Source organism: Pelophylax lessonae (assembly GCF_965119305.1).
Source record: "Pelophylax lessonae genome assembly, chromosome: 1".
NCBI classification, from domain to species: Eukaryota; Metazoa; Chordata; class Amphibia; order Anura; family Ranidae; genus Pelophylax; species Pelophylax lessonae.
Genome location: NC_138768.1, coordinates 247,438,822 through 247,727,179, shown reverse-complemented (window position 1 = coordinate 247,727,179; position 288,358 = coordinate 247,438,822). Strand labels below are relative to the sequence as shown.

The 288,358-nt window shown below is 45.8% G+C and overlaps 2 protein-coding genes across 2 annotated transcripts in view; both read left to right on the top strand.

The window, feature by feature from the left end:
• The first annotated feature begins 71,865 nt into the window (after positions 1-71,865).
• On the top strand, positions 71,866-193,563 carry STX2 (syntaxin 2). The gene is made up of 10 exons (XM_082267026.1): positions 71,866-72,012; positions 92,661-92,738; positions 105,389-105,488; positions 114,117-114,191; positions 124,076-124,149; positions 138,046-138,154; positions 147,410-147,483; positions 147,773-147,910; positions 167,150-167,260; positions 193,204-193,563. The coding sequence occupies exons 1-10, from the start codon at positions 71,983-71,985 to the stop codon at positions 193,279-193,281; spliced, it is 867 nt and encodes a 288-aa protein (XP_082123152.1). The 5' UTR covers positions 71,866-71,982; the 3' UTR covers positions 193,282-193,563.
• Positions 193,564-244,052: 50,489 nt separating this feature from the next.
• The window catches only part of RIMBP2 (RIMS binding protein 2), an 855,912-nt gene continuing 811,606 nt past the window's right edge, over positions 244,053-288,358 (top strand). Inside the window, exon 1 of the mRNA XM_082266906.1 lies at positions 244,053-244,217. Within this exon, the coding sequence (XP_082123032.1) occupies positions 244,191-244,217 (27 nt within the window). The 5' untranslated portion in view covers positions 244,053-244,190. The remainder of the gene's footprint in view (positions 244,218-288,358) is intronic.

Sequence of the window (288,358 nt, the reverse complement as noted above, 5' to 3'; positions counted from 1 at the left end):
AGTGCCCCCTTACATCTGGTGTCTCCCATCAGTGTGCCCCCTTACATTATTTGTCCCCATCAGAGTGTCTTATTATATAAGGTTCCCCCATCAGAGTGACCTCTTACACAGAGTGTCTCCGTAAGAGTGCCCCTTACAATAGGTGTCGATGTAAGAGTGCCCCCTTACATCAGATGTCCCCATCAGAGTACCCCTTTAAATCAAGTGTCCCCATCAGAGTGTCTTCTTACATCAGGCACAGTGACCTCTTACATAGAGTGTCTCCGTAATAGTGCCCCTTACAATATGTGTCGACTTAAGAGTGCCCCCTTACATCAGGTGTGCCCATCAGAGTGCTCCTTTACATTAGGTGTCCCCAACGGAGTACCCCTTAAAATCAGGTGTCCCCATTAGAGTACCCCTTTAAATCAGTTGTCCCCATCAAAGTGTCTTCTTACATCAGGCACAGTGACCTCTTACACAGAGTGTTTCCGTGTGAGTGCCCCTTACAATAGGTGTCAACTTAAGAGTGCCCCCTTACATCAGGTGTGCCCATCAGAGTGCTCCTTTACATTAGGTGTCCCCAATGGAGTACCCCTTTAAATCAGGTGTCCCCATTAGACTACCCCTTTAAATCAGTTGTCCCCATCAGAGTGTCTTCTTACATCAGGCACAGTGACCTCTTACACAGAGTGTTTCCGTGTGAGTGCCCCTTACAATAGGTGTCAACTTAAGAGTGCCCCCTTACATCAGGTGTGCCCATCAGAGTGCTCCTTTACATTAGGTGTCCCCATTAGAGTGCCCTTTACATCAGATGTCCCTATCAAAGTACCCCTTTAAATCAGGTGTCACCATCAGAGTGTTTTCTTACATCAGGCACAGTGACCTCTTACACAGAGTGTTTCCGTGTGAGTGCCCCTTACAATAGGTGTCGACTTAAGAGTGCCCCCTTACATCAGGTGTGCCCATCAGAGTGCTCCTTTACATTAGGTGTCCCCAACGGAGTACCCCTTAAAATCAGGTGTCCCCATTAGAGTACCCCTTTAAATCAGTTGTCCCCATCAAAGTGTCTTCTTACATCAGGCACAGTGACCTCTTACACAGAGTGTTTCCGTGTGAGTGCCCCTTACAATAGGTGTCAACTTAAGAGTGCCCCCTTACATCAGGTGTGCCCATCAGAGTGCTCCTTTACATTAGGTGTCCCCAATGGAGTACCCCTTTAAATCAGGTGTCCCCATTAGACTACCCCTTTAAATCAGTTGTCCCCATCAGAGTGTCTTCTTACATCAGGCACAGTGACCTCTTACACAGAGTGTTTCCGTGTGAGTGCCCCTTACAATAGGTGTCAACTTAAGAGTGCCCCCTTACATCAGGTGTGCCCATCAGAGTGCTCCTTTACATTAGGTGTCCCCATTAGAGTGCCCTTTACATCAGATGTCCCTATCAAAGTACCCCTTTAAATCAGGTGTCACCATCAGAGTGTTTTCTTACATCAGGCACAGTGACCTCTTACACAGAGTGTCTCCGTAAGAGTGCCCCTTACAATAGGTGTCGATATAAGAGTGCCCCCTTACATCAGGTGTGCCCATCAGAGTGCTCCTTTACATTAGGTGTCCCCATTAGAGTGCCCCTTTATATCAGATATCCCCATCAGAGTACCCCTTCAAATCAGGTGTCCCCATCAGAGTGTCTTCTTACATCAGGCACAGTGACCTCTTACACAGAGTGTCTGCATAAGAGTGCCCCTTACAATAGGTGTCGACTTAAAGTGGAGTTCCGGGCACAAAAACATTTTTTCAATGAAAATACCCCCGGGACAGTCAGGGCTAGTACATTCCACAATGGCTAGCCTCTGATCTGTCCCTGTTCGCACTTACCTGCAAGAAGAAATACTCACTTTTAAAACTTCTTCTCCAGCGTTGCCATCTCTGATGTGGGCAGCTGAAGCCAGCGCAATCCTCTTCTGCGTCCTCTTCCGTGTCTTCTTCTCCCAGAATGCGCCTGCACCGACCCCTCCCGTCACTTCCGGTGCAGCGACGCATTCCTCCACAGCTTCTGGGCATGCCCAGAAGCTGTTTAGCAAGGAATGCGGCGTCGCACCGGAAGTGACGAGCGGGGCCGGTGCCGTCGCATTGATTCCTGGGAGCGATGACGTTCAGCTCCCAGGAATCATTGCAAACCGGAAGTGACGACGCGGGCCGCGGCCGCCGAGGGAGGAAGAGGAAGAAAGGTGAGTATTTCTTTCTACAATAACAAGGTAAGTAAAAAAAAAAAAATCCTAACTATCCATTTCTGTTTCAGGTGAGGAAAAGCAAGCGGATGGCCACAAAATCGATCGTGTCGATTTTGTGGCCAGAACTCCGCTTTAAGAGTGTCCCCATCACATCAGGTGTGCCCATCAGAGTGCTCCTTTACATTAGTTGTCTCCATCAGAGTGCCTCTTTGCATCAGGTGTTCCAATCAGGGTGCCCCCTTAACATATGTGCCCATCAGCATGCCCCCTTAAAATAAAATATGCTAATCAGAATGCTCCTTAACAGAAAATGTACCCATCAGCATGCTCCTTATTTTATGTTAGGGGGCACACTGATGGGCACATTTTATGTTGTTGTGATGGGGGGAACCTTATATATTAAGGCACTCTGATGGAGACAAATGATGTAAGGGGCACACTGATGGGAGACACCAGATGTAAGGGGGCCTTCTGATGCAGAAACCTGATGTAAGGTGGCACTCTGATGGGGACACCTGATGTAAAGGGGTATTTTGATGGGGACATCTGATGTAAAAGGGCATTCTGATGGGGACGCCTAATGTAAAGGAGCACTCCGATAGGCACACCTTATGTAAATTTTAAATCGCAATGCAATTTGAGCAGCGCAAATTCCACAAAGGTAATATATCACTGTGATATAAAAGTGCACATGTGCAATAAATAATCACAATTAGTGAACAAAGAATTGTGAATGTGATCACTCCTATGATAAATGAATCATAAATGGTAAAAAGCAATCTGAATTAAAAGGTTAATAAATAAATAAACCATATACAGGCGGTCCCTGTCCCTGAGTTACAAACAAGATAGGGACTGAAGGTTTGTTCTCAAGTCAAATTTGTTTGTAAGTTGGAGCAGCTAAATTTTTTAAGTTTAGCTCCAGCCAAAATAATATTTTTTAAGTTTTTTGGATGACATGGTCAAGGGTTAACACCCCTGTACCATTTGCTTTGCTGTCTGAACCACTGTTCAGAAGATTTCACCTCACTTTCTGTCCCTATGACGACTGGATTTTGAAAATTTTGGGTTGTTGTGGAAACAAGGATTGGTGATAAACCTTCAGTGGAGACACCTTTTTTTCCAATGAGAACTCTTCCAGGAGTGAATTTCCCTTTCTAGAGGTAGATTTCTCCTCACTTCCTGTTGTCTCCCTTCGTTTGTAAGTAGGAGTCATTTGTAAGTCGGATGTTTGTAACCCAGGGTGTAACGTGTAAGTATATCTGCTAAATTTCAATAATAGTCCAGAGGAAAATTCAACCCATGTGTGGTGTGGATTCCTTTGGGATTTCAACCAAGTAATTAAGCTTCTCAGTCGTGCACAATAGTACTAGCCCGAAGGAATAGTGATGATGGCACCCTCCAAACACCGCCAGAAATAGAAGAAATGCGAACTCACCAAATGTAGTTGATCTCTATTACCATATGACAACAAGAGATCAAAATGCACTTAGTAGACCTCCATGATCTGAATTCAGCGATCCGTGCGCCCTAGTAGAGGAAGTTCCTTTATGTGGATCTCAGGGGACACAAATCAAATAGAGAGACGGCTCCTTATAGTGTAGTATTCAGAAGGGATGCTTCAGTTATATATTTTTTTAAAAGTTGTTAAAAATGCCCCATAGGCATAACAGACATGAAGACTTCTCTCCAGCACAGTAAAAAAAAACCTCAGTTCCAAGGAGACGCTAGGCTTCCATGCGGTCACCCACACGATGTTCAGGGAGCTGCACTGCTTCAGGAAGTAACTAAACTGGCGTGCGTTCCAAGGTGAACCCAGGTCGAGGCAACATGCGTGTCAGCTTGATTCGTTTCGTCACAGGATTGACGTCATCGGAAGCTCCGAATGTAGAGAGATAACACAGCCCAGGCTAGTCAAAGTCCACGATTCAAGGTGGGTGCTGAACCTCGGCTCGCCACCAGGAAAAACATTAAAGAAGAAAATGGTCGCAAACCACCACGGAATCCAATGAAGAAAAGTTCCTTTATTCACATAAGTGGTACAAGGTGCAGCAGAGTAGGACAGTAGACGCGTTTCACACGACTGCTACATGCTTGTTCACTAGGTAGTGAACAAGCACGAAACGTGTCTACTGTCCTACCCTACTGTACTTTGTACCACTTATGTGAATAAAGGAACTTTTCTTCATTGGATTCCGTGGTGGTGTGCGACCATTTTCTTCTTTAACCGGTTGCTGACCACACACTGCCTATTTACTGCAGCAGTGTGGCTGTCCCAGGCAAACCGACGTAGGGCTACGTCGGTCACGCGCCTGCAGCAAGGGGACGAGTATGCTTGTCACAAGCCGATGCACAGGGCAGGTGGCTCCGATTGCTGCCTGACACCCGCGATTGCTCCCAGCTGAGAAAGAAGAACGGTCAGCTATTGTAAACACAGCAGACCATTCTTCTCCCCGGAATGATCACAGAGCCCCTGTGATCCTTCTATATAGGATCACAGGTCTCTATGGTCATTCCACAAGCCACGCTCCCCACAGTTAGAAACACGCCCCTAGGTCCACATTTAACCTCTCAATCACCCACACTGTTTACCCTTTCCCTGCCAGTGTCATTATTTCAGTAACAGTGCATATGTTAGCACTGATTACTGTAGTAATGTCACTGGTCCCCCCCCCCCCAAAGTGTCAAAAATGTCAGTCAGGGGTTCGATCTGTCCGCCGGAATGTCGCAGTCCCGCTAAAAATCGCAGATCGCCGCCATTACTAGTAAAAAAAAAAAAACAATAAAAATGACATAAATCTTTCTCGTAGTTAGTAGACGTGATAACTTTTGCGCAAACCAATCAAAATACACTTATTGTGATTTTTTGTGATGTCTGTTGATCATTTTGGGTACATTAAATTTTCAGTTTCTCGCCCGCATGCAATTTTTGAGGCTTGACAAATTTGGTATTTATAAACTCTAGGGCTCCTTTCACACTTGTGCAACTTGGGACTGCAAAGTCGCATGACAAATCGTACCCTATGATTTCCAATGAGTACCATTCATATCTGTGCGGCTTCAAAGTTGTCCCTGCACTACTGGTCTGACTTTGATGCAATATGAGGTCCATAGCAGTGTTAATTTTGTCAACTAAAACGTTTTCGTCAACGGCATTTTTTCAAGTGACGAAAACTAAACGCAAAGTCAAATGACGACAACTATAACGAAAATCGAATCCGTTTTCATTAACGAACGAAAACTAAATGAGAATGTGAGGCAGGGACATTTACCCAACTTCTGGTTTTCACAGAGCTCTGCCTGCTTCCGCTCCCAGTAAGCAACTGTGGGGCATCTGGCGTGGCGTGCCCCATAACGTCCGACGTGATGACTACCAGAGAGTCGAGACCAGTCATCTCACCAGAGCACTGTAGCACTACAGCCAGAGCCAGGCCTCCGGACTCCAGACCCGACTCCGTCACATCATCATCACATGGCAGACAACCACCCAGGCAGTGGCACCCACCACCACATCCAGAGCAGAGGACCCACTGAGTGAGTTACAACAGCCAGGCCAGCCATTACTGCCTCCCCTGAGTCCCCTCAGACCACTGGCATCCACCATCCAGCACTGTGTGTGTGCGTGCATAAGCCGCTGAGGCCGGGCCATCCTGTTCAACTTCAGAGTCAGACCACCCTTAAACCTGAGACCCCCATCCAGCACTCTGAGCAGTACTGTGCTGTGTGCACTGCAGGCAGCAGCATTACAGGCCTCCTCTCTGACCTGACCACCGCAGGCATTTGGCACTGTGCAATGCATACAGGCCATCCCTTAGACCACCTGAGACCACCATCCATCCAGCACTGTCCATGTCCAGCAGCATTACAGACCTCCTCTGACCACCGCAGGCATCCAGGACACTGTGCATTACAGGCCATCCCTTAGACCTGACACCACCATCCAGCACTGTGCATTAAATTAAAGGCCATCCCTTAGACCTGAGACCACCATCCAGCCTCCAGCACTGTCCAGCAGCATTACAGGCCTCCTCTGTCTGACCTGACCACCACAGGCATCCAGGGCATTACAAGCCATCCCTTAGACCTGAGACCACCATCCAGGCTCCAGCACTGTCCAGCAGCATTACAGGCCTCCTCTGTCTGACCTGACCACCACAGGCATCCAGGGCATTACAGGCCATCCCTTAGACCTGAGCAGTGGCGGCTGGTGCTCAAAATTTTTGGGGGGGCGCAAACAGAAAAAATCTAATAGGCATTGCTTTGCGGCAAAAAATTGCATGACTTTGAGGTCACAAAAGTGTGAAAGGGGCCTTCAGTAATCAAAGTATAGTGTGCCCCCATCAATTCAGAGTTACTACAGTGTGCCCCCATTCAATGCAGAGTTACTACAGTGTGCCCCCATTCAATGCAGAGTTACTACAGCGTGCCCCCATTCAATGCAGAGTTACTACAGCGTGCCCCCATTCAATGCAGAGTTACTACAGCGTGCCCCCATTCAATGCAGATTTACTACAGCTTGCCCCCATTCAATGCAGAGTTACTACAGCGTGCCCCCGTTCAATGCAGAGTTACTACAGCGTGCCCCCATTCAATGCAGAGTTACCACAGCATGCCCCCATTCAATGCAGAGTTACCACAGCATGCCCCCATTCAATGCAGAGTTACCACAGCATGCCCCCATTCAATGCAGTGACCAGCATGCCCCCATCAATGCAGTGACCAGCGTGCCGTGCCCCCATCAATGCAGTGACCAGCATGCCCCCCATTAATGCAGTGACCAGCGTGCCGTGCCCCCATCAATGCATTGACCAGCGTGCCGTGCCCCCATCAATGCAGTGACCAGCGTGCTGTGCCCCCATCAATGTAGTGACCAGCGTGCCGTGCCCCCATCAATGCAGTGACCAGCGTGCCCCCATCAATGCAGTGAGCAGCGTGCCGTGCCCCCATCAATGCAGTGACCAGCGTGCCGTGACCCCATCAATGCAGTGACCATCGTGCCTTGCCCCCATCAATGCAGTGACCAGCTTGCCGTGCCCCCTTCAATGCAGTGACCAGCGTGCCGTGCCCCCTTCAATGCAGTGACCAGCGTCCGTGCCCCCTTCAATGCAGTGACCAGCTTGCCGTGCCCCCATCAATGCAGTGACTAGCGTTCCATGCCCCTATCAATGCAGTGACCAGCGTGCCGTGCCCCCATCAATACAGTGACCAGTGTGCTGTGCCCCCATCAATGCAGTGACCAGCGTGCCGTGCCCCCATCAATGCAGTGACCAGCGTGCCATGCCCCATCAATTCAGTGACCAGCTTGCCGTGCCCCCATCAATGCAGTGACCAGCGTGCCGTGCCCCCATCAATGCCGTGACCAGCGTGCCGTGCCCCCATCAATGCAGTGACCAGCGTGCTGTGTTCCCATCAATGCAGTGACCAGCTTGCCGTGCCCCCTTCAATGCAGTGACCAGCGTGCTGTGCCCCCTTCAATGCAGTGACCAGAGTCCGTGCCCCCTTCAATGCAGTGACCAGCGTGCCATGCTCCCATAAATGCAGAGAGACTTACCTGCAGCCGTGGATTCTCCTGTCCCCCGGCGTCTCCTCGGCCAATGGAATGCGTTCGCCTTTCGGCCAATCAGGAGCTGGTCTCGGACCGTCTTCCTGATTGGCCAGGAGGCGGATCTGTGTGACAATAGCGAACTTTCATTCACTATTGTCACACAATGGGTGGACTCGGGGCGCACTGCTCTGCGCCCCGGGCCCACCCTCTTCTGAAGCCTATTAGAGCCTCTGGCTCTAATCAGGTGACAAAAAAATCCCATTGAACTTCATGCGGATAAGGGGGGCGGCGCCCCTGCACCCCCAACACACCGGCCGCCACACGGCCTGAGACCACCATCCAGCACTGTGCATTAGATTACAGGCCATCCCTTAGACCTGAGACCACCATCCAGCCTCCAGCACTGTCCAGTAGCATTACAGGCCTCCTCTGTCTGACCTGACCACCACAGGCATCCAGGGCATTACAGGCCATCCCTTAGACCTGAGAACACCATCCAGCACTGTGCATTAGATTACAGGCTATCCCTTAGACCTGAGACCACCATCCAGCCTCCAGCACTGTCCAGTAGCATTACAGGCCTCCTCTGTCTGACCTGACCACCACAGGCATCCAGGGCATTACAGGCCATCCCTTAGACCTGAGACCACCATCCAGGCTCCAGCACTGTCCAGCAGCATTACAGGCCTCCTCTGTCTGACCTGACTACCACAGGCATCCAGGGCATTACAGGCCATCCCTTAGACCTGAGCAGTGGCGGCTGGTGCTCAAAATCTTTGGGGGGGGGGCGCAAACAGAAAAAAATGTTATAGGCACTGCTTTGCGGCAAAAAACGCGGCAACAAATTGCATGACGTTGAGGTCACAAAAAATGGTTTCAGGTGACAAAAAAAATCCCATTGAACTCCATGCGGTCGGCGGATAAGGGGGGCGACGCCCCTGCGCCCCCAACACACCGGCCGCCACTCGACCTGAGACCACCATCCAGCACTGTGCATTAGATTACAGGCCATCCCTTAGACCTGAGACCACCATCCAGCCTCCAGCACTGTCCAGTAGCATTACAGGCCTCCTCTGTCTGACCTGACCACCACAGGCATCCAGGGCATTACAGGCCATCCCTTAGACCTGAGAACACCATCCAGCACTGTGCATTAGATTACAGGCTATCCCTTAGACCTGAGACCACCATCCAGCCTCCAGCACTGTCCAGTAGCATTACAGGCCTCCTCTGTCTGACCTGACCACCACAGGCATCCAGGGCATTACAGGCCATCCCTTAGACCTGAGACCACCATCCAGCAATGTGCATTAGATTACAGGCCATCCCTTAGACCTGAGACCACCATCCAGGCTCCAGCACTGTCCAGCAGAATTATAGGCCTCCTCTGTCTGACCTGACCACCACAGGCATCCAGGGCATTACAGGCCATCCCTTAGACCTGAGACCACCATTTAGGCTCCAGCACTGTCCAGCAGCATTACAGGCCTCCTCTGTCTGACCTGACCACCACAGGCATCCAGGGCATTACAGGCCATCCCTTAGACCTGAGCAGTGGCGGCTGGTGCCCAAAATCTTTGGGGGGGGGGGCGCAAACAGAAAAAATGTAATAGGCATTGCTTTGCGGCAAAAAACGCGGCAACAAATTGCATGACTTTGAGGTCACAAAAAATGGTTTCAGGTGACAAAAAAAAAATCCCATTGAACTCCATGCGGCCGGCACCCCGCATGCAGATTAGGGAGCCGGACGCATGGATAAGGGGGGCGGCGCCCCTGCGCCCCCAACACACCAGCTGCCACTCGACCTGAGACCACCATCCAGCACTGTGCATTAGATTACAGGAGCTGGTCTCGGACCGTCTTCCTGATTGGCCAGGAGGCGGATACGTGTGACAATAGCAAATTTTCATTCGCTATTGTCACACAATGGGTGGACTCGGGGCGCACTGCTCTGCGCCCCGGGTCCACCCTCTTCTGAAGCCTATTAGAGCCTCTGGCTCTAATCAGGTGACAAAAAAAAATCCCATTGAACTCCATGTGGCCGGCGCCCGCATGCAGATTAGGGGGCCGGACGCATGGATAAGGGGGGCGGCGCCCCTGCGCCCCTAACACACCGGCTGCCACTCGACCTGAGACCACCATCCAGCACTGTGCATTAGATTACAGGCCATCCTTTAGACCTGAGACCACCGCCCAGCACTGTCCAGCAGCATTACAGGCCTCCTCAAACCACTGTCATCCACACAGCACTATCATCCAGAGAAATGTCTGCGACTGCGTCTGTCTCTGTGACTGGTAGAAAGAGAAGAGAAGATCTATGGGTGTATTTTACATTTGATGCAAAAGGACAACAAGACCCTTTGCAAACCATGTGGAGTGACACCATAGGCTTGCAGCACGGATTGAAGGAGCTGCCACTGCAGCTGCCTTCACACTGCCATTAGTGATGTCGCAAACCTAAAATTCGCCGTTCGCGAACGGCGAACGCGAACATTGGCAAATGTTCGCGAACCGGGCGAACCGCCATAGACTTTAATAGGCAGGCGAATTTTAAAACCCACAGGGACTCTTTCTGGCCACAATAGTAATGGAAAAGTTGTTTCAAGGGGACAAACACCTGGACTGTGGCATGCCGGAGAGGGATCACACAAAAAAAGTTCTTAAAAATTGTAATTTTTTGATAGAGAGCCAATTATTGGAAAAATTAAAAAAAAAATAAAAATAAAAAATTTCTTTGGATTTAGCATCTGGGGGGTCTAAAAAGTGTACCTGTGAAGTTTCAGCTCTGTAGCATGTCCAGAACCAGAAAAAAAAATAGAATTAGGGTTAGGGCTAGGGTTAGGGTTAGGGCTAGGGTTAGGTTTAGGGTTTGGGTTATTTTTATGGCTAGGCTTAGAGGGTTAGGGTTAAGGTTAGAGGGTTAGGGTTATGGTTAGAGGGTTAGGGTTAGGTTTAGTGTTAGGGGCTAGGGTTAGGGTTACGGTGAGATACTTAGGGTTAGAGTTAGTAGCCCTACCCCTCTAACTCTAACCCTAAGCACTAAAAATAACCCTAACCTTAGCCCTGACCCTAACCCTAGCCCTAACCTTAGCCCTGACCCTAACCCTAGCCCTAACCCTAACCCTAACCCTAACCCTAACCCTAGCCCTAACCCTAATTCTATTTTTTTTTCTGGTTCTGGACATGCTACAGAGCTGAAACTTCACAGGTACACTTTTTAGACCCCCCAGACAATAAATCCAAAGAAATTTTTTTTTTTTTCAATAATTGGCTCTCTATCAAAAATGACAATTTTTAAGAACTTTTTTTGTGTGAAGTTTCAGCTCTGTAGCATGTCCAGAACCAGAAACAAAAGATAATTTTTCAGTAGAGCAGGGACACCTGGACTGTGGCATGCCGGAGGGGGATCCATGGCAAAACGCCCATGGAAAATTACGTAGTTGACGCAGAGTCGGGTTTTGATCCATAAAGGGCATAAACCACCTAACATTCCTAAATTGTTTGGAATAACGTGCTTTAAAACATCCAGTGTGTGAATACGATCAGGTATGATGTTTTATCGGTCAAGTAGTGTAAGGGTTACGCCCGCTTCACAGTGACAGACCAAACTCTGACAGACCAAACTCCCCGTTTAACAACAGTCAGTCAGTCAGTCCATTTGCACAACCGCAAACTCCCCATTTGCACAAGGTTGGATACCAAGCTAGCCATGTCCCGTTCCTTGTCCTCACTGACATCATTGAAGGTCTCTTCCTCCACCCAGCCACGTACAACACCAAGGGTCCCCGAAAGGTGACAACAAGCCCCCTGGGACGCCTGCTGTGGCTGGTATTCCACCTCCTCAAAGCCACCTTCCTCCTCTGACTTCTCTTCTTCAGACTCCTCTCTCTGCGTTGCCACAGGTCCAGCAATTGACAACGACAAGGCTGCTTCTGGTGGTGATGGGGACCACAACTCTTCCTCTTCATGCTCATCTACAGCCTGATCCAGTACTCTTCGCAGGGCACGCTCCAGAAAAAACGCATATGGGATGAGGTCGATGATGTTGCCTTGGGTTCGACTGACCACCAGGGTTGTCACCTCCGCAGAAGGACGCATGAGCCTACAGCCATTGTTCATGAGCATTCAGTAACACGGCCAAAAAATACCCAGATCCGCAGAAAGAATGAAAGAAAATGAATGTTTTTTCTATGAAAAATTATCCTGCGGATCGCTTTTGGTCTGTACACAATGAAGCTACGACCTTATCATCTGGGGTGTGCCAACACAATCCTAGAGGTGATCGCTTCATGGTGATACGCAAGCCCCTTCACCACGACAAGGTAACGATCACGAAGGGGAATTGACACATGTATGTGCCTTTTTTTTTGTTTTTTGTTTTTTTGCAGCCACAGTGTAGCACCAGAGGCCAGAAAAATTAGGCATGTACACATGCATGAAAAAGCAGGTATTGTTGCAGCCGCTGCTGTAGCAGCGGCCTGAAAAATTGGGTTTTAAGGCAGAAAGTGCACTAAAACATTGCGGCTTGAACCGTAGTTGGTGGCGGAGACGTCACGTAAGTCATCCGGCATGCAGAGAATGATTATATACAGCAGCGTGTGGACCATTTTTAGGCCAAGGCATCTCAGTCATCACCAGGCCTTTTTTAGTCAAATGCATCCCCCACTGTCAGTCCCTTCGGGAACCATGCCTCATTCATCTTAATAAACGTGAGGTAATCAAGACTTTTTTGACCTAGGCGACTTCTCTTCTCAGTGACAATACCTCCTGCTGCGCTGAAGGTCCTTTCTGACAGCACACTTGAAGCGGGGCAGGCCAGAAGTTCAATGGCAAATTGGGATAGCTCAGGCCACAGGTCAAGCCTGCACACCCAGTAGTCAAGGGGTTCATCGCTCCTCAGAGTGTCGATATCTGCAGTTAAGGCAAGGTAGTCTGCTACCTGTTGGTCGAGTCGTTCTCTGAGGGTGGACCCCGAAGGGCTGTGGCGATGCATAGGACTAAAAAAGCTCTGCATGTTCTCCATCAACAAGACGTCTGTAAAGCGTCCTGTCCTTGCCGGCGTGGTTGTGGTGGTAGGAGGAGGATTACTTTCACCTCTTCCCCTGTTGGATTCCCGTTGTGCTGTGACATCACCCTTATATGCTGTGTAAAGCATACTTTTTAACTTATTTTGTAGCTGCTGCATCCTTTGCGACTGCCGGTAATTGGGTAACATATCACAGACTTTCTGCTTATACCGGGGGTCTAGTAGCGTGGCCACCCAGTACAGGTCGTTCTCCTTAAGCCTTTTTATACGAGGGTCCCTCAACAGGCATGACAGCATGAAAGACCCCATTTGCACAAGGTTGGATGCCGAGCTACTCATGTCCAATTCCTCGTCCTCACTGATGTCATTGAAGGTGTGTTCTTCCCCCCAGCCACGTACAACACCACGGGTACCAGATAGGTGACAACGAGCACCCTGGGATGCCTGCTGTGGTTGGTGTTCCTCCTCCTCAAAGCCACATTCCTCCTCTGACTCCTCTTCCTCACACTCCTCTTCCAGTGTTGCCGCAGGTCCAGCAATCGATGGTAAGGCTGTTTCTGGTGGTGGTGATGGTGACCACAACTCTTCCTCTTCCTCTTCACGCTCATCTACGGCCTGATCCAGCACTCTTCGCAGGGCACGCTCCAGGAAAAAAACATATGGGATGATGTCGCTGATGGTGCCTTCGGTGCGACTCACTAGGTTTGTCACCTCCTCAAAAGGACGCATGAGCCTACAGGCATTGCGCATGAGTGTCCAGTAACGTGGCAAAAAAATACCCAGCTCCGCAGAGGCTGTCCTAGCACCCCGGTCATACAAATACTCGTTGACCGCTTTTTCTTGTTGGAGCAGGCGGTCGAACATTAGCAGTTTTGAATTCTAACGTGTCGGGCTGTCGCAAATCAAGCGCCTCACTGGCATGTTGTTTCGCCGCTGAATATCTGCAAAGTGCGCCATGGCTGTGTAGGAACGCCTGAAATGGCCACACACCTTCCTGGCCTGCTTGAGGACGTCCTGTAAGCCTGGGTACTTCTGCACAAAATGTTGCACAATCAGATTCAACACATGTGCCATGCACGGCACATGTGTCAACTTGCCCAAATTCAATCCCGCCAACAAATTGCTGCCGTTGTCACACACCACTTTGCCGATCTCCAGTTGGTGCGGGGTCAGTCACTGATCCACCTGTGCGTTCAGGGCGGACAGTAGTGCTGGTCCGGTGTGACTCTCTGCTTTCAGGCAAGTCAACCCCAAGACAGCGTGACACTGTCATATTATAACGCTCCTGCGTTTCATGTATGGTGTGGATTTTCAGCTGCAGAAATATTCCACTTCAGTAGTCATGTAAGAGAGATGCTGAGATACCATTCCCAACCTCAATGACTCATCATGTGTGGAAGGTCTTAATTCAGCTAGTAAATACACACACTCAACAAGCTGGTTCCTAGAGTGACTTTATGTATGTAGTAACACAGTGATGAAGATTTAAGAGACAGGTTGAGTGGAGGTGGTAGGTGACAGACACTTGAAGGTAAGACAGTAGCAGATGGATGCAGGTAGGTTTAGCAATCATGTATGGTAGCAGATGACAGAGTAGCAGGTGGACATACAAGAGTGATCAACCCAGTGCAGGAATAAGTAGCAGTAGTCTTAAGAGCTAGCAATCTAGATATGCAGATGTGATAAATAGTCTTTACTATGCAGAGCTAGATAGTGTAAGCTTAGTATAAGTTTATAGAGGGTTCCCCTACGGGGTACTTAGCACTAATAGCAATACAGCCGAAGGTTGGTTCAGGAGGAGCGGATGATCCGGAAGCGGGATGCAGGGATCAGCGCAGTGAGGTTCCGTCAGCGAAGTATGCTTGCAAGCACGAAAGCTTCAAGCCAAGTTAGCATCCAGGCAAGGGTGTTTGAACGAACACATGCGAGTGAGAACCGGCGATTTAAATAGCCATCAAGTCCGGCGCTGAGTGATGACAGCTTCAGTCTTAAAGGTGTATGCGCACCTTTCCAAAAGAGAATGGTGGGGCGCATACACTTGTGAAAAGAGTAATTTAGGGTACCAAAGGTACCGGAACATTACAATACCCCCCCCTTAAGGCCGGCTCCTGAAGGCCTCTGGAGCTGGTTTGTCTGGGTATCTCACATGAAAATTGCGGATTAATCTAGGTGCATGTATTTCAGAGGTGTTTAGCCAGGTGTCATCTTGGGGCCCATAGTTCTTCCATCTAACCAAGTACTGAAGTCTTCTTCTGTAGATACGAGAATCCAGAATCTCTTTTATCTCGTATTCTTCTCCACCTTCAACTTGTACAGGAGGCGGAGGTGGAATATTAGGCCTTATTCCTTGGTCCGGAACATGGGGCTTCAGTAGCGACACATGGAAAATGGGATGGATTTTTAGGTCTATTGGCAATGTAAGCTGTACTGCAGCTTTTCCAATACGTTTTTTGATTGGGAAAGGTCCCAAGAACAGAGGTCCAAGCTTTTTGTTAGGGATCTTCAGTCTTAAATTTTTTGTTGAGAGCCAAACGAGGTCCCCGATAGTGTACAGTGGAGAAGGTCTTCTGCGAAGATCATAGTACTTCTTTTGTTGACTGTGAGCGTGTGCAATGGTAGTATTTAATAAACCCAGAGAATCCTTTATTTGGGTAAGATAATCTGAGGCTACTGGGTTGTTTGAAGGAAGGATGCGTGGTGGAAGAATAGAGGGATGAAACCCATAGTTCAAGTAGAACGGACTCTGCTTGTTTGTACTGTGGGTTGCGTTGTTGTAGGCAAATTCTGCCAGAGGGAGAAGATCCACCCAATCATCCTGTTGGTAAGAAGTGTAACAACGTACTGTAAATACTGCTCGATGCATTGGTTGACTCTTTCAGTCTGTCCGTTGGTCTGCGGATGGTAAGGAGAAGTGAGCTTCCGCTCGATCCGTAGTATGTGACATAGTTCTTGCCAGAACTTAGAAATAAATTGGGATCCACGGTCAGACAGAAGAGTTTTTGGGATACCATGTAATCTAAAGACATGTTTCATCAGGAGTTCTGCCGTTTGTTTGGACGAAGGTAGTCTGCGAATAGCAATGAAATGTGCCATCTTTGTCGGATGGTCCACTGACACCAAGATGGTATTAAATCCTTTGGAAAGAGGCAATTCTACGATGAAGTCCAAGGACAAAACTTCCCATGGAGTTTGGGGTATTGGTAGACTGCATAGTAGACCAGATGGTCTCGTAGTGTCAATTTTGGACCTGGCACAGACATTGCATGAAGAGACGAATTTTTGTATAGATGTTTTCATGTCAGGCCACCAGAATTGCCGGGAAATCAAATTAAGAGTCTTTGTCATACCCATATGTCCTGCCATAGGCACATCATGAGATAATTCCAAGATCTTGGTGCGTAGGGTAGGTGGTATGTAAAGTTTGTCGTTGTAGTAGAGGAAGCCTTCTGCATCAGTATTTAGTTGTGGTGGGGGTGAATCCAAACTTATACCATGCAAAACCTCTTCCTTCAAGGAACGGACAACTCCAATAATGCGTTTGTGAGGTATTATAGGAACGGAAGGGATTTCAAAGTAGTTTTCTTCAGTTAGTCGTGATAGTGCATCCGCCTTTTTGTTCTTATCTGCAGGTGTGTAAGTCACTAGGAAGTTAAACCTTAGAAAGAATAGTGACCATCGTACCTGTCGGTGCGAGAGAGTTTTGCTAGTCCGAAGATATTGGAGGTTTTTATGGTCCGTGTATATTATTATTGGTGATTGGGTGCCTTCGAGTAAATGTCGCCAATTCTCCAGAGCCAATTTTATAGCAAGCAGTTCCTTTTCACCCACGGGGTAATTTATCTCGGGACTGCTTAGGGATTTAGAAAAAAAGGCGACTGGATGAAGTGGTGAAGTGTGGGTTGGTCGTTGGGAGAGTATTGCTCCTACTGCCATGTTTGACGCATCTACCTCCAGAATGTATTGGAGGGATGGGTCTGGATGGCGTAATATGGGAGCGGAAGTAAACCTTGTCTTTAACAAGTGAAAAGCTTTATTGGCTTCTTCTGACCATTTGAATGTTTTTTTTATGCTAGTGAGCTGTGTGAGGGGTCTCACAATAGCAGAAAAGTTTTTAATGAACTTCCTGTAGAAATTTGAAAATCCCAGGAATCGCTGTAGCGCCTTGCGTGTGGTTGGTGTAGGCCAATCCTGAATGCAGGATATTTTACTCATGTCCATCTCGATTCCTGTTTTGGATATGATGTAGCCTAGAAAGAGTACCTCGTCTTTATGAAACAAGCATTTCTTCAGTTTCACATAAAGGTTATGTGCAAGCAATCTCGATAGTACAAGTCTTACATGTCTTATGTGTTCAGACAGGGATCGTGAATATATAAGTATATCGTCCAGATATACCACAACACAGACATCTAGTAAGTCTTTAAAAATATCGTTTATAAATCGTTGGAAAACTGCAGGGGCGTTGCATGGCCCGAATGGCATCACAAGATATTCGAACAATCCGTATCTGGTTCTGAATGCAGTCTTCCACTCGTCTCCATCACGGATTCGAATGAGATTGTATGCTCCTTTCAGGTCCAATTTTGAAAAATAGGTAGCTCCACGCACCTGCTCAATGAGCTCAGGGATAAGCGGTAGAGGATAGCGATCTTTTATTGTGATAGCATTCAATTTCCTGTAGTCGATGATAGGTCTGAGACTTGAGTCCTTATTGCGAACAAAAAAGAGTCCTGCTGCTGTGGAAGAAGTGGAAGGTCTAATAAAACCTTTTTCCAAATTCTCATCCAAATAGGTTTTGAGATGGGAAAGTTCATCCTGTGAAAGAGGATAAACATGACCGAACGGCAATTTGCTATTTGGGAGTAGATCAATGCTACAATCATAGTCTCGATGAGGAGGTAATGCTTGAGCATTTTTCTCAAGAAAAACCTCAGAAAGATCCTGATAACATAGTGGTGCAATCTCATCTGTCACCATAGACAGAATCTTCCCAGAAGACGGGAGGATACACGTATCCTCGCTATAGCAAGAGAGGAAGGCCAAGGACCGTTCCTTCCAATCTATGGTTGGTTGGTGTGTGTGTAACCAGGGAAGTCCCAACACAATGGGAAAGTGGGGTGAAGGTATTAAATCGAAGGTAGTAGTCTCCCTATGAGACTCGTTAATTGTGACTAGAAGTGCTTGTGTCTGATCGGTGATTGGACCAGAGGATAACGGAACACCGGTAATAAGACTTACTGAGACAGGTTTAAGTTTAGAAATAATAGGAATTTTATTTGAAGCAGCAAAACATATATCAATATAATTTCCACAAGATCCTGTGTCAATCATGGCCTTAGTAGTAATCCTGTTCTGGTCCCACTGTAATGTCAAACAAACAAAAATGTAAGGGTTAGTGAATGAAGTTGTCAATCCCCCTAGGAGGACATGTGAACACTCACCCTTCTTTTTGTTGACTAGGGGACAATTTTCATATCGTCTTTTGGCTTTTTCCATAGTTGATAGCGGTGGGCGTATGGTTCCTACCTCCATAGGAACGGGGTTAACGGCCGGAATCCGAGAGGAAACGGATAATGGCATTCCCATTTTCTCAGCCTTTCTTTCTCGTAGTCTTCTATCTATGGTAATACTGAGTTGTATTAATGCATCCAGGGTTTTTGGTAGATCAGCTCGGGCGAGTTCGTCCTTAACGGCTTCTGATAGGCCAAGCCTAAATTAGGTTTTCAGAGATGCATCATTCCATTCTGAATCAAGGGTCCATCTCTTGAATTCCACGACAAAGTCTTCTACAGGCCTCCTTCCTTGTTTCAAGGATCTTAATTGAAGATCGGCAGTACTCTGCCTATTGGGGTCATCATATAGGCTAGTGAGTTCTGCTAGGAACAAGGCATAGGAGTTGAGAAGCTGGTCGTTTTTCTCAAAAAGAGAGTCTGCCCAGGCTCGAGGATCGCCTGTTTGGTAAGAAATAATAGTACAAACCTTAATGTGATCAGTAAGGTAGGTACAAGGTTTTAGCAAAAAAAGTAACTCACATGCGTTTTTAAATTCGCGAAATTTTTTGCGATCGCCTGTAAATACCAAAGGGGGATTTATCTTGGGTTCAGGGGACTGAGCAGAGGTAAGTTGTGTCAGTCTAATTACCTGCTGTGACAGAGCCTGATTGTCTTCTTTTAATTCAGCAAGTGCGTGTATTAACGCAGTTACTTGCTGTTTTAATTGTGTCACCTGAGTGGTTATTTCTGCTGAATCCATTTGTAGGTTCGTTCAATCTATAACGCTCCTGCGTTTCATGTATGGTGTGGATTTTCAGCTGCAGAAATATTCCACTTCAGTAGTCATGTAAGAGAGATGCTGAGATACCATTCCCAACCTCAATGACTCATCATGTGTGGAAGGTCTTAATTCAGCTAGTAAATACACACACTCAACAAGCTGGTTCCTAGAGTGACTTTATGTATGTAGTAACACAGTGATGAAGATTTAAGAGACAGGTTGAGTGGAGGTGGTAGGTGACAGACACTTGAAGGTAAGACAGTAGCAGATGGATGCAGGTAGGTTTAGCAATCATGTATGGTAGCAGATGACAGAGTAGCAGGTGGACATACAAGAGTGATCAACCCAGTGCAGGAATAAGTAGCAGTAGTCTTAAGAGCTAGCAATCTAGATATGCAGATGTGATAAATAGTCTTTACTATGCAGAGCTAGATAGTGTAAGCTTAGTATAAGTTTATAGAGGGTTCCCCTGCGGGGTACTTAGCACTAATAGCAATACAGCCGAAGGTTGGTTCAGGAGGAGCGAATGATCCGGAAGCGGGATGCAGGGATCAGCGCAGTGAGGTTCCGTCAGCGAAGTATGCTTGCAAGCACGAAAGCTTCAAGCCAAGTTAGCATCCAGGTAAGGGTGTTTGAACGAACACATGTGAGTGAGAACCGGCGATTTAAATAGCCATCTAGTCCGGCGCTGAGTGATGATAGCTTCAGTCTTAAAGGTGTATGCGCACCTTTCCAAAAGAGAATGGTGGGGCGCATACACTTGTGAAAAGAGTAATTTAGGGTACCAAAGGTACCGGAACATTACACATATCCGGCATGTGGAATAGCCCCTGGGGAGCTGGGGGGGTGCAGTTGGTGTGGAGCAAGACGCAACAGCAGAAGAGGACTCAGCCGAGGAGGTTAGCAAAGAGGATGGAGTAGGAGGAGTAGAGGAGGTGGCAGCAGGCCTGCCTGCAAGTCGTGGCGGTGTCACCAACTCCTCTGCAGCAGAGCCATGCATTCCATGCTTGGCAGCCGCCAGCAGGTTTATCCAATGCGCAGTGTAAGTTATATACCTGCCCTGACCGTGCTTTGCAGACCAGCTATCAGTGGTCAGATGGACCCTTGCCCCAACACTGTGTGCCAGACGGGACATGATTTCCTTTTCCACAATAGAGTACAGGTTGGGGATTGCCTTTTGTGAAAAATAATTTCGGCCGGGTACCTTCCACTGCGGTGTCCCAATAGCGACAAATTTTTTGAAGGTCTCAGACTCCACCAGCTTGTATGGTAAAAGCTGGCGGGCTAAGAGTTCCGACAAGCCAGCTGTCAGACGCCGGGCAAGGGGGTGACTCTGTGAGATTGGCTTCTTACGCTCAAACATTTCCTTGACAGACACCTGACTGTGGGCAGGTGAGCAGGAACTGCTGAAGGTGAGAGGCGGAGGGGCGGGTTGTTGATAGGGGGCATGGAGGACAGCAGTGGTTGACGTGGCTGAAGATGCTGGACCAGGAGGAGGATGGTGGCTTTCAGTTTGTATGCTGCTTTTACTCATGTGTTGATCCCATAGGCGTTTGTGATGTGAGATCATGTGCCTTCGCAAAGCAGTTGTACCTAGGTGGGTGTTGGACTTCCCACGACTCAGTTTCTTTTGGCACAGGTTACAAATGGCATCGCTGATATCAGAGGCAGACACACAAAAAAAATGCCACACTGCTGAGCTTTGCAAGGACGGCATTCTGGTGGTGGCAACAGCTTGCGTTGATTGGCGTGCTGTCTGGCTGACCCCGGGTGCCGAATCTACATGCTGTCTGACTGCGCCACTAGCTCCTTGCGATGACCTCCTCCCCCTGCTTCCAACTCGTCTCCTCCTCCTCTCTGTCTCCCCATCTGAACTTTCCCCCTCTTCTTCTGCTCTTCGAGCAGGCACCCAGGTGACATCCACAGACACATCGTCATCATCAGCCGCTTCACTTGACAACTCAGCAAAGGCAGCAGCAGCAGGTACAACATCATCATCATCATCATCACAATGTACGTCCATGTGTATAATGCTGCCTGACTGAGACATATCCCCGTTATCTACATCCTCTGGCACTAATAGTTGCGCATCACTTATTTCTTCCAACTGATGTGAAAATAACTCCTCTGATGGATCAAGTGAAGCGGCTGTGGTGCTAGTGTTGGTGGTGGTGCCGGCGGGCTGGCGAGTGGTAAATTGAGAGGTGCCCGAAGCTGAGCTGGAGGAGGATGGTACATTAAGGTTCCGAGCGGAAGCTGTAGACGATTGGGTGTCCTGTGTATGCCAGTCAACTATGGCCTCAGAATTTTTTGAGTTCAGGGTCTGTGGTGGCCTCTGAACACTGGGCATTATTCTAGGGCCTAAGGAAATCACAGCACCACGACCACGACGGCCCTTGCGGGGTGGCCTGCCTCTGCCTGTCATTTTTTTTAATGTGTTGTTACTGTTGTACTATGAGTGCAAGCTGCTGTGCCACCTTATATATCAGTGGTGGGTGGGCAGTGGCACAGTACACTCTCTGTGGACCTGACAGCAGTCACTGGCACCCAGGCAACTGCAATTTAAAAAATATATATATTTTTTTTTACTTTGCAAGCTGCTGTGCCACCTTATATATCAGTGGTGGGTGGGCAGTGGCACAGTACACTCTCTGTGGACCTGACAGCAGTCACTGGCACCCAGGCAACTGCAATTTAAAAAATATATATATATTTTTTTACTTTGCAAGCTGCTGTGCCACCTTATATATCAGTGGTGGGTGGGCAGTGGCACAGTACACTCTCTGTGGACCTGACAGCAGTCACTGGCACCCAGGCAACTGCAATTTAAAAAATATATATATTTTTTTTTACTTTGCAAGCTGCTGTGCCACCTTATATATCAGTGGTGGGTGGGCAGTGGCACAGTACACTCTCTGTGGACCTGACAGCAGTCACTGGCACCCAGGCAACTGCAATTTAAAAAAATATATATTTTTTTTTACTTTGCAAGCTGCTGTGCCACCTTATATATCAGTGGTGGGTGGGCAGTGGCACAGTACACTCTCTGTGGACCTGACAGCAGTCACTGGCACCCAGGCAACTGCAATTTAAAAAAATATATATTTTTTTTTACTTTGCAAGCTGCTGTGCCACCTTATATATCAGTGGTGGGTGGGCAGTGGCACAGTACACTCTCTGTGGACCTGACAGCAGTCACTGGCACCCAGGCAACTGCAATTTAAAAAAAAGATATATTTTTTTTTACTTTGCAAGCTGCTGTGCCACCTTATATATCAGTGGTGGGTGGGCACACAGTGGCACTGCAGTGGGCACAGTACACTCTGTGGACCTGACAGTCACTGGCAGCCCAGGCAACTGCAATAATAAAAAATATTTTTTTTTTTTCAATTTATTGCAACAAGATGCTGTGCCACCGTATATATATCAGTGGTGGGCAGTGCACTGCAGTGGGTACAGTGCACTCTGTGGACCTGACACAGCACTCACTGCAATTATGACAGAGGAAAAAAAAAATATTTTTTAAAATGCCAGGTACTGTGCCTGTGCCACCCGAAATGAGTGTGGTGTGCACACAGTACAGTCTGTGGTAGGTCTGTGGCCTCTCACACACAGCGGGCAGGCAACTGCAGTCACAGTGTACAATATATATATATATATATATATATATAGAAAAAACTCTATTACCTTACCAGCCCTTAAAAGGGCTTTTGGGGACGCTAAATATATATATATATAAATAAAATAAAAAAACCTCAATTACCAGCCCTTAAAAGGGCTTTTGGGGACACTAGATAGATATATATATATATATATATATATATATATATATATATAAGAAGAAACAACTCAATTACCAGCCCTTAAAAGGGCTTTTGGGGACGCTAGATATATATATATATATATATATATATATATATATATAAAAAAAATTACACAAATACCAGCCCTTAGAAGGGCTTTTTGGGGTGCTGTCCTTACAGCAGTAGTGGACCAAGAACACTGCAAGACCAGGAACACTGACTAACTGTCCCTAGCTTAACAGCAGCAGCAGCAGCAGCAGCAGCAGCAGCAGCAGCAGCAGCAGCTCTCTCCCTACTCTCACTACACACACTGCTTCAGAATGATCTAAGATGGATGCTGCCCTTGCTTATTTATAGGAGGTGGGAGGGTGTGGGAGGGAGGTATACTGATTGGCTGGAAATGTGTCTGCTGACTGTGAGGTTCAGGGTCAAAGTTTGCCTCAATGATGTATTATAGGGGGCGGACCGAACATCGCATATGTTCGCCCGCAGCGGCGAACGCGAACATGCGAAGTTCGCCGGGAACTGTTCGCCGGCGAACAGTTCTATACATCTCTAACTGCCATACAGGATCTCTCAGAGGACGCTGGCTGATACCCCTAGTGCGCCCCCCCATTGGTACCCCACTGTGTGTGTGACACTGTCCTGTAGTAGCTGCTTGCGGTGATGTCGGGGGTGGGCGGGATCGAGAAACTGTCAAACACCAGCCAATGATTGGGCTGCTTAAGAAAGGGGCGGAGCCACACAAATGAAGCAGCCGCCCAGACCCCATCCCATTGGCTGGTGTTTGATAGCTGTTCGGTCCCGCCCATCCCCGACATCACCCCTGAGTTCTGACAGCTGGTCTTTCCCCTGCAAGCAGTAACATTACCTGACAGTGTCACACACACTGAACGCTCTGGTAAGCCGCACTATCTGCTGGAGCCAACAGCACAGCCGCCTCTCCACCGAGTATCTCACTACCCTCAGTGCCAAAGATGGAGATCTCGGGAGACAGCAGGCCCTACACTAACAGACACAGGGTGATTAGGGTGTGCCCAGGCACACCCGGCACACCCCGTGCACACGCCTATGAGTGACACTAACTGGTAAAAATACAACAAACTTGAAGCGTCATTTGCGGACAACTCATCCCGATATTCATACAAAGGTAAGCAGTGCATGATAGCACTTAAATCCACTTTTGTATAAAGAGACAACTTTGAGCTGAGTGAAGGTAAAATTAGAATAACTAGAAATTTTCCCCATAATTTAACCCCACAGATACAGAAAACCTCAAATGATGGACCAAGTCAAGCCAGTGCACCAAAGCAAACTATTTACACTGCTCTTTTAGGTGCTTCAAAATACAAAATTGACTCTAAGGAGCAACAGGCCAGGGAGGAGGCCATAGCAAGATGGATTGGGCGCTCTGGATTACCAGTCAGAACGATTGAAGATGAGGACTTTGTTAGCATGATGGAGACAGTAGATAGAAAGCTGACTGTTCCAAAGAAAATGAAAATAAGCAATCTGATTGACAAACAATATGAAGATGAAAAACAAAAAATCAAAAAGAGACTGACTGCTGCTCGGAGAGTAACTATTTGCACTGATTTGTGTACCAAAAAAGGACTCTCAGCTTTATTCCTTGCTATAAGTGCATGCTACTTTTGTGTTGAACATAAACCTGAACACATATTGTTGGCCCTTGAATAAGTAGCCCACCCACACACTGCAGTCAATTAAAACATGTGTGGACAAATGCTTGCAAGAGTGTGACATACCAAAGAGGAAGATCCTCACAGTGATAACAGACAACGGGAGCAATATGGTGGCAGCATTTCAACAAACCGCAGCAGCAGCAGAAGAACCACCCAGCTCTAGTGAGGAAGACTCCCCCATGACGGAAAGTGACTCTGAGGCGGAGTCTGAAATTGATGATCTGCGGTGAGCCAATTTTAATATTATTTTACATGACACGGTTTGGTTGACACCAGTTATTTATCACATGCATATGAGATGATTGATATGGGGGCACTAGTATCTGCTCTAGTCTACTCTATGTGTGCATCTTTGTTATTTTTTCAGTAGTCTTGTGTAAAAGTATTCCCATAAGATGTTAAATGTTAAAATAATAGAATGGAATAGAATGGAACAGAAAGCTTTTCTACACTCAACCCTACTGTCTGTGAAACCCTTGTTGATGTGGCAGATCATGAGAATATTCAGGAATTGCTTAAAAAGGCAGAGGAGTATGCGATAAGAAAATCCACTTCGCCCCATACGCAACATCATGAATTGTCTGAAGATGATGTGGAACTAGTGGAACAGGAGAATATTGAAAAATCGGAGGAAGTTGAAGAAGCACCGGCATCCACATCTAAGCAGCCAATCTTTAGGTTTCTTTCTAAATGCCGCAGAAGACCCAGGCAGAGGATCTCCCCAAACAGCATAAAACAGCAGATCAGAAAATATAAGGAAAAGCTTTTGCATCAAGTTGAGGACAACACTGCAACAGATTTTTTGCTGTCAAAGAGTGACACTATTTATCACCCGCTAAAACCTTTTGCTTTAGACCTGCTGGCTATGCAGAGAGGGTAATCAGTGTCACAGGTGACCTCTCTAGAGGCCGGCAGAACAGAGCAAAGGTCATTTTGGCACAAAGTGCTTTCCTTAAAATGAATCGAAACAAATAGAAGTGTTTTATTATAGTTATTTCTATAAGAAGCATAACTAATACTTGTGTTACAAAAACAGTTGTAATTGTCAATTAAATTCATTGGAAACATGCACACAGGCTACAAATGCCATTTGTATGTGGAACAATAACAACAACCACCACTTATAACTCCTCTCTCTCTTAGCATTGACAAATGTTACAATAGAGACAAATATCACACTAATGAAAAAGAAAAATAGATCAGTAACGGTCAAAAAGGGCATCCTTACATCGGGGTCCTGCTGCAGTTCTTTTTAGTGTAATATTTACCTCTATTGTCATTGAGAATGCTAAGACTGAGAAAGAGGAGAGAGGAGTTGATAAAAAGTGGTAAGTCTGTTATAATTCAGACCCTAATGGCATTATTGTAGACTGTGCACATTTTTATTGAATACATCTGAGAATTAGAACTGTTAAAATAATAAGCTGACACTGTAAATGGGTTCTTATTATAGAAATAAGCATTACCCTCCTCAAGTTACAGTATTGGTTTATTATGCAGTGCCAGTGCCAGACTGGCAGTGACAGTGCCTGTGCAAGTGTGCAGCTGTTCTTGGATGGTTGAGGCTGGAAGTTGTTCTCTCTGAGGATGTTTTTGTACCATTCTTTATTCATGGCTATGTTCTCAGGCAAAATTGTGAGTGAGCCCACTCCCTTGTTGGCTGAGAACTTAGCAACCCTCCACAGTGGTCTCAGGATGCTTTACTGTTGCCATGAGCGTCATGCAGGACTGATGAAGTGAGCTGATGCTTATTTTTTCTTCCCTGGAGTCTCTGCAGCTGTTCTTGGATGGTTGAGGTGGGAAGGAAGTTGTTCTCTTCTCTGAGGATGTTTTTGTACCATTCTTTATTCATGGCTGTGTTCTTAGGCAAAATTGTGAGTGAGCAGTGAGCACACTCCCTTGTTGGCTGAGAACTTAGCAACCCCCCCCCCCCCCCCCCCACAGTGGTCTCAGGTCTCAGGATGCTGTACTGTTGCCATGAGCATGGCACAGGACTGGTGAAGTGGGCTGATGTTTATTTTTTCTTCCCTGGAGTGAGTCTCTGGACAAGGTTTTTTTGGGATGCCCCAAACAATCAGAAAGGGGAATGAATCAGAGAAAATGACTTTACTTCAGTCCCTTTGACACCAGGTAAAGCTGCTGAAAGGTTTTATTGTGTTCTGTTCAGTTTCTTGACCTGTTAAAGTTCATGTAAAGGTGCACTGCATGACTGGCATCATCACAAGTCGACGAGCCTACAAAGTTTTTATTTTTTTGTATTTTTATTACATTTTTACATTTTTATGTTACCCCCTTTGGTCGAAAAAGCAATATTCTTGGCAAACTAAATAAAGACGTAATGACTAAATCTGTGCCTGTGTAGTGCTGTGCTAGTGCATGCTCAAAGCTTAATACCATAAATAATAACATTTTTTTCACTCCAGCAGTAGTATATAATGAGTTTGGAAATTGTAGAGAAATGCTTAAATAATGCATTACAAATTACAATTGAACTACACCCATTTGATTATAGATGACTAAAAATGAGTTTTAGTCGACTAAAATGTAGGACGTTTTAGTCGACTAAAATGTACTGGAGTTTTAGTCGACTAAATACGACTAAAACTAAAACACTTGCAGAAGACTAAAATGGGACTAAAACTAAAATGCAATTTTAGTCCTAAGACTAAAGCCCCGTACACACACGCAGATCGTCGTCATACAAATGTTCGTCTTTTCTCCCCGGGATGTCGGTGTCTGTTGAAAAGTGCAAAGACAGCACAAGGACAGCACAAGAATTTTGTCCGCAGACTTCAGCTGACTGCAGAAGTGATGTCATGTAATGGTTAACTTTCCCTGTGTTTTTTATTTTCTGAGCATGCCCAGTCTTGCAAATCTGCGGTCTGTCGGCTGATTTCTGTACTGACAGGCGAACAATCGTCCGTTCTGGTGTCTGCAGACAAAAATTTTCATGTTTGCAAGAAAGACTCTTGTCCGCGGATTGTGTGCAGACATCTGTCGGAGGCACCATACTAACACGCATACAATCGGCAGATCTTTCGTCCGCCGACGTTTGTATGACGACGATCTGCGTGTGTGTACGGGGCTTTAGTGTTCGGGATTGAGACAAGTAAACACTATAGGTATAGAGGGATTTGCTTTGTTCATATTTCAAATCTGAGGTTAACAACCAATTTAACCCCCTTCCGCCCGGCATATCGTAAAATGATGCGGGACTTTTGTCGATCTGGGTGGACATCATATGATTTTCTCCCAGGAACGCCCCTGGGGCCACCCTGCGGCATTATTTGTCACTGGCCGTGTCTGATAACTGATTAGTGTACCGGCCCGCTGCTGGTACCATATTATCACTGTGACCAGTCACAGCAGATCGCATGATAATTGTAAACAATGGAAAGCTCCCTTTCATGCCATTCATTGTGTACAATTGCGTTGCTTGCTGTAATTAGTCACAGTACTCACATAGTACAGACAGGGCCAATCACAGCCCATCTGTACCATGTGATTAGCTGTGGCCAATCACAGCTGATCACAACAAAACACACTGGATAAATCTGTTTCAACAGTTATTTGCAATATTTTATAATAGAAACAAAGAAAAATGTGGGTTTTTTTTTTCCGTAATTTTCGGTCTTTTTTAGTTTATTTAGCAAAAAATAAAAAACTTAGTGGTGATTAAACACCACTAGTGTTGAGCGAACACGGACTGTATTATTCGTGTTCGTACCGAATAATTGGATTTTTTGTACCCGAACACGGACACGGACACTTTACTGTATGTTCGGGTAAAAATCCGTGTTCGGTCGTTTTATTTCCGGGTTTTGCATGCTTTGGCGCTCTTTTCATGGCGGGCTTTCAACAGCCAATCAACAATCGTTTAACTGGTGTGCCTTAAGCCATCCCAGCCATGCCTGCAAATGTCTCAGTAGCTGTGATTGGCCGTCTGAAGCATGTGACCAAGTCTTTATAAGTTCGAGGCAGCCGCAGCGGCGTCATTATGCTGCTTAGATTCAGGGACAGAGCACACATCAACGTGCTGGCTGCTGATTAGGGAAAGATAGGCAGGAAAAAACCATTTGTGTCCGGATAGAATTGAGGGACAGGTCGGAGTGTTTAGGCAGGGCGAGTTGTAGGCATTTTAGGGATAGAGTCTGCTGAATTATATAGGGTCAGTGTCTTCTACAAACTACAATCGATATTGCTGTGTGGGGGGTGGGGTCTGCACTCAATCCTGATCTACGATCTCTTCTCAATCCTGTTAGGGACAGAGTCTGCTGAATTTTAGGGAAACTGTGTTCTACAAACTACAATCGATATTGCTGTGTGGTGTGGGATTGGAGATAGGCAGGTGTCAGTGATCCACATCCATTTTTCTGTGTGTGAGCTGCAGTGAACACAATCTTTTTGGGCTGCAGTGAACACAATCTTTTTGGGCTGCAGTGAACACAATCTTTTTGGGCTGCAGTGAACACAATCTTTTTGGGCTGCAGTGAACACAATCTTTTTGGGCTGCAGTGAACACAATCTTTTTGGGCTGCAGTGAACACAATCTTTTTGGGGTGCAGTGAACAAAATCTTTTTGGGGTGCAGTGAACACAATCCTTTTTGGTGTGCAGTGAACACAATCTTTGTGGGGTGCAGTGAACAAAATCCTTTGTGGGGTGCAGTGAACACAATCTTTTTGGGGTGCAGTGAACAAAATCCTTTTTGGGGTGCAGTGAACAACATCCTTTTTGGGGTGCAGTGAACACAATCTTTTTGGGGTGCAGTGAACAAAATCCTTTGTGGGGTGCAGTGAACACAATCTTTTTGGGGTGCAGTGAACACAATCTTTTTGGGGTGGAGTGAACAACATCCTTTTTGGGGTGCAGTGAACAAAATCCTTTTTGGGGTGCAGTGAACAAAATCATTTTTGGGGTGCAGTGAACACAATCTTTTTGGGGTGCAGTGAACACAATCTTTGTGGGGTGCAGTGAACACAATCTTTTTGGGGTGGAGTGAACAACATCCTTTTTGGGGTGCAGTGAACAACATCCTTTTTGGGGTGCAGTGAACACAATCTTTTTGGGGTGCAGTGAACACAATCTTTGTGGGGTACAGTGAACAGAATCTTTGTGGGGTGCAGTGAACACAATCTTTGGGGGGTACAGTGAACACAATCTTTGTGAGGTGCAGTGAACACAATCTTTGTGGGGTGCAGTGAACACAATCATTGTGGGGTGCAGTGAACTCAATCTTTGTGGGGTACAGTGAACACAATCTCATACTGAAGGTTTGAGGGTGCTGCCTGTTCCATACTCCCCCTACTCCTCATCTAGCCTTTTAGGGGTACAAACAATAGTAATTGGGGCCTAGTGTGGTTGTGTACGTGTGATATACATACACTTTTTTGGGATCATATTTTCTATTCCGCTATTTAATCAAAAACCTTTGGGGATCAGTTAAATTGGGGGATAGTCTGTGTTGGTACGTGTGAGAGAGATCCACCTTTCCAAGTTGTTGGGGTTCATCTCATACTTCTGAAGGTTTGAGGGTGCTGCCTGTTCCATACTCCCCCTACTCCTAGCCTTTTAGGGGTACAAACAATAGTAATTGGGGCCTAGTGTGGTTGTGTACGTGTGATATACATACACTTTTTTGGGATCATATTTTCTATTCCGCTATTTAATCAAAAACCTTTGGGGATCAGTTAAATTGGGGGATAGTCTGTGTTGGTACGTGTGAGAGAGATCCACCTTTCCAAGTTGTTGGGGTTCATCTCATACTTCTGAAGGTTTGAGGGTGCTGCCTGTTCCATACCCCCCCTACTCCTAGCCTTTTAGGGGTACAAACAATAGTAATTGGGGCCTAGTGTGGTTGTGTACGTGTGATATACATACACTTTTTTGGGATCATATTTTCTATTCCGCTATTTAATCAAAAACCTTTGGGGATCAGTTAAATTGGGGGATAGTCTGTGTTGGTACGTGTGAGAGAGATCCACCTTTCCAAGTTGTTGGGGTTCATCTCATACTTCTGAAGGTTTGAGGGTGCTGCCTGTTCCATACTCCCCCTACTCCTAGCCTTTTAGGGGTACAAACAATAGTAATTGGGGCCTAGTGTGGTTGTGTACGTGTGATATACATACACTTTTTTGGGATCATATTTTCTATTCCGCTATTTAATCAAAAACCTTTGGGGATCAGTTAAATTGGGGGATAGTCTGTGTTGGTACGTGTGAGAGAGATCCACCTTTCCAAGTTGTTGGGGTTCATCTCATACTTCTGAAGGTTTGAGGGTGCTGCCTGTTCCATACTCCCCCTACTCCTAGCCTTTTAGGGGTACAAACAATAGTAATTGGGGCCTAGTGTGGTTGTGTACGTGTGATATACATACACTTTTTTGGGATCATATTTTCTATTCCGCTATTTAATCAAAAACCTTTGGGGATCAGTTAAATTGGGGGATAGTCTGTGTTGGTACGTGTGAGAGAGATCCACCTTTCCAAGTTGTTGGGGTTCATCTCATACTTCTGAAGGTTTGAGGGTGCTGCCTGTTCCATACCCCCCCTACTCCTAGCCTTTTAGGGGTACAAACAATAGTAATTGGGGCCTAGTGTGGTTGTGTACGTGTGATATACATACACTTTTTTGGGATCATATTTTCTATTCCGCTATTTAACCAAAAACCTTTGGGGATCAGTTAAATTGGGGGATAGTCTGTGTTGGTACGTGTGAGAGAGATCCACCTTTCCAAGTTGTTGGGGTTCATCTCATACTTCTGAAGGTTTGAGGGTGCTGCCTGTTCCATACTCCCCCTACTCCTAGCCTTTTAGGGGTACAAACAATAGTAATTGGGGCCTAGTGTGGTTGTGTACGTGTGATATACATACACTTTTTTGGGATCATATTTTCTATTCCGCTATTTAATCAAAAACCTTTGGGGATCAGTTAAATTGGGGGATAGTCTGTGTTGGTACGTGTGAGAGAGATCCACCTTTCCAAGTTGTTGGGGTTCATCTCATACTTCTGAAGGTTTGAGGGTGCTGCCTGTTCCATACCCCCCCTACTCCTAGCCTTTTAGGGGTACAAACAATAGTAATTGGGGCCTAGTGTGGTTGTGTACGTGTGATATACATACACTTTTTTGGGATCATATTTTCTATTCCGCTATTTAATCAAAAACCTTTGGGGATCAGTTAAATTGGGGGATAGTCTGTGTTGGTACGTGTGAGAGAGATCCACCTTTCCAAGTTGTTGGGGTTCATCTCATACTTCTGAAGGTTTGAGGGTGCTGCCTGTTCCATACTCCCCCTACTCCTAGCCTTTTAGGGGTACAAACAATAGTAATTGGGGCCTAGTGTGGTTGTGTACGTGTGATATACATACACTTTTTTGGGATCATATTTTCTATTCCGCTATTTAATCAAAAACCTTTGGGGATCAGTTAAATTGGGGGATAGTCTGTGTTGGTACGTGTGAGAGAGATCCACCTTTCCAAGTTGTTGGGGTTCATCTCATACTTCTGAAGGTTTGAGGGTGCTGCCTGTTCCATACTCCCCCTACTCCTAGCCTTTTAGGGGTACAAACAATAGTAATTGGGGCCTAGTGTGGTTGTGTACGTGTGATATACATACACTTTTTTGGGATCATATTTTCTATTCCGCTATTTAATCAAAAACCTTTGGGGATCAGTTAAATTGGGGGATAGTCTGTGTCGGTACGTGTGAGAGAGATCCACCTTTCCAAGTTGTTGGGGTTCATCTCATACTTCTGAAGGTTTGAGGGTGCTGCCTGTTCCATACCCCCCCTACTCCTCATCTAGCCTTTTAGGGGTACAAACAATAGTAATTGGGGCCTAGTGTGGTTGTGTACGTGCGAGATACATACACTTTTTTTGATCATATTTCCTATTCCGCTATTCAATAAAAACCTTTGAGGATCAATTGAATTGCGGGATAGTCTGTGTCGGTACGTGTGAGAGAGATCCACCTTTCCAAGTTGTTGGGGTTCATCTCATACTTCTGAAGGTTTGAGGGTGCTGCCTGTTCCATACCCCCCCTACTCCTCATCTAGCCTTTTAGGGGTACAAACAATAGTAATTGGGGCCTAGTGTGGTTGTGTACGTGCGAGATACATACACTTTTTTTGATCATATTTCCTATTCCGCTATTCAATAAAAACCTTTGAGGGTCAATTGAATTGCGGGATAGTCTGTGTCGGTACGTGTGAGAGAGATCCACCTTTCCAAGTTGTTGGGGTTCATCTCATACTTCTGAAGGTTTGAGGGTGCTGCCTGTTCCATACCCCCCCTACTCCTCATCTAGCCTTTTAGGGGTACAAACAATAGTAATTGGGGCCTAGTGTGGTTGTGTACGTGCGAGATACATACACTTTTTTTGATCATATTTCCTATTCCGCTATTCAATAAAAACCTTTGAGGATCAATTGAATTGCGGGATAGTCTGTGTCGGTACGTGTGAGAGAGATCCACCTTTCCAAGTTGTTGGGGTTCATCTCATACTTCTGAAGGTTTGAGGGTGCTGCCTGTTCCATACCCCCCCTACTCCTCATCTAGCCTTTTAGGGGTACAAACAATAGTAATTGGGGCCTAGTGTGGTTGTGTACGTGCGAGATACATACACTTTTTTTGATCATATTTCCTATTCCGCTATTCAATAAAAACCTTTGAGGATCAATTGAATTGCGGGATAGTCTGTGTCGGTACGTGTGAGAGAGATCCACCTTTCCAAGTTGTTGGGGTTCATCTCATACTTCTGAAGGTTTGAGGGTGCTGCCTGTTCCATACCCCCCCTACTCCTCATCTAGCCTTTTAGGGGTACAAACAATAGTAATTGGGGCCTAGTGTGGTTGTGTACGTGCGAGATACATACACTTTTTTTGATCATATTTCCTATTCCGCTATTCAATAAAAACCTTTGAGGATCAATTGAATTGCGGGATAGTCTGTGTCGGTACGTGTGAGAGAGATCCACCTTTCCAAGTTGTTGGGGTTCATCTCATACTTCTGAAGGTTTGAGGGTGCTGCCTGTTCCATACCCCCCCTACTCCTCATCTAGCCTTTTAGGGGTACAAACAATAGTAATTGGGGCCTAGTGTGGTTGTGTACGTGCGAGATACATACACTTTTTTTGATCATATTTCCTATTCCGCTATTCAATAAAAACCTTTGAGGATCAATTGAATTGCGGGATAGTCTGTGTCGGTACGTGTGAGAGAGATCCACCTTTCCAAGTTGTTGGGGTTCATCTCATACTTCTGAAGGTTTGAGGGTGCTGCCTGTTCCATACCCCCCCTACTCCTCATCTAGCCTTTTAGGGGTACAAACAATAGTAATTGGGGCCTAGTGTGGTTGTGTACGTGCGAGATACATACACTTTTTTTGATCATATTTCCTATTCCGCTATTCAATAAAAACCTTTGAGGATCAATTGAATTGCGGGATAGTCTGTGTCGGTACGTGTGAGAGAGATCCACCTTTCCAAGTTGTTGGGGTTCATCTCATACTTCTGAAGGTTTGAGGGTGCTGCCTGTTCCATACTCCCCCTACTCCTAGCCTTTTAGGGGTACAAACAATAGTAATTGGGGCCTAGTGTGGTTGTGTACGTGTGATATACATACACTTTTTTTGGATCATATTTTCTATTCCGCTATTCAATAAAAACCTTTCTAGGGCAAGATCTTAAATTACAGAAATATGAGGAGACCGTCAAATAAGGGCCGTGGCCTGGGTCGTGGTGCTGCTGGTAGAGCTCCTGTTGCAAGGAGAGGACATGGTCGATCTGTGCCAGCTACACGCACAAGTGAAACACCTTCCTCAAGTGTGAGTAGGCGACAGAACCTGCATCAGTATTTGGTAGGGCATCAAACGCCCCTAGAAGTGATGAGGCCAGAACAAGTTGAGGCGATAGTAGATTGGTTTGCTGCTGACAGTGCCTCCAGTTCCTTCACATTGTCTCCCACCCAGTCTACTGCAGAAAGGTCAGAGTTGGCACCTGCAGCCAATGTCCAACCGTCTTTCACCTCACCCCCTTGCAAATCAGGCCAGCAGTCTGAGCCCCAAGCCATACAGCAGTCTCTTATTCTTTTTGAGGACTCTGTCAGCAGGGTTTCCCAGGGCCATCCACCTAGCCCTGCCCCAGAAGTGGAAGAGATTGAGTGCAGCGATGCCCAACCACTTATTTCTCAAGATGAGTACATGCAAGGATCATCGCAGCACGTCTCCGATGATGACGAAACGCAGGTGCCAACTGCTGCGGCGTTCAGCATTGTGGAGACCGACAAGGAGGGCAGGGGTGAAGACTGGGTGGAAGATGATGTGGAGGACAATGAGGTCCTCGACCCCACATGGAATGAACGTCATGCAGGTGAACTGAGTAGTTTGGAGGAAGAGGCGGTGGTCGCACAGAGCCACCAGCACAGCAGAAGAGGGAGCAGGGTGCAGAAGCGGAGCGGCCGTGCCCTAGACACTACGCCCGCTACTGCCCAACGCAGCAAGGGAACGAGCGCACCAAAGTCAGCTCAAAGGAGTTCTCTAGCGTGGAAGTTCTTTAGAAAATGTGCTGATGACAGGACACGAGTGGTTTGCACCCTGTGCAATCAGAGCTTGAAGCGAGGCATGAACCTTCTCAACCTGAGCACAACCTGCATGATCAGGCATCTAAGTGCAAAGCACGAGCTGCAGTGGAGTACACACCTTCAAAACCAAGAAACGTCTCTGGCTCATCCTGCTTCCTCTTCTGCTGCAGTCTCGGCCGCTCCAGCCACATCTGTAGTGATACCGGCACCTGCCACCCCGCAAACAGACGATCTGTCAGCAACACCACCACCTGGGTCACCAACAACCATCTCCACAATGTCCCGTGGAAGCGTTCAGCTTTCCATCTCCCAAACACTTGAGAGGAAGAGGAAGTACCCCCCTACCCACCCGCGATCCCTGGCCCTGAATGCCAGCATTTCAAAATTATTGGCCTTTGAAATGCTGTCATTCCGTCTGGTGGAGACGCACAGTTTTAAAAACCTTATGTCGGTGGCTGTCCCACAGTACGTCGTGCCCAGCCGCCACTACTTTTCCAGGCAAGCCATCCCTTCCCTGCACAACCAAGTGGGGGAAAAAATCAGGTGTGCACTGCGCAACGCCATCTGTGCCAAGGTCCACCTAACTACGGATACGTGGACCAGTAAGCACGGTCAGGGGCGTTATATCTCCCTAACGGCACACTGGGTAAATGCAGTGGCGGATGGGCCTGAGGCGGATAGCAATTTGGCGCATGTCCTTCCACCACCGAGGATTGCAGGGCGCTTCAGTTTGCCTCCTGTTCCTAACTCCTCCTACTCCGCTTCCTCATCCTCTACCGCCTCCTCATCCGGACAGCGTAACACCTTCACCACCAACTTCAGCACGGCCAGGGGTAAACGACAGCAGGCAGTTTTACAACTTGCCTGTTTGGGGGACAAACCACACACCGCGCAGGAGTTGTGGAGGAGCATGGAACAGCAGACAAATGAGTGGTTGCTGCCAGCGAGCCTCAAGCCCGGCCTGGTGGTGTGCGATAACGGGCGAAATCTCATAGCAGCTCTGGGCCTAGCCGGTTTGACGCACATCCCTTGCCTGGCGCATGTGCTGAATTTGGTGGTGCAGAGGTTCCTTAAAAACTACCCCGATATGTCAGAGCTGCTGCAGAAAGTGCGGGCCGTTTGTGCGCACTTTCGGCGTTCTCACCCTGCTGCTGCTCGCCTGGCAGCGCTGCAGCGTAACTTCGGCCTTCCCGCTCACCGCCTCATATGTGACGTGCCCACAAGGTGGAACTCCACCTTGCACATGCTGGAAAGTTTCAGCTGCAGCACGCACGCGTGAGTCGCTCTGCGGAACAGCACCACTTCACCACCAATAACTGGGCCTCCATGCGAGACCTGTGTGCCTTGTTGCGCTGTTTTGAGTACTCCACCAACATGGCCAGTGGCAATGACGCCGTTCTCAGCTTAACTATCCCACTTCTATGCCTCCTTGAAAAAACAATTCGGGCGATGATGGAAGAGGATGTGGCACAGGATGAGGAGGAGGAGGAGGATGAAGAGGTAACATTTCCAAGGCTTTCAGGGCAGTCATTCGCAAGGGGCTCCGAGGGTGGGTTCCTGCACACGCAAACGCCATGGACGCAATTGTCCAGCAGGGGCACAGTTCTGGAGGATGAGGAGGATGAGGAGGAGGAGGAGCTGGAGGAGGAGATGGAACCATGTTCACAGCAGGGTGGCACCCAGGCCAGCTCATGGCCATCACTGGTGCGTGGCTGGGGGGATACAGAGGACACGGACCATACACCTCCCACAGAGGACAGCCTTTCGTTGCCTCTGGGCAGCCTGGCACACATGAGCGATTACATGCTGCAGTGTCTCCACAACGACCGCCGAGTTGCCCACATTCTAACTTGTGCTGATTACTGGGTGGCCACGCTGCTGGATCCCCGTTACAAGGACAACGTACCGTCCTTAATTCACTCACTGGAGCGCGATCGCAAGATGCGCGAGTACAAGCGCACGCTGGTAGACGCCATGCTGCTGGCATTCCCATCTGACAGCGGGGCCACAGTGGAAGCACAAGGCAGAGGAGGAGGAGGAGGAGGTCGCCAACGCAACCAGGGCACCGCCAGCACCTCAGAAGGCAGGGTTAGCATGGCCGAAATGTGGAAAAGCTTTGTCAGCACGCCACAACAAACAGCAGCACCAGCAGCTCAGATGGAACGTCTTAGCAGGAGGCAGCATTTTACCAACATGGTGGAGCAGTATGTGTGCACACGCCTACATGTAGTGAATGACGGGTCTGCCCCCTTCAACTTCTGGGTCTCCAAATTGGGCACATGGCCTGAGCTTGCCCTTTACGCCTTGGAGGTGCTGGCGTGCCCTGCAGCCAGTGTATTATCTGAACGGGTATTTAGCACGGCTGGGGGCGTTATAACAGACAAGCGCAGCCGCCTGTCCAGAGACAATGTGGACAAGCTCACGTTCATTAAAATGAACCAGGCATGGATCCCACGGGACTTTTCCGTACCTTGTGCAGAATAGCAATGGATACCGACCTTACCCACCCATTGTTCCATTTTTGCTCTTTCTCACTCTTTTGGGGTGTACCCTCATTTAAAATTTGTGAAAAGAAGCAGTGTTGGCTACCTCGTCCTCCTCCTCAGGGCCAGATTAATGTAGGGGCTATTGGAGCTGCAGCTCCAGGCCCCTACCTTTTATATAGGCCCCCGGGTTGGCCATATTCACTGTTACCGCTCTTCTGTCACTTGTAAACACAGAAGTCTAGCTTCTATGCTCACTTCCCCAGGCAGCACCCTCAGAACCTCCCCACACAGCGCGAAGGCCGGACAAGGAGGGACAGTTGGCGATGCATGGATGTGTTTATGGGCTTCAGAGACAGCATCCCATGTTGAATTAGGCATGCATGGCTGCACCCTTCCTCCTCTGGGTGCATGGCAAGGCACGGCCCTAAGGCCCTTCAAAATCCTCAGCACCAAGCCCATGATGCTGTTAATCCGGCCCTGGTCCTCCTCCACCGCCGCTTCCACCTACACCGCCCATAGGTGTGCGCAGCCTATTGCATTAAGGTGTGCACCCCAAAGTTGAAATACACATGCATGTGTTTGCCAGCAGGGAGAGTAATGTATCGGGGCCATGTACCTGTAGGCAAGGAGAAATAGAGCAGAGCAGGTCCCAGGGAGATCTTTCCCATCTCCTCACTGGCAATGCTATGTGCCCTAGGTGATTAGGGTGTGCCCAGGCACACCCAGCACACCCTGTGCGCACGCCTATGTCACCGCCACATCCACCACCACCTCAACCTCCCTCCTACTCCATATGGGCCTCGTCCTTCAGAGATGAAGAAGAACATTGTTTTATTTTTCTGTTTTTTTTTGTTGTTTTAAGTTATTTCCCTATCCACATTTGTTTGCAGAGCACTTGCCATGCTCTTAATTACGTTTTGCTGCCATTTGCAGCACTCTAGCCCTTTCCTTTGGTGTTTTAGAGCCATTTTAGTGCCTTAAAGTTCGGGTCCCCATTGACTTCAATGGGGTTCGGTGTCCGGGAAAAGTTCGGTAAAAGTCCGGGACACGGACCCGGACTTTTTTTTAAAGTTCGGCCGAACCCGTCGAACACGGACATCTAGGTGTCCGCTCAACCCTAAACACCACCAAAAGAAAGCTCTATTTGTGTGAAAAAAAAAAGTGATAAAAATGTAATTTGGGGTACAGTGTTGAATGTCATACAAAGTGTGACAGCACTGAAAGCTGAAAAATAGGCCTGGGCAGGAAAGGGGTAAAAGTGCCCAGTTTTGACGCGGATAACACAATCTCTTCTTTTATTTTGTACAAAACTAGAGGCGGCAGTGATGAGGCAGCACTGGTGGGCACTGATGAGGAGGCATTAATGAAGCTGCACTGATATGTGGCACTGATAGGCAGCACTGATGGGCACTAAGGGGCATCAGAAAAAGCCCCTCTGAGCACCAGAACTGCTGGCAGGAAATCGCAACATAAAAACGCATTAAAAGCCACATATTGCACACACGTGTGTATAGCGTTTGAGCGTAATGCATTATACTGGCCAGAATATAAATTTATCATGGCAATTGTGATGCATTTATGCACATATGAGTACATTTAGGTGTGTTAGCACACTTCTCAAAAGCTTCTCCGAGAAAGTGCCTTTGGTGGGTTTTTTTTTTTTTTTTCCTGCCTGTAAGCGATTCTTTTCTAATATGCCTGTAAATGCCTATGTGTGCCTAGACACATAGGGTCTGATTTACTAAAGGCAAATAGGCTGTGCACTTTGCAAAGTACAGTTGCACTCTGCAAGTGCAGTTGCTCCAGAGCTTAGTAAATGAAATAAAGCTTCACTTTGTGAAGAGTACCCAATCACATGCAAGGAAAATAAAAAAATTGCATTTTTGCTTGCACTTGATTGGATTATGGAAATCAGCAGAGCTCCCCTTCATTTACTAAGCTCTGGAGCAACTGCACTTGCAGAGTGCAAATCCTATTTGCCTTTAGTAAATCAACCCCATAGGGGTAGAACTATAGGCAAAACAGTTTTTTTTTCATTTTTGATAGAGCAAAGGAGGAATATAACCTCTGTCAGATTTTTGCCATCTGTGTCCCATTGCGGAGATTCTCCTTCACTTCCTGTCCCATAGCCAAACAAGAAGTAGAAAGAAATCCCTTCAAATTAAGGGAATTCTTTGGGGACCCCACGGGTCACCAGAACTAGTGTCCCCATTGGAAGATTTCCTTGCTACTATTTTTCTGGGGATAACTCAAAATTTGGTATTTTCTTTCCCTTTACTTTCAATGATAACAGGATGTAGCACCCTCCTAGATAGGTGCTAGGTAAAGGCATCTAATGCTCATGCTGCTTATCAGGGGAGCCTGATCTTTAGTTAGGCCTGCTCTCTGTGCTTAGTGTGTATTCATCTGGTCTGAGGGAGTGTCCCCACTGTGTCCAATGGGGAGGCCTGTTAGACAATGGAGAAAACCTGGCCAATTATACACAAGCTCTTGTAACTGTCCCAGTGGGTTGGCACCTGGAGAGGTGCATCATGGGATTGGTGATAAAAGCAAGGGAGCGCATGAGGCCGGGTGTCTTCTGGCAGGAGCAAAGTCCCAGGAGTAGGTGGACGGCTGTCTCTCCTCCTGTAGGTGTGAGAATGATGGTTCAGGCGGACGGCCTAGAGAACCAGGTGTGGAGCTGAGCTACAGAGGATCCAGAGCGCTGACAAGTGGAGCTGATGTCAGAGACTTTTGGGAAAAACAGTATTGTGAGTACCAGGAGTTCTGCCTGAGGGTCTGCCTAAGAGAGGGGGACACTCCAGAGAAGTCAGGGGATCAAGGAGCTAGCTCACACAGGAAGTTTATCAGTAAAGGGGGTGCCGTGTAGTTGACCCTAAAGAACAGAAACAAAGGGGGTGCCAGGAAGGGCCCTGAAGTTGTTCAGCAGTACAGTACAGATTACCCCAGAAAGCTCATTCACATATACTTCACAGCAAAGGGCAAAGTGAAGCAGCGGCCTAGCCGTGACTAGAGTTACTCAGCGTTACTGAGCATTTTCAAGTCGTCCCAGCCAATTGTGCATAGTTGTATAAAGTTGGAGTATCCCACTCATTCCCTTAATCTTCTATGTTATGTCACCTGTGCAACGTTTTTTAACTTTTATCTGTTGTGTATATTATATACGGTTATATTCCTATATTGGTAATCTTGACTAGACAAGATCGATTGATTAAGTTCTGTGATGTCTGAAGGAAATACTTGTACTGCTATGGTTACCATATAGGAATCTAACCGTGACGCTGGTGGAGAGGTGCTTTCATAAAATCGTAATTGTGTATTGCCTGTTACATATAAGCAGCGACATCTGGTGGAATGAGGAGGAAAAATCCTTACTCCGTTAGGTCTGCTGGAATGTACACACCTGAATATGATCAATTAAGGGAATTACCGTTACTAAAAAATATGGCACCGCTCATTTCCACCCTTAGCTCTGAGGAAACTGACGGTCAGTCAGTGAAACGCGTCAGAGTTAGCGTCTACTGCCCACACATTGTGAGATTACCTGCTCCGCAAACTGTGGATCTCCATTCGGTGACTTATCGGCTGTTCCCCTGTTGAAACACTCGTTGAACCGGATATGATGTCAGGCCGACATCCTCGGACTTGTACGCCCCCTATATGATACCGGTCAACTGAGTACACGGGTTGAAGGCCACATCGGAGATACCGCCGACCTGTCTACTCGGGCGGCTGGTCGGAGCTACGGACAGACTCAGCTTGTTTTTTCTGCCTTACCAGCTTGATTCAAACGCCCCAATATTGGGATTGTATCGGCATACAGCTGCAATCCAGGACTTCAAGGATCCTGCTGAGGACAACCGCAAAGGTCATTGGTGCCTGTGTACTTGACACTAAGTTTCATATCTATAGCACAGCAAGTACTGGATTCACTTTTACAGATGATTATACTGTAGCCACATTATTCTTCCTGCGGTCCCGGACATTAACTATGCTTCTCATAGTGAACATACGGATCTATATGCCATAGTCTCCAATCACTGTGGTAATTACGTTCATATACATATACATTCAGCATATGTTCTTTGTTCACCAGGATCAGGTACTACAGTGTCTCCCCACCCGGAGTTATCCTCATCTGTTTACTTTACACATGAACATTGTGTCGAGAATCAGCTACATTTGGTTACATATTGGGTCAGTGTGGAACGAACATTATTTGAAGGTTGCAGTGCAGCCAGCACGGTCTTTGGCCCCTTACACAGGCTTAGTGTATGGTTGGTTATCAGCTGCACATCCCCTTGCATTGGATCATTGTGCAATTTGATTTGTTTAGAGGCCTTTCCTTACAGGCCTGTCTAGGCTTACCTGCACACACTTGGACACCTCCAAGTGTCTTTCAATCCATCTAGTCCATGGTTATTTATCACATGTGTGTTCATATATTTTTACTGGTTTTTAATTGTTGTGCCACTTATTGTCAACTGTATCACCCTGTGTCTTTTTCTTTTTCAGGCATGCGTGCCTAATAAATCAATTATCATTTTTTCAATAATTGTGTCCTCAGTGCCCTTAGTTGGTCTCTTATGAGGTTGATAGGCTCTTGTCTTTCACCTCATCCCCCCTTTCTTCTAGCCAGCATACTTACCTTCTCCGGCCGTGCGTCTCCTCCCTCTTCCTGGCCAATGCCCAGTAAAATCGCTTCTCTTTTCAGCCAATCAGGAAAGGGGTCTCACGACCCGCTTCCTGATTGGCATGGAGGAGAATTAGGGGGATAATAGTGAATACTCATTTGCTATAGTCATACAACTGGGTGAGCTCAGGACGCAGTGCTCTGCGCCCCGAGCCCACCCTTTTTTGAAGCCTATTAGACCCTCTGGCTCTAATCAGGTGCTTAAAAAAAAAAATAAAAAACCCTATTGGAATCCATGCAGCCGGGGCCCTGCATGTAGATTAGGGGGCCGGATGCATGGATGGGGGGGCGCTTCCCTGTGCCCCCAGTGGACGGGCCGCCACTGACTTTAAGGCAAACAGACTCTGCACTTTGCAATGTGCAGTTGCACTCTGCAAGTGCAGTGGCTCCAGAGCTTCACTTTGCAACAAATACCCAACCACGTGCAAGGGAAAAAAAAAACCCAAAAAAACATCATTTATGCCTGCACATGATTGGATGATTGAAGTCAGCAGAGCGTCTGCTCATTTTCTAAGCTCTGAAGTAACTGCTCTTACATGGTGCAACTGCACTTTGCAAAGTGCACAGTCTATTTGCCATTAGTAAATCAACCCTATAGGCTTACATAGAGGTGCCTTTACAGGTGTTGTGCGTTTTACACATTCGAGAATATTATTCTGAACGGATAATTGGCAAGGTATATTTACCACATTTAAAATGGCTGCTAGCTTAAAATGGTCGTTACCAGAGTCCTTAAGATGGCTGCCTTCCCAAAATGGTGGCCGGTTAGGGAGGAGATTCATCTGGCGTCCTTCAAAGTTACAGGTAAGGATGGAGTAAGATGGAGTATGTATAGATGAGTATATGTATGGATGTGAGTAGTGTGTGTGTTGTAAGTGTAATGAATGTTGTCGTAATGTGTGTCCTATTACATCTGGGGTTCCTTTTTATATTGTGTTGAACAAAAGGGCAGTAAAATTACCATAATCCGAACACAGAAGGAGGAACTTTATCCCCATTGGTTGGGATTACTTAACCAATAACTGATGAGGTCATTGGGCGACACCTCTACTAGTCATTCGGTATATTGGATATTAGAATTATTTGATAAGTTCTTCTATTTATTAATAATCATAAAAACAATATGAAAATCTGTCCATACTCTCATGATACATACTGTACGTGTCCATCTAATATCTCCATCATGTGTCTAGGTAAGGATTGGACCTGGTAACGCCGTTTTAATAAGGATATATTACTAATACGATATATATATTGATTGGAAATGACTGATTTGCCCAGATACTTTACATTTAGTAGCAGTAAAAATTATGTAGCTACATATACAGTTATATATATATTGCTACACAACAACTTGTATATGTAAACCTTTCTACACATGGGTTATTTCCAATCAGAATATTATCCATTAAGGGATTATTATGTTAACAACAATACAATTATGATTTGGGACTGGATATAAAATATGGGAGAAATGCTGACCATTATACACTACTATATAATAGATATAATGTAATTCTCGATAGAAGATTGTCATAAAATCATAAGTTCCACACCCCCCCCTTTGGTATATGATGGGACAAGGATGTTGTATAAGCTTATGATTATATTAAATTCATTTGAAGATGCAGTTCTCATCAGTCTAAGTGAACAATGTTTATTTGACACTATGTAGCTTCCAATGGACAATTGTCTGGCCCAAGGCAGACTCGGGGTTTGCCTCAAGGGCCACCTACAACCTCTTTAACATTGCATCTTTATCTTCCACCCAACTGCCCCTGCTGGCATGGCCCATGTCTATTTATGCGGTTATCACGGTCCTCTGCCAGCCCACTAGTTCTCCAACCTCCCAGACATGAGGGGGACGTGCCAGGGAACTGCAAGGATGAGTCATCCAGCCCTGAACTTTAATAACCCTGACCCAATTTTAGATTCACAAGTTTACGGCATAAGTCAGGATAATGTTTGCCTACTCTTACTTCTAGCACACTGCTATAGGCTGCTACATAACAGCCAACCCAATCTGCATCAGGAGCACTGCATATTTGTTTCCTACTACTTTTAACCAATCTGCCAAATGGGGGATTTTTGAGGTGCCAGTATGTTAAATTCATTACAATCACAGTCAATAATATAAAATCACACATATTTATTTATAGTAAATTAGAAGGAACAATCGTTACATTCACAGAGAGGATATTACCATATGTCAGAAGGCTTAATTTCAGAAGGCTTAATGCTGAACTTAAGGAAAATATTACATAAAACCCAAATAAATGCATTTATGTACTAATAAACAAAATGCATGTAGTTGAAATACAACTGATATTAATATATTAATTTTACTTTAGTTCAACCTCCTTTATAAAAGTACTTAAAATAGGAGAAAGTGGGCAGCACATGGGGCCAATTATGTGACTTGCATCCATATCATGATAAGAAACATGCTGACAGAAAAAGAGAGCAGGAAAAGTACCTCAGCTGTCTTTGGCTGCTCCTTCAGGTATCCAATAACAGGCTGGGGGTGGGCAGGTGAACTTATAGTTTTTATCTGCATTAGAATAAAGTCAGGTCGTCAGGCTGTCTGGAAGGGTTATGAAAATCTGGAAACTAAATAAAAAAACTGGATGAACAGAAATCCATCCTTTAGAAAGTAAAACTGCTTCTATATATGTATTGTAACTATGTCTTTTTTCTGTTTGCTTTGAATTTAGCTTTATGGATATCAACAGAGGCTCTTCCAACCTTACTTCCACTCAATTACACCTGAAACATTTAGATACCCTTCAAAAACAGCAGAGCAATGTCCTATGTCAATCTTCAGGAGAAAGTTGCGAGCAGAAATAAAAACACACATGAGGATACATGTACTGCGCATTTACATGCCTTCCCAATAAAATCTATGCAATCAAAAATGGCTAAATCGCTTTAAAAAAGCTCATATACTTTTCTGAGCATAGGGCCTAGAGCGTAGAGCGACTGAGAGTGTAAGTGTGAACAGGCACAATTAGATAAAATGGGATTCTGCGCAGTCAGTAGTAGTCCGATGTAGCCAGGTGTAAGGAAATAAGCAGAAAAATGTGAATGGGGTGTAATATGTAATACCAAGCTATATATTAATATTGATTGTTATATCCTACAAAATCAAGACCAGTTTCAAAACTTATAGACATTTATCCACTTACCGACCAGATAACGTTAAGTGGCTTTACTGTGCCTGATCTAATGCGTTATCCGGCACCTCCAGATAGGTGGCATGCCCCTTGTGCTGGGATTAGTCATGGCACAAGCCAATCAGCAGGTGCCGGCCAATGGATGACTGCCGACACCCGCTCATCGGCAAAGAGAAAGACAGAACAGAGCTCTGCCTATGGAAACAAGGCAGAGCTCCATCCTGTCAGCAGGGATGTGCTGGATTTTGTTTCCCTGCAAAGCAGGGAATAAAATCCAGCACATCCCTTAGTAAAAGCACCACAAAATAAAAACACTGGTTAGGCACATATTTAACCCTTTGATCACCCTAGATGTTTAACCCCTTCCCAGACAGTTTCATTAGTACAGTGACAGTGTACTGTATATTTCTAGCACTGACCACTGTATTAGTGTCACATAAAATGTCAGATTGTCAGAGGCAATATCGCAGTCCTGCTATAAGTCGGTGATTGCCGCCATTTCTGGTATGAGAATAAATAAATAAAAATTCCAGTATATACAGTATCTCACAAGAGTGAGTACACCCCTCACATTTTTTGTAAATATTTTATTATATCTTTTCATGTGACAACACTGAAGAAATTACACTTTGCTACAATGTAAAGTAGTGAGTGTACAGCTTGTATAACAGTGTAAATTTGCTCTCCCCTCAAAATAATTCAACACACAGCCATTAATGTCTAAACCCGCTGGCAACAAAAGTGAGTACACCCTTAAGTGAAAATGTCCAAATTGGGCCAAAGTGTCAATATTTTGAGTGGCCACCATTATTTTCCAGCACTGCCTTAACTCTCTTGAGCATAGAGTTCACCAGAGCTTCACAGGTTGCCACTGGAGTCCTCTTCCACTCCTCCATGATGACATCACAGAGCTGGTGGATGTTAGAGACCTTGCGCTCCTCCACCTTCCATTTGAGGATGCCCCACAGATGATTAATAGGGTTTAGGTCTTGGAGAATTTGTGGCCAGTCCATCACCTTTACCAGCTTCTTTAGCAAGGCAGTGGTCATCTTGGAGGTGTGTTTGGGGTCATTTTCATGTTGGAATCCTGCCCTGCAGCCCAGTCTCTAAAGGGAGGGGATCATGCTTTACTTAATTTTGTCACAGTACATGTAGGGGGAGGTTTTGGTGCCTCAAGTCAAAGTGTGGGACTTTTAAAGGGCTAGTACATAGAAGAGTGTCTCTTGAGTATAATAAAATGATATTTATTCTTAATAACATACAAGGTAGATTTGTGTACATTTGAGTTACAACAGATATAGTACGTATAGTGTATGGGTTAGAGACCCATAGGTGAGAGTGAAGAAAAGTATGAAGGAAGTGACATGGTGGTAAGGTGACAATAATCTCTCTATGTTGGTCCAATCGTCTTTGTATGGCGTTGGATCTTTTAGGGGAGAGTGTTCAAATTTCCTACGCGTTTCGGCGGGGGAGCCTTTATCAAGGAAAATATGTCAACCATCTCTGTTGATATATTAAATGGTAGTAAAGGTATTTATTATATTTAGACCAGTCGGAGACATTTGTTTCACATTTGGTCATATAGTACATACTTAGAAGGTGATAACGTATTGTGCCTGGGCCTGCTTATGGTCCTCGGGTCCTCATAAGAATCAACTGGACGTAGCTACTGGGATATATAAAATGTAGTATAAGGGTATTGATATTTACTTTATATTGATACATGTGCCAGTTGTATTTATTAGGTACTTACTGGTTACATATATTCTTTGGGCCAGTTCGGGAGGAGAAAACATTGTATCATCCAGTGTCTGGTCAAATCTGTGTGTAAAATGAAATGTTTGGTTTGGAATTTGGAGCATTGTTTTTATTTCACTGTATTCTATCCTAGTTTTGCACTTACTTTGAAGGGTATATTTTGTGGTATATATTTCCAGTGTCATCCACTAGGGGGAGTATTGCTCCAGCTGGTCCTGTAATGGTGAACAGTTCCAGTGGTCTCCACTAGGAAGTGCTGGTCCGGCTGTTCCTGTTCCTAATCGTAGTGGACAGGAGGAGCCTAATTAATATATGAAATATAATATAAGAAAAGAAGATACCATCAATGCATCTCTTTGCATCGTGGTATACTTACAGTTTTTTCCAATGTCCATGGGTTTTTGGAGGAGAGAGAGATCCGAGTAGCGTGGTCCGAGCGTCCTCACGATCCCTCAGCTTGAGGGAAGTGGCGCCCTGTTCCGATTCCCGGCCCTTATATACCGTTTGCGCATGCGCAGTTGGTGCGCGATTGCATAAATGATGACCATTTCCGGTTTTTTGTGGCTGACGCGTCGCAAGTGCGCGCGCATCCTGTCATTGGTGTGAAGGTATTCTCAATAGCAGCCGCCGACACAGAAGGCGGAGCTGGGATCCCGATAGTGGATCCTATTGGCAGACGATGGAGCTAGTCTGCTTAACTCCTTAGTCCCCGGTTCGTTCCACCGGGGTCACCTGTGCCGGATGAGGATTATTTGGGGACATATGCAGGCTTTTAATTATTCTTCCAGGCATTAAAAAATGTATATAAAAGGCAATAGGTGAATAAATAAATCCATGACAACATTCCATTTGGGGGCCGATTTGGGGCTGCTTATCCAAAGGGGGGGTCGTTTTGGAATATATACAATATTGACACAATATTAATACATATAGTAGTTATGATTAGCAGCAATTAGTACATATATGTGCATGTGTGGTATGGGCAGTACATGTTGGGATTCATGGTTCCCTCAATGAACTGTAGCTCCTCAGTGCCGGCAGCACTCATACAGCCCCAGACCATGACTTTTCCACCACCATGCTTGACTGTAGGCAAGACACACTTCTCTTTGTACTCCTCACCTGGCTGCCGCCACACAAGCTTTACACCATCTGAACCAAATAAGTTTATCTTTGTCTCATCAGACCACAGGGCATGGTTCCAGTAATCCATGTCCTTAGTCTACTTGTCTTCAGCAAACTGTTTGCAGGCTTTCTTGTGCATCATCTATAGAAGAGGCTTCCTTCTGAGATGACAGCCATGCAGACCAATTTGAGGCAGTGTGTGGTGTATGGTCTGAGCACTGACAGGCTGACCCCCCACCCCCCACCCCTTCAACCTCTGCAGCAATGCTGGCAGCACTCATATGTCTATTTCCCAAAGACAACCTATGGAAATGATGCTGAGCATGTGCACTCAACTTCTTTGGTCGACCATGGCGAGGCCTGTTCTAAGTGGTACCTGTCCTGTTAAATCGCTGTATGGTCTTGGCCACTGTTCTGCAGCTCAGTTTCAGGGTCTTGGCAATCTTCTTATAGCCTAGGACATCTTTATGTAGAGCAACAATTCCTTTTTTCGGATCCTCAGAGAGTTCTTTGTCATGAGGTGCCATGTTGAACTTCCAGTGACCAGTATGAGAGTGTGAGAGCGATAACACCAAATCGAACACACCTGCTCCCCATTCACATCTGAGACCTTGTAACACTATTGAGTCACATGACACCAAGAAGGGAAAATGGCTAATTGGGCCCAATTAGGACATTTTTACATAGGGGTGTACTCACTTTTGTTGCCAGCGGTTTAGACATTAATGGCTGTGTGTTGAGTTATTTTGAGGGGACAGCAAATTTACACTGTTATACAAACTGTACACTCATTACTTTACATTGTAGCAAAGTGTCATTTCTTCAGTGTTGTCACATAAAAAGATATAATAAAATATTTACAAAAATGTGAGGGGTGTACTCACTTTTGTGAGATACTGTATATACCAAAGTTTGTAGACACTATAACATTTGCGCAAACCAAAGTAGCAGAATACAAATTGGCCTAAATTATGAAGAAATTCGATTTTTTACATTTTTTATTTGGATATGTTTTAAAGCAGAAAGTAAAAATTATTGTTTTTTTTTTTTTGTTTTTTGTTTTTTTCAAAACTGTCTGTCTCTTTTTGCTTATAGCGCAAAAGAAAAAAACAGTGGTGGTCAAATACCACTAGATGAAAGCTCAATTTGTGGGGAAAAAAAGGACACCAATGTAATTTCACCAGGGTTTAATGACTGTGCAATTGTCAGTTAAAATACTGCAGTGCCGTATCGCAAAAAAAATGGCCTGGTCATGAAGGGGGGTAAATCTTCTGGAGGTCAAGTGGTTAAAGAGACACAGCTACCAGTGTAGAGCGAGCAGTGCTGGTTTCTGGTCATATGCTCCACTTTATTGGGGTTATTTTCTAAAACTGGAGAGTGCAAAATCTGGTGTAGCTCTGCATAGATCCAATAGGCTTCCAGGTTTTTTTGGGTTTTTTTTTTTTTTTTTTTGTCAAAGCTTAACCACTTAACGACCAGCCACGTAGATCTACGTCAGCTGACTTTGAGTGGTTATACCGGGATGATGCCTCTAGCTAGAGGCATCATCCCGGTACCGTTGTTTGAAGCCGACGGTCGGCTTTCCGTCGGTAACGATTGATGCGGCTCGGGAGCCGCTCGATCGTTACCCGGGGGGCGGGAGGGGACGTCCCCCCCTCCCGCCGCCTTCCGCGGCTTTGCTCGGGGCTCCCGTCCCACCGGCTGGATGGAGTCCCGATGAATGCCGGAAACGGCATCGATCTGGTCTCCGATGACGTAACCCGGAGGCGGCGTCCATGACGTCACATCCGGGTTACTGTGCTGCAAAAGGCGGCAGATTTGAAAAACGGCTGTATGCAAAAATGCCGTTTTCGGCGTTTTGCATACAGGGAAGTGCAGTGGAGGGGTCTAGGGTCTTTTAGACCCTCGATCCCTCCATAAAGTGTACCTGTCACTACATATTGGTGTCATAAGGGATGTTTACATGCTTGTGACAGCAATAAAAGTGATCAGATTTTTTTTTAAAAAAAAAACTGTAATAAAGTTAAAAAAAAAGGAAAAATAAATAGGAAAAAAAAAAAAAAAATTTAGCCGCCCCCGTCACCGTTAGCTCGCGCACAAAAAAAAACGTATAGGCAAGTCGAGCCGCAAATGAAATCGCTGTTCAAACCACACATGTGAGGTATCGCCGCGATCGCCAGAGCGTGGGCAATAATTAAAAAAAAAGAGCTACACTCTAACTCTAAACTGGTAACCGTTAAATAAATTTAAAGTGTCGCAGATTGAGATCTCTATTGACCGTAGTTTGTCGCCATCCCACGGGGGGGCCCAATTTTAAACCGTAACATGTTTGGTATCTATTTACTCGGCGTGACATCATCTTTCACAATATACAAAAAAAAATGGGCTAACTTTACTGTTTAGTATTTTTTAAATGCAGTGAAATGTGATTTTTCAAATTTTTTCCAAAAAAATGGCGTTTTAAAGACCGCTGCGCAAATACCGCGTGACAAACATTTTTGCAATGACCGACATTTTATTCTCCAGAGTCTTTGCTAAAAAAATATATATAATGTTTGGGGGTTCTAAGTAGTTTTCTAGGAAAAAATACTGGTTTTAACTTGTGAACAAAAAGTGTCCGAAATAGGGCTGGGGGTAAAGTGGTTAATTTAACAAGATGAAGTTAGAAGCTCATTGACTACCATGCTCAGCTGAACCAGATTCTGAGTGCTCCAGTTCTACTAAATCTCCCCCTATGTGTACCACAATTCCCATAGAGCTGAATATGTCTGCACTAGATGTGTAGTTCGTCTCGGGGGTGAGCAGGAAAGGGTGGCTACATTCACATACACAATGAGGGCATTAAGAATGAACGAAGCCACCCTAGGACAGGAAGTCTGAGAATAGCATTTGAGAGAGGAAACAAAGGAGAAGGCACATTCTACTTATACTATACGTAAACATATTGCACTATTTTCTTTTACAAAAAAATGTTTTGTTTGGTGTCACTTTAAGGCTCCATTCACACCTGGGCGTTTTCAGCTCCAAAAACGCTCAAAAGAAACACTTCCAAAACGCCCAACAAGTAAAACCCCATTCATTTAAATGGCCCCTGTTCACATCTGAGCGTTTTGCAAAACGCCTGTAGCTGAAAAAAGTACATGAGCTTCTTTTTGGGCTGATTACCAGCGTTTTTGATAGATGTCAATGAAAAACGCCTGAAAAAATCGCGGTAAAATCGCGGTAAAAATCGCGGTAAAATCGCGGTAAAAAACGCTACGCTCAAGTGTGAATGCAGCCTAATCAGCATCTTTTCTCTCTGTATAGTAAACTGTCTATAGTTATATTAGGATTTTGTATGACAGGTGCTACATATTTCCAGTAGGGGGCAATAACAGCCAGATGCTGTTAATGTCATTTCAGAAGTTGTATAACTTTCATCAGTTCATATCCAAATGACTTAGGGCTCTTTCACACGGGCGTTCCTTTTTTTTTGCCTGATCAGGTCCTTTTTTTTTTTTTTTGTAACGGACACGGATGACACTTGTGTCATCCGGTCCGTATGTCCGTTTTTCATCCCATCCGTTTGCGGATGAAAAACTGACATAATGCATGTCTATGTAAATACGGATGTCACCACTGACATCCGTTTTTGCTTCAGTTCCGTTTTTTGAAAGGAAGAAAAAATAGGGTTCTCCTCCGTTCAAAAAAACTGAACTGAACTGACAAAAAACGGATGTCAGAGGATGATCATCCGATGACATCCGTATTTACATAGAGATACATTATGTCTGTTTTTCATCCGCAAACAGATGGGATGAAAAACGGACATACGGAACGCCTGTGTGAAAGAGCCCTTAATGGACTGCAGTTCTCTTTTAAATAGATTTTGTTATCTCAAACTAATATTTTGTCTTGAATTTAATGCTGTTTTTCCATTAACCAACCCCACTTACAAAACTACTCTGCAAATGATGAAAAACTTTCAATAAAACAACTTACTGAACACCGAAGATCTATGGAGCCAGATTAAGGGCAGGTGGGTTCCTAGACAAGTAGCAGCTTTAACTCCCCCCCCCCCCAAATTTGTGTTAGTGGACATTTGCAAAACCCTTGGGAACATTGTCACATTTATAAAGTCTATTGACTTGTGTTTTAATTTTCCTGATGGTGACTTTAGGGATGGTAGGTAGGCATGCAATTTGGATTTGTATGTAATTTGGATTTGCCGCTAACTCGGTTTCATGACAAATCCTGCAGGTTCAAAATTTGCAGTTCCAGCCAATTTATGTTCCAGTCCATTGTTCGTAATCCAGTGCATGGCTCCATTGTTTGTAATCCAGTGCATGGCTTTTGCAGAATGGCCAGCAGGCTTTGAAAGGCCTATTACTTTTGAATAGAGCCTTGCTATTAAAAAAAAAAAAAAAGGCAGCACAGAGTAGACAGAGTATCAGTGTACTGAAGCTTGAGTAGGTAAAGCTTAGAGAAACTGCATATAAGATAGGGTTTATTTAGAGCAATGTGCTTTCATTTTGACTGCTATGTCTTTGAACCATCACTCCCTTCTCTGCCTTTTTTGTTCTTATTTCTTATTATTGAATCTTTTTTGTCTTTTTACTTTAGTTTGTAATTTTAAGCAGCTTTCCCATCAATAACAATTTTTTTTTATTTTTTATGCCAAGGTTTCAGGTTCAAGGTACAACAGGCTTTTGTTTTGGGGAGGAGGTGGTATTTTGGGTTTTTATTTTGGTTCTATAAAGCCTGACCATACACGGTGCAAGTTTCTTTCCTGCAACCACGGGCTGCAAGAAAGAAAATTAGCTTGATTCCCCCATCAACACAGATAGTGTTGATGCGGGAATCCCTCCTGCCAAGCTATTGTCTTCTCCCACCAGTGATTATTGCTGGCTGCTATACAGTATCTCACAAAACTGAGTACACCCCTCACATTTTTGTAAATATTTTTTTTATATATCTTTTCATGTGACAACACTGAAGAAATGACACTTTGCTACAATGTAAAGTAGTGAGTGTACAGCTTGTATAACAGTGTAAATTTGCTGTCCCCTCAAAATAACTCAACACACAGCCATTGCTGTCTAAACCGCTGGCAACAAAAGTAAATACACCCCTAAGGGCTCTTTCACACGGTACGCCTCCGTAGGCGGATTTGTGCTGCTCAGCAGGAGATCGAGAGGGAGGTGTCAGAGCCCCATGCATCTCTATGGGGGAATCGGATGAGAGCGGACCACCTGCCTGCTCTCATCCGATCCTATCCAATCCGATCCCCTGGACAGATGGAAAATAGGGTTTCCATCCATCCGGATTTCACAGACAGGATTGGATGTGGATGGCAGCGCGTGTCAGCGGACATGTCTCTGCTGACATCCGCTGCCCCATAGGGATGCATGGAGCATCCGATCAGATCCGCCTAAAAAACTGACATGCGGATCTGATCAGAGCGCTCGTGTGAAAGGACCCTAAGTGAAAAATTTCCAAATTGGGTCCAATTAGCCATTTTCCCTCCCCGGTGTCATGTGACTCATTAGTGTTACAAGGTCTCAGGTGTGAATGGGGAGCAAGTGTGTTAAATTTGGTGTTATTGCTCTCCTTCTCTCTTAGTGGTCACTGGAAATTCAACGTGGCACCTCATGGCAAAGAACTCTGAGGATCTGAAAAAAATAATTGTTGCTCTACATAAAGATGGCCTAGGCTTTAAGAAGATTGCCAGAAGAAGATTTTCTTTCTAAAAAACGTGCCCGCAGGTAACCGCATGGATGTGAACATTACCCATAGGAAATTATGTTAAATGGCTTGCACTGCATTTTTGCACAACACAAGTCACACTAGAAAACGCAATAGTGTGAACCTAGCCTTAAGTCTACTGAACCAAAAATGCAAAAAAAAGCACAATTTTGCGTTTAAAAAAGTCCCTGACCCTTTCCAATGTTAAAAAATGTCCTGCAACTCTGCAAGAAGCATGAAAATAAGCATTGGTGTGAATGGAGCCTAAGACAGGAAGTGTGTTATGCCCGTACACACGTGCAGATTATCTGAAGACTTTTGTCTGTAGACTTACCAAAACCATATAATATTAGGTCAAACCTAAACACTTTCAATTTGTATGCAATCCGGCAGGCCCTTGCACTACATAGAAAAGGTAAATCTGAAGACAAAAGTCTTCAGAAAATCTGCACGTGTGTACGGGGCATAACTGGCTTGATCACCAGATGAAAATAAAGAAAAAAAGCCTAAAAAAAGTTAACTAATACAGCCACAACATATAATAATTGGAAAGCTGCAATAATGGGATTTTTGACTTACCCTAAAATCCATTTCTCTGATGTTCATTGACGGACACAACTCCTGATATTCTTGACTATAGGGTTATACTGCCCCCTACAGGAGTAGGACACTAGGCCGAAAAATAACTTGACTATGCATATGGGCAGTCCCAGGAAGTATACTCCCCCTCTCTTCTATAGGTATGCAGTTTTGTTACAAGCAGTATCAGAAGTATTACAACTCCATAGAGGGGTGGGTACTGTGTCCGTCAATGAACATCAGAGAAATGGATTTTACGGTAAGTCAAAAATCCCATTTTCTCTTTCATTAATTGACAGACACAGGTCCTGATCTTCTTGACCATTAGGATGTCCCCAAAGCAGTGTCAAAAAATGAGGGGCGGGGGGGGGGGGGGTGAAACAGCAAGAAAAAATTCCCAACGCTAAACCAACTGGAGCCCACCTGAAGACATTACACCCTCAAAGAGGGAATAGGTCCTGCCTGCACAACCTTGCAGCCAAAAGAAGCATCCGCAGATGCCAACACATCCACCTTATAAGATATTGTGAAAGTGTGCACCGACGACCACCGATGCATCACTGATGCCTTTAGACGGAAAGGCCCCGGAAGCACTGAGCGCCTGAGTAGAGTGCACCTTGAAAGGGAAAGGAGGAACCTAACCCTTGATGGAATAGGCCTGAGTCACCATCTGTCTGATCCATCTGGAAATGGTCACAGAAGAAGCAGACAGTCCTTTCCGAAGCCAATCCATGAGCACAAACAGTGAGTCTGACTTCCTAAAAGAATCTGTAGCTGCCAGGTACACCCACACCACATCTAGGGCATGCAACACCTCTTCTCTAGGATGTTTCGGCCTGGGGCACAGGGAAGGCAACACAATGTCTTCATGCAAATGGAAATCAGAGACGACCTTTGGAAGGAACGACAGGGGCGAAGAACCACCTTATCTCTGTGGACCACCAAGTAAGCACTTGACTTTCAACAGCCAAGCTGTCAAAGCCAGCGACTATAAAGCAGAAGGGAAGATCGGCCCTTGGGACAGCAGATCCTCCCTGAGAGGCAGTCCCTAAGGGACGTCATCGACCAGCTGCACCAGGTCAGCGTACCGACAAGGCCAGTCCGGAGCCACTAAAATGACCAGAATCCCTTCTGCCTCGATCCTGCGCAAGAGTCTTAGCAGAAGATTTAGAGAAGGGGAGGCATAAATCAGATGATACTGACCCTATGGGGCCACCAGCGCGTCTGTGGCATATGTCTAAAGATCCCGTGACCGTGCCACAAACCCTTTCTGTTGAGCCAAGACACCAACAGATCCATCTCGGGGATGCCCCACCGGAGACACAACTAATAAAACACATCTTGATGAAGGGACAACTCCCCGTGGTCCAACGCCTGCCGACTGAGATAATCCGCCTGCCAATTTTCCACCCCTGAGATGTGTACGGCAGAGAGGGCTGGAACAAAAGGTTCTGCCCACCGTCGAATGCCGGCTCCCTCCAGAGCTCCCAATACACTTCTTGTGCCCCCTGGTGATTGACATAAGCCATGGCGTGGAGTTGTCCAATTGAATTTGAACTGCACACCCCCGAAAACGATCCATCCAGTGATTCAGGCACAGCCTGATCGCTCGGAGTTCCAGGACATTTATCGGTAGTTTATACTCTTCCAGTGTCCAGATACCCTGAGCGGAGCTCCAACCCAGAACACCTCCCCATCCGGACAGACTGGCATCCATGGTGACCATTGTCCAATACAAGGGGAGAAAGGATTTGCCCTGTCGAAGAGCGAAGCCACCAGATCAGGTACCCTTTTGAGTCCTTGTAGTGATATCCACATTGTGCACCAGAGCAGCAGATGACTCCGTGCGCAGAAAAAGGTTGTCCAGGTAGCCCAACACTGCTATCCCCCACTGATGTAACAATGCTAGCACTGGGGCCAACAGTTTTGTGAAGACTTGAGGAGTGGAGGCGAGACCAAAGTGTAACGCCACACACTGATAATGTTCCTCTCCCATGGCAAAGCAGAGGAAGCGCTGGTGACTGACACATAATGGAATGTGTAGGTAAGCGTCCTTGATGTCGATAGAGGCAAGGAAATCCCCCTGATGTAGGGATGCCACCACCGTGCGAATGGACTCCATTCTGTACTTCTGCACCTGCACAAAGCAGTTGAGTGTCTTAAAGTCCAGGATTGGGCACACCCTGCCCTCTTACCTGTAAATTGGTTTGAATAAAACCCCTGAAAACGTTCGGAACCAGGACAAGCACCCATTTAAGTACCAGGTCTTGCACCGCCCCAAAGAGAGCCTGTAAGCGGTCTGGGGACATGCACACATTGGAAGGAAAGAACCTTTCTGGAGGGAAAGAACGAAACTCGATTTTGTAACCGGACCGTATTACTTTGTGGACCCACTTGTCTTGCACCAAGGAAGACCACGGGTCCAGTAACCAGCGAAGATGCCCCCCCCCCCCAGGTACAGGTGGGGGCGCACCTTCATGCTGAAGGAGCCTTTTCCACGGGTCTGGACAATCCTGCTGTCGACTTGCCAGACCAATGTCGCTTGGATCCTCCCGAGGAGGCTTTGAAAGGCTTTGATCCCTTGTCAGCCGACCTTGAGGGATGAGAAAAACGTCTTGTGAGCTGAGAGGCACGGGCCACGTCTACGACGAGGATCCTTACCCTTACTAGCCTGCGGAAGGAAGGTACTCTTCCCCCCGTGAGACCCTTATGATGTCATCCAGGGTAGCTTCAAACAGGCGATCTCCTTTTTTAGAAGTCTGGTCCGCAGACCAACATTTGAGCCAAAAAAACACGCCTAAGGACCACTGCCGAAACAGACAGTCTAGCAATTAGGAAGCAGCATCCAAAGAGGCATCACAGATAAATTGCAGCCCCTGGACCAACTGGTCGGCCATCTCAGCAAAGGCAGGGGGGAGCTGCTCTCCCTCCAGGTCATGGCGTAATAGTTTAGCCCATTCAGTCAGAGTTTGCGACACAAGGGCAATGGTAAACACCGTCCTAATTGCTGAACCCGCAACCGTGGACATATTGCGTGCCCCAGCTTCCGCCTTCCTGTCAGCTGGATCCTTAAAGGTCAGAGACTCTTCAACCGGAATCATGGTTGCCTTGTACAATCTGGAAACTGGGGGGTCCACCACCTCTGAAACAGTCCACTTTTTAAGAAGGGACTCTTCAAAGGGGTACCACATTCCAAATCGCTTAGGGACCACAAGGGGACGTTTTGGACGTCCGCACTCTTTTGCGACAATCCTGTCAAATAAGTAGGGGAAGGGGAACACCTTCTTTGCTCTAGACGGCTTGTGATTGCCAAAGGAAACAAGTGCCTTTGCTGCAGCTTCAGCTGCGTCCTCCATTTTTAAAGTCTCACAGACACAATCATTGCGTCCACCAGCTCCTTTTCGTGCGTGGCTACAGGTGTAGAAGAATCATCCTCACTATCTGAGAACTCAGGGTGCGTGGTTGCAGACCCTGCAGGGTGAGCCATGTCCACAGCTTCAGATCAGATTCAGGAACTAAGGGAACAGATGAGGCAGGGAAAAGCAGGGGGGCGCTATTTGCTAGCCCGCCGCCTAAAAACCACCTCCGCCCGGGACACAAAGGACTCCAGGGCCACTGTCAGTGCACCAATGGATGGTTGGGACCCGGAGGGCCCTGCAGCCTCTGAGAGGGGGTCAGGTGGGGAAACATGCTCCAAGGTCTCCATGAGCAAATAGGGGGACCCCCACAAAAAGTGCAAAACACTGCTAAGGGACACTCCCACCATGCTGGCCACACCACCCAGTTGCCAGCAACAGAGCACTCCTCAATCCTGAAGCAGAGAGAGAGAGGACCCCACCAGACTCACCACCCCACAGAACAGGCAGCGGCAGCACCAGGGTAAACTGCACTCCATGTGCAGTGTCCAGAAAAAAAGAAAACCCAGCAGTCAGCACCAGGGGATAAGGAGGGGCTCCCACAGCCAAAATCACTAACCAGAAAGGCTCCGCTGTCATAGCCGCCGCTATTTCCGATGCCAGACTAATGCAAAATGGGCGCCGGACTACACAAACATGGCTGCCGTGTATTGCAAAATACCAGCCACAACAAAATGGCGTCCCCGCATTGCATCACAAGGCTTTTAGGGAGCCGAGAGGGATCCCTAGGCCAAAGGCAAGGCACAGAAAAGAAGGGGGCCGTGACAGGAGCCCCCAACAGGTACAGCCCCCCCCTGTAGCCTTTTGCCTGGTCACCGGTGGCGCACCCCCCGGCTCCTATCGCCATTACAGCACCCTGCCCTGCCCCAGGAGGTAGGCCAGACCACCACACTACCCCGTGTTAGAAGGGGAGGGAGGAGAGGGGGGTGGGGGGGATGGGGGGCTAAATTACCCACAGGGACCACAAGGCATAGAGGAGGGGGGTGCCTAATGGGAAGGAGAGGAACCCAGGGGTCCGACCGTCCCAGGGAGGGGCCCATGTCCACCCCAAAACCCTCCAGGGGAAAAGGGGGGACAGCTACTCACCATACCAGAAACTAGGCAGGCACTACTCCAGACAGAACCTTGTTTGGATTACCAGGTAAAAAAAACAGAAAGCAAGCCTAATAAAAGCAAACAAAGGCATCCATAACATCTAGATATAGCTAAGCTCTTTCACATCTTAAAGGGCACCGTAGATGCGCTGCTTTAAACTGTCACATCTAAAGGAGCCCTGGGAGTGTGCTGCTTCTAGGTTCGGACACATCTATAGGATATGTGAGGATGTGCTGTTTGTAGGTTCTGGCACATCTAAAGTAAGGTGACCAGATTTTTTTTATTGACAAATGGTAAACTATTTTATAAGAATATTTTCCTATTATACATGCAGTGTATATTGTATGTGTTTATGGAATGATTGTATGATGTATACATTATTTCTCACATTTTGTCCATTAAATTAAAAAAAAAGATACTTCTTTTTGGGATATGACTGCCAAATGTTAAGAAGATAAGATAGAGAAAAAAACTTTTCAATGCATACCTCCATGTACTGTGTCTCCCTCTCTCTATATACAATATCTCCCTCTCTCTATATACTTTATTTCCCTCTCTGTGTATCTCTGTACCTCAACAATGTGGTTCTGGGTCTCCGCCGGTCATGTGTAGTCTCTCTGCAGGCTGCAGCCAATGGTTGGTTGCGGTGTGGCCCCTGAAGCTCCTCCCCGAGTCTCAGTCTGCCCCCCCCCCCACTTCTTCTCTCTTCCTTCCATTCAGCAGAGTGGTCAGCACAGCCGCGTGTGTTCAATCACTGAGCGCCACTCGGGGGAACAGGGCTGGATTGGCACTTCAGGGGGAGAAAAGCAGTGACTCCAGGGCCCCCAAACACCCAGTGTGCCCTATGTGCCCTATCTGGTCACCCTTATCTAAAGGAGCCATGGAGATGTGCTGCTTCTAGACTCTGGCATATCTAAAGGAGCCATGGGGATGTGCTGCTTCTAGGTGTTGTGGAAATTTTATTAGGACTAGTGTGGACATTTTTCAGGATGTGTTTTATTTAGATTGTCATTATGGCTCCTGTTGTCGGTTTGCTTGCAATAGAGCTTACAAGTGCCAAAAATTGGGCCTTTGCGGAAGGTGGTGCCTGAACACCGTAACCAAGGCCTCGCAGTTATTCTTGCTGGGTGCAGGAACGGGACCTGCTGGTAAGAATTCCATGCAAATTTGAAATCGCATGTGCTATACAAGTGCCAAAAATTGGGCTTTTGCGGAAAGTGGTGCCTGAACACCGTAACCAAGGCCTCTCAGTTACTCTTGCTGGGTGCAGGAACGGGACCTGCTGGTAAGAATTCCATGCAAATTTGAAATCGCATGCGCTATACAAGTGCCAAAAATTGGGCCTTTGCGGTAGGTGGTGCCTGAATACCGTAACCAAGGCCTCGAAGTTACTCTTGCTGGGTGCAGGAACGGGACCTGCTGGTAAGTATTCCATCCAAATTTGAAATTGCATGTGCTATACAAGTGCAAAAAAATGGGCCTTTGCGGTAGGTGGTGCCTGAACACTGTAACCAAGGTCTCGCAGTTACTCTTGCTGGGTGCAGGAACGGGACCTGCTGGTAAGAATTCCATGCAAATTTGAAATCGCATGTGCTACACAGGTGCCAAAAATTGTGCCTTTGGTGTTGGTGGTGCCTGAACACCCTAACCCCTCACAGTTGGCAGGGCACAGGGACAGAGCCTGCTGTTAAAAATGACATACGACATTTCAATTGTATGCACCTGTCATACAAGTGCAGAAAAATTTGGCATTGGGGGTTGGTAATGACCTAAACCATAACATTGTTGGAAGCTAGCAGAATAAAGGTAGAGGAAGAGGATAGGCAGCATATGCAGACTTCAAGGGATGGCAGACCCCTAGCAAATTCAATCAGTTACATCAGCATCAGGGGCCTGATAGCTCTTGTGGATCCGGGACTGGTTTATTTTGATAAAAGTCAGCTGGTCAACAGAATCTTTTGACAGACGCACTCTTTTGTCCATCAATAAACCTCCAGCAGCACTGAACTTCCGTTCGGAAAGCATGCTGGAAGCAGGACAGGCCAGTAGCTCCATTGCATATTGAGCAAGTTCTGGCCAGTGGTCCATCCTCAAGACCCAGTAAGCCAGTGCGCAGCTGGAAAAGGTCTCCAAGTCTGCTCTTGCGCCTAGATAATCATGCACCATATGATGGAGATGCTTGTGAAACAACATCACAGCTTTCAAATTGCTGCACATCCTCCAAAAGCATGTCACTGACACTATGATCGAATAGTTCACATGACTCCTCTATGCTTGATGGTGGGGCGACTGAAGGAGTAGCTGTGGAGAAGGAGCCTGTGGAACGGGCCGCTTTGGCAGCTGCGGTGGAAGGCAAACTACTGGGAGCGTGGGTGTCAGAGGAGGATGATGACGGCTTATTGATCCACTCCACCAACTCTTCCACATGTTGTGGCTGAATAGCACAGGCAGCACCGCAAATAAAGGACGGGCGTGCCCCACCTGCACAGAATGTCGACTGTGACCACCACTTTTCACAATGGACACAGAGGCTGCTTGCCCTCTTTTCATGGCCTGTGAGCGTCACCCTCTCCTTGTCGGCCTTTTGGATATGATGTTGATACAGATCAATATAGGGTATACGCAACTGACCATTAGATACTCAATGACCTGATATGATATAATTGATAGCCCTATAGATGAGCTGTGGTGGTTATAGATGTACGCAAGTGACCGATTATTAATACTCTCATTGATATCTGATGTAATCTAAAATCCTATAGATGGATGATCTGTGATGCTTATAGAATGTTCCAGAACTGAGCAATGATTACTCTGGCTGATATCTGAAGTGATCTCTTATTCATAGAGGTCTGTGATGCATATAGAATGTTCTACAACTGAGCAATGATTACTCTGGCTGATATCTGATGTGATCTCTTATTCCTAGAGGTCTGTGATGCCTATAGAATGTTCCAGAACTGAGAAATGATTACTCTGGCTGATATCTGATGTGATCTCTTATTCCTAGAGGTCTGTGATGCCTATAGAATGTTCCAGAACTGAGAAATGATTACTCTGGCTGATATCTGATGTGATCTCTTATTCCTAGAGGTCTGTAAAGCCTATAGAATGTTCCAGAACTGAGAAATGATTACTCTGGTTGATATCTGAAGTGATCTATTATTCCTAGAGGTCTGTGATGCATACAGAATGTTCTACAACTGAGCAATGATTACTCTTGCTGATATCTGAAGTTATCTCTTATTCCTAGAGGTTTGTGATGCCTATAGAATGTTACAGAATTGAGAAATAATTACTCTGGCTGATATCTGAAGTGATCTCTTATTCCTAGAGGTCTGTGATACATATAGAATGTTCTACAACTGAGCAATGATTACTCTGGCTGATATCTGAAGTGATCTCTTATTCCTAGAGGTCTAGAAAGAAAGCTCTCCCTACCTTACACAGAAACCTGGCCCTCCCTACACTGCTACTCACTAACTGGCACTATACTGTCTGATATGATGTACAGAAATTAATCTCTCCCTACCTCACACAGGAACCTGACCCTGCCTACACTGCTAGAAATGTCTCTCAGCACTGTCTGACTCCAAAAAAAACGACTCTCTCCCTGCCTGAATCGCGTGCCTGTCCCTGTCTCATTGTCCGCACAATGAAACTACACGCTGTGGCTGCGCGAGCAGACTTTATGTAATGTGGTGCGTGTACTTGGCCCCTCAGCCATGATTGGCTAAAGGCAGCCTGCCTTTAGTCCAATCATGACAGAGATCATTTGATTGGCCAAAGCATGAGGTCAGGGTGCATGCTTTGGCCAATCACATAACGCTCTGCATGCGTGGTGCGCGTGCAGTGCATTATGGGGAACTCAAATTTCCCGCGAAGAAGCACATTTGTTTGTCATTCGACGAACGATCGAACGACCGATGTTCGAGTTGAACGTAGCCTCAACTCGAACTAGAAGCTTATCCCTACAAAAGATCTGAAACTGTGCTTTTAAGCACAACGAGATTGGTTGCACTTGGCGTATATCAATATCCAAAAGTGCACTTATTAGTGCAACAGAGCTATTTGTGCATCAAGCGTATATTAATTGCCAAGACATAGGTTCTGACACATCTAAAGAAGCCATGGGGATGTGCTGCTTCTAGGTTCTGACACATCTAAAGGAGTCGTGGGGATGTGCTGCTTCTAGGCCAGCCTTTTTCAACCAGTGTGCCCAGGCATCCTCGGGTACCTTGAGGTTTCTTCAGGGGTGCCTTGGCAAAATGGCTAAAATTTGCCCAAAAATGATTTTCATAAAATGTTTTCATTGTGCGCAATTACAACCTTCTAACTGCTGGCGTCCTAACGACCATTGGCATAATCAGTGGATAAGGAGGATGTCAGTCATCTGCATAGCATCCTTGTTTGACCCTCCCCTGCCCCTCACATTAGCTGAATGATAGAGAAACACTGAAGAGAAACATTGGAATACTAGTCAGTACTAGTTTACAAAAGTGTATTTGCTTGGGAAGACTAAATCACCTGTAATGTTGGGTGTCCTACTTGGACTTGTGGATGTTGCTCCATTATGTAAGACTATTTGAATAGTTTTTACATTTTAGAATGGGGCGCCTTGAGACTGTCCATCATTTTTAAAGGGTGCCTTGACTGAAAAAAGGTTGAGAAACACTGTTCTAGGCTCTGACACATCTATAGGAGCCGTGGGGATGTGCTGTTTCTAGGTTCTGAAACATCTAAGGGAGCTGTGGGGAAGTGCTGCTTCAGGGTTCTGACACATCCAAAGGAGCCATGGGGATGTGCTGCTTCTAGGTTACGTCACATCTAAAGGAGATGAAGGGATGTGCTATTTCTAGGCTCTGACACATGTAAAGGAGCCGTGGGGATATGCTGTTTCTAGGTTTTGACACATCTAAGGCCCCTTTCACACAAGGGAGTCCGTCGACGGACTCAGTTTATCTCAGCGGGGGATCGATCCGCTGATCCCCTGCTGAGCAGGCGGATGGCAGCTCTGTCTCCATGAATCCAACAAATGTGGACCGCTCAGGTGAGATATAACTCAGGTGCAGGTCGGATCCGCCATCCAGACAGTTCATAAATCATAGAAAAAAGGGTGATCGCACTCCGATGTAGTTGAAATCAAAAGATTGGAGTATATTTATTCTTCACCATACATCAAATACAAGACTGGTAAGACATGGGACAGGCAATAGGTTGACGCGTTTCATGATAAAACAAGTTGCTTACTCATAACCATACAAATGTTGTCTGAGGAAAAACCACAGATAAAGGGAGAGTGGCAGCTGAAGTAAATGAATGGTAATTATGCCATCTAGAGAAGAGCCGCTCCCATCACCTGTGGTTTATATCCACAGAAACCCTTGAAAACAACAACAATTTGTCACATAATCTTATACAAAACAAGGGGAAGGGAAAACCAACCAGAATTTCAATAAACAACATCAAAGCTTCACAATATACTTATATATGGATAGGTAACACTTAATAGGAAACCTATAAAAAACACATGTGTAGGTATAGTGAAAATAGGACCAAAACATATAAATGTGTATATGATTCCCAGAAAGTGTAACCCACATGTAATAGACATGAAGAGTAATAGTATAATGTGTAAAACAATAAAAAAATAATGATATGTGTATAATCAATTGATATAATGAACGTGTATGTCAAATACACGTCTATCTGACAAACATATGTTATGAAAAATACACATTCATCACATCATTGAAACACTACATTAAAAACCGAGAAACCAAAAAGGGGCCAAATATATTTATGACAAAAATCTATAGGCTTTTAGTGTCAATATGTTATATTAATTTGTCACAAATGCGGACCCAATAAAATCGATCATTGTATAGATGGGATTGGAACCTATGTATCGTAACGTGTGTCCAAAAACTATGTATTTTATATTATAATAGATATAACAAAAGGACACCCATATGAAATAAATTCATAAAAAGTGCAATGTGCATAGAAAATATAGATCTAAATAGATACAGTAGTTAGGTAATCAACAATCCCATCCAAAATTGAACTATAATCTGTCAGTTGGACATCCAAGGACCAAAAAAACACTGAAAACACCAAGGAAGACTAGTGGTCATAGCAATTAATTGTATTAATTGGCAAAAATAGCCAGAAATATAGCCAGAGGAAAACTAGACAAAGAAAACAAGAAGAAAAGAGAGAATGTAGAATATGACCGAAACAAGAGACTCAAGGAAAGAAGAAAATTAAGAGAATTAAGAAAATAATGAATCCATGAAATTGGTCAACAAACATAGATAATCCCAATAAATGCAGAAAATTATCAACATGATATATCACAGATCATAAGGGGTGTATCTGCACAAACATCATCACAGAATTCAATGACCATTAAATGTACAGGACTCATTATAAACCGCTAATATAGCACTCAGTATGATATTCATGTAGCTAGAAAACAATTAATATAGTAATATACAGTAGTTATTTGTTTGTTGTTTTATTATATTCTATATTCTTTTATGCTAATCATGTGAATGGCGTGTACAAGCACGGTTGTAAAAAAATACAGACACCACATATTATATGGCCAAATAGAAGGAATATTCATGATGTAATGTAGACGATACTGGCAGCGATGATATGTTAAATATAAAGATGATTATAAATATAAGTGTGAACTTAATCACAAGAAGTTGCCATTCATATAATCATAGATCATGAATAAACCCTCTATTCATACAAGGAGAACTAACCAACGACTTAGGCAAAAAAATGTGTCACATCCCACTCGAAGTTGAGCCCTGAGGCATTTACCTTTGATAAAGTCATATTTGATGAAACGCGTCAGACTTTGCCTTAGACAGCCAGGACCATGCCAAAGCCTGCCTCATCTGTGTGTCTCTTACATGCTGCTCTTGTACCTGGATGTTTGTAAGTGTATCCCTTATTGTTTTTAATAAATCTTTTAAGCGGAGTTACACTATGTTTGCTTTGTTCTTTTCATGTCATTTGGGGAATTCTACTTCCTTCATCCTGTGATTGCAAACTTGAACATCCTTGGTTGCAGCATTTGGAGATCCACCTGTTACCATATGAGCCCATCTGACCCATTTGTTGTATGGCATTTTGGGTCCAGTCCTTCTGGTGAGCACATATTTTTGTCTCCTGCTGGTGTTGGGATCTGGCGTCCATTGTGACCACACACATCACCCTGGATTCCAATTTTCACGCTCTTCACTTGGGACTTTTTTATCACCTTATTTCACAATTTTTTGATTGCTTGAGTGATTTTTCACAAATCATTTTTTCAGCGCTACACGTTTATATATATATATATATAAGTGAGTGCACAGGCATTTGTTACAGCCCTGGTAATTGGCAGAGGAAAGTGCATCGGTATATGCTGAGTGACTGTATAAATGTCAAGAGCACATGTGCTTAGGGTCTTTCAGCTGGAGAGCGGGGTCCCGGAGGGAGTGGCGGCTGTCCCTCCTCTGCAGAAGCTGCCATGCTGCCTCAGGGGGTCGACCTGAGAGTCAGAGAAAAGCTGGACCCAGAGGTCCTGCAGAACTGACTGGAAAGGAGACACTGGAGAGGATCTAATTCTGCCTACAGTGAGTACAGATCTGTGTGGTGGGGCCTGTCCTGAGAGTGCCACCCCTTCTGCTAGAAGAGTCAGTGGAAAGGTGTCAGATAAGGGGATACTAGAGAGAGTTCTGAAGATAATGTAGTTGCATCAAGTCTACTGCTTTAGGAAGCAAGAGGACCTAATTTTTCAATACAAGGGGCAGTGTGGTTAAAGCAGCAAGTCTGGTTCCACAAATGGATGACATGACCGTATTGAGCCCAGGATCGTTGCAGAGGTATTCTGTCATTACTGCTAATTGTTTTTGCCTGCTGACCCCTAGTGGTCAATTGTAGGAGGTGAGAGGCGCTGATACCCACTGGTGGAGGTGTTCACTAATTTGGTGTGTTGTTTATCCTCTTTACACTAAAGGGATCTTGATCTTGGCACCCTCATATTTCTCTCTGGACCCTTATGGACTTTTTACTCTACCATATATTTGTCATCAATTTTAGCGCTGCACTTATATTTGTTTATGGTTCCACAAATAATCTGGTGAGGCCAAGTGAGAGTTGTCCTTATCAGCTGTAAAATAGTTGAAGTTGGAGTATCCCACTATTCCCTTTTCCCATCCAAGTTCCACAGTAAATATAAAACCAAATCCCCTGTACTGTTTATTGAGTAACAAACAACACACGATAAGAAAATCGGAAGTAAATTTTCATCCGACGAACGATCTGCCAATTTTTGGATCGTTAGCATAGTGCTTTCCACAGCCGATTACGAATTTTCGTATAACAAAAACTGGATGTGCAGGCTATAAAATATTTATTGTACATGAACACAACGTCCGATTTTCATTTAATTAGTACAATTTTTGTCCAAAAAAATTGTAAGAGCAAGACTAGGCATGCTCAGTAATTAAAGAATACATACAAAGCAATTCAACACATGACATCTTTGCTGAAATTAAATTCTGTCGTACGAGAATTTTCGTATGAAAGTAACCTTTTCACTTTCGGTACTGTATGAGACTAGCATGCAACAAAAAATGCATGAAAATTCATCTGATAATCTGATCGTTTGTACGAGGCTTTAGGATGAATGTGTGAACTGTCCCCTAGTGACTGTCTTCAGGTAATCAGAGGGAGACCCAAGAAGTCATCACACAGCAAGCTCTACGGGGATAGTGCTACAAAATATTTGCTTTTGGGTGTAATATCACTTTAAACCTTTGAATATTTCTCCTTTTGCCTCTCTTGTGTCTAGAAAATGAACGGGTCCAAACTCAATATTCCCCATGCACACATTCATGAGAATGGCTATAATGATGCTGGGTGTAATGACCGCCAGCTGGAAACCACAAACAATCTGAATAGAGAAATGTCACCTAGCACACCAAGGATTCCTCAGAAAGGTCCAAAGCTTTATTTACATGGTCACACAGTACACATACTGTAATGTTTTGGAGCCACACAGGGCCCCCTTGTCAAGCAAGGGGGCCTGCGTGACTCCAAAACGTTCCTGTAATGGCGCTTTTGCGCTTTTCCACTGCATGGTACCGCATGGTACGGTGTTGGAACGGTTCGGTACGGCGGCGCTTTTCCACTACATGGAACCGAACGGTACGGCTTGCTTAAACAATACCACCTCGGTTGTGGTTCCAGGAGGGCCGTATCGGTACCCTATCCCACAATCCTTTGCATGCAGCCTTGACTGTTTGTCACTACTAGCCACTGATTGGTCAGAGAATCGTTGTTATCCCACTCACTATTAGTGGAAAAGCAAACCGTACCAAACCGTACCGAACCGTTCCAACACTGTACCATGCGGTACCATGCAGTGGAAAACCAAACAGGGCCAAGCAGGGCCGAGTGGAGCCAAGCCGGTAATTGCAGTGGAAAAGTGCCATATGTGTGTCGTGTCACCATGTGAATAAAGTTTTGGACCCTTCTGAGGAATCCTTGGTGTGCTGGTGACATTTCTCTATTTAGAAAATTAATGGCACCCACGCACGCCTGCAAAAGAGCGACGCGTTTTGTTTGTAGGTGAGGACCAGAGTTATTCCCAACAAGTGTATGTGTGAACCGTGCCCAATGGCACTCCAAACGCATCTAACAAACAAAGAGCATTACTGCAGGTTCAATGAGCCGTGGTTTTTAAAAGTAATCGCCCCTGTTGCTGTACTTCTTGTGTGTTTGGCAGTCTGTTGATGGAACAGTGAAAATCAAGCATTCTATAATGTAATAATCAGTGGCGGCTGGTGCTCAAAATTTTTGGGGGGGCACAAGCAGAAAAATTAGTGACCAGCGTGCCCCCAAACAATGCAGAGTGCCACAGCATGCCCCTATCAATGCAGAATGCAACAGCATTGCCCCCAATCAATGGATAGTGCCACAGGATGCCCCCCAATCAATGCAGAGTGCCACAGCATGCCCCCTAATCAATGCAGAGTGATGCAGAGTGCCACAGCGTGCCCCCCAATCAATGCAGAGCGCCACAGCATGCCCCCAATTATTGCAGAGCGCCACAGCATTGTCCCCAATCATTGCAGAGTGCCACAGCGTGCCCCCCAATAATGCAGAGCGCCACAGCATTGTCCCCAATCATTGCAGAGCGCCACAGCATTGTCCCCAATCATTGCAGAGCACCACAGCATTGTCCCCAATCAATGCAGAGCGCAACAGCATTGTCCCCAATCAAAGCAGAGCGCCAAAGCATTGTCCCCAATCATTGCAGAGCGCCACAGCATTGTCCCCAATCATTGCAGATCGTCACAGCATTGTCCCCAATCAATGCAGAGCGCCACAGCATTGTCCCCAATCATTGCAGAGCGCCACAGCATTGTCCCCAATCATTGCAGAGCGCCACAGCATTGTCCCCAATCAATGCAGAGCGCCACAGCATTGTCCCCAATCAATGCAGAGCGCCACAGCATTGTCCCCAATCAATGCAGAGTGCCACAGCATTGTCCCCAATCATTGCAGAGCACCACAGCATTGTCCCCAATCATTACAGAGCGCCACAGCATTGTCCCCAATCATTGCAGAGTGCCACAGCATTGTCCCCAATCATTGCAGAGCGCCACAGCATTGTCCCCAATCAATGCAGAGCTCCACAGCATTGTCCCCAATCAATGCAGAGCGCCAAAGCATTGTCCCCAACCATTGCAGAGCGCCACAGCATTGTCCCCAATCATTGCAGAGCGCCACAGCATTGTCCCTCAATCAATGCAGAGCGCCACAGCATTGTCCCCAATCAATGCAGAGCGCCACAGGGTGCCCCCTTCAATGCAGTGTTGGCTCCCCCCCCCCCCGAGACCAATGCACTTACCTGGCGGCGGCTTCTCTTCAGTCCCGGCGGCGGCATTTCCTCACTCTGTCCCCCGGCGCGTCTCCACGAGTCCTTCCGCTCCCGCCTCCTCCTCGGCCAATGGCAAGGGGTTTGCCTTGCGGCCAATCAGGAAGCGCGTATCGGACACGCTTCCTGATTGGCCAGGAGGAGGATCGGTGTGGCAATAGCGAATTTTCATTCGCTATTGTCACACAATGGGTGGGCTCGGGACGCAGTGCCCCGAGCCCACCCTTTGCATCGCCCTATTAGAGCCTTTGGCTCTAATCAGGTGATGTAAAAAAAAAATCCCCATTAAGCTCCATGCATCCGGCGCCCCTGCATGCAGATTAGAGGGCCGGATGCATGGATGGGGGGGCGGCGCCCCTGCGCCCCCAACACACCGGCCGCCACTGGTAATAATACAACTTGCGTTAAACTGGGGTAAGTGCCTCCGCCATCACATAAGGAACGCTCCCTGGGAGGAGCTAACAACCTGTTTCCCGTGGCTGCTGAGCGATGCCTGTGTACATAAGCAGAACATTCTAAGCTAGGAGCCATTCCTAGAAGTTTCTGGGCTCATTAACCACTTGCCAACCGCCAGCAGTACATATACTGAAGCAGGTCGGCTCTCTCCCGCGAAACGACGTAACTGTACATCGCTTTGCAGGACCGCGAATGTTGCAGTCTTGCTAAAAATTGCTGATTGCTCCCATTTGTCACGGGGGAGCCAATCAGAGGGTCTGGTGGCCGCAATTGCCACCAGGCACCCATGGTTGCTCCCAAGGGAGACAGAACGGAGGTCTGCTGTTGTAAACACAGCAGTCTGCTGTTCTGTCAGTAATGAACACAGGGATCCTGTGTTCCTCTTACCGTATTTAGTAAATACAACCCCCACACAAGTAAAAAGCACCCCTTAGGGACACATTTAACCCTTTGATCGCCCCTGATGTTAATCCCTTACCTGCCAGTGTCATGTGTACAGTAACAGTGCATATATTTATTACCACTGATTACTGTAGTAATGTCACTGGTCCCCCCAAAAGAGTCAACAGTGTCAGTTAGGGGTCCGATCTGTCTGCCGCAATGTCGCAGTCTTGCTAAAAATTGCTGGTTGCTGCCATTACTAGTAAAAAAAAATGAAAAAATTACATCTTTCCCGTAGTTTGTAGACACAATAACTTTTGTGCAAACCAATCAATATACACTTATTGGGATTTTTTTTTTTTTTTTTTTTACCGAAAATATGTAGCAGAATACAATTGGCCTAAAATGATGAAAGAATTAGATTTTTACATATTTTTTTATTGGGAGTGCTATATAGCAAAAAGTAAAAAATATTGTTTTTTTTTTTTTTTTTTTATAATTGTCGCTGTTTTTTTTGTTTATAGTGCAAAAAATAAAAATCGTAAGGGTGATGAAATACCACCAAAAGAAAGCTCTATATGAGGGGAAAAAAGGACATCAATTGTATTTGGGTACAGTGACTCAGTTGTCAGTTAAACGAATGCAGTGCTGTATCCCAAAAAAAGACCTGGTCATTAAGGGGAAAACTTTCCAGTCCAGAAGTGGTTAAAACAAACTTTCTTTTCCATGCAATGTAATGATCACATGACCCGTTCCCGCAGGCGCTGAGGCAGAACGAGGCTCGGAACGCACCAACATGGAACGCATCCAGCTATTCCCAGCTTATAGAGCGACGTGACCACGCCCACCCATTTTCCATCGGCCCTGGGAGGAGCACATGCGCAGTGTTTCCCCTCTCCTGCTCCCAGCAGTGTGGTTGCTGTGGTACCGGGCGGAGTTCGGGAGGCGGAGAGGACAGTGACCGGGAGAGACGCTCCGTGACTCTGGGGATTCAACAGCTTGTGCCGGCATGAGGGACCGGCTGACCGAGCTGTCAGCGGTAAGTGCTCGCTGCTTCTGCTGGGAGCGACAAAGCGAATAACGGTCCTGCAATGGGCGGAAGGGGAGAAGGCTGTGTATGCAGAATGTTTATCATTGTCAGGGGTGGGCAATGTGCTGGTTCCTTCATCCGGGCTTTATCTTCTTCTATGCATGACATGGGGTACTACAAGTCTCAGCATGTCCACTTTTTCTGTGCCTTCCCCTGCTGTGCCATTGGCAGCCCATTCATTGAATAGACTGCAAATCGCACAAAAAAAGTAGTTGATGCACCAAATCGCATGGTACTGCGGAAATGTGTGCAGGCGAATCTTTGGCATGCCATTAACTAAAGCTACACGATTCTGGATAAAATGGGAATCACGATTTTTTTTTTTTTGCTTTGAATAAAGATCACGATTCTCGGCATAACATCATTTTTTCTTACATTATACAAAAAAAATGGGCTAACTTTACTGTTTTTTTTTTTTTTTTTTAATCCTTAACCACTTTACCACCGGAGGATGTTGCTGTCTTACGTCCAGGCCACTTTTTGCGTTTCGGCACTGTGCGACTTTAACGGACAATTTGCCCAATTTGTTTTCTGCTACCTATGTTTGGTAAAAAAAATCACAATAAGCGTATTTTGATTGGTTTGCGCAAAAGTTATTGTGTTTACTAACTAAGGGAAAGATTTCTGTCATTTTTGGTGTTTTTTTTTTTTTTTTTTTTAACAAGTAATGGCTGCGATCTGCGATTTTTTTTTTTTTTTTTTTTCTTTTTTTTTGCGGTACTGTGACATTGCGGCGGACAGATCAGACACTTGACTGACATTTTTGACACTTTTGGGGGTACCAGTGACATTACTACAGTAATCAGTGCTATAAATATGCACTGTTACTGTAAAAATGACACTGGCAGGGAAGGGGTTAATTTTATTGGAGAGGGAGGGGTTAATGTATGCCTGGTGCTTACTAACGTGTGTGGGGGGAGGTGACTGAGTGACACAAGGACAGATCGGATGTTCAGCTATGCTAAACCCTGCAATCTGACCCTGCCTGTCACTTAGGAGATCCGCCCGCTCTGTTTACACAAGCGGGCGGATCTCCAGACTCGATTCCCTGACGATCGGGGAAGAGCGGCGGTGATCACCGCTGCTCCTCCCCTGGCCCGACTCCCGTTGTGATTGAAAACAGCGGGAGCTAACCTCTGGCAGCGTGCGAGCGCCGCCCACAAGGGGAGGAGTCCAGCGACGTAGGTCTACGTCGCTGGACGAAATCGAGCCACTTTGCCGCAGTACAGTCCCAGTGACTGGTCGGCAAGTGGTTAAAGTGTATTTCCAAAAAACTGTGTTGGAAAGAATTCGGCGCAAATACAGTGTAACATAAAAATATTGCAACAATCGCCATTTTATTCTATAGGGTCTCTGCTAAAGAAAAAAAAAAAATATATATAATATGTTTGGGAGGTTTTAAGTATATTTCTAGCAAAAAATACAGATTTTTATCACTTCCTGCAACCCTACATACCATACGTCGGCTTGCGGTAGTGGTTGTCCCAGGATGATGCCAGGCATCACCCCGATACCGTTTTTTAGAGCCGACGGTTGGCTTACAGGAGATAACCACCGATGCGGCTCAGCGGCCGCCTGGCTGTTATCCCTCCCTTTGCGCAGCTCTGCCCGGGTCTCCTGTTCCACTTGGAGACCCGAGAAACCAGCCGCCACGTCCGCCAGCTGGTTGGAATCCCGAGCAAAGTCGCATTTGGCTTTTATCCGGCCTCCGATGTAGTAACCCGGAAACAATGTCACTACTGGTTTACTCGGTTGCTAACTGCGCCAATTTTAAAAAAACTGTCAGTATTCAGAAATGCACATTTTGGTATTTTGAATACTTTTGAAGTGCAGTGGAGGAGTCTGGGGTCTTTCAGACCCCTGATCTCTCCATAAAGAGTACCTGTCACTGCATATTTTCTGTCACAAAGGATGTTTACAGATTTTTTATTTTTTTTTAAAACAGTGCTAAAAATAGAAAATTTTAATAAAATAGGAAAAAACATTTTTTTAAACACCACCTTCCCTGTAAGGTTGCCCACGAAAGAAAATGCATACGTAAGTCGCGCCCGCAAATGGAGACGGTGTTTCCAACCGCACATGTGAGATATGCCAGAGCGAAAGCAATCATTTTATAAAAAGACCTCCTCTGTACCTCTAAACTGGTAACCGATAAATTTAAAGCGTCGCCTATGGAGATTTTTAGGTACTGTAGTTTGTCACCATTCCACAAGTGTGCGCAATTTTAAACTGTTACATGTTAGGTGTCTATTTACTCGGTGTGACAACTTCTTTTACAATATACAATAAAATTGGGCTAACTTTACTGTTTAGTTTATTTTAAATCCAGTGAAACTTATTTTTTCCCACAAATAGCGCATGACAAAAAATTTTGCAATGACCGCCATTTTTATTCTCCAGAGTCTTTTTACAATCTGTATGGCTGAATTCGCATCGCACAGACAACGTATTTGATTTTCAGAGCAGTGCGCTCCGAATCACATGTGATGTCTGTCATCGCTATAGTGTGAATCGGAGCTTACAGACGGAAGTTAATTCCTTTTGATCTAAATTCTAAAAGAAGGAAATGATACATTGTAAAGTATTGTGTTTTTATAGTTATCTCGCAGCCTTAGCAATGTTGATAAACATTTGCTGGAGGCTTTTTTTTTTTTTCTTTTGACAGCTGAGTGAACGAGCAGAGAATGGCCCTGTAAGAATCGAGGATCTGGCATTTTAAGATTGTAACGGAGGAGGGGGGGGGGGGGGGGGTGGTGTGAATCGAGATTGTGATTTATTAACGATTACTCGTAAAGCTCTACTGTCAACAATGCATTGGCGCATGCAACGGATCACAAAGGTGGTGTGGGAAACGTGCAAGGAATGCGTGAACCGGCCCTTTAGGTCACAGTACACCTTTTATTATACCTGCCTGTACTATCTTTGTACGACAAACCCTTTAGGTTTTCCATGAGCGCCTACTTTATCAATCCAATCAATTATTATCCAATGAGGCAGGCCCTTGTACTACATAGTTGGTAGATTTAAAGGAGATTGTACAATCAGATTGTAATGTGCGTGGTTAGTTTTGGGGGTGACACAGCATGGTTTGTGTCCTCTTTGTTTGTTCTGCTCTCTGTTGATCTGAAGTGTGATCTGATGAGCTCAGGGGTCCTGCAGAAAATGTAGCAGCTTTATTTGTAAGGCTGAGGTTTTTAGTGGCACAGTAGAGCTGCACAATTCTGGATAAAATAAGAATCACAACTTTTTTCCTTAGAATAAAAATCACAATTCTCAGCGTAACCCCTTTCACATTATCCAAAAATGTGGATCCCGACTCCATGGTTGTGATGATGCAGTGCCTGGACCGACTTCTGTGACATCAGCAGAGAGCGGACTTCAGAATGCTGTCTGCTGAAAAGAGGTCACCAGGAGTGCAAAACGATCTCCACTCCTGTGATCTATAGGAGATTTACAGCAAATCAAAACTGGCCTAATTTTGCAGATCAAAGTTCATCCCTTTGATCCAATAAAATCAAATGATACAATGCTTCTTATCTCTGAGCTGAGCAATGTTGTGATAAACTTTGCCCAAGAAGAGGAGGATCGGGGCTGCGCTGTGCAAAACCACTGCACAGAGCAGCAGGTAAGTAAAACATGTTTGTTATTTAAAAAGCCTTTACTATAACTTTATTAAGTATTGTCTTGTATTTGCACAGAGGGCTTGTTCATGACATCTGTGCTGAGTTGCGTTATTCTGCACAGAGCAATGCTAGAATGCAAAGAAAACAATCATTTCCTCTGTGCCCCATTTATACAACATTGCAGTGACTGCAAAAAAGAGTCGAAGATCTACCAGAACAACATGGGAGAAGTCCAAGATCACCGGGCACAGTGTCACCTTCTTACATCTGATGTAACCTCAAATTGCCGTGCTACCTTGTCATAATTGTGGGTTTAACCACTTCCGGACCGTCCCCTGCAGTTTAACGTTGGTACTTTTACATTAAATACCGGGGCTATTGCAGCAGATAGCTGCCACAACCCTGGTATTTTCTTACTTAGCCGGCGGTCCTCTTTCACTTTTATGGGCGTTGGGAGAGGTGCCCCCCCCCCCCGCCACTTCCCGGTCGTTTTACCCGCTTACCGGAGCAGTCGGTAGCGGAAAGAACGATTCGGTCCTCTGAGGCGGTATGCAGGAAGTCGAGTGAGGGCAAGATGACCCCCAATTGACTCTATGGCTTTGGAGGACCGGAGCAACGTCATACATCACCTCCACTCAATGGCCTTAAAGGGCCCTTTTTTTCCCCTTGCTTTTAAAGCAGAGTTCTGGCCACATACAACTTTTTTAGATAAAAATACCCCCCCTAATCCTAATCTATCCCTAATTACCCTAACACTAACCCCACATTACAGCTCATTACAGTAAACAAAGATAAATACTTGCCTTTAAAATTGATTGCAGTGCACGGCCATCTCCGTTGTGGGTGTCTGAAACCGCTGTGTCCTTCTTCCTGGAACTGGCTACCCAGAATGCTGATCGCAATCTCGCGCTTGCGCTGTAGAATGCAATTGGCATTCTGAATAGCGGCCGGCCGTTCCCATTGCATCCTGGGATTGATGACGCTCATCTCCCAGGATGCAATGCGAAGGAGGAAGTGACGTCGGCGGCCGTGTCCGCAGAGGGAGGAAGAGGAAGGAAGGTAAGTATATTTGCATTAAAAACAAGATGAGTGAAAAGAAAAAAAAAATGTAATTATTCAATTCTTTTTCAGGTACTTTAAAGCAAGAGGACAAGCAAAAAATAATTTTTAGGTGTAGATGTGAGATCTGAGGTATTCTTGACCCCCCAGATCTCACATTAAAGATAACCCGTCATGCCTATTTCTATTACAAGGGATGTTTACATTCCTTGTAATAGGAATAAAAGTGATCTAAATGTATTTATTTTTTGTAAAGGGACAGTGTAAAAGGTAAAATAGGAGAAACATTTTTTTTTTAGCCGCCCTGTCCCTCCGAGCTCGCACGCAGAAGCGAACACATACGCAAGTCGCGCCCACATATGTGCACGGTGTCCAAACCACACATGAGGTATCACTGTGATCGTTAGAGTGAGAGCAATAATTCTAGCCCTAGACCTCCTCTGTAACTCTAAGGGTCCATGTACACGGGACGCTGGAAATGGCCGTTTAGGAGCAGTTGGGCGTTTTTTTCAGAAGCCCCTGAACCCATCTACATTTTATCTTATCTGTCCATGTACACATGGTCGTTTACAGTCATTTGCAGGCAGTTGCGTTCAGGGACTTTTTTTTAGAACGCAATTATTTGCGTTCGAACGTATGTTTCCCGGCGTTTCAAACGCACAAACGCGTCTGAACACGATGACCCGCGTTTAGCGTTCGCGTTTTTCCATTTTAAAGGGGAATAATTTTTTTGACCTCCTAGGAACGGTTCTAAACGCAAACGCCTGCAAACGCTGCTAAACGCGGGTACAAACGCGACCGAACGGACGTTTCAAGCGTCCTAAAAATTCCACCATTAAAAGGGACTTTTAACAACGTCCCGTGTACATGGAGCCTTAGCTGATAACCTGTAGAATTTTTTAAAGCGTCACCTATGGAGATTTTGAGGTACCAATGTTTGTCGCCATTCCACGAACGTGCGCAATTTTAAAGCATGACATGTGGGATATCTGTTTTCTATCTTTTACATTATAGCAAAAAATTGGGCTAACTTTACTGTTTTTCCTTATTTTTTTTTTTATTAAAAAAGTATATTTTTTCCAAAAACAATTGTGTTTGTAAGACCGCTGTCCAAATACAGTGTGATATAAAGTATTGCAACGATCTCCATTTTAGTTTTTAGGGTCTCTGCTAAAAAAAAAAAAAAATATATAATGTTTGGGGATTCTAAGTAATTTTCTAGCAAAAAAATACTGATGTTTAACTTGTAAACAACAAGTGTCAGAAATGGGCCTTGTCCTTAAGTGGTTAAATCATGTGCCAAGGAGGTAACAAATGGCCTCCTCACCACTTGCCAAACACACTCGGATCACTTTTCAGAGGAGCAGCAGTCTTGTGACTGAGCCCTTAGTTGCATTCGGCAGCGGCACCCCTAGGACTCTTTCACATTCAAAGTTGGTGGGTGGTAAAACCCTGCGGTTGAGTTGCGGTTTTACTGCTCCCTATCTCTACCACCTTTAGCTGCTGAGGCAGCAGACAAATGCCGTAGCAGGAATTAAACCCCTTGTTGCTTTTGGTGGGTGCTACCGCCTGCCAGTTGCGACCCATTCAAGTAAATGGGGCCGCTCTGCCAGTGCCCCGCAATTGCATGCTTCTGCGGGGTCCAAGGGGTTAAGGCAGGTGATGAAAAAGCAACACAATGCTGCCTTCTTTAACCCCTTGTTTGCTGTACTGCGCAAGATTGCAGGGTACTTGCAGAGTGGCCTCATTCACTTGAATGGGTCATGCTTGGCAGGTGCTACACCCACCAACCATGACAGGACGTATAACTCCTACTGCGTCTGTGACGTGTACATCCCTGGCCAATGCAGCTAAAGCGAGTGCTTTTTGGGCAGGGGTGATAAAAATGTCTAAACCATGGGATTTTACCAACTCCCCCCAAATTGCAAATGTATATAAACCCTTACTGTTCTGAGCCCTCTATAATGCTGCTTTCACATTGATGTGCTGCGGTTTACCTGGTTGTAATGCTTTTGCAACTTTTCTTGGTTAGCTGCACTTTTCCATAGACTTCTATTATATTCTGTAGGTGTTGTGCATTTTATGAAAGCGCACCAAAACTCCTGCATTCAGAAAGTGTACCAAATCTGCAGGATATAATAGAAGTCTATGGCTAAGCGCAGGAAAGCTGAAGGTACACTGCACTGCACTCGCAGTGTGAGTAAACTGCAGCACATCAGTGTGATGCTGCAGCTGTCCCATATTGACTTTTAAGACCAAGAATTGAGTGATCACAAGATCGCTGATCGCTCAGTTCTCTGTCTGCAGAGAATGGAGAGCAGTGACTTTGAGTCACTGCTCTCCGCTCTGCCCGCTGAGATGGGGAGGAGGTAGGCAGAGCTGGCTTTGGCTCTCCGCTGCTCGCTGAGAGCCAGAGCAAGCTTTTAATCATGCAGCTGTGTGGATCCCCACAGTATGGTTGGGATCCTATCAAAGCCTGGAACTACTCTGTGGTGTCAGCAAGCAGCGGCTGAATCTGGGTCACAGGAGTGCAAAAATAAGTGCACTTCTGTGACCTGCAAGAGAAATCTGGCCAAAAAGCTTTAGTCATGCCTCTATTTTAAAGTAGAACTCCAGGTTTATTTCGCTTTAAATAGTTATATAGGCCAAGCTGACCCAAACAAGCAATTTCCATTACACGTTGATCCAGCATTAGCTACATACAAGAAGCAGCGCTGTGTTTCAGCAGCAGTATAGGCAACTTTGTGTGTCCAACTAGGTGCGTGACATCACCTGGACTTCTCTTTTAATTTTAATAACATCTGACACTCCTGGATCTGAGAGAGAAGCATAAAACCAAGACTTGATTGGGCAAGGTCAGACATAGCAGCTGCAGTGACTGTTAATGATAACAGAGATCAGAAAGATCAGCTGTTAGTTTTTGGCTGCAGTTAGGGAGCGGTGTGATATGCATTTCAGATTCCTCTTTTTTGTTACTAACTTTATTTGAAGTGCACAAAGTGACACTTAAATCACGTCACCGCACAGCAGCGCGGTGATATGCAGTGCCCACTTATGCCCTGCAGTAAAATGCAGCATTTCTGCATTTTACTGCACATTCGGACTGCGTTGCAGTGCAAACAGAACACTTAGAAAACAACTGTGTTCTATCTTTCCTACCGGTGACTGATGGTCATCCAGCATGGAATAATGCCCTGTGATTGAACCATAAGCCAAACAGCTTAAGGGCCCATTCACAAGATATATATTGGGCTACGCTGGGCAAGCCACAAGGCATGAACAAGGCAATTTGCCTTCAGTTCGCACCACTGAATGGGCATTCTCCCAGCTAGCCATATGCTATTATGAATTATTGACACAAGCTCACACCAGAGCAACGGGGGAAGGGCTGAGCCGCGCTGTTTGTTAGTGGACACACACAGCCCGGCGCAGGAACGAGCCTGCACATCTACTTGCTATGAGGGCAGACAAAGATGAGGAAGAGCAGATAGCACCAGCGGGGGGACTCCAAAAAGGGAAGTTCCACTTTAAAGGGATTGTAAAGTATCAAAGTTCTTCACCTTAATGCATTTTATGCAATAAGGTGAAAACCTTTGCTGCAGTGCCCCCCCCAGACCTCCCCTTTTTCTTACCTGTGCCCATTCGTTCCAGCGACCGGCAGGGGCCTCAACTCATTGGACAGATTGATAGCAGCAGAAGCCATTGGCTCCGGCTCCTGTCGGTCAAATCCAGTGACACGGGGGCGGTGCCGTGTCCCACTGTCTGTGTCAATTGACGCAGCAGCGGGACTCGGGAACGTGCCCCCCAGGGAAATCGGTTTTCTGTGGGGGCACTCAATGAAGAGGCGGAGCCAGGAGCTCTGCTCGGGGACCCCAGAAGAGAAGTATTGGGGCTGCTCTGTGCAAAACCCTTGTACAGACAGAGCAGGTAAGTATAACATGTTGGTTATTTTTATTTAACCACTTCTGGACCGGAAGGTTTTACCCACTTAATGACCAGGCCATTTTTGCGATACGGCACTGCGTTAATTTAATTGACAATTGCCGGGTCGTGCAAAGCTGTACCCAAATAATATCGATGTCCTTTTTTTCCCACAAATAGCGCTTTCTTTTGGTGGTATTTAATTACCTCTGCCGTTTTATTTTTTGTACTAATACAAAAAGATTCAATTCTGAAAAAAAAAAAAAATATTTATTTTTTACTTTCTTCTACAAAACACAATCCATAAATAAAAAAAAAAAATGTAATACATTTTTTTCATCATTTTAGGCAAAAATGTATTCTGCCACATAAATTTGATTAAAAAAAAAAATCCCATTAAGTGTATATTGATTTGCGCAAAAGTTCTCGTGTCTGCAAACTAGGGTATATATTTATGGCATTTTTATTTATTTATTCAATTTTTACTAGCAATGGCGGCATACAGCGATTTTCTAGTTTTTTTCCAGGATTGCGACATTGCGGTATACAGATCAGACACCTGACACTTTTGAGGGGACCAGTGACATTACTACAGTAATCAGTGCTAAACATATGCACTGATGCTGTACTAATGACACTGGCAGGTAAGGGTTTAGAACCAGGGGTGATCAAAGGGTTAAGTGTGTCCCTAAGTGATGCTTTCTAACTGTGTGGGGGATGGACTCTGTAGATTAGGGGTCTTCAAACTATGGCCCTCCAGTTGTTCAGGAACTACAATTCCGGTCCGGTCTTTGAATGTCAGAGTTTTACAATCCCATGGGATGTGTAGTTCTGCAACAGCTGGAGGGCCATAGCTTGAGGATCCCTGCATTCGATGAACACAGAGACCTGTGTTCCTGAATAGCAGGAACATAGGATCCCTGTGTTTATCTGTGACAGAACGGCGGTCTGCCTTGTTAACATAGGCAGACCACCGTTCTGTCTATGGGGAGCGATCGCGGGTGGCCAGCGGACATTGAGTCTGCTGGACCCGCTGATTGGCTCCCCCTCTGACCAATCGGCGCGCATGCGCCCCCACTGGCTATTGCATGAAACGACGTACAGGTACGTTGTTTGGTTCAATAGAGCCGGCCTGGCATAGTAAAACTATGGCAGCTGATGGGCAAGCGGTTAAAAAAAAAATCCCAACATTTACAACCTCCAAGTCCAACCAACCCCCCTGCTACGTTTGGAAGGTCGTTTTTTCTTTTTCAGGGGAGAGCGTGTATCTTTTTGACAGGTACCTGCTTCCGCTTTTTGCTCAGATTATCTTGGTGATCTGAGCAAAAGTTCTTCTCTCCTCCTCCCTCTCCGCAGTCTTCTGGGACACATGACCGGTCCCAGAAAACTGCGGGACCATTCACAAAGCACAGTGCAGTTCACACATGCACAGTGGGCAGCCAGCTGTAAAACCGCAGGCAGCACAGCTGGCAACCCACCGTTAAGTTGCCAGGGCCAGGAACCTGGAGACGAGTGAAGAGCTAGTTCGGCTGAGGACGACGCTGGATACCTGGACAGGTAAGTCTTCTGTTGTTAGGTAGCTGCTGACTTTTTATATATTTTCTTTTTGTCTAGAGTGGAGACCTGCTTTAGGTTTCCCAGAGTAAAGATTAAAAGAATGAGTCCATTCAGTGATTTCCCTGTGTGTTGGGAGGACAGAGCCTGGCTTTTCTGTTATGGAGAATGGGGGAGGGCAGTAATTGATCATATTTCACTACTAGAAACATCTGTAGGATTCTTCTGTAAAAGCAACTGGGATGGAGCACGTGATAGTGTTTGTGTGGCCATTGGAGCCAGCTCATTATCGAGCAGGAAACAATTGCTGTTTCTGTACATATTCCACTTTTGTGGTGTGAAATCAGTCCTACATTACTAACAATTTTAACACTTGTAGCAACCTTTCCTGCCGGTCTCTTGCTCAGTTAGCAGTAGATAGTTAAAATTGCAGCCTAGGGGAGGGGAAATACGTAGGGAAATTACAGATACCATCATAAAATAAATGCAAGGGTAATGTGTAAACATATAATGGGTGGTAGTCAGTTTACTGTAGTAAGATCATACAAATATATATTCAGATTCTCCAGGTTAAAAATGTACCTAATTCTAACTAATTGTGGACCAGAAGGGGAAGAAAAAATGTTTTTTACTTTTGTAAAACCATGGCCATGTGACACTTCAGTACTGAGTCTTCTCTCCTCTTCTGTGTATATGCAATGCAGTCCTCCTTCAGGTGTTCATGTCACTACTTGCTTGATATGGACACCTTCCTATTGGCTGTCCAGCGGCATGTAACTTCCAGGATCCCCAAGAGGAATGATATCAACGGATTGGACTGTAGTGGATTGATAAACTCAGGCACATCTGTAGTTCCGGATCAGTGGTCCCCTGTACCTGAAAATGCCATCAAAAATGGACCTGGCTGCCGTAAGTAAGGGCTCATGTGCACAGGGCAGTTAAAAACCTCTTCTGAACGCTGGAAACCAACAGTGGAAAACGTCCATTTTGCAGCTTTTACATACTGATTTTATGCCAGTTTAGCAGCAGTTATAAACTTTTGCGGTTAGAAGTGTTTTTTAAAGATAACCTCAGGAAACCCTCCCAAATGCCCACAATGCACAAAAAACAAGAAAATTATTAAGTATTTCAGTCATTCTGTGAGAGAAGGGAGAGCAGCGTGCTTGTAGTGGTCCTTTTTTGGGGGTTTTCACTATGCATCCCATCATGAGCATGTGTGAGGAAATGCTGATGTTGCTGAGGCTCCAAAGACGTCAAAAACTGCTTTAGAGCAGTGGTCCTCAACCCTGGCCCCCAGGGCCCACTAACAGGCCAGGTTTGCAAGATAACTGAAATACATCCCAGGTGATATCATTTGCTGCTCAGTAATTGCAGTACTCTAGTCTGCATCTCCCCAAGGTAATACTTAAAATCTGGCCTGTTAGTGGGCCCTGAGGACCGGAGTTGAGGACCGCTGCTTTAGAGGACCAGAGTTCATCGCTACTGGGCTCATCCATTGATGCAGGCAACAGCATGTGGTGAAATTAGTTTTTTCAACATTTTTAATATGTTCAAAAATTATCAGAACGTTTTTCCCCTTTAGAAACGCTTATAAACGGCGGGTTTCCACGTTTACAAGCATTTGGCGTTGAAATGCCAGTAAACGACATTCCTGAACGTGATTTTTCTGCTTTAAAAGAATGACTAACCAACTGCCTCTAAACTACTATAAATGACTGAGTGTACATGTACACGTAAGATAACAGAGGAGAGTTCAGGGGCTGTTGAAAAAATCATCCAACTGCTCCTAAATGTCTGTTTAGCAGCTGCAGTGTACATGAGGCCTATAACTTGCTTTTCCAGGTAGGAAAAATATAAAATCCTTTTGGTATGGGTTAGAGGGGGGGTTGGGGGCTCAGAGCAGGGCTTTAAACTATGCTGTGGTTATGATGACTGCATAATTTTAGCCAATGCCACAGGTAAAGATTGGTTGTTCACTAGTCTGGTTCCTAGTACTGGCACCTTAACCGTGAGCAACTGGCTGAGCTGCTTGCAGTTTCATAGCCAGCTGCCCACTGTGCATGCGCTAACTGCTCTGCGCTTTGGGAATAGATCCTGCAGTCTTCTGAGTTGAGTGACATGTCTCAGAACAATGCGGGGGGGGGGGGGGTGTCAAAACTAGGTCCCCGCCCAACCCCCCTCCAAAAAAAAAAGTTAAATTGCAAATAATGGTGGGGGGGCGTTGGTAGGGGACTTAGAGTGGAACTTCCCCTTTTGGACGGATGGGTATCTATTCTCCATCCGTCTGGCAGATTGGACCGTATGACAGTCAGATGGAAATGGGCAGGCAGTGTGCTTCCATCCGCCCTCCCCATAGACCACATCAGGCTTTGTCCAATTTGTATAGCGGGGATCAGCAGAGATATCCCCTGCTGAGCATGCTGATCTGCTTGATGGATTCTACTCCGTCTAAAGGGGCCTAAAGTCCTGCTTGCTGCACCTTCAGTGCTTTTAAAAATGCACCATCTAATACAATGGTAGAATAACAAAAACTCATCGTGTTTTTCTTATTGGTACCTTTTATGAGTCACATGCCTATTTTCCCCAGATGACTGAAGGAGAAAAACACATGTAAAACTCATATGTTGCATTAACCACTTGCCGACCGCCGCCCGACTATATACGGCGGCGGTCAGCCCCTCACAGGCAGAGTGACGTATCGGTACGTCACTAGCCTGGCAGGGTCTGGGGAGCGAGCGCGCGCCGCCAGCGGCGCGCTCCCGCTCCCGCGTGGTCACGCACCCCCCCGTGCGTGTGACCAGCGGACCCGATGTCCGCCGGTCACTCTGCGATCGTCGGGGGAGAGGGAGAAAGGCAGGCAGCTTGTGTAAACAAGCTGCCTGTCAGTTCTCCCTGTGTAGAGACACTGATCATATGGTTCTACTATGTAGAACCGTTGATCAGTGTAACTACACCTCAAGCCACAGCCAATCACAGTTAGAATCACGCCCCTAGGGACACACACAGCCCCTCCCTCTCAAATAAAGTTAACCCCTTCACTGCCAGTGTATTTTTACAGTAACAGTGCATATATATAGCACTGATTACTGTAGAAATGTCACTGGTAACCCCAAAAGTGTCAAAAATATCAGTCAAGGGTCCGATCTGTCCGCCGCAATGTCGCAGTACCGCAAAAAAAATCGCAGATCGCCGCCATTACGCGTTAAAAAAAAAAACAACAAAAATGACAATCTTTCCCTTTGTTAGTAAACGCGATAACTTTTGCGCAAACCAATCAAAATACGCTTTTTGCGATTTTTTTTTTTTTTTTTTTTTTTACCAAACATATGTAGCATAAAACAAATTGGCCGAAAATGTTAAAAAATTTAGATTTTTACTTTTTTTTTTTTTTTTTTTGGGAATTTCATATAAAAAAATTTGAAAAATATTGTTATTTTTGCAAAATTGACGCTCTTTTTTTGTTTATAGCGCGTGATCAAAAAATCTCACAGGTGATCAAATACCACCAAAAGAAAGCTCTGTTTGTGGGAAAAAAAGGACGTCAAATTAGTTTAGGTACAGTGTCGCACCACCGCGCAATTGTCCGTTAAAGTCACGCAGTGCCGAATCGCAAAATACCCCCTGGTCAGGAAGAGGGTAAAATCTTCCGGGGCTTAAGTGGTTAAAGTTCAATTCAGCTCATTAAAAATGTAATGTTTAAAAAAAAAAAAACAGATCTTGCGTTTTACTGCACATGGATGTGAACGAACCCTTAAGGCCCCTTTCACACAAGATTTTCGATCAGTTCCCCTGTCAGTTTTTCAGGCGGACCTGATCAGATGCTCTATGCACCCCTATGGAGCAGCGGATGTCAGCGGAGACATGTCTGCTGACATCCGCTGCTATCTGATCCTGTCTCTGTGAAATCCAGACGTATGGTAACCCTATTTTCCATCCGCCTGGAAGATCAGGTTGGATAACGGGACAGGCGGACCGTTTCATCTGATCTCACGTAGAGGAGAGCGGGGCTCTGACAGGTCAGTGTCAGCACAGGGAGTGGAGATGGACCTGTCATCTGCCTGCTCAATGGGGGATAAACGGATCGATCCCTTCTGAGCAAAACTGAATCCGCCGTGTGAAAGGACCCTAACATACAAGGCAAGTGTAATCCAGGTACTGTTGTGTGTATTTTTATTACGTTCTGCTGAAGCAAATGGTAAAAGTAGACTCACTTGGGTCTATGTCACGCTAGTGATCCTGTCTCTGGTGAGTACTCCCAGTGATTGCTGTGTGTCACACAGCAGGGAATAGAGTTACTCACTAGTTGTATGTGTCGCTCTCTTACCGTATGGATGAACTATGCCTTCATCATCTAGTTGGCTGGAGAGCAATGTATTCAATCAGGTGAGTATTTTAGCTTCACATTTTAGTGATTACCGGTGTGATGTAGCCCTAATGCTTCAGGGGAGAGGCTTTTTTTCCCCTGACCACTATATTGTTACACAGCTATTTCTGGGATGTACCATATTAAAGCACCTGTTTCCGCTCTGTACCCCTTAAGGAATACATTTCCAGTTGCTAAACTGTAAGTTTAAGATTTTCCATGTTTTTTCTCAGTGTACACCTATACTCAGAGGTGTTTTTCTTCCAGTCATGATTTCCATTTCGTTGATTGCAGGCTAGTTTTACAATCTGACTTGCACAGACACGACTTGCATCTGTAGTTCCCGGTGACACATTTAGACGAGGCCTTGGGGAAGCGCATTCCATTTGGTAACCCTGGCTTCATTTTCTTCCAGCTGTTTGCTCTGCTGTCAGTTTAGTGTTCATCTGCTCAACACATGTCATCTTGTTTATTAACAAATATGTTTTCATTAATAGCATTACTTAGTATACTCTAATGCTGCAATTTTCCCTGGATGTCTTCAATTGGTATATTTGTTTCAGGAAGTTACTGTAGCATTTCTGAATACTGTGTTTGCATCAACCGGTCCCATCCCAGCTCTCGTTTCTTGGTGCTGATCAAACAATTAAAGAAACACACCACTTTTGTTAAAAAATAAAAAAATCTATATAAACACACAAGCAATTGTGTAACTTAAAGTGATACTGAACACACACTGTTTAATTTACATTGACCCTTCTATTTCTATATATATATATATATATATATATATATATATATATATATATATATGGATGATGGCACTGTAATTATTTTAACTAAAAAAACAAAAGCATGCAAGTAAACATAAGCAGGAGGATCTTGCAGGGGGATCCTCTGCTATTTGTCACATGTTCAAAAAACAAACAAACAACCTTTGTAATACAAAGTGAACATAACCACTTCTGGACCGGAAGGCTTTGCCCCTTAATGACCAGGCCATTTTTTTGGGATTCGGCATTGTGTTATTTTTTTTTCAAAACATTTTATTGAGAAAAGATAAGGAGCATTACAGAAAATGAACGCCATATACAATAGTATAACCAAAAACACTAAATGTCAGCCTTTGAACAGTATAAGAGGAGACGACCTCCCCATCAGGTACAGACAACATGAGGTCCATGGAGGTAGAGACAAACATAGCAAACAGAAACCTGAAGTAACCCAGTAAGAGTCGAGTGTGTCCATTAGCACGTGTAGGGCAGTTATAGGTACCAGACGATGAGGCTATACTTATGTGGAAAGAACGTAAGCAGAACTACCTGGGGTAAAAAGGCATTGCGTTATTTTAACGGAGCGGTCGTGCGACACTGGAACGATATATAATTGATGTCCTTTTTTTTCCCAGGAAAAGAGCTTCTTTTTGGTGGTATTTTGATTACCTGTGCGATTTTTTTTTTTTTTTTTTTTTTTTTTTTTTCTTCTTTTTGCGATCTAAACAAAAAAAAGAGCGACAATTTTGAAAAAAAAAAAATATATACTTTTTTTACATTTTGCTATAAAACATTCCCAAAAAAAAAAAAAATCAAAATATTTTATCCTTTCAGGCCAGTTTGTATTCTGCTACATATTTTTGGTAAAAAAAAAAAAGAAATCCCAGTAAGCTTATTTTAGTTGGTTTGCGCAAAAGCCTACAAACTAGGGGAAAGATTTGTCTTTTTTTTTTTTTACTAGTAATGGCGGCTATCTGCAATTTTTAGTGGTACTGCGACATTACGGCAGACAGATCGGACCCCTAACTGACATTTTTGGGGGGAGCAGTGACATTACTACAGTAATCAGTGCTAAAAATATGCACTGTTACTGTAATAATGACATTGGCAGGGAAGGTGTTAACCTAGTGGGTGATCAAAGGGTTTAATGTGAGCCTAGGGAAGTGTTTACCAACTGTGGGGGGGAGGGGCTTGTGAAATGATCAGAGAGACCTGTGATCCTATATAGAAGGATCACAGGCACTCTGTGATCATTTCATATAGAACGGTCAGCTGTGTTTACAACAGCTGACCGTTCTTCTCTCTTAGAGGGGAGCGATCGCAGGTGGCCGGCGGCAATTGCAGCCGCAGGCCCGTGCATTGGCATCCCTGATGCCTAGTGGGGGTGGTGGCACGCCTCCCGCTCGCCCCCAGCGTCAAGCGCACGACAGATGTAGGGCTATGTCGGTTCATGCAGGAGGGCCAGCCTGCTGCAGTAAATATGTGGCGGGCAGTCTGGATTTTTGTTTTGATTATTTTATAAATTTTTAATTTCTACTTTTTTATATTTCATTTTAATTTTTTAAATAATTAGAATTGTAAGAGTTACCAATTGATGTCAGTGACAGGTTCAATGTATATTTTCAGTATCCCCGCCCTCTATGGCTTATTTAATTTCCTTTTCTTTCTAAATACTCCTGAGTGGTTCATCCCGTCACACATGACTTGACGAGGTGCAGGCGCGCAAAACATGTCATAGTGACAGGACCACGATCAGATGCTTGCTCTCCACAACACCTTCCTCCCTGCGGCTATAGCTTTGCCCTGCTGGCGCGGTGACTGCCATCATCACTAGTCGCCACCATACAGACGTAGGTTCCCCATGGATTATTCACCGCAGGCTCCCTGGGTTGTACACCTATCTAGTACTGCTCTCCACGGTTCACATCCCCAGCTCCAAATTCTATACCAGCCTCCAGGGAGAGCCCAGTGCATCAAGCAATACTGGAGTCTGCCCTAGCCGAGCATACATCACAGACATCTCCATCTGTTGGCAAGCAATCTGTTTCTCAGCTGCCAATTTTTGTTAGTTCTAATTGGAGGAACTGGATTGCACAACATTTTAATTCTTTCTATATGTTCATTAACGGTTCAAATGCTTAATAAATGTAACTTTTTATCTTGAACTCTGTGGAGGCTTGTGAATTACTAAACTGTATGGCTACAATCATTCATCTGGTCATTTAGCCATGTCCTAGGCCTGTGATGGTGAACCTTGGCACCCCAGATGTTTTGGAACTACATTTCCCATGATGCTCCTACACTCTGCAGTGTTGGTGAGCATCATGGGAAATGTAGTTCCAAAACATCTGAGGTGCCAGGGTTTGCCATCACTGTCCTAGGCGCTCTCAGAAACTGTTGCTATTTTTGTACTATTCCTTCCTTGGAGTCCCTTTCATCAGCAGCTATGGACCTTGGTGTTTGTTAATTTAAGGATCTGTCCCCTTTTTCAAAACGGCGCCTGATCATTTTGCGACTTTATTTCTCCACTTCACTACTGTATCCAAAACTTAAAAAAAAATACCTTTACATACACTTTAATAACTAAAATGTTATTACATGTTTGTACATCTGCTAGAAATCGAATAGAATTTCTGAAGAGACAATCCATTGTTCATATTCACTAATCTGATCTTCCCTTTCATTCATTAACTAAAAGCAATAATCTAGTCTGTTTCATATGAGACTATATTTTTAACCTTCAATGCAGAGAAAGCTGCGATTTATGACTGTGCTGAAGTTAAGAGATGCAGTATTTTGGATGGAAGTGTGAAGTGACGTCCACAATCATTGGACAGCTCATTCAGAGCCTTAACTTATCCTCATTTCTGTCTCAGGGCCTCGTGTAAGGATTTGGGCTTGTAAGAAAACTCCTCAGTGCTTGAAATGTATGGATTGTATAAGACTTGACCTGTTTATTTTAATGTTGCATGAAGGTATTGAGAATCCTCTTGATTTCTAATATCAGGTCACAGTCATACAAAACAGTTGTAATGGCTTTTTAAAGTGTAAATCCGGGCAAAACCTAACTAACGCTAAACCTGGTCTCTACCCCATTCTAACCCTAATTTATCTAACCCTGTAAAGCAAAAAAATGCAGTACTTGCCTACTCTGCAGCCGATTTGGTCCGGTCCCCAGCGGCGCAAGGTCGGCGCAGGAGAGGACCGACAATGGCTGTGAAATGCCTGGGAAGTGATGTCACTCATAGAGTTACTATGGGGCTTCCGTTGTCGGCTGCCTTTCCTGCATCCACCTCCACACTGAAGCCGTCGCTGACAGCTGATGCTGGGACCGGGCCGGATTGGCTGCAGAAAAGGCAAGTACAGTGATTTTTGAATTACAAGGTTAGATAGATTAGGTTTAGAATGTGACAGAGACCAGGTTTAGCGTTAGTTCAGTTTTGCCTTTACTTCTACTTTAATTTTTAAAAACCTCACATTTTTAAATTGATGTGCTAGGTAATTGTGACCTGACTGCTTGAATTCATCACTTGGAGTTCTCATAATGCAGGATGATAATTGGGATAAACCCTTCTTTTCCTTTTTGGACCCTTTGTTTTTTTTTTTTTTTCTTTTTTATTTAGGCTTCTCTCTGTACAGTGCATCCGGAAAGTATTTACAGCGCTCCACATTATGTTACAGCCTTATTCCAAAATGTATTCAATTCATTATTTTCCTTAAAATTCTACAAACTATATCCCATAATGACAACTTGAAAGAAGTTTGTTTTTTATTTTTATTAAATCTGCAAAGATGTCATAGGAAAAAATCCCATACACGTAAGTATTCACAGCCTTTGGAATGACACTCAAAATTGAGCTCAGGTGCCTCCTGTTTCCACTGATCATCCATTAGATGTTTCTACAACTTGATTGGAGTCCACCTGTGGTAAATTCAGTCGATTAGACAGGATTTGAAAAGGCACACACCTGTCTATATAAAGGTCCCACATTACACAGCGCATGTCAGAGTACAAACCATGCCATGAAGTCCAAGGAATTGTCTGTAGACCTGCAAGACAGTATTGTATCGAGGCACAGATCTGGGGAAGGGTACAAAAACCTTTCTGCAGCATTAAAGGTCTCGATGAGCACAGTGGCCTCCATCATCCATAAATGGAAGAAGTTTGGAACCATCAGGACTCTTCCTAGAGTGGGCCACCCGGCCAAACTGAGTGATCGGGGAGAAGGGACTCAGTCAGGGAGGTGACCAAGAACCCATTGTTCACTCCAAAAGAACAACCATCTTTGCAGCACTCCACCAGTCAGGCCTGTATGGTAGGGTGGCCAGATGGAAACCACTCCTCAGTAAAAGGAACATAACCGTCCGCCTGGAGTTTGCCAAAAGGCACCTTAAGGAGACTCGGTCCATGAGAAACAAAATTCTCTGGTCTGATGAAACAAAAATGGAACTCTTTGGCCTGAATGGCAAGCATCATGTCTGAAGGAAAACAGGCAACGCTCATCACCTTGCCAATACCATCCCTACAGTGAAGCATGGCGGTGGCAGCATCGTGCTGTGGGTATGTTTTTCAGTGGTAGGAATTGGGAGACTAGTCAGGATTGCGGGAAATATGAATGCAGCGATGTACAGAGACATCCTTGATGACAACCTGCTCCAGAGCTCTCTGGACCTCAGACTGGGTGAAAGGTTCATCTTATAACAGGACAACAACCCTAAGCACACAGCCAAGATAACAAAGGAGTGGCTACGGAACAACTCTGCGAATGTCCTTGAGTGGCCCAGACTTGAACCCAATTGAACATCTCTGGAGAGATCTGAAAATGGCTGTGCACCGACGCTCCCCATCCAACCTGATGGAGCTTGAGAGGTCCTGCAAAGAATAGGAGAAACTGCCCAAATAGGTGTGCCAAGCTTGTTGCATCATACTCAAAACGGCTTGAAGCTGTAATTGATGCCAAAGGTGCTTCAACAAAGTATTGAGCAAAGGCTGTAACTAGATATGTACATGGGATTTTTATTTTTTTATTTTTTAATAAAGTTGCAAAGGTTTCAAACAAACTTCTTTCATGTTGTGAGTGCGGGGTATTATTTGTAGAATTTTGAGGAAAATAATGAATTTAATCAATTTTGGAATGAGGCTGCAACTTAACAAAATGTGGAAAAGTGAAGCACTGTGAATACTTTCTGGATGCACTGTATATATTGTGTTCAGTAAAATTGTAATAAACAGATGTCTTATTTTATTGATGTTCCATAAGGAGTTCTAATCAGCTTTTTCCAATTCATTCTATGTGCACACAGCCTAAGGGGGAAGGCGAAGATGGGGACACAGTGGTTATTATGCAAAAAGAACAATTTATGGATGACTTCTTCCTTCAGGTAAGACATTTTACATTTTTAAATACAGGGCCTCTTCACAATGTCGTTGCTTTTGTTTTTGTAAATAAAAAAAAAAAAATCAGGGGTCTTCTTAAAATAGCTGAGATAGTCAAATTCTCCATGTAGTCTTTACGCTCGTTTATCCGGTATTCCAGAAGTTCAGGGCTGAAACAGGAAATATTGTTTGCTTCTTTTGACATGTGTTTCCTCTAGAGATAATTGTATGAAGATGAGATATAATAAAACAACTGACAGTTTAGAAACCGTTTGTTAGATATTAGATACACTAAACAGCATTTTAAAGGTGTTCTCCATAGTGATAGCAAAATGACAGTGGTTATCTGCATGCTTGTGTGATTTGGACTGCTATCTAAGGAAGGACATTCATCCCTGGATAACTGAGAAAGTTCAGCTCCAGCCGCATCAGGATCGGATCGCACAGTGGTTCACACTTGTGCGATCCGATCCTGTGCGAACTGTCAGATCGCACTGCGATATGCGAACAAACTGGGGGTGATGTTTAACATTTCATTGACACCCCCTGCGATACGCCAGATGTGTGTTTGCAATGCTGGAACAGGCTGCGAATTCGCAGCCTTCCCGCATCGCACAAGTGTGAACCGGGACTAACTCATCAAGAGCTTTCATATCACAGCTCGGCAATTATATAAAAAGGCAAACACATTGCTGTGTGCAGTGTTGTCCCTCCTGCCTTTACCAATGACCTGCAATGAGCACTGGCTAGCCAGACAACATTAAATGGTATTTCTGAATTTGTAAACAATAGATATGTCTAATTAACTAGACTATTAAGTGCCGGTTCACACTACTCCGACTTGTCAGGAGACTTGGTCGCCTGACAAGTCGTGCTCCATTCTATGCAATGGGAACCATTCTAATAGGAGCGACTCAAGTCGCTCCGACTTAGAAAAAGGTTCCTGCACTACTTTTGGCCGAAGTCGGAGCGACTTGCATTGACTTCCATTATGTGAAGTCAGTGCAAGCCGCGCCGAAGTCGCGGTGCACGGCGACTTTTTCAAGTCGACCCGAAGTCGTGTCGCCATAGTGTGAACCGACTCTTAGACTGGAACAGGAATTTCACAAGAAAAGAGTCATCTGATTTATGGCTTATTGGAACTTTTATAAATGTGGATTTGACAAGGATAAAGTTATATGGTGTCTCTTGGATCTCTAAGCCAGTAAATTTTGGCCCCCAAGCCCTCTTCCTAAAACTGCCACTTGTCAAGATTGGAGAAGTTTCTTGGGCCTTTAAGCATTCTGGTCCCAAAAAATCTCCAGAGTAAATTTCTAATGCTTTCAAATTTGCTTTGATTCCCGATTGACAAATAGTTTACAAAGGTACAAACAGGATGTGTAAAGGTTTACATTTTCAGAAGAGAGAGTGTAAAATTGCCATTGGCTGACGACTGAACACAAACAGAGCGATTTTCAAGTAGGAAAAAAGGATAGGAGGGAAAGGTCAGATGTGGGTTCAATCAGGTTCTATGATTATTGTGAGAAAAGCTCTTTCAACAGTAGTGGGACCTAGGATTCAGAGATAGGGGAATTGGTTACCAACTCCAAAGGTGGACTGGCATCTAGATTCTACAACAAATATTTTTGTTGCCATGTCCACACTCTGGGGACATTGCAGTGGATGCTCTATTGACCGCGGGATCAGTTCCACCTGATTTATGCCTTTTTCACCTCTCCTCCAGGTTTCCCTCGTCTGCTTGCAGGATCAAAATAGAGGGCATTCCAGTGAATTTTTTTTTTTATTGCACCAATCTAACCCAGGAGGACTCCTAGCAGAACTCTCTCCACGTACCCTTCCAGGTCATCCAAACCTCCTGTCCCAGGGGGCAGTCCACCATCCTGCTTCCCAGTCACTGGCTATAATGGCATGGATGTTTAAACCCAGGTTCTGAGGGGCAGGGCCTATCTGATTCGGTCCTTCCTACCCTCTTGAAGACTAGAAAGAACATTTCTTGCATTTTCTACCATTACACCTGGAAAGCCTGCCCACTGCAAGGGTAGATTATTAATTTTCTGTAGTTGGGCTTTAAGTTTTGCCAAGTTGATGTTCAGGCCCTCTGTGATGCCAGTTTTGGATGGAAGGTGCTACAGGCTGCTCTGAGTTCTGTAGAGACCTTCATGACTCATTTGTCACATAGTCCTGTTTTGTTTGCTGTATTGGCCATCTTTTTGCTGGACTGCTTTTAGACATCTCATGGTTTAAGACTGAAGGTCATTTGTCCTATACTGTATGTCTAATGCATCATATTTTTGACTTGCCAGTAAAATCAGTTTCTTATAGAGCAGAACAGGACACAGCCCCCCCCCCCCCTCCCTTCTGTTCTGTTTAGGATCTCTCTAGTGCCTGCAATAAAACAAAGGCTTACTTGCCATGGGAGGTGTTATCTAATGGATGTCCCTGCAGCTTTCTTTTTTTGCCAGTATTCAATCACCTGAAGGTAGCTGGCTGTATAGTAGAGTTTCAAACAAATAGTACGTTCAGTTCAATGTTTTTTGAAAGCACTGCAAAATTTTGTTTGTTTTTAACATTCGATTTTGAAAGTGTATGGACTTTCTCAAATAAAAACCATGTTCACTGTAATGCCCCGTACACACGTGCAGATTATCTGCAGACTTTTGTCTGCAGACTTACCTTTTCTATGTAGTGCAAGGGCCTGCCGAATTGCATACAAATTGAAAGTGTTTAGGTTTGACCTCATATTATATGGTTTTGGTAAGTCTGCAGACAAAAGTCGGCAGATAATCTGCACGTGTGTATGGGGCATAAGGCTACATGTACACGGAACGTTTTTTAAAAGTCCTTTGAACGCTGGAATTTAACAGCTATGTAAAGGACGTTTAAAACATCCGTTGTGTCGAGTTTGCAGCCGCGTTTAGCGGCATTTAGCGGGCGTTTGCGCTCAGATCCGTTTTTAGAGGTCAAAAAATCATTCCCCTTTAAACCGGAAAAACGCAAGCGCTAAATGCGGGTAATCGCGTTCGGTCGCGTTTTGCGTTTGAAACGCCGGTAAACACACGTTCTGAACATCCTGAACGCAAATAATTGCTTTCCAAAAAACGACACTGAACTCAACTGCCTCTAAATGACTGTAAACGACTCAGTGTACATGGACAGATAAGATAACATAGAGGAGGGTTCAGGGGCTTCTGAAAAAAAACGCCCAACTGCTCCTAAACGTCCGTTTACAAGTAGCAGTGTACATGAGGCCTTAAACCTGTTAATTTTTAGAAAAATAATTCCACCCTGCTCCTTCAGATTTTCTTATCTTCTTTGGTCGAAAATAAGTCGTTTTAACCCCAGGAACAATTAAAAAAATTGAACGACCTTTCTTAAAATGAAATCTTTTGAATGAAATGTTACTAGTGTAAAGGTAAATGCTAAAGTAAAGTCCTGTGCTAAAATAGTTTTCTCTTACGTCCTCCGACAGTCGCCGCCTCCTCTAAGTCATCACAATTGGGTATTGTCCACCTATCCGTAGGAATAACTAGGCATATAGACTTAGTCAAAAGACAAAAGGCATTAGCATGTACACACCCACGGGGGCTGTCCCATCTGGTCAATACCCCCCCTGCATCACCACTCCCAACTCAGTTTTAGTTTGCCTAGCTTTCAGGAATAGTCAGGCTCCCTTGTGCTGGGGCTTCAGTCTCAGCCTTCCTATATCTTTCATTTGATTTTCTTTGGAAAATGTCAGTTTTTTTTTTCTCTCACTTTACTAGCTGTTTATTTTGTCAGCTTTAGAGTTAGTTAGTTCTTCGGATGAAGATGGATCATGTGGTGCTGGGATTCGGACTGGCCGCCCTGGTTCTCCAGGGCACAGAGGGTCAGATGGACCCCCAGCCCGCCATCGAGCGTTCAGCTATGGTTCGCCCTGGCATTATGAACAACCCATCCCTGTTCGCTGCAGGGATGCAGCCGTGAGGTGGCTACCTCACAGGACTCGTCTGCGCCGTGGCAGCTTCATGTCCCTGGCTCACGGCACTCCCTGTCAGGAGAGGACAGAGGTTTATCCGTGCATAGAGGCTCCCCCACGCCATCGGGTACAGGTAAGTACATTTCTGTGTGGGGCCTCTGTCTGGGGTGGCAGTCTGTGTTGCTGTGTGACTCCCTGTGCGATCCCTGTGGGGTTCGTTTTGTGCAAATTGTATGTTTTTTGCTGGGGGTCCCTGTCCCTGTGTCACCTTAGGTGCATGTTGGGGGTGCAGATGTGCGTGTTGTGCGGCGACCGCTGCGGGGGTATGTTCGCGCGGTCCACCATGTTTTTTACTGCACATGGATATGGCCCCTCTGGGGCGAGTGTACAGATCGTTTTGGCGCCCTCTGCCGCCATTTTGTGGGCTGTAGAACGATCGGTTCGGCCGCATGTCGGCGGCCATCTTAGTGAAGCCTCCAATGCATTTCCTATGGGCAGCCATTTTCCCTTAGGTCTGGCTTATGGCCAGCCCCTTCCAGCAGCATTTCCTTTTCCTCTCAGGCAGCAAAGGACACAGGTAGCAACGATCTGCGGGCTCTGCACTGCATCGCTCTGTCTTCTTCTGCATACTGCTTCTGGCTCAGTTTCTTTCTCCTTTTGGGGGTCTTCATAGCTGTGACAGTAGCGGTGGGCTGCGCACTCCGCAGCGCTATTTAAGGGGACAGTACATAATTTTTGCACTGTAATTTTTTCTTGAGCCATGGATTCTCAGGAAAGCAAGTTTCCTCCAGCTTTAGTGGGGGGCCCCAGTTCTCCTGTGGCTCCGCTGCGACCTGATTTAGCTGCTGTAGTTGCGACTTTAGTAGCAAATATGGAAATGCTGATCTCTGAACGGGCTGCGAGAAAACGGCCCAGGCTGTCTCTCTCTTCTGATTCAGATGGGGATATGGCTGCTGCTGCTGCTGCGAGCGTGCCCTTTTCAGGGTCCCGCTCATCCTTAGAACCCCCGGGGTCTGAGGGGGAGGCTGAAGTGGAGGGTGTTGACACATCCTCCCCAGGGTCACCTGAAGAACGGGCGACCATGGATGAGTTGATTGTTTCTGTAAAAGAAACCTTACATTTGGTGGATGAGCCCAATCCTCCGGGCGTGGTGTCCTCCTTTGGGACGCACAGGACAAGCAAGTCTGCGCAGGTTTTTCCCTGCCCAGCTGAATTTCATTACACTGTCAATGAAATGTGGCGCACGTTAAAACGTCCATTCGTGGTGCCTAGTCGGTTCAAATTGCTTTATCCTTTTGCGCCGACTACGGAATCGCGATGGTGTGTGCCTCCACAGGTAGATCACACTGTGGCTGTACTGAACAAGGCTACCTTGGTTCCTACTGAGGATACTCCGGTTTTCCGGGATCCCACGGACCGGCGGTTGGAGTCTCTAGCCCGCCATTCCTATACGGTGGCAGATTCGTTACTCAAACCCGTTTTCGCGTCCGTTATGGTGGCTTAGGCGGTGACTGTTTGGATCAAGGTGTTTAGAAACAACCTAGTGTCTGACGACGTGCCGCCTGCCCGACTGGAAATGGTGGACCAGATCCACCAAGGAGTCATGTATTTGGGTGATGCAGCCTTAAATGAGGCTCCCTTGGTGGCTCGCCTCTCGAGTGTCGCGGTGCTTAACTGGCGACTGATATGGCTGAAGAGCTGGTCGGCCGACCAGTCCTCATGGAAAGCAGTTGCTGATTTTCCCTATGCTGGCTCTCGCCTTTTTGGCGAGGCGTTGGATACCCTGGTGAAAGGCGTCACGGGGGGCAAGAGCACTATGCTACCCCAGAACCCGAAGAACAAGTCCTTCCGAGGCAAGCAGGGTTCTGCGCCTAGATCCACTCAGGGGTCCTTTCGTGCCTTTCGGAACTAATCCAAGGGCAAGCCCTTCAAGGCCCAGAGCAACCAGAAGAAGCCCTGGGCGGGTAAGCAGAAGACCGGCAACGCCGGCTCGGCGGGTCAATCCGCCTCTGCCTGAAGGGGCGCCCTCACCCATTTCAGGGGTGGGGGGACGTTTGCGCGGTTTCCTTCAACCTTGGCTGCTCCGGGTATCGGACAGGTGGGTCCAGGAAATCGTTCGATCAGGTTACAAGATCGAATTCCTTTCCAGGGCGGCGGACCGATTCTTTCCCTCCAATCTTCATCTGCTTCCGGGGCGTCTGCAGGATTTGCATCAGGCGGTGCAGGACCTGCTTGCTCAGGGAGTGATTGTACCGGTGCCTCACCGGGACAGGTTTCGGGGGTTTTATTCAAATCTGTTCACTGTGCCCAGGAAGGAGGGCAAAGTGCGTCCTATTCTGGACCTGAAAGCGCTGAACCGCTTTGTGCGTGTTCAAAAGTTTCGAATGGAGTCTCTCCGTTCGGTTGTGGCCTCCTTGAGTCCGGGAGAATTTCTGGCTTCGATAGATCTGAAAGATGCGTATCTGCACATCCCCATTTTCGAGGGTCATCAGCGGTACCTTCGGTTTGCTATCGCAGAGGACCACTACCAGTTTGTGGCGTTACCTTTCGGTCTCGCTTCGGCTCCAAGGGTCTTCACCAAGGTGTTGGCACCGGTTCTGGGCCTGCTACGGGCCCAGGGCATTGCGGTCCTGGGGTACCTGGACGATCTGCTTCTGAGATCGAGGGCCAGCCAGGACCTTGTGCGCGACCTGTCCATTACAGTACAGACGCTTCAGGAGTTCGGATGGACCATCAACGTTCAGAAATCAGCGTTGGCTCCGTCGCTTCGCCTTCCCTATCTGGGAATGGTTCTGGACTCTGCTCAGGCAAAGGTGTTCTTGCCGGAGGACAAGCTCCGGACTTTGCGGGACGAACTCAGGTCCCTCAGGGACAATCCGTCCTCGTCACTCAGGACCTGCATGCGGGGCCTGGGGTTGATGATGTCGGCCTTCAAAGGCGATTCCCTTTGCCCAGTTCCACACGTGGGCTCTCCAGACGGAGATCCTGGCCAGGTGGGACAGACTTCCTCAGTCCTTGGATCTGGAGGTGTCCTTGAGTCGCCAGACCAGATTGGCTCTTCTGTGGTGGATCCAGTCCCCGGCGGTGGCGGAAGGCAAGTCCTTCCGTCCGTTAGTGTGGACGGTGGTTACCACGGACGCCAGCCTGTCGGGCTGGGGTGGAGTCCTGGGCAACCTGTCTGCCCAGGGCACTTGGTCGGAGGAGGAATCCTCCCTCCCGATAAATGTGCTGGAACTAAGAGCAATAAAACTCTGTCTTTTCCAGTGGTCGGACCGTCTCCAGGGCCTGCCTGTTCGTGTACAGACGGACAATGCTAACGCGGGGGCTTACATCAACCACCAAGGGGGCACCAGGAGTGCTCGAGCGGCCCGGGAGGTGACCGACATTCTGTCTTGGGCCGAGGCTCATGTCCCGGCGATCTCGGCAGTTCACATTCCGGGTGTGGACAATTGGCAGGCCGACTATCTGAGCCGCCAGACCCTGGACCAGGGGGAATGGTCCCTGCACCCGGAGGTCTTTCAGATGCTGTGTGCGAAGTGGGGATCCCCAGATGTACGCCTTTCCTCCGATTCAGTTACTATCCCGGTTCCTTCGCAGATTGGCCTCGGAACCGCACATGGTGATTCTGGTGGCACCAGACTGGCCTCGCCGGTCCTGGTATGCCGACGTTGTTCACCTGGCAGTGGCACCTTCTTGGCGCCTGCCTCTGCGGGAAGATCTTCTGTCTCAAGGTCCGATCTTCCACCCTGCTTTACGGTCGCTGGCTTTAACGGCTTGGCTGTTGAGACCCAGGTCTTGAAGGACAAGGGTCTATCTCCTGAGGTTATTCCTACCCTGATCAAGGCTAGGAAATCTTCCTCTGTTAAGATCTATTAGCGTACCTGGAAGGCCTACTTCACCTGGTGTGAGCCCAGGGGGTTTTCCCCTCGTTCTTACTCGGTGTAGAGGATCTTGGCTTTCCTACCAGTCTGGAGTGGATCAGCGCCTGGCGCTGGCCACAATAAAGGGCCAGGTGTCAGCACTGGCGGTCCTTTTCCAACGCCCTGTGGCGTCTCATTCCTTGGTGCGCACCTTCGTTCAAGGTGTGCGACATTTGGCTCCTCCTAGAAAGGAGCCTTTACCTCCATGGGACTTGAATTTGGTCCTGTCCGCTTTGCAGCGTGCTCCCTTCGAGAATATCAGGGAGATATCTTTGTCTCTGCTGTCGAAAAAGGTTGCTTTTCTTGTGGCGATCACTTCGGCTCGTAGAGTGTCGGAACTGGCGGCGTTGTCTTGCCATTCCCCTTACTTGATAGTTCACAAGGATAAGGTGGTTTTGCGACCACCCCCATCCTTCCTTCCCAAGGTGATCTCTGATTATCACCTTAATGAGGACATTGTCCTGCCTTCGCTTTGTACGAAGCCTAAGCATCCGAAGGAGATTGCCTTGCATTCCTATGATGTTGTTAGGGCGATTAGGGTTTACCTGAAGTCTACGGAATCCTTTCGGAAGACGGATTCCCTCTTTGTCCTTCCTGAGGGACCTCGGAAGGGCATGGCTGCGTCCGCAGCAACTATTGCCAAATGGATCAGACAGACCATTGAGCAGGCTTACGCCTTGAAGGAACGGGTTCCGCCCTTCCCTGTTAAGGCGCACTCTACCAGGTCTTTGAGTACTTCCTGGGCCTATTGGCATCGGGCCTCGGTGGCCCAGGTGTGCAAGGCGGCGACTTGGTCGTCGGTGCACACTTTTTCCAAGTTCTACAAAGTAGACGTTCTGGCATCAGCTGATGTTTCCTTTGGCCGCAAAGTTCTCAGTGCGGCTGTGCCATGATGGACCCTTGGTTTTTTCCTGGGTCCCTGGCTGTTGGCATTTGCTTCCCTGGGCTGTTGCTCCTGTTGAGCATTGTTTTGTTGCTGTTGCCCAGTTGGTTCTTACAGTGCATGTAAGATTCCTTCCTCCTGATGTGGGTACTGCGTTGCCTTTTCTACGGTTGCGTCTCCCACCCCTCATGTCTATACTGCTTTGGGACATCCCAATTGTGATGACTTAGAGGAGGCGGCGACTGTCGGAGGACGTAAGAGAAAACGGAATTTTTGTAAAATCTTACCTGCAAAATTCCTTTCTCTGAGTCCTCCGACAGTCGCCGCCCCCGCCCCTCTTTTTGGGGTTCTTATTACCTACTGCTATGCTACCAAACTGAGTTGGGAGTGGTGATGCAGGGGGGGTATTGACCAGATGGGACAGCCCCCGTGGGTGTGTACATGCTAATGCCTTTTTGTCTTTTGACTAAGACCCGGTTCACACTTCTGCGTGTGCCGGGTTCGCATGTCATGTCATAGCGCACTGCTCCGACATGACATGCGATCAGCTGTGCGGTGCGAGTTTAGCCATACAGTTTGTATGGCTAAATTCGCACCGCACCCGCAGCAAAGACGCACAGGAGGCATTTTTGCTGCCGCATCAGGATCGGATCGCACAGCGGTTCACACTTGTGCGATCCGATCCTGTGCGAACTGCACGATCGCACTGCGATATGCGATCAAACTGGGGGTGTCGTTAAGATTACATTGACACCCCCAGCGGATCGCATATGGCAGTGTGAACTGCCGGGGGTGCGTGTGCGATGCGGGAACAGGCTGCGAATTCGCAGCCTTCCCGCATCGCAATAGTGTGAACCGAGCCTTAGTCTATATGCCTAGCTATTCCTACGGATAGGTGGACAATACCCAATTGTGATGACTTAGAGGAGGCGGCGACTGTCGGAGGACTCAGAGAAAGGAATTTTACAGGTAAGATTTTACAAAAATTCAGTTTTACTGGTCAAAAATCTTAATCCCACACTATAGGATACGGGCAAAGTATTGAAAGACCCTAGGTTATAGGCTCGTACCTTCAGGTAATTGGACACTGTCAAAGTTTTTGAGAATGTATCCATTGGGCACCTTTCTTATAACCCTTCCCCACTCCGTTTTTTTTTTTGCAGTTCTTCATGAGGAAATCACTGTTAATAACCACTTGCCGACTGCCTAACGCCGATCTACGTCGGCAGTCAGCCCCTCACAGGCAAAGTGACGTAGGGCTACGTCACTAGCTTGTGAGGGTCTAGGGAGCGAGCGTGCGCCCCCGGAGGGAGGGAGCGTGTGACCGGCGGACCCGATGTCCGCCGGTCACTCTGCTATCGGCGGGGGAGAGGGAGAAAGTCAGGCGGCTTGTGTAAACAAGCTGCCTGTCATTCTCCCCTGTGTATGGAGGATGATCATACGGTTCTACTATGTAGAACCGTTGATCACTCTTCATACATCTGAAGCCACAGCCAATCACAGTAGAAAGCACGCCCCTAGGGACACACATAGCCCCTCCCGTTCAAAAACAGTTAACCCCTTCACTGCCAGTGTATTTTTACAGTAACAGTGCATATGTATAGCACTGATTACTGTAGAAATGTCACTGGTACCCCCAAAAGTGTCAAAAATGTCAGTCAAGGGTCCAATCTGTCCGCCGCAATGTCGCAGTACCGCAAAAAAAATCGCAGATCGCCGCCATTACGCGTTAAAAAAAAAAAAAAACAAAAATGACAAAAATCTTTCCCTTTGTTAGTAAACGCGATAACATTTGCGCAAACCAATCAAAATAGGCTTTTTGCAATTTTTTTTTTTTTTTTTTTTTTTTTACCAAACATAGGTAGCATAAAACAAATTGGCCGAAAATGTTAAAAAATTTTGATTTTTTACATTTTTTTGGGGGGGGAATTTCATATAACAAAATGTGAAAAATATTGCTATTTTTGCAAAATTTACGCTCTTTTTTTTGTTTATAGCGCGTGATCAAACACCACCAAAAGAAAGCTCTGTTTTTGGGAAAAAAAGGATGCCAAATTCGTTTAGATACAGCGTCGCACGACCGCGCAATTGTCCGTTAAAGTCAAGCAGTGCCGAAGCGCAAGATACCCCCTGGTCAGGAAGGGGGTAAAATCTTCCGGGGCTTAAGTGGTTAACCACTTTTTTTTTTTTTTTTAATTTAACCTTCAAATTCTTCAATCAACTGCTCACTGCCTTATGCCACAAATCAAAGCAGTGCATCTGATTACCACGACCCCAGGAAACCTTGCGAGTCGTACCTGCAACTCACACTGTGGGGATGGCCTGTAGTGTTGCCTGGATCCTGCATGGATTTGTACAGGTCACTGTACTCAAACACCTGTACCCACTGAGAATTGTTACCCTGTATTCCTTCCCAGAGTGCAAGAGGAGAGATCCTTAACATGGGGACGAAATATCACCTTTACCAGTTGTCGCTGCAGTGGATGTCTTCATTGGGATTTCTTTCTTTCTTTCTTTCTTTCTTTCTTTCTTTCTCTCTTTCTCTCTTTCTCTCTCTTTCTCTCTCTTTCTCTCTCTCCTCTCTTTCTCTCTCTTTCTTTCTTTCTTTCTTTCTTTCTTTCTTTCTTTCTTTCTTTCTTTCTTTCTTTCTTTCTTTCTTTCTTTCTTTCTCTCTTTCTTTCTTTCTCTCTTTCTTTCTTTCTCTCTTTCTTTCTTTCTCTCTTTCTTTCTTTCTCTCTTTCTTTCTCTCTTTCTTTCTTTCTCTCTTTCTTTCTTTCTTTCTCTTTCTTTCTCTCTTTCTTTCTTTCTCTCTTTCTTTCTTTCTTTCTCTCTTTCTTTCTCTTTCTTTCTTTCTTTCTCTCTTTCTTTCTCTCTTTCTTTCTTTCTCTCTTTCTTTCTTTCTCTCTTTCTTTCTTTCTCTCTCTTTCTTTCTTTCTTTCTTTCTTTCTTTCTTTCTCTCTTTCTTTCTTCTTTCTCTCTTTCTTTCTCTCTTTCTCTCTTTCTTTCTTTCTTTCTTTCTTTCTTTCTTTCTTTCTTTCTCTCTTTCTTTCTTTCTTTCTTTCTTTCTCTCTTTCTTTCTTTCTTTCTTTCTTTCTTTCTTTCTTTCTTTCTCTCTTTCTTTCTTTCTCTCTCTCTTTCTCTCTTTCTTTCTCTCTTTCTCTCTTTCTTTCTTTCTTTCTTTCTTTCTCTCTTTCTTTCTCTCTTTCTTTCTTTCTCTCTTTCTCTCTTTCTTTCTCTCTTTCTTTCTTTCTTTCTTTCTCTCTTTCTCTCTTTCTCTCTTTCTTTCTTTCTTTCTTTCTCTCTCTTTCTTTCTTTCTTTCTCTCTTTCTCTCTTTCTTTCTCCCTTTCTTTCTTTCTTTCTTTCTTTCTTTCTTTCTTTCTTTCTTTCTTTCTTTCTTTCTTTCTTTCTTTCTTTCTTTCTCTCTTTCTTTCTCTCTTTCTTTCTCTCTTTCTTTCTCTCTTTCTTTCTTTCTCTCTTTCTTTCTCTCTTTCTTTCTCTCTTTCTTTCTCTCTTTCTTTCAAATATCACAATGCAGAAATAAAAACCTTACTGGCCAAGAGGGCTACCAGTGTTGTACATTGGGAGATTGCAACATCTTGCTGGGTGACAGCAGCGTGTGATATCTTAATGAACATGCATTTGCTTTTTCCCCTCTTGGAAGCTATTTATTATTAATGTTGCTAATGGTTCTCATCTATGAAGCTGCTTGTACAAAAGTACAGTATGTTTGTAATTCTTTAGCATGATGTTAATTGGCCTAGTAAATTACTGCTTTGTCAGTTTTATTGTACTGCCTCCGCTCTACCCTTAATGGTTTATCCTCATTGTTATCTTTGTACAAAGAAGTTCTAATATTGTATTTCTTTTTGAGATTTTTTTTTTTTTTTCACCCTTAGGTAGAAGAAATAAGGAACTGTATTGCTAAAATCTCTGAAAATGTAGAGGAGGTGAAAAAGAAGCACAGCACAATTTTATCTGCGCCAAACCCAGAAGACAGTAAGCTTACCAATTTCAAGATAAATCTGATTATATATAAATGTGTAATTTTTATTGACCCCTTAAACCATATTTGCAGTCTTCCACAGACCCTTTGCCAAACATCAAATTAGATTTAAAAGCGTTTTTTTTTTTTTTTTTTCTCCTTTTTTTTTTATAAAGCCCATCTTTGAGCTTTGTAAACCAGCCTTGTAATAGTTGTCCCTTGGATGGGTTTTCCCATTTTACTGTGGTTCTTTGCACCTCCCTCAGTTGTTGTTCCATTTTTGGCATTCATAGTTTTCAGAGTGTTTAGTGGTTTCAATTGGGAAATTAATTTATAACCTAGTCCTAAATTGTTCTCCTGAAGTTCTTCAAGGGTTTATTTAAAACCAGGGGAGCTTGGACTGTGCTAGCCAGCACAGTCCCAATGCATAATAAAAACTTTTTTCCTTATGTATCCTTAGATTTATGCTTTATCTTCACAATGCCATACTTACTACATTTTTATTAACCGACCTTAGCCATTTCCATTGGAAAAAATTGTTCCTGCTAACCAAAAAAAAAAAAAAAAGTAAATGCCCAGAAGCTGTTTAGGAATGCGGCGCCGCACCGGAAGTGACGAGAGGGGCCGGTGCGGCGCATTCTGGGAGAAGAAGACGCAGAAGAGGACCGCGCCGGCTTCAGCTGCCCACAAGAGAGATGGAAACGCTGTGGAAGAAATTTTATAAGTAAGTATTTCTTCTAAAAGGTAAGTGCGAACCGGGACAGATCAGAGGCTAGCCATTGTGGAATGTGCTAGCCCTGACTGTCCCGGGGGTATGTTCATTAAAAAATGACATCTGTGCCCGGAACTCCGCTTTAATATATAATGGACTTTTAAGCTGGCTATACATAGATCCAAATTTGGCTGGGCTGTGAGGCTGTAAGAAGCCAATCTACTGATCAACTTCTGTACAACCACCCTCCCTGCAAGTTCTTCCCTACTCGATTACCACTGCCCGATATAGTCGACTAGGCTGATTAGTGTTTTCTGACAGTGGGGGAAGTTTCCCCGCTGTGAAAATACAATAGCTCAGCATGGTGGATTCCCCCAGCCACATCGAAGTGTATTGATGGGTAAATCAAATCATTTTTTTTAATTTTCATTTAACCTGCTTGTTGGACGAAAACAAAATGACTAATTTGTGGACTGCCTTACATTACCTACAGAAATGTTATCTGCAATTGCTGTGCAAAGTCAAATTTTACACTTTCACAGCTGCTCTCTATGATTGCTAAAGAGCTGTGAGATGAGAGAGAGAGAGCAATAAAAGAGCTTACAACAACTGGTCTTTACGGCGCTCTGGCCAGCAGTCACAGTTGTGATGTCACCAAATGTAATGCAGGATCATCAGTCTTGCATTGTAAATGAGGTCACTGAGGGCCTGGCCACAACCCAGAGCATTGAAGATCAGAAAAAAGCACTGGCTGTCAGGAGAGAAAGGAACAAAATAAGTAAAAGTGCATTTTTCTGGTTCCCTAGGCATTTAAGCCTTGAAATGGGGGATGAGCCACACTACAAGGATATTTTTTTTTTAAATCGAGCGTAAAGCCAGCTGCCCTGAGTACCAAAATAAGAAGACATTTTATTTTCCTTGTTATGTATGGTCATTTTGTATTTCAAGTGTATTAAATCTATGCTTCAAAAAAGAAAATTTTTTTATGGCATTATCTTGATTTGTATTATAAATAGATCTAATTAAGTTGTACATTCACACTAGGGTATAGATGTGACGTCTTTGTCTGCCTCTGCAGCCCTGCTAAGAATATCTAAGGTGTGGCAGATGTGCTGTAAGATCATTCATGCCTGTGTTCAGGTGACATGATCAAGCAGGCTCTCCATTTCCCTTTGTTATCTATTTATGTCACTGTTCCTTTGAGACAACTTTTACATCTGTTTTTTGACTGCATACCTTATACTGGAAAGGTTTTCCCACTAAATGTGCTTCCTTCTCAACAAATGTGTTTATACTCTATAAGATAGTACAGTAAATCCCCGCTCCATCGCGGTTCAGTTTTTGCGTTCCCGGTATATTGCGGGTTTTTTTTTGTAATGTTATTTTACTATATAAATCATTAACCACTTAAGCCCCGGAGGATTTGGCTGCTAAACGACCAGAGGGTATTTTGCGATTCGGCACTGCGTGACTTTAACGGACAATTGCGCGGTCGTGCGACGCTGTACCTAAACGAATTTGGCGTCCTTTTTTTCCCACAAACAGAGCTTTCTTTTGGCGGTATTTGATCACCTGTGCGATTTTTTGATCACGCGCTATAAACAAAAAAAGAGCGTAAATTTTGCAAAAATAGCAATATTTTTCCCTTTTTTTTATATGAAATTCCCCCAAAAAAAAATGTAAAAATCAAAATTTTTTAATATTTTCGGCCAATTTGTTTTATGCTACCTATGTTTGGTAAAAAAAATCGCAAAAAGCGTATTTTGATTGGTTTGCGCAAAAGTTATTGCGTTTACTAACAAAGGGAAAGATTTTTGTCATTTTTGTTGTTTTTTTTTTTAACGCGTAATGGCGGCGATCTGCGATTTTTTTTTTTTTGCGGTACTGCGACATTGCGGCGGAAAGATCGGACCCTTGACTGACATTTTTGACACTTTTGGGGTTACCAGTGACATTTCTACAGTAATCAGTGCTATATATATGCACTGTTACTGTAAAAATACACTGGTAGTGAAGGGGTTAACTTTATTTGAGAGGGAGGGGCTGTGTGTGTCCCTAGGGGCGTGATTCTAACTGTGATTGGCTGTGGCTTCAACTGTATGCAGAGTGATCAATGGATCTACATAGTAGATCCATGTGATCAGCTCTCATACAGAGAGGAGAATGACAGGCAGCTTGTTTACACAAGCTGCCTGACTTTCTCCCTCTCCCCCGCCGATCGCAGAGTGGCCGGCGGCGATCGGGTCCGCTGGTCACACGCGCGGGGGGGTCCGTGACCACGCGGGAGCGGGAGCGCGCCTCCGGCGGCGCGCGCTCGCTCCCTAAACCCTCACAGGCGAGTGACGTAGACCTACGTCACTTTGCCTGTGAGGGGCTGACAGCCGCCGTAGATAGTCGTGCGGCGGTCGGCAAGTGGTTAAAAATGAAATATCTTTGTGTTTTCCATAGCTCTTGCTATGTCTCTCAGTATCTTTTATGTGTTTTAAATGAATTTCTATTGTTTTAAAAGTGTGTTTTAAAGACCTTAAAATGCTTTTACACGTACAGTGACAGTAAAAAAAACATGCCTACAATGCATTTCAATAGGGTTTTTCTATTTCGCGGATTTTCACTTTTCGCGGCTGTGTCCGGAACGTAACCCCCGCAATGGAGGGGGGTTTACTGTATATTTCCCCACTGTTTAAAAAGAGTGTGGATATCAGTAATGCTCACACTGGTAAAGTGCATCAATAATGTGTCTTATTTTTAAAAACCTTTCAATACGATTGCAGCCAGTTCAATATTTTGCTACTATCAAGCAAAAATAGTTGCTTTTTATTTATTTACTTTTTTTTGGCCCAGGGTGAGGGTCTCTGTTCAAAGCATGTCAAAAAGGCACTAATGCTTGCTTTCTTCCCAAGTATGCTTGCGTAAGCTTGCACAATTTAAGGATTTCTGCCGGAAGAACCAATATGTAATATATTGCAGCTGGTCAACCCTGAGTATATTGCCTGCATTCATTTTCTTTTTTTTTTTGTCCATCTTTTTCACCTCCTTAAACCAGTTTGTAACAGTCTGTCTTAAGCTGGATACACATTATCCAACTTTTGTGGTTAGATTTCCTTCAGATTTACCTTTTCTATGTAGTGCAAGGGCCTGCCAGATTGCATACAAATTGAAAGTGTTTAGGTTTGACCTCATATTATATGGTTTTGGTAATTCTGAAGGAAAAAGTCTTCAGAAAATCTTATAGTGTGTATGGCCCATTAGTTGCCCTCCTCGTTAATAACATAGGGGAAGGTGTTCGGTAGATGTTCACAAGAGAATCATGTGGGCTTATAACATTGAGATTTCAATTCTTTGCATGGGGAGTTAGACATAGAATTTCAGGTAACATCAATGGGCATTTTCTGTACTTGCAGAAAATTTACCTGGATGTGATGGTTGCATTTGTTTTCTTTTTTCAGACTAAGGACTATTTAGCTACAGTAGAATATTACATTTTTATTCTTGGGCTTAGAGCTACTTGGTTTGTTTAGAAACCTAGACAGGGATTTTATCTATACATTTATACCTATGTACTGTGAAATTGTTGTTTTTTTTTAATTATTATTTTTTTCATTTTGGGTAGAGCAAGGGAGGATTATAACCCCTGTCAGATTTTTTTTTTTTTTTTGCCATGTGTATCCCATTTTGAAGATTTCCCTTCTCTTCCGGTCCCATATCCAAACAGGAAATTCCTTGGGGGAACCCCAGGTCACCAGAACTAGTGTCCCCATTGGAAGATTTCCCTGCTGTTACTTTTCTGGAGACAACCCAAAATTTGGGATTTTCTTTTACTTTCACTGATAATGGTAAACCGGACAAATGGAGAGAAACAAATCTCCCTAATGGGGGCACAGGCAGTAATAAAAACTGACATGGGTTCTAATCCCTCCATGATATCCAAAACTTAACAAAAAAAAAAAAGCTACGCTTTGAGCCCTCGCCAATTACTCGCTTTTCCTCTAGATCAGTTACATATGCTGCATTTTAAAATTTTTATGTCTAAATTCTTTCATCTTTATACAAAGATGAACCCCACTGTGTAACTGTTCTGCTTACCAAAACTTCCAGTAGGGGAATGTGCACAGCACAACACTCTCCTGAAAGGCAATCCACTGTGGATTTTTTTTCCCAGCTGAATAGGGATTTTTGTATTGAAATTGCGTCACAGCCACGAGCCAAGTAAGCCTGTCTAACTTGGCCTGGTAAGGTAAATTTTGCTACAAAGCATTGTATGTGTACAGTTTCCTCTGGCTGTAGGTTATGTTTTAGGAGGGAGGCAATACAACCACTGCTCGACGGCCTGTTTTTATCACTCCCTGGCCACCCATGCAAAGAGGCTTGAGAGCTAGTGGATGGAGAAACTCTGCTGTTTGCAGGGAAGGCTGCCGTGCCTGTGTCCCTTTTAGCATATAGCTGTAGTACCGGGAGCTTATGCAAGCAAGCCTTCAGTGGGACCCTGCTAGGCAATAGCCATTCTGTAGGTGCAGCTGTTAGAGGATCTTCTAGCTGTTTTACTTTGAGAAACAAGGGCATTAAGCTTAAACAGGGCAGCAGTTGATTAGGTCTGCAAATGTGCTTCTCCAATTTATCAGCACATGGCTTTAAAGAGAAGCTCAAGTCTAATTTAAAAAAAAATAAATCCAGCTGTTGTACAAAACCTAGTAGCAAAAAAGTAGCTGCTGACTGATAATAGACAGATACTCATTCACCTGTCCCAGGATCCAGCATTGTGCTCACCTGAACTCTGTTTCCCACTGGTCTCTGGTCCCCAGCAGGGGCATCTTTACTGTGGGCATCCGGATGTGACCGATTGCGGCTTCACAGCCGGGTGCCCACTGCTCATCCCTAAGCCATGCTGCGCATTGTGAATGGTCCTGCAGTCTTCTGGGACCCCTGACATATGTCAGACGTGTTGGAAGGGTAGAACTTTTGCTCAGGTTGCTTAGGTGATCCGTGCAGAAGTGGGAGCAGGTACCTGTAAAAACAAGGTATGCGCCCTCCTACCCAAAAAAGTGCCATTTGTAAAAGAGGAGCTGGGAAAGATGCCTTATTAAAGCCGAACTTCCCCTTTTGGGTAAAACTCCGGTTTAAATGTAAGAAATCATGGTGGGGGATCTTTGAAAGATGAATAAAGTAAATTTGATATTGGAGTTTGGATTGTGTGTTCTCCATCTGTTGGTCAATGATAGCTTTGCATGAGTTAAAGTATACGTTCACCTTTACAAAAAAATAAAAAAATAAATGCACAATTTAACAAGTAAATTTGCATCTAATAAATATATATATATATATATTTGTAATAGACCTGTAAAGCATTGCACCCACGACCAGCAGATTGTGGGTGTAATGCCACAGTCCTGCAAGACTGTCTGTGTATCTGCCTGGCTGTACCTCTAATATGGCCAGGCAGTTACACTGCAATAGGAAAGCTTAAAGAACTACCACAGCTGCTTCTCTGATTAATGCTCTTCTTGCCCAGCCTGTCAGTTTAGGTGGACAGCCATGCCTTGGTAGGTTTGCAGTTGTGCCATACTCCATTTTCGGGTGATGGATTGATTAGTGCTCCGTGAGATGTTCAAAGCTTTGGATTTTTTTTTATAACCTAACCCTGCTTTAAACTTGTCCACAACTTTATCCCTGCCCTTTCTGGTGTGTTCCTTGGCCTTCATGATGCTGTTTGTTCACTAAGAAACTGTATTAATACAGAGATTAAATTACACACAGGTAGACTCCAGCAGGAACCAGCCAAATTTCAACCCATCTATGGGTGGGGTGGTTGTACTGAAATTGATCTATCGAGCAACACCAGTACAACCAGCCTGTCTGTTTTGGGTTTTTTTTTTTTTCTCGATCGCTGCAGGGGACTATAACATCCAGCAGTGAAACCTCTCAATGTCTGAATACAACAGCGCAGCAGGAGGGATTCCTCCAACACAGATTGTATTGATGGGGGAAAATTTTTTTTTTCCTTCAACCCATAGCTGAAGGAAAGAAACTTGCATAATGAATGGCCTTCCTCATATAGGAACTAAATAAATAGCCAGTTATCAAAGACTTTAGAATTATTGTATATGATTATCCAATAACCAAGAGAGTCAGTCCATAGAGGTTCACTTTATTTACACAGTGGTTTAGACAATTATTTGACCACATGTGAGGCAGGAGTAGATACAGGAGTAATGACCCCCTAAACTATCTTCAGACACCTGGCCTCCTCCCTGTTCTAACATTCTTGCATTTCTAGGTTTATAGGTCTATATGTATTATTACCTAGTGCAGGGGTGTCAAACTCCATTTCATCACGGGCCGAATCAGCATTATGGTTGCCCTCAAAGGGACGGTTATATCTGTAGGATTAGATGTCCATAGCACCCCGTGTCCTGGGGGGGGGGGGGCAAAGAGGAGCCTTTCTACAGCTGCACAGAGGAGTGCAGGATCTGGCAAAGGAGTTCTGTCCTCTCTGCTGTCGACTACAGAGACAAGGTGGGGGCAGAGACAAGGGGGGTGCTGCAGCTGCAGGAGAGGTGCGAGGGCCACATGAAATGGCCTGGGGGGCCGCATTCGGCCCGCGGGCCTTGTGTTTGACACCTGTGACCTAGTGTGTAGTCATATATTATATACTCCCAGTTTGGTTACATGTACAAAAAAAAAAATTAGTTTACTATGGGAAGAATAATTTAGTTTCATCAGTTCATGTTTAGCTCAGTGTTTTGCTGCCTTCTTCCAGCTTCTAATGTTTAGTGTGCAGAGGTAATGCATTGACTTGTCATGTGGAACAACCGCTCTGGCTGTTCCTTTGTCCACTTCAAATTGCTGAAACAGGAATTTTGTCTGTTCCAGCTTTAGGCTACATTATTTTTTTTTTTTTGTGAATGAGGGAGGCTGAATCCATAGGATATGGTGGTGCCTCCTAGTTCATTTTAAAATGAACAAATGTGGTTCTCTGAAATATGTTTAATTTGCTGTGCTGTTTAAACCATATCTGTGGTCATAATTTTATTATGGTCAAAATTGAATGTAGAATTTAAATTCTGCTCCTAGTATTCTGAATGATCTTGAAGTTTTGTAAACTTACTTTGGGAAGAATCCCACATTTGGGCTGAGTGCTGCTCAGCTATTCGCAGGAAACCATGTATTTTTATAAATTAATATAAGGCCTCCCCTGATTGGTTAAGGTGCAAATCATGATGATATTGTCTGCCACCTCTTTGCCTCAGCCAATGAGAGGAAGCTGTGTGTTCATTCAGAAAATACAAAGCTTCATGTAAATGGCTATGCAGCGTTCAGCCCAACTTGATTTTGATCCTGTAATGGGGCGGGAAGTTCTTGACGCAGTGCTGGAACACATCGCTGTATACTGTATGTAACTGATGCCAAATACTGTTTACATAAGGCCTACAGTCACTGCATCGGTTAGTGAAGTAATTTGTTGTAACCAGCATAGGCCAAACAAACTATTTAAACTTCATTAAAACCTGGAAACTGGTTTTAACTTGCCCATGCCTGTATTTAGAACTACGTTTGTAGCCATCAAATTGGTAAATGCTGTTAAAAAAAAAAAGTGAGGTACACTACAGTAATTTAGTTATGTGGAGCAAGCCGCCTCCTGCTATGCTATGCAATGTTATATTCTTTTATATAGCAAATTAGGGTAAAATGTCTATTTCTTTTGACTTGTTCTAAAGGTAGTGTAAATAAATAAATCATACTTCCTGGTTTCCTTTCTAAGCTTGTATCTTCCACTCCATGCAACATAACCATGTTAAGACATAAGGTCAGAAGTACTAGTAATTGATTTACTACAGCTAAAATTAAGTTTAACCTTAATGTTTAACTCTTTATCTTGTCCTCAGTCTTTTAAATTGCTTCCACTGTTGAATAAATAATAAACTTTAAATTGCAGAAACCAAGGATGACCTTGAAAGCCTTAACAAAGAAATCAAGAATATCGGCAATAAAGTTCGGACAAAATTAAAGTGTAAGGTATCCTATTGTTTACAAAAATTGTGTAATTGATTACTTTTTGGTGATTACTTTTTGGCTATAGCATTGCACTAATGAGGACTGTGCAGGGATCATTCATTGTCCCATGCCTTGGATGGGATTCCTGGTCCTGAAACATTGTCTTTATATGAAATCATGTAATAAAGAACAGCTTTGTGCATTGAAATATGCTTGTAGGTACGCTGATGACATCTATCTATGTTCTATACCGTGACCAGTTGTGAGTCGACTGTTGACCATATAGATGGTGCTCGTATGTGGTGCCAAAGGAATATACTCTTTCTCTTACGTCCTCCGACAGTCGCCGCCTCCTCTAAGTCATCACAATTGGGTATTGTCCACCTATCCGTAGGAATAGCTAGGCATATAGACTTAGTCAAAAGACAAAAGGCATTAGCATGTACACACCCACGGGGGCTGTCCCATCTGGCCAATACCCCCCCTGCATCACCACTCCCAACTCAGTTTTAGTTTTCCTAGCAATCAGCAATGGTCAGGCTCCCTTGTGCTGGGGCTTCAGTCTCAGCCTTCCTATATCTTTCATTTGATTTTCTTTGAAAAATGTCAGTTTTTTTTTTCTCTCACTTTACTAGCTGTTTATTTTGTCAGCTTTAGAGTTAGTTATTCTAAGGATGAAGATGGATCATGCGGTGCTGGGATTCGGACTGGCCGCCCTGGTTCTCCAGGGCACAGAGGGCCAGATGGACCCCCAGCCCGCCATCGAGCGTTCAGCTATGGTTCGCCCTGGCATTAAGAACGACCCATCCCTGTTCGCTGCAGGGATGCAGCCGTGAGGTGGCTACCTCACAGGACTCGTCTGCGCTGCAGCAGCTTCATGTCCCTGGCTCACGGCACTCCCTGTCAGGAGAGGACAGAGGTTTATCCGTGCATAGAGGCTCCCCTACGCCATCGGGTACAGGTAAGTACTTTTCTGTGTGGGGCCTCTGTCTGGGGTGGCAGTCTGTGTTGCTGTGTGTCCCCATGTCTGTGCCTGTGTGACTCCCTGTGCGATCCCTGCGGGGTTCGTTTTGTGCAAATTGTATGTTTTTTTTCTGGGGGTCCCTGTCCCTGTGTCACCTTAGGTGCATGTTGGGGGTGCAGACGTGCGTGTTGTGCGGCGACCGCTGCGGGGGTATGTTTGCGCGGTCCGCCATGTTTTTTTACTGCACATGGATATGGCCCCTCTGGGGCGAGTATACAGATCGTTTTGGCGCCCTCCGCCGCCATTTTGTGGGCTGTAGAACGATCGGGTCGGCCGCATGTCGGCGGTCATTTTGGTGAAGCCTCAATGCATTTATTATGGGCAGCCATTTTCCCTTAGGTCTGGCTTATAGCCAGCCCCTTCCAGCAGCATTTACTTTTCCTCTCAGGCAGCAAAGGACACAGGTAGCAACGATCTGCGGGCTCTGCACTGCATCTCTCTGTCTTCTTCTGCATACTGCTTCTGGCTCAGTTTCTTTCTCCTTTTGGGGGTCTTCATAGCTGTGACAGTAGCGGTGGGCTGCGCACTGCGCAGCGCTATTTAAGGGGACAGTACATCATTTTTTGCACTGTAACTTTTTCTTGTCTTGAGCCATGGATTCTCAGGAAAGCAAGTTTCCTCCAGCTTTAGTGGGGGGCCCCAGTTCTCCTGTGGCTCCGCTGCGACCTGATTTAGCTGCTGTAGTTGCGACTTTAGTGGCAAATATGGAAATGCTGATGTCTGAACGGGCTGCAAGAAAACGGCCCAGGCTATCTCTCTCTTCTGATTTAGATTTTATGGCTGCTGCTGCTGCAAGCGTGCCCTTTTCAGGGTCCCGCTCATCCTTGGACCCCCCGGGGTCTGAGGGGGAGGCTGAAATTGAGGGTGTTGACACATCCTCCCCAGGGTCACCTGAAGAACGGGCGACCATGGATGAGTTGATTGTTTCTGTTAAAGAAACCTTGCATTTGGAGGATGAGCCCAATCCTCCGGGCGTGGTGTCCTCCTTTGGGACGCACAGGGCCCGCAAGTCTGCGCAGGTTTTTCCCTGCCCAGCTGAATTTCATTACACTGTTAATGAAATGTGGCGCACGTTAAAACGTCCATTCGTGGTGCCTAGTCGGTTCAAATTGCTTTATCCTTTTGCGCCGGCTACGGAATCGCGATGGTGTGTGCCTCCACAGGTAGATCATACTGTGGCCGTACTGAACAAGGCTACCTTGGTTCCTACTGAGGATACTCCGGTTTTCCGGGATCCCACGGACCGGCGGTTGGAGTCTCTAGCCCGCCATTCCTATACGGTGGCGGGTTCGTTGCTCAAACCCGTTTTCGCGTCTGTTATGGTGGCTCAGGCGGTAGCTGATTGGATCAAGGTGTTTAGAAGCAACCAAGTGTCTGACGACGTGCCGCCTGCCCGACTGGAAATGGTGGACCAGATCCACCAAAGAGTCATGTATTTGTGTGATGCAGCCTTAACTACCTCCCACCCGGGCCATAGTACATATACGGCCGGGCGGGAGTCTCGTCCTTCTGAATGGACGTTCCGGAACGTCCTTCAGAAGGAGAGAGATCGCGCCGCCGTGGGCACGCGCAGCCTCAATGTGCCTGTGTCCCTCGGACACACGGCAACAACATTCGGCAGGAGGGCCCTGTGATTGGCCCTCCTGATCACATAACGGCTGTGTCCAATCACAGCCGTCATGTAATGTAAATAGAGCCGTTGTAACGGCTTCGATCTCTTCTCCTCCTGACAGATCCTGTCAGTGAGGAGAAGATCAGAGGATCGGTGCTGCTGCGGGGGTGATCAGTGAGTATTTCTAATTACTCACTGATCACAGGGGGGGTCTGTGCTGGTAATCGGAACATTGATTACCAGTGCAGCCCTGGGGGGGGGGAGGGGTGCCACTAAGCCACCAGGGATGCCCACCCATGACCACCAGGGATGCCCACTATGGCCACCAGGGATGGCAAGCAGGGCTCAGAGAGCCCCCCAGTGCCCTCCCTATCAGTGTTGCCCATCAATGGCATCTATCAGTGCTGCCCACCAGTGCCATTATTGCCATCTATCAGTGCCGCCCACCAGTGCCCATTATTGCCCACCAGTGCTGCCTATCAGTGCCTATCAGTGCCTCCATCAGTGCCGATCAGTGCCACCCATCAGTGCCGATCATTGCCGCCCAACAGTGCCACTATCAGTGCCCATCAGTGCCCATCAGTGCTGCCTATCAGTGCCCACCAATGCTGCATATCAGTGCTATCTATCAGTGCCACATATCAGTGCCCATCAGTGCTGCATATCAGTGCTACCTATCAGTGCCCATCAGTGCTGCATATCAGTGCCACCCCATCAGTGCCACCCCATCAGTGTCTCCTCATCAGTGCCTGTCAGTGCGGCATCATCAGTGCAGGAAAAAACATATCTATTTACAAAATTTTATAACCTAAACAAGAAACTTTTTTTTTTTTTTTTCAAATTTTTCAGTCTTTTTTTTATTTGTGCACCAAAAAAGAAAAAACCTGACGGTGATCAAATACCACCAAAAGAAAGCTCTATTTGTGGGGAAAAAATGACGCAAATTTGGTTTAGGTACAGTGTTGCATGACCGCGCAATTGTCATTCAAATTGCAACAGCACTAAAAGCTGAAAATTGGTCTGGGAAGGAAGGGGGTTTAAGTGCCCAGTATTGAGGTGGTTAAATGAGGCCCCCTTGGTGGCTCGCCTCTCGAGTGTCGCGGTGCTTAAACGGTGACTGATATGGCTGAAGAGCTGGTCGGCCGACCAGTCCTCACGAAAAACTGTGGCTGATTTTCCCTATGCTGGCTCTCGCCTTTTTGGCGAGGCGTTGGATACCCTGGTGAAAGGCGTCACGGGGGGCAAGAGCACTATGTTACCCCAGAACCCGAAGAACAAGTCCTTCCGAGGCAAGCGGGGTTCTGCGCCTAGATCCACTCAGGGGTCCTTTCGTGCCTTTCGGAACCAATCCAAGGGCAAGCCCTTCATGGCCCAGAGCAACCAGAAGAAGCCCTGGGCGGGTAAGCAGAAGACCGGCAACGCCGGCTCGGCGGGACAATCCGCCTCTGCCTGAAGGGGCGCCCTCACCCATTTCAGGGGTGGGGGGACATTTCCGCGGTTTCCTTCAACCTTGGCTGCTCCGGGTATCGGACAGGTGGGTCCAGGAAATCGTTCGATCAGGTTACAAGATCGAATTCCTTTCCAGGCCGGCGGACAGATTCTTTCCCTCCAATCTTCGTCTGCTTCCGGGGGGCGTCTGCAGGATTTGCATCAGGCGGTGCAGGACCTGCTTGCTCAGGGAGTGATTGTACCGGTACCTCACCGGGACAGGTTTCGGGGGTTTTATTCGAATCTGTTCACTGTGCCCAGGAAGGAGGGCAAAGTGCGTCCTATTCTGGACTTGAAAGCGCTGAACCGCTTCGTGCGTGTTCAAAAGTTTCGAATGGAGTCTCTCCGTTCGGTTGTGGCCTCCTTGAGTCCGGGAGAATTTCTGGCTTCGATAGATCTGAAAGATGCGTACCTGCACATCCCCATTTTCGAGGGTCATCAGCGGTACCTTCGGTTTGCTATCGCAGAGGACCACTACCAGTTTGTGGCGTTACCTTTCGGTCTTGCTTCGGCTCCAAGAGTCTTCACCAAGGTGTTGGCACCGGTTCTGGGCCTGCTACGGGCCCAGGGCATTGCGGTCCTGGGGTACCTGGACGATCTGCTTCTGAGATCGAGGGCCAGCCAGGACCTTGTGCGCGACCTGTCCATCACGGTACAGACGCTTCAGGAGTTCGGATGGACCATCAACGTTCAGAAATCAGCGTTGTCTCCGTCGCTTCGCCTTCCCTATCTGGGAATGGTTCTGGACTCTGCTCAGGCAAAGGTGTTCTTGCCGGAGGACAAGCTCCGGACTTTGTGGGACGAACTCAGGTCCCTCAGGGACAATCCGTCCTCGTCACTCAGGACCTGCATGCGGGGCCTGGGGTTGATGGTGTCGGCCTTTGAGGCGATTCCCTTTGCCCAGTTCCACACGTGGGCTCTCCAGACGGAGATCCTGGCCAGGTGGGACAGACTTCCTCAGTCCTTGGATCTGGAGGTGTCCTTGAGTCGCCAGACCAGATTGGCTCTTCTGTGGTGGATCCAGTCCCCGGCGGTGGCGGAAGGCAAGTCCTTCCGCCCGGTGGTGTGGACAGTGGTTACCATGGACGCCAGCCTGTCGGGCTGGGGTGGAGTCCTGGGCAACCTGTCTGCCCAGGGCACTTGGACGGAGGAGGAATCCTCCCTCCCGATAAATGTGCTGGAACTAAGAGCAATAAAACTCTGTCTCCTCCAGTGGTCGGACCGTCTCCAGGGCCTGCCTGTTCGTGTACAGATGGACAATGCTACCGCGGTGGCTTACATCAACCACCAAGGGGGCACCAGGAGTGCTTGAGCGGCCCGGGAGGTGACTGACATTCTGTCTTGGGCCGAGACTCATGTCCCGGCGATCTCGGCAGTTCACATTCCGGGTGTGGACAATTGGCAGGCCGACTATCTGAGCCGCCAGACCCTGGACCAGGGGGAATGGTCCCTGCACCCGGAGGTCTTTCAGATGCTGTGTGCGAAGTGGGGATCCCCAGATGTGGATCTGTTCGCATCCCGGCTAAACCGAAAGGTGGAAAACTTCGTGGCAAGAACGCGCGATCCGTTGGCGGACGCCTCGGATGCGTTGGTGGCCCCTTGGCATCAGTATCGTCTGATGTACGCCTTTCCTCCGATTCAGTTACTATCCCGGTTCCTTCGCAGATTGGCCTCGGAACTGCACATGGTGATTCTGGTGGCACCGGACTGGCCTCGCCGGTCCTGGTACGCCGACGTTGTTCACCTGGCAGTGGCACCTTCGTGGCGCCTGCCTCTGCGGGAAGATCTTCTGTCTCAAGGTCCGATCTTCCACCCTGCTTTACGGTCGCTGGCTTTAACGGCTTGGCTGTTGAGACCCAGGTCTTGAAGGACAAGGGTCTATCTCCTGAGGTTATTCCTACCCTGATCAAGGCTAGGAAATCTTCCTCTGGTAAGATCTATTACCGTACCTGGAAGGCCTACTTCACCTGGTGTGAGTCCAGGGGGTTTTCCCCTCGTTCTTACTCGGTGTCGAGGATCTTGGCTTTCCTCCAGTCTGGAGTGGATCAGCGCCTGGCGCTGGCCACAATAAAGGGCCAGGTGTCAGCACTGGCGGTCCTTTTCCAACGCCCTGTGGCGTCTCATTCCTTGGTGCGCACCTTCATTCAAGGTGTGCGACATTTGGCTCCTCCTAGAAAGGAGCCTTTACCTCCATGGGACTTCAATTTGGTCCTGTCCGCTTTGCAGCGGGCTCCCTTCGAGAATATCAGGGAGATATCGTTGCCTCTGCTGTCGAAAAAGGTTGCTTTTCTTGTGGTCGATCACTTCGGTTCGTAGAGTGTCGGAACTGGCGGCGTTGTCTTGCCGTTCCCCTTACTTGATAATTCACAGGGATAAGGTGGTTTTGTGACCACCCCCATCCTTCCTTCCCAAGGTGATCTCTGATTATAACCTTAATGAGGACATTGTCCTGCCTTCGCTTTGTACGAAGCCTAAACATCCGAAGGAGATTGCCTTGCATTCTTTGGATGTTGTTAGGGCGATCAGGGTTTACCTGAAGTCTACGGAATCCTTTCGGAAGACGGATTCCCTCTTTGTCCTTCCTGAGGGACCTCGGAAGGGCATGGCTGCGTCCGCAGCAACTATTGCCAAATGGATCAGACAGACCATTGAGCAGGCTTACGCCTTGAAGGAACGGGTTCCGCCCTTCCCTGTTAAGGCGCACTCTACCAGGTCTTTTGAGTACTTCCTGGGCCTATTGGCATCGGGCCTCGGTGGCCCAGGTGTGCAAGGCGGGGGGCGACTTGGTCGTCGGTGCACACTTTTTCCAAGTTCTACAAAGTAGACGTTCTGGCATCAGCTGATGCTTCCTTTGGCCGCAAAGTTCTCAGTGCGGCTGTGCCATGATGGACCCTTGGTTTTTTCCTGGGTCCCTGGCTGTTGGCATTTGCTTTCCTGGGCTGTTGCTCCTGTTGAGCATTGTTTGTTGTTGTTGCCCAGTTGGTTCTTACAGTGCGTGTAAGAATTCTTTCTCTGATGTGGGTACTGCGTTGCCTTTTCTATGGTTGCGTCTCCCACCCCTCATGTCTATACTGCTTTGGGACATCCCAATTGTGATGACTTAGAGGAGGCGGCGACTGTCGGAGGACGTAAGAGAAAACGGAATTTTTGTAAAATCTTACCTGTAAAATTCCTTTCTCTGAGTCCTCCGACAGTCGCCGCCCCCGCCCCTCTTTTTGGGGTTCTTATTACCTACTGCTATGCTACCAAACTGAGTTGGGAGTGGTGATGCAGGGGGGTATTGGCCAGATGGGACAGCCCCCGTGGGTGTGTACATGCTAATGCCTTTTGTCTTTTGACTAAGTCTATATGCCTAGCTATTCCTACGGATAGGTGGACAATACCCAATTGTGATGACTTAGAGGAGGCGGCGACTGTCGGAGGACTCAGAGAAAGGAATTTTACAGGTAAGATTTTACAAAAATTCCGTTATTTTGCGACCAAAACTACAGGTTTTTTAGTTTTGCAGCAATGTGCAGACAAAAAGCATCAGTCCGTTCCAAAAATACGGACAGAGGTGACTTTCAGTTCGGCTGTGGAAGGTGCAGGATGCTGTCCCTCCCTGATGTATATTTAGTGTAATTATATGAACTGGTCTTCTTCCAAAAGGATTTTCTAACAACTGTTTTATAGATGTTCCCTGTTGTGTTCTTAGCAAACAAATGCTGAAGCCCCTTTCTCTTGAGAATTACATTTCTGGACACTGAATGTTAATAGGTCTTCATCTAAAATACCTGGCTGATCCTGCCTGGTTCTGCCCTCCCCTCTATAAACTGACCACCTTTTATCATGGCTGCTGAGCCCTGACATTGTGGTCAGTTTACATGCCTCCATAATCCACTGCTCTCCTCTGTATCACCCTCCCTCCTCCCCCCTGACTTAGCTGCAAAAAAAAAATTGGACCCGGGTAGTTTAAAGTAGAACTATAGGCAAAACTTTTATACATTTTGTATAGAGTAAGGGAGGGTTTTAACCCCTGTAAGATTTTTTTTTTTCTCTAAAATCTATCGGTGTTTAGCCAAATAGGAAGTGAGAGGAAATCTCTGCAAATTAGGGCAATTCCTTGAGGCCCCCCAGGTCACAAGAACTAGTGTCCCCTAGATAATTTCCTCAACATAGCTATAAGGTTATACACCAATGTTACTTTAAATTAGTAAAGAAACAATTTGGTAAGAATCTAAAGAATTCAGTCTCCACTGTTTGGAAATCAAAGCGCTACAATGAGTGAAATATAGATGTATATGATTGTGTAAAATGCACGCCCCCCCCCCCCCCCCCCCAAAAAAAAAAAAAAAACTGTGATTGTTAAAGAAAACCTGTAGGTATAGAGGCCTGAAGGCTTTCTTTGCCAACTTGTTATTTTTAGGGTGCAGGTTTCCAATTGTGTTTACCGAGTGAGACACTGCATCAACAACCTGGAAAGTAGCTTGGACATTACCTATCAGGCGCTGGCAGGGGCCAGCATAGAGGAGGAAGGAGTAGAGGAGACGCAAGCAGCAGAGGTACGCAGCTCGGTGACCATTAGGAAGGTTAGTGGGAAGAGCGTCAGGGAGGCCAGCCCTGAGTTGGTACACCCTAACAAATTTGCCGAGTTGCAGGTTGAGGGGGATATCGGCTCAGGGTGGCAGTGCTGGAGCAGGCGGAGGGGCGGCTCCAGGAAGAATTGGGGCCGTGACTCAGGAAAGGTTAGACAGGTTGTGGTAGTTGGGGACTCAATTATCAAGAGGACAGAGAGGGCAGTCTGTCAAAAAGATCTCGATAGCCGAACAGTATGTTTACCGGGCGCCCGAGTTCGGCACATCGCAGATCTGGCAGACAGATTATTGTGCGGGGCTGGGGATGACCCAGTGGTCATGGTGCATGTGGGCACTAATGACAAAGTAAAAGGAAGATTAAAAGAACGATTTCAGGGACTTAGGTAATTGAGGAATAGGACCTCCAAGGTGGTTTTCTCTGAAATACTGCCTGTACCTCCAGCCACACAAGAGAGGCAGAAGGAGATTAGGGAACTTAACAAGTGGCTGAGGAATTGGTGTAGGAAGGAGGGATTTGGGTTCCTGGAGAACTGGGCTGACTTCTCAGTCGGCTACCGGCTCTTTAGTAAGGATGGGCTGCACCTTAATGGGGACGGTACAGCTCTTTTGGGGAGAAAGATGGCCACCAAGTTGGAGGGGCTTTTATACTAGGAGACGGGGGGGAGGGCTCAGAAGTAGAGTCAGTCAGGAGGGAGCAAAGGACAGAAGGTAGTATTAGAGTCAGCAGCGACAGTAGGGCCATAACGTCAATTGGTAGATCTGTGCGGGAAAACCTCAGACCAAACAGGAATAAACATAACCACCAATCACGTTTAACTTCCGTAAAACTAAGAGGGGTATATGCTAATGCCAGGAGCCTAGCTAATAAAATGGATGAGTTGGAAATGTTAGTACATGAGGAGGACATAGACCTTCTGGGAATAACGGAGATTTGGTTCGACCCCTCACATGACTGGCTGGCCAATATCCAAGGGTATTCGGTGTACCGGAAGGACAGGGTAGGAAAAAGAGGGGGAGGGGTTCACTTCAAATACATGTCTTCTGTTGATCCCTACAGCTTTTGGCTTCACTTTATTTTAGTTTTAAAAGTGGGAAAGATTTTTTGTGTTAATTTGAGTTTCCAACAGCTAATGCCAGATTTGTGGCATGTTTTATGTTTATGCCATTTTTCACATTTCTTATATTGCTTCCTTTTCATATAGCTATTGAGCAAACAATTGACCATGATGATAATGCCAACAGATCCTCTGTGAATTTAAGAATAAGGAAGACTCAGGTAAGGCTTACACATATGACTTTCTGGCAGTTTTTAAGGTGATCTTTTAAGACACGCATACATAGTGGAAAGACTGTTCTGGGGAGACTTTATTCAGAGGATCGTGACAACGGAAGTAAAATTTATAGCCAATTTATGTTCGCACAAGTTTGCCCGAGATTAACTTTAAAATGATTCAGCAGAAATACTTGGATGGTGTTTTCAAAAAATTGACAATGAAAGAAATGAGAGAGACACAAAATTCTGTGTTATATTGAACATTTTGTACATGATGCTGATACATGGGTATGCACAGCAAGAAAGCCATTGTGGTTGATCTACTAATGGGATACTGTAGGCAGTTCACTTTGAAAGGGAATTTTCACCCAACTTAGTGAATGTGGTGAAGATTCACTATGCAAAGAAAACCCAATTGTGCAAGGAAAAAAGTAATTATGCTTTCATATGATTTGGATGATGAAAGTCAGCAGAACTTTCACCTCATTCACTAAGCTCTGGGGAAATTACCCATGAAAGTAAACTGCATTTTGCGCCTAGTAAATCAAACCCAAAGCACGTTTAACCACTTCAACTCCGGTAGGTTTTACCCCCCTTAAGGAACAGGCCATATTTTGCGATACAGCACTGCCTTGCTTTAACTGACAATTGTGCGGTCGTGCGACACTGTACCCAAATAACATTGATGTCTTTTTTTCCCCCCTCAAATAGAGCTTTCTTTTGGTGGTATTTAATCACCTCTGCGTTTTTTTTTCTTTTTTGTTTTGCTATAACAAAAAAGTACCGACAATTTTGAAAAAAAAAAAAAAAAAAAAAAAAATATATATATATATATATATATATATATATATATATATATTTTTTTTTTTTTTTTACTTTCTGCTCTATAAAAGATTCCCAATAAAAAAAAAAAATTAAAATTCATATTTTTTCATCAATTTAGGCCAATATGTATTCTGCTACATATTTTTGGTAAAAAAAAAAATCCTAATACCATATTTGCCGGCGTATAAGATGACCCCCTAATTTTCAATTCGAGCTTGCTTTGTATTTATTAATCGAATACATCTCTCATCATGATTGGCTCAGCGCGGTATACTGTATGTAGCCGAAGCTACAGTACATACCGGTACAGTATTTTCCACACATTCAGCGCATTGAGAGATTACTCCCTGTGTACTTACCCTGCTCGGAGATTATTGGGGAGGTTTGTTTTGGGCCATGTAAAGTACCGTAGTCCTCACATTTTTTTACTCCGCTACGGTACATACATTATTACCGCACATCCAGCGGGCTGAGAGATTTAGGGACGTTCATTTTGGGCCTCACATTTTATACTCCGCGTATAAGGTTAAAAAGTCGTCTTCTACGCCGGCAAATACGGTACGTGTATTTTGACTGGTTTGCGCAAAAGTTATAGCGTCTAAAAACTATGTAATAGATTTTATTTTTTTATTGTTTTTGCTAGTAATAATCCCGACGATCAGCAATTTTTACCGGGACTGCGACATTGCGGCGAACAAATCTGACACTAAAGCCCCGTACACACGTACTGATCGTCGGCCGAATGATTGGCCGTCTTTTGTCCAGGGCTGTCGTGTCTGTTGAAAACTGCAAAAGACTGCACACGAATTTTGTCGGCCAACAGCCGACTGCAGAAGTGATGTCATGTGATGGTTAACTTTCCTTGTTTTTTTTCTTTTCTCAGCATGCCCAGTCTTGCTAATCTGCTGTCTGTCGGCCTAAATCTGTACTGACTGGCGAACAATTGGCCGTTCTGGTGACGGCCAACAAATATTTTAAAGTCTGCATGACAGATTCTGTTCGGCCGAAAATGCGCTGTCGGCTGTCGGAAGCATCATACTAACAAGCCTACGATCGGTCGGCGGCCGAATATTTACAAACGACAATCGATACGTGTGTACGGGGCTTTAGTGACACTTTTTGAGGACCAGTGACCCCAATACAGTGATCAGTGCTAAAAAAAATGCACTGTTACTGTATAAATGACATTGGCAGGGAAGGGGTTAACACTAGGGGGTGATCAAGGGGTTAAGTGTGCTCCTAGGGAATGCTTTCTAACTGTGTGGGGGATGGATGTGCTGGAGGATAAGGAAGATCTGTGTTTCAGCTTAGCTGAAACAAAAGATCTCACTCTTCCTCTGTGACAGAACAGCCATCTTCCTTGTTTATATAGGCAGACGGTCGTTCTGTCATTCTCCTGCACGATCGCAGGTGACCAGGGACCATTGCGGCCGTGGACCAGCTGATTGGCTCCCGCTGTGTCTAATTCCCTGGAACCCCTGCACAAAATCATGTACTTATACGTGATTTTGCACAGCCGGGCTGCCCTGCCGCAGTATATATGCGGTGGGCAGTCCAGAAGTGGTTAAAATGCTCGATCAGAAGTGATAATCAATAGATTGATCACACGTCAGCAGGATAATCGAAAAATCCAAGGGTTGCAGGAAATGAATTTGCATGATTCCCCCAACAGCACAGACAGTGCTCACAGGGGCATCCCTTCTGCCTAGCTATTGTCTGCTCCCGGCGGGGGAAGCTGTCTCCACCGGGAGAAGACCGTCATTATCGCTAGCAGCTATAGCAGCCGCTTGCAATAATCGAAAGCGAATCTGTAACGCTGGTTTTACCAAAGCTGACTGATTGATCAACATGGCTCAATTTCAGCCTGCCCATTAATGGTTCGAATCTCTGCCAGTTTCGGCCAAGATTCGAACCGCTCATGGATGGCCTAAATCTTCCCAGTGTGAAGTAGAAAAAGCACTTGTTTTGGCACCACATAAATTTTTCTTCAAAGGACCGAATACACCCTGTATGTCTCTTGTGCTGTAAATGCTTCTCCCTGTTTTTTCCGCTTTCATTTGTTAAGTGTATACACTAAGCCATGCATGCACAAATCACTGTAAATTAGCATGCGTGGCACATTTTTCATCTCAGCCCAACCAATTGAGCAGGCCTAAGGCTCTGAACACAGAAGACTGGGCGACGATGAAATCACTGGGGACTAGGGGGAAAGTGACTCATATCGCTGAAGAACGGCAATCCTAAGATAAGCATGTCATAATGGTGCAAATATACTGAGTAATATTGTACATCATGGCAAAAGCTCCTGGGGGCCCCAATATTCTTAGGTGGTTTATTTCCACTATATATATATATATATATATATATATATATATATATATATATATATATATAATATATGCAATTGGTTAAATTATGATCACATTAATGTAGCACTTTTGCCTTAACCACTTGCCTACAGTGCACTTTCACCCCCTTCCTGCCCAGACCGATTTTCAGCTTTCAGCGCTCTCACACTTTGACTGAGAATTACTCAGTCATGCAACACTGTACCCATACAAAAATTGTGTCCTTTTTTTCACACAAATAGAGCTTTCTTTTGATGGTATTTGATCAATACTGGGTTTTTTATTTTTTGTGCTATAAATAAAAAAAGACTGAAAATATCGTGAAAAAACGCATTTTTCTTTTTTTCTGTCATAAAATTTTGCAAATTAGTCATTTTTCTTCACAAATTTTGGCCAAAATTTATACTGCTACTAATCTTTGGTAAAAATAACCCAAATAAGTGTATATTATTTGGTCTTTGTGAAAGTTATAGAGTCCACAAGCTATGGTGCGAATCATTGAAAATTGATCACACTTGATCACACCTGATGTACTGAAGGCCTATCTCATTTCTTGAGACACTAAAAAGTCAGGAAAGTACAAATACCCCCCAAATGACCCCTTTTTGGAAAGTAGACATTCCAAGGTATTTAATAAGGGGCATGGTGAGTTTTTTGAAGTTGTCATTTTTTCCCACAACTCTTTGCAAAATTAAGATTTTTTTTTTTTTTTTTTTTTTTACAAATTGCCATATTAACAGGTTATTTCTCTCACACAGCACATGTATACTTGCAACTACACCCCAAAACACATTCTACTACTCCTCCTGAGTATGGCGATACCACATGTGTGAGACTTTTTCACAGCCTGGCCACATACAGAGGCCTAACATTCAAGTAGCCCCGTCCGGCATTCTAGGAGCACAAATTACACATATAATTTCCTGACAACCTATCGCACTTTTGAAGGCCCTGGAGCACCAGGACAATGGAAACCCCCATAAAATGACCCCATTTTGGAAAACAAACAGCCCAACGTATAATTTTTGAGGCATAATGAGTCTTTTGAATATGTCATTTTTTTCCACAAGTTTTTGGAAAATGTGGAAAGAAAATGAAAACACATTTTTTTTTACACAAAGCTGTCGATTTATGCAATATTTCTAACACATAGCATGTACATAGCAAAAATTGCACCCCAAAATACATTCTGCTATTCCTCCTGAGTATGGCGATACCACATGTGTAACACTTTTTGACAGCCTGGCCACACACATAGGCCTAACATCCAAGTAGCGCTTTACACAAAGTTGTCCATTTATCCACTTTAAGACTGGGCCTATTTTTGACACTTGTTGTTTACAAGCTAAAATCATTTTTTTTGCTAGAAAATTACTTGGAACCCCCAAACATTATATATTTTTTTTTAGCAGAGACCCTAGAGAATAAAATGGAGATCGTTGCAATATTTTTTATCACACCATATTTGCGCAGCAGTCTTCCAGATGCGATTTTTTTGAAAAAAATTCACTTTTTTGAATTAAAAAATAAGAAAACAGTAAATTTAGCACAATTTTTTTCCATAATGTGAAAGATAATGTTACGCCGAGTAATTAGATACCCAACATGTCATGCTTCAAAATTGCGCATGCTCACAGAATGGCGCCAAACATTGGTACTTAAAAATCCCCATAGGCAACATTTTAAAAATTTCTGCAGGTTACTAGCTTAGAGTTACAGAGGAGGTCTAGGGCTCAAATTATTGCTCTCGCTCTAACGATCGTGGCGATACCTCACATGTATGGTTTGAACACCGTTTACATATGTGGGCGGGACTTGCGTATGCGTTTGCTTCTGCGCGCGAGCTAACGGGGACAGGGCGCTTTAAATTTTTTTTTTTTTTTTTTTTTCCTATTTATTTTATTTATTATTTTTTTATTTTTACACAGTTTAAAAAAAAAAAAATGTTTTGATCATTTTTATTCCTATTACAAGGAATGTAAACATCCCTTGTAATAGAAATAGGCATGACAGGTCCTCTTTATTGTGAGATCTGGGGTCAAAAAGACCTCACACCTCACAACTACACTAAAAAAGAAAAGAAAAAAAAAAAATTGTTGAAAGAGGAAAAAAAAAAAAGCAAAAAAAAAAGCGGCCCTTTAAACCGGTTGCTAGGCAACGTCTTTTGACGTAGCTCCGGTCCTCCAAGACCATAGAGTTGAGTGAGGGCCATCTTGCCCTCACTCGACTTCCTGTCTCTGAGGATCCGGGACCGGATAGTTTTCCCCGCTGCCGGCGGGTCCGGTAAGCTGGGAAAACGTCTGGGACGCGGCAGGAGGGGGGGGGGCACCTCTTCCCCTGCACCGTAAGGGTAATTCCGCGGCGAATCCGCCACTGGGACCACCCTTATCTGAAAGCCGACCGCCCGCCGTTTCAAAAAATACCGGGGTTATGGGGGCTATCTGCTGCCATAACCCCAGTATTTAGCTTTTAATGGCCGACGCATATAGTCGTTAGGCGGTCAGTAAGTGATTGCATGCATATGGCAAACAGGTGACGATGACTGATGGGGTGACAGGTGACGATGACTGATGGGGTGACAGGTGACAATGACTGATGGGGTGACAGGTGACGATGACTTATGGGGTGACAGGTGACGATGACTGATGGGGTGACAGGTGACGATGACTGATGGGGTGACAGGTGATGATGACTGATGAGGTGACAGGTGACGATGATTGATGGGGTGACAGATGACAATCACTGACGGGGTGACAGGTGACGATGATTGATGGGGTGACAAGTGACGATCACTGATGGGGTGTCAAGTGACGATGATTGATGGGGTGACAGATGACAATCACTGACGGGCTGACAGGTGACGATGATTGATGGGGTGACAAGTGACGATCACTGATGGGGTGTCAAGTGACGATGATTGATAGGGTGACAGATGACGATGACTGATGGGGTGACAGGTGACAATGACTGATGAGGGTGACAGGTGACGGTGATTGATGGGGTGACAGGTGACAGGCGATGGTCACTGATGGGTGACAGGTGACGGGCAATGGTGCACGGCGGTACTGATGGCAGTCTCTGGTGACCGGTGAACTTTAGGCTATGTTCACATGTGAGCGTAGCGATCGCGGGCAGAATCACTGCGATTCCGCCCGTGATCCAGAAATCATTGCAAATTGCGGGGCGCCTGTGCGTTGCCCGTGATTTGCAATAGCACCCCAAACGCTGTGCGATGTTGCTGCGATTTCCGCCTGCCGAATCGCGGTAACATCATGCAAACAACGCATGACGCCCCAAAGAAGCTCTTGTACCTTTTTTGGGCGTCATGCGATGTTTGCGCGATGTTACCGCGATTCGGCAGGCGGAAATGGCGGCAACATTGCACAGCGTTTGGGGTGCTATTGCAAATCACGGGCAACGCACAGGCGTCCCGCAATTTGCAATGATTTCTGGATTGCGGGCAGAATCGCGGTGATTCTGCCCGCGATCGCTGCGCTCACATGTGAACGTTATGGGTGTCAATTTCTGGGCACTGATGAGGTGACTGTTGGGTGACAGGTGACATTGGGGGGGGCTGAGGACTGTGTGGGGGGACCTTTATTTGTGTGATTTTACTTTTTACAGGGGTACAGAGCAGTAACTCACTATTTCTAGCTCTTCTCCCCTCACACTGGAAACTGTATGAGGAGAGAAGAGCTAGTAACAGTGAGTTACTGCTCTTTGTTTACATTTTATGATCGGCTGTGAATGGATTCACAGCCGATCACATAGTAAACAGTCACTGTCAGTGACTGTTTACTACTGCCGGTGACAGCTGTGTTCCTACGGAACACAGTGCCACCGACATGACCGCGCTGCGCGCTCCCGATCGCGCATGCGCGGTCATCTCCCGGCCGCCTCCATTTTGATCGGCTGTGTCATTGGAACACAGCCGATCACGTGGGAAACAGCCACGCCCAGTGGCTGTTTCCCCCCTGCCGGTGTTCCGTGAGAATTACCTACCCCGTGAGAATTACCTACCCCTCGTCACTTCCGGCCAGGAACAGCTGAGCAGCGCAGCAGTGCGCATGCTCACAGGGCCGGATACCTAAAGGGACAACAGAGGAGCAGACTAGTGCGCATGCGCACTAGTATGGAAATAGCACAGTGTACCGTTGAAAAAACCTACCCACGCGGCGGTTAAATAAAACAGCTGTGCTGCAATACGAATCATCTCCGCTCGTGTGCCTGTCACTTCCCTGATCTCGGCAAGTAAATATAAAAGCGGCTGGCGTCTCCGTGATTTATGTTTACATACACCCGCCGCCGCTTTTATATTTAGTTGCCGAGATGAGGGAAGTGACAGGCACACGAGCGGAGATGATTCGTATTGCAGCCCCGCTGTTTTAATGTAAGCGCTGCATTCCATACAGTGCCGTGAACCGGAAGTGACGAGGGGTAGGTTTTTCTCACGGGTAGGTAATTCTCACGGAACACCGGTGACGGGGGGTGTCCCGGGGACACCCCGACACCGGCAGTGCACGGCGGCGCGCCCGCGATCGCGCGCCTGCCGTGCATTTCCTGGGTCACGTCATATGACGTCCGCCCAGGATAATAGCCGCACCGTCCCGCCGTCATATGACGGCGGGCGGGCGGTAAGTGGTTAAGGTGGCTTCAGACATAAGTGATAGTGGCTTTGATTCAGCTACTTAAGATAAGCAGATGCCATAGGCCATGGCAGACATCTCTCTTGGCTGCTGAGCGCACACATGACTTAAAACAATTGGTGTGTGGATCTCCCCAGCCAGTCACTGATGATTTTTTTTTTTTTTTTTTTTTTTTTTTTTTAGCTGTGGGCTGGAGCTTAGTTGCTCACTCTACCTTCTCTGTAAGTCTTAATATGCATATTTGCCCATATTTGTGATAGATCACTATGTTTATTCAGTGAGCTATCATATATACATAGCCAGCCACCATATGGTGTTTATTGCAAGTATTTTTGCAACAATGTTTCTGTGTATGCTTGTATAACTTGCAAGTCACCCGTCCATGTCTATTTAAAGTATAGTAACCTAGTAAAAGTGGAATGTACTTTGTGTACACTTAAAGATGTAATATTTTGCAGAGTAGGACAGTACGGGAAGGGCATGACTTCTCATATAAAGCAATATGTAAGAATCCCTGTTTTGATGTACTTAGCTAGACGTATTTGTGTATTGTAGTGGGCAAAGGTCTAATGGATAAGAAAAGTAAATTGTGTTACTGCTTTATTGAGGCTTGCATTCTATAGAAAAAAAAGAAAAGATCAAAGTACTCTGGGTAAGCTATATATTGTGGTTGTCCTGACACTCCACTCTGTTATTTTTTTTATCTTTTATTTTTTTTTTAGGGAATTCAGATATCTTTGGGCAACCTAGGTGTTCAGCTAGTCGTACATATGGGAGGATAGCTGCCCTTTTTAGTGTTAAGTTAATGTTCATATTATGCAACCTACCTGTTGTCTCCACACAAACTAGCAGACCTCTATGCTGTTCTTGCCGATCTTTTCAATAAAGGGGAGTTATTTCCATAGTTCTACTGGCAGTAAGGTTTAGTGATTTTATTTCAGCCTTTTAACAGTTGCCAAAACAAAAATGTTTGAGGGACTTTTTTGCATGGAATCCAGCAGGTTGGTAATAGCCTCCCTCCATCAGAGAGTCTTTCTAGCCTCTATGGACATCAAAAAAGTGTACCTGCATGTCCTGCTGGGGTCTTTGTTCCCAAGAAAAAAAATTCTGACTTTCCACTTCAAGATACAAACTGAACAGTCCAAGAGCCATCCGACAGTGGCTCTAAATGAAAATTCTGCACTTGATGGCAGCCTCTTTAAAGGCAGTTCTATTTGCTAATTTCTATTTCAGACCTTTTCAACTCCACATTCTGACATAGGACAAGTCAGTTTAGTCTTTGGACAAACTAACTCGCCTGGTACTAAGGACCAGATTATCATTGTCCTGATGGTATAGGAATCCAGCTTTTAAGTTCCTTCCTCTTGATGTCCTGCAAACTCTTCGCAACAAAAGGCAGCTTGGAGGGCTTGTTAGGAGTCCTGCAGAGGACTGCCGGTGGAATCCTGTCTTTTGATCTGCTTTCTAGATCTCTGGGCAATTTGATTGTCCCCAGATTGCTGAACCTCCCTCCTTGAGGGACATTCCCATTCAGATGCAGACACACAAAGCAACAGCAGTGGTGTACATCAACCATCAGGGAGGAACCAGAGCTCTTGCTGCAGCAGGAGACGTAGGGAGGATTCTGTCTTTGCAGAACTTCATTTCTCAGCCTTGTCAGCTATTTTCAGCCCTAGTGTAGAAGCTGGGGCCAGACTTCTCAGCTGGCAGGGCCTAAACCCAGAGGAAGGTTTTTACTCAAACCTGTTTACAGTTCCCAGGAAGGAAGGCAAGGTGCGTCCAATCCTGGACCTCAAGGCGCTGAACTGCTTTGTGAGGGTGTAGAAGTTCAAAATGGAGTCCATTTACACGGTGGTGGCATCCCTGCATCAGGGGGATTTTCTTGCTTCTATCGACATCAGGGATACTTACCTTCACATTCCAATATGTGCCGGTCACCAGCGCTTCCTTCGCTTTGCCGTGGGAGAGGAGCATCATCAGTTTGTGAAAAAAAAACTTTGAGGCGCTATATCTCAAGGTGCTATGTGCAATAAATAAACTATTGATATGCCTAAATAAAAATAGGATGAAATTAAGTGTAAAAAAATAGTTGGTATAATGTTTTAAACAGTGATAGATTAAAATATAAAAAGTTAATTTCGATTTCCAAAATGGCAATTCCACCAAAGTTGTGCCAAAGTGCTCAGTAATACTTCTTGTTAAAAGGTGTTAGTGCTTGATAGTCCTTTACCCATTGATAAGAGGGTCACTCACCAGAAGACTAAGGGCCTCCAGGACCCAGCTTGCTTTGCTATATATTCCAAATGGGATATCCTCCTTATTGGTGGAATAGACTCCCTGTGCTCATAATAGAGGGTACAGCGCTAGTCCCATAATAGGATGATGTATGAAGGACTATCAAGCAATAGCACCTTTTAACAAGAAGATATTACTGAGCACTTTGTCAAAACTTTGGTGGAATTGCTGTTTTGGAAATCTAAATTAACTTTTTTATATTTTAATCTATCCCTTTCGGATTTTCATTGTTCACCTTCAAATATAATGTTTTAAACACTATTTTATTATTATATTAACTATTTTTTTTACACTTAATTTATTTCATTCTATTTTTATTTAGGTATATCAAGTTTATTTATTGCACACAGCACCTTGAGATATAGCACCTCAAATTTATTTTCCAAAATGTTTTGGTCATACCAAAATTGATGGCTGCTGTATCAATAATTTACAGAGATTTAACAGTAGAAGGCACCATTTTTAAAAATTTGTATCAATTACTATTATCAGTTTGTGGTGTTACTCTTTGGTCTCGCCTCTGCTCTGCGGGTCTTTACCAAAGTGTTAGCCCCGGTGCTAGCGCTCTTACGCCAACGGGGTATCGCGGTACTGGGCTACTTGGACGACCTCCTTCTGCGAGCGGAGTCTCCTACTGCTCTTGTGGAAAACCTGGAAATCACCATACGAACTCTGAGGGAGTTTGGCTTGATTTTCAGAAGTCTGCTCTGGTTCTGTCCACAAAGATGGACTATATGGGTCTGACTCTGGACTTGGCCTTAGCCAGAGTGCTCCTTCCTCTGGACAAACTCCAGAAACTGCAGGCTGCAATTCGTCTCCTGCTGTCCAGCAGATGGTCATCCCCCCAGACTTGCATGCGGGTGCTGGTCCTGATGGTGTCTACCTTCAAGGTGGTTCTGTTTGCATAGTTCCATACGAGGTCCCTGCAAAGGGAGATTCTGGCCAAATGGGACAAGACTCCGCAGTCTCTGGACAATCAGATCCTGTTGAGCCAGGGAACCCCTTCATCCGGAGGGGTTTCATCAGTTGTGTCTCCAGTGGGGCATTCCCGAGGTGGATCTGTTGGTGTCTTGGCTCAACAGGTGCAGAGGTTTGTGGCTCGGGTACGAGATCCTCTGGCTGACACCACAGTCGTGCTGGTGGCCTGTGGGGTCCATATCGTCTGAATTACGCCTTCCCTCCTCTCAAGCTTCTGCCAAGACTCCTAAGCAGGATCGAGCCAGAAGGGATTCTGGGCATCTTAGTGGCTCCAGACTGACCTCGCCGGGCTTATTACGCCTATCTGGTGTGGCTGGTTGCTGATGTTTCTTGGAAGCTTCCTCTCAGGGAGGATCTGCTGTCCCAAGGACCAACTTTCCATCCTGCTTTACGGTCCCTAGCTTTGACAGCTTTGCGGTTGAACAGCAGGTGTTGATGGATAGAGGTTTGTCAGCGTCAGTGATTCCAAAGCTATTAAAAGCTAGGAAATCGACTTCCAAGAAGATATTCCATCATACGTGGAAGTCGTACATTGCATGGTGAGTCTCTTGGGTTTCATCCTCGCTCTTTCTCAGTGGCCCTGATCTTGACCTTCTTTCAACAGGGGGTTGAGCAGAAACTGGCCTTGAGTACTATCAAGGGCCAGGTGTCTGCCTTAGAGGTCTTTTAATGGCCCTTGCCCACACACTCTCTGGTGCTTACTTTTCTTCAGGCAGATAGGCATTTGGCTCCTCCTGTGCGGTCTCCGTTGCTGCCTTGGGACCTCAATTTGGTGTTCTCAGTCCTCCTTTTGAGAATCTTTGGGAGATTCCCCTGCTTATGCTGTCCCAGAAGGTGGCCTTCTTGGTGGCTATCGCCTCAGCGCGTAGGGTGTCGGAATTGGCGGCATAATCCTGTCGGTCACCTTACTTACACAGAAATAAGGTGGTTCTTCGTCCCTGTCCGTTGTTCTTTCCTCAGGTTGTCTTTTGATTTCCATTTGAATGAAGACATTGTTGCCCTTCCTGTGTCCCAGGCCAAAACATCCAAAGGAAATTGCCTTGGATGTGGTCTGGGCAATTTGGGTCTACCTGGCAGATACAGAGTCTTTTAGGAGGTCACTCACTATTTGTACTCATGGCTGGGCCTCGGAAAGGGTTGTCCGCTTCCTCTGTGACCATTTCCAGATGGATCAGACAGACAGTGTTCCAGGCCTATTCCGTCAGAGGTCAGGTTCCTCCTTTTCCTGTCAAGATGCACTCTTCTCGGGTGCTCAGTGCCTCCTGGGCTTTCTGTCATCAGGCGTCAGTGACGCAGGTTTGCAAGGCGGCCACCTGGTCGTTGGTGCACACTTTGAAAAAGTTCTATAAAGTGGATGTGTTGGCATCTGTGGATGCTTCCTTTGGCCACAAAGTTTTGCAGGCTGCTGTTTAGACGACCTGGTACTCTTTGAGGGTGTATTGTTTTTTTTCAGATAGACTCCAGTTTTGGTTGAGGTCCTGTTTACCTAGTTCGCTATAGTTAGCCTTGGGAATTTCTTTTTTGCTGTTCCCACTCCTCATGTTTAACACTGATTTGGGACGCCCCAATGGTTAAGAAGATCAGGAGCAATGAACGAAAGAGAAAATGGTATTTTTGACTAACTGTAAAATCCATTTCTCTGATGTTCATTGACGGACACAGCACCCATCCCTCTGTGGAGTTGTAATTCTTCTGACACTGCTTCTAACAAAACGGAGGACCTATAGCAGAGAGAGGGAGTTTACCCCCCTGGGACTGCCCGTAGGTGTAACCAGACTTTTTACTGCCTAGTGTCCTACTCCTGTAGGGGCAGTAAAACCCAATGATTAATAAGCTGTATCTGTCAATGAACATCATAGTAATGGATTTTAGGGTAAGTCAAAAATAAAATTTTTTATTTAATATGTGATTTTAGTTTTTAAATTAGTGACTTAATACATTATTTTATCTTTTAGTCAAAACTTTATGCTGTGTGTGTGTGTGTATGTATGTATGTGTGTGTGTGTGTGTGTGTGTGTGTGTGTGTGTGTGTGTGTGTGTGTATTTATGTATGTATGTATGTGTATATATATATATATATATATGTATATGTGTATATATATATATATATATGTATATGTGTGTATATATATATATATATATATATGTGTGTGTGTATATGTATGTATGTATATGTGTGTGTATATATATATATATATATATATATATATATATATATATATATATATATCTATCCCTTTTATTTGTACTGGTGACCTTTTATCACTGAGAAAGTGAGAGGAAATGGAAGGATTTAGAGTTGTCCCTATTATAACGGGTAAGGTAGAAATCTTCCAGTGGGTAGAGAGGGGAATTCTCACTTTCTGAGATTTCCTCTAACTTCCTGTTGTGTTTCTGGAGCAGGATGTGAAGGGAAAGGTTTTGCACTGGTACACAGAAAGCAAAAAATAGCCTGACAGGGAGATAAAAAAGAAAGTTTTGTCTAAACATGTGTTCCAAGAGATAATAAATACAGTAAATATTTTCTTCTGTTACCAAGGCAGAACAATATGTATTCTTGCATTGTATTGCCTGTATTTATGAAAGAAATTACCTTAATTTATGCTTGTACTTGAAAGTTTTAAAATGGAGCTTTCCCCCACACTATCCCACATGGGGAAACTAGCTTTGTCAGGAGTTCCACCTTATGCTTCTTGTGTGCTGTACTTGTTGAAGAGTCTTGTAATTTTCTGTCTTGCCGGTTTGTTATCCAGCTTGTTCATATCCAGGACTAACGTTTTTGTGTTTTTTTTTTTTTTTTTTTCCAGCATACAGTATTGTCCAGAAAATTTGGGGAGGTTATGATAGAATACAATGAAACGCAGATTCAGTTTCGGGAGCGCAGTAAAGGACGGATACAGCGTCAGCTAGAAATAAGTATGCTATTTCTATAAATCTTGCTTTCTGTACAGCATTTTTCCTAACTCTGGACATGGAGGGCTGTAGCAGACCCACACGTCTTTACAGTAGTATTCCAATTTATTGCATGTTTTTATTAATGAGTGGAGAGTGGCATGATGGGTCCACTTTAACCCTTTCGCTGCCAGGTCCATGCGACATACGGGCCTACAGCACTGCTTACAGCTGGCCAGGGTCCATACATTGTACAGACTTCATTCCCCCTCCTGCTATAAGCTTGTGGACATTTCAGTGACCATAACCTTATAACAGCATTATTTTAGCAGACTCTGAAGACTGCTGAACAATCCTATAGCGCTGATCAGTTATTCACCTCAAAGGCCTCGTTCACACAGGGCATACATCGTGTACACTCCTGCTAGCTCGTTTTTACCTGCACAGGTGTTCTGTGCATCTCTGTGCAAGCAGTCTTATTGATGTAATTTGGGATCTAGCAACTGCGTGAACAGCGCTGCTGCTTCCAATTTGACATGTATGTAGTTCTCCAGATGCATGTCCCTGAGCTCACACTGTCTGCATTCAGAGTCGTGCACCCACATGGATGTCAGATTGGGAGCAGTGGCTATGCCTGTTTAGTGGTTGTATCCAAATTGACATAAATGGAACTGCTTGTCCTACCTGTGCATCCCTGTGCAGGTAAACATGGCCCTCCAAGGGCATACAATTTAGTATGCCACATGTAAACTATGCTTTAGTAGCAATTGAGCAGGAATTTTGTAAGTTGTGTTTGTGTGCTCATATAATGATTTTAGTGTATTTTTAGGGAAAATAGCAATTCAATGAACATTTGCGCAATTATTGCAGAGCCCAAAAAAATCAGTAGCAGTTTTTTCCTATTTTATATAGGTCATGTGCTTTCAGAAAATCTGATTTGAGGGCTTTTTTCTGTCGTACATCACAGGACACAGAGCCATAAATCCTAACATATGGGTTATATAGCCATCTACAGGTGAAGGACACTGGCAACCAATCAAAGTATGTCCACCTATATAACCCCTCCCACACAGGAAGTACCTCCGTTTTTTTTGCCAGTGTCTAAAGGTGATGGTCACTGTGGGGAGTCTCTCCACATTTCTCTTCAAAGAAGATATGCTGCATACCCCAATCCAAAGATTACTGAATCTAATGGGTTAACTATCAGATCCATCTAATACAGTCAATGGACTAAAAAAAAAAAGGTACCTGAGCCTCGGGAAGCAGATATAGGGTTTTGCCTGTAATGCTGTTTTTTCAGGCGCTGGACCCTGGGATCCGGACCCTTGGAATACCAAACCCCAAAGGCGCTCCATGCAGGGTGCTCTACAGGTCCAAGGCCGTGGCCCCTCTAACACAAGGGGACGCCAAGACAAAGCACGCTGTGATGGATGAAGATTGGATTCCTGTTTCATACAGAATCCTGCAGCAGGAGTCCAAGTTAAAATACTTACACATACAGCAAACCTTGAAGGTAGAAATTGCTGGCATAATTGCAGATTGTAAATATTTTATGTGCTGTTCCCTTTAAAAAGATAACCGAGACAGTGCCAGGTGAGTCTCTGCATCAGACTATGGATTTTAAGCCTAGGCAAAATACATATTTTTAAGCGCTATTTCTGTGCTTGTTTTTCTGACACGCTGTTTTCACGACTGAGCTGATTACCTGAAAGGTATCAGCTGTGATAAACCTATGATAAACCAATGTGTGCATGAGACTGTGAATGTTAAGCTATGCAAAATACTTCTTGTTGAAAGCTCTGGCTTTTCCTTAGGGATTAAATGTACCATTTGTATCCATTGTGATTTATATGAGCTTGTGCATTTGTGGGATGATGCAAAGTTATTTTAAACATGATTTCTTTGCCTATTTTTATCACACTGTTTTCTTGCCCTGGGCTGATCACCTAAAAGACATCAGATGGGACAAACTTCAACCTAAGCTGCTCTTACCCCATGTGGTTGCTGTTTTTGCTTTGGTGCATAAGCGGCTGCATGTTCGTCTCCTCCCTTGATAGTGTGTCTGTGGCAAAGGTTTATGCACGTGCGGGAATCTTCGCCTTTAAATACAGGCGTACGTCGCATGGAGGAAGTGTTTGAACGCAATTGGCGTGCACGCAGACACCACATAGCACGCCACGTTGCTACCTATGAAAAGGAAGAGCAAGCGTTGCTACCTATGAAAAGGAAGAGCAAGCGTCCTTTCTTTTAAGATCCCCAGCACTCATACTACCAGTGCTTCTAATTCCAGACGGGGCGACGGCCTCAACCATCTGGGTCCGGAACCAAGCCTTCAGGGCAGGGTCAGAAAAGCCCTGGGCCCAGAGATCAGCCAAGTCTTCCTCTAAGCCTACTCTGTGACGGGACGCCCCCATTCACTTGGGTCGGAGGAAGACTGCTGCAATTCTAAAAGGCTTGGATTGAATTGATGCAAGACAACTGGGTTATCTCCACCATTTCGCAGGTGTACAAACTGGAATTTGGGGTGTTCCCGTATCCTCTGTTTATAGGTCAATTATACTGACAGATCCCCTAAAAAGATCTCTTTCTGGCATTGGACCAGCTGAGGGCTCAAAGAGTGATAATGGAGGTTCCGGGGAAGGAAAGGTTCAGGGATTTTTACTCAGACCTGTTCATAATCTCCAAACCAAGTGGGGATGTGAGACCTTCTGGATCTTAAAACTCTAAACCAGTTTCTGAACGTTCGTACTTTACGTGTGGAGTCAGTTCGTTCACTCATAGACTCCCTGCAGGGAGAGGAATTTCTAGCATTCATAGACCTCAAGGATGCATATCTTCACGTGCCTATATTCCAGGCCCATCAAAGGTTTCTAAGCTTTGCAATAGAAAACAGTCATTTTCAGTTTTGTGGCCCTGCCCAGTATTATCTGTTCTACGGTCCCGAGGGATATCTGCAATAGGATATCTGGACGATCTATGACTAATCGATCGGCTTTGGCTTTAAGCCGAAATGTCCTCCAGACAGTACAGTTCCTAGAACGTCTGGGTTGGATACTGAACTTGGCAAATTCAGCATTACAGCCGGTTCAGCGGCTGGAATATTTTGGTCTTCTTGTGGACACGGTACAGGCAAAGATTTTTGCCAACAAGAAAGGTCACAGACCTGTAGGATCTGGTTGGGTCTGTAGTAAGGCTGAGATATCCTATACGTCTTTGCATGATGTTACTAGGGAAGATGGTGTCCGCATTCGAGGCAAGTCCCTGTGCTCCATTCCATGCCAGACCCTTAAAAGAACAACTTTCTGTCTACATGGACCAGAAGGATTCAGTCTCTGGACTGGTCCATGTCTCTGGTACCAAGAGTACGCCAGTCTGAATTGGTGATTGTTGACCAGATATCTGGAGAAGGGGAAATCCTTTCTTCCAGTGACCTGGAAGTTGTGACTACAGATGCCAGTCTCCCTGGCTGGGGAGTGGTTCTAGAGGAAGCCACTGTCCAAGGGAAATGGTCTTGGTTAGAGAGACGTCTCCCCATCAACCTTCTGGAAATCCGAGCAGTCAGTCAGGGCTTTGAAATACTTGGACGCCCAGACTTCGTGGTCACATTGTCAGGGTGCAATTCGACAATGCCACGGCCGTGGCTTCTATCCACCACCAAGGAGGCACAAATAGAGGTGGATATCATCTTATCCTGGGCAGAGAAGTTTGTGCCATGCCTGACAGCAGTTTTTATCCCAAAAATAGACAACTGGCAGGCAGATTTTTTGATTTTTTTTGTCAACAGATGTTTCCAGGCGAATGGTCCTTGCATCCTGAGATTTTTCAATCTGCCTACGCTGGGGGGTCCCAGATCTGTTGGCATCCAGGTGAAACAACAAGTTGAAGAGATTTGTTTCCAGTACCAGGGATCCACTCGCAGTCGGAGTTGATGCTTTGATGACTCCTTGGGAGGAGTATTCCCTGATTTTATTCCTTTCCTCCGGTGCAGCTGATACCATGTCTCTTTCAGCCGAGGAGGGTTTGGTATGCACAAATCCAAAGGTTGGCAGTGATGAGGCTTTAGGCTCTTCCACTGTGTCTGCACTTACTGTCTCAAGGTCTGATATTCTACCCTGCTGTACAGTCTCTAAATGTGATGGCTTGGCTATTGAAACCTTAAACTTGAAGGTGCTGGGTGTATCTGACCCTGCAGTTCATACGCTAATAAAGGCTACGAAACATTTATTACAGGGTCTGGAGATCCTACATTGCCTGGTGTGAAACCAGGAAATGGCATTCCCACAAATATATTATCGGGAGAATTCTAGCTTTCCTTCAAGCAGGGGTAGATATGAAATTAGCTTTGAGCACTATTAAAGGGCAGATTTCAGCCTTATCGGTTTTCTTCCAAGAACCGATTGCTTTCCATTCGTTGGTTCAGACCTTTGTCCAGGGAATGTTACGTTTGCTTCTGCCTGTGAAGCTACCATTGTGTCCTTGGGACTTAAATTTGGTGTTGGCAGTTTTACAAAAGCAGCCTTTTGAACCTCCTGGGGCAGGTTCCCCTGGTTCTTTTGACCAGAAGACTTGTCTTTTTGATTGCATTCTTTTGATGTAATGTGTGCACTTAAGTTTTACATAGAGAAATCAGTTCGGATTCGTAGGACCGAGAGCTTTTTCGTGCTGCCAGAAGGGCCCAGGAAGGGGTTGGCAGCATCGAAGTCTTCGATTTCTCAGTGGATTCACCAGGTTATTACCCAGGCGTATGATTTAGGGCAGGTTCCACCTTTTTCCTTTTTAAAGGCACATTCTACCAAAGGAGTAGGTGCCTCTTGGGCACATCGCCTTCAAGCCTCTATGGCTCAGATTTGCAAGGCCGTGACCTGGTCATCGGTGCATACGTTCACCCGTTTCTATCGAGTGGATGTTAGGTCCCAGGAGGAATCTGCATTTGGCCGCAGTGTTCTGCAGTCATCGGTGTAATCCTTTTGGTGTCATCCCCCCCCCCCTCCCCTCAGAGGCATTGCTTTGGGACATCCAACATGTTATGATTCATGGCTTTGTGTCCCATGATGTACAAAAGAACCATTGATTTTTTTAATGCATACTGTAAAATCCATTTCTTGAAGTACATCAAGAGACAGAGGTTCCTCCCATCTTCTATTGGGTCTTTATTGCTTGCTACAAAACTAAGGTACTTCCTGTGTGGGAGGAGTTATATAGGGGGACATTTTCTGATTGGTTGCCAGTGTCCTTCACCTGTACGTGGCTATGTAACCCATATGTTATGATTTATGCTTCTGTGTCCCGTGATGTACTTCAAGAAATGGATTTTACAGGTAAGTTTGTAATTCAAAAATCCATGTTTTACAAATTCTTAAAGCTGTAAGCGAAAAATGGTAACCTCCTCCAGGTTTTTAGATGAAATTGTTTTTATTTACTGTTTTGCTCAACTTCAGTTTTCACCATTTCATAAAAAGGTGCAACCTAAAATTTACAAATATTTGTTATTCACTCAATATAGTTTTACATTTTATGTTTAGTAGGAATTTAGCAAGAATTTTGAAAATTTTTCCATGTAAGAATCCACTAATTAGTGTATTTTAAGCAAAAAAAATTGTTTTGGTAAACATTTGCGCAAATACAGTATCTCACAAAAGTGAGTACACCCCTCACATTTTTGTAAATCTTTTATTATATATTTTCATGTGACAACACTGACTAAATTACACTTCGCTACAATGTAAAGTAGTGAGTGGTACTGCTTGTATAACAGTGTAAATTTTCTGTCCCCTCAAAATAACTCAACACACAGCCATTAATGTCTAAACCACTGACCACAAAAGTGAGTACACCCCTAATTGAAAATGTCCAAATTGGGCCCAATTAGCCATTTTCCCTCACCGGTGACTCAGTGTTGCAAGGTCTCAGGTGTGAATGGGGAGCGGGTGTGTTAGATTTGGTGTTATCGCTCTCACTTTCTCATACTGGTCATTGGAAGTTCAACATGGTTCCTCATGGCAAAGAACTCTGAGGATCTGAAAAAAAAGAATTGTTGCTCTACATAAAGATGGCCTAGGCTATAAGAAGATTACCAAGGCCCTGAAACTGAGCTGCAGCACGGTGGCCAAGACCATACAGCGGTTTAACAGGACAGGTTCCATTTTTAAAATAGGCCTCGGCATGGTCCACCAAAGAAGTTGAGTGCACGTGCTCTGCATCATATCTAGAGGTTGTCTTTGGGAAATAGACTTATGAGTGCTGCTAGAATTGTAGCATTGCTGCAGAGTTTGAAAGGGTGGGGGGTGGGGGGGGGGTCAGCCTGTCAGTGCTCAGACCATACGCTGTACACTGCATCAAATTGGTCTGCAGGGCTGTCATCCCAGAACAGAGCCTCTTCTAAAGATAATGCACAAGAAAGCCCGCAAACAGTTTGCTAAAGACAAGCAGACTAAGGATATGGATTACTGGAACCATGTCCTGTGGTTTGATGAGACAAAGATAAACGTATTTGGTTCAGATGTGTCAAGCGTGTGTTGTGGAAACCAAGTGAGGAGTACAAAGACAAGTGTGTCTTGCCTACAGTCAAGCATGGTGTTGGAAGTTTCATGGTCTGGGGCTGCATGAGCGCTGCCGGCACCGGGGAGCTACAGTTCAGTAAGGGAACCATGAATGCTAACATGTACTGTGACATACTGAAACAGAGCATGATCCCCTCCTCTTCAGAGACTGGGTTGCTGGGCAGTATTCCAACATAACGACCCCAAACACACCTCCATCAGGACCACTGCATTGCTAAAGAAGCTGGGGGTAAAGGTGATGGACTGCCCAAGCATGTCTCCAGACCTAAACCCTATTGAGCATCTGTGGGGCATCCTCAAATGGAAGAAGGAGCGCAATGTCTCTAACATCTACCAGCTCGTCATGGAGGAGTGGAAGAGGACTCCAGTGGCAACCTGTGAAGCTCTGGTGAACTCCATGCCCAAGAGGGTTAAGGCAGTGCTGGAAAATAATGGTGGCCACACAAAGTATTGACACTGTGTACCCAGTTTGGGCATTTTGCCTTAGGGGTGTACTCACTTTAGTTGCCAGCAGTTAAGACATTAATGGCTGTGTGTTGAGATATTTTGAGGGAAAAGCAAATTTACACGATTATACAAGCTGTACACTCACTACTTTACATTGTAGCAGAGTGTCATTTCTTCAGTGTTGTCACATGAAAAGATATAATAAAATATTTACAAAAAATGTGAGGGGTGTACTCACTCTTGTGAGATACTGTATCGCAGGGTGTTAAAAATCAGTAGCATCTTCTTTTTATTTTATTGGTCATCTGCTTTCAAAAAATATATGGTTTGGGGAGTCTTTTACAGACTCTGAAAGCTAGAAATGAAAAATTAAAACCTCTTTTTTAGAGACTTTTTTTTTTTTTGTACGATTTTCACTATTTCTCAAAAAGGCTCAATTTAAAATTTACAAATATTTATTTCCGCAATACAGATTTAGCTTTTATATTTAGAAGGAATTTAGCAAGAATTTTGTAACATTTGCTGTGTTTGTATCTGATAATGATTTTAGTGTATTTTTAGAGAAATTATTGCTTTGGTAAATATTTACGCAAATATCGGGGGCCTTAAAAATCAGTAGCACTTTCCTTTTATTCTACTGGTCCTGTGCTTTCAGAAAATATATGGTTTGGGCGCGATCTTTTACGAACTCTGAAAGCTGTAATGGAAAAATGAAAACCTTCAGATTTTTTTTTTTAGAGAAATGTGGGTATTCACATTTTTGCGTACATTCAGTTTTCACCATTTTGCAAAAAGGCGTAATTTTAAAAATTACTAATATTTGTTATTAACCTCCATACAGGTGAGCTTTTTATAGGTAGCAAGAATTTTGTAAGTTTTTTTGTTGTTTTTTTATCTGCTAAAAATGATTTTAGTGTATTTTTATTGAAAATATTGTTTTACTAAACATTTGCGCAAATATCATTGTGCCCTTCGGTTTTTCAGTCAAAAGATGTTGGGCGGAAGCATGCACAGCTCAGTTTGTATGCTGTGGGGTGCTGCAAACAGGCAGATACTCTAAGTGTATTTGCAGAAAAATAAACAGCCTGCCTGCTCGCAGCGTATGACAATGGAACTTTAGTTCCACTAAGCCCCGGTTCACACTACTGCATGTGCGGGGTTCGCATGTCATGTCGGAGCGCACTGCTCCGACATGACATGCGATCAGATGTGCGGTGCAAGTTTAGCCATACAGTTTGTTTGGCTAAATTCGCATCGCACCCGCAGCAAACACGCACAGGAGGCATTTTTGCTGCCGCATCAGGATCGGATCGCACAAGTGTGAACTGCACGATCGCACTGCGATATGCGATCAAACTGGGGGTGTCGTTAAGATTACATTGACACCCCCAGCGTATCGCATATGGCAGTGTGAACTGCTGGGGGTGCGTGTGCGATGCGGGAACAGGCTGCGAATTCGCAGCCTTCCCGCATCGCATCAGTGTGAACCGAGCCTTAAGGATTGTTAAGCAGCATTACATTTTTTGTTTTCTGGTTTAGGCTCGGTTCACACTGATGCGATGCGGGAAGGCTGCGAATTCGCAGCCTGTTCCCGCATCGCACACGCACCCCCGGCAGTTCACACTGCCATATGCGATACGCTGGGGGTGTCAATGTAATCTTAACGACACCCCCAGATTGATCGCATATCGCAGTGCGATCGTGCAGTTCGCACAGGATCGGATCGCACAAGTGTGAACCGCTGTGCGATCCGATCCTGATGCGGCAGCAAAAATGCCTCCTGTGCGTGTTTGCTGCGGGTGCGATGCGAATTTAGCCATACAAACTGTATGGCTAAACTCGCACCGCACAGCTGATCGCATGTCATGTCGGAGCAGTGCGCTCCGACATGACATGCGAACCCCGCACACGCAGTAGTGTGAACCGGGGCTTAATATCACTTTAATATCACTATAAACAGACAGTCTTCTGAATATATGTCCAGTTCTGTACTAGCCTTGATCATAATTATTCATATGTGATTACAACATAAAAAATATCCAGTGTTACTTTGTGCATTGATCAAACTTTACTAAGAGTGGAATGGTAAATGTGCATCAGACTACACAACTGCAGAAAATAAAATGGCGTGTGTCCTGTTTTTCCTGTTTGAAATATTAACGAATGAGACATTCTTCAAAACCTCTTTTTAACTGGAAAGTTTGAAGAGCAACAATCTTTAATGTATCTCTGTGGGCATGCACACAAATTATTTGTTATCCCTTTGTTTCAGCTGGAAAAACAACTACAGATGAAGAACTGGAAGAGATGCTGGAGACCGGGAACCCAGCAATTTTCACTTCAGATGCAAGTAGAATTTTTTTTTTTTTGTTTTTTTTTTTTTTTATTTAAATGCATGAATGGGAGTGAAGAAATTAAAGAAACAATGATCTTAGTTGCTGAATGATGAAAATGTGTTTACTGGAATAAAAAAAAAAATAAATCGCCACGTTTTACATGGTCCGCCTCTTCTAAGCCTTGTGTTTTTTCTCTTTGCCTTTTTTCACCTTATTACTTTTCTACTTCAGTGCATCCAAATTTTCAGTTCTAGGCAGAACATTTATTGATCACTATAAATATAAATTTTTCCCTATAGATCATTTCAGATTCCCAGATTACAAGGCAGGCTCTAAATGAGATTGAATCGCGGCACAAGGATATCATGAAGCTGGAATCTAGCATACGGGAGTTGCATGACATGTTTATGGACATTGCCATGTTAGTGGAGACTCAGGTAATTTAAGAATTTATTTATTTTTCTACTGGTTTGTTGAAAACTGGGTAAAAAAATACTGTATATAGGGCTTTGAACTTCAGTAATGCATGACACTGAACTCCGATATTGTGCACTCTATTATTTTGTATTATTAAAGTGATTATTAAAGCATAAAGTTATACTTACCTGCTCTATGTAGGGTATTGCTTAGAGCAGTCCCAAACCACCTCTTCTGGGGTCCCCTGCTGGCTATCCTGGCTTTTCTTATGCATGCGCCGCCATTGCAAGCCACTTGCTATGGTGGCACACATGCGGGCGTGCTTTTGAGCTGGGCTTAGTGTGTCCTTATACACACAGCATTCTCATCACTGGATTTGACTGACAGCAGCAGAAGCCAATGGATCCCACTCATCTTAGTGTAGCCAGTGAGAGACAGGAGAGAAGATCTGCAGGCGGGCACAGGGCTTGATTGAGGTGACAGGTAAGAATTTTGGGAAAAGGGGAGGGGGCAGAAACAAGTATTGGATGTTTTGTTACATTAATGCAGTGAGGTTTGCAGCTTTAGCCATTTGTCTGCTTTCCAGTCATATTGCTAGCAAGACTAGGAAAAAAATGGAGCTTGCTGCAGCACCCAGTCAGATCAAAGGAGGTACTTTTCTGGTGACATTTTAAATATTGAGTGTTAATGCATGATAGGTTCTCTGGATTGCAGTTGTTTATGATTTTCCAGCAGAGTTCTAGTACTGTGAGTAAATCTATAGTAACGCTTTCTAGTCTAAACTCACAGGTTTGCAGATTTGATCATTCTTTAGGATCACCACATTTTTTCTGGGTTTTAACATATTTTTTTGTAATGTCACAGCAGAGAATCCTAGACACTTGGGATGCCCATTAGACATGTCTTATAAGAATGGCAGACTGGAGTGCAAGAAGTATTAGAAGTAAAATATTACAAGTTTCATAAGATGAAATGCAATGAATGGCCTACTAAGCTAGTTATAGTTACTGATCAGTCTAACATTGATTTTCTACTCTTGGAGATGAACATCACATGTCACTGTTAAGGAAAATGCAAATGACTCAATAATAAAAGAAGAAATATCCGTAGATAAATATAAATCCTGACTACCCACACATTTGCCTTAAACAAAAACCCTAAAGTAGCCTTACAAACAGCTCACTGTACACTGTGACTGACTATAAATACACATGGCCCATAAAGATTTTTGTTTACACAAGGGAAAACATTCCTTATTAACCCGCTACAAAGAGCCAGTATTGTCACTGCAGAAATCCATCTCTGATGGCAAGGATTGAGCTCTAAGAAGTTTTTCTTGGTTTTGCAGAAGAGTTTTATTTTGTATTAAAATAGTTTACCTATGACCAATATAGATATAATATAAACTGCTCAAAAAAATTAAAGGAACACTTTAAAAACACATCAGATCTCAATGGGGAAACATATCATGCCGGATATCTATATTGATATGCACTGTGTTATGTGTTAGGAACAAAAGGATGCCACATCTTTTGATGGAAATGAAAATTGTAAACCAAGAGGGAAGAATTCAAAGACACTCCGAAAATCAAATCAAAGGCTAGTCCATTTTGCTGAAATTTCATTGCAGCAACTCAAAATGGTACTCCGTAGTTTGTATGGCTCCCACGTGCTTGTATGCATGCCTGACAATGTCGGGGCATGCTCCTAATGAAATGACGGATGGTGTCCTGGGGTATTTCCTCCCAGATCTGCACCAGATCTGAGCTCCTGAGCAGACTAAAGTGCAACCTGGTGGCGTCAGATGGACCAAAACAGAATGTCCCAGAGGTGTTCTTTTGGACTTGGGTCAGGAGAGCATGGGGGCCATTCAGTGATATCAACATTCTCCAGGAACTGGCTGCATACTCTCACCACATGAGATCGGGCATTGTGGTGCACCAGGAGGAACCCAGGACCCACTGCACCAACATAGGGCCTGACAATGGGTCCAAGGATTTCTTCCCAATACCTAATGGCAGTCAGGGTGCCATTGTCTAGCCTGTATAGTTCTGTGCATTCCTCAATAGATATGCCTTCCGAGACCAATACTGACCCACCACCAAACCGGTTAATGCTGAACGATATTGCAGGCAGCATAATATTCTCCATGGCTTCTCCAGACCCTTTTGCCTCTGCCACGTGCTCAAGGTGAACGTGCTTTCATCTGTAAAAAGCACAGTGCACCAGTGGTGGACCCGCCAATTCTGGTTTTCAATGACCAATGCCAATCGAGCTCCATGGTGCCGGGCAGTGAGCACATGGCCCACTAGAGAACGTCTGGCCCTCAGGCCACCCTCATGAAGTCTGTTTCTGATTGTTTGGTCAGAGACATTCACACCAGTGGCCTGCTGGAGATAATTTTGTAGGTTTTTGGCGGTGCTCATCCTTTTCCTCCTTGCATAAAGGAGCAGATACCTGTCCTGCTGATGGGTTATGGACTATCTACTGCCCTGTCCAGCACTCCTAGTGTAACTGCCTGTGTCCTGGAATCTCCTCCATGCTCTTGAGACTGTGCTGGGAGACACAGCAAACCTTCTGGCAATGGCACATAATGTGCCATCCTGGAGGAGCTGGACTGCCTGTGCTACTTCTATAGCAAGGATCTTCAAACTATGGCCCTCCAGCTGTTCAGGAACTACAATTCACATCATGCCTAGTCATGTCTGAGAATGTCAGAGTTTTACAATGGCTCATGGGATGTGTAGGTCTGCAACAGCTGAAGGGCCATAGTTTGAGGATCCCTGCTCTATAGGGTCCAGGTATCACTGACCCTAGCCAAATGCCAAACTAGTGAAAAGCAGTCAAACGATGAGTAGGGTAAAAAAAAAATGTGAGTGGCTTCCACCTGTAAAACCATGCTGTTTTGACGGTCCTCTCATTGCACCTCTAGTGCACCTGTTAGGCCCCTTTCACACTAGTGCGACTTGTCCCGTGATTTTGGACCGCAAAATCGCATGACAAGTCGTTTTCCATTATTTTCAATGAGCCCCATTCATATCAGTGCGTTTTGAAGTCGCACCGACTTCTAAGTAGTTCCTGCACTACTTTGGCACGATTTTAATGCGTTTTTGAGGTATATAGCCATAGCCATTGCTTTCAAAATCACGTCAGTCGCGGCAAAATCGCTGTAAAATCGCATCGCATAAGTGTGAAAGGGTCCTTAATTTCATTAAAGTGATTGTAAAGTCTTGTTTAACTTCTTCCGGCCCGCGCTATAGCAGAAATACGGCTACAGCGCGGGCTCTAATTTCCGGGAGGCCGTCTTTAAACGGCCTCCCGGTAACAGGCTCCCCACGCGGGGAAAATCTGTGTCGGCCGTGTCCCTTGGACACAGCCAATCACAGATCGTGGTGAATGGCCAATCACAGCGGCCATTTACCACGTGATCGGCCCATGCAATGAGAGATGATCTCATATGTAAACATATGAGATCATCTCTCATCGCCAGCTCTCCTTCCTCACACAGAGACTGCAGTGTGAGGAAGAGGATAGCCGATCGGCGGTAAGGGGACACAGAGGAATGTAATCAGGGCACTGATCACCAGTGCCCTGATTACACAAGAGGGGAAAAAAATGACATAAGTGCCCATAGTGCTGCCAGTCAGTGCCTGCTCATCTAGGCACTGATGGGCACTGACTAGCAGCACTATGGGCACTGATGGTGCTGCCCATCAGTGCCACCCATCAGTGTCCGTCAGTGCCACCTATCAGTGCTCATCAGTGCCGCCTATCAGTGCTCATCAGTGCGGCATATTAGTACCCCCTCATCAGTGCCCATCAGTGCAGCCTATCGGTGCCCATCAGTGCCACCTCATCAGCGCACATCAGTGAAGGAGAAAAATGTATTTATTTTCAAAATTTACTCACAGAAAATAAACTTTTTTTTTTTTCAAAATTTTCTGTCTATTTTTTTTTTTTTTTTTTTCTGTAAGAAATAAAAAACCCAGAGGTGATTAAATACCACCAAAAGAAAGCTCTATTTGTGTGAAAAAAATGATAAAAATTTCATATGGGTAAAGTGTAGCATGACTGCGCAATTGTCATTCAAAGCTTGAGAGTGCTGAAAGCTGAAAATTGGCCTGGGCAGGAAGGGGGTAAAATTGCCCAGTAGGCAAGTGGTTAAAAAACATAAATAACAAACATGTTATACTTACCTCTTCTGTGCAGTTGGCTTTGTACAGAGCAGCCCAGATCCTCCTCTTCTCAGATCCCTCGTTCCTGCTCCTGGCCCCTCTTTTCTATTGAGTGCCCCCACAGCAAGCAGCTTGCTATGGGGGTACCTGAGCCAAGCTGCAGCTCCGTGTGTCCATTCAGACACAGAGCTGCTGTTCAGCCCTGCCCCATCTTTCTCCTGATTGGTTCACTGACTTTGATTAACAGCCAATGGAGCCGTGGCTGTATCTCAGCCAAACAGGAGGAAGTGTCCCCGGACGCCCGAGGGACTCGTGGACATCGCTGGACAGAGAGGGGGCTCAGGTAAGTATTAGGGGTGCTGGGGAGTAGGGATGATCGAACGGTTCGGGTCCACCATCGGTTGCACAAAAAGTTCGGAATTCGGCAACCAGAACCGACCAAAATGCAATGCTTCAGGAAATGGGCTTTAAAAGCCCGTGATTGGACCAGAACCATTAGCAAAAGCCAATTGAGGGGGCAGGGGACCGTAGTGTAGTGTAAGTGTAAGGGGACCGTAGTGTAGTGTAGGGTTAACTGACAGTGACTGCTATGGAAGGGTGACAAAACCCTTCCATAGCAGGGTGACCGCTATAGAGAAATGATCATTTCTCTGAGTTGCTTCGGGACAGGAATATGGCTTCGCACCAGCAAGCATTTTTCATGCTGCAGGGTTGCCACTGTCAGTGCTTTTTTGAGGACATGTTTGATGTCAGACATGACATCTGAACATGTGTATAGGGGGTATATATACACATATATGTCTGTATATATCCCTAGACATATATAGGTGTGATAGTAGCAGAAATATATGCTGGCGCTAATGAAATCATTTACAGTAATATATTTCTGCTACTATCACACCTATATATGGCTAGGTGTCTATATACATATAATTATGTGTGTATATATACCACTATACACAAGTTCAGATGTTTTGCCTGCCTCAAAAGAACCCCAAAAAATGCCAAAAAAAACGCTAGCGTCAAAAAAAAAAATGCCCGGGTGTGTTTTTGCTGGCATTTTTTGGGGGTTTTTGGAGGCAGGCAAAACATCTGAACTTGTGCACAGTACCACTATACACAAGTTCAGATGTTTTTCCTGACTGCAAAGAACCCAAAAAAATGGCTGCTATTAAACCGGCAAGGTGTGAAAACCGAGAAGAGAAGCCAACTCCCTGAGCTGAAAGTGTTCTAATACAAACAATCTTTTTTTTTTTTTTTTATGGTTCTGGACATGCTACAGAGCTGAAACTTCACATATACACTTTTTAGACCCCCCAGATACGAAATCCAAAGTAAAAATCAAAACTCTTTTTTTTTTTTTTTTTTTAATTTTTCAATAATTGGCTTTTTTTATCAAAAATGACAATGTTTAAGAACTTTTTTTTTTGTGTGATTTTGTGTCTGGGGGGTCTAAAAGGTGTACCTGTGAAGTTTCAGCTCTGTAGCATGTCCAGAACCAGAAAAAAAAGATCATATAGGTGTAAAAGGAGGGTCCCACATCCCTGTTCTACTGAAAAATTATCTTTTTTTTTTTTCATGGTTTTGGACATGCTACAGAGCTGAAACTTCACATGTACACTTTTTAGACCCCCCAGATACTAAATCCAAAGTCAAAATCAAAAAATCTTTTTTTTTTTTTTTTTTTTTCAATAATTGGCTTTTTTATCAAAAATGACAATTTTTAAGAACTTTTTTATGTGTGATTAATAGTTAATGGGGCATGACCCAGAACCATAGGGACTTTTTAGGGGCATTTATTGGGTTTTAGGGCTTAAAAATGGTGTTTTTTGATTACCGAAGTTCGGGTCCCATTGATTTAAATGGGGTTCTGAAATCCGGGCCGAACTTTCGGGAAGTTCGGATGTTCTGGCCGAACCAAACTTTTCAAAAGTTCGATCATCCCTACTGGGGAGGCTGCTGCACACAGAAGGCTTTTTATGTTAATGCGTAGAAAAAAAACTTCCTGACTTTACAACTGCTTTAACACCAAAGCAGCTGAAACTGATTAACGTCCCCCTCTGTTATTTAACTGACCAGATCAATATCCCAGGAGTTTATTAACTTGATGCTATACTCTGATTAAAAAGCGTTCCTTTAATTTTTTTTGAGCAATGTATAACCAAGCTTTTTCAGCACTACAAATGCTATGGTACATATTCTAATCTTTCTTTTTATATTATGGATATGTTGAGGTATGTTACTACCATAGATGCAGATAGTGTTCTTAACCTTTTAATTGTAAATGGTTTCAAACATGAAGAGTGATCTCTGTTCCTAAAGGTAATCTTTTAGCAGGATAGTGAGGTATTTAGTAAAGCCACCCACAGTTATATCCTGGGATGAGGTATATTGGCAAAAAAAAAAAAAAAGTTTTCAAAGAGAAATCTTCCTATGATTAGCCTAAACAAAAGTCAGAAACCACCCTCAGAATATTCACTCTTGAATCTGAAATGTTTAGCATAGAAATAGTTTCAGAAATAAGCCGCGTGACTTCTGACCACACTTGATATCCATCTAAAGAGATCACACACACTACCACCACCTCATTTAAACTGCCACCATCACTGTAATTTCTAGTGCGAAATTAGCATATAGGTTTGTGATAACTTGACACCTTTGTTTCTTTTAGGCCACATGCTAATGCTGATGTTCTCCTTCTCTAACCCCGCGCTGTCCTTTTTACTTCTAGACCTTATTGGTGGCAGGCATCTTCTTCCACATTTTTGCTCCCAGTCTACTGATCTGTGTGGAAAAACAGAAGACTGAATGGGCTTTTTTCCGAGATCACACAAGACCTCAAGAATTCTGAGGTCCTGTTTGATTTGTTAAATGTTTTGATTTTGCAATTGTTTTTATATAGTTGAGGACTATTTAACGACAAAAGATTTCTTGTGAAAAGTCTTGAACCAGTTGGGGTTGTTCAAGGATTTAGAGAAATCGAATCCAACAAAAAAACAATTGTAAAGCAGTGACATTTATAAAAGCATTTTAAAGAACATGATTTTTTTTTTTTTTATATTCATGTAATATAAATGTGAAAGCAAAATGTCACTTTAGATATGGCAGAATATTTCAAGTGGCAGTACTTGCTTATACTTGAATGGAAATCTAAACTTTTACAGTTGTCACTGGAGTGGGAGTAGTGGGGACAACCGTTTTAGGGTTGACTGTCAAAGGTTGACGTTATATGGTATCTGTGTCTCACGACAGGATGTGAGGTCATATCTCCCCACTGGAGATACAAATGGCAATAGAAATATCAGACGTTCTAACCCTTACCTGATCTATCAAAAACTATATAAAAAAAAAGATTTTGCTAGGGTTCCAGTTCAAGGTAAAATGTTTATTTATTTTTTTTAACTTGTGATGGTAGGTACACTTTGCAATAACTTGGTGTTTGTACTCCTACAGTCTTTTTTTAGATTACTGTATATTTGCACTTCTATGCAGTAAAGACCATTAACCTGTAATACTTTGGGACTGTGTTCATTGTCTGAAAGCAATGCAATCTCTAAAGATTTCTCCAGATAATAACTGTGTAACACTTTGCCATTTGCTGCTAGTTTTATCTCCTGGAGGATGGGGATACAGGTAACGTAATTGTGTATTGTCACATAAAAGTTACATTTTCATTCCAGCACATGCAAATAATGCACATGGTACAGTTGTTTTTTTCATTTTACATCACTTGTAACCACATCTTTGTTTGTTTTTTCATAAATTACAAGGGTTACCATTGTATCAAAAACTTGCTGTCTAAATTACCATTTTTAGATCTCTTACAATGAACAACTTTTTGTTTTTACTTTACTGTGATTGACCATAAAGGAAATTCCTACAGCTGTCCCATATGTCATGGCATGAAGGGATTTACCTTCTACTTTGACAGGCAAAATGGGCAGGGCTTAGCAGGAAAAGTTTAGGCCTTAGCAGCACCAATTTGCACAATTACAAAAAAAGCACCTTTGAGTTATGCTGGCCATATACTGTTCAAATCTCGGAAAGTTTAGCAGGAACCGTCCAGGATTTGAACTTTTAATTGTCAGGCTGAATATACCATGTTGATCGATCAATCAGCTTGGATCCAACCAGCCTGCCATATTCACTTATGATTTATCGCATGTGGCTGCGATAGCCACTAGCGATAATCTGCCTAATCCTGGCGGGGACCGCTTCCCCCACCAGGAGAAGACTATTGCTGATTCCCCTGTCAGCACTATCTGTGTTGATGAGGGAATTGTGCAAATTTCTTTCCTGCAATCCATGGTTGCAGGAAAGAAATTTGCACTGTGTATGGCCTGCCTTAGTTCCAATGTGACGTTGTCAAGAAAAGGCACAGTGACTTTTATGATGTGTCATGCAATACCATGTCCTGGAGTATGTTCTGTTATAAAATAAGTCAAAGCACTCAGACACACCTGACCTATGCTGCTAGAGCTTCTGTGTTATTGATTGCTTAACCAGCTGTGGACACAGGGCCTGTGTAGTATGCCCTAACTTTCTGCCCCACTGTTACTTACCCTTGTACCTGCCTGAATTCCTGGCTGTGTTTACCATAATCTGCCTTAATTATCCCAATGTAAATGTTCAGATGGGCTTGCTAGGGTTTTTAAGGTGCCTAAAGTCCAAAAAAAAAACAAAAAAAAAAAAACATGTTATACTTACCCAGTGGATTTGCACAGAGCAGCCTGGATCCTCCTCTTCTCGGTTCCTTCTTCGGCTCTCCTGGCCCTTCCCTCCTGTTGAGTGCCCCCACAGCAAGCAACTGAGCCGAGCCACAGCTCCGTGTCCATTCACACATGGAGCCGTGGCCCAGCCCTGCCCCTATATCTCCTGTTTGGCCAACTGAGTTTGACAGAAGCGGGAGCCATTGGCCCCGCGCTGCTGTCTCGGCCAATGAAGGGAGTCCTGGGCTGCCTAGACACTCCTACAACATCACTGGATCTAGATGGGGCTCAGGTAAGTATTAGGGGGGCTGCTACACACAGAAGGCTTTTTATCCTAACTTATATAATGAAGTAAAATGATAAAAAAAAAAAACCTTCTGACTTAACAACCACTTTGAAGTTGAGACTTCAGCAAATAAAATATGATTAATTATACATTTAAAATTTGCACAAGGCAGTACTTATTCCATCAGAATAAAAAGAAAAATGCAAAAAAAAAAAAAGCAACAAATACTCCTCATCCTTGGGAAGACTACCCCTTTAACCAGGTAGCACCTTAGGCTCCATTCAGACTTGTACAACTCCAAACTGAAGTAGCGCATGAACTACTTTGAAGTTGCTGCAACTTTAAAGCGGAGTTCCACACGTTTTGGTGTTTATTAAAAGTTGGCATCTACAAAAAGTGTAGCTGCTAACTTTTCATAAACATGCTCTCACCTGTCCCACGGTCCAGCGATGTGGCATGCAGGAGCCTCTATTCTCTCCCTCTTCTCCCCGTTTATACTAATAAAAAGCCCCAATTAAATCTTTCTTTCTCTTGCGTTCATTGACGGGCACAGCTCCAGAATCTTCTTGACCATTGGGTTATGCTTGAAAAAATGAAAGTGCGCTGATTAGGTATTAAGAAGCTGCTACCTTAGAGCTTAATAGTGAACTTGATAGGGATGGGTGTATCAGGTGTGCTAATCAATAAGGTGATGGAAATATCCATCTTAAGTAATCTGCTGCACTTTGAGAATATAACGTGAAATGAGTGAAAAAATGAAAGTGCGCTGATTAGCGCACCTGATACACCCATCCCTATTGGTTTATGCTGCCCCCTACGGACACTAGGCAGGAAAAAGCTTTACCACGCTTCTGGGGAAGTCCCAGGGGGTATACTTCCACTTCCTGCTATATGCATTCATTTATTTTCTGCCTAGTCTGGAGTAAGGACCTAGCTCCTTGCTGGGATTTTCTGTGAGAGCTACAATCAACTGCTAGACTGGGCAATGGACTGGATATTCTAGATCCTTACGGTCTTCCCAGTCCAGCCAGTGAGCACATGCAGACCTCAGCTCTGCGCTAGGTCGGCCACGACCTAGCACCACTGGATGGGGGCTGGCCTGCGAGTTAAACATCTCGCGAGGATGCATATGACCTGGTCCAGGCCTGAGTCGCAGCGTGCCTCCTGGCTTACAGCTCCCCCATTATTATGGAGAGGTGTTCTGTCTGGAGTGGTGCCAACCCAGTTTCATGGTATAGTAAGTAGTATCTTCCCTTCCCCGGTGGTCTTTCGCAGTGGGCATGGGCCCCTCCCTGGGACAAGCGGACCCTCCAGGTTCCCTTCTTTCCCACACAGCATCCCCTGTGGACCAACCTCCATCTGCCCACACCTAGCTCCCCCCTCCTGTTCCCTTCCTAGGGGGCGACCATACCTATCCAGGTGCGTTTTGGGGGTGTCGAGCGGGCGATGGAGCCGGGAAGGGGGCGTGCCACCAGCAGCCTAACGTGCCTTCTGTTTGGGGGGGTTGTCTTTGTGGGGCTCCTGCCAGGGCCCCCTTTACCATACAGATGTCCCTTGTGGGGCCCGGGAGCCGTGTGAGCACTTCGTGGGGCCGCCATTTTGCCGTGGATGGCTTGCTGTATATTCGCCCGGCCATTTTTGTGCCGTCCGGTGGCCATTTTCCTGTGGTTTCCCACAGAATAGAACGGCGGCCATGTTTTTGGGGCCTTGTGGGCATTGACTGTGGCGGTGGACCTCTAGTGCTGACTCCTGGACTTCCTCTTATTCTCTGATCGCCGCATGGTGTACAGCTTCCAGGGCTCTGCTCTGTGCTGACCCCGGAGTGGTGAGTTATTACGGGTGCCCTAGTTGGATCTCCCCCTCTTGACTATAGCAGCAATTCAGCTGTGCTGGGACTTGTAGTACTGCTAGTGCGTGGCGGGGGGGGGGTCACTTAGTGTTTTTTCTAATAACCTGCCTGTGTGGTTGCCTGGTTAACATGGAGTCCCTGGAGAAAATTTCACCCCCTGATCCCATCTGAGGCGACGAGCCCTTCTGGGTCCCAGTCCACCCTGTCTTTGATGGCCGCGGCTCTGGAGTCATTAGTGTCCAAGGTTGATATGGTCCTGCAAAAAAGGGGACACAAAAAGCATCCACCGCCCTCACCTGCCTCTTCTGTCTCCTCAGATTCTGAGTCTGATCTGGCCGCCGCAGAACGCGAGTCACCCTGTTGCTTCTGCGTTCATGCACCCTGAGTGCTCTGATAGGGAGGATGATTCCTTTTCCACTACAGCCGCACATGAAAAAGCGCTGGTGGAGGCACTGATTGTATCATCGTGGGAAAAAAAAAATGGCGGATGCAGCTGCGTCGGAGGCGCGCTGGTCACCTTCCGTACCCGAAAATCCTCTAAAGTGGTAAAAGTTTTTTTCCTTTTCCCTCCTATTTTGACAAGATTGTCTGTAATCAGTGGGGTTATCCCAAACGCAATGTGGTGATTTCTAAGCGTTTCGCTAGAAGGTACTCCTTTTGAAGAGTCCTTGTTAAAGTGGACGGTACCATCTATTGTGGATTCCCCAGTTTCCAGGCTGAACAAATCCACCCTTATTCTGATGGAGATGTCTCCAGCTTTTAAAGACCCTTTTGATAGGAAGGCGGAGACCTTGGTCCGCCACATGTTTATTATGGCCGGTTCAGTCCTAGGGTTTACCATTGCCTTGGTGTCCCAGATCTTGACAGAATGGGCTAAGCTTTTGTGCTAGGATCTGGAGGGGGAACAGCTTCCCCCTGCCTTTGTGGAGCTGGCAGACCAGTTGGTCTAGGAGTTGCAGTTTCCCTGGGGCGCCTCTCTGGATGCGGCCCACTTAGTTTCTAGGCTCTCTGTAATAGCAGTGGTCCTTCGGGGCATGATATGGCTGAAATGCTGGTATGTGGACCAAGATTCCAAGAAGGCCTTAGTGGATCTCCCCTTTATGGGGGTTCGCCTGTTTGGGTCTTCACTGGGAGAAATCATTTAAAGGAGTCACAGTAGGGAAGAGCACTTTCATTCCACAGGCTTCCAGAGGCAAGGAGTCTCGTTGTAGACGGGGTCCTTTTTTCTCGGTTCATAAGCGTTTTTTCCGTCCCTCAAGGTCTCAAAGGAGGATCCAAATCTTTTTGGAACATCTACAGGGGTCCCAAGAGGCCCTGGCCTGGTAGGTCGAGAGCAGGTCCTTCCAGACCTGCAGACAAGCCCTCTTCCTGCTTGAAGGGGTATCTTCACTTGTATCTGGGGTGGGGGGGACATCTTCATTTTTTTTTTTTCTGGACCCATGGACCTCTGATTCCAGGCAGGTGGGTCCACAAGCTGATTCAGTCCAGGTAAAAGATTGAGTTTCGGTCTTATTCACCAGAGTTTTTTCCTTCCAACCTGCGTTTGTCTCGAGACCGCTTGCGTGGTCTCTTTGGGGCGGTACAAGATTTGCTACTGCAAGGAGTGATTGTACCGGTTCCAAACTCGGAACATTTTTTGTGTTTTTTCTAAAAATCTGTTTACAGTTCCCGGGAAGGAAGGCAAAGTTCGTCCAATCCTGGATCTCAAATCCCTGAACCGTTTTGTGTGGGTATAGAAGTTCCACATCTAATCCATCCATTCGGTAGTGGCATCCTTTCATCAAGGGCATCCTCTGGCCTCTATCGATATCGAGGACGCCTACCTCCATATCCTGATCCATGTCGGACATCAGCACTTTCTCGGCTTTGCTGTGAGGAGCATTATCAATTTGTGGCGTTACCCTTTGGTCTCGCCTCAACCCAGTGTTGGCATTGTTGCAACAGTGGGGGATTGCGGTGCTTGGGTACCTGAAATAGCTTCTACGAACAGAGTCTCCGACTGCTCTACGGGACAACCTGGACATCACTGTGCAGACTCTGCAGGAGTTCGGATGGACTCTGAATTTTCAGAGGTCTGCTATGGTTTTGTCCACCAAGTTGGACTATCTAGGTCTCACTCTGTACTTAACCTCAGCCAGGGTGTTTCGATCTCTCAGGACTTGCATGCGGGTGCTGTGCTTAATGGTGTCCACCTTCGGGGGCGGTTCTTTTTGCACAGTTCCACTCGAGACCTCTGCAAAGAGATTCTTGCCAAGTGGGGCAGGAAACCACAGTCTCTAGACAATCTGATCCTGTTGAGCCGGGGTACGATAGGGTCCCTGATTTGGTGGCTTCGCTCTCAGGGCCTTCGACAGGGGAAAATCCTTCCTTCCTCCTTTACTGGATGGTGATCATCATGGATGCCAGCCTGTCCGGGTGGGGAGGTGTTTTCGGCACGGACTGTGCTCAGGGGGTTTGGACTCTGGAGGAGTCCAGGCTACCTATCATCAACATACTAGAACTTTGGGCGATCAAACTTTGTCTGGCTTATTGGATGGTTCCTCTTCAGGGGTGACTGGTACAGATTCACTCGGACAATGCCACGGCCGTGGCATATGTCAGTCATCAAGGGGGCACGAAAAGTGTCCTATCGGTTCAGGAAGTTACCAGCATTCTAATGTGGGCGAAACATTTAATTCCAGCTCTTTCTGCTGTGCATATTCCAGGGGTGGAAAATTGGCAGGTGGATTACCTCGACAATCCTTGGACCAAGGAGAATGGTTACTTCATCCGGAGGTGTTTCATTAGCTGTCTCCCCGGTGAGGAACTCCTGAGGTGGACCTGTTGGCCTTTCATCTCAACAGGAAGGTGCAGAGATTTGTGGCAAGGTGTCGTAATCCTCTGGCCGACGCCAGGGACGCATTGGGGGCTCCTTGTGGTCCGTACCGTCTGATATACGCCTTTCCCCCCTCTCAAACTTCTGATGAGACTTCTTTGAAGGATCAAGGCAGAAGGAATTCTGGTCATCCTCGTGGCCCCAGACTGGCCATGCCGGTCTTAGTATGCGGATCTGGTACGGCTGGTCGCCGATGTCCCTTGGCGACTCCCTCTCAGGGAAGACCTGTTGGCCCAAGGGCCGATCTTCCATCCTGCTTTACAGTCGCTGGCTTTAACGGCTTGGCGGTTGAAAGCCAGGAGCTGAAGGATAAAGGGTTGTCTGACTTGGTGATTCCCACGCTGTTGAAGGCTAGGAAATCTACCTCTAGAAAGATTTACCATCGCATCTGGAAGTCCTACATTGCGTGTTTTGAGTTTCTGGGGGTTTCTCCCCGTTCCTTTTCGGTGGCTCCAATTTTAGCATTCCTCGGAATAGGTGTGGAACAGCGCCTGGTTTGGGTACCATCAAGGGCCAGGTTTCAGCTTTGGCAATTTTCTTTCAACATCCTTTGGCTATGCATCCCTTGGTTCGCACCTTTGTTCAGGGGGTGCGCCACTTGGCTCCACCCGTGTGGTCTCCGTTTCCTCCGTGGAAACTCAATTTAGTACTCTTGGTTCTTCAGAAACTGCCTTTTGAAAATATTTGCGAGATTTCTCTGCTTACATTGTCCCACAAGGTTGCCTTCTTGGTGGCTTTTTCTTCTGCATGTAGGGTGTCTGAGCTGGCAACTTGTCTTGTCCTCCTTACTTGGTGGTTCACGGAGATAAAGTGGTGCTTCGTCCCTACTAGTCGTTCCTTCCTAAGGTCATCTCTGCTTTCCGTTTAAATAAAGGCATTGTGTTACCTTCCTTGTGTCCTAAGCCTAAGCACCCTAAAGGGATTGCCTGAACCACATCCAAATAGTATTAGGCAATCAGGGTGTACCTGAGTCGTTCTGAAAATCAGATTCCCTATTTGTCCTTACGGATGAACCCTGTAAGGGGCTGGCCGTGTCTGCTGTGACCATTTCCAGATGGATTAGGCAGACGGTGCAGGCCTATTCTATCAAGGGTCAGGATCCTCCTTTCCCTGTTCAGGCGCATTCTACAAGGGCGCTTAGTGCATCTTGGGCCTTCCGTCAGGCGTCAGTGGTGCAGGTTTGCAAGGTGGCCACCTGGTCGTCCGTGCACACTTTCACAAAATTTTATAAGGTGCATGTGTTGGCATCTGCGGATGCTTCCTTTGGCCTCAAGGGTTTGTAGGCCGCTGTTGGAGAGGATTAGTTCTCTGAAGGTGTACTTTTTTTTTGTCAGGGGAGCTCCAGTTGTTCCTGGTTTACTGCGTTTAGCCTTTGGGAAGTAATGTTTATTGCTGTGTTATTCCCACCCCCTTATGTTGATACTGCTTTGGGACATCCCGAGGGTAAAGAAGATATGGACCTGTGTCCGTCAATGAACGAAAGAGAAAACGGGATTTTTGTCTTACTGTAAAATCCTGTTTTCTGATGTTCATTAACGGACACAGCAACCACCCCACTATTTAGTTGGTTATATGTTTTTCTGACGCTGCTTGTAACAAAACTGAAGACCTATAGCCGGAAGTGGGAGTATACAGTTGTGCTCAAAGGTTAACATACCCTGGCAGAATTTGATTTCTTGGCCAATTTTCTAAGAATATGAATAACACACAAACTTTTCTTTCACTCATGTTTAGTGTTTGGCTGAAGCCATTTATTATCAATCAACTGTGTTTTACTCTTTTTACATCATAATGACAACAGAAACTATCCGAATGACCCTTATCAAAAGTTTACATACTCCAGTTCTTAATACTGTGTATTGCCCCCTTTAACATCAATGACAGCTTGAAGTCTTTTGTGGTATTTTTGGATGAGGCTCTTTATGTGTCTTAATGATATTGAGGTCAGGAGACTGAGATGGGCACTCCAGAACCTTCACTTTATTCTGCTGTAGCCAATGACAGGTTGACTTGGCCTTGTGTTTAGGATCATTGTCATGTTGGAATGTCCAAGTACGTCCCATGCACAGCTTCTGGGCTGATGAATGCAAATTTTCCTCCAGTATTTTTTGAGAACGTACTGCATTTATCTTGCCATCAATTCTGACCAAATTTCCTTTGCCTTTAGGGCTCTTTCACACACTCCGTCCGTTTTTCTCAGCGGGGGATCGAGCCGCCGATCCCCCGCTGAGCAGCAGGAGGACAGCTGTGTCTCCGCTCTGTGTGCGGAGACACAGCTGACAGTTCCCCATGCATCTCTATGGGGGAAATCGGATGTCAACGGACCGTCAGTCCGTTCTCACCCGATCCCATCCGATCCGCTGGACGGATGGAAAATAGGGTTTCCATCCGTCCAGATTTGACGGATCGGGTCGGATGTCAGCGGACATGTCTCCGCTGACATCCGATGCCCCATAGGAATACATGGGGGGACCGTTCAGATCCTAAAAAAAAAACGGACAGGCGGATCTGAACGGTCCGCCTGTGTGAAAGGGGCCTTATAGGTCACACATCCCCCAAAACATCAGTGATCCACCTCCATGTTTCACAGTAGGAATGGTGTACATTTTATCATAGCTCTTGTTGACTCCTCTCCAAATGTAGCGTTTATGGTTGTTTCCAAAAAGCTCAATTTTGGTCTCATCACTCCAAATGACTTTGTGTTTGAGTCTTGTCTCTGTGCTGTTTGGTGTATTGTAAGCAGAATACTTTGTGGCATTTGCGTAGTAATGGCTTTCTTCTGGCGACTTGACCATGCAGCCCATCTTTCGTCAAGTGCCTCCTTATTGTGCATCTTGAAACAGCCACACCATATGTTTTCAGAGAGCCCTGTATTTCACCTGAAGTTGTGGGTTTTTCTTTGCATACCGAACAATTTTCCTGGCTGTTGTGGCTGAAATTTTAGTTGGTCTACCTGACGTGGTTTGGTTTCAACAGAACCTCTCATTTTCCACTTCTTAATTAGAGTTTAAACACTGCTGATTGGCATTCTCAATTCCTTGTATATCTTATTATATCCCTTTCCTGTTTATACAGTTCAACTACCTTTTCCCGCAGATCCTTTGATAATTTTTTTGCTTTCCCCATGACTCATAATCCAGAAACGTCAGTGCAGCACTAGATGAAAGATGCAAGGGTCTGTCAGGAGTCCAGAAACTCATTGACTTTTTATACACACACACTGATTACAAGCAAACAGATCACAGGTGAGAATGGTTACCTTCTTAATAGCCATTCAAACTCCTTTGTGTCAACTTGTGTGCATGTTATCAGGCCAAAATCACCAGGGTATGTAAACTTTTGATCAGGGTCATTTGGGTAGTTTCTGTTGTCATTATGATTTAAGAAGAGTAAACAGTTGATAAAAAAAAAATGACTTCAGCCAAACACTAACCATCAGTGAAAGAAAAGTTTTTGTGTTATCATTCATGTTCTCAGAAAAATGATCAAGAAATCATAAATTCTGCCAGGTTATGAGCACTACTGTATCTCCTGGGACTGCCCTATAGGCGTAGGCAAACTTTTTTCTGCCTAGTGTCCTACTCGTGTAGGGGGCAGCATAAACCCAAGGGTCAAGAAGATATAGAGCTGTGCCTGTCAATGAACATCAGAGAAAAAGGATTTTACGGTAAGACAAAAATCCAGTTTTTTAGGTATTTCCTGTAAAATTATTAATCTTTACTTCAATTTAGGTCCACTTTAAAGGACACTCTAAATCTAGGTGTTTGCACACAAATGTTTCTCTAAAAGAAGAATAGAGGTGATCAGTTCAGGTTTCTGTCAGACCCTTTCAAGAATTTATAGATCTTGTAATTTACTAAAAATGATTCAAAGTACAATTTTTTTTTTGGGGCGCAATAGCTATCCAACTTGCAATTTGGCCAGTTCTTCTTCAAACAGATTCCATCTGTTCTTGAAGTTACCTCTTCTGCTCAGCACCTGGTTAGTAATTCTGTCCAAGATCTGTTATATCCTATTGGTTTGGTTTCAGTACACAGATTTGTAGAAGAAGAAAAATTAACTGTAGGACAGATCTCTTGATAGCTACTAGTGTACAAGTAGGCCACAAGGGGGGAAAAGGAATTTGAGACCCCTTACAGCCTTACAGGGAAGTCAGGCAGTTGACAAGGCAGCAAATGTCAGACTTCAGATGAGCAGTGAACCTGAAAACTAAAGTTAGATGTGGACAAAGTAAAGCAAAGCTGAATAAGAGGACTTGTAGAAGTACAGTAAAACCTTGGATTGCGAGCATAATTTGTTCCGGAAACGTGCTTGTAATCCAAAGCACTCACTTATATCAAAGCGAATTTCCCCATAAGAAATAATGGAAACTCAGATGATTTGTTCCACAACCATTTATTCATAAATCCTTCAGTTTATAGTCCATATGAAAAGATTATAGCAATGTTATAGGTTGTGTAACTTTAAAATGTCCATCCACAAATGGCGCCTCCACAAGGGGATTAGAAGCAGAATCCAGCAGGAGCTACAGGGTATAAAAGAAAAGAGAGGAGCTTTGGGCCTCTTTCACACAGACGGACCACTCAGATCGCCCTGTCCGTTTTTCAGGCGGATCTGAACGGAATCCCCATGCATCTCTATGGGGCATCGGATGTCAGTGGAGACATGTCCGCTGACATCCAATCCGATCTGTCCAGCGGATCAGATTGGATGGGATCGGGTGAGAACGGACAGACGGTCCGTTCTCGTCCGATTCCCCCATAGAGAACAGCGGGGACCTGACAGCTGTGTCTCCTGCACACAGAGCCGAGACACAGCTGCCATCCACCTGCTCAGCGGGGGATTGGCGGATCGATCCCCCGCTGAGAAAAACACCGACATACTCCTATGTGTGAAAGGGGCCTTGAAGCGTAGCAATATGGTTACATTTAATGAAGGTTCAACATTTAGCAACTCAAATGCTTGATGATTAAAACAGGCACATCTATGTATGCAGGCATCTGGGGTAAAGCTGTTCACTTCCGATCTCTTCTCTTTTATACTCAGTTGTTACATGATGCTACTTGTATATCAAGACATCGCTTGTTTATCAAGTCAAAATTTATTAAAACATTTTGCTTGTCTTGCAAAACGCTCTCAAACCAAGTTACTCTCAAACCAAGGTTTTACTGTATTTCATATGTAAGCCTGTGCTATTACAATAACTTCAGAATTAGTCTTTTTATCCACTTCCTATGTCCTATTTTTTTTTCCACTCATTTTCACGGTCATGGTAAAGGTCATCCTGTATTTATTGAAATTGTTTAATGTAAAATATGTTGTATTAAAAAATTGCCATGTAAAGTCAACTGTTTATATTATACAGGGTGAAATGATAAACAACATAGAGAAGAATGTTGAAAATGCTGCTGATTATATTGAACATGCCAAAGAAGAAACAAAGAAGGCAGTAAAATATCAGAGCAAATCTCGTAGGGTAAGTGAATTGTGACAAAACATGCATACATAGTTGAGTCTGCTCTAAGAAGCATTAGTAGCTTTGTGATGGCTGCTTAAGACCTTTTGATATCATTTTACAAGTTCCTCCCCCTTCCTTGTGCCAGATTGTTATGTGTTCCTATTTTGGCTCTTGCCGTGTTCAGCAGAGTCCTGGTAGTGCCAGCCTGGCAGGTACGCTAAAGCTCAGTGTTACCATTTCTAAGGTACTACTGTATGATTAAAAGTAAAATAAAAACCTGTGTGCAACCCCCTGAGAGGAGACCTAAAGCTGTGACTAAATTAGTGATGGTTTACTCGTGTTTAAATATCCTGCCATATGCAGCTGATATTTCTCATTAGTCCTGCCATATACAGATTTGTCTGGTTCAGCAGGGACCGGACAAATTTTGATCCTTTTTAAGGACAGGCTGGTTGTACAGAAGTTGAGCTTCCAATTGACTTCTGTACAACCAGCCTGTTGGAAAATGTCCACATGATCAGCTCTGCTGGCTAGCAGCACTGATCTGTGTATTCTGATGGTAGGGAAGTCAGAACACAATAGCTCGGCGGCAGTGATTTTTTTTTTTCCCCATCCACCTCATTTGTGTGGATGGGGAGTTGGGCCATTTCTTTTTTATTTGCATTTTTTAACCCAATGTTTGAACAAAAATGGCTAATGTATAGGTTGCCCTAAACGAAAAGGAAATAGGTCAGGTTTGGGAAAGGTCACATTTAAAGAAGTACTTCTTTTATCAATACTGTTCTACAATTGTTGAGTTTTAGATTAGCATTTCTGTTGAAAAAAGTAATTTTTGGGCATCCCCATAATTTTAGTGGGCATGTGTGAATCAATATCTGTCCCTGTGTGTGACCAATTCTTAGCAAGTCCTATCTGAATATATCAGAACCAGAAAAAAAACTTGTTTCATGATGCAATGCATATGTATTGTCACTCTAAATAAACTTTATTGCCTTGATCAGTATATTGTAAAGCAAGAGGGTTGGGCTGAGACAAACAGTTTTCTTTCTCTTTCATTGAGGAACACAGGATTCAGATACTATTGGGTTATACTGTTATTTAAAGGAGAATGTGGACACAAAAAAATTGGGGCTTAAGCTGTGCTTCCATTTTTGTTATAATGTCCAAGGAGGATAGAGACTTTTTTTCCACTGCCAAAAGTTTAACCGTTATTGACACTTTCTTTCAAGATCATTTTTTTTTCATCTACTCAGTCTATCAAGACTTCCCTACATACTGCTTGAGATTGTCCTTTTTTATGCAGATATTTGGAAAAAGCTTTAGAGGCAGTACCCAGACCCTGCTGAATTAAACGATTTTGGGGCTTGCGTAAAATTTAACTTTTGAGCACTGGGCTTTACATTGTGGCATTTACCAGATCTTTGTGCACTGTGTTAGCTGGGTCCAGTGCAATGACGCAACTTGTGGTGTGATTTTGCCTCTGAAAAGTTAAATGATTTTTTAATTTTTTTTTTTTAACTGTTGGGCCCCTTTTTATTATCTCTATTTTACAGTGAATTACCACTGGACTGAGGGCTGAGTTACAGTGCCTTGCGAAAGTATTCGGCCCCCTTGAACTTTGCGACCTTTTGCCAGATTTTAGGCTTCAAACATAAAGATATAAAACAAATTTTTTGTGAAGAATCAACAAGTGGGACACAATCACGAAGTGGAATGAAATTTATTAGATATTTCAAATTTTTTTAACAAATAAAAACCTGAAAAATTGGGCGTGCAAAAGTATTCAGCCCCCTTAAGTTAATACTTTGTAGCGCCACCTTTTGCTGCGATTACAGCTTTAAGTCGTTTGGGGTATGTCTCTATCAGTTTTGCACATCAAGAGACTGAAATTTTTGCCCATTCTTCCTTGCAAAACAGCTCGAGCTCAGAGAGGTTGGATGGAGAGTGTTTGTGAACAGCAGTTTTCAGTTCTTTCCATAGATTCTCGATTGGATTCAGGTCTGGACTTTGACTTTGGCCATTCTAACACCTGGATATGTTTATTTGTGAACCATTCCATTGTAGATTTTGCTTTATGTTTTGGATCATTGTCTTGTTGGAAGACAAATCTCCGTCCCAGTCTCAGGTCTTTTGCAGACTCCCATCAGGTTTTCTTCCAGGATGGTCCTGTATTTGGCTCCATCCATCTTCCCATCAATTTTAACCATCTTCCCTGTCCCTGCTGAAGAAAAGCAGGCCCAAACCATGATGCTGCCACCACCATATTTGACAGTGGGGATGGTGTGTTCATGGTGATGAGCTGTGTTGCTTTTACGCCAAGCATAACGTTTTGCATTGTTGCCAAAAAGTTTGATTTTGGTTTCATCTGACCAGAGCACCTTCTTCCACATGTTTGGTGTGTCTCCCAGGTGGCTTGTGGCAAACTTTAAATGACACTTTTTATTGATATCTTCAAGAAATGGCTTTCTTCTTGCCATTCTTCCATAAAGACCAGATTTGTGCAGTATATGACGGATTGTTGTCCTATGGACAGAGTCTCCCACCTCAGCTGTAGATCTCTGCAGTTCATCCAGAGTGATCATGGGCCTCTTGGCTGCATCTCTGATCAGTCTTCTCCTTGTATGAGCTGAAAGTTTAGAGGGACGGCCAGGTCTTCGTAGATTTGCAGTGGTCTGGCCTTCCATTTCAATATTATCGCTTGCACAGTGCTCCTTGGGATGTTTAAAACTTGGTAAATCTTTTTGTTCCCAAGAGGATTTAACCACAGTTATACAAGATTTCATGAGCTAAATTGAACCTTAATTGCTGACTATACCTGCAGAGACTAAGATTCCTTCATGCTTTCCTCTGCAGAATCTTTATCTGATCTGATCTCATGTTTGATTGATGTCCTTGTGGAATGGCCTGGTTTTGGAGTCCAGCTTTGGAGTTGGGATTATCTTTTAGACCATTTGGTGGAGGCTCACAACAGATGCCAATGCTGGGAAGGATTATTTGATACCTTAGCAGTGCAGGGAACATGGACACTGGAGGTATTCTATCTCGCCATCAACATTCTGAAGCTTTGTGTAATTGGGTTGTCCCTTCAGTGCTGGCCATCCTGACTGGAGGGTCATCCAATCAAGCCCCAGTCGGACAACACCACAGCAGTAGCATACATCGACCATTAGGGAGGAACTAGAAGTCTACCAGAAATCTTGCCATTGCAAGAGAGGTAGATGGGAATTCTGTCTTTAGCAGAACTTCATGTTCCAGCCTTGTCCACTGTTTACATCCCTTGTGTGGACAGTTGATAGGCAGGCTTTCTCAGCCAGCAATATCTGAATTTGAGGAAATGGGCATTACCCAGGGGTGTTCTAGGAACTTTGTCACAGGAGGGTTGGCACCAGATTTGGTCCTCCAGGTTCAACAACAAAATGGACAAGTTTGTCTACAGGTACAGAGATAGCGGAAGCAGTGGATGTTCTGCTGACACCGTAAGATCAGTGCAGCCTTTTCTCTCTGAAATGCCTACCTTGTCTGTGGGAATGAGATGGGGATCATTCTGGTGATCCTCTAAAATTGGGCCCTTCCAGATTGTCAGGATATTTTGCCTTGAGGACTAGTTAACCTTCTGGTTTCATGTCTGCTGCCTTTTAAGGCATGGTTGTGGAAGCCCAGGTCTTGAGGGACAGGGGAATTTCCGATTTCAATAGTTCCTTGGTGCCAAAAGCTAGAAAGTCCACATCCTGCAAAGTCTACCTTTACGCTAGGAAGGCATATTTTGCTTAATGCAAGAAAAAGGGGAAATAATCTTGACCTTTTAAGCCTGGATAAGCATTTGGATTGTAGAAGCAACAAAGTTTAAGATCTTGTTCCAGAAACCACTAGCCTCCCATTTTTTTTAAATAAGATTTTTGTACAGGATTTCTCTAATGTGGTCCCCCTGTGCTTGACCCATTACTTAATTTGAAGCGGATTCTCTCAGCACAGCAACTGCCTTTTGCACCTATCAGGGATATTCCCTTTTCTACACCTTTTACAAGGTTGCGTTCTTTGTCGCCATCACCTCAGTAAGACGTGTCTGAACTGGTGAGTTTTTTCTAAAAAGAACCCTTTCCGGACTTCGGCTTTCCACCTCAACCAGGGCGTTTTGCTGTCATCCCTTTGGCTCCATTACATCTGAATAAAATGTATTTTCATTTCCAGAATGTGATTATAGATGTGCATGTCTGCTTTGCAGTCACTGGCTTAGAGACACCATCACTCAAGCTTATGGCCTTAAGGATAGGGTTCTACCCTTTCCTGCCAAGGCACAATCTGCTAGATCTGTGATTGCTGCTTGGGCTTATTGACAACAGACAATGTTCCCAGTTTTGCAAGGCTGCTACCTGGTCGTCTTCTGTTCATTTGTTCAAGTTTTACTAGGTGAATGTTCAGGCCCCGGCTTTGGCTGTAAGGTCCTTCAATGGGCTTTTTGAGCTGTTGGCAATCCTCAAGTTCCATATTTTTCTCTTTCGTTCATTGATGGACACAGCTCCTGATCTTCATAACCATTGGGTCATACTGGCTCCTACAGGAGTAGGAGACTAGGCAGAAAGAAACTGGCTACACCTATGGGCAGTCGCAGGGGGTCTACTCCCGCTCTACTATAGGTACTTAATTTGTTTTCTGGAGTAAGGACCTAGTTCCTTGCGGGGATCTCTGGTCCTGGCAAATATCTTCTTTTTAGATAGAACTTTTTTCTTCTCCTGGTCTTTCCTGTGAGATCTACAATCTGCTGCTGGGCTGGATAATCTAGATCCAGTGGTCACCCCAGTTTGGCCAGCAAGCGCACGCAGACCTCAACTCCGCTCTAGGTTGGCTGCGACATAGCCCCACTTGAGGGGGGGCTGGATTGCGAGTTAAACGCCTCGCAAGGTCGCATACGACCGGGTCTTGGCCCGAGTTGCAACGTTCCTCATGGCTGACAGCCCCCCCCCCCCATTTCGATGGCGAGGGGTTCTGTCTGGAGCGGTGCCCACCTGGTTCCTGGTATGGTGAGTAGCTGTCCCACTGGGGGTTTCTGGGGTGGACGTGGGCCCCTCCTTGGGACAGTCAGACCCCTGGGTTCCAATCAGGCACCCCCCTTTCATCTGTCCCCCATCCCACATATTCTGGGGCTGTGTAGGTGGTCTGGTCCACCTCCTGGGGTGAGGGTAGGATACTATGCTGGCATTGGGGTCCGGGGTGTGCGCCGCCGGTGTCCAGATCAGCTGTACATGGTACCTGGTGGGGGCTCCTGCCAGGGCCTCCGTCCTGCCTGGGCCTGTCCTTGTAGCCTAGGGATACCTCCTGGTGCCAGGCGGGGCCACCATTTTGCTGTAGCCTGTGTGTTTCTATGCACAGTGGCCATGTTTGTGTAGTCCAGTGGCCATTGTGCGGTGGTTTGCCTTTAAAAATAGTGGCGACCATGATGGTGGAGCCCTATGGGCAGCGATTTTGGCGATGGGAGCCCCTCCTCAACCCATGGGGTTGACTCCTGGATCTTTTCACTTCTTGATCGCCGCTCTTGGAGTGCAGATTATCCTGGTTGCTGCAGGTGCCTGTTTCTGCTGGGTGGCAAGTCTGGTGGGGTTCTCTCCCTCTTTGCTGAGGATTGTTTGGTGCTTGTGCCTGGCAACTGGCTGGTGCTGCCAGTGCGGTGGGGGTTTTCCCTTTGCAGTGTTTTATACTTTTTGTGGGGTCCCCTTGGTGACTCATGGAGTCGTTAGAGCACGTCTCCCCACCTGATCCCCTCTCTGAGGCTGCGGGGCCCTCCGGGTCCCAACCATCCACCTATGCACTGAGGGCGGTCCTGTAGTCCCTTGTGTCCCAGGTGGAGGTGGATTTCGGGCGACAGGCTAGCACCCCCGCCTTCCCCTCCCTCATCTGTCTTATCACATCCTGAATCTGATTCGACTGCCGCGGACGTGGATCACCCTGCTGGGTCTGCAGCCATGCACCCGGAATCCTCTGATAGTGAGGATGATTCCTCCACATCTGCAAACGCGCAGAAAAAGGCGCTGGTGAAGGCACTGATTGAATCTGTGCGTGAAACCTTAAAGATTGAGGCTGCGACGGAGGAGCGGGTTCCCATCGGCATGCACAAGCCATCCAGACCGGCAAAGGGTTTTCTTTTCCCCGCCTATGTTGACAAAATTGTCGCTAAAGAGTGGGGGGCTACCAAAGTGTCCCCTTGGGGTCCCTAAGCAATTTTCTAAGCGTTACCCTTATGAGGGGTCACTTATTAAGAAGTGGACTGTTCCACCAGTGGTGGACCCTCCGGTTTCCAGATTGAACAAGGCAACCATGATTCCGGTTGAAGACTCTGCGGCCAACGATCTGGCTGACGGGTAGGTGGAGGCTGTGGCTCATATGTACACTTTGGCTGGTTCAGCACCGAGGACGGTATTTACAATTGCCTTGGTGTCGCAAACTCTGACCGAGTGGCTAAACTTTCATGCCATGACCTGGAGGGAGAACAGCTTCCCCCTGCCTTTGCTGAGCTGGCGGACCAGCTGGTCCTGGGGCTGCAGTTTCTCTGTGATTTCTCTTTGCATGCGTCTCCTAGTGGCTCAGCTCTGTTTCGGCAGTGGTCCTTCAGGGTGTCTTTTGGCTCAAATGCTGGTCTGCGGCCAAGACTAATAAAAAGGCCTTGACTGATCTTCCCTTTCAAGGAGCTTGTCTGTTTGGAGCTACCCTGGAACACATTAAAGGTCTCACAGGGGGGAAGAGTACCTTTCTTCCACAGGCTGCTAAGGGTAAGGAGCGTTGTCTTAGATGTGGGCCCTCCTTCTCGGCCCCGTGGGTCCACGAAGTCATGCCATCCGGCTACAAGACTGAGTTTTGCTCTTGTCCCACGGCAAGGTTTTTTTGTCCCAGTTCTGACTTCGGAACCTTTTGAGGGTTTTTACTCAAACCAGTTTACAGTTCCCAGGAGGGAGGAAGGCAAGGTGTGTCCATTCCTGGACCTCAAGGCGCTGAACTGCTTTGTGCATGTGCAGAAGTTCAAAATGGAGTCCATTCGCACGGTGGTGGCATCCCTGTGTCAGGGGAATTTTCTTGCTTATATCAACATCAAGGATGCTTACCTTCACATTCCAATATGTGCCGGTCACCAGCGCTTTTTCCTCTGCTTTGCTGTGGTAGAGGAGCATTATCCGTTTGTGGCGTTTATCCTTTGGTCTCGCCTCTGCTCCTCGGGTCTTCATAAACGTGTTAGCCCTGGTGCTAGCTTTGTTATGCCAATGGGTGATCTGGGCTATTTGGACGACCACCAAGGCAGTAGTGAGCGGAGTCTCCTACTGCTTTGGTGGTCAACCTGGAAATCACCATATGAACTCTGCGGGAGTTCGGTTGGAAATCAGAATTTTCAGAAGTCTGCTCTGGTTCCGTCCACAAAGCTGAACTATCTGGGCCTGACTCTGGACTCTGCCTTGGCCAGATAGCTCCTTCCTCTGGGCAAACTTCAGAAACTGCAGGCTGCAATTCATCTCCTGCTGGCGAACAGATGGTCATCCCTCCGGACTTGCATGCGGGTGCTGGGCCTGATGGTGTCTACCTTCGATGCGGTTCCGTTTGCTCAGTTCCATACAAGGTCCCTGCAAAGGGAGATTCTGTCCAAATGGGACAAGACTCCGCAGTCTCTGGACAATCCGATCCAGCTGAGCCGGGGGACGAAGGAGTCCCTGAAATGGTGGCTTCGTTCTCTGGCGCTTCGCCTAGGAAAATCCTTTTTATCCTTGTATTGGACAGTGGTCACCACGGAATCCAGCCTGTCCGGCTGGGGAGGCGTCCTCTGCAAACATTCTGGACCATTGGACGGCTAGTCTTCAGGGATGTCCAGTGCGCATTCAGTCGGACAATGCCACGTCCGTGGCGTACCCAGGGGGGAGCACAAGAAGTGTCCTGGTGGCTCTAGAGGTAGCAGGCATTCTAAGGTTGGTAGAACGATTCGTTCCAGCACTCCCCACCGTACACATTCCCGGGGTTTGGATAACTCGCAGGCGGATTACCTCAGTCGGCAGACGTTGGACCAAGGGGAGTGGTCCTTTTCATCCGGTGGGGCCATACCCAAGGTGGATCTGTTTGTCTCGGCTCAACAGAAAGGTGCAGAGGTTCGTGGCTCGATCACGGGATCCTCTAGCAGACGCCACAGACGCGCTTGTGGCCCCTTGGGGTCAGTATCGACTGATTTGTGCCTTCCCTCTCAAGCTTCTGCCAAGACTTCAATGCAGGATCGATGCAGAAGGGATTCTGGTTAGCTTAATGGCTCTGGACTGGCCTGGCCGGGCTTGGTACGCCGATCCGGTGCTGTTGGACCCTGACGTTCTTTGGAGGCTTCCTCTCAAGGAGGATCTGCTGTCCCAAGGACCAATCCTCCATCCTGCTTTACAGTGGCTTGCTTTGACGGCTTGGCTGTTGAACGACAGGTGCTAAAGAATAAGAGGTTTATCTAAGTCAGTGATTCCTACACTGTTAAAATCTATTTCTAGGAAGATCTACCATCATACGTGGAAGACTTACATTGCGTGGTGAGAGTCTGTCTTGACGTTCATCCACACTTCTTCTTGGTGGCTTGGATCTGTGATGTGGTGTACTCCCTTTTGTTGCCAGCGGGTTTAGACATTAATGGCTGCGTGTTGAGTTATTTTGAGAGGACAGCAAATTTACACGGTTATACAAGCTGTATACTCTTTTACATTGTAGACAAGTGTCATTTCTTCAGTGTTGTCACATAAAAAGATATAATCAAATATTTACGAAAATGTGAGGGGTGTACTCACTTTTGTGAGATACTGTATGTGTGTATATGTTTGTGTGTGTGTGTGTGTGTGTGTGTGTGTGTTTTTTTTTTGTTTTTTTTTTGGGGGGGGTTATATATTTTGCTAAAGCTTTGTGTTGTGCTTTGGGTTCTCTTTTTAGATGTCTACTTCAAGCATTTGGTAATTCTTTTTAAAGTATAACTAAAAGGTGATTTTTTTTTTTTTTTGAGTGGTTTGAAGTGCTAGAAAGATTGACCCTCTCTATTTGTCCTGTTTACTGTTCTTCACAAAAGTAAAAATGAAAGAAAATCTTAAAGCGGAGTTCCGGCCTCGGGGGTGAAATTTAGCTAAAAATACCCCCGGGGCAGTCAGGGCTAGTACATTCCACAATGGATAGCCTCTGTACTGTCCCGGGTCGCACTTACCTTTTAGAAGAAATACTTACCTTGAAAATTTCTTCTCCAGCGCTGCCATCTAGGATGTGGGCAGCTGAAGCCAGAGCGTCTTCTTCTGCGTCCTCTTCTCCCAGAATGCGCCTGCACCGGCCCCGATCGTCACTTCCGGTGCGAGCGCGTCATCCCTCCACAGCTTCTGGGCATGCCCAGAAGCTGTTTAGCAGGGAATGAGGCGACGAGTGGGGTCGGTGCAGGCGCATTGATTCCTGGGAGCGATGACGTTCAGCTCCCAGGAATCAATGCAAAGAGGAAGTGACGGTGCAGGCCGCGGCCGCAGAGGGAGGAAGTGGAAGAAAGGTGAGTATATTTTTCTTCAATAACAAGGTAAGTAAACAAAAAAAAATCGTATCTATCCATTTTTTTTTCAGGTGACCAAGAGCAAGCGGATGGCCCAAAATCGACTCCGCTTTAAACTTTGTATTGCCCCCAGAACAAGAATAGGGGAAACATCATCCAATGTGGACACTGGTTCGGAGGTATTTCCTCACTTCCTGTTTTGGCTATGGGACAAGAAGTGAAAAGAAAACTCCCCAGTGGGACACAGATGGCGCAACAAAAAATAAAATAAAACCAATTTTGAAGAAATGTGAATTTCAAAAAAAAAAAGTTTTGCCTTTTATGTTCTGCTTTTTAATGTATTGCATTTCCCTCTTGCATATTAAGAATCGTGTTGACTAGTTGTAGTGATAAACAAGTATTCTGACTGAATTCTCTTTTGAACTTTAACAGAAACAATGGATCATTGCCATTTTATTGCTGGTGGTGACTGGCATGCTTGCCTTGATTATTGGTTTGTCAGTTGGCCTCAAATGAAGTTTTTTCTCCCCTCCCCATTACGTGTTCGCATCTGCCTATGTGGCAGTAAGTAACATGTTCATTTAGCATCTGTGCTCCCTCATTATACCATCAGCTTAGGACCAACGACAATATTTTATGACCACATAACCAGAATGCTATGGCTAAGTAGTTGTATTTGCATTTTGGTATACTTATTAGAAGTTTGATCAGGTTTGATTGTAAACAAGGTTGATTGTATAAGGAGTGGATAGCACAACAGCAGACTATACTATGAACTATGACACTGATAACACGGGTTATTTACAGTGGTGTTGGTTAATATTATCTCACATTTTATCAGTTACACAACAGGTGCCTAAAGACTCATTAAACCTAAATATATTCAATCTGGCTTATTTTGATATAAAAAAATAAAATAAAATGTATGTATGTATGTGTGTATATATATATATATATATATATATATATATATATATATATATATATATATATATGTATATATATGTATATATATATATATATATATATATATATATATATATATATATATATATATAGTTTCAGCTTAACGTAGCGCAATAGGCTGCACATAAAGTCCTAAGAATGTCCGATATCCCAAAATCTATGTAATGGGTATTTTGAAATAACGATTTGAATTGTTCCTCAAAATAAGAGTTCTATCCATCTGAAGCTTTGCTGTGTAGGTTTTGTTCCGTTGTGATGTTACCAACCTACCTAATGAACTGTGCCTAGTTATGCAGCTTAGTGAAAAGGGAAAAACCTATTTGATGAGGCACTGTATTTATTTGGTTTGATTCAACATTACAGTGCTGTTCTACCATTTGTAAATGTTTAGAAAATAGGTAATGGTAGTCATTTTAAGTTATACCATCATTAATTAGGGAGTAGCATATTTGCTAAATTGTATATAATTATCGGCTGGTTAATGGGACTCAAATACCAACTGACATACAGGAAATGCCAGATTACGTTTTGTTAAAAAGAATTGCTCATTCTGGTATACCAATGTTGAGTGTGCCCTCTGGTGTTCAGCTGACAAACTGCAGCAACATTGCTTTTTTACAAGCATTTTTGTTCACTTCAAGAAGTGTTCCAAGGATGTATCCAATGTATAAGAGCCTTAAGAAAGCGCACTCCATGGCTCTGTGCACTTGAATCAAATGCATGCGTGTAAAAAAATATGGTCAACACTGGTGAAGGATTCTCACAGTGGTGCATTGTGTGTTCACAGGTGGAGGGCTTGCACCTTAGTTTGTATAAAACTATGCTCACTGTACAGTAGTTATGAAAGATAAGATTTTATTATGGGTGGTTCTTCCTTCATATTCGTGTGCAGGCAGAAAGGATCGTCAGGTTATTTTATTGTTTTATGCTTGTACAATAATCTTTCACTTAAGATCAGTGAAATTGTTAAAGTAGGACTATAGCCTCCCATTACAAAAATGTGGGCAGCTGCACTTAAAGGGTAACTCCACTTTCTTGAGAAGAAAAATTAATAAAAAATAAAATGTAGCATATACAATTGTGACATGAGTCATATTGTAATTTAATGTTTAAATTAGCTTTCCTTTTTAATCTTTTGCGCTGTCATTTTCTGTAAAGTGCTATGCAATATGCCTAACTGGAAGTGTTCTGTACACAAATGGTGTAAGGAACCCCCCCGCAGCAATGTAATTTCCTGCTTGTGAGATTGGCTTACTTGTTTTCCCAGAAGTCTGCACTAAGATACAAATCCGATTTTGAGCATCCCCTTCAACAAAAATAGAATTTTTGTAAGAACTTACCGTAAAATTATTTTCTGTGAGTCCTCTGACAGATGCAGCCACTTCATAGTTTCCTCACAAATGGGTAATGCACCACCTACAGGAGTAGACTAGGCAGTGATACTATTTAATAAAACTTTCCACTAGACACACCCTTAGGGGCTGTCCCCTTAGACATTACCTCCAGACACATCCAGCTTACTAATCAGTTTCGTAGCAAGCAGTGAAGGAAAAAGACAACCAACCCTAAAATAGAGGGGCGGGGCTGCGTCTGTCAGAGGACTCAGAGAAAATAATTTACGGCAAGTTCTTATAAAAATTTGATTTCTCTTACGTCCACCGACAGTCGCCGCCACTTCATAATCTTCACTAATGGGGTAATTGACCTTTGCTCCGCAGGAGTAGCTAGGCAACAAGATTCGTTAATATCAAAGCTTTTAGCATATCACACCCCTAGAGGGTGGTCCCCTCAGTCAATACCTCCCTGCTTCCTGCATTCTCAACTCAGTTTCTAATGCCTAGCTTAGGAGTAGCTGGCTGATCCTGTGCTGGGGCTTTCAGTCTCAGCCTTCTATCCTCTTTTTTGATTTTATTTTGAGTATTTTTCTCTTTCTTTTACTTAGCTGTTATTTTTCTCAGCATTAGTTTAGTTTCTTCGGATGAAGATGATCATGCGGAGCTGGGTCTCGGACTGGCCACCCTGGATCCCAGGGTTCAGGGCCAGGGGCTTCCCAGCCTGCCATCGAGCGTTCAGCTCAGGTTTCCCTGGCATATTGAACGACCCATCCCTGTTCGCTGCAGGGATGCTGCCCGTGAGGTGGCTACCTCACCGGACGCCATTTGCGGTTTCGCACCGCAGTTCCACTGCGTCCTGGCTGCGACACTCCCTGTCCTCAGTGCAGCGGTTTGGTTGCTGGAGAAGGCTCCCCACGCCATCCGGACTGGTAAGTGCAATTCTATGTGGGGACCTGTCTGTTTTGGGTGTCAGTCTGTGACTGTGTGACCCTGCATGTCTGTGTATGTGCTGAGCTCCCTGTCAGATTCCTGTGTGGAATAGCTGCCTTTCTGTGGGCTGCGGGGGGGCTCTCCCGCTCTGCTATGTGAGAGTATGGGGCAGACTGGGCTTGGACATGCTGTGCGGCGGCCGCTACTGCGGCCCGCCATTTTTTGCGGCAAATTATGGTGACCGGCCCTGTGTGGTACGGCGCGGTGTTTTGGCGCCTAACACCGCCATTTTGGCGGCGATCGATCATACAGCCACATGTCGGCGCCATTTTCTCATTGCCTGAAATGCCTCGGCCGAGCGGCCATGTTTGTGTAGCCTGCATAGGCTTTATAGGGCGGTCAGTCATTGCATCACTTCCTTTTGCTCTGGAACAGCGATCGGTGGCAGCAGCCTGTGTGGTCTCTCCAGGTTTTTACCTTTCCTTTTCCTGTATTTCCTTGCTCAGTGTCCTTATCCCTGTGGGGGTCGGTACATACAGTAGTGTGCGGTGGGCTACGCTCGCCGCGGTCTTAAAGGGGCAGTCCTCCTCTTTCAATTATTGCTGGGGCATGGATTCTCAGGATTGCAAGTTTCCTCCCACCTTGGTGGGGGGCCAAGGGGCTGCTGCATCCCCCGAGGGGGGTGATCTGGCTGCTATTGTGGCGGACTTGGCTTCTCAGGTGCAGATGCTAATGGCTGATCGATCCGCAAAATGGCCCAGATTGTCTATTTCCTCTGATTCAGAGGGCGATGGGGCTGCTATGGCTGGAGTGCCCTTCTCAGGGTCTCGCTCATCTCTGGACCTTGGGGGGTCTGAGGGGGAGGCTGAGGTAGAAGGGGTTGATTATTCTCCCCCTGGCTCGCCTGAAGAGCTTGCACTCATGGATGAGTTGGTTGCTTCTATCAAGGAAACACTGCGTTTGCAGGATGAACCATGTCCTCCTGCTTTGATGTCCTCTTATGGGACGAAAAGGAAACGCAAAACAGCGCAGGTTTTCCCCTGCCCTGCGGAATTTCAGCGCGCTGTTGATGAGCAATGGCGCAATTTAAAGAAGCCCTTTACTGTGCCAAGTAAGTTCAAGCTGTGTTATCCCTTTACACCCACCACTGATGAGCGTTGGTGTGTGCCGCCTCAGGTGGATCACGCGGTGGCGGTTTTGAATAAATCTACTGCGATCCATGCTGAGGATACCCCGGTGTTCCGGGACCCTACGGACAGGAGATTGGAGTCTCTTGCCCGTCATGCTTATACGATTGCTGGTTCTATGCTGAAGCCTATTTTTGCTTCCATTTTGGCAGCCCAGGCTATTGCGGATTGGGCGCAGGTGCTCAGGCGCACCCTGGTGGCTGACTCTGCTCCACCGACAACATTGGCTATGGTGGATCAAATTCATCATGGTGTCATGTATTTGTGTGATGCGGACTTGGATTTAGTCCCTTTGGCTGCACGCCTCTCAAGTGTGGCGGTATTGAACCGTCACCTGATATGGCTGAAATGTTGGTCGGTTGACCAATCATCTCGCAAGACTTTAGCTAATTTGCCCTACGCGGGATCTCGCCTTTTTGGCGAGTCTTTGGATACTCTGATAAAGGGAATTTCCGGGGGTAAGAGCACTCTCTTACCCCAAACTCACAAGAATAAGAAGAATACCTCGTTTAGGCCCTCTCAGGGGTCCTTTCGTGCCTTTCGGTCGCAAGATAGGGGCAAGCCCTTCAAGGGCCAAGGCTCCCAGAAGAAGCCGTGGGCAGGTAAGCAGAAGTCCGGCCAGTCCGGGTCCGCTGCCCATACCAATTCGGCCTGAAGGGGCGCCCTCACTTGGTTCTGGGGTGGGGGGACGTTTGCTCGGTTTTCTTCAACCCTGGCTGGCCCGCATTCGAGACAGGTGGGTTCAGGAAATCGTTCGATCTGGATACAAGATCAAGTTTCTCTCTCGGCCGGCGAGCAGATTTTTTCCCTCAAATCTTCAGCTGTCTCTGGAGCGCTTGCAGGATCTGCACCTGGCGGTGCGGGACCTGCGGGCCCAGGGAGTGGTGGTTCCGGTGCCTCATCGGGACAGATTTCGGGGGTTCTGTTCCAATCTGTTCACTGTGCCCAGAAAGGAGGGCAAGGTACGTCCGATTTTGGACTTGAAAGTTCTGAACCGCTTTGTGCGGGTTCGCAAGTTCCGCATGGAATCCTTGCGCTCGGTGGTGGCTGCCCTGGTTCCGGGGGAATTCATGGCCTCCATCGACTTGAAGGATGCGTACCTTCACATCCCCATTTTCGAGGGTCACCAGAGGTACCTTCGATTCACCATTGCGGAGGATCATTACCAATTCATGGCATTACCCTTTGGTCTCGCTTCGGCTCCGCGGGTGTTCGCCAAGGTGCTTGCGCCAGTCCTGGCTTTGAGAGCCCAGGGCATCTCTGTCTTGGGGTATCTGGATCTGGGATTGATGGTCTCGGCTTTCGAGGCGATTCCCTTCGCCCAGTTTCACACGCGGGATCTTCAGGCGGAGATCCTGGCCAAGTGGGACGGGCGTCCGCAATCTCTGGATCTGCGGATTTCGTTGAGCCGCCTCACCCGAAGGGGTCTTTTGTGGTGGCTCCAGTCCCTGGCGGTGTCGGGTGGCAAGTCCTTTCGTCCTTTGTCATGGACGGTGATCACCACGGATGCCAGCCTGTCGGGCTGGGGTGGTGTTCTGGGCGTTCTGTCCGCCCAGGGAACTTGGTCGGAGGAGGAATCCTCCCTTCCGATCAACATTCTGGAATTGCGAGCGATAAATCTCTGCCTTCTGCGTTGGACGGACAGGCTTCAGGGCCGTCCAGTTCGGGTGCAGACGGACACTGCCACAGCGGTGGCCTACATCAACCACCAGGGGGGCACCAGGAGTGCCCGAGCGGCTCGGGAAGTAGCCGACATTCTGTCTTGGGCCGAGACGTACGTCCCGGCGATCTCTGCAGTTCACATTCCGGGGGTGGAGAACTGGCAGGCGGATTATCTGAGTCGCCAGACCCTGGACCAGGGGGAATGGTCCCTTCACCCGGATGTCTTTCAGTTGTTGTGCGCGAAGTGGGGTTCCCCAGATGTGGGCCTGTTCGCGCCTCGTCTAAACAACAAGGTGGAAAGGTTCGTGGCAAGGACGCGCGATCCTCGGGCAGACGCCTCAGACGCGTTAGTGCCGCCCTGGCATCAGTATCGTCTGATGTATGCCTTTCCACCGATTCAGCTGCTGTCCAGGCTCCTTCGCGGGTTGGCCTCGGAACCGCACACGGTGATTCTGGTGGCGCCAGACTGGCCTCGCCGGTCTTGGTACGCAGACCTCGTGAATCTGGCGGTCGACGCTCCGTGGCGTCTGCCTCTTCGAGAAGATCTCCTGTCTCAAGGACCGATATTCCATCCTGCTTTACAGTCGCTGGCTTTAACGGCCTGGCTGTTGAAAGCCAGGTCCTGAAGGATAGGGGTCTCTCCCCTGAGGTCATTCCCACTTTGATCAAGGCCAGGAAGGCCTCTTCAGGGAAGATTTACTACCGTACTTGGAAAGCGTACTTTGCCTGGTGTGAGTCCAGGGAGTATTCCCCTCGCTCATACTCGGTATCCAGAGTGTTGGCTTTCCTTCAAACGGGCGTGGACCAGCGTTTTGGCGTTGGCCACGATTAAGGGTCAGATTTCTGCGCTGGCCGTTCTCTTTCAACGCCCTGTGGTGTCTAATTCTTTGGTTAGCACCTTTTGTTCAAGGGGTGCGACACTTGGCCCCTCCTCGGAGGGACCCTTTACCTCCATGGGACTTGAACCTTGTTCTGTCCATGTTGCAGCATGCTCCCTTTGAGAAGATCAGGGAGATCTCGTTGTCTCTGTTGTCCAGGAAGGTTGCCTTTTTGGTGGCGATCACTTCGGCTCGCAGGGTATCGGAGCTGGCGGCCTTGTCCTGCAGCTCTCCCTACTTGGTGATTCACTTGGATAAGGTGGTCTTACGACCTAACCCTTCTTTTCTTCCGAAGAGGATCTCGGAATTTCACCTCAATGAGGACATTGTCTTACCTTCGCTTTGCGCGAAGCCTAAGCATCCAAAGGAGGTGGCTTTGCACGCCTTGGATGTTGTCCGGGCGATCAGAGTTTACCTGTTATCGACGAAATCCTTTCGCAAGTCGGATTCTCTATTTGTCCTTCCAGAGGGTCCTCGGAAGGGCATGGCGGCGTCGGCTGCGACCATCGCCAAATGGATCAGACAGACCATTGTGCAAGCCTATGCTTTGAAGGGGAAGGTTCCTCCTTTCCCTGTGAAGGCGCACTCTACCAGGTCTCTGAGTACGTCTTGGGCCTATCGTCATCAGGCTTCTGTGGCCCAGGTGTGTAAGGCGGCGACTTGGTCGTCCGTTCACACCTTCTCAAAATTTTACAAGGTGGATGTTCAGGCATCGGCAGATGCTTCCTTTGGCCGTAAAGTTCTTAGTGCGGCAGTGCCTTAGGGTCCCTTGTTTGGGTCCTTGGCTGTTGGGGTGTTTTTACCCTTAGGTTACTTGTTCTTCCTGGGTTGTTGCTCCTGTTGAGCACGTTTTTCCTGTTGCCCAGTTGGTTCTCTTACTTTGGTAAGGTTCTTTTTTCTGATGTGGGTACTGCGTTGCTTTAGGCGCGGCTGCGTTTTTCCCACCCCTCATGTCTACACTGCTCTGGGACGTCCCCATTAGTGAAGATTATGAAGTGGTGGCGACTGTCAGAGGGCGTAAGAGAAAACAGATTTTTTGTAAAATCTTACCATAAAATTCCTTTCTCTGAGTCCTCCGACAGTCGCCGCCCCCGCCCCTCTTTTGGGGTTTGTTTATGTACTCTACTGCTATGCTACTGAAACTGAGTTGAGAATGCAGGAAGCAGGGAGGTATTGACTGAGGGGACCACCCCCTAGGGGTGTGATATGCTAAAAGCTTTGATATTAACAAATCTTGTTGCCTAGCTACTCCTGCGGAGCAAAGGTCAATTACCCCATTAGTGAAGATTATGAAGTGGCGGCGACTGTCGGAGGACTCAGAGAAAGGAATTTTACGGTAAGATTTTACAAAAATTCAGTTTTTCTCTTGCGTCCTCTGACAGTCGCCGCCCACTCATACAGTCTTCACCAATGGGTATTGACCTCTTATCCATAGGAGCAAGCTAGGCATAAGACTTGTTAAAAACAAAGTAATTTACATAGACACATCTATGGGGGCTGTCCCACTGGTCCAATACCCCCCTGCTATCAGCCATCCCAACTCAGTTTGTCTTCTGCCTAGTTAGGAGTGTGAGATAGGCTCTCCCTGTGCTGGGGCTACAGTCTCAGCCTTCTTCTATTCTTTTATGATTTTATTTCTGCAAATGCGTTTTTTTCTTTGCATTACTAGCTGTTCTCAGCGTTTAGTTAGTCACTTCTTCAAGACGATGACCGTGTCGCGGAGCTGGGAGTCGCACTGGTCGTCCTGGTATTCCAGGACAGAGGGCCTTATGGAATCCCAGCCCGCCATCGAGCGTTTAGCAGGCTATGCATACGCCCTGGCCTCGCAAACGACCCTTTCCTGTCCTCAGGGATGCAAGCCTGTGAGGTGGCCACCTCGCCTGGATGTCTCACCCACGGTTCCGTGCGTTGCTAGCGTCCTGCGTTTTTGGCTCACGACACCCCCGCCATATGGGGTGGGAGGTTTCCCGTCAATGTGAGGCACCCACGCCATCGGGTACGGTAAGTACATTCTGTCTGGGGCTGGCAGTCCTGTGTGTCTGTTGTATCCCCTAATGTCTGTGCGTTTTTGGGGCTCCCTTTCTCCCGGTCCCTGCTGGGGCTCTAACTCAGCTAGTTCGCTATGTGGGTTTGTTTGTGGGGGTCCCTCTCCTATGTGACACTTTATGGTGTGTGTGGAGGTGCAGACACGTGCGGGGACCGCTGTGGGGTTAAAAACCGCAAGTCCGCCATTTTAGGTGTGGGCAGCATGCTGGCTTCACTGTGGGTGCTTCTGCAGCGATGTATGTAGTGTATTTTGGCGCCTTGCAGCACCATCTTGTGTGTGGCAATGTGTTCTCCTGAGCACATGTTTACGGCCATTTTCCCGGAGCCTCCCATTACTTCTATGGGCAACCATGTTTCTTTAGTCTGAAGTCCTAGTTCAGCCTCCTGCGGTGATATCACTTCCCTTTTCTGTACAGAGGAGATCGGCAGGCGTGTGGTAACACTTGTGTGGGTCTGTCTTTGCTGTTTTTTTGTGGGAATACCTCTGGCTGTCAGCTTATTCCTGTTTGGGGGTCTGCTTGCAGAATCCTTCATAACGGTGTACTGTGGGGGATCGCGGTGCGCTTAAAGGGCCAGTACCTTGATAAAAAATAGAAACTGTTTATTATGTAGTCCCAGGACAGCAAAATTTCCCCCAGCTTTGGTGGATGATTCGGGTTCCTCTGAATCTTCTGCTCTGACTGCCGCACTTGCGACTTTAGCATCGAAAGTGGATCTTTTGATGACTGAACAGGATACTAGAAAAAGGCCTAGGCTTTCTCTTTCTTCTGATTCTGAATCTGACATGGTTGCCGTAGATAGTGTGCCCCTTCAAGGGTCTCGCTCTTCTCAGTCTGAGGGGGAGGCGGAGGTTGCGGGGGTGGATGATTCCCCCCCTGGGATGGCAGAGGACCGCGCAGCTATGGATGCGCTGATTATCGCCGTTAAGGAAACACTACATTTGGAGAATGAGCCCAATCCTCTGGGAAAACGGTCCTCTTTTGGTACCCACAGATCCCGTAAGGCGGCGCAGGTATTCCCTTGTGAATGAACAATGGCGCAACTTGAAGCGCACTTTTGTGGTGCCAAAAAAGTTTCAACTCCTCTACCCCTTTGCGTCTCCTACGGATTTGCGCTGGTCTGTGGCTCCCAAAGTGGATCACACTGTGGCCAGGTTGAACAGGACCACTCTGGTACCCACCGAGGATTCCCCGGTGTTTAGGGATCCTACGGATAGGAGGCTGGAATCTCTTGCCCGACATTCCTACATGGTGGCGGTTTCCATGCTGAAACCTATTTTCGCCTTTGTCATGGTGGCTCAAGCCGTGGCGGATTGGACCAAGGTGCTCAGACGCACCCTCGTGGCTGATTCTGCCCCCCCTACTAGCTTGGAGATGGTGGACCAGATTTATCAAGGGGTCATGTATTTGTGCGATGCGGCCTTGAATGAGGCCCCATTAGCTGCGCGCTTAACTAGTGTTGCTGTACTTAATCGCCGCTTGATTTGGTTGAAAAGCTGGCCGGCTGACCAGACTTCCAGGAAGACTGTGTCTGACATCCCTTGTGCTGGGTCTCGTCTTTTTGGAGAATCCCTGGATGAATTGGTTGAAGGTGTCACTGGGGGCAAGAGCACTCTGTTGCCCCAGAATCCTAGGGGTACGTTTTTCCGCGGTAAGCGGGGCCCCTCCTTTAAACCAAATCAGGGGTCCTTTCGTGCCTTCAAGGCGCAGGACGAGGGGAAACCTTTCAAGGGCCAGGGTGGCCAGAGAAAGCCCTGGGCGGGCAAGCCAAAAGCCGCCCAGGCTGGTGCGGCGGCGCAGTCCGCCACTGCCTGAAGGGGCGCCCTCACCCGTTTCAGGGGTGGGGGGGGGGGACGTCTGCGCGGTTTCCCCCAACCTTGGCTGCTCCGCATTCCGGACAGGTGGGTTCAGGACATCATTCGATCAGGTTACAAGATCGAATTCCTTTTGCGACCAGGGGACAGATTTTAAATCTTTATTTGACCCCAGATCAGCTGCAAGATCTTCATCGGGCGGTTCAGGATTTACTCGCCCAGGGGGTAATTTTCCCGGTGCCGCATCGGGACAGATTTCGTGGGTTTTATTCGAATCTGTTCACTGTGCCGAAAAAGGAGGGCAAGGTGCATCCGATTCTGGACTTAAAAGCTCTGAACCGATTCGTGCGCGTGCAAAAAATCCGCATGGAATCGCTCCGCTCGGTGGTGGCCTCCCTGAGTCTGGGAGATTTCCTGGCTTCTATCTACCTAAAGGATGCGTATTTACACATCCCCATATTCGAGGGTCATCAGAGGTACCTCCGATTCACTATCGCGGAGGAACACTATCAGTTTGTGGCGTTACCTTTCGGTCTCGCTTCGGCTCCAAGGGTGTTTACCAAAGTGCTGGCTCCTGTTCTGGGCCTATTACGGGCACAGGGCATTGCGGTCTTGGGTTATCTGGACGATCTCCTGTTAAGATCGTGTGCCAGTCAGAGCCTGCTGCGCGATCTCTCCGCTCCGGTTCAGAAGCTCCAGGAGTTCGGATGGACCATCAACGTTCAGAAGTCCACTTTGTCTCCTTCGGTTCGTCTCCCATATTTGGGAATGGTCTTGGACTCCGCCCAAGCGAAGGTGTTTATGCCAAAGGACAAGCTCCGCACCCTGCAGAGCGAGGTCAGGTCCCTCAGGGACAACGAGTCCTCGTCACTCAGGACCTGTATGCGGTCCCTGGGATTGATGGTGTCAGCCTTCGAGGCGATACCGTCTGCACAATTTTCACACGCGGTCTCTCCAGGCGGAAATAATGGCCAGATGGGACAGGCTTCCTCAGTCCTTGGACCTGAGGGTGTCTCTGAGTCACCAAACCAGAGTGGATCTTCTGTGGTTTCTTCAGTCCCCAGCCGTAGCGGAGGAAACATCCTTCCGGCTGTTGCTGTGGGCGGTGATTACCACAGATGCCAGCCTGTCGGGCTGGGGTGGCGTCCTGGGCAACCTGTCTGCCCAGGGCACTTGGTCGGTGGAGGAATCATCCCTACTGATAAACATCTTGGAATTGAGAGCAATCAGGCTGTGCCTGCTCCATTGGTCGGATCGTCTTCAGGGCCGCCCTGTATGGGTGCAGACGGACAATGCCACTGCGGTGGCTTACATCAATCACCAAGGGGGCACCAGGAGTGCCCGGGAGGCTCAGGAAGTGACCAGCATTCTGTCTTGGGCCGAGACTCACATCCTGGGGATTTAGACAGTTCACATTCCGGGTGTGGAGAACTGGCAGGCCGATTATCTGAGCCGCCAGACCCTGGACCAGGGGGAATGGTCCCTGCACCCGGAGGTTTTTCAAATGCGGTGTGCGAAATGGGGATCCCCGGATGTGGATCTGTTCGCGTCCCAGGTAAACAACAAGGTGGGAAGGTTCGTGGCAAGAATGCGCGATCCTCTGGCAGACGCCTCGGATGTGCTGGTGGTGCCTTGGCACCGGTATCGTCTGATGTATGCCTTTCCCACGATTCAGTTGTTGTCCAGGTTCCTGCGCAGGTTGGTCTCGGAACCGAAGTTGGTGATTCTAGTAGCCCTGGACTGGTCACGTCGGTCCTGGTACGCGGACATCATTCAACTGGCCGTCGAGCCTCTATGGCGGCTGCCGTTACGGGACGATCTACTGTCTCAGGGACCGATCTTCCATCCTGCTTTAAAGTCGCTGGCATTAACGGCATGGCTGTTGAAAGCCAGGTCCTGAGAGACGGGGGTCTCTCATCTGAGGTCATTCCTACTTTGCTCAAGGCTAGGAAAGCCTCGTCCGGTAAGATCTATTACTGTACCTGGAAGGCTTATTTTGCCTGATGTGAATCCAGGGGGCTTCCCTCCTCGTTCCTACAAACTTGTGTGGACCAGCGCCTGGCATTGTCCGCGATTAAGGGCCAGTTGTCTGCACTGGCTGTCCTTTTCCAGCGCCCATTGGCGTCTAACTCTTTGATTCACACCTTTATTCAAGGTGTGCATCACTTGGCCCCTCCTCGGAGAGCGCCCCTACCTCCTTGGGACTTGAACTTGGTTCTGTCCGTTTTGCAACGTTCTCCCTTTGAAAACATCAGGGAGATTTCTTTGCCTCTGCTGTCGAAAAAGGTTGCTTTTATGGTAGCGATCACTTCTGCACGCAGAGTGTCGGAGTTGGCGGCCTTGTCTTGCAGCTCCCCTTACCTGGTGGTTCATAGGGATAAGGTGGTCCTGCGACCCAACCAGCCCTTCCTTCCAAATGTGGTTTCTGATTTTCACCTTAATGAGGACATTGTTTTGCCTTCGTTTTGTGCGAATCCTAAACATCCTAAGGAGTTTGCCTTACATTCCTTGGATGTTGTCAGCGCGATCAGGGTTTAACTGTCGTCCACTGAATCCTTTCGGAAGTCGGCTTCTCTTTTTGTCTTTCCTGAGGGACCTCGGAAGGGTATGGCTGCGTCTGTGGTGACCATTTCAAAATGGATCAGACCGACGGTTGTACAGGCCTATTCGATTAAGGAACAGGTACCACCCTTCCCTGTCAAGGCGCACTCTACCAGAGCGGTGAGTGCGTCCTGGGCCTTCTGGCATCAGGCTTCGGTGGTCCAGGTGTGCAAGGCTGCGACTTGGTCGTTTGTGCATACCTTTTCAAAATTCTACAAACTTGATGTTCTGCTGTCGGCAGATGCCTCCTTTGGCCACAAAGTTCTGTGTGCGGCAGTGCCTTAAGGGGACCCCAGTTTTGCAGGGTCTTTGCTGTTGGGGTTTTTTCCCCCTTGTTTATTTGCTTTCCTGGGTTGTTGCTCCAGTTGAGCTTTTCTGTTGCCCAGAGGATACCTTTCTGTTAACATAAGGTTCCTTTCTCTGCGGTGGGTGCTGCGTTGCCTTTCTGACGGTTGCGTTTCCCACCCCTCATGTCTACACTGCTTTGGGACATCCCATTGGTGAAGACTGTATGAGTGGGCGGCGACTGTCGGAGGACGTAAGAGAAAACTGAATTTTTGTAAAATCTTACCGTAAAATTCCTTTCTCTTGAGTCCTCTGACAGTTGCCGCCCCCGCCCCTCTATTTGGGGTTCTTTGGACTTTAACTGCTTGCTACCAAACTGAGTTGGGATGGCTGATAGCAGGGGGGTATTGGACCAGTGGGACAGCCCCCATAGGTGTGTCTATGTAAATTACTTTGTTTTTAACAAGTCTTATACCTAGCTTGCTCCTATGAATAAGAGGTCAATACCCATTGGTGAAGACTGAATGAGTGGGCGGAGTCTGTCAGAGGACTCAGAGGAATTTTACGGTAAGATTTTACAAAAATTCCGTTTTCTCTTACGTCCTCTGACAGATGCAGCCACTTCATAGTTTCCTCACAAATGGGATGTCCCAAAGCAGTGTAGGCATAAGGAGTGGGAAGAAACGCAACCAACTAAACGGTAATGATCCATCAAAGCCAGAAAAAAAATAGCCAACAGGGCAACATAAGCTCAACCAACAGGAGCTAACCCCAAAATGAAAATTCACCCCAGGAAGAGAAAAACAAGTCTTTTCAGAAAACAGCAGCCTGCAAAACCTTGCGGCCAAAGGAAGCATCCGAGGATGCCATTAAGTCAATCTTGTAGAATTTCGTAAAAGTGTGTACGGACGACCAGGTCACCGCCTTACACACCTTAGCCACAGAAGACTGTTGGTGAAAAGCCCAATCGGCACTCATGGCTCTAGTAGAATGTACCCTCACAGGAAAAGGAGGAACCTGACCGTTTAGTGAATAGGCCTGAACAACCGTCTGTCTGAACCATTTGGAAATGGTTGCACCGGACGCAGCCGAACCCTTACGAGTACCCTCAGGAAGGGCAAACGGGGAATCAGATGTCCGAAAAGATTCCGTGGCCGACAGGTAAACCATGATCGCCTGGACCACATCCAGTGAATGCAGAGCAATTTCCTTGGGATGCTTGGGCTTCGCACAAAGTGAAGGCAATACAACATCTTCATTTGAGGTGGAAAGTAGACACCACCTTAGGGAGAAAAGATTGGCTGGGTCACAGAACAACCTTATCCCTATGAACGATCAGATAAGGCGAACGGCAAGACAGCGCCGCTAACTCTGCGAGCAGAGGTGATAGCCACCAGAAAGGAAACCTTCTGAGACAACACAGGCAGAGAGACTTCTCTGATATTCTCAAATGGAGGTCGTTGCAAAGCAGACAAAACCAAATTCAGATCCCACGGAGGCAAGGGGATCTCCTTGGAGGAGCCAGGTGACACACCCCTTGAACAAAGGAGCGAATCTAAGAATTAGTGGCCAAGGGACGCTGGAACCAAGGGACGCTGGAAGTAAATGTCCAAGGCCGACACCTGACCTTTAAGTGTGCCCAAAGCCAAAGTTGCTCCACACCTTTCTGAAAGAAAGCGAAGACCCTTGCCACCGAAAAAGAATGAGGATGCAACACTTGCGACTCACACCAGGCAATGTATGCCTTCCAGGTACAATGATAAATCTACCTAGAGGTAGCCTTTTGAGCCCTCCACAAGGTAGGAATCACGGCATCAGAGAGACCTCTATCTCTCAACACCTGGCCTTCAACAGCCACGCCGTTAAAGCCAGAGACCGTAAATCAGGATGGAAGATCGGTCCTTGAGATAGCAGTTCTTCCCTCAGAGGCAGCCACCAGGGAGGCTCGACGACCATCTTTACGAGGTCCGCGTACCAAGACCGGCGAGGCCAGTCTGGGGCCACCAGAATCACCTGCACCTGTTCTAACACCAATCTGTGGAGGAACTTGGACAACAGTTGAATCGGAGGAAAGGCATAAATCAGCCGATATCAGTGCCAAGGCACCACCAACGCGTCTGAGGCATCTGCCAGAGGATCTCAAGCCCTGGCCACGAACCTAAATTATAAAACCACTTCTGTACAGATTTACTAAGCACATAGACATAGACAGACAAACAGCTATTTCTTCAGAATAACAAAAGGTAGGAATCTGCAGCAAAGTATTTTAAAATCCCTGCAATGTACATAGATCACCCAGAGGGGAATGCTCCTTTTTTTCCCCCCAACAAAAGTGGAGCTACTCTTTAATTAGTAGTCCATTTTGCAGGGGTAATTCAGAGCAGAGTTGCAGCTCTCATATAGGCTTTGTCTGTCTGCTTGCCACTACAGTGGGATAAAAAAAAAAATACTGCAGGGAGCATGGATATTTGGATTGCCACTGCTGATTCACAGGCCAGTAGCTTGTCAACCAGCGCATTGGCCACACTTAGTCCTGCCCATGGCTTTCTGGATTTACAGCACTGCCTCTGTTGCTGAAACCCTCCCAATGTGAGCTGCAGTGTCGGGTTTATGATTGGTTGTTTAGGGGGGAAGTACAGACAGTTTATACTTAGTACATACTGATAGATGAGATGAGGCATGGTATGCTGTCCCTCATTTGCATTGATTCTAACTCTTTTTTTTTTTTTTCTGATATTCCAGAAAATGATCTTCATAATCATCTGTGTGGTCATCCTGGTGTTAATTCTTGTAATCATCCTGGCAACGACACTGACTTAGCAGGCACAGTAAGAGTTGGTGCCTTACCTCCTCTGATGTTCAGTTTTGCTCCAGAAATTCTTATTGGGGACTTTTGTGATCTGTCACCTGTGCAGAATACTTATTTGTTTACTTTGCAAACAGTAAGCAAACTTAAAAGCATTCCATATGAAGGAGAGGTAAGTATATCTGGACTTTGAAGTTTTATAAGGTCCTTCATTTCACGTTGTGGAACAAAAGCAGCAGTGTCGCCTATGTGAACGCTAAGCAGCTTCTTCTCACCAAATATCGAACAAACTTTTTTTTTTTTTATCTTTGTTCTGTAAGTCATTTTAGCTCCATCCTTGTAAAAAATGGTGCTTGCCTTAGCCCTGCAGAACTTTTTTTTTCTCTTTTAATTCATCATGCGATCCATTGAAACTACATTCAGATTCTCTTGCATTCAGTGTTATACTTTTGTAATACAAATCTTTACATAAGTCATTTTAAGGTTTGTTTTGGTGGTACTAGCTGTAGTCCTGCTAATTTGAATGTAAACTCCAAAAAGCATTAAGTTGCATTTTAGTTGATGCAGCCTTAACAGCAGTACATTTAACTTGGTATTTAATCCCTTTTATGTTATTACTAAATGGTGGTAAATGATAGCAACACTACTCTTACTTTATTTAGTCTTGCCTAGGCACACATTGGTATGAAAATTGATTAGCTTGAAATAACCTCACTTTGAGGTCACCAAGTCCATCCAAAACCCATGTTTTATTACTGGATGGGTGCTGGTGGAAGCATTCACACTAGCTGATTATATTTTCCTGGTTTTCAGAATGGTGATTTCCCTGTTTGATTTGTCTTGTTCAAAATGTTTCAAAAATATGGGAGTCCCCATATAAGAAGCCAGTGCATTATTTGCTCACCTCTGTGTAACCCTTACTGCTTAACTACTCAAAATATACATTATCCTAATTTGCTGTGTCTGCAATACATACATTTCTGTAGCTCTTCCTACATACTGTATGTCTTAATTGAATAGCTACAGTTTGTAAAGATGTAAGCTTTCTACTTGTTACAAGGAACTGAAGGCCCAAGCCCTGTAGCCATTGCATTTTAGCATATTCTGTTTCTATATATGCCTGTCCCCTAGTTGTGCAATTTTTACTTGTCTCACTGTTGGTAAACCAGACTCATCTGTGTATCTATAGTTTCAAGCAGTTAGATATTTTATCTGAGCACTGTTGTTACTGTAAATTAGCAAGAGTGCTATAGTAATGTAGCATTGTGTACATTGCAGCGCGCAGCTTTCTACGTAGGCCATACTCGTGCCATTTTATGAACAGGGTAATGATTCTTGCAGGTGCAGGCTACTAACATTCCATGAACAGTCTGGCATAACGGGGCTTGTATATTTCTCTAATTTAAAGGTAGGATGGGTGGAGACATTGCTCATGACAGCCAGATCAGATTCAGAGCTGTTACTTTTCTGAAGTTGGGTACAAAATGAAAGCTAGAACATGACTGGTTGGTCCTGTCTCCCTTTAACTTTCATATGTCAGGTTCAGTACATTTTTTTTTTTTTTCTTTCTTTTGTTCAGTAATTTTTTTTTTTTTTTTTTTAAGACATCGGACCACTATGAAAGCATAATATTAATCCAAAAAAGCCTTACATGTGTACATTTGCACCATAGCCGACTGGTGTTTTCTGTAGCAAGTGAAAGAAGCACCATCTTGTAAGATGCTGTGTGAAGACTGTGAAAATGTTATATGTAATAATATGCTAAGCTGCCATGACACTTCACTTACCCCAACATGCTTAACATGTTTACTGACATATGGTTTTGTTGTGCTGAAATGTTCTCCAGTCTTAAATAGATTAACGCAAACTTGTTTTTACAATTTACAGTTTTTGTCTATTTTCAACTTATTTCAAACCAAAGTCTAAATGTAGCTTTCTTTCTAAAGCACCTCTAAGTATGTATAAATTTACTTTATTTTGTATGGCTTATTACTAAATTGTTCTAAACCAGATATAAATGGAATTGGCCAAGTAGCCCCGTTGTACCATCATTACGTTTTTTGGCATTTTTTTTTGGGGGGGGGGGGGGGGGGTTAATAAATGGGTTGCACCTTGCTGAACTCCAAGCACTGTATTTTTTAATAAATTACTAAAGGTGCATGAAATGCAGGTGTTTTTTTTTTTTTTTTTTTTACCTTTTATGCGTTTTATATTAGAGTGTTGTCATATACAGTTGAATTTAATTTTTTATTTTAGTATAATTAAATTTTTGTATAATGAAGGATTTTGTTTAACGCAGGACAAAACTGTGGTTCTGAAACTCTTACCATTGTTAAAGAAGCAGCTTCTTTAAGATTTCTTGAATCCCTAATTCTCCCTTTTAGTGGAAGGGGTGGGCAGAGCAAAATGGAGGGAGATTACATGGTTGGGGGGAGGAGTCATTTTAAGTTGTAGATTTTCTTTTAAAGAAGGGAAAAGTAATGGTGTGTTTGAAAAGATATCTCCACCTTAGCAGTTCTAGCAGAAAAATTGTTGGGTCGTGCCCAGGAACCTATGACTGTTGAATAATACCTTTATTACTTGCTGGGGGCACAGAGCAAACGGAACGTTTTTTTCATTTATGCTTCATTAAGCATCAATCAAAGCCCTCTCGTTGATGCATTCAAGTGCAGTGCTTACTGGACTTAAATGCTTTCCCTTTTGTGCGACTATAGGCCATCCAGTTATTGCAAGCGTTACTTCAGCTGCTCCTTTTCTCAGCATGGGAAAAGATCAGCATGTTGGATAACTTGCTTAAAAGTAACTTATCCCTAATTCATTGTGTTGATGTAAGATGTTAAGTTGTATTTCCAAAAATGTCTGCTTTTAGAGCCTCATCTTTCCATAAAGACAATTTGGTCTAATTCATAGCAGGAGAACATTAACATGGCAGGGGCGAGGACAGAAGACATGATTTTGCTAGGAAGATGGTAAATAAGGTAGAGTAGTTACAATTTGGAGAAGTTATTGAAAGGTCAGTTGTGAGTTGGGGTAACAGATTCTCTGGAATAAAAAAACCTGTTGGGGAAATAAGGTACGCTGTAAATTAGAAAATAAGGTAGGTGTATTAAAAATGAACTCCAGGCAAAAAGCTAAAATGGATGCTATACATATAAGGGAACTGTTTTAGCTGGCAAAGGATTTGTATCTCCGTTATTTCTTAACCACTTGCCGACCGCCGCACGACTATCTACGTCGGCGGTCAGCCCCTCACAGGCAAACTAACGTAAGGCTACGTTGCTTGCTTGTGAGGGTCTAGGGAGCGAGCGCGTGCCCCCGGAGGCGCGCTCCCGCGTGGTCACGGACCCCCCCCCCCCGCGCGTGTGACCAGCGGACCCGATGTCCGCCGGCCACTCGGCGATCGGCGGGGGAGAGGGAGAATGTCAGGCAGCTTGTGTAAACAAGCTGCCTGTCATTCTCCTCGCTGCAAAGACACTGATCACATGGATCTACTATGTAGATCCGTTGATCAGTGTCCTTACAGCTGAAGCCACAGCCAATCACAGTAGAAAGCACGCCCCTAGGGACACACACAGCCCCTCCCTCCCAAATAAAGTTAACCCCTTCACTACCAGTGTATTTTTACAGTAACAGTGCATATATATAGCACTGATTACTGTAGAAATGTCACTGGTAACCCCAAAAGTGTCAAAAATGTCAGTCAAGGGTCCGATCTGTCCGCCACAATGTCGCAGTACCGCAAAAAAAATCGCAGATCGCCGCCATTACGCGTTAAAAAAAAAACAAAAATGACAAAAATCTTTCCCTTTGTTAGTAAACGCGATAACTTTTGCGCAAACCAATCAAAATACGCTTTTTGCGATTTTTTTTTTTTTTACCAAACATAGGTAGCATAAAACAAATTGGCCGAAAATGTTAAAAAATTTGGATTTTTACATTTTTTTTGGGGGGAATTTAATATAAAAAAATGTGAAAAATATTATTTTTGCAAAATTGACGCTTTTTTTTTGTTTATAGCGCGTGATCAAAAAATCGCACAGGTGACCAAATACCACCAAAAGAAAGCTCTGTTTGTGGGAAAAAAAGGACGCCAAATTCGTTTAGGTACAGCGTCGCACGACCGCGCAATTGTCTGTTAAAGTCACGCAGTGCCGAATCGCAAAATACCCCCTGGTCGGAATGGGGGTAAAATCTTCCGGGGCTTAAGTGGTTAAAGAATTCAAGAACATTAAATTAAAAAGCCTTCTCTGAGCAGCAGCCCCCTAATACTTGAGCCCCCTCTCTAGCCATCAATGTCAACAAGTGCCTCAGCCATCCGGGACTCTCCCTCCTGATTGGCTGAGACACCGCATTATCGCCATTGGCTCCCGCTGCTGTTAGTCAAACTCAGTTAGCCAATCAAGTGAGCGAGGTAGCGGGGTCGAGCGGCAGCGCCGTGTCTGAATAGATTCTTGGAGCTGCAGCTCAGCTCGGGTGCCCCCATAGCAAGCTGCTTGCTGTAGGGGCACTTAACAGGAGGGAGGGGCCAGGAGCTCCAGCCAGGGAACCGAGAAGAGGAGGATCTGGGCTGCCCTGTGCAAAACCACTGCACAGAGGAGGAAGCATAACATGTTATTTTAAGAGAAGAAAAAAGACTCTACCATCACTTTAAGATTTACCCATCCCGTTGCATAGCACAGCCAGAAAAATAACAGCACATTTTATGTTGCAGTTAGAAAATGCTGTGGTGATACCTTCCCACACCCTGCCTGCTGACTGAAAAGGAGCAGCAGCAGACTGACCAAGGACATCCCTCTGTTCACTCTGCTCTTCCTCCTCCTGTTGTGCATGCATCACGACTGTCTGGCACCCAGAGCGCTGAACAGATGATTGTAAGAATCCAAAACCACATAAAATGAAGGTACTTAATCTAGTTGCATTTTAAAAATACATGTTATTTTAAAAACGGAATACATATACATGGATTTTTTTTTTGTTTGTTTTTTTATCTGCCTGGCGTTCAGCTTTAATTTTTAAAATTTTAAAATTTGAAAATGTTTAAATTTGTTTGTAAAGGCTTTTTTTCCCCCTAAAATAAGAAACATGTCTTACCTGCTCTGTACAATAGTATTGCACAAAGCTACCACGAACCTCTTCTCCCACGGGTGCTCTTGGCTACTCCTCTTCTTTGTGTGCCCCCATAGCAAGCTGTTTGCTATGGGCACACAACTGTGGACTCAATCCTGAGCCGAGCTGTGCCTATCTAATGACACATATGGCGTGGCTCAGATTTGCCACGGTTCTCTGCTCTTAGGATTTGATTCACCGCAGCAGAAGCCAATGGCTCCCGCTGCTGCCTCTGTGAGAAGAGAGTCACTGCAGATGTGCAAAGTTCTGGTTTGAGATAGGACTCAGGAAAATATTCAGGTGGGTGAGGTAGTGATACAAACACTGAGACATTTTTTATCTTAATGTAGGGAATGCATTAAAGGGATTGTAAAGGCAGAAGGTTTTTTTTTTTGTTTTTTTTTTTATCTTAATGCATTCTATGCATTAAGATAAAACCTGTGTGCAGCAGCCCCCCTAATATTTACCTGAGCCCATCTTTGTCCAGCGATTAATCAAAGTCAGTCAGCCATCAGGAGAGAGGGGGGCAGGGCTAGATGGGGCAGGGCGAGTCACGGCTTCATGTCTGAATAGACACAAAGATCTGTGACTCGGCTTGGGTTCCCCCACAGCAAGCTGCTTGCAGTTTTGTTACAAGCAGGGTCAGGAGAATAACTCCACAGAGGGATGGTTGCTATACCCCTTGGGACTGCCCATGGGTGTGGCCAGAATTTTCTGCCTAGTGCCCTACCCCTTATAGGGGCAGTATAACCCAATGGTTATGAATACCAGGAGCTGTGTCCGTCAGTGAACATCAGAGAAATGGATTTTACAGTAAATCAAATCCCAGCTTTAAAAAAAAATAACTTTACAGTCACTTTACAGTAGTTCTAAAGGCAGACTTTTTTTAAGCTTCCTTCTCTGCATTAAAGTAAAAAGTAAAAAACCTTCTTTATGCTTTTCCCCTTCCCCCAGCCCCCTTTTAAACTAAACCTGTACTCGATTCAGCGCTGTGCCTGAGCGCATTGGCTCTCCGTGCTCACTCTCTCCTCACTGGACAGAGGCAGCAGCAGGGTGCCATTGGCTCCTGCTGCTGTCAGTCACAGCTGGTGAGCAGAGAACGGAGGGCAAGCCCCACTCGGCATGTACAGAGCCCAGCTCAGGATCGAGCCTACATGAGTTGCATAGAGCCAGGGGAACTGGTAGGGGACCTAAGAGATGGATCAGGGATGCTCTGTGCAAAACCTGCACAGAGCAGCTAAGTATAATGGTTTACCATATTTCCAATCACTTTAGTCCCGGTTCACATTTCTGCGATGCGGGAACGCTGCGAATATACAGCGTGTTCCCGCATCGCATCCGCACCCCTGGCAATTCACACTGCCACATGCGATACGCTGGGGGTGTCAGTTACAAGTTAACCACACCCCCAGATCAGATCGCATATCTGAAAGTTCGCACAGAATCGAATCGCACTAGTGTGAACCACCATGCAATCCGATTCTGCTGCGGACCAAAAAAGGGTCCTGTGCGAGTTGGGTGCGATTGCGGTACGAATTCAGCCATACTGTAACTGTATGGCTAAATTTGCACCGCACAGAGAGCGCAGAAATGTGAACCCCGGCACTTAAGGTAAAAAATCTCTAGCCTTTAGAACCTCTTTAAATTGGTAAATGTATTTTAGATAACTCCTTTAGAAACACTTTAACCTTTTGAATGTACCTGCCTTTGCTTTTTTGTTCTAGAAAGTTTCTCTTCTCCAGTTTTTGGGAATATTCTTTTGACACATTCTGAATTAGGCATAGTAGCTGGTAAATGAAGATAATTGGTAATGTAATCATAACTTAGCAGCAATGGGCAGCTGAGGTAAGAACTGTAATAACTGCATATCATGGAACATTCCCCACACCCAAAATGCTTTTGAAGGTATTCTCTAAAACTTGGATAATAGTGACCTGCTCGGTTATGCCAAAATTCCTTTTTTTGTGATTCCCCCCCCCCCCCCCCCTTGAACAAATTTTATCAGAACCATTAGGTTTTGTCTGTTAACCTCACCTAGGTGCTTTTGAAATCTTAAAAGAAGCACTAAAATACTGCCTTTGAGTTTTACCATTAAATCATTATGTCTGTACCTTCACATTTCACTAATGTGCCTTTTGTACAATTAAATATTCTTTGTTTAATGGGAGCAAAAAAATATCCCAATTTTTAATCAAGTATGTGCCTAATGTCACGCATACTCTGATGCATGAATTCCACAAGTGTATTGTGCCTGCATCAAGTTGCATGCATCCTGGATACCATTCCTGTCTTCCTGTGCCTTATTTACTTTTGAGCTGCTACCAGCCCTCACATTTGAGTGCCTATGAGTAAAATACTCAATAAAATTTTTTTTTTTTTTTTTTTTAAATCTACCTTGTATTTGGAACCAGTCAACCACATGCAAAATTTATACACTCCATTTTATGGCACAAATGGCAATACACGGGTTTACCTTTTTAAATTATTTTCAGAAAGAAATTGAAAATTCTTATGTAAATGAGCCATAAAGGATTAAGAAAGTATTTTGTTATGCTAGAGAGCTATCCTGTAACATTCCACTGTCTTAGTTGAAATTGATTTATGAGCTACAAACTGTTAATGTATAGTTTGTGTGGTGAAGAATAGTCAATTGGTCATGCATCTGTGAGCTAGCAGGGCTTTCGTGAATGAAAGTGTCTGGAGTAAGTTCTTGTTGCCCTAAGTTATAGTTCATCCAAGTTTCAGATTCTAAATGCTATTCTGAGGAACATTATGTACAGCAGACTGTCGTAAAGCTTTTGTCCAAGCTTCCGGCAGCTTCCATCCTGGCTGCACCTGTGCATTAAAGCCTCATTAATGCCTTTGGGGCTGTATTTCTCCCTGCCTCACTTTGTCTCTGACCTTATAACCATTATATAGAAGTCTTTGGGGTTGTAGTGTGCAGATATGCCCAGAAGAGTAAAGGGCCATACACACTAAGATTTTCTGAAGACTTTTTCCTTCAGATTTACCTTTTTCTATGTAGTGCAAGGGCCTGTCAGATTGCATACAAATTGAAAGTGTTTAGGTTTGACCTCATATTATATGGTTTTGGTAAATCTAAAGGAAAAAGTCTTCAGAAAATCTTATAGTGTGTGTGGCCCATTAGACTCTAGCAGCACTGGATGTTGCGGCTGCACCATTTGGATCTCCGCAAATATGCATCTGTGAAGGGGTGGATTAGTTTAGGTCAGGGCAAGGGGGCAAAACAAGTGAAATTTGTCTGAAAGTGCACATATACTTTAAAGTCTCTTCAATGCTGAGGATATTACTTTTTTTTTTTTTATGGATGTTTAATTCAATTTTTACGTAGGTAAAGCAGCCTCAGATACTTATCCCAACATTATTTTTATATTTTCACTACAGCTCAGGTTGGAGGCAAGACTAAACCAGAGCTGGTTCCATGTTGGGGCAGATCAGCTCCTTGACTGAGAATTTCAGTCCTCTTTGCACAGCCTGGGGGGAGGGCCTGAAAAAGCTTATGACATCATAGAACATGTGACTGACTCCAGTGTAGCCCCTCCCCCAACCCGGCCGTAGTGAGATTAATTAGGGGATTTAGAATAAAAGGAGCAAAAACCGTGTTGGTGGCAATGGTGTGGAGCCTGCAGATCACTGCCACCACCAATGATTTTAGCCCCGAACAAAAATTACAAAAGCATTCTAGTTATTAGGGAGGGTTTTTTCATTTTTTTTTTTTTATTTATTTATTTTTTTTAATTTAGTGACACTCTATGCTATTGTAGGGATTGACCGTGACAGTCAGTGTGGATTAGGCACAGTCGGGACTCTCAGTGGTGGCAGGAGGTAGAAGAACGCAGCCTGACATGACATCCGTCCAGTCCCACACGTTCGGTGTATTGAACTACTCAGTCTTACTATCGTATTTTCGGCGATGTGACTATCGCCCACGCCCGCAGCACGATAGTCGATATCACCTCGACTATCCTTCAGCCCTAATATACACTGTGTATATATAAAGAATATTGAGTAGTCAGGCAAAAACCTGACCTATAGCTGACCATTCCATTACTATACGAACTCCATCAAGCTTGTGATCCGACTTTGAAACTAGGTGCCATTTTAAAACTGCAACCAGGAGTAGGGTGGTTAACAAGAGTGCTGGTCTTTCCTTTAAACAAGCAAGTCAGTTATCAAGAGCTGTGTTTAGCACTCCCAGCCTAGAGCTGTAACGGACTTTATTGTATTCTGGATAGTAGCATCTAACTTGCTGAGTTTTGCAATTTTCAGACTAATGTTTATTACCAAAGCCTTTGTCAACTAGGCCTTAGAATGAAACACATTTTCTTTAATTGAGCTGCTTTCCCCCTCCAAAACGCCATCACCACAATTTCCTGGAATAACCATACTCCCTGGGTAAACATAATCTTACAGGGAATTCTCTATTATATGGGGTCAAGAATTGCTAAATCAAAGGCAAGCTATGGCATCTGAAGGCCTTCCTTGCAATCCTACATTTTAGAGGTCCATTCATAATAAAGAGTGGTATTCACTGCTCTCCACTAAACACTGCAGTGTTCACTTTACAATGCACCTACATTTTAAGAGTCATTCATAGAAAGCAGGCTATGGTATGCATAGTGACTCTCCTTAAGCTTTTTGTTTTTTTATCTGATGAAGTGAAGATTTGGCTGCTTTGGAATCTCAAAGCAAGCAAAGCACTAAACACCACTCTGCTATATAAATTTGCTGGTATGGTTATTGCGGTGGAATACAGTAGCTACAATGAGGTCATCCCACTGCTTTATAGAAGCACTCCTTAGCGTATATTGTTTTGCCAACATAGACTACAATGGCAACCAGTCCAGTCATACTACTTTCATGTTTTCATCACAGTATGGGCAACAAAGATAGGATTGCTCTTCCTTCAAACACTTTTATGCATGACACCCACAGTAACTAGCTCTTTATATTAATATTTGTTCATTTCATAAAACGATTGCTTGTGTTATTTTAAGAATTCCAGAATTTAAATGTCTGGTATATTTTTTCACACTGGGTAAATTACAAAATTTCAACTGACATACCATATGTGGGTGCAGAGTTGTAATATCTGTGTAAAGTTTGCTTTTATAAGTATTTAATAACATTTTCCGAATTGCTGTGCATTGTTTGCATTTTTAACCCTTGTATGTTTAGGTATCATGTTTGGTTAGATCAGCTATTCCCAACTAGGGTTCCTCAAGAGGTAGCTAGGGGTTTCTTGAGCTGGAGCTGATTGACCTTCTATTTATATGATGTGTGCATAGCTCCAGGGCCAACCCTACTTGGCAGAGTCAGCGACATGACACCAGTGATCTTTTTTAGCGGATCTGTAACAGTGGTATTAAGACTATCACTATAAGGGGGCTTTTTTTTGCACTGACCACCAATGTAAGTGATATTTTTCCCCATTGAACCAATTCATTGATTTTAGCAGAAGTTCCCTAACGCCTAAAAATGAAAACTCCAAAAAAAAAAAAAAAAAAAAAACAAGGAAGAGGAGAATATGTGTAGTATCACACATCCCTGTTCTCATTGTGCTCATTTTTTATTGTACACTCAGGCAGGCTATAAAATGTGTTCTCAACACCCCACCCATTAAAGTGTTGCAACTTTCTATCTATACTGTAATTTTGCAGTGGTTGTTTGTTTCAGCTATTACCTGTAGCCTGTGCTTAAGAGTAAATTGATTTGTCATCTACAAATACCTCTGATACCTTGTCAGAGCCATAGGCAATAGAACACATATATTTATTGCAAGGCTTAAAACCAGCAAAATGGGGACAGTAAAGTGGTGAGTGTTATTTATTCAGTATACTCGATTCATCTTCTACCAGTGATCTCAGTTTATGAAATTTACCTGTTAAGAACCTTTGTGTGTGTGTTTATATAAATATGTATGTATGCAATTTCCGTCTTGCTGTATTTGTATTTTGCAGCTATTACCCATTTTAGAATATTGTATTTAAGTAATTGCCTAAAACTTTTTGTGGCACATGCTTTATAAACTGTGAGTTTTAAAGGGGTTGAAAATGTCCCTAATCCCAGTAATGTATGTACTAATATTTCCTAATAAAATGCACTTTACTTGGATGTAAATTCCACTGTGCTTATTTATAATAAATGATGGCATTGATTGTGTTTGTATATGTCCACATAAAGGAATACACATTGCATTTTTGTTGTGGTATTTGCTTTGTAATAAACATTATTGTGGTATTTGTACTTAATGTCACTGGATTTACAGTGGCATCTTAGAAAAAAAACGTACTTAATTTCTTGTTTTACACCTAATGCCCAGAGCTTAATTGACCTATTCTATTCTGCTCTTTTATCTTGGCATTGAAAGAATGGCAGACATTTTCAGCAGAAAGTCTTTCTGTTCTCCAGCGACAGATCCTAAGTCTCACAACGCTTCATAGACGGCGAGTGCACATGAAACGAGGATGTAAGCTTAGTTTCTCTGTTCTCTCCAGATTTTACATATAACATGCAAAATGAAAAGAACTCTTGGTCCAAATGTGAGTGTACACTAGTCTAGATTTTTATTTTAATAAGATGGAATGGTACATTGTTAAAATATACTGTATTTTTTAGTTTAAATATAATGTAGGGTCATAATAAAAAGATCTTTCTAAATTGTATTAATAAAGTTAATTCCCTTTTGTTAAAGTTAATTTCCCTGTGTGAGTGGGCTCTGCACAATGGATTTTTTTTTTTGTTCAGCCAGTGTTCTGCATGAAGAAATACTAAGGCCCCTTTCTCAGGGGGTGGACACTACCGGGAGTCCCCTTGTTTAGCTGGGCATCTGTTGGCTGATCCCTGCTGAGCAGGCAGATGGCTGGTCCGTGTCCGCTCTGCTTATGCAGGGTACACACAGCCTGCTCTCCTACAAGGGGTCAGGTAACTTTTTGACTGAGATAGCCACGAACACCACATATTTTGAAATGTAATTCCGTGAGAGCCATACACTGTATTTCAGGGGTCGGGAACCTTTAAGTAACGCAGTGACGAATTGCAAAAAATGGCCTGGTCATTGAGGGGGTAAAACCTTCCAGGGCTGAAGTGGTTTAAGGAGCTGAAATAGTAAAGTTGACTTTCCCTGTTCAGGGAGGGTATTGGGAGCCTCTGTAAACTGTGGATAAAAGATAAAAAAGAAGGTGCAGGCTAGCCTATTTTTGCTTTCTGTGCTTCTCTGTCTCAACTTAGTCATTGCAAATACTCTTTCTGAAAGAGTATTTGCAATTACTTGAGACAGGGGAAGCACAGAACGCAAAATATTTACACTGACGAGTCTGACTGACTGACTTGTCGCTTCAGGACCTCCCTCCGCTTTACGCTGAGCCCGCGCTGCTGCCTGGAGAAGAGGGAGGTGTCCGGTGGTGGGTGGAGTAAATTTAGGAGCGGAGGAGGAATATGACCATTGCCCTCGCTCTCCCGCTGTCACGTGACATCACTGGTTACTAGACGCCAAGCAGCATACTAGCAACCAGTGTGGCCGCAGCGTGCAGGCATGGACTCGATTCGGGGCTAATAATATACTCATAGCAGGAGACCCTATTTGTCTGCGAGCCAGATGCAGCCATCAAAAGAGCCACGTCTGGCTCGCGAGATAGGTTCCCTACCCCTGTGCTAGAGAGAAGGGGAACAATCCCAATCCGTCTGTTTATAGCGGATTGGATGTAAACAGAAACATGTCAGTTTACACCCACCGCTCCATACAGGAAAAGAATGGGTCTGCCTAAAAAACTGGCAGGTGGACCTAATCTTAACGAGTATGAAAGGGGCCTAACTGATTTCTCTATCCATACAAATGAGGCGGATGGAGGAATCTCCCCCTCCCCCAACCAGGGCATTGGACACTAGCCACTGTCTGAATACACTGATCAAGGTAAACTTTCCAACATGTCCCTTCAACACAAGTCGATAAAATTATCAACGTCTGTCAAACAGGAATTGGCCACATTTTGATCAGCAGATGGCCAGCTTAAGCCTTGTGTTGATGCGCAAATGCAGATTGCTTTTAAGGTTCATTCGGTTTGCATTTCATATCCATTAAAGTCAGGGCTCTTCAAACCCCAGGCACTAGGTTGCATTGACGACTAGAATTAGTGGCCTGGGCTACATTGCGGCAGGTGTCTTTTCCCCATGTGACCCCCCCACCCGCGGGTGTGTGGACTAAGATGCCGTGTCGGCTGATAATTGAGGCCAAAGCTTTGCGGCCTGCTGTAGGGAGAGGCTTTCATCAGGGATATGGTGGCCAGGGCTGCAACAAGCAGTCACTGGCAGCACTGAGGGTTTCCCCTGCCTGTTCACACTGCTCGGAGAAGAGGTTAAGGGCTTGATCTGGTAGCCTGTCCTTACTGGTGAGTAGACAGGGAGTGTGGGACAGCTGGTCGGAACAGTTCCATTTACAACCCCACAAAGATGGAAACAGTTTTATTTATTTTTTTTCCATTAAAATTAAATTTTTATTTTTTATTCTCTCCCTGTCATGCCACACAGCCTTTCACACGGGCTGTCTGATTAGGTCCGCCTTTTTCAGGCGGACTAATGGACCCTCCAGTCTCCTCTATGGAGTGGCGGATGTCCACTGTCAACCGCCGCCATCCGATCCTTTTGGGCACAAACTGACAGATGGTGGTTATGCTTTCCATCCATCCAATGGATCAAATTAGATGTTATCGGATTGAAATGGACAGGCAGTCCATTTCCGTCAGACTGCCCCATAGGAGAGCGGGATTGTGTCCATGTTCACTCTGCATCCACCTGCTTAGCGGAGACATCCCCGCGGAGCAAGTGGATTCCGCTTAGCGGACGTGAACGCGTGGAAGGGTCCCAAGGTGGCATGAGTTACTGGATCTCCTATCGCCTCCAACTTGCTGCATTTTCCTTCCCAGTGAGCCACTGCTCATCACACCATCAAGCCAAGTACACACGGGCCGAATGCCGGGCAACATCAGTCGGTTCATTTAAAACTGGCCGCCATTCGGCCCGTGTGTATGGCAACTGGTCCGACAGAAGGCGGGCATTCAGCATGCGTGAAAAAAACTGGCTCCTAGATTTCAAGCAAATTTGTCAAGCCCTGATTAAAGTGATTGTAAAGTCACTTGTCATGTCTGTCATGCCGATTTCTACCTTGTATCAGCCTCTCCCATCGCTCACGTGACTCATCGGTTCTCTCCTTTGCTAGTCTGACAGCTACAGCGGGAGGGGCCAAGAATTTCCACTGACATCAGCCGGGAGGAGAGAGCCGAGGAGTCATGTGAGCGCTGAGAGACTCTCTTATAGAAGGTAGAAATCTGCTTTTTTCTCTTGCGTCCTCTGACAGTCGCCGCCCACTCATACAGTCTTCACCAATGGGTATTGACCTCTTATCCATAGGAGCAAGCTAGGCATAAGACTTGTTAAAAACAAAGTAATTTACATAGACACACCTATGGGGGCTGTCCCACTGGTCCAATACCCCCCTGCAATCAGCCATCCCAACTCAGTTTGTCTTCTGCCTAGTTAGGAGTGAGATAGGCTCTCCCTGTGCTGGGGCTACAGCCTCAGCCTTTTCTTCTGTTTTTATGATTTTATTTCTGAAAATTTTTGTTTTTTCTTTGCATTACTAGCCGTTTATTTTATCAGCGTTTTAGTTAGTCACTTCAAGATGATGATGGCATTGCGGAGCTGGGAGTCACACTGGTCGTCCTGGTGTTCCAGGACAGTGGGACTTATGGAATCCCAGCCTGCCATCGAGCGTGTAGCGGCTATGTGTTCGCCCTGGCTTCGCAAATGACCCATCCCTGTCCTCAGGGATGCAGCCTGCAAGGTGGCTACCTCGCCTGGACGTCTCCCCCCGGTTCTCCGTGCATTGCTAGCCTCCTGAGTTTTTGGCTGACGGCACCTCCGCCATCTGAGGGTGGGAGGTTTCCTGTCGATGAGAGGCACCCCACGCCATCGGGTACGGTAAGTACACTCTGTGTGGGGCCTCTGTCTGGGGCTGGCAGTCCTGTGTGTCTGTGTTATCCCCTCATGTCTGTGCATTTTTGGGCTCCCTGATCCCGGTCCCTGCGGGGGCTCTCACAGCTGGTGCGCTATGTGGGTTTGTGGGGGTCCCTCTCCTATCTCACTTTATGGTGCTTTTGGAGGTGCAGACACGTGCGGCGACCGCTGCGGGGTTAAAAACCGCCGGTCCGCCATTTTAGATGGGGGCAGCATGCTGGCTTCACTGTGGGCGCTTATACAGCAGTGTATGTAGTGTGTTTTGGCGCCTTGTTGCGCCAATGTGTTTTTTGCTGAGCACATGTCGGCGGCCATTTTACTGAAGCCTCCCATTACTTTCCATGGGCAACCATTTTTCCTTGGTCTAAAGTCCTAGTTCAGCCTATTGCGGTGACATCACTTCCTCTATCTGCATAGAGGAGATTGGCAGGCGTGTAGGTAACACTTGTGGGGTCTGTCTGGCTGTCTTTTTTTGTGGGAATACCTCTGGCTGTCAGCTTATTCCTTGCTTGGGGAGCCATTTTGCATAGCCCCTCATAGCGGTGTACTGCAGGGATCGCGGTGCGCTTAAAGGGCCAGTACTCCATAATAAAAAACTTTTTTTTTTTTTTTTTAGAGTCCCAGGACTGCAAATTTCCCCCAGCCTTGGTGGAGGGTTCAGGGTCCTCCGAATCCTCTGCTCTGACTACTGTCTGCTGCACTTGCGACTTTGACGTCAAAAGTGGATTTTCTGATGTCCGCACAGCGCACTGGAAAAAGGCCTAGGCTCTCTTTTTCATCTGATTCTGAGTCTGACATGGTTGCCAAAGGTAGGTGCCCCGTGAAGGGGCTCGCTCTTCTCAGTCTGAGGGGGAGGCAGAGGTTGTGGGGGTGGATGATTCCCCCCCTGCGTCGGCCGAGGACCGCTCAGCTATGGATGCGCTGATCCTTTCCATTAAGGAAACACTACATTAAGAGGATGAGCCCAATCCTCCGGGGATAGTGTCCTCTTTTGGTACACACAGATCCCGTAAGGTAGCGCAGGTTTTTCCTTGCCCCGCTGAGTTTCACGCAACTGTAAATGAACAATGGCATAACTTAAAACGCACTTTTGTGCTGCCCAAAAAGTTTCAACTTCTTTACTCCTTTGCGTCTCCTACGGATTTGCGCTGGTGTGTGGATCACACTGTGGCCAGGTTAATCGTCCCGGTGCCACATCGGGACAGATTTCGGGATTTTTATTCAGATCTGTTCACTGTGCCCAGAAAGGAGGGCAAGGTGCGTCCGATTCTGGACTTGAAAGCTCTGAACCGCTTAGTGCGCGTTAAAAAGTTCCGCGTGGAATCGTGGTGGCCTCTTGGAGGCCAGGAAATCTCCCGGACTCAATCGACCTGATGGATGCGTATTTACACATCCCAATATTCGAGGGTCATCAGAGGTACCTCCGATTCGCTATCGCGGAGGAACACTATCAGTTTGTGGCGTTACCTTTCGGTCTTGCTTCAGCTCCAAGGGTCTTTACCAAAGTGCTGGCTCCTGTTCTGGGCCTATTGAGGGCACAGGGCATTGTGGTTTTGGGATATCTGGACGATCTCCTGTTAAGATCGAGTGCAAGTCAGAGCCTGATGCGCGATCTGTCCACCACGGTTCAGACGTTCCAGGAGTTCGGATGGACCATCAATGTTCAGAAGTCGACTTTGTCTCCTTCGGTTCGTCTACCATACTTGGGAATGGTCCTGGACTCTGCCCAAGCGAAGGTGTTTCTGCCGGAGGACAAGCTCCGGACCCTGCAGAACGAGGTCAGGTCCCTCAGGGACAACAAGTCCTCGTCGCTCAGGACCTGTATGCGGTCCCTGGGTTTGATGGTGTCAGCCTTCGAGGCGATACCGTTTGCACAATTTTCACACGCGGGCTCTCCAAGTGGAGATCCTGGAGAGATGGGACAGGCATCCTCAGTCCTTGGACCTGAGGGTGTCTCCGAGTCGCCAAACCAGATTGGATCTTCTGTGGTGGCTCCAGTCTCTGGCTGTAGTGGAGGGAAAATCCTTCCGGCCATTGCTGTGGACGGTGATTACGGATGCCAGCCTGTTAGGCTGGGGTGGCGTCCTGGGCAACCTGTCTGCCCAGGGCACTTGGTTGGCGGAGGAGTCCTCTCTTCCGATCAACATCTTGGAGTTGAGAGCGATCAGGCTGTGCCTAATCCATTGGTTGGATCGTCTTCAGGGCCGCCCTGCACGGGTGCAGACGGACAATGCCACCGCGGTGGCTTACATCAACCACCAAGGGGGCACCAGGAGTGCCGGGCGGCCCAGGAAGTGACCAGCATTCTGTCTTGGGGCGAGACTCACGTCCCGGCGATCTCGGCAGTTCACATTCTGGGTGTGGAGAACTGGCAGGCCAATTATCTGAGCCGTCAGACCCTGGACCAGGGGGAATGGTCCCTACACCCGAAGGTGTTTCAAATGCTGTGTGCAAAATGGGGGATCCCCAGATGTGGATCTGTTCGCGTCCCGGCTAAACAACAAGGTGGGAAGGTTCGTGGCAAGAACGCGCAATCCTCTGGCAGACGCCTCGGCACCGATATCGTCTGATGTATGCCTCTCCTCCGATTCAGTTGTTGTCCAGGTTCCTTTGCAGGTTGGACTCAGAACCACCGTTGGTGATTCTGGTGGCACCAGACTGGCCGCGCCGGTCTTGGTACGCGGCCATCATTCAACTGGCCGTCGAGCCTCCATGGCGGCTCCCGTTACGAGACGATCTACTGTCTCAGGGACCGATCTTCCATCCTGCTTTACAGTCGCTGGCTTTAACGGCGTGGCTGTTGAAAGCCAGGTCCTGAGAGACAGGGGTCTCTCCTCGGAGGTCATTCCTACCTTGCTCAAAGCAAGGAAGGCCTCGTCTGGTAAGGTTTATCATCGTACCTGGAAGGCTTATTTTGCCTGGTGTGAAGCCAGGGGCTTCCCTCCTCGTTCCTATTCAGTGGCAAGGGTGTTGGCCTTCCTACAAACTGGTATGGACCAGCGCCTTGCGTTGACCACGATTAAGGGCCAGTTGTCTGCACTGGCTGTTCTTTTTCAGCGCCCCTTGGCGTTTAACTCTGATTCGCACCTTTATTCAAGGTGTGCCTCACTTGGCCCCTCCTCTGAGGGCGCCTCTACCTCCATGGGACTTGAACTTGGTTCTGTCCGTTCTACAACATCCTCCCTTTGAAAACATCAGGAACATTTCTTTGCCTCTGCTGTCAAAGAAGGTTGCCTTTCTAGTGGCGATCACTTCTGCCTGCAGATTGTCGGAGTTGGTGGCCTTGTCCTGCCGCTCCCCTTACCTAGTGGTTCATAAGGATAAGGTGGTCTTGCGACCTAACCAGTCTTTCCTTCCAAAGGTGGTTTCTGACTTTCCCCTTAATGAGGACAGTGTTTTGCCTTCGCTCTGTGCGAATCCCAAACATCCTAAGGTGTTTGCTTTGCCTTCCTTGCATATTGTCCGGGCGATCAGGGTTTACCTGTCGTCCACTGAATCCTTTCGGAAGTCGGATTCTCTTTTTGTCCTTCCTGAGGGACCTCGGAAGGGTATGGCTGGGTCTGCGGCGACCATTTCAAAATGGATCAGACAGAGGATTGTACAGGCCTATTCGATTAAGGAACGGGTTCCACCCTTCCCTGTCAAAGCGCACTCTACCCGAGAGGTGAGTGCGTCCTGGGCCTTCCGGCATCAGGCTTCGGTGGCCTAGGTGTGCAAGGCTGTGACTTGGTCATCTGTGCACACCTTTTCAAAGTTCTATAAACTTGATTTTCTGGCATCGGCAGATGCTTCTTTTGGCTGCAAAGTTCTGTGTGCGGCAGTACCTTAAGGGGACCCTAGTTTTGCAGGGCCCTGACTGTTGGGGTTGTTTTTTCCCCCTTGTTTATTTATTTGCTTTCCTGGGTTATTGCTCCAGTTGAGCTTTTATGGTACCGGAGGATACCTTTCTGTTCACGTAAGGTTCCTTTCTCTGCTGTGGGTGCTGCGTTGCCTTTTCTGACGGTTGCGTTTCCCATCCCTCATGTCTACACTGCTTTGGGACATCCCATTGGTGAAGACTGTATGAGTGGGTGGCGACTGTCAGAGGACGTAAGAGAAAACTGAATTTTTGTAAAATCTTACCGTAAAATTCCTTTCTCTGAGTCCTCTGACAGTCGCCGCCCTCCCCCCTCTATTGGGGTTCTTTGGACTTTAACCGCTTGCTACCAAACTGAGTTGGGATGGCTGATAGCAGGGGGGTATTGGACCAGTGGGACAGCACCCATCGGTGTGTCTATGTAAATTACTTTGTTTTTAACAAGTCTTATGCCTAGCTTGCTCCTATGGATAAGAGGTCAATACCCATTGGTGAAGACGGTATGAGTGGGCGGTGACTGTCAGGACTTAGAGAAAGGAATTTTACGGTAAGATTTTACAAAAATTCAGTTTTTTTTTTTTTTTTTAGTAAAGGTCATACAGTGGTGCCCATGTTATCGAACAGAGTGGATTGTAGGGACATTACACTATTTTCCCAACAGGAGGGAAGGATTGTGGAGCGGACGGAGCTGACAGACGGCGCGGGGGGGGGGGGGGGGGAATAGAGGAAAGACAGCGGATTACGGAGGCATGTAAACTGACCACGGTGTCAGGGCTCAGCAATCATGATAAACAGTGTTCAGTTTACAGGGGGAAATGTCCATGTATAGGCAGCTTTACCCTATTCTCTCAACAGCAGGGACTACTAAGTGGCTCTTATGTTCCTCTGTAATAAGAATTTCTATATTGACAGCAATATCACAGTAATAGAGAGGTACGTGTGCACACAATTGAAGAGGGAACACACACACACAGGGTTTACTGGTGCCTTAGAAAAAAGAAAAAACACTGGCATGAAAGAGGTTAATTACGTTATGCAATGAACTTGGGATGGCAATAACTTATTGGGGCCAAGCCAAATATCTATCAGGTGACAGGTTAATTAAATATTTGTTGTGTATTTGTTTTCAGTTATTGTATACCATTGCTGTTGATATAGTACAATATAAAGTAAATCCATTTGTACTGAAGGCATTGTACACTTTCAGATGTTTTCATTGTTTTAACTAGGTACAGTTGTGCTCATAAGTTTACATACCCTGGCAGAATTTGTGATTTCTTGACCAGTTTTCAGAGAATATGAACAACACAAACACTTTTCTTTCACTCATGGATAGTGTTTGGCTAAAGCCATTTATTAATCAACTATTTTTGCTCTTTTTAAATCATGACAACAGAAACTACCCAAATGACCCTGATCAAAAGTTTACATACCCTGGTGATTTTGGCCTGATAACATGCACAAAGGGGTTTGAATGGTTATTAAAGGTAACCATCCTCACCTGTGATCTGTTTGCTTGTAATTAGTGTATGTGTAAAAAAGGTCAAGGAGTTTCTGGACTCCTTGACAGACCCTTGCATCTTTCATCCAGTGCTGCACTGACGTTTCTGAGTCATGGGGAAAGCAAAAGAATTGTCAAAGGATCTGTGGGAAAAGGTAGTTGAACTGTATAAAACAGGAAAGGGATTTAAAAAGATATCCAAGGATCTGAGAATGCCAATCAACAGTGTTCAAACTCAAGAAGTGGAAAATGAGGGGTTCTGTTGAAACAAAAATCATGGTCGGGTAGACCAACTGAAATACAGTCCCAACTGCCAGGAAAATTGTTGATTGTGATGCAAAGAAAAACCCATAAATAACTTCAGGTGGAATACAGGACTCTCTGAAAACATGTGGTGTGGCTTTTTCAAGATGCACAAAAAGGAGGCACTTGAAGAAAGATGGGCTGCATGCTCCAGTTGCCAGAAGAAAGCCATTAATACGCAAATGCCACAAAGTATCCCGCTTACAATACGCCAAACAGCACAGAGACAAGCCTCAAACCTTCTGGCACAAAGTAATTTGGAGTGATGAGACCAAAATTGAGCTTTTTGGCCACAACCATAAAAACTACATTTGGAGAGGAGTTAACAAGGCCTATGATGAAAGGTACGCCATTCCTACTATGAAACACAGTGGTGGATCACTGATGTTTTGGGGATAAGGGATCTACAAAGGCACAGGCAATTTGGACAGAATTTATGGCAAAATTAATGCAGTATGTTATCAAAAAATACTGGAGGAAAATTTGCATTCATCAGCCCGGAAGCTGCGCATGGGACGTACTTGGACATTCCAACAGGACAATGATCCTAAACACAAGGCCAAGTCGACCTGTCATTGGCTACAGTAGAATAAAGTGAAGGTTCTGGAGTGGCCATCTCAGTCTCCTGACCTCAATATCATTGAGCCACTTGATCTCAAACGTGCAGTTCATGCACGACGGCCCAAGAATTTACAGGTACTGGAGGCTTTTTGCCAGAAAGAATGGGCAGCTTTACCATCTAAGAAGATAAAGAGCCTCATCCACAAATACCACAAAAGACTTCAAGCTGTCATTGATGTTAAAGGTGCAATACTGTACACGGTATTAAGAACTGGGGTATGTAAACTTTTGATCAGGGTCATTTGAGTAGTTTCTGTTGTCATTAAGATTTAAAAAGAGTAAACACAGCGGATTGCTAATAAATGGCTTCAGCCAAACACTAACCATGAGTGAGTGATAACACAAACTTTTTTTTCATATTTTCTGAAAAATAGCAAAGAAATCATAAATTCTGTCAAGGTATGTAAACTTATGAGCACGACTGTATTCATGTAGGTATATACTGTGTGTGTGTTTATCTTGGCTTGTAATCATTAGCTCACATGTTGTGACTGCAGTTTGTGGTGTCAGCTGATTGAATTCCCTGTGTTTTAAGTATTGCTACAATTAGCAAGTCCCTATTTTGCCAATGCAATAAGACACTTCCTGTTCTGGGTCACCAAACACCCAGTGCACGCCCTTTCCCCCCTTCTGTGTTAACATCACAAATGTGGAAATAATGTGATGAAACACATTGCATCCAAATAGTAAGTGAGCCATGAATTCTCCACCCTGTGTCTGTCAAATCAAATTACTGTGTTGCTTTACCTGCAGTGGTGCTAGACTGCGAGACCCAGGGATTGTGGGATATCTGTTTTTTTCTCAGGCAGTGTTAGTTCTCACACTGCAGACAGAGGTCCTGCTTTAACCTGTGCAGCCATGCCAAATGCCTAATTTTTCAACACAAACTGAAACCAAAATGTTAAGATTTACTCTGCCATAGGCTGTGTGCGTACAGGGAAACAAATAATATGAAACTAAATGATCAATGCATAATCCAAGTAGGTTAAAAAAAAAACAAGGTCCAGATAGGTATGTTTACTATGCCTTTAAAAGCTACACTCTATTCAAAACTCAAATTAAATTGAATTGGTGGGTTGAATCATATGGAATACATTTAAAGCAACACCTACTTCAGAAAATAGTTTAAGCACTTTGGTCATTAAAACTTTACCGTTACAGCTGAACTTTCCATAAATAGGGTTGAGCGGACACCTAGATGTCCGTGTTCGACGGGTTCGGCCGAACTTTAAAAAAAAGTCCGGGTCCGTGTCCCGGACTTTTACCGAACTTTTCCCGGACACCGAACCCCATTGAAGTCAATGGGGACCCAAACTTTAAGGCACTAAAATGGCTCTAAAACACCAATGGAAAGGGCTAGAGTGCTGCAAATGGCAGCAAAACGTAGTTAAGAGCATGGCAAGTGCTCTGCAAACAAATGTGGATAGGGAAATAACTTAAAACAACAAAAAAAAAACAGAAAAATAAAACAATGTTCTTCATCTCTGAAGGACGAGGCCCATATGGAGTAGGAGGGAGGTTGAGGTGGTGGTGGATGTGGCGGTGTCATAGGCGTGCGCACAGGGTGTGCCTGGTGTACCTGGGCACACCCTAATCACCTAGGGCACATAGCATTATCGCTCTGTTTGCCAGTGAGGAGATGGGAAAGATCTCCCTCGCACCTGCTCTGCTCTATTTCTCTTTGCCAGCAGGGAGAGTAATGTATTGGGGCCATGTACATGTAGGCAAACACATGCATGTGTATTTCAACTTTGGGGTGCACACCCTAATGCAATAGGCTGCGCACACCTATGGGCGGTGTAGGTGGAAGCGGCGGTGGAGGAGGACCAGGGCCGGATTAAGAGCATCATGGTCTTGGTGCTGAGGATTTTGAAGGGCCTTAAGGGCCGTGCCTTGGCATGCACCCAGAGGAGGAAGGGTGCAGCCATGCATGCCTAATTCAACATGGGATGCTGTCTCTGAAGCCCATAAACACATCCATGCATCGGCAACTGTCCCTCCTTGTCCGGCCTTCGCGCTGTGTGGGGAGGTTCTGAGGGTGCTGCCTGGGGAAGCGAGCATAGAAGCCAGACTTCTGTGTTTACAAGTGACAGAAGAGCGGTCACAGTGAATATGGCCAACCCGGGGCCTATATAAAAGGTAGGGGCCTGCATGGAGCTGCAGCTCCAATAGCCCCTACGTTAATCTGGCCCTGAGGAGGAGGACGAGGTAGCCAACACTGCTTCTTTTCACAAATTTTAAATGAGGGTACACCCCAAAAGAGTGAGAAAGAGAGCAAAAATGGAACAATGGCTGGTAAGGTCGGTATCCATTGCTATTCTGCACAAGGTACGGAAAAGTCCCGTGGGATCCATGCCTGGTTCATTTTAATGAACGTGAGCTTGTCCACATTGTCTCTGGACAGGCGGCTGCGCTTGTCTGTTATAACACCCCCAGCCGTGCTAAATACCCGTTCAGATAATACACTGGCTGCAGGGCACGCCAGCACCTCCAAGGCGTAAAGGGCAAGCTCAGGCCATGTGCCCAATTTGGAGACCCAGAAGTTGAAGGGGGCAGACCCCTCATTCACTACATGTAGGCGTGTGCACACATACTGCTCCACCATGTTGGTAAAATGCTGCCTCCTGCTAAGACGTTCCATCTGAGCTGCTGGTGCTGCTGTTTGTTGTGGCGTGCTGACAAAGCTTTTCCACATTTTGGCCATGCTAACCCTGCCTTCTGAGGTGCTGGCGGTGCCCTGGTTGAGTTGGCGACCTCCTCCTCCTCTGCCTTGTGCTTCCACTGTGGCCCCGCTGTCAGATGGGAATGCCAGCAGCATCGCGTCTACCAGCGTGCGCTTGTACTCGCGCATCTTGCGATCGCGCTCCAGTGAGTGAATTAAGGACGGTACGTTGTCCTTGTAACGGGGATCCAGCAGCGTGGCCACCCAGTAATCAGCACAAGTTAGAATGTGGGCAACTCGGCGGTCGTTGTGGAGACACTGCAGCATGTAATCGCTCATGTGTGCCAGGCTGCCCAGAGGCGACGAAAGGCTGTCCTCTGTGGGAGGTGTATCGTCCGTGTCCTCTGTATCCCCCCAGCCACGCACCAGTGATGGCCATGAGCTGGCCTGGGTGCCACCCTGCTGTGAACATGGTTCCATCTCCTCCTCCAGCTCCTCCTCCTCCTCATCCTCCTCATCCTCCAGAACTGTGCCCCTGCTGGACAATTGTGTCCCTGGCGTTTGTGTGTGCAGGAACCCACCCTCGGAGCCCCTTGCGAATGACTGCCCTGAAAGCCTTTGAAATGTTACCTCTTCATCCTCCTCCTCCTCATCCTGTGCCACATCCTCTTCCATCATCGCCCGAATTGTTTTTTCAAGGAGGCATAGAAGTGGGATAGTTAAGCTGAGAACGGCGTCATTGCCACTGGCCATGTTGGTGGAGTACTCAAAACAGCGCAACAAGGCACACAGGTCTCGCATGGAGGCCCAGTTATTGGTGGTGAAGTGGTGCTGTTCCGCAGAGCGACTCACGCATGCGTGCTGCAGCTGAAACTCCACTATGGCCTGCTGCTGCTCGCACAGTCTTTGCAGCATGTGCAAGGTGGAGTTCCACCTTGTGGGCACGTCACATATGAGGCGGTGAGCGGGAAGGCCGAAGTTACGCTGCAGCCCTGCCAGGCGAGCAGCAGCAGGGTGAGAACGCCGAAAGTGCGCACAGACGGCCCGCACTTTCTGCAGCAGCTCTGACATATCGGGGTAGTTTTTAAGGAACCTCTGCACCACCAAATTCAGCACATGCGCCAGGCAAGGGATGTGAGTCAAACCGGCTAGGCCCAGAGCTGCTATGAGATTTCGCCCGTTATCGCACACCACCAGGCCGGGCTTGAGGCTCGCTGGCAGCAACCACTCATTTGTCTGCTGTTCCATGCTCCTCCACAACTCCTGCGCGGTGTGTGGTTTGTCCCCCAAACAGGCAAGTTGTAAAACTGCCTGCTGTCGTTTAGCCCTGGCCGTGCTGAAGTTGGTGGTGAAGGTATTACGCTGTCCGGATGAGGAGGCGGTAGAGGATGAGGTAGCGGAGTAGGATGAGTTAGGAACAGGAGGCAAACTGAAGCGCCCTGCAATCCTCGGTGGTGGAAGGACATGTGCCAAATTGCTATCCGCCTCAGGCCCATCCGCCACTGCATTTACCCAGTGTGCCGTTAGGGAGATATAACGCCCCTGACCGTGCTTACTGGTCCACGTATCGGTAGTTAGGTGGACCTTGGCACAGATGGCGTTGCGCAGTGCACACCTGATTTTTTCCCCCACTTGGTTGTGCAGGGAAGGGATGGCTTGCCTGGAAAAGTAGTGGCGGCTGGGCACGACGTACTGTGGGACAGCCACCGACATAAGCTTTTTAAAACTGGGCGTCTCCACCAGACGGAATGACGGCATTTCAAAGGTCAATAATTGTGAAATGCTGGCATTCAGGGCCAGGGATCGCGGGTGGGTAGGGGGGTACTTCCTCTTCCTCTCAAGTGTTTGGGAGATGGAAAGCTGAACGCTTCCACGGGACATTGTGGAGATGGTTGTTGGTGACCCAGGTGGTGGTGTTGCTGACAGATCGTCTGTTTGCGGGGTGGCAGGTGCCGGTATGACTACAGAGGTGGCTGGAGCGGCCGAGACTGCAGCAGAAGAGGAAGCAGGATGAGCCAGAGACATTTCTTGGTTTTGAAGGTGTGTACTCCACTGCAGCTCGTGCTTTGCACTTAGATGCCTGATCATGCAGGTTGTGCTCAGGTTGAGAAGGTTTATGCCTCGCTTCAGGCTCTGATTGCACAGGGTGCAAACCACTCGTGTCCTGTCATCAGCACATTTTCTAAAGAACTTCCATGCTAGAGAACTCTTTTGAGCTGACTTTGGTGCGCTCGTTCCCTTGCTGCGTTGGGCAGTAGCAGGCGTAGGGCACGGCCGCTCCGCTTCTGCACCCTGCTCCCTCTTCTGCTGTGCTGGTGGCTCTGTGCGACCACCGCCTCTTCCTCCAAACTACTCAGGTCACCTGCATGACCTTCATTCCATGTGGGGTCGAGGACCTCATCGTCCTCCACATCATCTTCCACCCAGTCTTCACCCCTGCCCTCCCTGTCGGTCTCCACAATGCTGAACGCCGCAGCAGTTGGCACCTGCGTTTCGTCATCATCGGAGACGTGCTGTGATGGTCCTTCCATGTACTCATCTTGAGAAATAAGTGGTTGGGCATCGCTGCACTCAATCTCTTCCACTTCTGGGGCAGGGCTAGGTGGATGGCCCTGGGAAACCCTGCTGACAGAGTCCTCAAAAAGAATAAGAGACTGCTCTATGGCTTGGGGCTCAGACTGCTTGCCTGATTTGCAAGGGGGTGAGGAGAAAGACGGTTGGACATTGGCTGCAGGTGCCAACTCTGACCTTTCTGCAGTAGACTGGGTGGGAGACAATGTGAAGGAACTGGAGGCACTGTCAGCAGCAAACCAATCTACTATCGCCTCTCTGTGTTCTGGCCTCATCACTTCTAGAGGCGTATGATGCCCTACCAAATACTGATGCAGGTTCTGTCGCCTACTCACACTTGAGGAAGGTGTTTCACTTGTGCGTGTAGCTGGCACAGATCGACCACGTCCTCTCCTTGCAACAGGAGCTCTAGCAGCAGCACCACCACGACCCAGGCCACGGCCCCTATTTGACGCTCTCCTCATATTTCTGAAATTTAAGATCTTGCCCTAGAAAGGTCTTTATTGAATAGCGGAACAAAAGAACAACAGTATCGCAGGGGTGTATCTCACAGTCAAATATGCAAACTATGCCGCAATTTAATGTTTTTTTACACCAAAAGGGTGTGTATTGAATAGCGGAATAGGATAAAAAACTGTGTATCTCACACGTACAAACACAGACTAGGCCCAAATAAATTTTTTCCTACCCTAAAGGGAGGATGAGGAAGAGGAGTATGGAACAGGCAGCACCCTCAAATCTTCAGAAGTATGAGATGAACCCCAAAAACTTGGAAAGGTGGATCTCACACGTACCGACACAGACTATTCCGCAATTTAATTGAGCCACAAAGGTTTTTATTGAATAGCGGAATAGGAAATATGATCAAAAAAAAGTGTATGTTTTTCACACGTACAGAAGCACACTAGGCCCCAATTACTATTGTTTGTACACCTAAAAGGATGGATGAGGAAGTGGAGGAGGAGGAGTATAGAACAGGCAGCACCCTCAAAGCTTCAGAAGTATGAGATGAACCCCAAAAACTTGGAAAGGTGGATCGCACACCTACCGACACAGACTATTCCGCAATTTAATTGAGCCCCAAAGGTTTTTATTGAATAGCGGAATAGGAAATATGATCAAAAAAAAGTGTATGTTTTTCACACGTACAGAAGCACACTAGGCCCCAATTACTATTGTTTGTACACCTAAAAGGATGGATGAGGAGGAGGAGGAGGAGTATAGAACAGGCAGCACCCTCAAAGCTTCAGAAGTATGAGATGAACCCCAAAAACTTGGAAAGGTGGATCTCACACGTACCGACACAGACTATTCCGCAATTTAATTGAGCCCCAAAGGTTTTTATTGAATAACGGAATAGGAAATATGATCAAAAAAAGTGTATGTTTTTCACACGTACAGAAGCACACTAGGCCCCAATTACTATTGTTTGTACACCTAAAAGGATGGATGAGGAGGAGGAGGAGGAGTATAGAACAGGCAGCACCCTCAAAGCTTCAGAAGTATGAGATGAACCCCAAAAACTTGGAAAGGTGGATCTCACACGTACCGACACAGACTATTCCGCAATTTAATTGAGCCCCAAAGGTTTTTATTGAATAGCGGAATAGGAAATATGATCAAAAAAAAGTGTATGTTTTTCACACGTACAGAAGCACACTAGGCCCCAATTACTATTGTTTGTACACCTAAAAGGATGGATGAGGAAGAGGAGGAGGAGTATAGAACAGGCAGCACCCTCAAAGCTTCAGAAGTATGAGATGAACCCCAAAAACTTGGAAAGGTGGATCTCACACGTACCGACACAGACTATTCCGCAATTTAATTGAGCCCCAAAGGTTTTTATTGAATAGCGGAATAGGAAATATGATCAAAAAAAAGTGTATGTTTTTCACACGTACAGAAGCACACTAGGCCCCAATTACTATTGTTTGTACACCTAAAAGGATGGATGAGGAGGAGGAGGAGGAGGAGTATAGAACAGGCAGCACCCTCAAAGCTTCAGAAGTATGAGATGAACCCCAAAAACTTGGAAAGGTGGATCTCACACGTACCGACACAGACTATTCCGCAATTTAATTGAGCCCCAAAGGTTTTTATTGAATAGCGGAATAGGAAATATGATCAAAAAAAAGTGTATGTTTTTCACACGTACAGAAGCACACTAGGCCCCAATTACTATTGTTTGTACACCTAAAAGGATGGATGAGGAAGAGGAGGAGGAGGAGTATAGAACAGGCAGCACCCTCAAAGCTTCAGAAGTATGAGATGAACCCCAAAAACTTGGAAAGGTGGATCTCACACGTACCGACACAGACTATTCCGCAATTTAATTGAGCCCCAAAGGTTTTTATTGAATAACGGAATAGGAAATATGATCAAAAAAAGTGTATGTTTTTCACACGTACAGAAGCACACTAGGCCCCAATTACTATTGTTTGTACACCTAAAAGGATGGATGAGGAGGAGGAGGAGGAGTATAGAACAGGCAGCACCCTCAAAGCTTCAGAAGTATGAGATTGTGTTCACTGTACCCCACAAAGATTGTGTTCACTGTACCCCACAAAGGTTTTGTTCACTGCACCCCACAAAGATTGTGTTCACTGTACCCCACAAAGATTGTGTTCACTGCACCCCAAAAGGATTGTCTTCTCTGCACCCCACAAAGATTGTGTTCACTGTACCCCACAAAGGTTTTGTTCACTGTACCCCACAAAGATTGTGTTCACTGCACTCCAAAAGGATTGTCTTCACTGCACCCCACAAAGATTGTGTTCACTGTACCCCACAAAGGTTTTGTTCACTGCACCCCACAAAGATTGTGTTCACTGTACCCCACAAAGGTTTTGTTCACTGCACCCCACAAAGATTGTGTTCACTGTACCCCCCAAAGATTTTGTTCACTGCACCCCACAAGGATTGTTTGTCTTCACTGCACCCCACAAGGATTGTCTTCACTGCACCCCACAAGGATTGTCTTCACTGCACCCCACAAAGATTGTGGTCACTGCACCCCACAAAGATTGTGTTCACTGCACCCCACAAAGATTGTGTTCACTGTACCCCACAAAGATTGTGTTCACTGCACCCCAAAAGGATTGTCTTCTCTGCACCCCACAAAGATTGTGTTCACTGTACCCCACAAAGGTTTTGTTCACTGCACCCCACAAAGATTGTGTTCACTGTACCCCACAAAGGTTTTGTTCACTGCACCCCACAAAGATTGTGTTCACTGTACCCCACAAAGGTTTTGTTCACTGCACCCCACAAAGATTGTGTTCACTGTACCCCACAAAGGTTGTGTTCACTGCACCCCACAAAGATTGTGTTCACTGCACCCCACAAAGATTGTGTTCACTGTACCCCACAAAGGTTTTGTTCACTGCACCCCACAAAGGTTTTGTTCACTGCACCCCACAAGGATTGTCTTCACTGCACCCCACAAGGATTGTCTTCACTGCACCCCACAAAGATTGTGTTCACTGTACCCCACAAAGATTGTGTTCACTGCACTCCAAAAGGATTGTCTTCACTGCACCCCACAAAGATTGTGTTCACTGCACCCCACAAAGATTGTGTTCACTGCACCCCACAAAGATTGTGTTCACTGTACCCCCCAAAGATTTTGTTCACTGCACCCCACAAGGATTGTCTTCACTGCACCCCACAAGGATTGTCTTCACTGCACCCCACAAAGATTGTGTTCACTGTACCCCACAAAGATTGTGTTCACTATACCCCACAAAGATTTTGTTCACTGCACTCCAAAAGGATTGTCTTCACTGCACCCCACAAAGATTGTGTTCACTGTACCCCACAAAGGTTTTGTTCACTGCACCCCACAAAGATTGTGTTCACTGTACCCCACAAAGGTTTCTCTAGCGCTCATTGACAGACGTAGTCCTCGGTGATGCACCACCTTCGGGTTATGTTGCCTCCACAGGAGCAGGACTAGACAGGAAATTAAAAAGCTCTGGCCACACCCTAGGGGCAGTCCCAGAGGGTATATCCTCTCTCTCTCTGCCTCAGCAAATCAGTTATTTTCTGTCTAGTTAGGAGTAAGGACCTAGATACCTTGCTGGGATCTTAGGTCCTGGCAAGAATTTTTTCTTAAAGGATTTTTTAGACAGCTTTTTTTCTCCAGTGTTCCTGTGAGATCTTCAAGCAAGAAAGCTGAACTGGGCGACGGGCTGGATGTTGAGATCCGGTGGTCACCCCAGTTCAGCCTACGAGCGCGTGCAGGCCATAGCTCCGCGCTGGGTCGGCTGCGACAAAGTCCCATTAAAGGACTGACCCCGCGAGTTAAACGTCTCGCTGAAACGCCAAAGACCATGAGTCACGGCGTCCATATCGGTCGACAGCCCTCCCGCCCCGGTGGAGAGGGGTACTGTCAGGAGTTGGTGCCCGCCTGGTTCCGGTATGGTGAGTAGTATGTTCCCCCTTTTCCCCTGACGGGTCTTGTGGTGAACGCGGGCCCCTCTCTGTATGGTAAGATAGAGTCCCTCTCTATCCTATAACATGACACAGATCCTCCTATTTTGAGTGTGATTTTATGTGCAAAAAGCCAGGAGGCTTGGTTTGGGAGCTAACAATCTAATTGTATACATGTTAAAAAGATGTAATCTGTGGCATTCTGGGAATCTTACGGTGATAAGAATAAGCTACCTACCAGTCAGAAGCCACGGACATGTAGACTGCCTTCCTAATCAGATCTCCAGCTATTAGCAGGCCTCCCGAATGGCCATGCAGTCCGCCAGGGCCGGTACCGCCAACCACGCCAAATCCCCATGCAGAGAGAGTGTTGTGTGCCCTGCAGCACACCGCTATTCAGTACAGGCCGCCGCCATTTTTTTTGCTGGATCGCACGAGCCGCCATTTTGGCGTAGCCTCGTGTCTCCAGCATGGGGGCGGCCATGTTTGAGGTGATCCAAACACCTCGTGGAGCTTGGGGAGGCGCCGGAAGGCGTGCAGAGGGGCGGAGCCGCCTCCTTTCTTCCTGGGCAGCCAGCCAAAAGACTTCCTGTTTGTCAAGACAGCGCTGTAACCTGTTGCAGTTAAACTCTGAGCATCAAGTGGTGAGCCTGGGGGTCTATCTCTCTCTCTCTCTCGATCGATAGGGATCCCTAGCAGGTAACACTAAGGGGCTTTTTGTGGCGCTGGGGGTCTGAAAAAAAAAAAAAAGTTTTTTATTTTTGAATTATATTATCCAGGAAGTGACTGGAATTATCATGGACCCTGCCACACATATTCCCCCACCTGTTTCCCTCGAGGGGGCCACGGGACCCGCCGGTGCACAGAGTGTAGAGTCATTTACAGCAATTTTGGAGTCTATGGTGGCTCGGGTGGAGGCGGCCTGTCAGGGACGGGGGTCAAGGAAGCGACCCCCGCCTACCCCTATACTATCTGACACCTCTGACTCTGATTCAGAGATGGTCACTGCAGTTGCAGGTCCCTCTGCAAGGGCTGTTATCCCAGGTAAAGCCCCCTCAGACAGTGAGGAGGACGCTTCTTCTCCTGCTATAATTCAGGAAGAAGCATTGGTGGACGCACTAGTTGTGGCAGTGCAGGAAACCTTAAAACTTGAGGCTTTACCGGCAGAGGCAACTGAAACAGAGATTCCTTTTGGTACTAATAAGCCCATCAAAACGGTGAAGGTTTTTCCTGTACCCAAATGTTTTGGTAATCAGATTAAAGGAGAATGGGAGCATTCTAAACGTACCTTTACTATTTCCAAGCGTATTGCTAGACGCTATCCGTTTGAGGAATCCATCATTAAGAAATGGACGGTACCACCAGTGGTGGATCCACCTATTTCCAGGCTGAATAAAGCCACGGTTATCCCAGTGGAGGACACTTCGTCCTTTAAGGATCCGGTGGATCGAAAGATGGAAGCAGAGTCCCGCACCATCTTCTCTCTGATAGGGTCAGCATTTAGACCAGTAATTGTTATTGGTCTAGTTTCCCAGACACTTACGGAATGGGCGAAAATGGTACGCCAAGACCTTAGGGGAAAGGATATTCCCCAGGAGACATCTGATTTGATGGAACAGATTATACAAGGGCTACAGTTTATCTGTGACGCAGCCTTGGACACTACTCCCTTATTAGGGCATGCATCTATGTCAGCGGTGATCCTCAGACGTGTGCTGTGGTTAAAATGCTGGTCAGCTGACCTAGGTTCCAAAAAGACCTTGACAAATCTCCCTTTTCAGGGGAATCGTTTATTTGGGGCCAACCTAGATGAAATCATTAAGGATGCCACTGGGGGCAAGAGCACTTTTTTGCCACAGGCTGCAAAAGCTAAGGGACCTCGCAACAAGCGAGGACCTTTCTTTACCGCCCATAAAGGGCGCCCGGCTGGTACTAGCGGGAAAGGCAAGACTCCTCCAGGAGGGTTCAAGAAGGGCTGGTCGGACAAGCAGAGGACCAACCCAGCCAAACCCGAAGCAAAGGAGTACACAGCCTGAAGGTGCGCCCCCACCCGGTTTCAGGGTGGGGGGACGTTTTCACCGGTATTCAGGACATTAGATCGAGCATCAACCACTACTACCGGTGCGATTCTTCCCTTCCAACATTTAAGTACTACAGGAAGCGGTAGTTACCGTTCCCTGAATAGATCTTTTCCTTTACCTTTTCCTAAGATTAGTCCCTATACCTCACAGGAATCGGATCTGGTTGACCAGATAGGCCAAGTAGCCTCTAGTCGGGTGACTTCGGTCCCTGAGGTTCAACCAGAAAAGATCACCCTTCCTGATAACTATCAGGTATCTGATAAATGTGTGGGAACAGAAAACGACCAGACTTTCTCGGATGGTCGGGGCCAGATACCTCTAGGGACGCCTGGTTCAGATTCTATCAGCACCAGTGGTCCTAGAAATTCTAGGCTGGCCTCCTCAAGCCGGCCTGGCCGACTTGGACATGCTAGTCGCAGACGTTCCGTGGGAACTTCGTCTCAGGGAGTGTCTGTGGTCTCAAGGACCAATTTACCATCATGCTTTACAGTCGCTGGGTTTAATGGCCTGGCCATTGAGACCCAAGTACTGAAGGATAGAGGTTTGTCTACTTCAGTCATTCCTACCCTTATTAAAGCAAGGAAAGCGACTTCCAGCAAGGTCTATTATCACACATGGAAGACTTATATTGCGTGGTGCGAATCTTTAGGATTTCCTCCACGTACCTATTCGGTGACTCGAATATTGGCCTTTTTGCAACAAGGGGTTGAGCAGAAGCTAGCCTTGAGCATCATCAAGGGTCAAGTTTCAGCATTAGCAATCTTCTTTCAGAAACCTTTAGCTACCAAGTCCTTGGTGCGGAATTTCATCCAGGGGGTGCGGCACCTGGCTCCTCCAGTCCGCGCGCCCTTACCGCCCTGGGATCTTAATTTGGTTTTGTCGGTTCTACAGAAACCTCCCTTTGAAAACATCAGGGAGATTCCCTTGCTTACTTTATCCCAGAAGGTGGCCTTCTTGGTGGCTATTACTTCTGCTCGCAGGGTGTCAGAACTGGCTGCATTATCATGCCAGTCCCCATACCTAGTGATTCATAGGGATAAGGTAGTACTTCATCCTAAGCCATCCTTTCTTCCTAAGGTGGTTTCAGATTTTCATCTGAATGAAGATATTGTACTACCTTCCTTGTGTCCTCAGCCCAAGCATCATCGGGAACATGCGTTGCATTCCTTAGATGTGGTTCGGGCAATCAGGGTATACCTGAAAGCTACGGAATCATTCCGTAAGACGGATTCACTTTTTGTGATCACGGATGGCCCCAGAAAGGGTTTGCCTGCATCTGCCGCGACCATTGCCAAATGGATTAGACAAACGGTGGTACAGGCTTATTCTATTAAGGGTCAGAGTCCTCCGTTCCCTGTTAGGGCGCACTCCACTCGAGCGCTCAGTACTTCCTGGGCCTTTCGCCATCAGGCGTCAGTGGTCCAGGTATGTAAGGCGGCCACCTGGTCGTCGGTACATACCTTTACAAAATTCTATAAAATTGATGTGACGGCATCGGCGGATGCCTCATTTGGCCGCAAGGTTTTGCAGGCCGCAATTTGAGGAGACCGGTGGTCTACCTCGAGGGTTTTTTTCTGTTTGAAAAAAAAAAAAAAAAAAAAATGTTTTCTCTTTTTTGTTGAGTCTCATCATTTAGGATGAGCATTGTAAACTTCTAGTTGGCACCGGTTGGGCCTTCTAGATTGGGATTTGATTTCATTTTCCCACCCCTCAGTTGTGATACTGCTCTGGGACGTCCCGAAGGTGGTGTATCACCGAGGACTACGTCTGTCAATGAGCGCTAGAGAAAAATTGATTTTTGTAAGATCTTACCGTAAAATCCTTTTCTCTTAGCTCATTGACAGACGTAGTCCCCGCCCCTCTGTTTTTTGAGTTGGGTTGGGTTAAATCTCTAAAGACTGCTTTTTCACATAACTGATTTGCTGAGGCAGAGAGAGAGAGGATATACCCTCTGGGACTGCCCCTAGGGTGTGGCCAGAGCTTTTTAATTTCCTGTCTAGTCCTGCTCCTGTGGAGGCAACATAACCCGAAGGTGGTGTATCACCGAGGACTACGTCTGTCAATGAGCTAAGAGAAAAGGATTTTACGGTAAGATCTTACAAAAATCCATTTTTTGTTCACTGCACCCCACAAAGATTGTGTTCACTGTACCCCACAAAGATTGTGTTCACTGTACCCCACAAAGGTTTTGTTCACTGCACCCCACAAAGATTGTGTTCACTGTACCCCACAAAGGTTGTGTTCACTGCACCCCACAAAGGTTTTGTTCACTGCACCCCACAAAGATTGTGTTCACTGCACCCCACAAAGATTGTGTTCACTGTACCCCACAAAGGTTTTGTTCACTGCACCCCACAAAGATTGTGTTCACTGTACCCCACAAAGGTTTTGTTCACTGCACCCCACAAAGATTGTGTTCACTGTACCCCCCAAAGATTTTGTTCACTGCACCCCACAAGGATTGTCTTCACTGCACCCCACAAAGATTGTGTTCACTGTACCCCACAAAGATTTTGTTCACTGCACCCCACAAAGATTGTGTTCACTGTACCCCACAAAGATTTTGTTCACTGCACTCCAAAAGGATTGTCTTCACTGCACCCCACAAAGATTGTGTTCACTGTACCCCACAAAGATTTTGTTCACTGCACCCCACAAAGATTGTGTTCACTGTACCCCACAAAGATTTTGTTCACTGCACTCCAAAAGGATTGTCTTCACTGCACCCCACAAAGATTGTGTTCACTGTACCCCACAAAGGTTTTGTTCACTGCACCCCTCAAAGATTGTGTTCACTGTACCCCACAAAGATTGTGTTCACTGTACCCCACAAAGGTTTTGTTTACTGCACCCCACAAAGATTGTGTTCACTGTACCCCACAAAGGTTGTGTTCACTGCACCCCACAAAGGTTTTGTTCACTGCACCCCACAAAGATTGTGTTCACTGCACCCCACAAAGATTGTGTTCACTGTACCCCACAAAGGTTTTGTTCACTGCACCCCACAAAGATTGTGTTCACTGTACCCCACAAGGATTGTGTTCACTGCACTCCAAAAGGATTGTCTTCACTGCACCCCACAAAGATTGTGTTCACTGTACCCCACAAAGGTTTTGTTCACTGCACCCCACAAAGATTGTGTTCACTGTACCCCACAAAGGTTTTGTTCACTGCACCCCACAAAGATTGTGTTCACTGTACCCCCCAAAGATTTTGTTCACTGCACCCCACAAGGATTGTCTTCACTGCACCCCACAAGGATTGTCTTCACTGCACCCCACAAAGATTGTGTTCACTGCACCCCACAAAGGTTTTGTTCACTGCACCCCACAAAGATTGTGTTCACTGTACCCCCCCAAAGATTTTGTTCACTGCACCCCACAAGGATTGTCTTCTCTGCACCCCACAAAGATTGTGTTCACTGTACCCCCCAAAGATTTTGTTCACTGCACCCCACAAGGATTGTCTTCACTGCACCCCACAAGGATTGTCTTCACTGCACCCCACAAAGATTGTGTTCACTGTACCCCCACAAAGGTTTTGTTCACTGCACCCCACAAAGATTTTGTTCACTGCACTCCAAAAGGATTGTGTTCACTGCACCCCAAAAAGATTGTGTTCACTGCAGCCCACACACAGAAAAATGGATGTGGATCACTGACACCTGCCTATCTCCTATCCCACACCACACAGCAATATCGATTGTAGTTTGTAGAACACACTTTCCCTAAAATTCAGCAGACTCTGTCCCTAACAGGATTGAGAAGAGATCGTAGATCAGGAGAACTAAGTGCAGACCCCACCCCACACAGCAATATCGATTGTAGTTTGTAGAACACACTGACCCTATAATTCAGCAGACTCTATCCCTAAAATGCCTACAACTCGCCCTGCCTAAACACTCCGACCTGTCCCTCAATTCTTTCCGGACACAAATGTTTTTTTCCTGCCTATCTTTCCCTAATCAGCAGCCAGCACGTTGATGTGTGCTCTGTCCCTGATCTAAGCAGCATAATGACGCCGCTGCGGCTGCCTCGAACTTATAAAGACTTGGTCACATGCTTCAGACGGCCAATCACAGCTACTGAGACATTTGCAGGCATGGCTGGGATGGCTTAAGGCACACCAGTTAAACGATTGTTGATTGGCTGTTGAAAGCCCGCCATGAAAAGAGCGCCAAAGCATGCAAAACCCGGAAATAAAACGACCGAACACGGATTTTTACCCGAATATACAGTAAAGTGTCCGTGTTCGTGTTCGGGTAACAAAAATCCAATTATTCGGTACGAACACGAATAATACAGTCCGTGTTCGCTCAACACTATCCATAAACAAATTCTAAAATTCTTAGCTGCAAATTTTGTAAGCAAACCTAGCCTTTATTAACAGGCAAACCGAGAATGGTAGAAGACTAATTTGTCCTAAAAGCCTATCCTACCAACACCTAACAAAGGTACCTCCATTTTCTCCATCAACCCATCCCCCACGGTTATTGCCTTTTTGTTTTACTTGCCCCTCCCTTCTAGATTGTAAGCACTAACGAGCAGGGCCCTCTACTTCCTCCTGTTTTGAACTGTATTGTAACTGTATTGTCTTCCCTCACATTGTAAAGCGCTGCGCAAACTGTTGGCGCTATATAAATCCTGTATAATAATAATAATAATAAAAGAGGCTGAGGTCCACAAAGCAGGATCGAGAGCGCTGAATGTGCCCCAAAAAAAGCCCCAGTTTGACATATTTGCTTTATATGCGTTTGGGGGTCATGGTTTTACTGCCTGGTTTAGGTGGACTGCACCAACCTTACCCCACTGCCTAAAATTGCCTTAGACTGTAATCTTAGAAACACAAAGGGGCAAGTTAGTTATTCTCCACTCTGTCCACTGTAGGCTTCTTGATGTGTCAAGGAAGGATTTTCTCTTTCATTCATTGAGGGACACAGCTCCAGAATCGTTTTGACCATTGGGTTATGCTGCCCCCTACAGGAGTAGGACACTAGGCAGGAAAAAGCTTTACCATGCCTGTGGGCAGTCCCAGGGGGTATACTCCCACTTCCTGCTATAGGATTTCAGTTTGTTCTGCATAGTCAGAAGTAAGAACCTAGTTCCTTGCTGGGATCTCTGGTCCTAGCATTTTTGTCTTTTTTTTTTTTTTTAACTGATTTTACTCCTCTTTTATTATTTTCTGTTCCTGTGAGAACTACAATCAACTGATGGACTGGGCGACACACTGGATATTCTAGATCCTTACAGTCTCCCCAGTCTGGCCTGCGAGCGTGACCCGATCTCGGCTCCGTGCTAGGCCGGCCGCGACATATCCCACTGGAAGGGGGCTGGCCGGCGAGTTCAACTTCTCGTGAGGATGCTCAGACCTGGTCACGGCCTGAGTCGCAGCGTACCTCTGGCCCGCAGCACCCCCATTTCAAGATGGTGCGATGGTCTGCCTGGAGTGGTGCCCACTCGGTTTCCATGGTGCGGTAAGTAGTGTCCCCCCTTCACTGGTGTCCTGTTGGGGGGGACGTGGGCACCTCCCTGCGTTGGTCAGACCCCAGAGTTTCCATCCTTTCCGCATTCATCCCCCCCAATTCCTCGGGGTCCCGCTGTGAACTACCCCCCAGTTGCCCACATCTAGCTCCCCCTCCTTTCTGCCCTAGGGGTGCCCACATAGGCCTGGCTGGTTTGGGGATGTAAGCGGGCGATGTGGGCCTGGAGGGGGGCACGCCTTCGGCTGCTACAATCCTGGTTTTTGGCGGGGGGGGGGATGGTCCTAGTGGGGGCTCCTGCCGGGGCCCCCCTTCCTGCCCATTCATTTTATGGAGGTCTCTGGAGCTGCCATTTTGCCGTGGACGGCTGCTGTATCTATCGGGGCCATGTTTGTGTAGTCCGGCGTCCATATTCTTGAAGTTTCCTATTGATTAAAGTGGCGGCCATGTTTTTGAAGCCTACAGAGTTTCGGTGGTGGGCCTCTAGTGTTAATACCTGAATTTTCTCTGGTCACTGCACAGCGTGCAGCTGAGTGCTCTGCTCTGTACCTAGGTCGTTGGTGGTGAATCCCTGGGTGGGTAAAAGGCTCTCCCTCTTCTCTGCTATAGTAGCAACTCTGTGCTGGGACCTGTGGTGCCGCTTTTGCAGCGGTGGGGATTTTTTAGCAGCTTTTTTTTTTTCTATTCTGCGAAGATAGTCCCTGGGTTAACCATGGAGCCCCTGGAGCGTGTTTCACCACCTGACCCCTGGCAGTCTCAGAGTCGCCAGTGTCCAAGGTGGATATGGTCCTGCAAAACAGGACAAGCAAAAAGCATCCCCCGCCTTCACCTGCATCCTCTGCCGCCGCTCCAATTTGGCCGCCGCAGATGCGAGTAACCCTACTAGGTATGCATCCACGCTTCTGATAAGTTAAGATGATTCCTCTTCCACTACAGCCGTGACGAAAAAAGGCACTAGTGGAGGCACTGATTGTAGCAGTGCAGGAAACTTTAAAACTGGAGAATGCAGCTGCTTTGGAGGAGCCTGTACATTTCGGTACCCGCAAATCCTCTAAGGTGGCAAAAGTGTTTCTCTTTCTCGCCTATTTTGACAAAATTGTCACGAGTCAGTGGGGTTCACCAAAACGCACTGTCAGGATACCTAAGCGTTTCACTGGAAGGTATCCTTTTGAAGAGTACCTGTTAAAAATGCTGCCAGTCCAACCTGTGGTGAACTCTCAGGTTTCCAGGTTAAATAAAGCCACCCTTCTCCCGGTGGAGGACTCGCTGTCTTTTAAAGACCCTTTCGACTCTCTGGTCCAGCATCTGTTTACCATGGCTGGTTCCGTCCTTGGACCGGTGTTTACCATAACTTTGGTCTCCCAGACCTTAACAGAATGGGCAAAGCTTTTGCACCAGGATTTAGATTCTTCTAACCTCGCAGAACTGGCGGATCAGTTGGTACAGGGGATGCAGTTCATCTGTGATGCTTCCCTGGATGCGACTCCCTTAGTCTGCAGGGTATCTGTAACAGCGATGACCCTGAGGTGCATGATTTGGCTTAAACATTGGTCTGCGGACCAGACTTCCAAGAAGGTCTTGTCTAATCCTCCCTTTTGCAGGAGATCACCTGTTCGAAGCTTTCATGGATGAAATCATTAAAGCGGAGTTCCGGGCACAAAAACAATATTTTTTTTTTGTGCCCCTCCGCTAGGTATGCCTCACCTGAAAAGGAATTGGATAGTTATTTTTTTTTTTTTGTTTACTTACCTTGCAATTGAAGATCGAAGATACTCACCTCAGAGTACTTCCTCCCTCGGAGCCGCGGCTCACCCCGTCACTTCCTGCCTCGCTATGATTCCTGGGAGCTGAACGTCACAGCTCCCAGGAATCAATGCGACGTCACCGGCCCCGCTCGTCATTTCCGGGAGACGCCGCATTCCCCTGCTAAACAGCTTCTGGGCATGCCCAGAAGCTGTGGAGGAATGCAGCGCCGCGCTGGAAGTGACGAGAGGGGCCGGTGCGGCGCATTCTGGGACAAGATGACGCGGAAGAAGACACAGAAGAGGACCGCGCCGGCTTCAGCTGCCCACAAGAGAGATGGAAACGCTGTGGAAGAAATTTTATAAGTAAGTATTTCTTCTAAAAGGTAAGTGTGAACCGGGACAGATCAGAGGCTAGCCATTGTGGAATGTGCTAGCCCTGACTGTCCCGGGGGTATGTTTATTAAAAAAATGACATCTGTGCCCGGAACTCCGATTTAAGGATCTTACAGGGACAAGAGCACTCTACTTCCACAGGCTACCAAGAGGAAGGAGGTTCGTCACAAACTTGGCCCCTTCTTCTCAGCTCACAAGCGGCCCTTTCATTCCTCAGGATTTCAGGACAAAGGATCGAAGTACCCTCAAATCCCCTCTGGAGGTTCCAAGAGGCCCTGGTCTGGTAAGCTGAGTGGGTCCCTTCAGGCCCGCAGACAAGCCCTCTTCTGCCTGATGGGAGGCCCCACCTTCTCTTATCTGTGGTGTGGGGACATCTGCTTTTTTCCAGAAACTGCCTTGAATCCATACAGGCAGGTCCACAAGCTGTTCAGGTCTGGTTACAAGTTTGAGTTTCAGTCTTCGTCTCCAGCAAGGTTTTTCTCTTTCAACCTGCGTTTATACCCAGATCGCCTGCGAGGTCTCCTCGGGGTGTTGGAAGATTTACTTCTACAAGGGGTCGTTGTACCGGTTCCCGATTCGGAACCTTTTCAGGGGTTTTATTTAAACCTGTTTACTGTTCCCAGGAAGGAGGGAAAATGCCTCCAATCCTGGCCCTCAAGGCCTTGAACTGCTTTGTGCGGTTACAAAAGTTTCGGATTGATTTAATTTGCACGGTAGTGGCATCCCTTCATCAAGGGGATCTTCTGGCCTCTGTAGATATGAAGGACGCTTACCTTCATATCCCAATATATTTCAGACATCAGTGTTTTCTTCGCTTTGCCATGGGCGAGGAGAATTATCAATTTGTGGCATTACCCTATGGTCTAGCCTCAGCTCCTGGGGTATTCACAAAAGTGTTGGCCCGGTGTTAGCATTGTTGCGTCAATGGGGGATTGCAGTACCTGGACGATCTTCTGCGAGCAGAGTTTCCTTCTGCCTTGAAGGGCAACCTGGATATCACTGAGAACCCTTCAAGAGTTCGGATGGAAATTGAATTTCCAAAGATCTGCTCTGGTTCTGTCCACCAAACTGGACTACCTGGCCCGGACCTTGGACTCGGCCTCAGGCCAGGTGTTTCTTCAAGGGGAAAAACTCCAGAAGTTGCAGGATGTGATTCGGCTCCTGTTGTCCAACAGGATGTGATCTCTCAGTACTTGTATGCTAGTGCTGGGCCTGATAGTCTCCACCTTGGAGGCAGTTCCGTTTGCACAGTTCCATACGAGACCTCTGCAATGGGAGATTGTCAAGTGCGACAAGAATCCACAGTCTCTAGACAATGTGATCCTGTTTAGCCGGGGTACTAGAGGCCCCTGATTTGGTGGCTTCGCTCTCCGGCTCTTCGACGGAAAATCCTTTCTTCCCCTGTACTGAACAGTGGTCACCACGGATGCCAGCCTCTCTGGGTGGGGAGATGCATCTTGGGCACAGATTGTGCTCAGGGGGTTTGGACTCTGGAAGAGTCCAGACTGCTGATCAATATCCTGAAACTTTGGGCGATCAGGCTTTGCCTGGCCCATTGGATGCTTTGTCTGCAGGGCCGCCCGGTCAGGATTCAATCGGACAATGCCATGGCGGTGGCATATGTCAATCACCGGTCATCCTAGGGGCCCCAGACTGGCCTTCTAGGTCGCCGACGTCCCTTGGATACTCCTTCTCAGAGAAAATCATCTGGCTTAAGGGGCGATCTTCCATCCTGCTTTACAGTCGCTGGCTTTAACAGCTTGGCGGTTGGAACCCAGTTGCTGAAGGATAGAACGTTGTTTGACTCAGTGATTCCCACGCTGTTGAAGGTTAGAAAATTTACCTCCTAGAAAGATTTACCATCGCGTCCGGAAGTTGTATATTGCGTGGTGTGAGTCCGTGGGGGTTTATCCCCGTCCCCTTTCGTGGTTCGAATATTGGCATTCCTCCAAAGAGGTATTGAACAGCGCCTGGCCTTGGGTACCATCAGAAGCTAGATTTCGGCAATTTTTCTTTCAACGTCCTTTGGCTACGCATTCCTTGGTTCTAACCTTTGTTCAGGAGGTTCGCCACTTGGCTCCACTTGTGCGGTCTCCGTTGCCTCCGTGGGACCTCAATATGGTACTGTCGGTGCTTCAGAACCGCCTTTTGAAAATATTCACGAGATTCCTCTGCTTACATTGTCCCCGAAGGTAGCCGCCTTGGTGGCGATTACTTCCGCACGCAGGGTGTCCGGGCTGGCAGCTTTGTCTTGTCCACCTTATTGTTTGATGGTTCACAGAGATAAAGTGATGCTTTGCCCTTGTCAGTCGTACCTTCCTAAGGTTGTCTCTGGTTTCCATCTGAAAGACATTGTGTTGCCTTCCCTGTGTCCTAAGCCTAAGCATCCTAAGGAGATTGCCTTGCATTCTCTGGATGTGGTTCAGGCGATCAGGAGTGTACCTGGCTGCAACTGAGTCGTTTAGGAAATCACACTCACTTTTTGTCCTCTACAGATGGACCTCGCAAGGGGTTAGCCTCGTCTTCCGCGACCATTTCCAAATGGATCAGACAGACGGTAGTGCAGGCCTATTCAATCAAGGGTCAGGTTTCTCCTTTCCCTGTTAAGATGTATTCTACGCAGGCGCTTAGTGCCTCCTTGGCCTTACGCCATCAGGTGTCAGTGATGCAGGTTTGCAAGGTGGCCACTTGGTCATCTGTGCACACTTTCACAAAATTTTACCAAGTAGATGTGTTGGTATCTGGATGCTGATTTTGGCCGCAAGGTTTTGCAGGCCACTGTTTGAGAGGACTTGGTCCTCCTTGAGGGTGTATTGTTTTCAGATGCGCTCCAGTTTTTCCTGGTTGAGCTCCATTTTACCTGGTTGGCTAGGTTTAGCCTTTGGGATTTTTTCTGCTGTTTTTTTTACCCACCCCTCATGTTTGACACCAATTTGGGACGTTCTATTGGTCAAGAAAATTCTGGAGCTGTGTCCATCTATGAAGGAAAGAAAAAATTGGATTTTTGTCTTACCCTAAAATCCTTTTCTCTGATGTTCATTGACGGACACCGCACCCACCCCTCTATTGAGTTGGGTTATTTTTCTTCTGACACTGCTTGCAACAAAACTGTATTCCTATAGCAGGAAGTGGGAGTTTTCCCCTTCGGACTGCCCCATAGGCATGGTAAAGCTTTTTCCTGCTTAGTGTCCTACCCCTTTAGGGGGCAGCATAACCCAAAGGTCAAGATTCTGGAGCTGTGTCCGTCAATGAACATCAGAGAGAAGGATTTTATGGTAAGTCAAAAATTCAATTTTTACAGCTCAGAATTGCATGACAAACTGAGTCGTGCTCAGAACTACATCATGGGAGCTTGCGGACTATGGTTTTAACTGAGTACATAAAGCTTTGAATAAATTTATCTGACTTCTGATTACTGCAAGGGTGTACTGTTTCACAGCTAGCAGTAGCAATTCTTTATTGGTTTAACCACGTGACCACCAGAAGGTTTTACCCTCTTCATGGCCAGACCATTTTTTGCTATTCAGCACTGTACTACTTTAACTTGTATTTGCGCGGTCATGCAACACTTTTACGCAAATTACATTTATATAATTTTTTCACATGAATAGAGCTTTCTTTTGGTGCTAATTGACCATCACTGGGTTTTTTGTAAATTAAAAAAAAAGTTCTACTTTCTGGTATAAATTCTATCCAATAAAATCAAAGTTCTTCATAAATTTAGGCCAAAATGTATTCTGCTACATGTCTTTGGTAAAAAGCAAAAAATCATAAGTGTATATTGGCTTGTTTGAAAGTTATAGCTCTACAAACTATGGTGTGTATACTGGAATTTATGCACCTCTGACTTTCCGACTACATATCACATTTCTTGAAGCCCTAAAACGCCTGGACAGTTTTAAACCCCCCAAATGACCAATTTTTGGAATATAAACAGCCCATGGTATTTGCAGAGTGGCATGTTGAGTTGATGGAAGATTTTATGTTTAACCACAAGTTTTTTGAAAATGACTATTTATATTTTAACCAAAGTTTAAGGCTTTATGTACCCAGGACATTTGAGAACCTCTTCTTAACACTGGAACTTGACCGCTAGTAACCGATGGTTAAAAACATCAGTTTTGCCACTTGTACATGCCGTGTTTAGCGGCGTTTAATGAGCATTTGTGTTTTTAGAAGCGCTTTTTACAGTTAACCTCCAGTAGACCCTACCAAATGCCCACAATGCAGGTAAAATCTCTCCCACTCACCTTGCAGCCAACAAGGGTTCTGGAAAGTCTGTTTTTTCCAATTGTAAATGATCAGAATTTTTTTTTGAAAATGCCTATAAACGAAAACGTTTATTAGCGCGAGTTAGCGCATTTAGACATGTTTACATGCTGTTACACACATTTAGCCTTTCAAATGCCACTAAACTACTGTAATGAACGCAACTTTTTGCTTTCAGATAAATGCTACTAACCTCAACTTCTTAACGACTATAAACGCCTGAGTGTACATGTACCCATAAGATAACATTGATTAGAGTTCAGGGGCTGCTGAAAAAACACCCACATGCTTCTAAACATTCATTTACCATCTGCAGTGTACATGAGGCCCAAAAGTCATTACACTCCAAAACACATTCTGCCACTTGCGCATTTAATTTCCTGACTACTTATCTGTTTGGAGGTCCTAAAATGCCAGGGTAGTACAAACACCCCTCCAAATGACCATTTTTTTGTAAAGTAGACACTCCTAGGTATTTGATAAGAGGCATGGTGAGTATTTTGCAGATCTATTTTTTTGTCACAAGGTTTTGAAAAATGAAAAAAGAAAATAAAAATACATTTTTGTTTTCTTTCCTTTTTTCATTTTACAAAAGCTTGTGGCACCAATTGAGATCTGCAGAACATGCCATGCCTCTTGGCAAACACCCAGAGTGTCTACTTTCCAAAAAGAGATCATTTGGAGGGGGTTTGTCCTATCATGGGGTTTTAGGGCCTTTAAAATGTTGATAGGTAGCCAGGAAATGAAATGTGCAAGTTACACCCTTTTGAAAGCTTTAAGGTGGTCATTGGGTTTAGGGCTCCCACAATTTCTCACAGGTGATATCCCTATACCCAGGAGAATTAGCAGAATGTGCTTTGGGGTGTAATGCCACATATAACATATGCCCATGGTGTGTGTGAGAAATACAGTCAGGTCCATAAATATTGGGACATCAACACAATTCTAATCGTTGTGGCTCTATACACCACCACAATGTATTTGAAATGAAACAAGATGTGCTTTAACTACAGACTTTCAGCTTTAATTTGAGGGTATGTACATCCAAATCAGGTGAAAGGTGTAGGGATTACAACAGTTTGTATATGTGCCTCCCACTTTTTAAGGGACCAAAAGTCATGGTACAATTGGCTTCTCAGCTGTTCCATGGCCAGGTGTGTGTTATTCCCTCAGTATCCCATTTACAAGGAGCAGATACAAGGTCCAAAGTTCATTTCAAGTGTGATATTTGCATTTGGAATCTGTTGCTGTCAACTCTCAATATGAGATCCAAAGAGCTGTCACTGTCAGTGAAGCAAGCCATCATTAGGCTGAAAAAACAAAACAAACCCATCAGAGAGATAGCAACAACATTAGGTGTGGCCAAATCAACTGTTTGGAACATTCTTAAAAAGAAAGAACACACCGGTGAGCTTGGCAACACCAAAAGACCCGGAAAACAACTGTGGTGGATGACCGAAGAATTCTTTCCCTGGTGAAGAAAACACCCTTCACAACAGTTGGCCAGATCAAGAACACTCTCCAGGAGGTAGGTGTATGCGTGTCAAAGTCAACAATCAAGAGCAGACTTCACCAGAGTGAATACAGAGGGTTCACCACAAGAGGTAAACCATTGGTGAGCCTCAAAAACAGGAAGGCCAGATTAGAGTTTGCCAAACAATATCTAAAAATGCCTTCACAGTTCTGGAACAACATCCTATGGACAGATGAGACCAAGATCAACTTGTACCAGAGTGATGGGAAGAAAAGAGTATGGAGAAGGAAAGGAACTGCTCATGATCCTAAGTAGGGATGCACCGAAATTAAATTCTTGGCCGAAGCCGAATAATAATGAAATGCTTGGCCGAAGGCCGAATACCGAACGCGGTGTTTCGCATTTTTTCCATTTATTTTGCCAATTTTTTCACCATTACAATAATTAAATGGTAAAAATTTGCTTTTTACTATTTTGTGTTGCTTTTCAGATAAATAAATCAAATAACAAAAATACAATTTCAAAATATTTATTTAACACTGAACATTTTTGAACATTCCAGCAAATATACAAACAAAGCACAATATAACTTAAAATAATAAATTAGTAAAAAAAAAAAATTTCTGCCATCTTTGAAGCCCTTTTCTTGAATAGCCTACGTTAGGCCTATAACTGACTGCTGAAAGAATGTAACTCTGTATGTCTACAACAACAAATGTGCATTGAATAGTGCAAAAACTGTGGATGAACCCAAAACAAATGAATAACTGTCCTAGACATAAGCCTACTTAGCCTACTTCTTCAGGAAAAGTGGCAGGTTCTTCTTTATGAAAAGTAGTTTCTCTGCTTTCTCACATGAAAGTCGGTTCCTCTTCTCATCGATGACATGAGATGCAGCACTAAACAGTCTCTCACTGTCGGTGCTTGTGCATGGAGCAGACAAGTACCTGCAGAATAGTTGAAAATTTTATTGCAGTTTTCTGACAGTTGCTCATTTCAAAACGAACAATGTCTCCCATACAAGTAGCCTACCTGCGTGCCATCTGCGCCAAGTCGGGAAAGCGGCCTTGATTGGTCCTCCAAAATTCAAGAGGGTTATTGCTCCTGGGGATGGGGACTTCTGAGAGATACCCATCTAACTGTTGAGCGGTCGAGCTTGTCCTCTGTCTTGCAAATGGGTTATTCTCTTGGAGGATCTCATCGAACATGTCAGACAGCGAGACTGTGCGCGGCTCATCTGTAGTACGAGCCCGTTTACTCTCTGCGCTGTTTTCATCTCCTGCGCTGTGCATCACCTGACCGTCTCCATCACCTAGCGGCTTTCCCAAATCCAACTCGGCCTGGATCATTTCTCGTGTGCGCATCTTTTTCCCCACATCCAAGTAATGATCTTTATATCGTGGATCAAGCACAGTCGCGATGCAGTACAGGGGTTCTGAGTCCGCCTGACTAAATCGTGTGCTGACAGCTTCTAAGAGCGCACTTTTAGTTGTTTTCACTCCGTGGTCTGTTTCAGCCTCTTTGTTTAAAAGACACTTTAATGCTGCAAGTAAGGGTATGACGTCTGCCACAGATGCATCAGATGAGCTTATCTCTTTTGTTATCTGCTCAAAGGGGGCGAGAAGAGAGAGAACGTTCTCGATTAACATCCACTGGTGTGCGGTGAATGTCGCGGGCAGGTCATGATCTGCTATGTATGTAGCCAAGACTCGCTTTTGCGCAAAAAGGCTTTCCAGCATATAATATGTACTGTTCCACCTTGTGCTCACATCTTGTTGGAAACGTTTTTCCAACAAGTTCTATAAGGTCTATAAGCCTGCGAAATCCAACATCCTCTACAACAGAGAATGGTTGATCATCCAATGCGATGAATTCCATTATCCTTTTAGTAATACCTTTAGCTTTGGCACTGTCATTGGCAAACTTTTTTGCCTTTTCTAAGAAGTCAGCCACAGATGGAGTGGGTGTCCTAGGACTGGAAACTACTTTTCTTTTCGCTGTTGCCATATCCGCCGCCGTGTTTTTCTCGTACTCTGCATGATGTTCGGGGTGTCTTGATTTTAAGTGATAAATTAAACTTGAAGTGCTGTACGTTTTTGCAGATGCACCCCCTCTGGACAATTCAGCAGAACAATGTCTGCAAACGGCCGTTTTTGCCTCTTTCTCTGAAACTTTAAAGTGCTTCCACACTGCTGACATGTTATTTGATTGCGTTGATTGGTTATTTGATTGCGTCAGTGCCCTGATTACATTGCTGTGTCCCCGGCGGCTGTCGGCTCCCCCTCCTTCCTCACACTGCAGTGTCTGTGTGAGGAAGGAGCGCCGGCGATGAGAGATGATCTCATATGTTTACATATGAGATCATCTCTCATTGGACGGCTTGATCACAGTGGCCATTCACCACGATCTGTGAGCGCGCGGGGAGAGTCTTTCTGGGAGGCCGTTTAAAAACGGCCTCCCGAAAATTCAAGTCCACGCTGCAGCCATATATAGGCTGTAGCGCGGATGGGAGGGAGTTAATGTTGATGCTTTATTTTGGACTGCTTTATAAATAAATTACTACACACTATATACATATCTTTGTGTGGCTCATATGATGAGTTCTTCCTCTATGCAGTGCTGAGATATGAATGTTTATTGCCCTCTGGTGGGGAGAAGTTTAACTGCCTGGTAAAGCCTGAGGTGTGCACTGTCCTCCTAGTGGTAAAAAGTGTCACTGTTTACTAACAACTTAAAAGAGGTGAAGATGACTTTTCCACAGTGCTGTGATGCAGGCTTTTGCTGCGGTAGAGGGGGACTTGTATTTTTTTTGTTTAAGTTCATTATTCGTTAAAATTATACATGATAATTTTTTTTACATAAAATCATTTACTACAGAACTTCATTGTTCGGCAAAATTTATTCGGCCTTTTTACTTATTCGGCCGAACACCGAAAGTGCTTTTTTTGGCTATTTTCGGCCGAATAATTTTGGTTGCCGAACATTCGGTGCATCGCTAATCCTAAGTATACCACCTCATCAGTGAAGCACGGTGGTGTTAGTGTCATGGCGTGGGCATGTATGGCTGCTAATGGAACTGGTTCTCTTTTATTTATTGATGATGTGACTGCTGACAAAAGCAGCAGGATGAATTCTGAAGTGTTTCAGGCAATATTATCTGCTCATATTCAGCCAAATGCTTCAGAACTCATTGGACGGCGCTTCACAGTGCAGATGGACAATGACCCGAAGCCTACTGCGAAAGCAACCAAAGAGTTTTTTAAGGGAAAGAAGTGGAATGTTATGCAAGGGCCAAGTCAGTCACCTGACCTGAATCCGATTGAGCATGCATTTCACTTGCTGAAGACAAAATTGAAGGGAAAATGCCCCAAGAACAAGCAGGAACTGAAGACAGTTGCAGTAGAGGCCTGGCAGAGCATCACCAGGGATGAAACCCAGTGTCTGGTGATGTCTATGCGTTCCAGACTTCAGGCTGTATATGACTGCAAAGGATTTGCAACCAAGTATTAAAAAGTGAAAGTTTGATTTATGATTGTTAATCTGTCCCATTACTTTTGGTCCCTTAAAAAGTGGGAGGCACATATACAAACTGTTGTATTTCCTACACCTTTCACCTGATTTGGATGTATATACCCCCAAATTAAAGTTGAAAGTCTGCAGTTATAGCACATCCTGTTTGTTTCATTTCAAATCCATTGTGGTGGTGTATAGAGCCAAAAAGATTAGAATTGTGTTGATGTCCCAATATTTATGGACCTGACTGTATCTAAAGTGACAACTTTGTGTAAAAAAAAAAAAAATATATATATATCTCTATTTTCCAAAAGCTTGTGGCAAAAAAAGAAATCTTCCGTAGACTCAACTATTGCACAGCATTACACAGAGCAGGTTAACTAAAACATCTTTTTTTTTTATTTTAAGCCAAAAACATTTTTGCTTTTAGAATCAATTTTAATGAACTATAAAAAGTTATCTTGTCACAAAAATGCTAATGTCATCTATTAAGGTTTAGTAAATGCTGTAATAATGAGTTAGCATTTGAGAACCTTTCCTGTGATGTGACTTTGAGTTTACACTGGATCAGTATTATATCTCACTCCTATATTTACATGCCTTGCAAGCCATGCTAAACTTAGCATTGGTATATTGCCTCCTACAGTGGCAGTGGGTCAACTTCGCACCTGTGGAGTTGCTCAAACCTATGTCATTTCACAGTGATTGGACCTCAGGTTCCAAAGCACAAGTCACATGCTTACCTTTGAAACTGGAAAAGATTTCAAACACACTTGTTTCATCGTGTGGTCTGCAACACATCTGGATACATACAAAGAGCTGCTTCTTGTTTTATTCCAATTTACACAACTGATCTCCAAGCAAAGGAGGTTTCCCTGCTCCAGCAATGAGTGGCAAAAAGACAGAAGACGTGGTATGTACTTGCAGAGTAAGATGTTTGCGTTTTTAAATTAGTTGATGCAAGATTTGTTTAGGACAATGTGTACTGTATTTATGCTTTATTTACTTTACAATTTTAAGGCTTTGAGTTTTATCCTATTTTTGTTTTGTTTTTTAAGATATCCTTAGACCAGTGTGTTTGTTGTGCAAAAATAATTGCGTACATTTGTAGGCACAGACTAAGCATCGTGGGCTGTGAAATAACACCTATAGGACAGGATTACTACATTTGACAGACAGTCTTCAATGCTTTGCAACATGAGGTTGATTGTATTATATTTTGTATAGCTATTATTACAATGAACTAGTAATACAGACTTTATTTTGAGAGAACAGCTCTAAGCAACAATGAAATTAACACATTGCATTAATTTCCTAACCATCAGATATCACTTTTCATCAATTTAGAACAATCAGGTCTATGAGACATAATTAGTATTTGGCTACTGGGATTTTAGTGCACCTTGCAGACTTCTTTTCATTTATTAACAAGATTGTATTTCTCAATTTTTTTGCCTTACTCAGGACCAAATAGGAGCCTTAATTAAACTTGGCTAGAATCATTCCAATGATCAGATATTAGGAGAAAGGAAGGCTAAATGTCTTCTCTAAGGCCAGGAAATGACTTTCTATACCTGGATAGAGATAATCTGTATTAGCTGATGAAAGGGCATAGCTGAATCTTTTCTAATGCGCAGCTCCACCCCTCAGGAGGGATAATAGCATATTGCAGACTCTGATTTCAACCTGCATCTATTACTATGCTACATCTCTATCGACTGGACTAAGGATGGATCTTAGAAGCAAATATATTGTAAAGTTTTCTGTATTGGGACTACTGAAGTATAGGAAAGTTGGTGCCTGCATCTTCAAAGGACGATTTTTAGAGTGTGTACTATATCAATTATCTACTGTACATCGCTAAATTAGAATTGTAAGTATGAGAGAAGCTAAAGGCTGTCAGTGTTTTCATAGTAGTATTGCATTTTAAATTGTGATATACATCCTTACCTTGCTGTAGTTTGTGTTGCTCTGGTGTTGGATCATCATAATATGCATTGTAAATAATGAAACCTGCAGTAAGTTTAATTTCACCGTTTGGTTTTTGTTTTCTGCAAGTTGTAAGAGTTTTGGAGTTAATGTTGTTCACAGCAATTAGGTGATTGAGGAAATCAGGGGCAGAAGAAAGTGCAGATGTCAATAGCAGCCAGTCAGACTTCTTGTTTAGTTACCAGGTCAGCACAAAAGGTGTCTGGGAAGGCCATTACAGTTACCTATGGCACTTGGTTATTGGAGAGGGATAAACAAAAAAAAATTAAAACAGTTGGCAATCTGTTCAGTCCCCTCTTCCTTCTAACTAGCTTTGCTGGCTTGGCTGTGCCAGATGCTGCCAACAGACATTTAATTGTTCCCAACCCTGCCATTTTTGGACAGATAAGGAGACAATCCTCTAGTGTCCATGGACACATGGATCTGCCATAGTACTTGTAGTTCCCTTACATCTGTGGAATTATAAATTGCCTATAATTGTAACATGTTTGCAGTTCTGTTTCAGATGTTTCTACTGCAACATGAACTTTGTATATTAGCACTTGTAAAGTGAAGAAATCAATAATGCATAACGTATTTGTACAAGTTTGAAATTATGCATCATGGTTTTACTGAAGTGTTTATTTTTTCTTCAGATTTTGAGGTCCTTACACCCAAATCAGTTCAGTTTAATCACCCACTGACTTCTTATTTCTGAGACTCCGGTGGTGGAATTTCCATGCTTGATATTTGCCCTCTCACAAACGCCACATTGTTCCTTTCTTCTAGCTGGACCCTTTAAATATTTTATTATGTGAATATTTAAACTGTAGAGTGTGATGCCATTATATGCCTTTGCAAATGTACATAGTATTTGGGGACAACTGTATAACCATTTTTACATCATTACCAAGACACACCATAGCGGAATCTGTACAAGGTTCTACATTGTTAGTACAGCTCATGCCCTTGCTGTGGTAATTTTAATGTTTACAATGTAACTCAAATACTATTTTGGACTTCTTTTGTTTTATTCTTGCATCTGCAGCTTATCGAATGAAATGAAAGTGGTCTAGGAGTGATGTGAGCTGTCCACCAGCATTTCTTCGCTGTAGAGCCGCCTTTTTTTTTTTTTTTTAGCTGCCTGTAAGGGGAGAATTCTTTCCATAAATCCTATTGGTGCATTCTTTCTACTGACCCCCAATGTAAGGGGCATTCTTTTCACTGACCCCTAATTTAAGGGGCATTCTTCCCCTAACCAGTGCAATTAGATACTTCTAAAGGCCACCAATGTAAAGAGAGGACCTCTCTCATGGACCACTAATGTAAGGGGGCACCTTCTCCACTGACAATCTGTGTAAGCTCGACCCTCTCTCACTAAGTACCAGTGGAAAGAAGCATTCTTGCTCTGATTGTGTGTGTAGACTTCTCCCACTGACCCCCAATGTAAGGGAGCATTTATCATTTAAAATGTAAAGGTATACACACGGTGTGCAAAATTATTAGGCAAGTTATGTTTCTCTTTTTTGTTCATCGATGGACACAGTGCTCCATAAATCATAACTACTGGGTTTTATTGCCTCCCCCGGGAAGAACAAAAAACACCTGGCTACGCCCATGGGCCATCCTCAGCTGGTATATAACCTCCCTCTATGCTCTAGGTTATCAGTTTTTTAATCTGTCTTGTTAGGATTAAGGACCTAGGCTCCCTGCTGGGATCTCTAGTCCTAGCAATATTTTCTCCTTCCTTGCATCTTTTTTGTGTTTTCCCTTGGAAGATCTACAATCAACTGCCAGGCTGGGCGACTGGCTGGATAATCTAGATCCAGCGGTCCCCCCAGCCCAGCCAGCGAACGCATGCAGACCGCAGCTACGCACAACATAGCTTCACGGACAGAGGCTGGCCCGCTATTTAAACATCTTGCAGGGTCGCATACTACCGGGTGTGGGTCTGAGTGACAGCGTTCCCTTGGCCGACAGCTCCCCTACTTCGGTGGCGAGGAGTTCTGTCTGGAGCATTACTTGCACCATGGAAGGGTAAGTACAGTCCTCCCTCTAACCCCTTTTAGCCGTTTTGGGGTGGACGCAGGTAACCTCCAGGGGCGGTCAGACCTTCCTGCAGGTTTCCTCCCCCATCCTAAAATCCCTCAGTGAGCTGGGCTTGCCCCACTCCCTTTCCCCCCTGTCCAGACCTAGAGTCTAGTGGGAGTCCCAGGACAGAGGATGCAGCAGAAACCCCTGGGGTTCTCTCCCCTGCTATCCACATTCTAGGGGTCCTGGGATACTGTGTCCCCTGCCCCAGTAGTCTTGAGGGGTCCCACTGTAGGAGACCCCTAGGTGCATGACCTAACTGGTTGCAGTGTGGGTATAGTGCTGAGGGGGTCACAGTGCAGAGACTGGTGCAGAGTGCACAGCATAGTCTCCCCTAATGTGTGTCATATCTATGGAGTACAGTACTTTCAAGGGGTCCCCTTGCAGAGGGCACAGCGTTGCAGAGGGCACAGGAAAGAGCCTGGCAGCATGCTTCAGCATCTGTAGCTGCTGGTGGCCATGTTGAAGTCCAATGACGTCATGGCAGCCATTTTCTCTTGGGTTGGTAGGTCTCCGGCAGGCAGCCATGTTTGTGTAGCCCAATGATGTCACGGCAGGTATTTCTCTATTGTCCATCGACAGATGTAGCCTCATCGCCATGAGCTGAGTGGGTTTATGCTCCTCCCATCAGGAGTAGTCTAGGCAGGAATTTTGAATACACACGCCCCAAGGGGCTGTCCCTCCAGGCATAAACCCCCACTGCACAACCCAGCACATCAGTTTTTTTGCCTAGAGAAGGAGTAGACCTAGGTTTCCCGCTGGGAGTCCGGTCAGTTTTTTTTTATTCTTTTCAGAATATTTTCTTTTATTTCTCTTTACTCGCTAGCTAGTGTTCAGGGAAGAATGCCCTGGTGATCTACAAGCAACGATGCCGGCTGGGGCTTCATACTGGATAATCTAGATCAGTGGTCCTCAACTCCGGTCCTCAGGGCCCACTAACAGGCCAGATTTTAAGTATTACCTTGGGGAGATGCAGACTAAAGTACTGCAATCACTGAGCAGCAAATGATATCACCTGTGATGTATTTCAGTTATCTTGCAAATCTGGCCTGTTAGTGGGCCCTGTAGGCCAGGGTTGAGGACCACTGATCTAGATCCTTATGGTTCCCCCAGTCTGGCCTACGAGTGGGAGCAGCTTATAGTTCCGACCTAGGCCTAGCCACGATGGAGCCCCCTTGCCCTGATACGGAGTGTACCCCTTGGCTGGCAGCACCCCCACTTTGGGTGGGAGGCGGTCTGCCCAGAGCGGAGCCCACCCAGTCCATGGTATGCTAACTGTGCCCCCTTGCCCCTGCTGGCCTTGGGAGGATGTGGACCCTCTCCTGGGGATAATGGGATTTGTGCCTCCCAAGAGATCCCCCTGGTCTGCCCGGGCGGTGTGTCCTTCCCTCTCCCTGTCCCTGCGCGGGCTATGTGTCTGAGGTGGTATAGTACTGAGGGTCCCTGCGGGCATATCCTTACACTTTCTGCTATCAGTTTGGTTTAAAGGGGCTCCCTGCAGACCGCTGTGATCGGTGGTGGATACCGCCATCTGCGTTCTTAAAGCTACAGTACTCCTTTTTTTGCAATTTGCACTATGGAGTCCCAAACTGTAATTTCACGCTCGGACCCACTCTGTGCGACTCCCGGACAGTCCGGATCACAGTCGCTGGCCACAATTTCAGCTGCCCTTGAAAGCCTGGCGACTAAAGTTGATTTGGTCATGAAAAAGGTTTATACCTGCAAACGGCCGCTGCCTTCTCCATCTATTTAGGTGTACTTTGATTCAGAGGCTCATGTGGTTGCCCCAGATGCTCCCCTTCCTGAGGGGTCCCTGTCCCCACAGTCAGATGGTGAAGAGGACCTGTCGTCTTCAGCTGCAGCGTGGGAATGCGCTTTGGTGGAAGCCCTGATTATTTCAGTGCGGGATACTTTAAAATTGGCTCAGGAGCCCACCCCGGCAGGGACGCGGTTGGCTTTTGGCTTCCAGAAGTCTCCAAAAGCTGACAGGGTTTTCCCTTGTCCCGACACTTTTCACGATATTGTGAATGACCAATGGCGGTGCGTTTAGCACGTGTTAGCGGTGTCAAAATGCTTTAAACGCCGGTACCCTTTTGCTGAAAAGGTTTCCAACAGTTGGACGGTGCCACCTAAAGTGGACCATCCTGTTTCCAGAATGAACAAATCTACTCTTGTGCCTGTGGAGGATGCCCCAGTTTTTACGGACCCAGTGGACAGGCGGGTGGAATTCCTTTCCCGCCATCTTCACGTGCTGGAGGGTTCCATTTTGAAACTGGTTTTTGTGTCTGTGCTAGTCTCAGACAGTGATGGAATGGATTAGGGGTTCGCGGGAGTCTTTGGACCCCAGAGACTGTTCCCCCCGGACAGCTGAAACTGTTGGACCAGGTGATCCAGGCTCTGGTTTTCCTGTGTGATGCCTCTATGGATGCGGCTTCCCTGGTGGCCAGGGTCTCGGCCGTGGGCATTGTTTTAAGACTCACGGTCTGGTTGAAGAGCTGGTCGGCTGACCAAGCTTCTAAAAAAGCCTTAGCTGATCTTCCCTTTCTGGGAGACATATTTGACGACTTATTGGATGAGTTGATCAAGGGCCTGACTGGCAGGAAGAGTACTCTTCTTTCTCAATCCTCCAAGGGTAAGACACCCGTCCTAAGCGGGTCCCCTCCTTTTCTGCTCCTAAACGTTTTTTCATGCCTCTGGGGCCAAGAAAAAGGTAAGCCGTTCAGAACTTCTGGAGGTGCTAAGAACCCCTGGGGCAAATCCAAGGCCGGTCAGTCTGGTGCTGCAGACAAGTCCTCTTCAGCCTGAAGGGGCGCCCTCACCCGTTCTAAGGGGTGGGGGGACGTCTGCGCTTCTTTCAGGAACCCTGGACTTCCTTCATTCAGGACAAATGGGTTTGCAAACTGGTTTGTTCCGGGTACAAGATCGAATTCTGGTTCCGGCCAGGGGACAGGTTTTTTCAGTCAAATCTTCACCTGTCTTTGGAGCATTTGAAGGATCTACGGGAGGCTGTGTGAGAACTCCTGGCTCAAGGGGGGGATTGTGCCAGTTCCCCAACAGGAAAGCGCTCAAGGTTTCTAGTCAAACCTGTTCACCGTGCCCAGAAAGGAGGGCAAGGTGCATCCAATCCTGGACCTCAAAGCTCTGAACAGCTTTGTGCGGGCGCAGGAATTCTGAATGGAGTCCATTCGGTCGGTGGTGGCATCTTTTGAATCAGGGGGATTTTCTGTCTTTCATCGGTCTCAAAGATGCGTATCTCCACGTCCCCATATTCCTCGGCTTTGCGGTGGCAGAGGAGCACTTTTCAAGGCATTGGCCTTTGGTCTCGCCTCGGCTCCCAGAGTTTTTACCAAGGTCCTAGCCCCTGTGCTGGTCTTGTTGCATTGACGAGGTATCTCCATTGTGGGGTATCTGGACCATCTCCTGTTGCAAGCAGTTTCCCATTCGGATCTGAGGGAAAACCTCTCCATCGCCATTCGGACCCTTCAGGTTGGACAATCAAAGTCACCAAATCTGCCCTGATTCCATCTGTGCGGGTCACCTATCTGGGGCTGAACCTCGACTCTGCTCTGGTGAGGGTCTTCCTTCCCTTGGACAAGCTTCATAAGTTGCAAAGGGTGGTCCATTTGCCGATGGAGGCCGATCGGTCTTTGCGGGCTTGCATGAGGGTCCTGGGTCTGATGGTCTCGACCTTCGAAATGGTCCCGTTTGCTCAGTCTCACACGAGACAGATGCAGAAAGAGATTCTGTTAAAATGGAACAGAGATCCTTGGACATTGGACCAGAAGATTCGGTTGAGCCATCTCACAAAGTCGGCTCTCTTGGTGGATCCAGTCACCTGTCCTGTGCCATGGCAAGTCCTTCCTGCCGGTGATTTGGACGGTGGTTACCACGAACGCCACCCTATCAAGCTGGGGTGGAGTTCTGGGGAAGCTCTGTGCTCAGGGGACTTGGGCGTCAGAAGAGTCTTCCTTGCTGATCAATATTCTGGAGCTGAGGGCGATCAAGCTCTGCCTGCTTCACTGGACGAGTCGGCTACACGGCTCTCCGGTTCGGGTCCAGTCGGTTAATGCCACGGCCATGGCTTACATCAATCATCAAGGGGGCACCAGGAGTACCCTGGTGGCCAAGGAGGTAGCCGAGATTCTGGTATGGGCAGACCACAATGTTCCGGCTCTTTCTGCAGTCCACATCACGGGTGTGGAGAATTGGTCGTCAGGTGTGGGATCAGGGGGAGTGGTCCCTTCATCCGGAGGTGTTTCATCTCCTGTGTGTCCGGTGGACGATCCCGGTCGTTTATCTGTTTGCGTCTAGCCTCGACAGGAAAGTTCAGAGGTTTGTGACCAGGTCTCGGGATCCTCTGGCCGACGCCACAGGCGCTCTGTTGGCTCCTCGGAGTGAGTATTGCCTGATCTATGCCTTCCCTCTGCTTGTTATCCTGCCAAGGTTTCTTCGCAGGGTGGCGATGGAAGGCATTCCAATCATTCTGGTGACACCAGACTAGCCTCGTGGTCTTGGTACGCAGAGCTGGTAAAAATGGTCATGGATCCTCCATGGTGTCTTCCTTTGGGGGAAGATCTACTGTCTCAAGGAGCGATCTTTCATCCTGCTTTACGGTCGCTGGGTTTAACGGCTTGGCTGTGAAAGCAAGGTGTTGAGGGATAGAGGTCTTTCTGATTCTGTGATTCCTACCCTTTTGAAGGCCAGGAAGTCGACATCTAGGAAGATCTATCATAGTACGTGGAAATCGTACATTTCTTGGTGTGAATGGCTGCAGCTGCACCCTCGCTTGTTTTCTATAGCTAGGGTTTTGGCCTTTTTACAAAAAGGGGTTGAGCAGCGCTTGGCATTGGGTACTATCAAGGGCCAGGTTTCTGCCTTGGCTATTTACTTCCAACGTCCATTGGCTACTCATCATTTTATTCGCACATTCGTTCAGGGGGTGCATCATCTGGCCCCTCCGAGGAGATCCCTGTTACCGCCGTGGGATCTTAATCTGGTTTTGTCTGTTCTTCAAAAGCCTCCTTTTGAAAATGTTAGGGGAGATTTTTCTTTGTCAGAGAAGGTTGCCCTCCTAGTGGCCTCTGCCTGCAGAGTCTGAGTTGGCTGCTTTGTCCTGTCCGCCTTATTTGGTGGTCCATAGGGATAAAGTGGTCCTCCGACCTAATCCATCCTTTCTTCCGAAAGTGGTATTGGTTTTTCACCTGAATGAAGACATTGTGTTGCCTTCCTTATGTCCTAAGCCAAAACATCACAAGGAAGTTGCCTTGCACTCTCTGGATGTGGTTTGGCCGATAAGGATTTATCTGACGGTTCAGGAAGTCGGGCTCTTTGTCCTTATGGATGGTCCTCACAAAGGTTTGGCTGTGTCCACTGCGACCATTTAGAGATTGATCAGGCAGACTGAGCGCTGAGTGCCTCTTGGGCTTTTCGTGATCTGTACAAGTTTGTTAGGCAGCGACTTGGTCGTCTGTTCACACCTTTTACCAAATTCTACAAAGTGGATTTGTTGGCTTTTTTGGATGCCTCTTTTGGCCGCAAGGTTTTGCAGGCTGCTGTTTCATAAGAGAACGTTTGTACTTCTCTTGGGGGGTCTTTTATCTGGGTGAGCCCCTGTTGTTTGGTTGAGCTCCACTTTGGCCGGTTGGCTACGTTTTAGCCTTTTGGAGTTGACGTTACTGTCTGGTTGCATCTTCCTACCCCTCATGCCTATACTGCTTTGGGACGTCCCACTCCGCTCATGGAGATGAGGCTGCATCTGTCGATGGATGATAGAGAAAATAAGATTTTTGTAAGATCTTACCCTAAAATCCTTTTCTCTGATGTCCATCGACAGACGCAGCACCTGCCCCTCTGGGGTTGGTTCTGTTATCTTTAAACTAAACTGATGTGCTGGGTTGTGCAGTGGGGGTTTATGCTTGGAGGTACAGGCCCCTGGGCATGTGTATTCAAATTTTCCTGCCTAGAAAACTCCTGATGGAAGGAGCATAAACCCACTCAGCTCATGGAGATGGGACTGCGTCTTTCGATGGACATCAGAGAAAAAGATTTTACAGTAAGATCTTGCAAAAATCGTATTTGTCCCTTAGTCTGGGAAACGGAGACGACCAAAGCCTCGTGGGGATGCCGAAGCTGCTCCTCCTTCCCCCTCAGTTTCCGGCTCGGTTTCCTCTTCCTGTGCCCAGGATATATACAAGGGATGGCATCCATAGTGTTGCTGGGACCAATTCTCAGCACTCTGATCAGTAAGGTGAGTTTTTTGGGGTCCCTATTCTCTCTCTGCTGATAGGTACCCTGAACTTTGGTGGGATCTTTTAGTGGTGCCAAAAGATCATTGTACTGCAAGGTCTTCCTTTCCTTATGGAGCCTCAGGGTCACATTTCCCCCACTGACCCCCCTCATGGAGGTGGAACCCCACAGAACCCCAGCTTCCCATGGTTGCTCTGACGGTGGTCCTGCAGTCCTTAGCGTCCTGGGTGAAAGTGGTGTGTGGGCAAAGACCCAGGAGGAAGCATCCCCCGCCTTCCCCTGCTCAGTCGGTCTTATCTATTTCTGAGCCTGATGCCACCGTGGACGCGGGGGGCTTAATATCAGACCCCCTAGATCCATCCGATAGTGAGGATGATTCCTCCAATGGTTCGCAGCAGCGAATAAAAAAGCGCTGGTAGATGCACTTATCACTGCAGTGCGTGAGACTTTAAAAAGGGAGGACACGGCTGATGTAGCCATAGATGTGGCTATGTCTTTTGGTACACATAAGTCCCCTCGCACTCCAAAGGTGTTTCCTTATGTACCTTATTTTGTTTTCCTGTAAGGAATCGGGACAACCAAAATTACCTTTTGTGGTCCCCAAACGTTTTGCTGTATGTTACCCTTTTGAGGAGTTGCTTTTAAAAAAGTGGACTAGTCCACCAGTAGTGGACCCTCCTGTATCCAGGTTGAATAAAGCAACCATGATCCCAGTAGAGGAACCCCTTTAAATCCTTTAAAGACCCGGCTGCCAGGAAAGCAGAGGCTGTGGCACGCAGCAGGTTTTCTATGGCTGATTCGGCATTGTGGCCAGTCTTTGCCTGGTGTCTCACACCTTAACTGAATAGGCCAAGCTTTTGCGCCTGGGTCTGCGGAATGAGAAGGTTCCCACTGCTTATGTTGATTTAGTGGACCAGTTGGTCCATGGGTTGCAGTTTATTTGTGATGCAGCTTTGAATACAGCTCCTGTGTTGTCCAAACTTTGTTCCAGTGGTGGTGATTAGGCATGTGCTGTGGCTTAAGAATTGGTCCGCAGACCAGGCCTCGAAGAAAGCTCTCATTGATCTGCCCTTTCAAGTTGATTGCCTCTTGGGGCTACCCTGGATGACAGATCATCCCAGGGGGGAAGAGTACCTTCCTGCCTCAATCCAGGAAAGGGTAGGAGCCTCGTCGCAGCCAGGTACAGAGGGATAGAGGTTTGTCTGAATCGGTGATCCCTACCATGGTGAAAGTGAGGAAGTAGTCTTCCAGCAAGATAGAATATTGTATGTGGAAAGCGTACATTTCTTTGTGTGAGTCGATTGGCGCTCATCCTCGCTCCTTTTCTGTGGCTCGGATCTTAGCCTTTCTTCAACGGGGCATTGATCAGAAGTTGGCCTTAAGTATCATCAAGGGCCAGGTGTCTGCCTTGGCAATCTTCTTTCAGCGACTCCTAGCCACGCACTCTTTAGTTCGTACCTTCATTTTGGGGGTTCAATATGTGACTCCACCTGTACGGTCTCTTTTGCCGCCATGGGATTTAAATTTAGTGCTTTCGGTTCTCCAGAACTCTCCATTTGAGAATATTCAAGAGATTCCCTTACGTACGTTATCCCAGAGGGTGGCATTCTTTGCGTCTATTGCCTTTCCTGCAGGGTTTCGAAATTGGCTGCATTATTCTGTCGCAATCCCTATTTAGTGGTCCATATAGTTAAAGTGGTTCTTCATCCCTGTCCATCATTCCTGCCCAAAGTTGTCTCTGAATTTGAATGAGGACATTGTGTTGTCTTCCTTGTGTCCCAAGCCGGTTCATCCCAAGGAATTTGCCTCGCATACCTTGGTTGTGGTTTGTGCGGTTCGGGTGTATTTGGCAGCTATGGAGTCCTTTCAGAGGTCAGACTCGCTTTTTGTGGTTAGACGTACCAAGGAAAGGGCTGGCCGCTTCCTCAGCTACCATCTCCAGATGGATCAGACAGACGGTAACTCAGGCCTATTCTATTAAAGGTCAGGTTCCTCCTTTCCCGGTCACAGCACATTCTAATCGAGCGCTGAGTACTTCTTTGACCTTCCGTCATCAAGCATCAATATCGCAAGTTTGCAAGACGGCCTTTTAGTCGTTTGTGCATAAGTTCACAAAATTCTACAAAGTAACGCCTTAAGCATCTGCGGATGCTTCTTTTGGTTCTAAAATTTTGCAGTCTGCCGAGGGGCTTTTCAATCCTGAGGGGTGTTTTTCTTTCAATTTTTATTTTTCAGATGAAGCTCCTCTGTCCTAGTTAGGGCTGGTATGTTTAGCCTTGGCTTATTTTTCCCACCCCTTATTTTCCTTTTGGCACTGCTTTTGGACTTCCCAGTAGTTATGATTTGTGGAGCGCTGTGTCCGTCGACAAACAAAAAAGAAAATGGGATCATTCATCGACAGACACAGCTCCATCATCTTTAGACCAATAGGTTATGCCCCCCTATTAGAAATAGGCACTGGGCAGGCAAAAAGTTTGACCACGCCTATGGGGCTGTCCCTGCAGGCATAGCCCCACACACTCTGCTATAAGCAATCAGGGTCTTTACCATGGTGCTGGCTCCAGTGTTGGCATTACTGCGCCAACGGGGGATTTCAGTAATGGGATACCTGGGCGATATCCTATTGAGGGCAGACTCTCATTCAGCTCTGTTGGGCGACTTGACGATCACTGTACAGACTCTGCAAGAGTTCAGTTCGAACATCAACTTCAAAAAATCTGCCCTGATACCTTCATTAAGACTGGATGATCTGGTCCTGAATTCTGCTTAGGCTAGGATCTTTCTTCCTCCGTACAAGCTGCACAAGTTGCAGGGGGCGATCCGTTTGCTGTTGGCAAGCAATCCTGTCCTCTCTACGGACTTGCATGCGGGCCTTGGGTCTGATGGTGTCTACCTTCGAGGGAGTTCCGTTTGCTCAGTTCAACATGAGACCTTTACAAAGGGAGATTCTCATCAAATACAACAAGGATCCAAAGTTCTTGGACCCTTTGATTCGGTTAAATCACAACACAGACTGCTCTTCTATGGTGGCTTCACTTGTTAGCACTACGCCAGAGAAAATCCTTCCTTCTGTTGTATTGGACTGTTGTGACTACGGACGCCAGCCTGTCAGGCTGGGAAGGAGTGCTGATGAAGTAATGCGCCCAGGGGTCCTGAACAGTAGAAGAGACAAAAACTTCCGATAAAATATTTTTGAGCTCAGAGCGATAAAGCTTTGCCTTAGCCACTGGAAAATCATCTGCAAGATTGTCTGGTCCCGATTCAGTTGGACAGTGCCACGGCCGTGGCTTACATCAATCATCATGAGGGCACCAAGAGTGTCTTGGCGGCCCCGGAAGGTGGCTGAGATCCTGGATTGAGCGGAAAAGTTTGTTCCAGCCCTCTCTGCTGTGCACATCCCAGGTGTGGAGAACTGGCAGGCGGATTACCTGAGTCGTCAGGTGTTGGATCAGGGGGAGTGTTCCCTACACCCGGAGGTGTTTTTCATCTCCTGTTTGTCCAGTGAGGGACACCATATGTCGATCTGTTTGCTTCTCGAGTCAACAAGAATGTTCAGAGGTGGTAGACAGGTCTCAGGATCCTCTGGCCGACGCCACAGACGCACTGTTGGCTCCTTGGAGTCAGTATTGGCTTATTTATGCATTCCCTTTGCTAAAACTTCTGCTGAGGCTTCTTCGCAGGATAGAAGTGGAAGGGGTTTCCGGTCATTCTGGTGGCCCCATACTGGCCTCGCCGGTCTTGGGCAGACCTTATAAGGTGTGTCGTTGATGTTCCCTGGAGACTTCCTCTCAGGGAAGATTTGCTGTCTCAAGGACCAATCTTCTATCCTGCTTTACAGTCACTGGCTTTAACAGCGTGGTTGTTGAAAGCCAGGTATTGAAGGATTGAGTTTTTTCTGATTCCATGATTCCTACACTATTGAAGGCCAGGAAGTCTACTTCCAGGAAGATCTATCATCGTACGTTAAAATCGAACATTTCATGCTGTGAATTATTGAAAGTGCACCCTCGCTTGTGCTGGATGGCTAGGATTTTGACTTTTCTTCAAAAAGGGTGTTGAACAGCGGTTGGCTTTGGTCACTATCAAAGGCCAAGTGGCGGCTCTGGCTGTGTTTTTCCAACGCCTTTTAGCTACGCATGCCCTGGTTCACACTTTTATTCAGGGGGTTCGCCATATGGCTCCCCCCAGGGCGATCCCTGCTACCTCCGTGGGATCTGAATTTGGTATCTGAAAAACTTCCCTTTGAGAACATTAGAGAGATTCATCTGCTTGCATTGTCTCAGAAGGTTGCCTTTTTTGTGGCTATTACTTCTGCCCACAAAGTATCTGAATTGGCGGCGTTGTCCTGCCGCTCACATTATCTGGTGGTCCACAGATAAAGTGGTACTCTGACCTAATCAGTTGTTTCTTCCTACGGTGGTTTCTGATTTTCATCTGAATGAAGACATTGTGCTGCATTCACTCTGTCCCAAGCATCCCAAAGGAATTTGCCTTGCATTCTTTGGATGTGGTTCGGGCAATCAAGGTTTACCTGGAGGCCACTGAGTCTTTTAGAAAATCAGACGCTCTTTTCAAAGCTACCGAAGGACCTCGTAAAGGATTGACTGCGTCTGCATGCGACCATATCCAGATGTATCAGACAGACGGTAGTTCAGGCCTATTCACTGAAGGGTCAGGTTCTTCCTTTCCTCCTTTCCCAGTGAAGGCGCATTCTACTAGAGGGCTGAGTGCCTTTTGGGATTTTCGTCATCAGGCGTCAGTGCTGCAAGTTTGCAAGCTCTTTGCAAGCAACTTGGTCTTCTGTGCATACGGTCACAAAATTCTACAAAGTAGATGTGTTGGCATCTTCGGATGCTTCCTTTTGGCCGCAAGGTTTTGCAGGCTGCTGTTTAAAGAGAATCTTTTTTTTTGTATATTCTAGGTGAGCTCCAGTTGTTCCTGGTTGAGCTCCATGTTACCTGGTTGGCTAGGTTTAGCCTTTGTGGAATTATGTTTTCTTGTGTTGTTTTCCCACCCCTCAAAATTATACTGCTTTGGGACATCCCATTGGTCTAAAGATGATAGAGCTGCGCCTGTCGAACGATAGATAACTGGATTTTTGTAAGAACTTACCGTAAAATCCTTTTCTCAAGTTCATCTCACAGCACCCGCCCCTCTACTACTGAGTGAATGGGGTTTTTTTTGTCTTCTAAACATTGCTTGCAACTAAACTGATTGCTGATAGCAGAGTGTGTGGGGTTATGCCTGCAGGGATAGCCCCATAGGCGTTGTTGAGCTTTTTTCCTGCTTCGTGCCTATTCCTGATAGGAGGAGCATAACCCATTGGTCTAAAGATGATGCAGCTGCGTCTGTCAAACATTAGAGAAAAGGATTTTACGGTAAGTTCTTACAAAAATCCAGTTTTCTCTTTCCTTAATGGACGGACACAGCTCCAGAATCTTCTTGACCATTGGGTTATGCTGCCCCCTACAGGAATAGGACACTAGGCAGGAAAAAACGTTACCACGCCTATGGGGCAGTCCCAGGGGATACATTCCCCCCCCCCTCTCTGCTATAGGTCCTCCGTTTTTTCTTTCTGGCTAGTCGGGAGTTAGCACCTAGTTCCTTGCTGGGATCTCTGGTCCTAGCATTTTTCTCTTTTTTAAACTGAATTTTTTTCCTCCTTTTTAATGTTTTCTGTCCCTGTGAGAACTACAGTTAACTGTTGGACTGGGCGACTGACTAAATATTCTAGATCCTTCTAGTCTCCCCAGTCTGGCCAGCGAGCGCGTGCAGTCCTCAGCTCTGTGCTAGGTCAGCCTCAACATAGCCCCACTGAACGGGGGCTGGCTTGTGGGTTAAACGTCTCACAAAGGCGCATACGACATGGTCCTGGCCTAAGTCGCAGTGTGCCTCCTGGCCCACAGCACCCCCATTCCGATGGTGCAGTGGTCTGCCTGGAGCAGTGACCACCCAGTTCCATGGTATGGTAAGTAGTGTCCCCCCCTTTCCCTCATGGCCTTATGGGGTGGATTGTGGGCCCCTCCCTGGAATGGTCGAACCATCTGGTTCTCCCCCTTCCTGCACAACGTCCCCCTCCATAAGTTGGGGTCCCCTGTGGACCACCCCCATCTACCCACACCTAACTTCCCCCTCCTCTCCCCCCCCCCCTGGGGGTGGCCATACCTGTCCAGGTTCGTTTTGGGGGTGTCGAGCAGGCGATGGGGGCCGGGGAGGCACGCCGCCTGCACCCGAACGCGCAGATTTTAGGGGGAGTTCTCCTGGTGGGGGCTCCTGCCAGGGCCCCCCTTTTACTGTCAAAATGTACCCTGAGGTCCCCTGTGGGTCCTGGGAGCGGTCACTTTGTTGTGGATGGCTGGCTGTAATATCGGCAGTCATGTTTGTGTAGTCCGGCGGCCATTTTCTTGTGGTTTCCCATTGAATAGAGCGGTGGCCATGTTTTTTGGAGCCTTATGGGCGGTAATTGCAGGGGTGGACCTCTAGTGCTGATTCCTGGACTTCCTCTTTCTCTCTGATCGCCGCATAGTGTGCAGCATCTGGAGCTCTGCTCCGTGCCTGACCGGGGGTGGTGAGTTCCTGTGGGTGCCTTGCGGCTCTCCCTCTCTCTGCTATAGCAGCTGCTGGTTGTGCTGGAACCTTCAGTGTTTCTCATTTTTGCCTGTGAGGTTCCCCTGGTTAACCATAGAGTCCCTGGAGCACATTTCACCACCTGTTCCTCTCTGAGGCGGCGAGCCTTTGAGTCCCAGTCAACCAACTCTGCAATGGCGGTGGCCCTGGAGTTCTTAGTGTCTAAGGTTATTATGGTCTTGCATAAACGGACCAGCAAAAAGTTTCCATCGCCTTCACCTGCCTCCTCTGTCTTTTCAGATCCTGAGTCTGTTCTGGCTGCCGCTGGGGTCTGCCACCATGCACCCTGAAAGCTCTGATAGTGAGGATGATTCCTCTTCTTCTACAGCCACGGATGAGAAAGCACTGGTGGATGAACTCATTGTATCAGTGCGGGAAAGTTTGAAAATGGAGGATGCAGCTACAGCTGCGTCGGAGGCGCTGGTCACCTTGGGTACCAGAAAATCCTTAAAAGCAGCAAGTTTCTTTTTTCCTTTTCCCACCTATTTTGACCAAATTGTCGCGATTCAGTGGGGTTGCCCTAAACGCAATATAGTGGTGCCTAAGCGTTTTGCTAGAAGGTATCCCTTTGAAGAGACCCTGTAAAAAAAAGTGTACAATCCCACCTGTGGCGGATTCTCAGGTTTCCATTTTAATGTCTCTTGCGGAGCCTTTTATTGTCCCTAGCAGAGAACTTCAGTGTCCCTCAGAGTCTTTTAGTGACCCAGACAGTCTTTCAATAACCCTCAAAGAGTCTTTCATTGTCCATGACAGAGCCTTTCAATGTCCCTGACAGAGCCTCCCTAACAGAGATTTTCTATCTAACAATAAGGGAGCTTTAGCAATGAACTCCACTCTCACTCCTCCCACGAGTGATAGAAAATGGCTGATGGCAGGGTTGGCTGGCTGACTGCTGGGTGGGCTCTCTCACGGACGAGCTTTGTAAGGGGCTGGCAGCAGGGTGGGCACTAGGGCTGGCTGGCTGAATGCAGGGCTGACGTCACGGCCAGATTAAGATCCTGCTCCCGTGATCTCTGCTGTTTTTGACCTTCCATTAGCAGCAGGTGGCAGCCATCTTGGATGGGGCAACCCCAATTTTGTTTTAGCGAAACCCTAGGGTTCTGCAGAGCACCAATCAGGAAACGCTGCTCTAGACAATCTGATTCTGTTGAGCCGGGGTACTAGAGGCTCCCTGATTTGGTGGCTTTGCTCTCTGGCACTTTGACAGGGAAAATCCTTCCTTCCTTCCTTCCCCTGTACTGAATGGTGGTCACCATGGATGCCAGCCTGTCCGGGTGGAGAGGTGTCCTGGTAACGGATTGTGCTCAGGGGGTTTGGACTCTGGAGGAGTCAAAACTACCGATCAATATACTGGAACTTCGGGCAGTCAGACTTTGTCTGGCCCATTGGACAGTACGTCTTCAGGGGTGCCCAGTACGGATTCAATCGGACAATGCCATAGCCATGGTATATGGCAATAACCAAGGGGCCACAAAAAATGTCCTAGTGGCTCGGGAAGTAGCCAGCATTCTAAGGTGGGCGGAACATTTTGTTCCAGCCCTCTCTGCTGCGCATATTCCAAGTGTGGAATATTGGCAGGCAGACAGGCGTTGGACCAGGGGGAATGGTCGCTTCATCCAGAGGTGTTTCATCAGCTGTGTCTCCAGTGGGGAATCTCCCGAGGTTGACCTTTCGTCTCAACAGGAAGGTGCAGAGGTTTGTGGCGAGGTCTCGGGATCCTGTGGCCCAATGCCACAGACTCACTGGTGGCTCCTTGGGGCCAGTATCGTCTGATGTATGCCTTTCCCTCTCTAAAACTTCTGCCAAGACTTCTGCGAAGGATCGCGGCAGAAGGAATTCCGGTCATCCTAAGGGCCCCAGACTGGCCTCGCCAGTCCTGGTATGCGGATCTGGTACGGCTGGTCGCCAATCTCCCTTAGATATACCCTCTCAAAGAAGACCTATTGGCTCAAGGGCCGATCTTCCATCCTGCTTTTACAGTTGCTGGCTTTAACGGCTTGACTGTTGAAAGCCAGTTGCTGAAGTATAGGGGTTGTCTGAATCGGTGATCCCTACGCTGTTAAAAGCTAGAAAATTGACCTCTAGGAAGATTTACCATTGCGTCTGATAATCGTACATTGCGTGGTATAAGTGACTGGGGGTTCCCCCCCCCCCTTCCCTTTCGTTGGCTTGAATTTTGTCATTCCTCCGAAGAGGTGTGGAACAGCGCCTGGCCTTGGGTATCATCAAGGGCCAGGTTTTCTAGTTTTCTTTCAACGTCCTTTGCCTATGCATTTTTTGGTTCGCACCTTTGTTCAGGGAGTTTGCCACTTGGCTTCCCCAGAGCGGTCTCCGTTGACCCCGTGGGATTTCAACTTGGTACTGTCATTTCTTCAGAAACTGCCTTTCGATAATATTCATGAGATTCCTCTGCTTACATTGTCCCAGAAGGTAGCCTTCATGGTGGCTATTACTTCTGCATGCTAGGTGTCGAAGCTGGCTGCTTTGTCTTGTCGTTCACCTTACTTGGTGGTTCACAGAGATAAAGTGGTACTTCGCCCTTTTCTGACGTTCCTTCCTAAGGTTGTCTGTGGTTTCCATCTGAATGAAGACATTGTGTTGCCTTTCCTGTGTCCTAAGCCTAAGCATCCTAAGGAGATTGCCTTGCATTCTCTGGATGTGGTTCGGGCGATCAGGGTGTACCTGGTGGCAACCAAGTCGTTTAGGAAATCTTACTTTTTGTCCTTATGGATGGACCTCACAAGGGGTTGGCCGTGTCTGCTGTGACCATTTCCAGATGGATCAGACAGACAGGTGGTGCAGGCCTATTCAATCGAGGGTAAGGGTCCTTTCCCTATTAAGACTAATTCTACATGGGCCCTTAGTGCCTCCTGGGCCTACTGCCTTTAGGCTCTGTGATGCAGGTGTGCAAGGCGGCTACCTGGTCATCTGTGCATACTTTCACAAAATTTTACAAAGTTACATAGTTAGTGAGGTTGAAAAAAGACAACAGTCCATCCAGTTCAACCTATGATGTGTGTGTGTGTGTTTGCTTTTAACCGTACATTGTATACCCCTGTATGTTGTGGTCTCTAAGGTGACCATCTAACAGTTTTTTGAAACTATCAATGCTCCCTGCTGATACGACTGCTTGTGGAAGAGAATTCCACATCCTTTCCGCTCTTACAGTGAAGAACCCCTTATGCATTTTAAGGTTAAACCGCCTTTCCTCTAGTTTTAGTGAGTGGCCACGCGTCTTATTGTATTCCCTTACTCTGAATAGTTTGTTCCTTATGCCAGGGTCGCCAGTACAGTATTTGTACATTGATATCATATCCCCCCTCAATCTTCTCTTCTCCAGAGAGAATAGGTTCAGTGCTTGTAGCCTTTCCTCATAGCTGATGTCCTTCATTCCCCTAATTATTTTTGTTGCCCTTCTCTGGACTTTTTCCAATTCCAGCTCATCCTTCCTGAGGACCGGTGCCCAGAACTGGACAGCATACTCCAGATGTGGCCGGACCAGAGTCTTGTAGAGAGGGAGAATAACCTCTTTATTTCTGGAGTGAATCCCCTTTTTATACATCCCAGTATTCTGTTGGCTTTACTTGCAGCGGCTTGGCATTGCATGCCACTGCCAAGCCTGTTGTCTAACAGTACCCCCAAGTCTTTTTCCATCTTAGACTCACCCAGAGGTTCCCCCCCTAGTGAGTAGATTGCTTTCTGGTTTTTGGCCCCCAAGTGCATTACTTTACATTTTTCAACATTAAACCTCATCTACCATGTAGTTGCCCACCCCGTTATTTTATTCAGGTCCGCTTGTAAGGTTTCCACATCCTGCATAGAAGATATTGGCCTGCTTAGCTTAGTATCATCTGCAAATACTGAGATTGTACTAGAGATCCCCTCCTCTAATTTATTCATCATTTATGAATAAATTAAACAGGATTGGTCCCAGGACCGAACCCTGGGGGACCCCACTTTCCACACCCGCCCAATCCGAGTACTCCCCATTAATCATCACCCTCTGGACTCTCCCCTGGAGCCAGTTCTTTATCCAGGTACTCACCTTATGGTCCATACCTACCTTCCTTAGTTTGTACAGTAAGCGTTTGTGGGGAACGGTGTCAAAGGCCTTTGCAAAGTCCAGATACACCACATCCACCGGCTTACCTTTATCTAGGGGGCAGCTCACTTCATCGTAGAAGGTTAATAGATTGGTTTGGCAAGAACGATTTTTCATAAATCCATGCTGATTGCTACTAATACAGTTTTCATTACTAAAGTCTTGTATATGGTCCCTTAATATCCCCTCCAAAATCTTGCAGACTACAGATGTTAGGCTGACCGGCCTATAGTTCCCCGGGATACACCTCGGCCCCTTTTTAAATATTGGTACCACGTTGGCTTTTTTCCAATCAGCTGGCACCATACCCATCTGTAAACTATCCTTAAAGATCAAGAATAAGGGTCTGGCAATCACCTGGCTGAGCTCTTTAAGAACCCTCGGGTGCAAGCCATCCGGTCCCGGTGATTTATTTATGTTAAGTTTCTCTAGTTTAGTTCTAAGTCTATCTTCTGTTAGCCATGGCGGCACTTCCTGAGGTGTGTTGTTTAGTTCGGCCTTACAAGCTAGGTTCGTGTAGCCCCCCCGATTCTTTTGTAAAGACTGAAGAGAAGAAATGATTTAACACTTCCGCCTTTTCTTTGTCCTCAGTGGCCATATTACCTTTGTCATCTTTTATGGGGCCAATGTGTTCTGGCCTCGCTTTCTTACTGTTTATATACTTAAAGAACTTCTTGGGGTTCTTTTTACTCTCCTCCGCTATATGTCTCTCGTGTTCTATTTTAGCCGCCCTGATTTCGCCTTTACATTTCTTATTACACTCTTTGTAATGATTAAATGCTGCCAATGACCCCTCAGTCTTGTATTTTTTGAAGGCCTTTTCTTTAGCACTAATATGCATTTTTATGTTGGAGATTAGCCACCCAGGGTTTAATTTTGCTCTTTTAAATTTATTTCCCTTTGGAATGCACTGATCAATCCCCTTGTTAAGTATGCTCTTGAAGCACTCCCATTTTTCCTCCGTGTTCTTTGTTCCCAGGGTTCTATCCCAATTGATATTTTCTAGCAGCGAGCGCAGTTTTGGGAAATTGGCTCTTTTGAAATTCAGCGTCCTTATATTACCCCTCTGCTTCCTATAACTGTAATTAATACTGAAACTAATTGACCTATGGTCACTGTTTCCTAAGTTGTCCCGTATTTCTATATCCATGATCAGGTCTGAATTGTTGGTAATCAGCAGGTCAAGTACCGCATCTTTTCTCGTCGGTGCATTCACCATCTGACCCATGAAATTGTCCTGCAAAACATTTAGGAACTGCCTAGCCTTGGCTGAGTGTGCGGTTCCTTCTGCCCAGTCTATATCTGGATAATTAAAGTCCCCCATTATAATGACGTTTCCCGTCCTTGCTGCCAATCCTCTCTGTAAAATGAGGTCCGCCTCCCCCTCCTCCCTCAGGTTGGGAGGCCTATAGCATACGCCCAATATTACCTTCCCCACCGTGCCTTCCCTTTGAAGCTCTACCCATAGGGATTCTGCCTCATCCATAGCTCCATTATTATCATCCCTCATATTTACCTGTATACTGTTCTTAATATACAGACATACCCCTCCCCCTTTTTTACCTTCTCTATCTCTGCGATAAAGGGAATATCCCTGAATGGACGCCATCCAATCATGAGAGCTGTCAAACCAAGTCTCAGTTATCCCCACAAATTCTAAGTCCTCCTCAAACATCAGCAGCTCCAGCTCTCCCATCTTGTTGGCCAGACTTCTGGCATTGGTATACAAACCTCTTAATTTTGACTGGTTACATATATCCTCATTTAATGTTTTTAGGCTACTCTCTTGATTTTTCCCCATACCCACCCTGGGTATAGGAGCTCCGAACACCCTACCGCTAATGCCCCCATTTCTGCCCTCTGAAACTTGCTTACCGCTGGCTAATTCTACATCTGTACCCTCCCCCCATTCCCTAGTTTAAAAGCCCCTCTAACTTTTTGGCCACCCTCTCACCCAGTACGGCTGCACCCACCCCATTTAGGTGCAATCCGTCCCTACTAAAGAGCTGGTGGCCGACTGAGAAGTCGGCCCAGTTCTCCAGGAACCCGAAACCCTCCTTACTACACCAGCTCCTCAGCCACTCGTTAACTTCCCTAATCTCCCGCTGCCTCTCTGGTGTGGCTCGAGGTACAGGTAGTATTTCAGAAAATACTATCTTGGAGGTCCCACTCCTCAACTTAGCGCCTAAGTCCCTGAAATCGTTTAGGACTCTCCATCTTCCTCTGCCAATGTCATTGGTACCCACATGTACCATGACAGCTGGGTCTTCCCCAGCTCCACCCAATAATCTGTTCACCCGATCCGCGATGTGCCGAACCCGAGCGCCTGGCAAACAACAGACTGTTCGGCACACACGGTCTTTGTCATAGATTACACTATCTGTCCTTCTAATAATTTAGTCCCCTACCACCAGCACCTGTCTTTCCTTTCCCTTTCTCCCGGCCTTACTGGAGGAGTTCTTCCCCTGGCAGCTAGGGGCGTCGCTCTGCTCCAGCAATGCTGGTCCCTGACTGGTTTCCCCAACATCACACAACGGGGCGTATCTGTTGGGGTGCTCCAGTCCAGGATCAGCCTCCTTGCCTTGTTCCCTTCTACCCCTCCTAACTGTCACCCCTCTACTCTGCTCTGATGCCTGCACCTCCGATACTCCGCCCACCTCTGTGCAGACCCCTGCCTGCACCCGACTGGTACGATCCTGGCTCTCCTCCGGTATGGACATTCGTCTCAGTGTTGCCAGCTGCCTCCTAGATTCAGGACCTGAGCTTCCAGGGAAGCAACTTGCTTACATTTTGCACATTTGTATTCGCCCTCGATCACATGTCCGAGGAACGCATACATATCACAAGATGTACACCGAGTCGCATCTCCACACCCGCCAGGCATTGTACCTACTATCTAATCTAATGGGGATTCAGTAATTTAAGTCTATCCTATGTGGCTATTTCCTAGCTTCCTAACTCTACCTTCTCACCCTCTGGTACTCCGCTTCACTCACTTGACACTCAGTTGCACAACACTCACAATCTCACAGCCCGGTCAGTCGCACAACACTCCCAGCCGCACCACCCAGTCAGTCGCACCGCGCATGCCCAGGGCGGTGACTTGCGCGGTCACCCAGGCAGCGGCACGCTGCACAGCCACGAGGATTGGGAACTTCTGGAACGCTGACGAGCGGTCGGGAGACCGGTAAGCGGCCGGCAGAGACCGTGGTGCCTACATTGTCCGTTTATATGCTGCCTTTTTACTTATTGGATGTGAGTGTAATGGGTGAAGGGGGAGAGGTCAATAAAAGTGCATGTTTTTTACCAAGCAATATTGCCCTATGTGCACCTTTGAGGATATCGCAGCTGTGAGCAGGTCTCACAAGGATTTGATTATTTGGGTGGTCCGGATGTCATTGCATAACCTTACAGGCTTCAATAACAGAGATATCTGGTAAGCGTATATATTTGGGTGTTTCACACGTGGTGAGGTGGAGGGACATATTGAACATCTGTGTTCCACACTGGAAACATATCTCCCACTGCGACCCCGCATGAAGCCCTGTTGGTGATGAATATAACCCAGTAGTTATGATTTATGGAGCGCTGTGTCCGTCAAACTCAGAGAAATGGATTTTACAGTAAGTACAAAAATCCCATTTTTTGGAGGATTCATTTTATTATTGAACAACTGCAGTGCTCTTGGTCAATCCAAAATGTTAATCCTCAAATCTTAATATTTAGGAAAGTAGAAGTGAGGTATTGGCTTTCTTAGGAGAATATTCATGTGTGCAGAATTATTATGCAACTAAATGAAAAATGAAAAAAAAAACATCTTACTTGTTTATTTCATCTGTTAAAATGAGAATGATAAAAAAACAACTCATTACTCACAACAATTAATAAACATTAACATTTCCAAAAATAAAAAATCCGTGACCAATAGCCACCCTTCTTTTCAATAAGTCATAAGCCTTCCATTAATGGAGTCTGTCAGTTTCTTGATCTGTTGACTATCAACTTTTTGTGCAGCAGCCTCCCAGACACTATTCAGAGAAGCGTACTGTTTTCCCTCACCGTATATCTCCAGTTTAAGAAGAGCCCACAACATCTCAATAGGGTTTAGGTCAGGTGAGAAAGGGGGCCATGTCCTTGTTATTTTATCTTTAAGACCTTTACTGTCTAGCCATGCAGTGGAGTTCTTTTGATGCACGTGATGGAGCATTGTACTGCATAAATGGTCATCTTGAAATATGCAGACTTTTTTTCTGTACCGCTGCTAGAAGAAAGTGTGTTCTAAAAACTGGCAGTAGGTTTGGGAGTTGATATTGCATCCAACTAGCTCATCTTTAATAATACCAGTCCATAACAAGTACCCCACCTCCACCTTGCTGGTGTTTGAGTCGAAGTGGAGCTCTGAGCCCGTTGCTGATCCAGCCACAGGCCTATCCATCTGCTCTGTCAAGAGTCCCTCTCATCTAATCAGTCCATAAAAAAATCTGTCTTCAGATATTTTTTGGCCCATTCTTGACGTTTCAACTATTGTTTCTTGTTCAGTGGTATTCTAGTTTCAGCCTTCCTTTTCTTTGCCCATGCCTCTAATCACTAAACACCTTGTTCTTCTGGGCACTCCAGTTAGTTTGCAGTTCTGGAATATGACAGGAATGGAGGATAATAGGTTCCCGGTAGCTTTACGTTTGATTCTTATCAAATCTTTGGCAGTTAATTTGCGTCATTTTTTTTCTCAATTCCTTTCTTGCGACCCTGTTGACTATTTGCAACAAAACATTTGATGGTTCTGTCAATACTCCCCAATATCTTAGCCATTTCAAATCTGCTGCATCCCTCTGAACCTCTTTATTAAAAATGTAGACTTTTTAGAGTCGGTAAAATCTCTCTTGGCTCATTTTGCCTGAGGAAAAGAAGCTGCCTAATAATATTATGTTTAAGATGGCAAAGGGATAGTTAATTCAATTTGCATATACGCGCTTAATGTATGCATGCATACAAATTATTATTATGCGGAACATATTATTATATTATGCGGTACATATATCTGCCAGAACTGGTGTATGTTTACATATCTATAATACCATGTTCCAAGATGGCGCAGGGATAATTTCCTGTTGGGTGCAGTTGAGGCCGTATACACCCAACAGGAAATAGGAAGTGTTTTTCATATATTCACACCTATTGGTGCAGGAGGTGTGTATATATATATATATATATATATATATATATATATATATATATATATATATATATAATACCAGCCTCATCGTAGCCGAAAATACATCTTTGATAACGCCCTGGAGGAGGGCGAAACGCGTAGATCAATTTCCGACTCACGTTTGAAGCTTACGTCACTTCCGGTCTCGGTGGAACGCTAGCCGGGACCAGCGCAACCCGTGCAGTCACCGCAAGTCCGGAAGTCCTTTCTGCATAGGATATTGTATCTTCACTGAAGGCTTGTTATCACTCCTGAAATGTGAGTTTTTTTCTGCATTATTTAACCGCTTCCATACAGAGCAGTTAGACACCCTTCCTGCCCAGACCAATTTTCAGCTTTCAGCACTCTCACACTTTGAATGACAATTGCTCAGTCATGCTACACTGTAAGCAAACAAACTTTTTATCATTTTTTTCACACAAATAGAGCTTTCTTTTGGTGGTATTTGATCACAACTGGGGTTTTTTTTCCCGTGATATATGCAAAAAAAGAGCAAAAATTTTGAAAAAAAAACACTTTTTTTTAGTTTCAATTATAAAATTTTGCAAAAAATTCATTTTTCTTCATACATTTGGGCCAAAATGTATACTGCTACATGTCTCTGGTAAAATTAACCAAAATTAGTGTATATTATTTAGTCTGTGTGAAAGTTATTGAGTCTAGAAGCTATGGTACCAATTACTGAAAATTGATCACACCAGATGTACTGACTGCCTATCTCCTTTCTTGAGGCCCTGAAATGTCAGGACAGTACAAATACCCCCCAAATGACCCCTTTTTGTAAAGTAGACAGTCCAAGGTATTTAGTAAGAGGCATGGTGGGTTTTTTGAAGTTGTAATTTTTTCCCACAATTCTTGGGAAAATGAAGAAAATTTTTTTTTTCTTTTTTTTCCCACAAAGTTGTCAATTTATAAGCTATTTCTAACACATAGCATGTACACAGCAAAAATTACACCCAAAAATACATTCTGCTACTCCTTCTGAGTATGGCGATACCACATGTGTGAGACTTTTACACAGCCTGGCCACAAAAAGAGACTCCACGTCCAAGAAGCACCTTCAGGCGTTCTAGGAGCATAAATACACATAAAACTTTCTTACTACCTATCACACTTTTCAAGGCCCTAGAGCACCAATACAATGGAAAAGTCCACAAAATGACCCCATTTTGGAAAGCAAACACTCCAACGTATATTCTATGAGGCATTATGGGTCGTTTGAACATATCATTTTTTCCCACAAGTTTTTGGAAAATGTGGGAAAAAAATGAAAACTTTTTTTTTTTTTTAACACAAAGTTGTCAATTTATAGGATATTCCTAACACATAGCATGTACACAGCAAAAATGACACCCCAAAATACATTCTGCCACTCCTCCTGAGTATGGCAATACCACATATGTGAAACTTTTTCACAGCCTAGCCATATAGAGGGGCCTAACATCCAAGGAACATCATCATGCATCCTAGCCACTTGCCTAGGCCTATTTTTGACATTTGGTGTTTACAAGCTAAAATCAGTTGTTTTGCTAGAAAACTGCTTAGAACCCCCAAACGCAATTTTTTTGGAAAAAATTCACTTTTTTTAATTAAAAAATAAGAAACCAGTAAAGTTAGCCCAATTTTTTTCCATAATGTGAAAGATAATGTTACGCCGAGTAAAGAGATACCCAACATGTCATGTTTCAAAATTGCGCACGCTCACGGAATGGCGACAAACTTTGGTACTTAAAAATCCCCATAGGCGACAATTTAAAAATTTCTACAGGTTGCCATCTTTGAGTTACAGAGAAGGTCTAGGGCTAAAATTATTCCCCTTGCTCTAACGATCGCGGCGATACCTCACATGTGTGGTTTGAACACCGTTTACATATGTGGGCGGGGTTTCTGTATGCGTTCGCTTCTGCGCGCGAGCTCACGGGGACAGGGCGCTTTAATTTTTTTTTTTTTTTTTACTATTTATTTTATTTATTATTTTTTATTTTTACACCGTATAAAAAAAAAAAATTGATCATTTTTATTTCTATTAAAAGGAATGTAAATATTCCTCGTAATAGAAATAGGCACGACAGGACCTCTTTTTTGTGAGATCTGGGGTCAAAAAGTCCTCAGATCTCACAAGTACACTAAAAGATAGAAAAAAAAAAAAATTATTATATAAAATGAAAAAAAAAAAAAGGACCTTTTAAACCGGTTGCTAGGCAACAACATTTTCCGTAGCTCCGGTCCTCCAAGACCATAGAGTCAAGTGAGGGCAAGCTTGCCCTCACTCGACATCCTGTCTGTGAGGATCTGGGACCGGATCGTTTTCCCCGCTGCCGGCGGGTCCGGTAAGCGGGGAAAAGGACCAGAACGCGGCGAATCCGCCGCTGGGACCACCCTTATCGGAAAGCCAACCGTCCACCGTTTAAAAAAATACCAGGGTTATGGCAGCTATCTGCTACCATAACACCGGTATTTAGGTTTAAACGGAGGACGTATATAAACCTTTTTGGACTTGGACATGGTGGCTGTATGAAGGGTGACAGGTACTCGGGTACTTTGTTGGGCAGGTGACAGGTACTCTGGTACTGATGGGCAGGTGAGCAGGTGCCAGGTACTCGGGTACTCCGATAGGCAGGTGACAGGTACTCGGGTACTCTGATGGACAGGTGATAGGTACTGATGAGTAGTACTGATACTGATAGATGATACTGTACTCATGGGTACTGATGATCAGTACTGATACGTGATAGGTACTGATGAGTAGTGATGGGTACTGATGAGCAGGCGGCAAGTACTCGGGTACTTCAGGCGTCAGGTACTCTGATGAGCAGGTGGAAGGTACTCGGGTACTCTGATGGGTAGGTGACAGGTACTCAGGTACTCTGATGACTGGTACTCCGTTGACAGGTACTCAAAGTACCCGAGTACCTGTCATCAGAGTACCCGAGTACCTGTCATCAGAGTACCCGTCATCAGAGTACCCGAGTACCCGTCATCAGAGTATCCGAGTACCCGTCATCAGAGTACCTGCGTACCCGTCATCAGAGTACCCGAGTACCTGTCATCAGAGTACCCGAGTACCCATCATCAGAGTATCCGAGTACCCATCATCAGAGTACCCGAGTACCCGTCATTAGAGTACCCGAGTACCCGTCATCAGAGTACCCGAGTACCTGTCATCAGAGTACCTGCGTACCTGTCATCAGAGTACCCGAGTACCTGTCATCAGAGTACCCGAATACCTGTCACCAGCCCATCAGAGTACCCGAGTACCTGTCATCTGAGTACCTGATGGGCTGGTGACAGGTACTCGGGTACTTTGATGGGCTAGTGACAGGTGCTTTGATGGGCTAGTGACAGGTGCTTTGATGGGCTAGTGACAGGTGCTCTTTATTGGGGGGGGGCAATCAGTGTGTTTGGGGTGCACTGTACTTGGTAACTAGCTGTTACCACACTCTCTTCCTCACACAGGATCAGTGTGTGAGGAGGAGAACACGGTGACAGCTAGTTACCGTGTTCTCTGTTGACATTTGTGACCGGCTGTGATTGGACACAGCCGGTCACGTGGTAAAGAGCCAATTTCATTGGCTCTTTACCTAGATCGGGGATCGACTCTGTCCGAGGGACGAGCCTCGTCCCCGATCGCTGCTCTGCGCGCCCCCGGGGGCGCGCATTGCAGAGAGAACGAGCGGCTCGTGCTGGAGCCGCTCATGTGATCGGCTGTGATTGACACAGCCGAACACGTGGTAAACAGCCAATTTCTATTGGCTGTTTACTTTGATCAGGGATGGGCTATGTCCGAGGGACGAGCCTCATCCCTGATCGCGCCGCTGCGCGCCGCCAGGGGCGCGCACTGGCTGCTAGAACGGGCCGACGTCATATGACGGCGGCCCGGATCTAGACAACCACTTTGCCGACGTCATTTTACATGACTCGGTATGGAAGTGGTTAATAAAGCTATGAAATGGGATTACACTATCTTGAGTTTTTCCCTCCTATGGTCCCACATCCTTTGGCTTATTGAGGAAAGATTCGGCATTGGAGTCCACAAGACTAGTTTCAAAGGAAAAGAAAAGACCCACACCGGACTAAGTGCGTTTGACCCACATGTAATATTGCTAAGGGAGACCCACACCAGACTAAGTGCGTTTGACCCACATGTAATATTGCTAAGGGGTCCTGGCAGTCTAGTAAGTGGAAGTATTCATGGGGACTGGACCCCCTCACCATTGCACCTTATCTTTTTGGCACGGATTGTCACCAGTTTGTACAATAAAGAGCACTTAAGCACATTGCACCTTCACTGGTTACTTGCTTAAGAACTTTTTTGGGACTTTTTTGGAACTTTATTTATTTATTCATTTATTCATATTTAAATTATTTATTCACCATTTTATGGTATATTGACTTGCCTTCTATCACGCATATGTATTTGCACTTGATTTCACAGCACTGTATGATTCAGATTAGGATGAACTATTTAATTTATTAATTTACTATTCATTTATTTATTTGCAATATTGCACAGTTTTTACCCACCTACACAAGAATTTTGGCACCAGTCACTTTATATATTCCGATTTGCGCTGTGTTCTTTTTTGTCATTTTTTAATTACTTTTGAACAGCAGCATTTTGGATTGAGGGTAAACATCATACATCCATAGCGCAGTATTAGTACGCATTTTTTATATCTTTTCATGTGACAACACTGAATAAATGACACTTTGCTACAATGTAAAGTAGTTAGTGTACAGCTTGTATAGCCATGTAAATGTTCTCTCAAAATAACTCAACACACAGCCATTAGTGTCTAAACTGCTGCTAACAAAAGTGAGTACACCCATAAGTGAAAATGTCCAATTGGGCCCAAAGTGTCAATGGTGGCCACACAAAATATTATTTTCCAGCACTGCCCTAACCTTCTTGGGCATGGAGTTCAACAGAGCTTCACAGGTTGCTACTGGAGTCCTCTTCCACTTCTCCATGAAGACATCACTGAGCTGGTGGATGTTGGAGACCTTGCGCTCCTCCACCTTCCGTTTTGAGGATGCCCCACAGATGCTCAATAGGGTTTAGGTCTGGAGACATGCTTGGCCAGTCCGTTACCTTTACCCTCAGCTTCTTTAGCAAGGCAGTGTCGTCTTGGAGGTATGTTTGGGGTCATTACTGCCCTGCGGCCCAGTCTCCAGAGAGAGGGCATCATGCTCTGCTTCAGTATTTCACAGTGCATGTTGGTATACAGATTCCCTCAATGAACTGTAGCTTCCCAGTGCCAACAGCACTCATGCAGCCCCATGCCATGACACTCCCACCACCATGACTGTAGGCAGGGCACACTTGTCTTTGTACTCCTCATCTGGTTGATGCGACACACGCTTGACACAATCTGAACCAAATAAGTTTATCATGTTCTCATCAGACCACAGGACATGGTTCCAGTATCCATGTCCTTAGTCTGCTTATCTTCAGAAAACTATTTGCAGGCTTTCTTGTTCATCATCTTCAGAAGAGGCTTCCTTCTGGGATGACAGCCATGCAGACCAATTTGAGTGTGTGCGGTGTATGGTCTGAGCACTGACAGGCTGACCCCCATTCTGAAGTAATGCTGGCACTCATACGTCTATTTCCCAAAGATAACCTCTGGATATGATGCTGAGCATGTGCACTCAACTTCTTTGGTCGACCTTGGCGAGGCCTGTTCTGAGTGGAACCTATCCGGTTAAACCACTGCATAGTCTTGGCCACTGTGCTGCAGCTCAATTTCAGAGTCTTTGCAATCTTCTTATAGCTTAGGCCATCTTTATGTAGAGCAACAATTCTTTTTTTTCAGATCCTCAGGGAGTGCTTTGCCATGAGGTGCCATGTTGCACTTCCAGTGACCAGTATGAGAGAATGAGAATGGTAAGACCAAATTTAAAACACTTTCTCCACATTCACACCTGAGACACATGACACCAGGGAGGGAAATGACTAATTGGGCCCAATTTGGACATCTTCACTTAGGGGGTGTACTCACTTTTGTTGCCAACGGTTTAGACATTAATGGCTGTGTGTTGAGTTATTTTTTAAGGGACAGCAAATTTATACTGTTATACAAGCTGTACAGTCACTACTTTACATTGTAGCAAAGTGTCATTTCTTCAGTGTTGTCACTGAGGTGTACTTTTAAGATACTGTACAGCTTGGAGTTGGACAATATACGTAAAAATTATGATTTGGTCAAAATAGTCACTTGCTTAATTGTGCACACAGCGTGCAGTATGTAAAGTACAAGTGTGTTTGTGTCTGTAATGGCACTTACATTGGGCAAGTATTATCCCTGTAACCAATCTCAGTTAGTATACTCTTATCACATTGATTAAAAAAGTTGAGTTAAGTTCTTGTGACTATTTTTTTTTTTAATTGTAGTGTGGGTTCTATTATTCTACATCAGTTTTATTTTTCATTATAGGTTACCAGCTGCTCTTGCTATGAGTAATGTGTTGGGCTAGATGCCCTAGTGAAGCTGACAATACTAGAGCTATTTTTAAATGTATACTGCAATCTGTGCAGTCTTTGTGGCTTTCATGTATCAACTTCAAAGGTTTTTGAAGTGATCATATTATCACTGAAACCCCCCCCCCCCTCCCCCCTCCTAAAAAAAAAAAAAAGTGAATACCATTGTTCTAGTAACACTACAATATATTTGTGTGTGTGTAGTTGATCTTTATGACAAATGGAAATCAGATAAGATGACAGTTAATTGGTTACAGAAAAAAATGAAAGCATTCATTTGAGAACATGGTTTCAATAGTGTCACCCTGCATTGCAAGGTCAGAAAAGGATCTTGATTCACCCTTGAAAGACTGTAAATATCAAATAATTCGTTTTCAGCAACATTGGGCAACATTTTTTTTCAATCTGTGGTGTTGAGCTGATCAACAGCTCTTGATGAGATTGTTGATTAATTAGAAAATGTGTCCTATATCACTATTGTTCTGTCCTTCCAAGGTAAGCAATTGTACCAGTGTCCCTAGGTATTGCCTATTATCTGAATTGAAAGTACTATTTCTTTATGCAGGGAGGCTTTAGATAAAAATGTTTACAACATGGAGTAAGCAGAAGTCTACTGGGGGTTCTTCGGGCATAGCCCCATCCAACTTTGTGGACTCAGGACTGGATGTTCCTGTAGTAGTTCATAAAAAAAAAAAAAATTCTTTGTGCATTTACCTGTGTAATAGGATGACCAAATGTCCCATGTTTTTGAGGCCAGTCCCTTGGGGGAGTCCCCTGGAGCTGTGCAGAGCCTCACATACTGGCAGCCCCCTGTGGTGGCATGTACTGGCAAAGCACTGTTCCCAACGCACATGTTCATGTAGAAATGGCTGTATATATAAGTGGGTGCTGAAGCAACCATTGGCTGAAATTGTGTCAAGTCAGAGCAAGAGAATATCACCAGCGCACAAAGGATCTCCAGAGTGGGTCCAAAGCTTTAATCAGCGATCACATCGTTACAGTAATGATATGATCGCTGATTAAAGCTTTGGACCCACTCTGGAGATCCTCAGTGTGCTGGTGACATTCTCTTGCTCATGTACTGGCAGCCTCTGTACAGCCCCATTATTGGGTCTCAGGGTTACAATGTATTACACCTGTAAGTAGGTGCCTATTTAATGTGGTTATTATGCTGTTACATTATTGTGATTTCTAACTTGTGATTTTGGTGTAATGTTACTTTAAGTATTCTGGTTGTTGCGGCAGGGGTCAGGTCCTGTATGACTTCTACCTCTGCAGATGTGTTCTAGTCTGTGTTCTTGGGGGTATATATATATATATATATATATATATATATATATATATACTGTAAATATATCTCTTCAGAAGACCAACAACCTTAGTGTGGTGTTTCTTATAAGGGAAGAGTCAGTGATGGCCAAGTGCAGTAATGTAATTCTTCTGCTCCTTCATCACTTCCCCTTTAGTTAGCTCATCTTCAGGGATCTAAGATGCATGGACTTTGGTAATGGACTAATGCCACTATCAGATATATCTGTCTGGATGTCTCACCACTTCCTCAAACTCAATCCATCCAAAACCGAGCTTATAATTTTTCCTCCACCACGTGCCCCTTCCCCTGATTTCTCTGTCAATATCGATGGCATTACTATCAGCCCATCCCCGCATGCCAAGGTCTTAGGTCTAACATGCACTGTAGACACAACATCTAGTTGTTAATAGGGTCCACTAGATATCTCAGTTCAGGTGTTATCACCAACAGAACCACTTTTAAATGGGGCCCGTACTCAGAAGAGGAAAGAGACTCTGAAATGTGCAGATCAATAGTGTTTGTTTCACATTATAGGTTAAAACTGCTTACTGATCAAAAAAGAATTCCGGGGGAATTCTAGGGGGAGGTGCTCTATTGGTCTGTGCAAGGTTACTAAAGATATTAAAAGTCTAGCTCACATGAAGGGAAAAACGGGAGGAAATTGTCCCACAGAATCCTATAAAACAACGAATTCACTGGATAATATAGCAAACATAAAAGATAGGCTGGCGCTCTAGTGCACTGAGATACGGTTTAGTGAAAAGGCAAGATCATGGATCAGAACATAACTGGGTAAACAAATGGGTTACCTATATGACAATAGGCAGGGGTGAAGTCCGTGCGGTGGATGGACTGGAGGGAAGATGAATAGTGGAATAAAAGTCTGCACGAAGGGCCTTGTCTTTTGCTTCACTGGATAATATAGCAGCAAACTTGGCAACAAAAGGAAATGATAAACCCAATATTACATAATAATACATTTTGGATAATAAAATTCTAATTATAATCAACTTAAACTGAGGAATAATTGATATGTACATGTAATAGAAGTCCAATATGTAGCAGGAACAGGATCCTATATAATGAGGTTGTTCTGAAAGCCAACACTTATTTCACTGGATAATATAGCAAGAAAATTGGCATTAAAAGGAGCTAATAAACCCAATAATACATAATAATAAATGGTAAATAACAGGGCTTTTTTTCCCCTGAGAAAATAGGTGCAGGAACTCAACCACGACCCCCCCCTCAAACCCCACACACACCCACCAAACTCCATCCAATACTGGGTGTGGTCAAATTTCACTAAGAGCGGAAGAGTCTTAAAGGGGCATTAAATACCAGGAGTGCATTACGTACAGAGTGCAGAGTTAAGGGGTGCACTTTATACAGAGTGCACAGTTAAGCCTCCTTCCACAGCTGCTTACCTCTGCATCCACATCTCACCTTCACTCCTTTTCAGCTTTGACCTCTGTATGCAACCCCCCCCCCAACCTTAAAAGCTCCACCATCTTCCACATGTCTTACTATTGTTGCTGTATTAAGCTGAAGCACCCAGCCAGCTCTAGTACCTCCCCGCACACTATAGGTGGCTCCGCCTTTTTCACTTGCAGGGAGATCATCCAATGGGGGTGTGGTCATCCGCACTGAACCCTGGGCACCTACATCTCCCATGTCCCCATCCGGTCTTAGTGGGAGCTGCTCAGGAGATCAGATTTGTAGGAGGAATCGGTAGACAAGCTGTCACTTGAGAACACAAAAGCTGGAGTTCTATGTGTACAAGTGGTAGTGTTAAGCAGAAAGCAGAGGACCTGAGCCAGAGATGGTGGAACCGAGTTCCACCAAGTTCCAGCTAAAAAAAAAGCTCTGGTAAATAATAAAAAAAATTATAATAAACTAAAAATGAGGAATAATTTATATATATATATACATGTAATAGAAGTGTGATGTGTAGCAGGAACAGGATCCTTTATAATGAGGTTGTTCTTCAAGCCAAAACTGTGAAATTATACCTGAGGTGTAATATTATAATACGCCAAAGGTATACTGTTGGGTTAAAAGAACATTATGGTTGGGTATCAGAAGGAAAAAAAGGTGGGTGGCCCCCGGGGGACAGTGGGTGTAATGGTAGAGGGGAGAAACCTTATGTGGTTTATACTCACTGGTAGGAGATACTGCGGCAGGCTGGCTGGCTCTCCTGTGCAAACTGCTGTACCTGTACAGTGGCTCGCAGGAGCGGATCTTGGGCGCGCACCCACTTTCTAGCAACGGGTCCGGCGGCCGCGATGGGGGGCCGTTGTAAACATGGCACACCGCTCATCTGTTACTGATTGAAACAGGGCTCTTGTGTTCCTGGTATTTTGGAACACAGGAGCCCTGTTTCCATCCACCAACTCTGGCCCCCACACAGAGTCACCCGCTAGGGACACATTTAACCCTTTGATCACCCCTCGTGTTATCCCCTTCCCTGCCAGTGTCATCATTACAGTAACAGTGCAGATTTTTAGCACTGATTACTGTAGCAATGTCACTGGTCCCCCCAAAAATGTCAAATGTGGCAGGGGTCCGATCTGTCCGCCGCAATATCAGTCCCGCTAAAAATTACTGATCGCTGCCATTACTAGTAAAAAAATCAATAAATAAATAAAAATTACATAAATCTTTCCCCTAGTTTGTAGACGCGATAACTTTTGCGCAAACCAATCAAAATACACTTATTGGGATTTTTTTTTACCAAAAACATGGGGCAAAATAGAAATTGGCCAAAAACGATGAAAACTATTTTTTTTATTGGGAATGTTATCTAGCAGAAAGTGAAAAATACTGCTTTTTTTTTTCCAAAATTTTAATTTCATTTCAATTTTAATTAAACATTAAATTTTATTTGGGTACAGCGTCGCACGACTGCGCAGTTGTCAGTTAAAGTAACGCAGTGCCGAATCACAAAAAATGGCCTGGTCATTAAGGGGTCAAATCTTTCAGTTCCAGAAGTGGTTGATTACTGGAGGGGGAAACTTTTAATACCTGGGGAGAAAAAAAACAAATTACTCAGGCATTGTAGGGAATGGTGATGGGAGAGAAGAAAGGAGGGGGGTAGATTTTTTAGAGGATCGTAGCAATTTCTATCCCCTCATTGAGGCCCCCTGGTGAGAAGGTTTAAAGAGTAAATGCAGAAGGTTTCTCTGGCGCATAGTCTCTTGTATCATTCTGCCTCGGGGGGGGGGGGGGGCACGCGACACTGTTTATCTTTGCCCAGTTCGATGAAGCTCCTGTGTTCACTGAAGCGCCGCCTTATGGCGTGGATAGTTCGGCCTACATGTATTAACCACTTCAATACAGGCCACTTTCCCCCCCTTCCTGCCCAGGCCAATTTTCAACTTTCAGCGCTATCACACTTTGACAATTGTACGGTCATGCTACTTTGTACCCATATGAAATTTGTATCATTTTTTTTTCACACAAATAGAGCTTTCTTTTGGTGGTATTTAATCATCGCTGTCTTTTTTATTTCTTACTAAAAAGAAAAAAGACAGAAAATTTTGAAAAAAAAAAAAAGTTTTTCTTATTTTCTGTGAGTAAATTTTGAAAATAAGTAATTTTTTCTCCTTCACTGATGTGCGCTGATGAGGCAGCACTGATGCACACTGATGAGGTGGCACTGAAGAAGTGGCACTGATGAGGAGGTACTAATATGCCACACTGATAGGTGGTGCTAATAGGTGAGCACTGATAGGCGGCACTGAAAGGTGACACTGATGGGCAGCACAGATGAGCAGGCACTGATGGGCACTGACTGGCAGCACTATGGGCACTGATTGTGGACACTGATGGTGGGCACTGTGGGTACTGATTGTGGTTGGGGTGACTTATGGGCACTGTTTTTTACTTTACAGTAATCAGGGCACTGATTTTTAGTGCCCTGATTACCTGTCCTAGGCTCCCCTTTGAGGAGGAGCCACTGATTGGCTCTCCTCACCACACACTCTGACAGTGTAAGGCGAGAAGAGCCGATAAAAGGGCACTTCCTCATTTACATGTGACCACCTGTCATTGGCTCTTTACCATGATCGGGGTCGCACCGTGTCCTAGCAACATGGCGCGGCCACGATCGCCGCACTGCGCACCCCCGAGAGGCCGTTCTGGGGAGCCATCATATGACGTCCCAGAACGAGAGCCACAAAATTACTGTCAGTAGGCTTGGTATAGTTTTTAGCATATATTATAACATCATAGTGGCCCAATTCAAGATCTTGGAGGGCCAAGGTGTCAGTTCCAAGCACGTGTGAAATAAAAGCCGATAAGGGTTATTGTTGCATTATTCTACAAAGGGGTGGATGTGATCAGTGGGTCCCTCCCAAATGATGATTATATCATTTATATATCTTCCGAAGAAAACAATGTTGGCCGAATAGGGATTTTTTTGCCAGATGTGATTCATTTCCCAGAAACCCATGGCTAAGTTTGCATATGAGGGTGCAAAATTAGCTTCCATAGCGGTGCCTTGGAGCTGTAGAGACAAATCACTATCAAAATTAAAATAATAGCTTCCAGTTCCGGCAACGCATGAAGAGGGAGTGAAGTGCAGCGGCTCCGCCACACACAGCCTATAAAGCCGTTACATACCCGCTCGCTGACACCCGATCTGCCTCCTGATACTGCCGGTGAGTCACCGCTCACATCCCCGCTCACATGGACCGCTTCCTCGTCCACGGAGCTGGCGGTGTCCCACAGCAGCACCCGGACACCTCTCCTCAGGCTTCTTCACAGCTCACAGCCAATATGGCCGCCGCTCCCGCCACGGACGGCGCAAGCCCGCCACCATTACTGCCTACATCCTCTCCTGCAATGGACCCCCAGTACCACCTCATGGCCCAAGCGGTGGCCTCCATTCTCTCCCCCACAATCACGGAGGTGGTGGAGAGAGCTGTATCTGCCGGCATCTCACAGCTTCAAAAGGAGCTTGGTGACCAGGCTAAACGGCTGTCTGCAGTGGAGCACAGACTCTGTAATCTTGAGGATGAAGTGCAATCTACCTTTACTAATGAGGCCAAGCTTCAACACACTCAGCAATATTTACTGGACAAGATTGATGATTTGGAAAATCGTTCCCGCAGGAACAACTTGCGGATTATTGGCCTCCCAGAATCATTTAATGCGGGGCTGCTCCCCGACGTGTGCTCTTCCCGCATACCTCAAGCCCTTGGTATTCCCTCTCCTTGCACCGTGGAGAGGGCACATCGCCTGGGAGCGCCCTCAAATGACCGCAAGACCCCCCGTCCGGTCATAGTGCGTTACCTAAACTACGCAGACAGGCTAGCCATTCTGAAGTCTTTTAAAAATGCCAAATCGGTCACACTGGATGGGAGCAAATTACTACTCTTTGCGGATTACTCACAAGAAGTTGCGCGTAGACGCAAGGCCCTCCAACCGTCTTGCAATGCTCTGTTCCAGAAGGGAAAAAATTCACCCTTGCATACCCAGCCACCTTGCGCTTCACTGATCAACTTGGAGAATCCAAGGCCTTCACTCATCCTGAAGAAGCTATGGACTATATTCAGACCCACTTACACTTGTCCATGGATACTCACCCCCCTGCTGCTCCCTCCGCCTCCCCCTCACATGTGGACCTGCGCAGCCCCCGCAAAGATTCCCCCAAGAGGGGAAGGTATTCTGCAAATAATACGTACAGGGACAAGTTACGCTGAGACATCTTCTCATCTGGAGTATGCGGCTGCATATTGTTTTTTTCCCAACGTTGTCCTTGCCTAAGGGCGATTACGGTTTTGTATTCCTACCTGTTCTCCGTGGATCACGGCCACTAACCATCTCTTAGAAATTTTCCCTGAGCCTAGATGTTTACTCATATGGTGTTAAATGTTCATTGCCTGATGTATTGATTCTTGAATCTTGATTGTTATGTTTCCTCACACAGCGTTATTATAGTTGCCGACTCTGTTCGCCCCACATACTGAGGGTATCCAGCCTGACGCGATGTCCGTTTGATATCGCCTGCATGGTCCTCACCCACCCAGCGAGTGGAACCAGCTGAAAACTGGTAACGCTGTCGGAGATAGGATTTCATGCGGAAAAAGAGAAGTCCTCATGTGTTTCGGTATGTCTCTATATATTTTTGTTCTTACTCCTGGTTTCGCCCCTCTCCATTCTGGGATCCCTGGAATGTAGACGGCACGAAATCTTCCTTATCTATTTACTCTCCTTTCCTGCCATCCCTGAATCCTGGTCCCTTTCCCTGTTCTGTGGTACCCGAGTGAAGTCCTCCTTTCTCAGATTGTTCTTTATTGTTAACAAGCCACTACTCTCCCATCTACGTCCCCCTTGATCTAAAAATCATTTCATCGAATGTGAAGGGTCTCCGCTCTCCGCACAAGAGAATGGCTGTACTCCGTCATCTTCGCCGCCTAGGAGCGGATATTGCATTCCTTCAGGAAACCCACCTCCCCCAGGCAGATATACACCGCATGAAAAAACTCTGGGTGGGCCAGGTTTTAGGCAATGCTCCCTCCACGGGTAAAGCTGGGGTCCTCATGCTCTTTCACAAGAGGCTCACGTTTGAAATATCCCCTCTTCTCGCGGATACAGACGGCAGAGTCCAAATAGTTAAAATCTCCTCCGAGACTAGCTCCTTTATTTTGGCCAATGTCTACGCCCCTACCCCTTCCTCTACCCCTTTCTTTCAACGCCTCACAGGTCTTCTCGCCCCTCACATACATCTGCCACTTCTCCTGGGGGGGGGACTTAAACGCAGTTATGGATCCCCTTGCAGACAAGTCGACCAAATCCCCCAATTTGCCCGTGGGCCCTGGGGCGCCTCCCTCTATTCTCCCGACCTTCGTGGATAGCATTCACCTCACTGATGTTTGGCGGCTGGCCAATCCAGTGGAGAATTTGTACACGTTTTACTCATCCCCACATGACTCTTTCTCGAGACTTGATTACTTCCTGGGTAATTCCCTTGCGCTCCGGGATCTACACACCCCTGACATACATGATATGGCAATTTCTGATCACTCCCCGATCTCGATTCTGCTCACGTTTGCCCCACAACAAACACATTTCAGAACCTGGCGCTTCCCTTCCTACCTGGCTAACAACGAAGAGCTACGGAATATCTTATCTGACACTTGGCGTAACTTCCTAGCGGACAACGCCCAACACGAACACGATCCAGTGCTGCTGTGGGAGACGGGTAAGGCGGTCTTGAGAGGCCGTATCATTGCCTTTGCTTCGGCTTTTAAAAAGCGGGCAGCAGCTGGCTTCGTCCAAGCTAGCTCTTCGCTCCAGCTTGCGCACGCCCGACTCCGGCAGCAGTACTCCCCCCACAATATTGCCCTATGGAAAACGGCCAAGCAGGAATTTGATAAGTGGGCGATGACGCAAGAGTCCTTCCATAAGTCTGTCCAAGACCTTCAGTTTCATAAATTTGGCAATAAGTCCGGCAAAATGTTAGCTCGCCTTTGTAAAGGCCCCTTCACCACTACCCCCATACAGTCTTTGAGGGACCCCTCGGGGAAATTGCATTCCACCCCGGAGGGCATTAACCAGACCATGCAACAATTCTACGCTACCCTTTATGGCCCTGACCCTATTGATGAGGAGAAGGCCCGGGCTTTCCTAGGTGAAGTGCCCTTGCCTCGGATTTCAGATGCCCAATTGACACAACTCAATGCCCCGGTTACTCCTGTCGAACTCCAGAATGCCATATCCACATTATCCCCTGGTAAAGCTCCAGGTCCTGATGGATTCTCTTCGGAGTTTTTCAAATTAGTAATGGACAGTGTATCCCCTACCTTACTGGCCCTATTTCAGCACATCTTAGATGGCGGTTCCTATTTGCCATCAGGATCCCAGGCTTATATAAAGCTCATCCCGAAACCGGGCAAAGACCCTACCGAACCGGGCTCATACCGCCCTATCTCTTTAATTAATTTGGACGCTAAGTTGCTATCTAAAATTGTAGCGAACCGCTTAGCCCTCATCATGCCCGACCTGCTCCACCCTTCCCAATCTGGTTTCACCAAGGGGCGCTCAGCCACCGCCAATATACGAAAAGTCCTGGCAGTCCTCTCCCACCATCGATCTCCGCCCTCTTCTGATGTAGCCATACTCACGTTGGACGCTGAAAAAGCATTTGATAATGTTAGCTTTCATTGGCTATCCCTTAGCTTACGGAAATTTGGTTTCTCGGGCCCGTTCCTACACCTCATCTCCTCTATGTACAAGTCCCCCACAGCTAGGGTTGTCACGTCCACTTGTATATCGCAGGATATCCCCCTTCACAAGGGCACGTGTCAGGGATGCCCCCTCTCCCCCCTCCTGTTTAACTTGGCCCTGGAACCCCTGTCCCGTTACCTCGCAGTCCATGCTCCGCTAACTGGTGTCCGTATTGGTCAAGAGGAGCTGCGCTCTGTGCTCTTCGCAGATGACATCCTCTTGTTCACTGCAGATCCAGCACGGGATGTTGGAATCGTCAAGTCCATTTTTGACAGGTTCCGCCTATGCTCGGGACTACGTATAAATTACTCCAAGAGCGAAATACTCCCACTGGGCTCCACACGAACCCCTGCCTGGGCATCTTCCTCTCCTTTCCCAATAGCCAAAACCCATATTAAATATCTCGGAATACTAATAGGTCGTACTCCTTCCTCCCTCTATCAACTGAACTACACCCCTCTCTTCGCCAAACTTACCAAGGAATTATCCGGCTGGGCAAACCTCCCCATCTCCCTTATAGGTCGCTGCCACCTATATAAAATGGTCACATTAAGCTATTATATGTCCTTCAAACTCTGCCCCTCCTCATTAAACATAAAGATGTCAACGCATTCCATAAATCCCTAACCTCCTTCTTGTGGTCCTCCAAGAGGCCCCGCATTGCTCTCCATAAGCTTTACCCTCCCAGGTTCAGAGGTGGCATGAATTTACCAGATATCCGTTTATATAATCTTTGTAGCTTAGCCAGAGTAGGTCTGGACTGGATTCGAGGTTCCTCCAACTTCTCGCTTGAGTCTCACATAGTCTCACCCTATAACCTCGCAGCTATCCTGCACTGCTCCGTGTCTGACATGCCATCTACACTTAGCCAACACATTCTGCTGAGAGACTCACGGGCGGCTTGGAAGGAACTACGTAAAAAACTGGGATTACCACAACTTATTTCCCCCCACCTCCCCATTAGCGGACATCCCGCTAGAACTCATCTGCAACTGGAGCGGATTTATTCCCAATGGTCATCTTTGGGCCTTCGCAAAGTCTCCCAACTCTATGATCAGTCCTCTGGTGGACTACCTCTCCCTATTACAGCACTGGAATCAAAATATGGGCTACCTAAATCCCATTTTCTTTATATCCATCAATTGCATGCCTTTACCAACGGACTTTGCTCAAGACCACAGGCGCGCTTCGCTCCCAGCCCTCTAGACTCTCTCCCACACCAATCCCCACTGAGGCTGGCGCAACTATATAAACCGCTACAACTCTACCTCCACACTCACTCCAAAGACTGCCACTACTCCTCATGGGATGCAGCATTATCTCTAAGAGCCTCGAAGCCTCTCCTGTTAGCTGGCTTTAATACCACCTGTTCCTTTATCTGCAACGCATTCTGGAGGGAGCAGCAATTCAAAATCCTTCATCACGCCTATGCTCCATTTTCTTCCTCTCCCCAACATACTCCTTATCAAGGATGCTCCTGGTGCCTGGCCCACCGCCCCACATTAGTCCACAGACTTTGGAACTGCCCCCGTGTATCGGATTTCTGGAATCAGGTTGAACGCCTTGTCTACAGAATTACGGGACTGCCACCCACTATGGATCCCTTACCCTTGCTATTTGGTTATCTGGACAGCTCATCTTCCTTGATTTCGGGGGCACACACAACCAATCGGGCAGGTATTATTAGGAAGTACAAACCCTGGATTGCCACTTGCTATATGATTGCCAGGAGGGTCATCCTGCGCCATTGGGTCTCCTCCTCCGTCCCGTCCGTACGGAAGTGAAAGTTGATCTGAATACTCTACTCCACAGGGAACACCTGGACATGCTTCTCCACAAAACCGACCCACTCAAGTTCTGGAACAAATGGTCGGCATATGATGATACTCAGGGCATGACCCACCTTCCTCGCAGCCCGAACAGCTCTACTCCTCAACCCTCCAACCAAGGACACTCTTCACATCCCCGGATCTCATCCACCCTGTCTCTGTTCACGGACCTACCATGACTATTGTCATCTCTGAGTTATTTTGTACTTAGTTTTATGCCGCTTGCTAACGACTAGTTTTGTGTGCTCTAGATCACTCGGTATCCCCCCCCCTCTCCTTCCCCATTCCCTCTACTTGCCCAGGTTGCTCTCTTATGAGATTCCTACCATAGTCTTACATTACTATACCATGGGGCATCCTCCCTTGCCTCTATCCCCTCACCACCGAGAGGGGTGCTGTTTTTCTCTCTTATATCTTGCCGAAGGGTTCGCCCGGCGTACCCGCAAGACTATCTCACCCCTCCCCCCCCCTGATGCCCCCCCCTTTGAGTTCTGTTGGATGCTTTACAGGTGCTACTTATGGTTTTGGATATCTGCATATGTGTATTCTGATTTCCCTGTAAGTACGCCTATTTTGTTTGAACTTGTTATGTGTATTATTTTGAAAAACAATAAAAAATTTCATTAAAAAAAAAAAATTAAAATAATCATGTGTTAGACAAAATTCAGTGGCCTCCAATATGAAAGCCGTCTGTCTGGGATTGGTTAGCGGATCTTGATCCAGAAAAAATTCTAGGACCTGCAAACCAAATTGATGGGGGAATGGAAGTGTATAGGGAGTTGACATCCAAGGACAGCCACATATACGAGGTTTCCCACCGGGGGACAACAACTCCAAGAGATGTATACCGTCTCTGATATGACTGTAGTTGATTAACCAGTGGCTGTAGGTATTGTTCAATGTATTGACTAAAGCTGGTAGTAATGCTATCCATGGCTGCCATTATTGGTCTCC

What these genes read in the sequence shown, in the direction of transcription:
- STX2 (XM_082267026.1), top strand. Translation starts at nt 71,983, where the DNA reads ATGAGGGACCGGCTGACCGAGCTGTCAGCG. An exon ending in TGCGCCAAACCCAGAAGACA is followed by an intron (nt 105,489 to 114,116) that starts GTAAGCTTACCA and finishes TTTAAATTGCAG; the next exon opens with AAACCAAGGATGACCTTGAA. An exon ending in ACAGCGTCAGCTAGAAATAA is followed by an intron (nt 138,155 to 147,409) that starts GTATGCTATTTC and finishes CCTTTGTTTCAG; the next exon opens with CTGGAAAAACAACTACAGAT.